General features: G+C 40.8%; 1 protein-coding gene, 1 long non-coding RNA gene and 1 pseudogene across 4 annotated transcripts; 2 read left to right on the top strand and 1 right to left on the bottom strand.

The window, feature by feature from the left end:
* The first annotated feature begins 57663 nt into the window (after positions 1-57663).
* Positions 57664-59889, top strand: LOC115896810 (annotated as a pseudogene).
* A 10739-nt stretch (positions 59890-70628) lies between these two features.
* LOC115896811 lies at positions 70629-85511 on the bottom strand. Of its 2 annotated transcripts, XR_004056694.1 has the most exons (8): positions 85426-85511; positions 85113-85286; positions 84584-84741; positions 79394-79692; positions 78998-79218; positions 76496-76801; positions 74567-74677; positions 70629-70802 (listed from the first exon to the last, which is right to left on the bottom strand). It is a non-coding gene; the product is annotated as an uncharacterized LOC115896811 (long non-coding RNA). The 2 variants fall into 2 exon arrangements; XR_004056695.1 differs by lacking the exons at positions 74567-74677; positions 76496-76801; positions 78998-79218 and adding an exon at positions 71931-72155.
* F13A1 (coagulation factor XIII A chain) lies at positions 84350-238197 on the top strand. Of its 2 annotated transcripts, none has more exons than XM_010371346.2 (15): positions 84350-84419; positions 86265-86412; positions 99271-99459; positions 132623-132874; positions 147726-147844; positions 150252-150359; positions 174402-174576; positions 177057-177195; positions 190696-190799; positions 192138-192226; positions 199794-199947; positions 207419-207706; positions 214681-214841; positions 230310-230446; positions 236499-238197. In XM_010371346.2, exons 2-15 carry the CDS (start codon positions 86283-86285, stop codon positions 236650-236652), a joined length of 2199 nt encoding a protein of 732 aa, XP_010369648.1. In that variant the 5' UTR covers positions 84350-84419; positions 86265-86282; the 3' UTR covers positions 236653-238197. The 2 variants fall into 2 exon arrangements, with proteins under 2 accessions (XP_010369648.1, XP_030784023.1); XM_030928163.1 differs by lacking the exon at positions 84350-84419 and adding an exon at positions 84627-84755 and having other exon boundaries at positions 236499-236652.
* Positions 238198-288358: the final 50161 nt, after the last annotated feature.

Raw genomic sequence — 288358 nt, forward strand, 5'->3', positions numbered from 1 at the left:
CTTTGAATATTTTGTGAAATCGTCCAGTGAGGGAAGTTAAATGTCCCTGGATTATCATTGTGGAGAGAGTTTGAATTACTAATTTAAGTTCATTGATGGTTATATTACTGTTTATTCCTCTTATTTCTTCTTAAATCAGTTTTAAGATGTATTTTTTAGAAATTTGTCTATTTCATCTAAATTGTCAAATGTGTTGGCAGAAAGTTGTTAATAATATTCTTCTATGTTTAATGTCTGCAGGATATTTATTGATGTTTGTTTATTCATTTTTGTATTATCTCACTTAATCTTTATGGATAAAGCTGTAATAAATACTATGATTATTTCTATTCTGTAGTTGAGGGAACTGAGTAAGCTTCAGAAAGTTAAGTCATCCCTCTATTAATGGACAGATCACAGATTTGAAACCAGGCAGCTAGGCTTCCCTTCTTTTACCCTTAACTAACCAGTATGTTATACTTTTTCCATCATAGTAATGATGACAATGACCCTTCAAAGACCAGGGAATCTACAGTTTTGGTAACACATGGGCTTTATATAATTTTATATTTTTGTAACTGTTTTATAAAATGTTTACTAAACTAGTTGGACCTGATTCTAAAGACTCAACATTGAATCCATCGTTGGATAGGCAATTTTTTTTCTCACTAATTGCTTTAGTCCAAGCTTGTGACAAGACAGCCTGACCAGATTAAATTGCAGGTTTTCGTTTATAAAAAGGATTGTGTAAAACCTAGACTCACTCTTGGAATTAATAAGTAATACACCTCTACTGCTAAGACTCTAGGCCAAGACACCACCATTTCTTGTCTGAGATACCATCATAACTTACAGTTGGTCTCCCTTCAATCAATTTTCTACAGAGAAGTCACTATTTTGTTTTAAAAACATACATTATACCATGCCATGTAATTTCCTTATTATAGACCTTCCTTTGGGGATAATATTTTCAGATTTATTATAATGCTTTCTTTTTTCTCTCATTGCCAAGGAAACAACCTTGCTGTAGCCTGCTGAAGACACTCAACCCTTGAGGAGTTATTAGGACTTATTACAGAAGAAATCACTTGGGCTGAGGAAGTGAGACAAGGAAGGGAAGGAGGCTGTTGAGGGCTTCATTAATGAGCTGTTACCATGTGGGCAGCTGGGGCTCCATCCCACTGGAGGGCTTACTTCTGGGACACTACATATAATCTGCTTCCGAGCTGTCCTGCTCGAGTTGGGGTGGATTGGTTATTTATCCACCCACTCTTGACTGACATATTGAGATCATCTTGTGAGGGAATGAACTTTCTGGCACTTCAGGCCTGTCGTGCACATAGACCAAGAATTCCTCTGTGATTGGAGAATGCCCTCTGCAAGAGGATCACAGATGCTTGCAGCTAAAAGCCATCTGCCTGTAAGGGAACAGTGCATATCAAGAAAATATAGGTGAAGCATCAACACTTGCACTGCTGTGGTCAAATTCTGTCCCATCTTAAGTTCACTCTGTCTGATAACTGATTTTTCACAGTGAAATCCAGCCATAATGTCTTTAAAACACAACAAAACAAAGTTCAGTAGGAGGATTAATAGGACCAGCTACAGTCCCTGTTGCTTCAGTTGATCCCAAGGACATAATAGACATTTATCTCCCTCTTTTACTATCCACTCTCGATGCTCCTCATGCTCATTCAACACTTCTGTTTAGGTTTCTTGCACAATCGGTGGCCTAGACATTGATACTGAAGCTTCTGAGTTACTGGTTACTGTGTCCTAGTCAGGCCAAGGTTGCTGACTGCCCATTCATGGTTATTACTGGACACAGAAGCACAAAAGTTGTCCCTGGGTCCTTGATATACTCTTCTGTGCCACCTTTAGCCAACAGCAACCATAGATCCTAATGATAATCAAGGCTGATTATGCCCACCAACATGACCATTCATTTCTCTGCCTGTGTGTGTATTGGTATGGGAGCCCAAAATGACCAGGTGACACTCATTGATTTTGGGTTAAAAGGTTTAATGGAATTTTTAATGTGAAGTCTTAGTCTTTGGAATCAGAACTTTTAATGAATATGATTCTAAAATTACAAGGATAGAACACACAAATTTCTCCAAGTGGACCACTGGGAGTAATTACAGGAAAGGCCACTCTAACCTAACCTCTTGGTTCCTGGACCCATGTAGTCTAGCCAGCTATCATGAATAATGCATCACCAAATGGTCAAATAATAGTTTAAAACTTGTATTGTATCTCAAATGAGCATCTTTCATTCCAATCATATGGAGTATCACAGCTATCCCAAGCTCATGCCCCAGCTGTCCCTTGGCAGGCCATCCAACTTTCTATCAACCTGGTGGTTTCTGAGTGATGTGGTGTAGAGTAAGGATGATCAATCTCACGGTCATGTGCCCATCATCACATCTATTTTGCTGCCTTTGAATGATTGAGTGATTGAGCTGCTGGCATTGGCGCTAAGGGTCAGACTTTATGCTCATTCCCACAGGTGTTTCCAATATGTTATTCCCCAGACTTCTATGTCTCTGATCTTTAATCTTGTACTCCTTGATCTCTCACCCAGTCAAATTATTTATCAATGCTCAAGAGACCTTACCTTGGACCACTTTTTCCACACAAAACGTGATGGCCAGAATGTCCCCGTCCACTGAGAGGATTTCCCCTCTTCACTGTACATCAGGGAAACTCTTGAGTAAGGCTGTAGTTTGTAAGCAGTCCACTTTTTAAACTCACATAGCTGTGAAGTGAGGGAAAGACCCTAGTACAATGGAGATATATGGCATGGGTTTTCAGCCTATGCTTTCCAGACCTGCTCAATCCCAAACATACAATTTTCATTGAATGACAGATAGCTGCTAAGCCATGCAAACCCTATAGCTTGTTGGCAGTGATGATACCCTATTCATGATGTACAGCATCTGTCACATAATCTCCTGATGTTCCACAGTAGGCACTCAGTCTCTATTAGGTATGTACCAGTAACAGTTCAGGAGCTACTTCTTGAATAGCAAATAGTTCTCTGATGCAGATGGCATTACCTTGCTCCAGAAACCTTGGGTTCTGACTGAGCTTCTACTACGAAGATTTGCCTGAGAGTCCATATGGTGTCCTTTTCAACTATTGATATTTGTAGCACTATTGGATCTGCTGGATCATATGGCCCAAGTAGTAGGGCTGCTTATACAGCAGAGCTATTTCTTGCTCTGGGCCTACTCAAAGCTTGCAGCTGTCTGAATCATCCAATAAATGGGTTAGAGGAGGATTTCCAAGTGTAATATATAATATCTCCAAATTCCAAAGATGCTTACCAAACATGGTGTCTCTTTCTTAGTGGTAGGAGGTACAAAGTACAATAGCTTGTCTTTACCTTGGAGGGGATGTCCTAGCATGCTCCAGACCTCACAGTTCCTAGAAACTTTACCGAATCTTTGTGTGTTCTTTTCCTCCTTCCTGCTGGCCTGCATGCCAGAACACAGGAAAGAATTACCATTTCCTGCTCCACAGGTCTGATTAACATGATATCAATACACTTGACCAGCATGATTTTCTGTAGACTGTCCAGATGATTAAAGTCCCTTGGGACCATATTGTGACAAAGATCAGAAGAGATAGAGATGGTAAACATTTAAAATTATCCGTCCTCAGTTATCGTGAACTGCCTTTGATCCCGCTTCTCAATGGGCACAGGAAAGAATGCATGTGCTAAATCAGTATCCACATACCAAGTGAAACAGGCTATTTGATCTAGTTCTATATCTAGTAGAGATATTACATCCAGCACAGCTGTAATTGGGACTATCATTTGGCTAAGTTTGTGCTATCCCCTCATCAGCTACCATGATCCATCCGGTTTTTGCAAGAACCATATGGTTGAATTAAATGGGGATGTGATGAGAACCGCCATCTCTGCATGTTTTAAATCTTTGAGAGTGGTGCTATTCTCAGGTATAATCCCTCAGATGCAACATCACTTCGGATTTATTTTCTTTGGTAAGGGACAGAGACAGTTTCAGGGACTCCCACTTGGCCTTGCCTACATTTATGGCTCTTACTTCATAGGTCAGGAAACCAATATGAAGGTACTGCCAGATGCTATGTATATCTGTCCCTATTATGCAATCTAGGACAAAGGACATAGACTCAGGGTGAACTCATGTGAGATGGGCTTTGACCAGGACTCCATTTATCTCCTGATATCTGTGAATCTCAACTCTAACAAGGTGTCATGATAGTGTAAGGACTTAATTGCATTCTAATGGTAGCTGTTGATCTATATCCATATCCTAATTCAAAAGCTGTTAAAAAGATCCTTCTTCCCTTTCCAAAGTTTATATTTACGCTGAAAAACAGCTATCGGTTATTTGGGGAAAAGATTGGAGTAAGAGCTACTGATAATCCTTCTGTTATGTTGCAGGATCTTACCTCCAGGAGACCCCCCCTAACCCTTCAAATCTATGGATGTCAGTCTAATACCCTCAATATGTATCCCCAGTAGGAACATTAACCTTCTTTGTAAAGAAAGACATTCACCAAAGGAGTTGTAGGATCTGGAAAATATGGAGCAGGAAACTTCCGGTTCCTGGTGAGTAACATCTTTCTTCCCAGAGAAGGGTCAATACTTCTCACTGTGACATGAAGAAACTTGAGCCTGGTTATTGGTCTAGAAGCAAAGAGGGGAGGTGGGGCCATATCCTCAGGAGGAAAAGTATCATATTGTAAGACATTTGTAAGGAGAAGCATGTCCATGGTCTCCAAGTAATGAGAGGTTACTCTCCTCTCACAAGAAGGAAGTAGGCTTTTATGCAAATTCAAGTAAATTTGGGAGATTTAAAGTTCTCAAGTGTATCTACCCAAAGTTCCCCATTCCAGGTCTCAATGTCCCACCTCTTCTATATTAGACCTCACGCTTTTGTGTAGGTGATTTATATCTCTACCGCTGTTATAACCAAAAACTGTGTCTGATTATTCATTACGGTTTGTCTTCAGGCCACAAGAGATGTGGGTCCTTCTTGTAGACTTCCATCTTTCAAACTGGAGCTCGGAGTCATAGCTGTCATTTTATTCTTTCAGGGCTTCTGTCATTAACAAAGAGAAGCAATATAATTATCCTTATAATAATAATTATTATTTTTTTGGGACAGAGTCTCACCCCGTCACCCAGGCTGGAGTGCAGTGGGGCAATCTCAGCTCACTGCAACCTCCACCTTCTGGGTTCAAGCAATTCTCCTGCCTCAGCCTCCCGAGTAGCTGGGATTACCTGCATGTGCCACCATGCATGGCTAATGTTTGTATTTTTAATAGAGACGAGGTTTCTCCATGTTGGCCAGGCTGGTCTCAAACTCCTGGCCTCAAGTGATTGGCCTGCCTCAGCCTCCCAAAGTGTTGGGATTACAGGCGTGAGCCACTATGGCCAGCCATCCTTATAATGATCATTGCCTACATAAATTTCAAGAGCTAGAACTATTACAGAAGGCAATGTATCCCCTTTCATCTCTGCCCTATCTCAATCCACGAAAGGTAAGAGTCTCACTATTTGTGATACTGCATGCCACCAGAAATGGGGTACTTGCTGCCATCTGTTTGGTAAGCAAGAGAGTTCCAGAATCTCATCATGAAGATCTTCTTAGGACCACTTCTGGGACCATTTGTTTTAGGTAAATGTGACAATTACCTTTTGCTGCATTATGAATCATCCCAATACCTAGTGACTTTGAAAAGTAACCTTTTTTAAAATTTTTATTTATTTATTTATTTATTTATTTATTTATTTATTTATTTATTTATTTTAGCTCAAGATTACATAGGTTGACAGTTTAGGCAGGGCCTGGTGGGATGGTTCTTCAGGTTTGGCTTGGGTTACCTATAGGTCTGTGGTTGGCAATGAGTCAGTTGCAGATTAGCTTTGCAGATCTTGGCTAAGTCTTCTCACAGACAGGAACAGCAATGACTCGCACTGGCCCACGTAATGTCTCATTATTCTGCAGGCTAGTCTAGGCTTTTTAACATATAGAGGCTGAATCCCAAGAGAGCAAGAAGAAGCACGTAACAATCATTTAGGCCTCAGCTCACATCACTTGCCACTGTCACTTCTGTTGCTTTCCCTAAAGTAAAACAACACACAAGATCAGCCCAGATTCCAGGAATGGAGAAATGATTTTCATCTCTTTATGGGAGGAGCTGCAAAGTCACGTTGCAAATATAGTGAAGGGAAAATTGCAGTCACTTTTGTCACCAATTTGTCAGAGTTGTATCCTCCAAGAGGCAGATCCAGACAAGGAATTGACTGTAAGCAGTTAATGTGAGAGGTGAGTCTAAGGGGCACCAGTAAAGGTGCAGGTACATAAGACAGGGAATGGAGAGGAGTCTACACAGGGCATGTTCATAAGAAGTTTATCACTGTAGGAAAGTGAACTCAATGCCACTGGAGGCCTCTGGGAACCTACACAGAACCTGTGTCAGAATCGCCCATAGGAGGGAATGGAAACTGAGGCATTTATACACCAGTTCCTCTCTGTCATTGGTTGAGGGCTGCCCCTACAGGCTTTGACTCCCTAGGACTTCCAGCCCATCCCTAGCTGGCCATGCTTGCTTCGAGAATCCCAGACGGCAACAGTACGAATCTCCGTGTGTAAGGGAGTGATGAGTGCCAAGGGATAGGGACTGAGCACTAATGACAAGGTGAGAACAGAAAAATGACCACAGGATTTGGTCACGTGATGGTCGGTGAGAACTTGCCCAGAGCAGTTTCACTGGAGTGGTGGAAACAGGTCTGTTTGAAGCAGGTTCAAGAAACAAGGGGAGGAGAGGTGGAGAAAAAGGATAAAAATCTTGTTAGTAGACTTCTGCAGTAAAGGAGAGTCGAGAAATGAAATAGGGTGGAATCTGAAAGGGGAGAGAAGGCAAGAGGAGGGTATTTTTTAAAAATTGAGAGATACTGTAGGCAAATTGCATGCAGACAAGAATGATTCGGCAGAGATGGAAAATGTGCTGCTACGAGAGGGAGAATGGGCCACTCTGGGAGTGTTGCTACTGGGGTGTGGGCAGGTGATGGTTTAGACTGAGCATGCAGAAGTTCTTTGTATTACTAAATACGGCGTCCTCACGAAGGCCTTTCCTGATAAGTAATATAAGACAGCTCTCGTTCACATTACCCTGTCTCACGTTGCTCTTTGTGCTTATCTCCATCTGAAATTTTGTTGTTCCTTTTTTTTTTTATTGGCTTACCATAACATGAGCCCCACAAGAGCAAGTATCACGTCAATCTTATTAAAATGCTTAGTCACGTTCCTGTCGCTTAGAACTAGACTGGATGTTATGGACACAAATATTTGTTGAATAATGAACTGATGAATGAATGAATGAAAGAAAATAGCTTACTGGTGCCTTCTTCATATGATGGGATCGTGTTTCTGTAACAGGGTTAATTCTGTCACCCTTGGGCCCTGCCTAAGTGTAAGCGGTGCTAGTCACGTTGTATACCTGAATGACGATGGATCACATCTGTATGCACACCGCAGGGTCAACCACTTCCTTTAACTACGAAATTGTACTTTTCAAATTGGGATCCTGGCAAAAGCACTTTCAGTGGAGTGATGGTGACGGAAGCCTGTTTGAAGTGGGAGAAAGAAAATAATCAGAAGGCTTTTGCCAAGGAATAGAGCAGGTCACTCCACTAACCCTACCCGGTTTGCCTTCCCTCTCAAACCCACCCATTTCTCGATCTGTTCCCCTAACACTCCCCAGCATTGTCCTCAACAGATAACTCAAATTCTGGCCTAAGTGAGAATTACTCCATTAATCTAATTGATTGATTGATTACCTCGGGTTCTGTTTTTGTTTTTCTGGTTACTATGTTTATCAGCTTTCCTGAGCAGCAGCAATTCCAATGCCTGTCTCTGAACGGTAGTGGTACAAAAGGGAGAACCAGTCTCTCCTCCAGCTACGTGCCTGTGAACTCTCTGTGGGCGTGTGACGTTACAAAAATAGAAGTGGCAGAGCAGTACTCTCAGCTACTTTGGATTGCAACAGAGTGAAACGTAAAATTTGCTTTTGCAGCTGTTCTTTACAAAATGGTTCCCATTTGAATCATGAATGTTTTTTGTTGTTTTTTCTTTCTTTTTAAAATCCATGTTGCTTACTGAATAACAAGGTCAAGTTTATTAATTCTGGTGGACTTGACTGCAAGGTTGTCCAGTACTTACCACTATGTGAGCAGGTGCCCATCCTCCTGTTGAGAGCCTGCCTGCTCAATTACAAGGGCTAAAATGAATAGAATGTTGGAATGATTGACACCTAGTTGTGGACATTATTTTGATTTTCAAGTCCAATATTTTCCTATTTAATTCATGCTCAAAACAGTTCACTGGTTGTTCCATGGAATTTAGCTTCTGATTTTGGTGTATGAATCAGTATTTGCTATCAGTTCAAGATCTGGCACAGTGTTGCTTTTTAATTTGATTAGGGTTTATAGTTTAAACCTAAACGTTGGTATTGAAATGAGTTTGCCTAACTAATGTAATAACCAAATTGCTACTAGCCTTATATAAAAACTTGATTCAATATTTATTACATTCTGGAGATTAATGCTGTTAATTCTTGATTATGTAGATGTGGATTATAAATGTCATCAAATCCTCCCTTTTCAGATTGTTGGCAGTAAATTATATTACAAAAACAAAGTTCACAACAGATGAGTTACTGGATGTGCATAAAGTCTTGGTGTCCACTATACATATTTGGAACATTCATATGGTTTGCAAGTGCTTGAATATTGCTTGGTCTAAAAAAAGGATAAAGGATGTAGCCTTGTATGGGTAGAGAATATGACCTAGAATTCTAGGTCCAATCCCCTCACTGATTAGCTCTGTACTCTTGGACAAGTAGTATTCGTAATCTTCCATTCTGAGCAAGCTCCAGTTTGCTCATCATAAAACAAGGCATAATCTAAATATGTGTCCTTTATACTTTTCAGGATTATTGTGAATTGATGGCAGAAATTGTGTCCTATTCAATTTGTAGCCAATTGTTACAAATTTTATGTAGTTGTTTAATAAAAAATATTTTGTGTTAAATGAACCTGAAGACACATTGAAAACTGTAAAGCAATATACACCTAAAATGGAATTGCAAAAGGTGTTTATTTGTCTAAGTCCTTTCTATTTTTCCCTCCTCCTCTTCATCTGCTTTCTCCTTTTCTACTCCAACCATTTTTCCTCTTCCTCCTCCCCTTCTTCCCCTTCTTCTTCTTCTTCTTCTTCTTTTTTTTTTTTTTTTTTTTTTTGGAGATGAATTGTTGCACTGTCGCCCAGGCTGGAGTGCAGTGGCACGATCTTGGCTCACCGCAAGCTCTGCCCCCCAGGTTCACATCATTCTCCTGCCTCAGCCTCCTGAGTAGCTGGGACTACAGGCACCTGCCACCACGCCCGGTTAATTTTTTGTATTTTTAGTAGAGACGGGGTTTCACTGTGTTAGCCAGGATGGTCTCGATCTCCTGACCTCGTGATCCGCCTGCCTTGGCCTCCCAAAGTGCTGGAATTAGAGGCGTGAGCCACTGTGCCCGGCCAGAAAGAGTATTTTTCCAGAGAAGCCTAAGGATTTGCTCCCCGATACCCAGTGCAAGTGCAGTTTACGGCTAATGCAACTCATCTTGCTGGCTTTCTTAATTGTTTGCTCATTCATCCAATCACTTTCACTCACCAAACATTTTTGAGCATCTCTAGGTTACAGGTCTTGCTCTGTGGTTGATGTTAAGAGATCAAGATGTGGCCCACATCTGTAAACAGACTTGTTTTGGAGACAGGTAAGGAGAGCTGCTTAACTTTGGTCATTCTCTATGGCCTGGCTGTTTGATCACAGAAAGAAAAAGTAAAATAGGAACTATTTTCCCTGACCCACATGTCCGCAGCATTAGGAAATCAGGAGAACGAAGTACATTTTTCTCTTTCCATGGCAACGGACTTGATCAGAAAGGCAGGAGACATGCATAGAAACTTTCTAGATGGCAGAATGCTGTCCTCCTGCAGGGGACATGTGGCTATGGAGGGGAAGGGCACCAGTGAGGTGACCAGACATCAGGGAGGGGAAAAGAATAAATATTTGAGATTGCTTTGTTGATAACACACTGAGATGTCATTGAATACTTGTTGAAATATTCTTGGTTTGTTGAGGGTAAAGAGTTTTGACACTTTTTTTTCCCAAATATCTCCATCCACAGACACACAAATCCACAAATGCTACCAGAGGTACTAAAAGTCTTGTGGAATATGCTGCCCTTGAGGTCCTTAGAACTGGAAGAGAGGTGCCGGGGAATGCCACCAAAAGGAAGGAAGAGATGACTTCCTAATGATGAAAATAATAACAATGATGAAAGAAAGAACTGGTAGATATGGTAGATATTGGGTAATTCCTATGTTCCAGGAACTGTGCTAACTGCTTAATATGTATTATCTTCTTTAATTCTCAGAACAAGTATGTGAGGAGCACAAAGCTTATAAAGATGGGAAAAATGAGGCAACAAAGTTAAAGAAATTGCTTAAGATCACATTGTTCATGAAGTGAGATTTGAGCCTGTCTATTTGACTCCAAAACCCAGGCATTTAATCATTACATTATATTATGTCCAGGGAGGTCTTAGAGACTCCAGCCATTCCAAAATGGAGTCTTTTGGTTGCCATGTTACCTATATATTCATGAGATTTGGTCCTGCTGTGTGACTGCATCTCCAAACACAAAACCCAAGCATGTGATAAAGGAGTACTGTAATAACAAAGTATGTGAGTGAAGCCAGTGGTGCCTTCTATTCCTTCCCTGCATCTTATTATATAGTATCCATTGCCAGGACAGCGTCTAACTTCAGGGTATGCAATTCCACTGAGAAAATAGAATTATTGTGGTCATACTATGTTGACAGGCTGCTCAGAGAAAGCAGAGAATGTACATTTTAGAGATGAGTGAGAATTTCACTCATTCATTTGTTCAAGAAATATTTATTGAGGACCTACCATGTGAAAGGTATCTTTCACCTAGCAGTGAAAGATATGGTCTCCACCACGAAGGGATTTACAGAGGGAAACAGATCAGAAAATCCGTGCCACATGTGTGCTTGAATAGAGGAAACAGATCAGAAAATCCATGCCACGCCTGTGCTTGAATAGAGGCATGCTCTGGGAGCCGTCAGCAAGCCAAGGAGGAGCATCAAACTCAGCCTGGAATCTAGGAGGAAGGAGAGGGAAAAATAGATAGCAGTTAGCCAGAAAGACTCAAGGGATATCTGAGGAAATCCCCATGGAGATCTCGCATGGGCAATAGGAATTTGCCAGTTTTGAAAACCTCTCAGTCATTGGGTGATTTGTAGAGTTGAAACAGGATGCTGCGAAGGTGGGAGCTTCAGTCTGCACAGGGCTTCAGTGCAGCTTCAATCTCCAAAGGTATTAGGTGAGACCCTCACATTTGGCTTACACACTGTTTTTTCACTATCATCTCATGTGATCCCCTTTGGGACACATATTATCTTCAGTTTACTGATGAGGACGCCATGTGACTTGCCCCTGTTCCCACAGTTCTCATAGGTAGGGCTACAATTCAAACTCTCATCCTGCACTCCAAGGCCCCTTCTCTGTACCACACCACCTCCTTCCAACTGGAGCAAAAGTTTGTCAAGAAGCTCAAGGCTTCTGAAAAGTGCCCTGAGGACAAAATACACTATACTGGGTCTGGGTGGCTGCCAGGCATCAGGAGCTGAGACAGCTGATGGGAGGCAAGCATGGAGGGCCTGGTGAGGAGGACAGCAGTGGCAGGAACAGGAAGGCAGGGGTGGATTCAGCATCTAAGAGGTCAGAGGGTCAGCCCAAAGGTACAGTGACAGGGTTGTGTGGCTTTCATTCTCACTGGAAAAGTTTGAGTTCGTTGCCTCTGTTGGTCCCACGGGTGTTGTCAAATCTTCCAGGGCTTATTAACTGTCCCACTGCCCCTACCAGCTAGGTTGGAGTCTCTTCTGACCAACCAAAATGAGTCTGAGCTATAAACAGCTAAACTAGCTCTGATGGTGCCAAGGTGCTGATTTAAGTCTTGTCCATACCATCTTTAACAGAGTACACATTTACAGTATTATAATTGCCTGTTGTCTTCACTCCTCAAGTTCTCCAAGTCCAGTAGCTGTCATGGCGTGGGCATTGCTGAAGGGAATACAGCCCATGCTGAATTTTACCCATGATTAAGACAGGACTAGAGAAGCCCAGTCTCATGTATTAATTCTTCTTAATTTCAAAAACATGTGTTGGCAAATTCTGGGTGTCGAGGACATCAGGAGAGTTGCATCCAATATGGATCATGGATTAGATTGTCTATGCCAAGGGAAATGACTTGCAAACAACTGGCCTTTGGGGTCTGCAATTATTCTTAAGCAATTGAAAAATTCAGAAATATGTACAGTCATTTGTGGAAACAAAACACACCAGGAGTAAATCATTGTCTTACGTGTAGCCTAACACAGGTGCAATATCACTGAGCTGAGTGACTGCTGACTCCTAAGAAAGAGACTCACCGATAATTGAGGGGTGCACTGGCAATGGCTTACAGTCTGATTATTTTAAAACACACACACACACACACACACACACACACACACACACACACACACACGTATATATAAAATATATTTCCCTGAAACCTGAACAGAAAGGGGGAAAGCAATGAGTCCAGGCTACTAGAACATCATTTGAAATCAGCAAAAAGGGAACTGAGACACTGAGTTGAAGAATGAAACTATGAAGGTGTAACTATAAAAACATATTTGGCCTTTTAGGTGGGAAACACCCTTTGAAATCATTCTGCCAAGAGGGGCCACCCAGCTAACAGCGCTTGGGGCCAGAGGACCTTGATGGCTAAAATGGAACCTAATTTCTTTCTGGAGCCTTATGGAATCTGGGTTCTAGAGAGAGTGATTTCATGTCCTTGTTTGGAAGAAAGGCAGATTGGCATGAGCAGCCGAGCAGAGTTTTCGGACGGAACTCACTCTGCAGGGAGAGGGTGCCAAGGACTCCCCAGTCCAAGGAAAGTGTTGATGCTCCTCTGGCTTCTTTATCAGAAGAAGGGGCTTGACAATAAATCCCAGACCTGGTTCCCTCTCTGTTTTGTGACAAGATGCTTGTTTTACACTCTCTGGAGCCTTGGTGTGTCTCTTTCTCGCACTGATAGTGCATTTTCTCTGCAGTGAAGTAGAGCCACCCTCCCCAGAGCCCTCACTCTCTAAGTGCGGGAGGGGCCATGGAGACCTGGTGGCAGGGAGTGGCATCTGCCCTCTTGGGAACTGCAAAAGCTGCCTCCCCCTCAAACTGGCTCCAGTGAGATATTTTATGATGATGCTGTGAAGGGATGATTTGCAAAGCTCTCAGAGGTGCTGAGGAACTGAGAAAAGCTGGCAGAAGCTAAGAAGAGATCTGAGGGCTGCCGGAAAGGATTTGGAGGACTGTCAGGTGAAAGGGGGAGGAGGGCAGGAATTGAGGATTCCTAGATGGTTGGACAGGGAGAGGGCCTCAAGGTCACCTAGCCCAGCTGCCTCATTTGATCGATGAAATTACAAGGTAAGGGTGGGGCATTTGCCTGGGGTTGAAGTATGGAAATGATAGAAAAACTAATTTCAACTTAATATTCTTTCAATCAGGCTGCTACCATACGATGGAACGGGCACCCTATAGAACGAAGAACTCCTCTTCATTGCCGAAATATGAACAGGAGTTCAGTACCACCCACAGTGGGGTGTACAACAACATTGTCCAATAGAAATAGCATATAAGCTGGGCATATAATTTTAAAATTTCTATGAGTCACTTTTAAAAAGTAAAAAGAAACAAGTGAAGTTAACTTTAATAATGTATTTTATTTAACTCAATACACACAAAATATGATTATTTCAACATATAATCAATATTCAGTATAAAATTGCTAATAAAATATTTTACATCCTAGGACTGAAATTCAATGCTGCTTTTATATTTAGAACACATCTCAATTCAGACTAGCCACATTTCAAGTGCTTAATAGCTGTAGTCCTATGCCAGAAGAGAAATAGGATTAGATTTCTGATGTTAATTTATTCCCTGAAAATAGATTTATCTCTATTCATTCAACAAATATGTATTAAACATCTAGTCTATTTAGGCAGCACGCTAAGCTCTTCAACAATGGTGGCTAAGCTGGGGTTTAAGAATGTCTTCATGATTGGAGGAAACATGCCCACATTGAATAGAACTACCTTGCATTCTTTCATTTCTTTGTTATTGATGAGGAGGAGGTGATAATTATAAATTTACTTCTTAAGTGGACGTAAAAATTTATACTTGACCAAAATGAGCCTCTCCCTCACCTGTATTGGCTGGTACGCCAGGCTCACGCCTCAGTGATCAGCTCCTGTCAGTCTGATTTTGACCAATCACAAGCTACATTCTGCATGTCTTCTTCAGAACCTTTAGTGCCTGCTGATGTGCTGTCATTGAGAAATGGATGGCTGCAGAAACGTGTGTATTAGTACTGAAGCAGGGAAATTGGAGGGAAGGCTTTTCTGGTGGGTACCATGAGGAGTTTGAGCTTAGTAATTCTGCAAATAACAGAGAACAAAATTTCCAGCTGGAAATAATTCAGCAGGGAATTGGGAAATGTGGGCCTCGCAAGAAGCATGGACTCAGGGGTCCCTTCTCCATAGAGAAGTGAGGGCTGAAATCGTGGGAGTGAATGAGGTATCAGAGAGAGGACAGTGAGAGAGATGCTCAGATGGGCTAGTGCTCAGCCGTGGGGAACACACATCTTTATGGAGAGAAAGAACCTTCAATTCAACTCCACATATCATTATTTGAGTGCTTATTATGTGCCAGTTGCACTGTTTGATATGGGAATTAGGGGTGCAAAAGACAGTCACACTTCCTGCCCTCATGGAACATGTAGTCAAAACTTACTGACATATTCAGGCCATCTGAGGCATGGAAGAGAGTCTACTCATTTCTACCTTAATGTTATAGTGCAGTGGTAGCCCAGTTCTGGCCTGGCCCCTCCAGGGTGGACAACAGTCTTTCCTATTCTGGGGAGGCACTAAATCAGAACACCCTATGACAGCCCTCAAAGATGTGAGGACTGACACCATGCGCCACCCCTGCCCTTAATTAACTGCATCCACACACAGAATGATGTGGATTTCCATCTCCTTGTTATGGGCCGTTTCCCTCTCAGAGTTCTCTATGCCAATGCCCATCTTAAAGTACACACTCCAGAAGAGTTCAACAAGCTCTGGCTCTGGTCTGGCCAGCAAAGAAAGAAAGATGACTTCCTGGCATTGCTCACATAGCATGTGCCACTCATGCACTCCACCAGATGCTATATGGCCATGAAATCAATCATTATCTCTTTAATCAATGAGAAGAGTTAGACTCCTTTGTTTTACAACCCAAACTCCTCTTAACATGCCCCAATTTCATTGACATGATTTTCCTTATTAAACTTATTACATCTTGCACTGGTCTATTTTATTTTATTGTGATAAGAACACTTAACAGGAAATCTCTTACATTTTTAAGTCTATAACACGTTATTTTGTTGTCTATAGGTAAAATACTGTACTGTAGTTTTCTAGAACTTATTCATCTTGCTTGACTGAAATTGCATGCCCATTGACTAGTAACTCTATTTCTGCTTTCCCTTGGTCCCTGGGAACCACCATTTCACTCTTCAATTGTGTGACCATTTTAAAATATCTTACGTAAGTGGGATCATGAAATATTTGTCATTCTGTGTCTGATTTTTTTAACTTAGCATAATATCCTCAAGTTTCATTCATGTTGTTACATATTGTAGAATTTCCTTCTTTTTAAAAGCAATAGTATTCTGCTGTATGTATATATCACATTTCTTTATCCATTCATCCATTCATCTCTTGGTGGGCATTTAGGTTGTTTCCACATCTTGACTATTGTGAATAGTGCTGCAATACTATTATCCCTTCAAGATCCTGAGTTCAATTTTTTTGGATAAATACCCAAAAGTGGGATTGCTGGATCATATGGTGGCTCTATTTTTAATTTTTTGAGGAACCTTCATACTGTTTTCTATAGCAGCTGCACCATTTTGCATTCTCGCTAGAAGTATGCAAGTATCCCAATTTTTTCACATCCTCGCCAACACTTGTCTTTTGTCTCTTCAACAAATGGTGTTGAGAAAACAATACCCACATTAGAAAAAATGAAATTGGACCCTTATGCCATACACAAAAATGAACTCAAAACAGATCAATGACTTAAATGTATGACCCAAAACTGTAAAACTTCTAGGGGAAAAAAAAGGAGAAAAACTTCATAACATTGATCTTGGCAACAATTTCATGGACATGACACCAAAAGCACAGGCAACAGAAACAAAAATAAGTAAGAGGGACTACATCAAACTAAAGAGCTTCTGCACAGCAAAGAAAACAATCAACAGAGTGAAAAAGCAACTTACAAAATGTAAGAAAATATTTGCAAGTTATATGTCTGAAAAGTAGTTAATATCCAAAATACATAAGGAGCTCCTACAACACAATGGTAAAAATAAACGAACAATTTGATTACAAAATGGGTCAACGACTTGAATAGACATTTCTCCAAAGAAGACATAAGAATGCCAGCAGCTATATGAAAAACTGCTTGCCAGGTGCAGCGGCTCACTCCTGTAATCCCAGCACTTTGTGAGGCTGAGGCGGGAGGATCACCTGAAGTCAGGAGTTTGAGACCAGCCTGGCCAACTTAGTGAAACCCTGTCTCTACTAAAAATACAAAAATCAGCTGAGTGTGGTGGCAGGCACTTGTAATCCCAGCTACTCAGGAGTCTGAGGCAGGAGAATCACTTGAACCCAGAAAGCAGAGGTTGTAGTGAGCCAGGGTATTGCACCACCACACTCCAGCCTGGGTGACAGAGTGAGACTCTATCTCAAAAAAAAAAAAAAAAAAAAAAAAAAGCTTAATTCACTAATCATGAGAGAAATGTAAATCAAAACCATAAGATATCACCTCATACCTCTCAGGGTGGCTATTACCAAAAAACAAAAGACATCTTACATTGCTTGTGATCCTGTTCTCTTTTTCCCTATCCTCAATTTGGATGTTGTTTCAGAGACACCAAAGATGAAGATTTTGCAATTGATCCATTGTTCCAATCTGCTGATTTCTTATTGTCTTCATTGTGCAAGCTATCACTGTGGGTAATTTTCTCAGCTTCACAGTGTCCAAAAATGTAAATACCATGCTATCGAGGTCTTTATCTGAGACACTATTAAATTTCAATAGGAAAGCCTCTTCAATGTAGATACCTCTACAAGCCAGGCCCAGAAACAAAGCAGTGAATATGGAAATAAATTTTCAAGGAAGATTAAGGGGGTTAGCAATGTCAAACAGGGACAACGAACTGTGAGCCTCCTGCGAAAGTCACAGAAAGAGTAATTTCACCAAGACAGGTGGAGCAGAAGCCAGACTGTAGAAGTGAGGGTAACCTTGATGCACCAAAGCATTTCCCAAATGTAAACTCTTCCTGTTCACACCGACGTCCTGCCATAGATGATACGGGCTCAAGAAATAATCTAATTCTTTAAGTGCTTTGAATTCCTTCAATTTCTACTAAATTCAAATGTTCTCAGGGAAAAAGATGGCGTTATATTTCATTATTGATCTTATTCTTGTTACAGTGAAGTCACTCAGAAAAGATGTGAATGAGAAAGTGGGGGCCAGGCAGACTCAATCATCTTCATGCTGGATGGGTATTCTAGAACAGGCTCTGTTCTTTAGAAAAATAAATATAAGATTTTTGATGTGCTGCTGGATTCGGTTTGCCGGTATTTTATTGAGGATTTTTGCATCGATGTTCACCAGGGATATTGGTTTAAAATTCTCTTTTTCTGTTGTGTCTCTGCCAGGCTTTGGTATCAGGATGATGTTGGCCTCATAAAATGAGTTAGGGAGGATTCCCTCTTTTTCTATTGATTGGAATAGTTTCAGAAGGAATGGTACCAGCTCCTCCTTGTACTTCCGGTAGAATTTGGTTGTGAATCCATCTGGTCCTGGACTTTTTTTGGTGGGTAGGCTATTAATTATTGCCTCAATTTCAGAGCCTGCTATTGTTCTATTCAGGGATTCAACTTCTTCCTGGTTTAGTCTTGGGAGAGTGTAAGTGTCCAGAAATTATCCATTTCTTCTAGATTTTCTAGTTTATTTGCATAGAGGTGTTTATAATATTCTCTGATGGTAGTTTGTATTTCTGTGGGGTCGGTGGTGATATCCCCTTTATCATTTTTTATTGTGTCTATTTGATTCTTCTCTCTTTTCTTCTTTATTAGTCTTGCTAGCGGTCTATCAATTTTGTTGATCTTTTCAAAAAACCAACTCCTGGATTCACTGATTTTTTGGAGGGTTTTTTGTGTCTCTATCTCCTTCAGTTCTGCTCTGATCTTAGTTATTTCTTACCTTCTGCTAGCTTTTGAATGTGTTTGCTCTTGCTTCTCTAGTTCTTTTAATTGTGATGTTGGAGTGTCAATTTTAGATCTTTCCAGCTTTCTCTTGTGGGCATTTAGTGCTATAATTTCCCTCTACACACTGCTTTAAATGTGTCCCAGAGATTCTGGTATGTTGTATCTTTGTTCTCATTGGTTTCAAAGAACTACAAACCACTGCTCAGTGAAATAAAAGAGGACACAAACAAATGGAAGAACATACCATGCTCATGGATAGGAAGAATCAATATCGTGAAAATGGCCATACTGCCCAAGGTAATTTATAGATTCAATGCCATCCCCATCAAGCTACCAATAAGTTTCTTCACAGAATTGGAAAAAACTGCCTTAAAGTTCATATGGAACCAAAAAAGAGCCCACATTGGCAAGACAATCCTAAGTCAAAAGAACAAAGCTGGAGGCATCATGCTACCTGGCTTCAAACTATACTACAAGGCTACAGTAACCAAAACAGCTTGGTACTGGTACCAAAACAGAGATATAGACCAATGGAACAGAACAGAGTCCTCAGAAATAATACCACACATCTACAGCCATCTGATCTTTGACAAACCTGAGAGAAACAAGAAATGGGGAAAGGTTTCCCTATTTAATAAATGGTGCTGGGAAAATTGGCTAGCCATAAGTAGAAAGCTGAAACTGGATCCTTTCCTTACTCCTTATACGAAAATTAATTCAAGATGGATTAGAGACTTAAATGTTAGACCTAATACCATAAAAACCCTAGAAGAAAACCTAGGTAATACCATTCAGGACATAGGCATGGGCAAGGACTTCATGTCTAAACCACCAAAAGCAATGGCAACAAAAGCCAAAATTGACAAATGGGATCTAATTAAACTAAAGAGCTTCTGCACAGCAAAAGAAACTACCATCAAAGTGAACAGGCAACCTACAGAATGGGAGAAAATTTTTGCAATCTACTCATCTGACAAAGGGCTAATATCCAGAACCTACAAAGAACTCAAACAAATTTACAAGAAAAAAAAAACAAACAACCCCATCAAAAAGTGGGCAAAGGATATGAACAGACATTTCTCAAAAGAAGACATGCATACAGCCAACAGACACATGAAAAAATGTTCGTCATCACTGGCCATCAGAGAAATGCAAATCAAAACCACAATGAGATACCATCTCACACCGGTTAGAATGGCAATCATTAAAAAGTCAGGAAACAACACGTGCTGGAGAGGATGTGGAGAAACAGGAACACTTTTACACTGTTGGTGGGATTGTAAACTAGTTCAACCATTATGGAAAACAGTATGACGATTCCTCAAGGATTATAACTAGAAATACCATTTGACCCAGCCATCCCATTACTGGGTATATACCCAAAGGATTATAAATCATGCTGCTGTAAAGACACATGCACACATATGTTCATTGCGGCACTATTCACAATAGCAAAGACTTGGAATCAACCCAAATGTCCATCAGTGACAGACTGGATTAAGAAAATGTGGCACATATACACCATGGAATACTATGCAGCCATAAAAAAGGATGAGTTTGTGTCCTCTGTAAGGACATGGATGCAGCTGGAAACCATCATTCTCAGCAAACTATCGCAAGAACAGAAAACCAAACACCGCATATTCTCACTCATAGGTGGGAACTGAACAATGAGAACACTTGGGCTCGGGAAGGGGAACGTCACACACTGGGGTCTATTATGGGGAGGGGGGAGGGGGGAGGGATTGCACTGGGAGTTATACCTGATGTAAATGACGAGTTGATGGGTGCTGACGAGTTGATGGGTGCAGCACACCAACATGGCACAAGTATACATATGTAACAAACCTGCACATTGTGCACATGTACCCTAGAACTTAAAGTATAATAATAGCAAAAAAAGAAAAATAAATATAAATAAATAAATAAATAAAACAGCTCTGCTCCAGGCACTGAAAACAGACTTTGTTCTTCTGTAAAAGAAGAACAAGCATTTTCAGAACCTAATTTCTTATTTGCTTGCTTGCTACTGCTGTTCAGCTTACTCATAGTTTTTATCCATAGAGAGAAAGCAGCAAAACAAAGAACAGGAAATTTCACCACGCTGCAGGAACTGTCGAAATGGTTGTTCTGGGAAGAAGCTACATATTCACACTAACCACAATCCCTGTTCTGGATCCTCATTTCTTTTGTAGAATGATTGGCCGGAAAAGAATTGGACTTAAAATATCACCCTGTATCAACAATAATGACACTGAACAGCTGATTATTAAAATAACATGTTATTTTAGACTACCTAGTAGATAATACCTTCTGTGTAAGAACCGTGCATGGTTTAGCTCATTTAATCTTCATAATCTGTAGAGCTCCATATGCTTATTATTCTTATTTTACAGATGAGAAAATGAAGGACAGAGATAGAAAGTGACAGAGCTGCATAGTGGACACCAGAGTCCCAGCTCTGAAATGTAATGTTACAGTGTCTGTACTTCACACGACAGTATAGGTGACTGTGTCCCACAGGTGCGTTCACAAATGTCACCCCCATCTAAGCACAGGGAACACACCCTCCAGAAGCATCTAGTGAATACACGAAGAATAAATGAATCAATGTCAGGAACGGGGAAGCTGTTGGAGAAGGAGCGCAACCTTGGAAATTCCATAAATGCTATTAATTCACACTAGCAAATTAGATCCATGAAATAATAAGGAAAGAAATCAGTTAAAAGCCTGGCAATTATTCTATAATTGTAAATCATCAAAATAATAGCAATATAATAATAATGAACATTACACGTATTCTGCCACCAGTGATCTGTTGTTATCAGACAAAATCCAAGTGTTTGGTGTAAGAGTCATAGGTCCAAGAAGTTGTTGCATTTCATAGTCAAAGGTCAGAATTGGAATTGTTGGATCAGTGCTGTCTAATAGAACTTTCTGTGAAGATGAAATGTTCTGCGTCTGCCTCTTCAACATGGTAGCTGCTAGCCACACGTGGCCATTGAGTACTTGAAATGTGGTCAGTGTGACTGAAGAATTGGATTCTTATTTTATGTAATTTTAATTAATTAAAATTTAAATTGTCACATGAGGCTACTTGCTACTGTACTGAACAGAGCAGAGATTGAGAATGCAATGATCTTTTTTTTTTTTCAGAATCATGTTATCCATAAAAAAAGCCAGAACTTGGTGAATTAATTTAGCATCAAATCTGAGCTTCACAGCCCTAGGATTTTCTCATTCTAACTAATAGGGGTTAGACTGTCTGCACATAAATGCCTCACCCAAACCTGAACAGAAAGGGGGAAAGTAATGATTCCAAGCTGCTAGAACACTATCTGAAATCAGCAAAAAGGGGACTGAGACCCTGAGGTGGCTGACTAGGGGCAGCATTCTGAAAGCCCCGTAGCCAACGATCACCTGAAATTCAGCGGGCAGTTGGTATCGTTTCACTGCCAACAACCCACAGCTGAAAAGAGACGAGCTTGCGAGTTCAGATCCTCAGCCAGCAGGTCAGACTGCAAGTGATAAAAGGAGCCGTCACTCCCACTGGCTATGGGGTGAAGAATGTCAGAAATGTGGTTTGTGAGAGAAAAAGAAAGAAGTGCAGGGCTACCTCTGTCTCCTTCTTAATAGTCCTCAGGGTTGCATCTGGGGTGCCCTGTGCACGTGAGGGATGCATAATGCCTTTTCCTCCCAGGGGGTGAAGGCCAAAGAGGCCCTGGGCAGCAACAATCAATTATACTGAGTCTGCCTCGGCTGACTCCGGCCTTGTTCTCTTTTACTGCTTCTCCTCTCCCTCCCTCTCTGTGTAAGACACGTCTCTCTGCCCAAGCTCAGAGCCGGTTCCTGCACAGAGACAACAGATCTCGAGTAAGCCCATCCCTTGCGGGCACACACAGGAGAATATAGGTGACTGTGTGCCACAGGTGCATCCACAAATGCCATGACCTATATTCTCGAGGTAGGGTGAGAATGATGAGAAAACTCGAAGAAGTTGCAGTCTGGCCTTTCTGCTGCAATGATAGATCTCAGATTTGGGGGGCATCCCAGGAACTGATCCGTGCCACACTACCCAAAGGAAATAGAGCTCAGAGAAGGTGCCTGGGAAACAGAATTTGTATTTGGGTGAGAATGTATATATTTCTTCACCAAAGACCAGGGCTTGGCATGCTTGAAACAGAAAGGTATCCATTTTCTTATGGAGTTTTAGTGTCACCTAAAATTTGACAGACACTGACCCACACCTAATCCTAATAAGAAAGCCATTCTAGAGAACTCTTCAGCTGCAAACAGAGAGATAACTCAGATTAAATGTTGTTAGAGGCATGGTTGCACTGATGATCTTTCCCCAGGGCACAGGGCTGCTTGGCAATCTACTGCTTCAGGAAAGACAAGTTTACAAGTATGAACAAAACCCATTTGACACACATAAATCCACGGTATGCATTCTTTATTTTCAAATACATATCTGAAGGTTTAAGGCCTTTTCTCTCAGAAGCAACCAAAAGCAGATGGTCAAAGTCTGATTTCTGGGTTCAGAGTCCTCTGAGAAGGCTGAGTGGGATTTCAGGAGCAGCGAGAAAAGGCATCGACTGTGAAAATGCCTCCCAGCCCTGGGCTGAGATTCCTCTCTTCCCCCTGACACTGCCTGAAAGGCACCAGGCTTTCCTTGGGGAGATCATCATTCTCTCTTCCTTCTCCATGACTAAGAACCCTTGGAGCTTGACGGAGTGCAGGGGCGTTTGCATTCAGGAGGAGGAGGAGGGCAATTTGGGAGCCTGTGGGCCTAGGACCCAAGGATTGCAGACAGAATGTGACAGGGGCTGGAAAGACATCAGGGACAAATTTTCCTACTCGGAAGTTTGCTTAGGCCAGCCTGTTGTTTAAAATAAGGCTTTTGATGATGCCCAAGCTCTGGACCCACATTTCCAGCTGCTTTTGTGATCGCTCTATCCTAGTGTCATATGCACATCTTATAAGCATGGTCATGTCCTCAACTGAACTCGTCCTCCTCCACTTCACCCCATGTCAGTGAATGCCAGCCCACCCACTCCATTGCCTGGCCTCAAGAACCTCAGCATTGCCTCCAACTCCTCCCTCATCTGCACCGTGATATCAAATTAGCAAATCCTGGTTATTTTACCCCCACAGTGTCTCTTGGATTTATCTCCTACTCCATTTCCTATTTGCATTTCTATGGCTACTGCCTTAATTCAGATCACCATTACCTCTTGCCTTCACTAAAGCAATGGTTACCCTTGAGTTTCTATGCTGCTAATGCATCCTACACAATGGGAACAAAGGACTAGCCTGCTAAAAATTAGTAACTCTAATAATGTTTCTCCCCGCTCAAAATGTCTGCTGTCTTTCTCTTGCATACAGAACAAAACACAAACTCCTGGGCCTAGATTTTAAGGTTCTCCCTGTTATGGGTTGAATTCTGGTTGTGTCTTGCCCTCCCACCCCCAGATTCCTGTGTGGAAGACCTAAGCCCCAATAACCTCAGAATGCAACCATATTTGAAGACACAAACTTTAAAGAGGTGATTAAGTTACTGAGGCCATTAGGGTGGACCCTGATCCAATGTCACTGGTATTCTTATAAGAAGAGGAAACTTGGACATGCAGAGAGATGTGTGCACACAGAGGAATGACCATGTGAGGATGCAGTGATAAGACAGCTTCGTGCAAGCCGCAGGCCTCAGGAGAAAACAACCCTGCTGACACCTTGACTTTGGACTTCTAGCCTGCAGAACTGTGAGGAAATAAATCTGGTATTTAAGCCACCCAGGCTGTGGTGTTTTTTATGGCAGCACTAGGAAACTAGTAAACTCACCAGTTAGCCCCCATCTGCATGTTCTAACTGATCTTCTGGTACTTTCTCTCACTGCACATACACATTAAGCCCTAGCCTCGGTGGTTCTTATGTGATCTGTGGTCTTGAATCTTCTGTCTTTGCAGTGATGACCTCTCTGCATAGACTGCTCTTTCCACGCTGCTTGTCTCTGGATTCAGCTCACACCCCACATCCTCTAACAACATGGAATGAGCCATCGCAGATGAACACACCTCTCCTTGCTCTCTGTTCTGCCTACCCCAAATCTGTTCTCCCTCTACTTCTCCTTCTCATTCTTGGAGGGATGAGCAGCAAAGTGCCTAGGTGGAAAAAAAAATGCATTTCTCAGCCTCTCTCTAGGCCCAGAGGTTATGGAGCACTGGTCTGGCCAGTGAGATGTTAATGGAAGTAGGTGGGTGGGATTCAAGGAGAAAGCCTCTAAAATGGGCTGTAGATGCAGCTGGCATTGGTCTGCCCTTTGCTCTTTTCCTCCTTCCTTCTTTTATCTCACTAAATCACAATGTGACACAGTGACCAGAGTAGCCACTTTGAAACCGCAAGGGACCATCGAAGTTGTTGCAGATGTTAAATGTTCTCACCACATAAAAATGAGTATGGAGGTGATGGAAATGTTAAATACCTTGATTTAATCATTTCACTGTGTATGCATATGTGGAGATCTCACGTTGTATACTGTCAATGTATACAATTTTTATTGGTCAATTACATCTTAATAAAGCTGGGGGAAAACAGTTGTTGCAAAGACCTTGACCCTAACATCTTTGAAGCCTTGAGGCAACACCAGCAACCATGGAATTCTGGGATTCTAGTTGTATAAGAAAAATAAAGTCCTTACTTGTTTGAGCCACTTTTCCCTAGGACTCCTTTTATTTGTAATGAAATGTAATTCCTCACAGATACAACTTCCATAGCATTTAGTTGCTGAGCAAAACACCATCTGGCTTACAGTGGCGCTGCTTATATGTCCATCAGCCTTCACTTGTAAGTTCTCCAGCGGCAGGAGGCCCCGGCTTTGTTTATCTTGTGTCTTGCGTCACTCCCAGTGCATGATGAACGCTCAGTAAATACTTGTAGAATTTTCTGGGTCTTCGTGAATCTTAGCTAAGGAGAGAAGCCCACGTTAGCCGTGCCTTTTCCAGCATGAGGCTTGTTCTACTGCAGGTTTCAAGAGAATGAAGACATGCCATGTGGCTGTGGTTAAAGGTCAGCCATAGACCACATCGGTGTGGGTTGTCTTGGTACCTGAAGGAAGTTATTCCAACTGCACCATTTGGATGCAAGTCTGGGTCTTCCAGGCAAACCTTCAGTTTCTGCCGTGTTGCACATACAGTTGGGGTCAGAGCACCAATGCAGATCTTCCTTGATAGAAAGGGGATGTATTTGCAACACACAAAATACCAGACTGGGCAGCTTAAACAACATAAATGTATTTCTCACAGTTCTGGAAGCTGGAAGTCCAAGGTCTAGGTGTTGGCAGGGTGGGTTCCTTCCGAGGGCTCTCTCCTTGGCTTGCAGATGGTGTCCTCTCCCTGTGTCTTCACATGCCCTTCTCTCTCTTCACATGCATCCCTTGTGTCTTTTCCTCTTCTTAAAAAAAGACACCAGTCATATTCCATTGGAGTCCTACTTTAAAGGCCTCACTTTAACTTAATCACCTATTTAAGGCCCTATCTCCAAATAAAGTCACATTCTGAGGTACTGGGGATTGGAACTTCAACAAGTGTTTTGAGGGATGAGGGACACAACTTAGTTCATACCTTTATATGTGGTTACATTGGAGTGTATGTGTGCACGCCCATGTGTGTGTACCAATTAGTGTAGAACATGATTAGAACTGAAGGGACACTGAAGAATGCCTCCTTCCAAACTCCCATTGTAAAGGTGAAGAGATGAGACCCAGCAGTGGTTTAGCGACCAAGTTGGGCCTGAAACCAATGCACTTCTCCCATGCAGCACTCCATTAAGGAGTAAAAGTGAGAACATAGGTCCAGAACATCCTGTTGAAATGGGGAGGACATAGTAGATCACTAATCTCCATTCGATGTTCACTGCAGTACTTTCTAAGCTGTTTTCTGAGGAATATTAGTCTTGCAAACTGTTGATTAGTATTTTATAAGTTTTTTCTGCAGACTCATGAGGAAGAAAAGGAAAAAAGGAAGGAAGGAAGGAAAGAAGGAAGGAAGGAAGGAAGGAAGGAAGGAAGGAAGGAAGGAAGGAAGGAAGGGAAAGAAAGAAAGAGAAGGAAGGAAGAACGAAAGAATGGAGGCAGAGGAGGAGGGAGGAAGGAAAGTAAAACTCTGACCCGTTCTTACTTCAACTTGGTTGAAACCACAGAAAAGCATATCCCATGGATAAGATACTCTCTTTTTGGTGGGGTAGCCCCTGCAGTGAAATAGTTGTGTAGGTGGCATTTACACCTGTAATTCCTGTTTTGTAAGGGAAATAGATTTGCCTGTTATGTAAGAAGCAATGGAAAATGAGCAGTTTTTACTGTGTATTGAGATCTCACCTTGAAGTCACGAAGGATAATGGCTAATAAAGCTTTCGAGTGGGAGAGACTGTGCCTGAGCCAGCGTCTCCTGATGAGCTGGGCTGGGAAGTGTGTCTGCAGGAAGAATTGTCTCTGGACCGGTGATGGCTTATTAAACCTGAGGTCATGAAACAGGGGCTGTCTTCAACTGTGAAGCACAAATGAAGTTGTTTGGGTTCCTCTGCCTGTGAGTCGGTGGCGTTACATGCACAACGTGGCTCTTGTTGGTCATTTACAGAGGGAGGAAGTGAGATCAACAATATTTATTCATGCCTCATTACTTCTGCCCTGCAGAAAGCCATAATCCCAAGTTTATGACTGCCCTGAAGCCATTAGATTTTTTTTTTTTTAATCCGGTTTTCAGAATCTATTTTCAAAAATCTATTTGCTCACCCCACCTACATTTGGCAGAATGAAAGTTACAGAGTATAACAAGAATAAATACTCTGACATTTTTCTCTAAGTATACTAAAATAAACATATTGCATACTGACTGAGTTTAAATGCGGATTTTAAATATTTTAATGTTCAAACCTAAAACATCTGATTTTTAATGGTTGTAATTGGAAATAGCCTTGTGTATGAAAATCTCCTTTTTCTGTTTTTACGTGAGAAAAATCTTAGAGAAAATTGAATCAATGAAGTGTGTGGATGAGTATTGCCTATTTTTATGAGGATATTTCTTTATTCATATAGAAAGTGTGTATAAAGAATCTGCTAGGTATAATTGTGTTACAGGAAGGGTGACCGACTGTCTTGGCTTCCAGGAGATTGAGGAGTTAGTGTTAAAACCAGGATGAGTTGGTCACCCTGGTTAGACCTGGAGAGTCACTGATAAATAAAATATGGTCAAATAGTGGTATGGCAGTGCCTTAGGAGAAGTACTTTCTGTTTGCTTAAAGGAGCACAAATTAGGCTACCAATTTAACAAATTCCAATTATTATTATTTTTAATTCAATCTAAAAGACCCTTGAGACCAGGAGCAGTGGCTCATACCTGTGATCCCAGCACTTTGGAAGGCCAAGTGGGTGGATCACCTGAGATCAGGAGTCCAAGACCAGCCTGGCCAACATGGAGAAACCCCATCTCTACTAAAAATACAAAAATTAGCCAAGTGTGGTGGCGGGTGCCTGTAATCCCAGCTACTCAGGTGGCTGAGGCAGGAGAATTTCTTGAAACTGGGAGGCGGAGGTTGCAGTGAGCCAAGATCACGCCACAGCACTCCAGCTTGGGCAAAACTCCATGTCAATCAATTGATCAATCAATCAATCACTAAAACCCTTGGGTGTCTTCGTGTTGCTTTGTTGAAGGTTGTACTCCAGAACAGAATCAGTATAACAGTTTGGGTGTGATTGGGGAATAAAAAAGAGCAGATAAAAGAAAAGAGAGAGAAAGAGAGAAGAAAAGGATGAGCAGAAGAATGACAGGGAAGGAGGGAGAGAGGAAAGGAGGAAGGAAGGGAGAAAGGAGAGAGAGGGAGGGAGAGAGGGAGAGAGGCATGCCAAGCTTTGGCAGGCAGAGTCTATGAGACACAGCCTAGAATTTTACTCCATACACCTGCTCTTAGGAAAACATCAGCATTTTCAATAAAGTTCTGCAAAGGGCATTTCAGTCTTTCTAAACTCCAAAAAGCTGCGATGTGGTAGAAAGGAAGCCAGAGTGTAATTTGCCCCATCTTCAGCTATTTCAGTTCCACAAAGGCCCAGGTCTTGCCTGATTCATTCAGCATCTAGATTAGCTCCTGGCATATTACAGGAGTTCAGTAAATGTTAGTTAAATGAGTAAATAAGAATGAATCCTGGCTGGGCACGGTGGCTCACGCCTGTAATCCCAGCAATTTGGGAGGCCAAGGTGGGTGGATCACTTGAGGTCAGGAGTTCAAGACCAGGCTGGCCAACATGGTGGAACCCTGTCTCTACTAAAAATCAAAAAATTAGCTGGGCATGGTGGTGCGTGTCTATAATCCTAGCTACTCAGGAAGCTGAGGCATGAGAATTACCTGAACCCAGGAGGCAGAGGTTGCAGGAAGCCGAGTCTGTGACACTGCACTCCAGCCTGGGCGACAAGAGTGCAACTCCATCTCAGAAAAAAAAAAAAAAAAAAAAAAAAAAAGGAATAAATCCTGTGATTTTGTAATTTATGCCGATTACATGTTGAAAACCCCAAACTTCACAGAACTTATGATTTATTAAATTAGCTACTTCTTACTTGCCTAAGGTTAACAACGTATTTGTATAATTTGTACACATTACAAAGTTGCTTTTTGTTGTGCCTGAATTTCTCAGAAATATGCAGACTTATGACTTAATCTGAGTGATTACCTGAAAGTGGATGCAGTGTTTAGAATAATGATGTTTACGGTTTTAGTAAAAGGCGAAAGATTTATACCATCTGTAGAGGAACCAGAGTGTATGCTTATGGTTTTAGTATACTCCACGTCACATTTGGGTCTGCGAAGGAGAGACTGTTTACTTTCCCAGACACATAAATCTATTTCAGGTGCTTGCGTGTCCACAGAAGCCAGAGTTACATGCTTTGCAGTTCAGAGCCTGCTGCAGTGATGCAGTACGCAAAGGTGTTGTCCTATACAGATTCGTGTGGGAACTGGAGGGGAGAAAGAGCACCACTCTGTGGATCACAGTTGTGACATTGTGTTTGGCATCCCTTCTATCAACCCAGTCTACTCCAATTCCACCTTTGTCTCCATAGCTGGCTGCCCAGTGCTTCCAGGCTTTCTGGCTCCTTCCCCCAAGAGAGTGTCTTCAAGATGTCTCTGCGTGGTGGGGGTGGGGGGTTGGAGGGGTGCGGGGGCAGAGGAAGGGGGACTGCAAAAGGATTTCTGGAGGATTTATTTTTAATACTGATTTCAGAGCTCCCGCACTCCCAATAACTATCCTGCTGGTTATTTTGCTCACTTCTCCCAGCCCTATGCTCTGGGAGGCTGAGCTTGATTAACTGCACCCCTGGCTCCTTCCCTGTGTAGTTCTGTTGACCTCAGTGAATGGTGGCCCTAAGCGGAGACCAGGAAACAGGAGGGGAGAGGGTCGGCACACTTCTTCCAGTTCCCTCCCTGCGTGGTCCTCACGTCCCTGGCAGTGTCTGCATCCCCAACACTGCTCCTGCTGCATGGCCCCTCCGCTTAGACTGGCTTCATCGGAGCTCCAGTGCTAAATGGGCTTGGGTACCACGATCTCCATCCTTTGCCTCTTCAGCCCTAGGAGCAGTTTTACCTTTCTGCTGCCATTGGTTTCTGGGTGCTACAGCATTCCTGCTGGTCTTCTCAAACCTGTCCTCATCTAAGTGAGGAATCCTTCCTCTTAGTCCCTTCATTTGAGGCACCTGAAATGAATTCTGTCTCCAGGTGAGACCCTCACACATATGCCTATTTTTTTGTGTATTTTTTTGGGGGGGTAAATTTTTTAAATTTATTTTTTGTACATGAACAAGTTATTTAGCAGTGATTTTTTGAGATTTTGGTGTACCCATCACCCAAGCAGGGTACGCTGTACCATGTTTGTAGTATTTTATCTCTCACAACCCCTCCCACACTTTCCCCTTGAGCCCTGGAAGTCCATCGTATCATTCTTATGCCTTTGCATCCTCATAGCTTAGCTTCCACCTACAAGTGAGAACATACAATGTTTGGTTTTTCATTCCTGAGCTACTTCACTTAGAATAATAGTCTCCAATTCCATCCAGGTTGCTGCGAATGCCATTATTTTGTTCTTTTTATGGTTGAGTAGCATTCCATGGTATATATATACACCACATTTTCTTTATCCACTCCTTGATTGATGGGCATTTGAGTTGGTTCCATATTTTTGCAATTGTGAATTGTGCTGCTATAAACATGCATGTACAAGTATGTTTTTCATATAATGAATTTTTGTCCTCTGGGTAGATACCCAGTAGTGGGATTGCTGGGTCAAATGATAGGTCTACTTGTAGTTATTTCAGGACTCTCCACACTGTTTTCCATGGTGGTTGTACTAGTTTACATTGCCACCAACAATGCAAAACTGTTCCCTTTTCACCACATCCATGCCAACATCTCCTATTTTTTTTATGGCCATTCTTGTAGGAGTAAGGTGATACCACATTGTGGTTTTGACTTGCATTTCCCTGATAATTAGTGATGGTGAGCATTTTTTTCATATGTTTATTGACCATTTGTATATCTTCTTTTGAGATTTTCTATTCATATCCTTGGCCCAATTTTTGATGGGATTTTTTTTCTTGCTGATTTGTTTGAATTCCTTGTAGATTCTGGATATTAGTCTGTTGGGAGTATAGATTGTGAAGATTTTCTCCACACTGCGGGTTGTCTGTTTACTGTGCTGATTATGTCTTTTGCTGTGCAGAAGTTTTTTAGTTTAATTAAGTCCCATCTATTTATCTTTGTTTCTGTTGCATTTACTTTCGGGTTCTTGGTCATGAAGTCTTTGCATAAACCAATGTCTAGAAGTGTTTTTTGAATGTTATTTTCCAGGATTTTTATGGTTTCAGGTCTTAGATTTAAGTCCTTGATCCATGTTGAGTTGATTTTTTATAAGCTGAGAGATGAGGATCTAGTTTCATTCTTCTACATGTGGCTTACCAATTATCCCAGCATCATTTGTTGAATAGGGTGACCTTTCCCCACTTTATGTTTTTGTTTGCTTTATCAAACATCAGTTGGCTGTAAGTATTTGGGTTTATTTCTGGGTTCTCTATTCTGTTCCATTTGTTTATATGCCTATTTTTAAAGAGTACCATGCTGTTTTGGCGACTATCGCCTTATAGTATAGTTTGAAGTTGGGTAATGTGATGCCTCCAGATTTGTTCTTTTTGTTTAGTCTTGCTTTGGCTATGCAGACTCTTTTTTTGGTGCCATATGAATTTTAGGATTTTTTTTTTCTACTTCTATGAAGAATGATGGTGGTATTTTGATGGGAATTGCATTGAATTTATAGATTGCTTTTGGCAGTATGGTCGTTTTTACAATATTGATTCTACCCATCCATGAGCATGGGATGTATTTCCATTTGCTTGTGTCATCTATGATTTCTTTCAGCAGTGTTTTGTAGTTTTCCCTGTAGAGGTCTTTCACCTCCTTGGTTAGGTGTATTCCTAAGTATTTAATTTAATTTTTTTTTTTACAGTTATTGTAAAAGGGGTTGAGTTCTTGATTTGATTCTCAGCTTGGTCACTGTTGGTGTATAGCAGAACTACTGATGCGTGTACATTAATTTTGTATCCTGAAACTTTGCTGAATTCATTTATCAGTTCTAGGAGCTTTTTGGATGTGTCTATTTCTTCCTGTTTTAATTTAGGAGGGTTGTATCTTTCCAGAAATGTATTCATCTTCTCTAGGTTTTCTAGTTTATGTGCACAAAGGTGTTCATAGTACCCTTGAATGATCTTTTGTATTTCTGTGGTATTGGTTGTAATGTCTCCCATTTGGTTTCTAATTGAACTTATTTAAATCTTCTCTCTTCTTTCCTTGGTTACTGTCACTAACGGTCTATCAATTTTACATCTTTTCAAAGAACCAACTTCTGGTTTTATTTATCTTTTGTAAATTTTTTTGTTTTAGTTTCATTTAGTTCTACTCAGATCTTGGTTATTTCTTTTTTTCTTCGGGGTGTGGGTTTGGTTTGTTCTTGTTTCTCTAGTTCCTTGAGGTATGACCTTAGATTGTCTATTTGTGCTCTTTCAGGCATTTTGGTGTAGGTATTTAATGCTGTGAGCTTTCCTCTTAGCACTGCTTTTCCTGTATTCCACAGGTTTTGGTAAGTTATGTTATTATTGTTCAGTTCAAAGAATTTTTTATTTTTCATTTTGATTTCATTGTTGACCCAGTGATTCAGGAGCAGCTTATTTTATTTCCATGTATTTTCATAGTTTTGAGGGTTCCTTTTGGAGTTGATTTCCAATTTCATTCCACTGTGGTCTGAAAGAGTATTTGACGTAATTTCAGTTTTCTTAAATGTGTTGAGACTTGTTTTGTGGCCTACCATATGGTCTATTTTGGAGAATTTCCATGTGCTGATGAATAGAATATACATTCTGCAGTTGTTGAGTAGAATGTTCCGTAAATATCTGTTAAGTTTATTTGTTCCGGGATATAGTTTAAGTCCATTGTTTCTTTGTTGACTTTCTGTCTTGATGACCTGTCTAGTGCTGTTAGTGGAGTATTGAAGTCCCCCACTATTACTGTGTTGCCATCTATCTCATTCCTTAGATCTAGTAGTTTTATAAATTTGGAGGCTACAGTGTTAGCTACATATATATTTAGGACTGCGATATTTTCCTGTTGGACTAGTCCTTTTATCATTATATAATGTCCCTCTTTGTCCTTTTTAACTGCATTGCTTTAAAGTTTGTTTTGTCCGATATGAGTAGCTACTTCTGCTCATTTTTGGTGTCCATTTGCATGGAATATCTTTTTCCACCCCTTCGCCTTAAGTTTATGTGAGTCCTTATGTGTCAGATGACTCTCAAAAACAGCAGATACTTGGTTGGCAAATTCTTATTCATTCTGCTATTCTGTACCTTTTAAGTGGAGCATTTAGGTCATTAACATTCAACATTAGTATTGAGATGTGAGATACTATTATATTCATCATGCTGGTGGTTGCCTGAATACCTTGCGTTATTTTTTTCTATTGTGCTATTGTTTTATAGGTCCTGTGAATATTATGATTTAAGGAGATTCTATTTCAAGGATTTGTTTCAAGATTTAGAGCTCCTTTTAGCAGTTCCTGTAGTGCTGGTTTGGTAGTGGTGAATTCTCTCTGCTTTTGATTTTCTGAAAAAGACTGTATCTTTCCTTCATTTAAGAATCTTAGTTTCAGTGGATACCAAATTCTTGGCTGATAATTGTTTTGTTTAAGGAGGCTAAAGATAGGGACCCCAATCCCTTCTAGCTTGTAGGGTTTGTGCTGGGGAATCTGCTGTTAGTCTGATAGGGTTTCCTTTATAGGTTACCTGGTGCTTTTGCCTCACAGCTCTTAAGATTCTTTTCTTCATCTTGACTTTAGATAACCTGATGAGTATGTGCCATGCTGATGATCTTTTTGTGATGAATTTCCCAGGGGTTCCTTGAGCTTCTTGTATTTGGATGTCTAGATGTCTAGCAAAGCTAGATAAATTTTCCTTGATTATTCCCTCAAATGTGTTTTCCAAACTTTTAGATTTTTCTTCTTCCTCAGGAACACCAATTATTCTTAGATTTGGTCATTTAACATAATCCCAGATTTCCTAGAGGCTTTGTTAATTCCTCCAATTCTTTTTTCTTTGTCTTTGTTGGATTGAGTTAATTCAAAAGGCTTGCCTTCAAGCTCTGAATTTCTTTCTCCTACTTGTTCAATTCTGTTGCTGAAACTTTCCAGTGCCTTTTGCATTTCTGTTAGTGTACCCTTCCTTTCCAAAAGTTGTGATTCTTTTTTTGTTTATTCTATCTATTTTACTGGAGATTTTTCCATTCATATCCTGTATCTTTATCTTTTTTTTTTTTTTTTTTTCTTTAAGTTGAACATCACCTTTCTCTGGTACCTCCTTGACATATGCCTACTGAATTGGACTGTCTGGCAGCAGACCCCAGGAACAAGCTTTTTTTTTTCTTTTTCTTTTTCATTATTGTTTTTAATTGTGGTGAAATACACATAACATTTATCATCTTGATCATTTTTAAGTGTACAGTTCAGAAGCATTAAGCACGTTCACATGGTCATGCAGCCATCACCGCATCTCCAGGACTTTTCCATTTTCCCAAACTGAAATGCTATACCCATTAAACAACAATCCTGCATTCCTCCCTCCCTAGCCCCTGGCACCCACCATTCTACTTTTTGTCTCTACGAATTTGACTACTCAGTACTTGCTGTGAGTAGAACCAAACAGCATTTGTCCTTTTGTGACTGGTTTATTTCATTGAGCATCATGTCCTCAAGTTTCATCCATGTTGGAGTATCTGAGATTTCCTTTCTTTTTAAGATGGAATAATATTCCAGTTTATGTATAGACCACATTTTGCTTATCTATTTACCTATCAATAGATATTTGGGTTGTTTTTAACTTCTGGTGATTGTGAATAATGCTGCTATGTATATGGGTGTATAAATATCCAAGCCTGCTTTTTAAATAGGTTTCCCAGGTAATTCCTATGCCCTTTAATGTTTAATAATCATTGCCTTTGGAAGCTAGGGCTCTGACATCATCCCTTACATTATTTGGTATAGAGCTTATAACTCTTAAGAAGTGACCTCTCCAGAGGCATTTTATTTCTAACTATAGGATGCCATATTTGTGCTCTCAGTTAATTACAGCCAATTCTGAATAGACAGGGAGATGTCTTGGCGGTTCAGGGGACTTTCTCCTTGCTCTGATATCATGTTGTCCGGAAGCCTTGTCTAAGAACAAGCCTTTTAAGCCAGCTGCTGATATTTGGAACATGTTGAGTCAGAAGGGACTTGATGTCCTCTGAGAGGTTTCTTGACATTCTCTGTTCCTCAAACTTCCACATGGGACACTCCCTCCACCTCACTTTGCCTGGACCACTCACCTTTAAATTTTGAGTTAGATGTTTTTTTTTTAGAAAGGTTTCTCTTTGATGAGGACAATCACCAAGATGGGATTAGCAGCCTTCCCCGTGGGTTCATGCCCACTTTTTACTGTGTATTATTATTACTGATTTATCTACCTTTTGTCCTCACCAGACTATAAGCCCCTTGAGGGTGGGACTCATGCTTTCCCAGAGCCCAGCCCTCCTATAGCAGCTGCCCAAGACCTATAAGCCCAGAGGTATAAGTGGGATGGTCAATGGAATTTGTAGATAGGGGTGAAGCACAGGAAACCTTGTCCTCAGCAGGGCATGGAAGTGGGACAAGGGAAATCTAGGAACTGACATTTGAAAAATAGTGTGTAAGCACCTGTGTGCCATGACAGATATGGTGAACATTTCTCCATGATATCTAAGAAGTCAACGTCACCAACACTGAAAATAGAATTTGCTAAGTTAAAAGAAAAAAATAGTTGGTGTTTATTTGACAGTGCAATTAAAGTCATTTATGAGAACTGATTATTCTGAAATTCTATGCAATATCATTATTTATGTAAAATTCTTTTTAAATGTTGTTGTAACTTTGGAGTAATTACAGCAGGATACCCTATGCATGTTTCACTGTTCTTGTTTGCTCCTGTAGAGTGTCTAATCCCAACTCAGAAAAATAGACTGGGCTAAAGACAGTGAATGTGTTATGATGCCATCAGGCCCTAGACTGAGACCATTTATATCCAACTGAGATAGAGAGAGTTGTAGAAGATTTCTGCAAATAACTGACCTGTGTTTTAGAGGATAAGAAGAAGGGAATATCAAGCCTAAGGACAGTGTCTGAAATCTCTAGTTCCCACAGAGTAATGAGACCTGGTTCTGTAAGTCTTAAGTGAAAATACATTGCATTACTTAAATAGTAATTAATGTCCAAAAATGTCTAATTCCTTCCCTCATTCCTTCTTCCTTTTCCCTACTCAACTCTCCTCCCTTTCACAACCCCTCCCCATCCCTCCTCACTCCCTCCCTCTCTCTTCCTTCCCTTCTTTCTTTCTTTCTTTCCTTTCGGCTTTCTTCTTTCTTTCTTTCTTATTTCTTCTTTCTTTTTTTCTTTCTTTCTTTCTTTCTTTCTTCTGTTCTTTCTCTCTTTCTCTCTTTTTCTCTCTTTCTCTCTTTCTTTCTTCTTTCTTTCTCTTTCTTTTTCAGGACATTATCTGTTGATTCTTGAGCAAGGCCAAGAATTTGGTGAACATACTTACAGAAGAAAGGAATCTCCAGCTAAAGTGTCTATGATCAGTTCAGATTTGAAAGGCATGGATTTTCTGATGGTAGGGGCCATTCTAGGATTTCTTGGTTGAAAGTGAGTGAGAATTTGGTACATGGAAGGGGATGGGTGACTGTAAAGGCAGGGAAAGGAAAATCAAGTGATCTGAAGAAGGAAGCACAGTGGTGGGACTGACCGACTTCACTCATGACCATTTAACCATGTGTTGGCTTGTGTAAGGGTGTGGAGCTCACCAGAGGATTTGAAGATGTTCAACCTTGCAACATACTCAGTGACTGTGTGTCCTAGAAATAGCATAGCTTCTACAGGGACTAGAGGGAACAGAAGAGTGGGGCTGAGGAGACAGAGGTAAAAAATTGGCAGAAGGTTGTTTTGCCTAAATCAGAATGACCTCAGAGGAGCTTGGATCAGACCTATAATATTGGGTTGGTGCAAAAGTAATTGCAGTTTTTGCCATTACTTTTGATTACTTTTAATTTGCCATTACTTTTAATTTGCCACACATTCCATTGACTATTCCAGAACTATAGGTGCACCTAATTTATTGGGTTGGTGCAAAAGTAATTGCAGTTTTAGCCTACTAAATCTAGATCTAACCCATCTAGATTTAATGGGCTTTCTTCAAAAAGACTGTGCTGATCAGGTAGATCGTAATAGGATGTTTTTTTCCATTCCCAAGACTTAGGTAAGGTAGTCAGGGAGTAGTCAATAGGCCTGGTTTCTAATGATAGGTGTACCACTTACCTGTGTTACCTAAAGCAAGGCACCACATTTATTTGGCTTCAGTGGCTTCATCTATAAAATGGATGATTGTATAAATGGTCACTCAGCCCTCTAGACCTCCTAACTCAAACAAGCAATGTAGTTTAGTTGCTATGCATTTTGTAAGGCTGTGGTTCTCAACCAGAGGTGATTTTACTCCTGGGAGACAGTTGGCAATGTTTGGAGACATTTTTGGTTGTCATTACTGGGGGTGAGGTGGGGAGGTGGAGGTTGCTACTGGCATCTGACAGGTGGAGGCCAGGGATGCTGCTGAACAGTCCCTCAATGCATAACACAGCCACCCAGCCCCAACACACATTTATCCAGCTCCAAATATCAATAGTGACAAGGCTGAGATACCCTGCCTAAGGGGGAGAAACTGGCACTCAAAAGAGGACATGATACTGTCTTGTTCTCTAAGTGTGGCTGGAGAAAATTATGGCAGGTTCTATGCCATGAACTATGGAAAAGTAACAGTATATTAGAGCTAGCATCTTGATATGCCTTTTCCCCTTGTTGAGTGTAGAATATAACTTCTCAATAAGTTTCATTTAAGATGATGAAATAAACTCTAGTTGAATATGCCATCTGGGAACATTGAACTGCACAGAGACAGCAGTGGGCTCAATTCACATTATTCTTCCCACCTGCGCTGGGTAAGTCTGAGTGTGAAAAGACTACTCAACTGCTGTCATACCATGCATTTTTAAACACCTTTCCATGAAGAAGCTTAGAGTTCTACATTGAACATGGTAACATGGATCCTCTACTTACCTTAATGTTGTCTTGCATTTTAAGGGAAACTGAGGCACAAATGATCTTGTGGTCGATCTGGAATCATGTCTTGGCTTTGCTGGTTCTTTCCTCTAGGTTCAATCCATTAGCAGATTTTGCCCATCGCCGATGTTTCTACCACATGCACGTGTTCTGTGTGAACTGTGCTTCTGCAAGAGAGGCTGCTATATAAACCTCACTTGTGAGGATTAAGTGAGATGATGTATATAAAAAAAGTAGATGCGCAGAACATGCTTGTGTTCTTTGAAGGGGCCAAGCTAATGTTGAGCAATAGCAGTGGGTAGATCTTGAGATTAAATGTCACCTCCATGCTGTTCCCACTTCTCAGTCTACTTCTTAATTTGAAGCGGTTGGTGATTGAAAGTTAAGGAGGTTTGTTCTGTCCCAATCTGGACATGTTTCATGTTTGGGAACACAGGAAAACAAGACAAGTGGGCCAAACTGCCTTGTTTCAATGCTCCAGTGACCACGAGGACTAATTGCTGTGCTAACAAGAATGAGAGTTTATTTAGACTTAGCGGATCAATGGACACATTCAATTTTCTACAAGCACAGCTCAGTTGCGTTCCTACCTCTGCATGTGCATTCCAAAGAGACACTGATCTACAGTAACCTCCAGATGGCTGCAAGTCCCCAGTCCTCAGCGTGGGATAACCTCCAGCAGGGGAGAGCCCTGCAGGCCGATTACAGCTACTGCTGTCTTTTTCTATTCACCTCTAGCCTCTCTTCTATGTCCCTAACACCGATAGAGTTTTCATCACATTCCAATTCAAAATAGATGTACTATAAGTAGAATAAATCCTGAGAGGCTGTATGAAAACCTAGTTCTGTTCTTGCTGGATGACTAAAGGAAACAAGAACTTGAAGGGTGGTTAGAAGGTAACAGAAAAGAAAGCAACTGGCATGCAATTTACAGATATTTTCTTTTCCTTTATAGACATGAACTTCAATTTGGTTCCAGATTGGTGGTCCAGCTATTCTGCTGACAACATTTTTCAGGGCAAGGCTTTTGCTACTGGAATGATTTAAGGAAGATCCCTCAGTGTTTCAGAGTAAAGATATTTCTAAAGAAGTACCTGTGTCATTACCCATCTTGAAGGTTGAGTTTTATGGGTTGCTCAAATACTGATATGAACTCAATGTCAATATACACTCTTACATATAAAACCCATCTTCTAATCATAATCACTAGGTAAGATGCTAGTGCAAGTTAAAGTTCTTAAAGGAGATGACCTGAACAGTCTTCTTAGTGTACCAGGGAGACCAGATTGAGTTTAAACCATGTTTACCCCACACTCAGACATGCCTAGGTGTGTCTGGGAGATTAGTAGATTGTGTTCAACAAGGATCTACTTAAATAAGGGAGACATTAATTTGGATTCCTTTGGTTGTAAATTTCAAAAAAAAAAAATCTAAGTTAAAATTTTTAAGGAGGATGGGGGAAGAATGTGATGACTGTTACAGTTGCTGTGAGCTTTAGGCTTGGCCAGATCCAGGTACTAAAACAATGTTATTGGATAATAAGCCTAATTAAATCTAATCCAAATTTCTATCTTGACTTTGCTTAACCCTCTGTTGGACTCCAAGTTAATGGTAAAATGAGCATCCATCACATTCACCATTCCACCCACTTCAAGTCTAGTGGAAAGAAATGAGAAATGAGCTCATTTTTTAATTGAGTGATTGAGCAATAGATCTGGGCTTGGATTTCATTGATGTGGTTCTCATCTCTATCACTACACTACCCTGAAACTGTTCTCCCCAAAGTCACCAAAGATTAAGGTGACCATGCATCTCAGTTTGCCTGAGATGGTTCCAGTGTATATCTGCTACCTGAGCATAAATATGGATAAACCCTGCTGTAGTTATCCTTGAAGATGACCCTCAATTAATTATCCTAGTCTCTAGTCTCCAATTGTTCAAACTCTTCTGGGACCCTTTCCAGATTGAGTAGGGCCGACATGAGTAACCACTTCAGCCTTGCTCTCTCAGGTTGCCTGACCCAGGGGAAGACAGTTACCATGTTGTTAGAACGCTCAAGCTGTCTGTGGGATGCCTGCGTGGTGAGGCACTGAAGCCCTTGCCAACAACTGGTACTAACTTTCCAGCCATGTAACAGAGTCACCTTGGAAACAGATCTCACAGCCCCAGTGAAGCCTTTAGATGACTGGAATCCCAGCCAATATCTGGCTGCCATCTCATGAGAGGTGCTGAGTGAGAACCTGTACCAAATTCCAAATTCCAGACCCATCTAAACTGTAGGAGACAAAAATGTTTGCTGTGTTAACACAGCACTGAGCTTTGGGGATAATCTGTTATACAGAAATAAATTACTAATACATACTCTCTTTCACTCTTAAAAGTGTCCCAGTTTAGAAAATAAACTAATTGTTCACCGAAAAATGACCTCCATGTTGACAATGCTAGTCTTCAATTCTCCGTCATCCCCTACACTCATTTTCCTCAATGTGTCAAAAGCATTCGGTACAGCTGGTCACTGCCTTCTCTTTAACACAATTTCTTCACTGTGCTTTCAGAATAGTACTTTCACAGGCGCTCCTACTTAGGGCTTCCCCCCCCACCCTTAAACACACTCTCATCCTTTCTTTAGCCCTAGATGCTGCAGGTCTCCAGGATCCTTCAGAAGTCCTCAGAACTTTTCTGTTATCTGTTTAATATTAATGCTTAGTGCCCCATTGATTTCACTTAGTCCAATGAACTTATAAGATGAACACTCCCGATGTTAAATCACTGGTCCAGATGTCTTCCTATGCTCCAATCCGGTGTGATCAGCTGCCTAGTCAGTACCTCCACTGGATGTTTAAGACGCATCTGAAATCAACATGTCCATAACCAAAGTTCTGATCTTGCTCCATAAGCCTTCTTCCCCTTAGACTTTCACATTCCAATTAAAGATAGCTAGCAGTACTTCTAAAGTTTCTCAGGCTAAAAATCCTGGAGTCATCCTTAACTGCTTTTCCCTCCCACCTCACATCCAACACAAAGCAAATTCTGAGTCCAAGCATGCCCTCCAACCCCTCTACTACTACGAAACTTACCCAAGTTACCATCACCTTTTGCCTGCCCCCAAATATCTCCCTCTTGGCACCCTTCGGTCTCTTCACTACACCCCCAAGCCAGTCTGTGATGATTCTACAACCAAGGTCAGATTATGCTGTCCCTCTGTGCAACCCCTACAATGGCTTCTTACCTAACTCAGAAGACAACCCCAAGCCCTTCCCAAGGTCTGCAAGACTCTATGAAATCCAGCTCCTTCACTATCTGACCTCATTTCCTCCACGTTCATCTTGACTGTACCACATTCACTTCCTAGGGGTGGACTGAAGATGTCAGGTACAATCCTACATCAGGGCCTTTGCACGTGTAGGTCCCTCCACTGGGATGCTCCTCCCCCAGATATCCATTTGTCCACCTCACTTTATTCAGTGTCAGCCCAAATACCACCTTGTCAGAGTGGCCCTTGACGATCACTATATAAAAGTGATCTCTACCATCACTTTCTGTCTGCATATTGTCCTTTGTTTTTGTTTTTCTTCTTGATAATGGTCACCACTAACTGATGGAGTTGAATATATATATATATGTGTGTGTGTGTGTGTGTGTGTGTATCCTTCCCCAATTTTCTCCCTCTAGAATGTGAACTTCTTGAGAGAAGGACTGTTGTTCATTGCAAGCCTGTTGACAATAGTCCTTGTGGGACATGGAAAGGACAAGATGCCACCAACATGGGTGCTGGCACCTTCTGCCACCACGGGAAATGCCCCCAATGGCTTCAGCTTCCTGAGTCAATGGAAGCCTGGCCATGATCCTCCATATTTTTAGCCCATTTCCTATTTCCCACTTAGAAAAAATAAAGCAACTGCAGCTCACTACCAGTGCTCATTTAATTTACATAAACATGCTCTTTGAGGCTGAAGCAAATCTGACTGATTTGCAATGTGAAAATAAAATATAAAAACCCTTCATGGAATTATTTCTAAACAGAACTTGTTTCTAATCCTAATGTAACACAAATGTGCATGATGTTACATTAAGATTAGAGACAAGAATATTGTCAGGCAAACAGGAAATAGGTTAACAGGTGCATGAGCAGCCTTGGAGCAATTTGATGGGCACCATCAGAGGAGCAGTGTGACTGCTGGGCACTGACCTCAGCAGAGCTGGTTGGGTACAGCTAAGGGTAGGGATCATCCCCAAAGAAAATGGGACAAGGAAAGAAGAGCAGTGGATGTCTCTTAGAGTCAAGAGCACTGGCACTCAGAATGCAAGTGAGACCATCTCTGGGAGAGCCCAGAACCCTTCACCACATTATCAGCTCCTCACAGAAGGGCTCATGACTATCCTGCTCACAGCTGTATTCCTCCTACCATGACTGGCACATATTAATGGTGGCTCATAGCTGCTCGTTGAGTTTATCAATGGTTCTGCATGAAGAGTTTGAGGAAGGCCAGAAGTTTATCAGAGAGTGGAGGGGTGGAGACCCAGGAGTATTGACCTATGATTGTTGAAATGCTGTTTTTATCATCAGATAGATTTGATCAGGAGCCTACAGGAACACTAGGAAGATACTTATAAAATATTCTCCTTCTTTAAAATCTCTCCCTTTGTGGAGTCATTAATCATAGAATTCCCAACCTGACGCTCCACTTTGTGGGTCTGTCATCACAACTAGGATTTCCAGCTCATTGCCCCAGTTGCTCTTAACCTCTAAATTATGTTTTATACCTTTTTCTTCTGCTGCCATCCTGGGTTTTGCTGGCAGTAAAAATAAGTTTGCCCCACTATCTTCCTTAGAACGATGTGAAATTTTCTGTTGCTCACTGGGTTAGTAGTTGACTCATGCTGCAGGAAATCTGGGAATTGAAGATATGACAGATAGTTAAGCCCCAGATCTCTCAAATAAACTCCTTCCCCTTCTCCATTATTCCTTCCTTAACTGTTTACTGTCAATTATGTGCCAAGCAATATGTAAAACATTATGACTGTAGTAATAAAAGATATCCAATTTGTTTTTAAAATATTTTTGAAAAGTAAAAACAAAAGGCTGAACCATGATGCTGGAATAAACCAATTGTTGTTGAGCTTAGACTCTGAAAAATTTCTCTGCTTTTACCGGGTGTGTGTCTGAAGGTGGATATTGTTATGCAAGGAAGAGAAGTGAATATACAGGAAATGAGATCCTTAAAGAGGTTGCCATCCAGATGTTAAATCAAAGAGATTATGATTCATTCAACCAAGTCATACTTTTGAAGGACTGTCCAAGTCGTGGTGCCTTTGAGGTTTCGCCTGTTACTATTCAGAACTTGGTATGTGTTATTCCATGTAAATGTTATGCAATGATTCAAAAATGAATACCAGGTTGAAAGATGTTATAACAGTCCCTTGTTTCAATGAAATCTACCTTTGTGAGCAGAGGTGACCAAAAAGACCACACTGCATGACCAGCAGCCCGCAAACCAGACTGGGCTAAGTTCTGCTGCTATTTCTAGAACTTCTGCTGTTCAAAGCACTCCTTGGGTCCAGCCAGATTGCCATACTTTCTTGATACATTTCCCACGGTTGCTTCATTTGTTGTTCATTTCTCTTAGGGCTTATAGTAAGTTATTGTTTGAGGTGGCATATCTGTACATCTTAATAAAATATTTTTGGTTCCAAATTTTCCACTCAAGTTCCCTGTAGCCATGATGAACACCTGGCATCCTTTGGACAGCTTTCCATAACTACATAATAATGAGCCAGTTTTTACCATCCATGTTAGATATGGCTAGAGTGACTATTTTCTGAAGCAAAATTATGCTGAGCATTTGCCAAATATCAGATGAACTTAAAGCCCTAGAGGTATCTAAGAAAGTCCAAGGGAAGTGTCATTGTTCTAGACTTAGTTCAAAAGATGCTGGATGATGGCGTACATGTTCAGCCTTTGTAGACATATAGAGTGAACATTACCCTTGCTGTTATAAGTTTTATTCTCTGCTGAGGGCCACAGAGCCTCACCGTTAGTTTGCCCCACACACAACAGGGTAAATTCCTACTCCTTTGTCAATTAGGAATTTTCCAGGCAATGTGTTTATGTCTTGGGTAAATACATTACTTTCATCAGTGTAACTTAACTATAAAGTATTTTTAGAGGATCAGATTATTTGAGTATGGCTGTGATAAGTCTCTCCTTAAATGGACCTTAACAAAGTAAGAAGAAAACGTTAGCAGACATTTCAGACTAATGATGTTTTCTTTTTTTCAAGTGGGTTATTCAGAGTTGAATAGCAATTACTTAAAGCTAGTAACATAGGAACATTTTCTGTAATACTGTAATAATGTTTATTTATATTTTTTCATTCTATAACATTCAGCATGTGACAAAGGAATTACAGAAAAGACTAGTCAAATTTGGAGCCATGCAATTAATGAAATCCGTATGTTTGAAGAATCATTTTATATAACCCCATGATTTTGATATTTCCTAGAACATCTTAGATTGAGGTCATTGTGCATTATTAACAGAGTCCTGGTTAATAATGTACAATGACCTTAATTCAACATGTTTTCAGTGAATGACTGACCTTCATGCTTATAACATCCTGACTATGCTTACAAATATTTTTCTAAATCGCTGGTCTGTTTGCAGATGCATTATCAGTGGCATGCAAAAAATAAGATTATGCCTCTTTTAGGATTCTCTTTCTTGTAAAGTCCCATCATTGCTGCATTAAGATAGGTATGGGAAAGTGTAGGCAAAGTCACATATAGTGACATGCATTGGATAAAAATTATAAACTCTAGCCACCTGACTCTTTCACTCAAAAACATAATGTGGCTCTCCTTTATATCTTTTTTTAGTGATTTGCATAGCTTTCCATTGTATGTATGTGCTATAATTTATTTTAATAAACCTCCACTAATTGACAGCTGGATTGTTTCCTAGTTTGTAATTCATAAACCATGATACAATTAACACCCAGGGAAACATGTCTTTGTGTACTTTGACAAATATTTCTATAGAATAAGTTCCTAGAAGGAGAATTTCTGGTTCAAAGGAAATGTACACTTAAGCTATGATTGGTATTGCTAAAAAATTATTTGTTTCAAAATTCTTGCCAATTCTGAGAATCAGCAGTTTCAATTTTTGCCAATTTGATGTGTCAAAAACCTTATTGCTGTTTTGATTTGCATTTATTTGATTAGTAAAGAGTCTGAATATCTTTTCATATATTTACTAGCCATTTTTATTTCCTCATTTGAAACTGCCTATTCACGAGCTGTGTTCATGGTTGTGTTGGACTGTTCTTTTTCTTGTGAAGTTATACAAGCTCCTTGTGTATTACAGGAAAAAAAAACCCCTATTTTAGTACGTATGTTGTGTCCATTCTCATACTAATTACATATTGATTACAGCAAATTATTTTTCTATTGTACACTATTATTAAAGTTGCCCTCACTTTGATTCTCTGGCAAGTTCTATAAATTTTATGAGCAATTTTATTATAGACATTTGTTTAAATATCATTATCAAAAAAGAGTGAGAAACATTGCCTAAATATAGGAAAAATGAAGAAATATACAGAACTTTTTAACTAAACCTACAAGGTTTAATGTCTATAAAGATAAAACCTTTTATTTTTCCAGAAGATTCTTGAAGTCTGGAAATTCTTGGAGATGAAAAGTCTTGCATTACTCATGGTGACACTTCAGCTATGAGAGAGAGACCAATCTGTATCCCCTTAGAACACAGCATTATCAACTCCAGCAGGAGTAGAGTGTAGGAGTAGAGTGTATTGTAGAAAGAACATGGGTCATTTAGACATTCTAGTTCATCATTCGTCACCATGTGCCCTGGTTTACCAGAGCATCCACTTCCTTTTCTGTGAAGTGCATGCAATTATACCTGACCTGAATGTAGGGTTACTGTGGTCATTAAATGAGGTTCACTATATAAAATGTCTATACATAGTAGATGCTCAGCAAACACTCCTGTTCCCAATCCCACAAGTTATTTCATGAAAAAATTGTACCTATAGCTACTCAACTGTGACAGGAACATTTAAAATGTAAAATCACCAAGCCAGTAAATATAAAGGTTCGGCTCCTTCTTGAAATACTCAGTTGCTGAGGCTTCTCACAAGTAAGTCAAGATACACTTGATTTTCTAGAATGAGGTAGAAACTATATTCTCTTCAAGATGGCTCATAGCCTCTGTACATTTTGAATATCTAATATTAATGTTAATGTTAGTTTAAATATCTAATCTAATGTTTAAATATCTAACTGATGCTTACTAGGGAAAGCAAGTGCTGCATGACAAATGTTAGGTTCCATAAGCCATGTGAGTAAACTGAGAATCTGGTCATAGTCCAAGAAGTGGATCAGGTATTTGACTTGGTGTATGACTGATTCCTTATACGTCTACTTTGGGTATATGACTGATTCCTTACATGTCTGCTTTGGCAGGGAAGATCTCAAATACTTTTAGACAATAGTCTTCTTGGGGAGAAAAGTATGGCACCTGCAATTAGTCATGTTGATAGTACACATTCTTGATCTCACATGAGGAAAAGGGCACTTCAACTCTGTGGTCTTTCTCCCTCCAAAACCATAGCCCCCATCTACTCATGAGGAAAACTTTAGACAAATCCCAACTGAGGGGCATTCTACACAATATCTGACCAGTGCGTCTTGAAACTGTCAGGGTCATCAAAACTAAGAAAGTCCAAGAAACTCTCCCCCAAGGAGCCTGAGGAGATTCAGTGACTAAACAAAATGTGGTAGCCTGGATGGGGTTGTGGGACCCAAAAAGGACATTAGGCAAAACCTTAGGAAATCTGAATAAAGTACGACTTCAGTTAATACTAATGGATTACTATTGGTTTGTTAATTATAACAGAAGTACTGGACCAATGTAAGATGTTAATAATAGGGAAACTGGGTATGTGGGCATATGGGAACTCTCTGTTCTGCCTTCACAATTTTCCTATAAATCTAAAACTGTTCTGAAATGAAGAGTTTATTTTTTAAAAAAATAGCTCCTTGCCTCCCCATCTATTCCACTGTCATTTAGTACATCAAAAAAGCCAAAAATAAAAGTTCCCCAATACTTCTGGAAAAATAGTGTGCTTTCAAAGAGGTTAAAGTCTCAACGTCGCATATCAGCATTTAATTTTCTCCAAATGTGTCTCAGATACTGGTCTCTTCTTGTCTGGGTTGCCCACTGTTTTGGGGGCCTATGTCAAGCTGGGACACTAGTGGATGCTCGATAAATAATTAAGAATTGGTAGAGTGATGCGAGAATTAGGTCTTTGGTAAGTAAATTCTGAATTCTGGCCAAACCAGTCCATGTCATGATGTGGCTCTATTTTACAAGAAGCCAGCCTGCAGACCAGCTGTGGGACAACACCCAGGGTTGGCTTGCGTGCGTGTGCACAGCCACTCTCCTCACGTTCAGTTCTCACACAGCAACACATCAGTTCTGGACAGAGGGTTAAAAACTGAGAGTTGATCCTTGCACAGTGTCCCTGGCAGACCCCTTCTCCCCAAATTGTGGTTGGGTACTACATGGTCTTAAATACAACCAGTTCAGGCAGAAATCACTGATACAACATTTAAACAAACAAACAAACAAAAACACATCATTTCTTAGTCAGAGTGTTAGGAATTTCCCAGTATTTTATTTAAACTAATGAACCAAAGCATTTATCAGACTGAGTAATTGACTAATGCAAATTTGCATGTTCAAATGGATGCCTATTCCGTGTCAATTTGGCATGTTCTTCATCTATACACTCCAGAGTGCTGTACTATTTGCAGAGCATGTGGAATATAGAGAAATCTCAAGTTCATTTCTCATGTGTGTGTGAGCGTGCTGATGTGTGCATGTGTTCGTGTAATGTTGGTTACTAATAAATTTCAGCCAGAGGAAGGAAAGGAGTGAAATATCTTATATTTAGCAGCCTTTCCAATCGATTTTAAATGAAATTGTTGCTTAGCGTTTTCTTTATGTCAATAATGAAAAATGGTGGGGGTGACGAATGAGTCTTGACTTTCCACGTCCCAAGGATGGTAACAGAAGGCACTCAGCAGGTCTGCCCACTCCTGTTGTTAATTAAAGTATTTTCACATTCTCCAGGGTGTAATGCACTCTGGGCACTGAGCCCCAGAGAGACTTGTGCAGTCTAATAATCACACATTCGAATAAATGCAGTAGGGGTCCACCAGGGAACAGATCGCTTCTCCACCCTCATTAATGTCCGCAACACTCTGGAAATATCTGAAATGCACTGGCTCCATTTCTTATGAATAATAAATATTAGTCAGGCTCCTAGTTGCTCAGTGGCTCAAGGCAAGGCAGACACCCACCTGCTCAGCAGTGACATTTGCAGCTCAGAGCTTGCTTTATTGCATTCACCAAGTGGTTCTTGCCAAAGCAGATTTCCTTGGATTTGTTACACCCTTTGTCTGGATTGCACTGTAATTCTCATTTGTTGGCACTGTTGAGGCATTTGTCTGTGTATGAAATATGAAGAGTTTTACAAAGCTGATTTTGAACTGTCAGAAGGTATATCTGCACACCCCGAAATCGTCTTGAGGACCTCGAACCTCAGAAAAACAGGACACACTTTAAATACTTGACATCCTTCCAAACTGCTGCTAAACTAAATTGAACGTACGCCTCCTGAATACTTCAAATTTTAGTTGAAAGAAAGTTAGGGCAATTTTACTTCAGAGAAGCATATAAGTCCAAAAACTCAGGGTAGGAACTAGCTGATGGAAATAACACTAGGGATGTAGAAGATCTGGACTCCTATTTCAGTTGTAATAATACAAACACAACACAGCTTGATGAGAATAACAGGTTACATTTTATTGTATATTGTATTTCACAAAGGGCTACCTATGTATATAAACCACATTTAATCCTCACAATAGCTTATATGAAAGATAAGGTTATTTTTCAAAAAATAACAAAATTAAACTTTAGTGAGGTTAAAGGATTAGCCCAGACCACACAGTACCTGGCAGAGTTTGCCCTTAAACCCAGGTCTTCTTACTCCAAGGATTTTCACTGTTAAAACAGTGCTTTATATCGGATGGCAATTTATATATTTCAACCTTTTGCCTCAGGGAATGTTGACACTCCATCTTTGTTTTGTAAAGAAATCTGTATTATATCTGTGGCACAGAAAGATTTAACATTCTTTGATGTGTATTTGGTTGGCTGCAAAATAGCCTGGCTGCTCTAAACTAAAAAGGAAGTTAGCAAGATATCGAAATTGGCTGTCATTCATTTAGCAGTAGCTTGAGTTGAATTAATTAGCAATAGCTGAGATGGTCATAGTGCTATGACACTCCTTAATACATGAAAGACCATCAGCTTAGGATCAAGCAGATAGATACAGAAGAAGAGGAGGAGGAAGAGGTTCCTGCTCCTTTTCCTCCCATTCTTCCTTCTAAAACAGGTATAGTTGGGAAATGTGATCCTGACAATTTATGTAATATTTTGTACTCTATAAGGCACTTTTGTGGTTGGTGTTATTATTTAAGTCTCTCAAAAGCCATCATCAATAGGTAGATATCATCACAATTTATGGGCAAAACTGAACCACTTGAAAAAGTCTTACTTCCTTTCTCCTTTCCCTACAAGTCTACTGACTTGTCTGAGGGCAAATGTTTAGTGTTCAAGGTACGCTTTGAAATCAGCACTTTTTTTCCAGTCTCTCCAATTTTTCACTAACACTTCCTTCTTCTTTATTAACACTACCTTCTCACTCATGGCTGTGCAGAGACTCCCTAAATTATACTCATATCTTGAGTGCACAAAAACATTAGTTTATAATACTCATCAGGGAAACACAGATGCAAAGAATATTGTACTCATCTGTCAGTAGAGCAAAGTGGCCTCCATGTACCTCTCTGCTGTCCCTGCCTTCTTGCTAGGGTTGCCAGATAAAATACCAGAAGCTCACTTAAATTTGAGTGATTGTTTTAGTATAAATATGTTCCACGGTATATGTGGGACATACATATGTCTTGACATATATACATATGTATTGACAATTGTCAATAACTTGACAATTATTTATTGCTTATCTGAAATGTAAAGCATTGGGGTCTGTAGTACAATGGTGAGCACTCTCGACTCTGAAATTTGACTTTAACTTCCTGAATTTGTATTCGCTAACTTGGGCAGCCCCATGGGGGTATGGGCTCTGCTTACCTCTGGGCTACTCTGGACACCAGTGTCATTTCTCTTTACATCTTTCTGGGAGATCATGGGCATTGTCAAATATCATCAGAACAATGACTCTTTTTGAAATATGCCAGGAGACACTGTGGAGGAAAGAGTTTATAAACTGTAAAAGCCTTCCCAGGGCTGTGTGTCACCTCATTTCCATGGTGGCATTTTAGCTCCATAAGGCTCATTCAGAGAAGGAGGGTGATGAGGGCACCAGCTCTCAACCTGTCTTCAGTTTCAAAATCTCATTCTCACTCGTCTCAAAGTGTCCTTAAGATACTCCACAAGCAAATGCTATTGCTATGAGAAAATAGTCAAACCCTTGAATCACTGAATATCTCTGACTGCAATCTACATTCAAATAATGTTAAGTAAGAAGCAGTGTCAATGGAGAAGTTAACACGAGTAAAACTCCCTAAAAAAGAACAAAATAAATAAAAGCAGATAAAAATAGCCCAAAAGGTCAGTGATGGTCAGTAATAACTAGTTGATAAATAGGCTTAATGAGGTGACGTCTAGAATTTTATAACAGGTAAATAATGAGACATTTATACCCATAAGTTAGACAAACAGACACACACACACATACACATTTGTTCTTTGTATTATCTGGTAGCATGTTTTTTAAAAAAAATCTGGATTTAGATTATTTCTATTTTCATCTCTAGTAAATAAATACATAGCTTAAATAATATCTTGTGAAAGAAGATTTCTTCTGACTTTTCACACCGTTTAATATGAAATTACACCACAGTTAACATTTCTTTGCAGTGCTGACAAATTCGTTCTCCACAACTCTCCTCATCCAAAGTCTGAGGCCTTGCAAAGCTGAATGTGACTGGTCAGAGGTGTAGATGCACATCCCTCAAATCATTTTAGAGAGTTTGTGACCTAGAAAAATGCCCAGGGAAAATTTTTATGTACTACCAAACTGCCCAACTAAGCCTTACTAAATTCTCCCTCGCAGGTCCCCTCTCAGGTGACAGTGAGCATGGACAGGGTGCTGGAATGGAACATGACTACAAGATCAGGAGCCAGAGGGGCAGTCTGAACCCTGCTTCATTACATGCTAGTTGTGCACCCTGGAGCATGTTACCCAACCTGCCCAGGCACGGTTTCCCCATCTGTAAAGTGGGAGTGGCAGTGGGGGGAAGCAGCTGTAGCATTGGGTTGTTTTGAAGGTTAAGTTAAATGTGTTATCATTTATAAAGGGCTTGGGACAGTGTACATAGAAATTGTTATATAAGTGTTAATTAAATAAAAGATACATGTGCATATATGCACATACCTATATCTGTGTAATATATATTAAAATATATTATAAATATTTATTATTATATTATAAATATATGTAGTACCCCTAAAATATATTGAACATACCATACATTACATCTTATATTATGTCTGACATTTTCATCATAGTATATACTACATGTATACATATATATATATATATATATTTTTTTTTTTTTTTTCTTTTAATGAAGCCCAGAACCCAGTGTAACAAGGCAGTCCTGCATTCCTCAGGCATTTTTGGCTCAGTGAGCACCTTCAAGGAAGTCCTTCTCAGCACCTGGAGGACAGAGTGAGAGATAAGGAAAAATCCCCTGAGGGGCAAACCGTGCCTGAAGGTGAGGCCTGAACGCCCCACACTTTCGAAGGACGTGGCATTTGCACCAACAGGGCACTGTGCCTCCCTCACAGGCTGGTGCACCCTGATAGGTCTCAGGACGCCCCACTCAGAGTGAACACAGACTGTGTGCTGGCACTCCTCTCCTTTCCCAGCAAATGAGCAGGTTCCACAGCTTCTGCCAGGGATCTGCTCACATCAGGGGCCGCAGGCAACCCCTTCGATGCTGAAAATTCTGGAGACTCCCACAGTCTCCAGCCTGTAGGTCCTTCTGTCACTGACAGGAAGAGACTCCACTCGCTGCTCAGACACCTGTGCAGAAATGAAGTCACAGGGTCACTTACGTGAGAAAGTAGTCATGGACTGCCGCTGCTGCCTGGGGTTACTGTGCACGGTGTGTGCGCTCGTGTGTGTGTGTCATAATGGTACATTCAGTGAAGGCAATAGAAATGCACAGAAACAGAAGAGAAGCAATGATGACAGGAAGCGCCAGTAACCCAGATGAACCAAATTACTAAAATGGACTGTATCCTCTTCTTTACCTTACAGGTGTGCATGGTATGTATGTGCAGGAAATGTGTGGTGTGTGTGGTGTGGTTGTGTTTGGTGGATATGTACGCGATATGCATGGTGTGACATGTGCATGTAGTGTGTATGTGTGGTCTGTGGTGTGACATGTACCTGTGGTGTGTAAGTGTGGTGTGTGTGGTATGGTGGTATGAGTGGCGTGATGTATACGTGTGGTTTGTGTGTGTAGTGTGTGTTGTGTGCATGGTGTGATGTGTATGTGTGGTGGATATGTGTAGTGTGTCTGGCGTGCATGTGTTTCATTTGCAGGTTATTTCTTTGTTTTTGTTTTTTGAGACAGGGTCTCTCTCTCTCACCCAGGGTGGAGTACAGTGCTGCAGTCTTGGCTCACTGCAACCTCCGCCTCCTGGGTTCAAGCAATTCTCCCACCTCAGCCTCCTGAGTAGCTGGGACTACAGGCACCTGCCACCATGCCTGGCTAATATATTTTGTAGTTCTTGGTACAGACAGGGTTTCACCACATTGGCCAGAATGTTCTTGAACTACTGACCTCAAGTAATCCATCCACCTCTGCCTCCCAAAGTGCTGGGATTGGAAGTGTGAGCCACCGCGCCCAGCCTCTGCAGGTTATTTCTGTGCGTTTCTCCTCCATATGCATCTGACCTTCGCCTAGCTGAGGTTTTAGTTTGTAGAGGCATCTCCCACATTCCTCTTAAACATCTAGTGGAATCAGGAGGCTATTGCTGCATTTCCCCATCAGTTTTGGGGAGCCCCCTACTGCACGGATAAGTAGGCTTTAGAGTATTCGTCAGCATGTCTGCCATTTTCCTAATACCTGCTCAGCACAATGGCCAAGGGTTTAGTTTAAAAAGCTTTCAAAGCCTGGTGTGGTGGCTCACGCCTGTAATCCCAGTGACTCAGAGGCTAAAGCAGGAAGATTTCTTGAGGCCAGGAGTTAGAGGCCAGCCTGGGTACCAAAGTGAGACCCGCATCTCCCAAAAATAAAAAGCTTAGGTAGGGCAGGTGTGTGCCAGTAGTCCTGGCTCCCCAGCTACTTGGGAGGCTAAGGAGGGAAGATTGCTTGAGCCCAGGTGATGGAGGCTGCAGTGAGCCATGACCATGCCACTGCACTCCAGCCTGGGTAACAAAAAAAGCATCCCAATCCCCCTGCAAAAATAAAAAATAAAAATAAAAAGTATTCAGTATTCTCTCAGAGCAAACAGGATCCACAGTCACAGTTTTGCTGGGAGATAAATGAGCAGTTGCAATGCTTTGACTCTCCTGCAAAACCTGGGAATGGGTCAAACATTTCCCTACCCACTGAAAGAACAGTAGCAGGAAGTTATCTTAAAGGTAGGTGAATGGCTTTCTTTGCAAGTTGAAGAAAACCTCCTATTATCAATGATGGCAGACAGGTTAAAACGGTTTCCTCTCAAATGCTTGGATAACTTAAACAGAACTGATGAGGACAACTTTCAGTATACCCAGTTCACAAAGACTGAGTAATTCCAGCGTTTAAATTTCTCAGGTTAGAAGTGTGCTCTCAGTTGGTAGACTAAAAGGTACAGGCAATTCTGACTAATCAGTACATTTAACCAGATAAGGATGGCAAACTCCATGCCTGCTTTATAGAACTTCCATGCTTCTCTCTCTTCTCCCCTGCCTCCCCTGGAGTTAAGCACGAGCTGTCCTAAGTTGTACTCCTCCTCATCTTTCCCGTTTTTGTGTTGTTTTTGGGTTTTGGTTCTTTTTTTTTGTTGTTGTTGTTTTTGAGACGGAGTCTCACATTGTTCCCCCTGCCTGGAGTGCGGTGGTGCGATCTCGGCTCACTACAACCTCCACCTCCCAGGTTCAAGCAATTCTCCTGCCTCAGCCTTCCAAGTAGCTGGGATTACAGGCACCCACCACCATGCCCAGCTAACTTTTTTATATTTTTAGTAGAGACGGGGTTTCACTATACTGGCCAGGCTGGTCTCGAACTCCTGACCTCGTGATCCGCCCGCCTTGGCCTCCCAAAGGGCTGTGATTTCCAACGTGAGCCACTGCGCCCGGCCAGCTTCCCCTTTGTTCACAGTGCACAGCCACTGCCCCAATCTTATAACGGGACTGTGCAGCCATTCCTCTTTCGAGTGCAGCTTCAGAGATTTTCTTTGTAGGGTTTTCACTTTCTTGTCAGGGACTTGATCAGGCTAAAAAAATACATGCCGACAGCATTCGGGAAAATCCCCTGGGTCACAGCCACCTCTGCACCCATTTTCTTAGGACAGATGGTATTTTGTGACAGCTGCCAGATTTACCAAGACCTAAGTTCAGGAAAAGATTCAAGTAAAGGCAGAAAGCTTACTAGGGAGACGGATAATGTCACAGGCTTTAGTTCTCTTTTAATTTCACTGCAGATTGCTTTGATTTGCTAGCTATTTGTCCCTCCCATGTCCCATCTATTTCTATACGTATGCTCTTGAGGAAAGGTCTTTGAAAAAATTTCATCGATGGATTTTTTACTGGGGGTAATTTTCTTCATCATGTTTACTGTACATTTCTACTTTAGCTACTTGATTTGCTGTTCTTCAGATCAATCCTAGCAGTTTTTTACTTCTGGGAGTGAATCATCACTTCATCTTAATTTTGGCTTTTTTTTTTTTTCAAATGAAAAGTATTCTGAAATATCCGTCAACTATCACAATCATTTCTCATCCTGACCATTTATTCTTCTGGGAGAATCTGTAATCATAACCCTCTAATCTCAAATCATAACCATGTGACATTGCCTCCTTAAAGCCACATAGGATTAGACCCGCATGGACAACTGTTCTGAAGCACTTCTAGACATGTTGTGGTCACTGAAATCCTTTTATGAAAGTATGGGTGGAATCAATTCAATAGAAACTGAGATAAAATGAGTACCAGCAGTTGATAGTGAAGGCTGGACCTGCCATGCCATTTAGACTTGAAAACTGGGAACACTATTTGGATTCATATGTCAGCAAAGTGGGTAGGGAGAAGAAACTGGTGGGTGTGAGACAAAAGAAAGTAGAGGTGCAGGAGGTGGTCTAGGCCCTGAGATAACGTATGAGTGAAGGCACTCAGTTCTTGATGTTTTCATTCTAGTCCAGATGAGACTGCATATGTATAATTTCATTCTCATCCATGAGATTGCCCTTGAGAGCCTTAAAATAGGTCTTCCTCTCCTGTGACTGTCTTTGTACAACTGCAATTCTCAAGAACACATACTTCATGTCTAAGACCACTGGTTTCATTCTAGTATCAATTCTTTCCTTTATCATGGGTAACAGAACTCTGATTTTTAACCAGCTCACTAGGCTTTGTATATAGATTGATTTTCCTATTTTTCCCTTGTAGCTAGGAGGGATCAGGGGACTGAATTGGTAAAACAAGGATTTTTTTTTTTTCCAAAATATATAATCATAGTACAAACAGTAAACTCAGAAAATGAATGTTGCTACAATTCTATTATCTAATCCATAGATCTTATCTGGATTTTGCCAGTTATCCCAGTAATATATTTTAGGACCAGAGAAAATCCTGAAAGAGGTATTAAGTCATCTGTCTTTTTAGTCCCCTTAAGCCTGAAACAGTTGTTTCTCAGTCTTTGCTTGATTTTTATAACTTGACGTTTTTGGAGGATAGGCTAGATATTTTGTAGAATGTCCTCCCATTTGGGTTTGTTTGATGTTTCCTCACAGTGAGAATCAGGTTGGGACAGCAATAGCATAAAAGAGGTGTTGCATTCTCCCTAGCCCATTATATTTGGAGGCAGAGGATTTGATTTGTCCCATTACTGGACTTTGACCACTTGGTGAAGGAGGTGTCTGCCAGGTTTCTTCACTATATAGTTACTATGTTTCTGTTTTTATTGTTGTAGAGCTACTGTTATTAGGGGATTGTCTGTACAGCTGTTCTTTGTTGGATGACCAACAGATAATAAGGACAGGATCATGCAAAGATAATTTGCTCTATCTTCCATCATTTTGATGAACTGGCTGAGTGATCATTTCAAGACCTTGACAACTTTATTAAATAGTCCTTTTCTAACTGTGTTGACAGTAATAAAACAAGCAAGGGGCCAAAAGACCTTTGCTAAGAAGCTCTTTCTTTATACAAAATCAACTCGAAGCTAATGGTATATTCAGTGAAGGCAATAGAAATGCATAGAAACAGAAGAGAAGCAATGATGAGAGGAAGCTCCAGTAACCCAGAAGAACCAAATTATGAATATGGACTGTATCCACTTCTTTTTTTTTTTTTTTTTTATCCTTTAAGTTCTAGGGTACATGTGCATAACGTGCAGGTTTGTTACATATGTATGTTTGTGCCATGTTGGTGTGCTGCACCCATCAACTCGTCAGCACCCATCAATTCATCATTTATATCAAGTATAACTCCCCAATGCAATCCCTCCCCCCTCCCCCCTCCCCATGATAGGCCCCAGTGTGTGATGTTCCCCTTCCCGAGTCCAAGTGATCTCATTGTTCAGTTCCCACCTATGAGTGAGAACATGCGGTGTTTGGTTTTCTCTTCTCGTGACAGTTTGCAATTCCTCAAGGATCTAGAACTAGATGTACCATATGACCCAGCCATCCCACTACTGGGTATATACCCAAAGGATTATAAATTATTCTACTACAAAGACACATGCACATGTATGTTTATTGCAGCACTATTCACAATAGCAAAGACTTGGAATCAACCCAAATGTCCATCTGTGACAGACTGGATTAAGAAAACGTGGCACATATACACCATGGAATACTATGCAGCCATAAAAAAGGATGAGTTTGCGTCCTTTGTAGGGACATGGATGCAGCTGTATCCACTTCTTTACCTTACAGTGTCTTTTAACCACCAACGAGGTTCTTGATGGGGTTTCCCTGAATTACAAGTGGTTGTGGAAATACTTGAGGACTAATATCATGCCGAGTAATGCATTATTATATTTTAAACTCTGTCTCTTTCAGGTTGAACCATTTAAGGCCATGAGGTGTGAGGTCTTTTGAGGGTGAAAGAATTCATATTAATCCAGCTCCTGACTCCTAAAAAAAAAAAAAAAAAAAAAATTCACTCTTGTGACTAAAATGGGCAGAGTCCATGCAAGAAGCAGTGCCCAGAAGGTAATTTTGTTTTTAAAGTCTTTATCTCAGTTGGAATTGAGATAGACGCAAATAAGAATTATCACCCTATTTCTAATTCAGCAGAAGTAACTCTTGTGGTAAAGCTTGAGATAAAATAATGAGATCCACGCAGCAGGTTTGTTTAACAGACTTCCTCTAGCATTAAGGTGCATAGCCTTTCACAGTCTGCAGAATTTTCTGCTTATTCGATAGTTTGAAGATGATGAAAGATTAAAAGTTCAGTGAAAATGCCCAATTCGCAAATTTCATAAACCTAATGGAAGCAAGTGCAAAGTTTGCCTCAGAAACAATAGGGTGATACAATCCATGTGTCACAATAAGTGGACAAGAACTGTGATTGCAAAGTCCACTTTGTGTTAGAATAAGGTGGATTTGGAGCCATTTTAAGGATACATCTCAAAATGATGAGATACATCCTCAAATGGTGAGATTGTGGTGGATGTATCCACTACAATAACACACTTATTTCCCTGGAATGATCTTGCAAGATCAATATGGAATCTTGAACAATACCTTTCAAAAGGTATACTGAGTTAGCCAATGTGTACTTCATTTTTTACAGTCTTTTCAACATCAGAGCCATTTAAAAAAATTATTACATTCATTTCTTACAATCAATTACTGGAAGCAAAATGTGCTGAACAGTAAATGGGCAAGGATAACTATAATAATTATAAAAGACAAGAACAATGAGAGAGAACCGCTCTGATATAGACAGATAGATATACCTATATCTATATATACATATTCATTCTACAGTAATTGAACATAGATGGTGGCATGGGAATATGCCAATAGATCAGTGGAAAAGCATATTGGACAGAGCCACAGACATGTATCTGTATGGAAATTTGGTGTATGAGAAAATTGGCATTTCAAATCAGCAGAGAAAAAAGAAATATTCAACAAACTATGTTGGGACACTTGGCAATACATCTGAGGGAAAATATTAAATTTTATCTTTATTTTATTGTAACATAAATTTCAGATGCAAAATCGACAAGCTAAACAAAATTTATCAAATATTAGAATAAAACGTAAGGGGAATTTTTGTAATTGAGGAAAGCCTTTTAGAAAAAATAAGGGATTTGCAGATTTTGAGCTCATAAAGTTATTGTTTTCTCTATTAAAAAGACATAAAAAATTAAATGAACAAATCTAATTATATAAAAATATTTGCAGCAGTGGGCCATGTGGCGGGCAGCAGTGTCACCAGGAAACATGCTGAGCTGGGTCAGGAACTGCACAAGGAGGAGGAGACACTGCTCCCGTTGAAGGCAACCCTTGCACGACCTGGTGAATCACATCAAGGTTGAAACATTGGCCGTCCAATCAATGATTAGTTCTAGGAGAGGGGATGAGGTGCTGTCTTCTCCAACATCTCCAACTGCGCCTGAACAGTCACTTGTCATGTCGGTGCATATAGACAATGAAGCATCAGTCAACCAAACTACACTGGAGTGGAGCACAAAGAGTCCTGTGACGGAAGAAGAAGAGGAAGAGAAAGAAGAATCAGATTCCTAAAGGAGGGAAAAAGTCAGGGTTCCTTACACAAATTAAATTTCTAAGTCTCAGGCTCTTTCTCTCCAAGGAAATCATCTTGCCATGAGCCCTAGGGCCTGCTTGAATGGAGAGCAAGAACTAGGAGGATGTGTAGTTGCACAATTGCACCATCAATAACTCAATCTTCAGAACGTTATGACATACAGAAAATCAAAGATGCTGTGTCTTAGCATTGAGCAATATGGGTGGTGCTATGCCTGTAGTCTGGTCAAATTCAGTAACTGTTCAAAACAAAATCTCTCCTGGGATACTATTGAGAAAATCTGGCATTTGCAAAAAGGGTAGAGTTTAAATATGAGCCAGTCTTTCCAATCAACAATACCTATTTTAAGAAAACCAACTAACAGCTGTTTGCATGCCATTGAATCCTTGTGAGCAGTTAGGCCATAGTCTAGGTCAGAAAGATGACATGGGGAAGGACTGAGGGCCATCTAAGAACAAAAGCTGTTGCTACTTCTCAGAGGCATTGAGACACACTGCATGCTGTAGACTGCTTTGTGTAGCTGTTATCACATCTTGCTTGAGATGTCACTGGTAGAATGTTCTTAGAAATAAATTATAGATAAATAGCCATCATGGAGTTTGCTGGTTTCTAATAGCAAAAGAGAAAAGAAGCAGTTCTGGCCTGGCACGGTGGTTCACACCTGTAATCCCAGCACTTTGGGAGGCTGAGGTGGGTGGATCACTTGAGGTCAGGAGCTTGAGACCAACCTGGCCAACATGGTGAAACCCTGTCTCTATTAAAAATACAAAAATTAGCTGGGCATGGAGGCATGTGTCTGCAATCCCAGCTACTCAGAAGGCTGAGGCAGGAGAATCACTTGAGCCTGGGAGGTGGAGGTTGCAGTGAGCTGAGATTCTGCCAGTGCACTCCAGCCTGGGCAACAGAGTGAGACTCCATCTCAAAAAAAAAAAAAAAAAAAAAGGAAGCAGTTCCTCCTGTGATGAAAAGATACAACAGGAGAGTCTGAAATTCATTTCTGGCCCTTAGAGAAGAAGTGTGCCTGCTTGGAAGCCTGGATTTTTATATCAGACATGACAGCCACAGAATAAGAGTTGTTGATACTTTGTATATGAAGTAGAGAGTCATTTCTGCATACTGTCCCTTTTCCACTGACTATACAGTGAAATAAGTAGTTGCTTAATATTACAAAATTAATTTTCCCTGCCCAAGCCACAGTGAAAGCCAAACAAAATACAAATAATCCTCTCAAGCAGAATTTATGTAATGGTTCCCAGAGAAACATGGATACCCTTTTTTGTTAATCAGCATTTCATTAAAGTTATGTTGAGCCACTCTTAGAGAAAACAGACAAAAACGTTGCAGCATATGTAACAGTTAAGGAATTAATAACTGCAATATGTAAAGAGTAACACTAGTTAATTAGTACAAACAAATGACCAATAATGCATGGACAAAGAATAAGAAATTCACAGAAGAAACACAGGTATTAGTCAGAAGCAATGGCTCACTCCTGTAATCCCAGCACTTTGGGAGGCTGAGGCGGGCAGATCACCTGAGGCCAGGAGTTCGAGACCAGCCTGGCCAACATGGTGAAACCCCGTCTCCACAGAAAAATACAAAAATTAGCCGGGTATGGTGGTGGTCGCCTGTAATCCCAGCTACTCAGGAAACTGAGGCAGGAGAATCGCTTGAACCCGGGAGGTGGAGGTTGCAGTGAGCTGAGATCGGGCCATTGCACTCCAGCTTGGGCGGGAAGGGTGAAACTCCATCTCAAAAACAAAAGAAATAAATGATGAATTGATGGGTGCTGACGAGTTGATGGGTGCAGCACACCAACATGGCATAAGTATACATATGTAACAAACCTGCACGTTATGCACATGTACCCTAGAACTTAAAGTATAATAAAAAAAAATAAAAAAAAAAAAAAAAAAAAATGCAGTTATCTAATTAAACACATTAACATTTGCTTAGCTTCACTAGTGCTAAGGGAAATTAAAGCAATGAGATATGATTTTTACAAAAATGGATATGATTTAAAATCAGTTTTGTCTGATAGTATGTTCTGATGAAACTGTGGGGATACCAGTATTCTCATACATGCTTGTTGGTGCGTAAACCAATGTGACTATCTTCATAGGCATTTTGGCAATATCTATTAAAGTGAGAAATATGCATTCTCTATGTCCCCGCACTTTCTCTTTTCCGTATCTATCTCAGAGAAAAAAATAGCCTTATGAAGTAAATTTAAGGACATGGTGGAGTAGCTGGCACATAGTTAGAGGCAGAAGCAAACCTCTGCTTTAGGCCATAGTGTCCAAGCCTGGAAATAAAAGGGGTTTGATTATGTGATCTGTAAAGTTTTCTTTAGTTCTGAATATTGTGCATCTTTTACATAAACTTCAGTAATAAGTGGATGAAAACATTTTAAGTAATCTTCGACTATTGACAAATTCAGTGGTTTTATTTGTATCATTTTCTAGAGTAGTGATTCCTAGAGGTTAAATTCGTTTCTGTGGAGATTCTGCATTCTTCCTTGCATTGATGAATAGAAACTTCTCTAGAAAGAAGCAAAACAATTTCCAGCAAAATTAAGTATTGGTCAATCACAATTATTGAAGACTATTTACTAACCAAAGAAGCGCTTATAAACTGACTTGTGAGCAGCTGTTGTCCAGTGGGATATTATTGCTTATTGAAACCCTGCAACAGGAGAAAACAGGGTCCTAACATCTAGTTATATGTATCTATTTTTGAGACCAACTATAAGAATTGATATGTCTCGAGCATCTTGCTTTGGGTTCTTAAAATATGTTATCCAGACCTTTAAGTACTATGAATAATAAAAACTTCAGAGTCCTATCTCAAGATGATCCCTCTCTTGCAAAATAACTTTGTCCTGAAATCTCCCAGCAGAGCACCAGTGCAACTGTCTGGAACTCAAGCTGGAGTTAGCCATGTCTGAGTTGTTGTGCAGCCAAACCAGAATGTAGATTTCTTTTTTGTCTGCTGGATCTACTCCCTATAGTGCTTCACCCTGTGTTACACAGACCAATTTTATTAAAAGCTACTCTTTTGTTTTCTATGATTTGTGTCATAATAAATAATGTAGTTTCATTAATCTAAGACTTTTCTTGGAGATCAAATTTGGTTCAGCCAAGAAGTATAAGTCATTTAAGTACAGTGTCATATGAAATCTCCTAAATGATGATCTGGTTTATAGAGTTTAAATATCTACTGATAAAATTGTAGACGCATATGCTTTCATGATCTAACAAATTGATTAACTCCCTTATTTCTGGAAAGCAGAAGAGGTGTGAGAGAATTTTATTGTTATTATTTTTATTATTTGAAGGAGAAGTCTCTATAAACTTAAGATCTCTGTAAACATCTACTCAAGTCTCTCTATTTGATTTGCTTTAGGTGGAATGATATTTTTTCAGGTAATAAGTTCAGAAGAAGTGGCTGATTAATATCAGATTTTTCATGTGCTTCGAAGAAGCCATTTAAAATGAAGGGTTTAGGAATTTCACTTCTTGTAATGGGAATAAGCTTAGTTAAGTGAACTAACTGCTAAAATAAGCAAACATGCAAATCAACACTATTTGAGGGAACATAACAAAATTCATGGTGTCTACAAAATATCATTCATGATGTCCAGGATGCAATGCAGGATCACCATACATACAAAGAAACAGTCAAACATGACCCATGCTCTAGAGAAAAGAAATTAATGTTGACTAACTCTGTGATGACTTGGCTATTAAAGTTACTAGACAAGCATTTTAAAGCAGTTACTATAACCATGCTCAATAAGATAAAGACTGTTTTAGTCATAATGAAGGAATACATAGGAAATCTCATATAGGAACATAGAGAAAATCTTAATAGGGAAAATAAAGGATCAAAAAGAAATTAATGGAAATTCTAGGGCAAAAATAAATAAATAAAATAAAATTTCAAGTAACAAATTCACTGGTAGGCTTAACAGCAGATTAGAGGTAATGTAAGAAAAATATAAACAAACAGATTAGTAGAAATTATTCAGTCTGAAGAACAGACGCAAAAAGATTGGGGGAAATGTGAACAGGCTTTAGTGGAACAATATCCACAGTCATAACATATATTTAATTAAGATCCCAACATGAAAGGAAAGAGAGAATGGGACAGAAAAAATATTTGAAGAACTAGAGGCTGCAAATTTTCCAAGTTTGGCACAAAACAAAAAGTGTTTGTGTTTCATACTGGAGACCATATGCAGGTGCTTTCTGAGATAACTAAAAACTGGCCAGTCTTTATAAAAAGAAGGGATGTTATTCTGAATGCCTGATGGTATGTTATTTGAATCGCAAAACAATAGGCAAAATATGAGTAGTCTTTCAAAATGCATGATTTGGTGAAATAAAGAATATATAAATCAGATATTAGGAAACAATTAGAAAAACCTAAAGCCAAAAAGAAAGCAAATGAAACCAGAGCCTTTATAATGTCAACAATAGCAGAAAACTAATACTATTGAGCCATAATGATCTTTAAGATACCTCACAACTTACTAGTTTAAATTTCAAATTATCAAAGAACCACATTACAGGGGAATGAAGTCAACTGGGAGAGTTTGATTTGTTAGTGAACTGTAGTTGTATTCGGCTGTTCTTATGCTGCTGTGAAGAAATACCCAAGACTAGGTAATTTATAAAGAAAAGAGGTTTAATTGACTCACAGTTCTGCATGGTTAGGGAGGGCTCAGGAAACTTAAAATCGTGGCGGAAGACACCTCTTCATGGGATGACAAGAGAGAGAATGAGAGACAGCAGGGGAAATGCTAGACACTTATAAAACCATCAGACCTCTGAGATCTCACTCATAATCACAAGAACAGCATGGGGGAACTGCACCCATGATTCAATTACCTCCCACCAGGTCCCTCCCACGACACGTGGGGATTATGGGGATTACAATTCAAGATGAGATTTAGGTGCGGACACAGCCAAACCATATCAGTAGTACTAAAGCCAACTCACAATTTGAGAGATGGAAGAGACTGTTAGAAATCAACAAAGTCAACGAGGACACTGAGGCCAGGGAGGGCTTGAGAACCAAACATGCCAGTTCTCCTTCCCATTTATGTAGATCTGGGAGAGTTAGTGAATCTTTCCACGCTTGGGAAACAAGTTTTTAAGAAAATTATATGAGGAATTTGGGCACCTCGCACAGTATTTTGCCCTAAATGTCCTCAAAGTTAGTGCCTGTCCCTAGTGATTTAACAAAGGCCACATGTTTCTCTGGGGATAGCTCTACCTTCACCTGGTCTTGACCCTGTCATTCAGCACTCTTCCTCTCCACATTCCCCAGCCATTAAAGTCGCCTTCATTTCTTAGTTCCCGGGGTCTATGAACATACTGTTCGCAGAGAACTCAAATCAGGTACCACTTCTTTTTCTTTGTAACCCGGAAGTGGATCCCTGAAGAAGCCATTCAATCCAATCTGAGGCTCCATCCTAATTACAATATTGACCTAATTATAATATCTATCACAATGTCTCCCCTAATTATCTGAAAAGGAGGTTGTGAGGGTAGCAGGAGGCATAAAGTGGGAGTTACAGCAGGTAGGTGAAAAGAGCACCTGAGAACCACTAGTGTTGCCCTCACTAGCAGTGTGACCTAGTCAGAATCCTTCATCTTTCTAAGCCTAGTGGTTTTTATCTAAAAAAAAAATGGGTATGGCTATCTCTCTCACAGAATTCTTATAGAAGACAGATGAAACCACGAATGTAAAAGGGATCCATACATGATCAAGTGTTATATAAATGTGATTTTGTCTTATTTGTTTATGAAATTTCTCGGAAGAGTTAACAGCACAAATCAAGTGGTGATCAATCACCGTTGAAACTCAATTTCTTTGCAGCGCACTGCTTTCATGAGGGTGCCCTCAGCATCTTTGGTTTATGTAATGATACATTTTATGTGTGGTGCCAGATGTTCCCTTGTCCCCAAGTTCTGGGAAGCATGTCAGAAAATGTCAGAGGTGACCCCTGGAAGACATTCTGGGTAACCTAGTAAAGTTCTTGGTATCTAAGACTTATGGAAGATGGTTTTAACTATTTGGTGCTTCGTGTATAAGTCAATTAACATTTAACCCAATGTACTTACTTACAAAAATATATTTAAGATGTAAGACTTTCCAAATGAACATTAAAAATTCTTAAATGAAAATGACTAAACTCACATCTATAAAAATAATGTGGTTTATAATTCAATGAAAATTTGTTCTTCACTGTCTTCCTTCTCTCTTAAAAAGTACAGCTGAACGGAGAACAAGCTAACTTTCTTACTTGTTTGCAAAGTACAGATGAGGGTCTGTCTTATCATTTTTTATAAATGATCTAGTTTCCAAGGTAGAAGCAAAATAAAGATTGAAGGCTAAGAATAGACATGTGACATTGTTCCCACCATTACTGAGAAATTAAAAGAGACATCTTTCACTTTGTGGGACAAAAAAAAGAAAAAAAAAATCAAATCTCTGGTAGAACTCAAATTATGTCATGACAGAAAGAGCTAAATTCCAAATTGACATTAATTATCTCCCTCAGTTTTATTTGGTTTTAAGTTATATGTTCTCTTCATTTATTTAGCCATTTCCAGGTGAATTTCAAATCTGTCACTTTCCTTTACTGGACACACATAAAATAAGCCCTCTGAGATTCTAGATCAAGTGGACACATTGCAGGTGAATCACTCTTAGGACTTCCACCATGGCATGCAAAGTGGGTCCAAAGGAAACATAAGCAGAAATGGGCCGGACGCGGTGGCTCATGCCTATAATCCTATCACTTTGGGAGGCTGAGGCTCATGGATTGCCCGAGCCCAGGAGTTCGAGACCCATCTGGGCAACACGGTGAAACCCCGTCTCTACTAAAATATAAAAGAAATTAGCCAGGTGTGATGGCATGCGCCTGTAGTCCCAGCTACTTGGGAGGCTGAGGCAGGAGAATCGCTTGAACACAGGAGGCAGAAGTTGCAGTGAGCCAAGATTGTGCCACTGCACTGCAGCCTGGGTGACAGAGCAAGACTCCGTCTCTACAAAAAAAAAAAAAAAAAAAGCAGAAATGGATAGTTCAAGTACAATGAAATAGAAATGTCAAATTTCTATTTGATTCTATAAAAGATCAACTCCAAGTGGCTGGAGCAATAGAAAATGTGTTGGCTCACACAACTCAAAGTTCAGAGTAGGGCTGGCTTCCTTGCTGACTTAATCCTGTGGTTCTGGATGTGTTTTTCCTGACAGTCTTTGGACTCAGCTTTTCTCCACACATTAACTTCACCTCTAGGGTGGTAGAGAGATAGTACTAACACTTCAGATTTCGCATTTTGCACCCAGCCGAGTTCAAAGAAAGAAAGCAGAGTTATTTTCAGAAGTTTTTGCAGAAAATTAATAATGAACTTTCCCAGCATCCCTGATCCTAGATTCCCTAACTTAAGTCCCATGCCTATTTATGAGCCACCAACCACCAAAGGAAATTGATTACCTCCAGGCATGTGGTTCTCATAAGAAAGATACTAAGGGAGAAAGCAATAGTGTCCCCAGTAGGCGTTATGAAGAAATGACAGCAAAGCCCTCCAGGAATTCCTAAAGGAAAGAATAGCTGCTCATCATTATACTAATGTCAGATCTTGAAAAGCTTTTAGAAATAATCTATTCTAGCCGGGCGCGGTGGCTCATGTCTGTAATCCCAGCACTTGGGGAGATTGAGGCTGGTGGATAGCCTGAGGTCAGGAGTTCGAGACCAGCCTGGCCAACACAGTGATACCCCATCTCTACTAAAAATACAAAAAAAAAAAAAAATAGCTGGGCATGGTGGCGGGCACCTGTAATCCTAGCTATGAGGGATGCTGAGGCAGGGGAAATCGCTTGAACCTGGGAGGCAGAGGTTGCAGTGAGTTGAGATTGCCCCATTGCACTCCAGCCTGTACAACAAGAGCAAAACTCCGTCAAAAAAAAAAAAAAAAAAAAAGAGAGAGAGAGCTAATCTATCCCAGTTTCTCAATTTATAGAAAAGAAACTCAAGACAAAAAATAAATTGAGTTTCCCAAGTTGCATATTCGAAGGTGGCACAGCTATGACTCTGACTTAGGTGTTATTTCAAATCCATTGTGCCTTCAACACCAGGCTATGATTTTTTTCATTCTGACTAATAAAAACAAAACCAAGGCATATAATTCTAATTGTTTTTTCATTGCTTTGGGATTCCAGCAGCTGGTGGGTACCATAACTTGTAAAGGGGAAAGGTAAATGCAGTTCATGTGATAGAACTTGTTTATAATACCCTTCACTTTATCTTGAGGATATAGATTACCTTTCAACATCCTGGTCTTGTGTAGTTATTTTGTTCCTTATCAATAAAAATTTAAAAGGGCAACCAATGTTCCGAAAAAGAACTATAGTACTTGGGGAGCAAAACTGTATTAATTTGTCATGGCTGTTGTTTCATAGCATAACCTTCTGTATCTTATCGAACCGGGTTTTATTGTGAGTGGATTATTTGGCTTTCATTGTGTGGTTGTGCAAAACTTTACAGTTATTAGGAAGAAGTTTCTGTTTTGAAGCTTGTGCTTAATGGGTTATTTAATTGCACAATATTTGCAGTGAATCCCAGGATAACACTTACTTTAGTGACCAACTCTACGTTTAGAAGGGCTTATAATTCATTATTCCAAAAACAGCTGCATACAGTTTAGGGACTTTTTTGGGTCCATGTCCCTGAAACAGTTTTCTGGGATGAAGAGATTCCAGTAGGAAGCCTCACTGGTGTTCTGTTTCAGGCCAGCAACTCAATCTTTAAGGTAAATCTTCAAAGTCCAATCCTTACTGTAGAAAATCTGTCACTGGCAGACCGAGCATTTTCATCTGGTCTGTGACTGTGGGTCTCTTCCATTGTGATGTGTGTGTGTGAGATTTTAGTGTTTCTACACAAAGTCATATGTAAATCTTTTGGAGACATAGTACCATCAACTCTGTTTCTCAAATTCCCACAAAGAGGTTTTTGTTTTCATGGAAAAACAATTCTAATGGTTTAATAAAGTGTTCAGTTTGTGCATATATTAAACCGTAGAACCTAAGCATTCCTTTTTTTTTTAGTTCTGAGACTTGGTCTCCCTCTGTCCCTCAGGCTGGAGTGCACTGGCTCAGTCTCCGCTCACTGCAACCTCTGCCTCTCAGGTTCAAGCGATTCTCCTACCTTAGCCTCCTGAGTCACTGGGATTACAGGCATGTGCCCCCATGCCTGGCTAATTTTTGTACTTTTAGTAGAGACAGGGTTTTTCCATGTTGCCCAGGCTGGTCTTGAACTCCTGACCTCAGGTGATCTGCCCACCTCGGCCTCCCAAAGTGCTGGGATTACAGGTGTAAGGCACTGTGCCCACCAACGTTTCTTTTTTATCCCCTTAGTGGTTTTCCAATGAGTAATGTTACCATTTCTAAATATTTGATGAAGGCGATAAAGTGAATTAGTCCTCCACACTTCAGTGACTTGTGGATTTGCTGCCAGTTGGGAGCATTTCTGTCCTAGGAATATCAAAAACAGTGACCTTTTGGATGTCAATTTGTTTCTCCATCTGTCCCACAGTAAAGATGTGAGAAATTGGGCTGATACTATTGAGCTGTGTTTTACCTCCTTTTAGGTGTCGACATGCTGATTCCCATGTATTGAGCTGCTTTGGCAAATTTTTTTGTATGCTATCTCTCTTCACTAGAGTGAAAATAGCTCACAAGTGAAGGATGCATTAATAAACCTTAAGATTTGTGGCTCGTTTCCTGCCCCATTTTTAGTATATAGTTTCTTCTAATATTCCAGTTCTTTTCCCAACCCAAATAAAATTAACTATGTTTTTCTAGCTAAGTAATGATAATTCATTTACAATGCTACACACTGGAAAAAGAGTAATGTTATAGGAAAATGTGTTTCATTTTCTCAAATTTTGTCAGCTTTGTCATAAGGGAGTTGGACCAGTATAGCCTATATTAAGAACAATCTATGAAACAATCTTTTATACTTGTCAATAATCAAATTAGAGCTTGAAAGGGACAGATGTAGTCTTAATAACTTTCAGAATCATGTCACCTGTTTAAATTAAAGGGAACTTTAACCAAGTAGGTGGGTTGTTAACTCTAGGTATTGTTATAGATCCTGATTTTATGTAATGATTTTTGAGCCTTTTATTTTTGTGTGGGTCGATGGGAAGAATGGCTATTAGCCTATCTGCATATGGTCTATGTTTTCTGCATTTTATCCTTTCTTAACTTAAATCTAATATTTATATACAACATACAAGACATCAATTTTATTTTAATTTAAACTTTTAAAAAAATTTTTACTTCCCATTCAGGTTATTTCTTCTCTCTTGCTCAGAGACTGATGGCTTACTCTCTGAATCTGAACCTCTAGTTCTCTTGGTCTCAACCCTGGATGTGCACTTCCTTTCTTTGTCTGTCTGGTATTTAGGTTTCTAATATGGATCATTCTCTTGGCCACCACACTTCACGCCAAGCTCAAAGATAACCATCCCAGATTTTAACCCTTGAGCCCAGTGAGGCATTTCAGGTTCTAAAAGTCACCTGTACTGATCCATCTTGTCTTCCCCTTAATTATAATGGAAGCCTGAGATCATGTCTTGTCCCAACAACAAAGTCTACTCTAATCCAATGAAAATGTTGATAAAAACTTACTGGGAGCACAATCTGGTGACCTGAGAATAGGACCAGCTCACCGACAAGTCTTATTTAGCCAGACATGTATTTTAGAAAAATCTGAGTGTGTTCAGACAGAACAAGGACTCTCAGGTTTGCATACGTGTTCCTGACACTCAGGTGTCCTAAATCAAACTACATTAACATTACCTGTTTGTCCCTAAACGTATTTGACATTGTGACAGTGAAGACTGGCTGTGATCACCTAATTATTTTAGGTTACCCCATTCTGATTTTATTTTTTTAAGAAAATGCATCTTTCTATCATTTCTAAACTGAGATTTTCCAGAGGTCTTACTTCCAGTAAGATCTCTGCAGTATCCTGAGTGTATGAGCAGCTCTAACTCACTGAAGACTGTGACCATGATGAGCTACTATTTTAGACTCTAGTGAATATGCTTCTGGGTGGATTTAGGCAGTCCTATCGGGCATGAATGCTCCTTCCATCTTTTTAAAGGACAGTGCAAAATTTATTCCTTGATATTTGATTATTTTGGTGTTTTATTAGTTGTGATCAGGCTTGGTTACAAGTGATTAAAAAACAAGAATAACAGTGCTTTTTAAAAACTGATCAAATGTTTATTTAACTCTCACTTAAGAGACTGAGGAAGTGATCCAGGGCTGGAATGAGCTCAGGTTCCTTCTAATTGGCTGCATCATACACCATCCTTAAGGCTTTCCCAGTGTGATGCACATGGCTGCTTTAGCTCCAGCCATCATGTTCATGTTCCAGCTAGCAGAAAGGAAAATAAGTCAAGAAAGGGCACATCTCCACCTTTTAAGGACTCACGCCAGAAATTTCACACACACATATCTCCTTTTATACCCCTTGTTTACAGTTCAGTCATCTGGCTGTAACCAGATATAAGAAAAGTTGGAAAGTAAGACTCTTCTTGCAGACAAGTGCATAGCTAAATACTGCAGGTTCAAATACTATAGAGGAAGAAGAAAATGAATATCGAGGAGCAGCTAACAATCTCTAATTTCAATATACAAAACAGAATCATTATTTCAATAACTTAATTTTTCATTGTTTACACAACCGTCACAAAGATATTTGTTTTCTGCCCAGAAAAAATAAATGCATATGCTCGAACACACCCAACATGTCTGAATTCAAAGGTGAAAAAGCCCTAGCTCCCAGATGTATTATTTACTTTAATAATATCTATGATTATTATAAATGAAAAAATCTCTGCTATGGATTTTTTAAATGCTAAAATATTTTACATTGAGTGCCTATGACCATTTTAGTATACTGGAATAATCTAATATATGATGGATTTCTATGTTAAATTTTTTCCATGAGAAATGACTATAAGTGCAACAAATAAGCAATTCTGAAAAAAAAAATGAGAAAGGATGGCCCAACACGTGAACTTCTCATGAGGAATTAATTAGGTGCTATGGCTCACTAGACCTCCTGGGAGCCACCCCAAGAGAAGTTTCAGAGAGCAAAAGAAATAGGATAAATAAACAGTGGTGAGCCACCTGCAGAATTAGGGAGGTGGCTAAAAGGTTATGTGCCGTCAAAGAGCTGGTCAAGAAGCCTGAAGGAAGGCCATCTCTGATGGAAGATAGAAGTTGACTGTGGCCAAAGCAGCTGCCCACAGAGGGTGAGAACAGAGAGTCGTCCTGCAAAGCTTCAATGTGGTGTCTAGGGAGCATTGATATGGAGCCTTTTTAAGCACTTGCTGGAAAAAGAGGTGACCCCACTCAGCTGTTTGGGGCCACGAGCCTTTAGGATGTTAGCTTTGGCAGCAAAGACCCCATCTGCAGAGTTTCCATTTCTAGACACTAGCAAAGGGTCCAGTGCCTGCATCTGCCTTCATCCAAGGGGATCCTGCAGGGCTCCCTCTACCTTGGGACTTGGAAGCTTCTGCAGAGAGCATTCAATTGTCCTTCCATATGAGGTCAAGGAGAGAACTGTGAGCCCTGGTCCTTGATGTCTCCCACACAGCTTTGGTATCTCCATGCAAGCGATAGCTGTCACCCTGTGAACAGCGATGGAGCCTGAAGAGTGGGCTTCACTCAGGAGCAACTGAACCAATATCTGCTCCTCCAGGAGAAGTTCCTCATTGTCAATCTGAGGGATGAGAGAATAAGTAGAACATAGAAGGGCTCCTGAGTGCTCATAAAGTAAGGAGGGACCTCTCAAAAGCCATTGGTGAAGTGGAATGAGGCTACAAGCCCATATTCTCAAAAAATGAAGAGGAAACAATATGAAAAGATAGATGACATCAGGGCAAACCCCAAAAATCCAGAAACAAGAGGGTGAATGTACAAACATCAACGGCCAGACCATGTATACAAACAGAACTACAACCCACAGCCTGCAGCAACCTGCCCTGGAGACTATGTCACCCCTACATAGCCAGCCAGGAAGCTAGCGTGCTACTTATAAGTCAGACTTGTAGAAAGTAGGTTCTTACCTCTCATAACAACTCAGGAAGCCAAGCAATAACTTCTACAACAATTGTCAAAAATGGCCAGGACTCCATCGATAAATTATAGCTTTTTAAATTTGTGTCCATCCTTCCAATATAGGACCAACTGGAGAAAGCAAAATATACCCCCTAACCAATAAATGGGATTCCCATTCCTAGTGAGCCACCTCCAGCTTCCTCATGCCAACAGCCTCCAATCAGCACACACTGGAACCTTCCCTTTCCACCAGTCTAAAACTTTCCCACTCCTCTGCCTGCCTTTGGATTTCTGCCAGAATGTTAGTGATGGTGACTAACTGTCTTGCAAGCTCTGAATAAGTAGAGTTTTCTGGTTCTCATTTGGTTGGTCTTCATTTATTTCTGCAGAAACTATGAATCAGCTCTCAGTGCAAACATATCATCATTTGTTACCATATTCTCTTGTCCCAGGAAGCCTTCCTCTCTCTTCCCTACCTATCCACATCATACCCTTTCTTCCAAACCCCACTGCCTCCAAAACCCTACCCTGATAGTGGCGACTAATCAGTGGCACTTTTGGTCCACAGTGGTTGGTGATTCCTATCACCTCCTGAAGGCCACTGGCATTCTATATCTCTGGAGTGCATTTTGGGGCTTGAATTATTTGTGTTACTGGTTGTCTTAGTGTCTAATTCAGATGGGTTTCAATGTCCTCCCACAAAACCCTGAGCATTTGCTACGGTGTCTCTCTCAGCAGTGTTACTCAAAGGGGGTCCACCAAGGCAATGTCAGCATTGCCTTGGGATGTTTCAGAAATGCTTATTAATTGGACCCTGCTCCCAACCTAGCTAATCAGAAAGCCCCAGAGGATTGTGGTACACATTGGGTTTTTTTTTTCTTTTCTTTTTTTTCTTTTTTTTTTTGAGAGGCACTGCCCCACAGTCTCTAGCATGAATCAGTTCATAGGTCCTAGGAGGTATTCAATGAATACTCACAGAACAGAATCAATTACTTCCTTTAAATGAACCAAAGCTTCAAATAGAAGCACTGCCTTTTGTTTTCAAGGACTGAACACATGAAACTGAATGGAATTTTTCTGGCCTGAGAACAAAAGTAAAAAACATATTGAAACACAGCTCCTCCCAACACATTCAGCCATCACACACTTAGACACTTCAAAGAATAGAGATTTTTATGGCCTGCGAAGAGCGAGTTAAGTACTAGCAAATTCTCAGACTAACAATAGTGCCGAAGAAGCTGCCTACTAGATGGTAGTTTTGTTTAAAAAAAAAAAAAAAAAAAAAGGAAGCTAATGACCATGGAGAGGGCTGGTTCCTAACCAGGAGCTGCATCAAAAGTCAGACACTCAGGTGCATGAAGAAGTCTCAGGTACCTGGGAGGGAAAGGAGTGCAACGCAGTCAGGAGATGGAGTAGTGCCAAGTATCAAGGCAAAACTGCCTACAACAAAGTCTTTTTCTTTCCCCCCAAATGTGGCTACATATGCAAAACCTGGGCTCTGTTAACAGTTGAAACCAATTGGAGAAGTGAAGAATGTAACATTATGTTGAGGGGGAATCTTGCATGCAGTTTGTGCAGGGTGTGTAGCTATAATCACTACTGAAAGAAAATTAGCTGTCCTAGTCAGATCCTGGATACTTCTAATAGCTTTGGTTTAAGGAAGTAAGGCCAGATGACTGGGCTTTTTTCTTATTATTATTTTTCAGAGAACACACGAAGTTGGCAAGAGAAAGGACATCTGAAATTCATGAAAATGATTGCAGCACTGGCCTTGCATGTAGACCCCTGGCAACCAGCAACTCTGCAAACACTGCCACTTTCCCATCACTATGTTTTCTAAGTTGAATATGGGACTCTCCAGTAATGGGGGCTGCAAAGAGGGTTTGGGGACAGACAGTGAGTCACTTGCTGGCTTTGCTACAGCATCCAGAGACGATCTGAAACAAAGTCCAGGCTGCTGCTGCTGCTGAGTGGAAGGAAAGACAGCCTTTGGGGTCAACAGGCCCCTTATCATACACTGCTAAATAAGCGTGTTTCATACAAACAACAGGCTTCATTTCAAACAGGACTTACCTCCGCTGCACAGACTCCGTATACTTCTTAAGAATCAAACTTACACTGGAAGATAAAGTCTGAGGTTTGAGATTGGCAGTGTTGTGTATGCTGTTTCACTGGTGTGAAATACTGATAATAAATCCAAAGAAAAACAAGTATATTTAGTCCAAGAATACCTTCATCTCCCTTCTACAAACAAAACATGATTAAAATCCCATACAAAGAGGTGAGCCTGCCTGTAGATAGGAAGGCTGGTAAATACATTAACGCCACCTTAAAATCTGAGTCTTATCATGCCTTGGCAATTATACCACACAGTATAGAATGAAGAACTAAAAGCCAATTATGGGTCCCTGGGCCATAAATTTCATAAAAAAATAATGCCGAGTGAAATAGAAAGCATCTGAACTACAGCTGGCAAACATGTGCATGTCTTTGATCGCCAAGGCCAGCAACAAAGAGCATTTTTGGTTATTGTTTGTTCGACTGGGACTTTCTTCTGTCATATTTCCTGCCTTTGCTGAAAGGCATTTTGAGACCAGAGAAGAAGTGGTGGGAAGTGAGGGTTGAAATAAAGATGGTAGTTGGCTGTTGTATTTAGAATAAATGGGCAGTTCTAACCCGCTATGGGTAACCACCCTGGTCCAGAGAACTTGAGTAAGGGTCCACAGGGCAGAAACCCTGGGAGGCACTCGTGAGGTAGAAGAACCAAGGGGTGAGGTGTCCAGGAGGGATGTTCAATGTTGCTCTTCTCTTCACCCAGAAGTTTAGGGGCTGTCTGTAAGTCTTTTAGGGGAAAGGACCTCTCTCTTTCTCCCCACTGAATTCCTTACAGCACCTAACAGAGTCCTTGACCCATATGAGGGTCCAATAAAAACTATTCTGTTGACCGCCCAGGGTGGTAGAGTCACCCCACCTGCAGGGGTGGTCTCCAATAGGTACCAGCTAGCTGCCACATTCTAATGTCCCCATCCACTGAACCAGAAGACCTGGGCCTAGGTCACTGCTCAGAGACATGACATCCAGTCATGTCTTCCAGGAGCACCATGGGCCCAGCTCTAAGAGAGATCTTGGAATGTGTAGATTTGAAGGGAAATTTTGAGTATGAGAAAGATAGGAGGTTGGTGAAGGTGTACTTTAGCCAAGACAATGGACTTGGTTTTAAAAATGTCAGTTTGAGTCTGAAACCTGTAATGTACCAGCTGTGTGATGATGAGTAAGCCCCTTGGCCTCTCCAAGCCTCAGTTCCCTTGTATGAATAAAGCATTTTAGGGAGCATAAATCATTCTTTACACTTGCAGTTATTTAGTGCTCCCTTTTATGTGGCTCTCAGCCTCAGAAGCCAAAGTTTAAGTGAGTGGCTGACTGTTTAAGATAAAGGCAAAACAAAAAACAGTGGTGCATATATAATTTACTAAAAACCTTTACTTCCTTTTTTTGGTCAGCAACCATATTGCTTTCACTGACATAAGAGATTCCACTGACTTTAATTCGTTAATTAACTTGTATTTTTGTACGTATATTATATGCCAGATTAGGTCCATAAGGAACATGTTTGTTATAGGAGCAAAACACAGAATATTTTGAAGTCTGTTAAATCATGAAAACAGACTTGCTGACAAAATTCCAAAATACTAGCTTTTAATATAGTTTGCCCTTCATGACTGCAGACCTTAAAGATAGATATAATTTCTTATTCATCACAAAGTCTGCCAATAGTAGATAGATAAATATTACCATATTAATTATACTACTGTATATTATAGCATATTCAGTATTAGTGCTGTATTACTATTATAAACAGTAGTAATAAATAATAAATATTTATTAATCTAATAAGTAATAAATATTTATTAGAGTAATGTGTCTCCATTATCTCTTGCTGTGTAACACACTATCCCAAATCTTAGTGGATTAAAATAACAGCCACTTCGTTTTATTGCTCACAATTTTATGATTTTGGCAGGGCTCAGCAGGGCAGTTTCTCTCTGCTCCATGCACCATCAACTGCAGCTCCTTGACTGGGGCCAGAGGATTCACTTGCCAGGTGACACACTCGCATCCTCACTCATGCTGCAGGTTGGCAGAGATGGCTGACACCTGGGCTCTGGTAGGATTATGAGGCAGCTGGACTCCTCTCCCTCCCTGTACACTCTCATGTCCCCACTGCTCCATGTGGTCTCTCAGTATGGTTTCTCCATGTTAGCTGGACTCCAGGAATGTAGCTAGACTTCTTAATGTTGGTTAAGGGTTCTAAAAGCATGAAAAGGCAGCTGTTAGGACATCATATAGCTTAGGTGGAGAACTGGCATAGGGCCACTTCCACTGCACTCTGTTGGTTGAAGCCAGATTCACTGTGGAAGGGGACTACACATGGGTGGGAATACGGGGAGGCATGGATGGTTGACCCATCCTTGGAAACTAGCTAATCTCAAATGAGTAAATGAACACAATCATTAAAGGACCCTTCAGGTTTGAGGGAGAATGTTTAAGAAAGTACTACATAAAGCCATACCTAGCTATAATATGTATGTGTACATATATATATACATATATATATTTAACAGTAACCCAGGAGATTGCATACAAGGTGAAAATATAGTAGAGAAATGACATAGGCCATATCCAATTCCATAAAACACAATACCACATCATATCCCACAGTTAAGCTTGTAAAACATTATCGGTTCTCTTTCCCAGAACAAATGTCTTCATGGGCTTTATGATCATGAAATCAGATGGAACAATCAGAAGGAGTTTGAATAATCAGGCACAATGGACTATATTAAGTCATGGCTGTTAGAAGACTTCTTTTTGGGTTTTTGAAGACTTCTAGATCATTATCACTCACAGAAGCCAGCAGGAGAATCTTGGACCACTAAAAGCCCCTAGTAAAATTTCTTATATTCTTGGGCATCTGTACTGTCTTTTTCAGAACATAGGCATAAGGAACTCTTCTGAGTAAGTTACACTGTCGATATTTATTAATACACAAACGCACACACACATGTATATATAAACAACTTTTGTTTAAGTTAAAACTGCATTGTGGGAAATATTTTCAGTGAATCATGATACATGTCCATATGATAGAGTTAGTATTTCTGATGCTATTTTAACCACTTATAGTTATCATTGTGAGAGGAGAAATTCACTAATAAGAAACACTTTCACAGGAAGGGCTCTGGCACAGTTATCTGAAACTTCACTGCAGAAATTGCTGAGGGAGCATCAAAGAAAGGAGAACTTGCCCCTTTCTTTGGCTGTTGTAGCACCCACATGTGATTATGCAATGGCCTTTGGCTTGCCTTAGAAATTCATAGATCATTATCCAGAAGTTGTGCTGTTAGGAAGACTCTGGTTGACATGATGTCCCTTCCATTTCTGGCCTGGTGTTAGTGCTTCACCTCATCAGCAAGAAGGTGCAGTTGTGCGACTACAACAGAGGGCAGCAGCACTCTTGGGCAAGAGTCTGCCACAGACAAGGGCACCCTGCTGGCCCATATCCACAGACCTCACTAGAAGAGTTTGGTGAGGCCGGCACGGTGGCTCACGCCTGTAATCCCAGCACTTTGGGAGGCCAAGACGAGCGGATCATGAGGTCAGGAGATCGAGACCATCCTGGCTAACACAGTGAAACCCCGTCTCTACTAAAAACTACAAAAAACTCTCCGGGCATGGTGGTGGGCGCCTGTAGTCCCAGCTACTCGGGAGGCTGAGGCAGGAGAATGGCGTAAACCCAGGAGGCGGAGCTTGCAGTGAGCTGAGATCCGGCCACTGCACTCCAGCCTGGGCGACAGAGCGAGACTCCGTCTCAAAAAAAAAAAAAAAAAAAAAAAAAAGATTATAAGTTTTATGTGTATTTTACCACAATTAAAAATAATTTTTTTAAAAGACAAAGATATTCACTCTAAGTAAGTGGGTGCATTTGTTAAATCTTTCTTTCCTAAGGTGAGAACAGCTTTCTTCTATTTGCCTGCTATGAGGTGAGGCAGCCCCCAGCGATCCACCACTGCTCCCCATGAAGATAGAGTACAGATGATTGTAGAAGGAAAAGAGGCTGTCAGAGGCATGGTCCTCTCTTAGATCCCATGCCCTATTGTGGTGGCAACTGCGGTTATGCTTTATATTTTCCTTTTAAAATGTCATTGTCAGACTTCGTGAAAATTTTCATGAGGCTTCGAAAAATATGTGAATGGATACAGAGGGCCCCTTGCCTTCTCCCACTGCTCACTACTGTGGCTAGAACATGACTACAAACTGCCCACCCAGCCTCCCTTTCATCCTCTCCCCCAGTACACCTCCATCTGGAGTGGAAAGTTTTCTCCAGCTCCTACAGGATCAAGGGCAGTGGAGGAGAAAGACTCTCCCAAGAGATGAACTTGGTTCATTCATGTCAGAGGGTCTGGCATCTTTGTACAAGGCCAGTTGTTATTTATATCTACTCACCTCCCTCTGGAATTACATCTACAACCAACAAAATCCAGGTCTTGTTCAGCTGGAAAAAACCAGCAGCGTCCAGACATGACTGGGTTTTCTGTTTGTTTGTTTGAGATGTGAAGTTTTGCATGTAAATCAAATAGAGTTTGCCAGAAAATTCATTGCCTGAGCAAATACGGTCTGCTCCTTGGGTATTGCCAGGTAGGAGAAAGATGGTTTGTCTGGAGAGACTGCAGAGAAAAGTGTCAATACCATAGAAATGAAAACTCAAAATTAAAGGATCAAGGTGAGGGGATCCAGAATCCCTCCTCCTATGTATTTTCTGTTTATTCACAACTCCCAAAGTTTGCTACATATTTCTGACAGACGCCAGGATCCCAAAGTGATGTGTTTAGGCATTCTTACCCTGCTTCTTGGGGAGGCAATGGGGTGACCCCTTCAGCTGCAGAAGAGTGAGAAGGTATGCTCAGGCCCGTGTAGCCAGAGGGAGTGCACGTCTCCTTGGAGGTCTCATGCTGAGCTGGTCAGGCCAAGAAAGTAGGGGCAGAACTGGATTCGCCTTGTGATGTTCCCACTGGAGTCTCCTCATGCTCCAGGCCTATTGACATCTCATGTGAGGGACTGACCATGCCATGACAAAAGAGCACAGTGTGTTGTGGCAGTCCTGGAACTGTTTGCCCAGAGAGGCTTTCCTCACCCTTTCCCTGTATGGGTGCAGAAAAGAGTTAACATAGCAAACTTGAAACTGGCTTAGAAAGCCGTACTTGCAAGCTTGGCTTTGTCTGGCATCTGGGAACTTGGACTTCAGGAGTCTTCCCACTGTTCCCTGACAGACAAGTGGGGCTGGCTAGGCCTAAAATGTACAAAAAGTGTGGCTCACGCTGAACACCTGCTTCCTTCAAGGAGTCTGGAAAATGAATATGAGCTAGGCAGAGGGTACCTATGTGACCAGCCCCCCATAAACACCCTGAGCCTCTGGTGAGCATCCCTGGCAGATGACATTACATGAGTGTTGTCACAACTCATTGCCAGGGTTGGTAGGCACAGCCCCTGTGCCCTGATTAGGACCTTTGGAAGCTTCTGCCTGATTTCCTCTGGACTTTGCCCAAGTGCCTTTTCTCTGCTAATTTAGATTTGTATCTTTTCGTCATGATTTACCGTGTAGTACATATAATATATGTACATTTGTATCTGATTGTGGGCATGTGGGTGGCCGAGTCTGGTGAGTCCTCCTAGTGAATCATAGAACCTGGGAATAGCCTTGGGGCCCCCAACACAGGAGTGGTGGGGCTAAATTTGCAGGCGGTGTTTTCCAGAGTGCTTTGTCAACTGATTCTAGTGGAGTTCAGCAAAATGGCAGACAAGGGAGGGAGAGGGAGCGGGAAGAAAGGGACAAGCTAGGATAGTTCTTCCCTCCCTCTTGACCCAGACAGTGTTTCTTGTAATGACTGCATCTAAAGCTCCCACCAGACACGACCACACAGTTCCAGTGCCTGACCTACCCTCAGTCCTCCCGCTATGATGACACTAACTCCTCTCTGCTGTTGCTAATTGTGGAGTTGACTCACCTTCTCCTGTTTGGTTTCTTGTCTCTTCTCTCACCTGTGTAACCAGTCCTCTACCTTAAATCCCTTCTTTTAGAAAGACCTAAAGTGGTTTTCGTTTTCCTGGATGAACCTCATCTGTTACATTCCTTAAATATTTATGTGGGTCCACCTCCATGCCAGGCAAGGGGCATTCAGAAATAGAAGACATCCTCCCATCCTGAAGGACCTCAGAGACTATGCACCTGTGGAAGTTGCATCCCTGGCACAGTTCAAGATTCGCTGTGTAACCGGAATCCTTTGTTCTGATGTCTCAGCCATATAACCACGAGAAAATGCCCTGTAAAATGAATGGGCTTCAACCACATTCTAGGGCTTGGTGCCTTGGACACATTTTTATCGACGTTGTTAAGCACAAGGAAAGCCACTGCGTTTATGATGCTTATGAGGTTAGTGGTTTGGGAGAGTCAGAAAGCCAACCACTGTGTGTGTATGTTCACACAGCCAATTATTAGTCTAAGGCCAAAACTGACACCGTGGAGGTGGTTGTGAGGGTGACAATCCTGTTCTGAATGCACAACCCAACTCCAAGTCCTGGGGGCACCTGGTATCTGCGCAACCTCATCTGAAGGGTACCAGGGTGGCTGCTCATCCTCAAACCCCACATGGGTGAGGGTATCTCAGAATCCTGGACACTCAGATTTGATGTTTGCCAGGAGAACTACCAGAATATGATAGTTAGGGATTGGGGGGCTGGTTAAAAAAATACTGAGGAGACCTGAAATTGTATGAATGCTGAGGGGAAGCAGTGCTAGACATCTTTAGGGCCTTTCTGTAGCACTCAGCAAGGAATGTGGCAAAGATGGACTTTGGATAGTTAAGTGGTCAGCAGCCTCTCTCCAGGGAACTCTGGCTGGAGTCCCTACCTTTTTGTGGTCTAGTGCGGGTACAGCCAAGGAAACAGAACATGATCATGCAGTGTGAGGAGCACTACAACAAGGTAAACTCCTTACAAGACATCTGGGGAGTCAGTGGACGGAGGCCAGGCAGGGAAGAAAGGTGGTAGAGGAAGATGGTAGGGAAGAAAGATGGAAGCCAAATGGCAGAAGCTTAGTGATGAAGAGGAAGAGAGGAGAAACAACAGTGGAAGGTGGGGAGGGGAGACTGGTGTTGGGAGAAGGTTTTTTAAAATACTGGAAACCTTACATTGTATGAATGCTGAGGGAAAGAAGAGTGCTAGAGGCAGGGTCCAGCTTGTATAGGGTCTGGTCAGTTTAAACCCTCAATTTATCCAAAAAGCAAAGAGAAGTAACCATATAAGGGCTTTGAGCAAATAATTTGATTTTGGATTTGAGCCCCGAAATGTTCATTCTGACTGCACTGTAGAGAATGGGCTGGAAAGGGGTTCATGGGTAGCTTCAAGGGCTATTTAAGAGGTAGGATAGAAAATATTTGCTCAGGGATCGAATTTGATGATTGAGGAAGAGAAACAAGGAAGCCTCAAGAATGATGCCCACATGTCTGGCATACCACCTGCGTGTAAGGTGATGGTATTCACTGAGGTAGGGAACTCCTGAGATGCACCAGGTTTTCAGGGAAACTGATACATCTCATGTTAGACATGATGAGCGTGTGTTGTCACTGGAATGTGACAAGCGAGGATAGCCAGTAGGCACTTCGATAAGGGAATCTGCAGTTCTGGAAAAGATCCCAACGAAAGACCCAGATTTGGGAGGTGTCGGGGTATAGATGGAACTTTAAAACAAAGGGAGTGACTGAGACAATCAAGGAATATTGTGCTGCACTGGAGGAAACCGCAGTGTTCAATGTCAAGGAAGTCTAGGAAAAATGCCTTCAAAGAGAGAGTTCAACGCTTCCAAAAGGTCAGGTAAATAAGAACTGAATCCTGTCTTTTGGCCTAAGCACAGGCCTTGGAGATCTCCAGGTTCAGTAGAATGATGAGGTGGAAGCCAGATGGCAGAAACTTAGTGATGAAGCGGAGGAGAGGAGGAGTAACAGCAGGAGGGGGGACATAGGTCGGGGGAGGTGTTTTAATAAATATTGAAGAGACCTGAAATTGCATGAATGCTAAGAAGACGCAGTGTTAGCAAGCAGGAGCTTGAAGCTACAAGAGGAAGAGTGGATAAGAGACACAGCAAAGCCCTGGAGAACAAGGCAACATAGAAGCCTGGTCTGGAGATGCAGCGGGGAGGAGGGACCTTCCCAGCTTTAGTAACAGGAAGAAAGAGGAAAAGATAGATAAGGTTGCAGGTGAGTTCATAGATCTGGTAGCAGAAAATTGAGAGAATTTCTAACCAATGGCATCTTTTTTTTTTTTTTCTTCTCTATAACATCAGGAGATTGAGTGGCAGGGTCAGAAATTTGAAGACAGTGAAGAGGGTTAGAAATAGTCATGTTTGACTGGGTGCAGCAGCTCATGCCTGTAATCCCAGCACTTTGGGAAGCCAAGGAGGGTGGATCACCTGAGGTCAGAAGTTCAAGACCAGCCTGGTCAACATGGTTAAGCCCCACCTCTACTAAAAATACAAAAGTTAGCCTGGCATGGTAGTGTGCACCTGTGGTTCCAGCTACTTGGGAGGCTGAGGCAGGAGAATCACTTGAACCTGGGAGGTGGAAGTTGCACTCCAGCCTTTGCAACAGAGCAAGACTCCATCTGAAAGATGAAAGAAAGGAAGGAAGAAAGGAAGGAAGAAAGGAAGAAAGAAGGAAGGAAGAAAGGAAGGAAGGAAGAAAGGAAGGAAAGAAAGAAAAAGAAAGAAAGAAAGAAAGAAAGAGAAAGAAAGAAAGAAAGCAAGAAGGAAAGAAAGAAAGAAAGAAAGAAAGAAAGAAAGAAAGAAAGAAAGAAAGAAAGAAAGAAAGAAAGAAAGAAAGAAAGAAAGAAAGAAAAAGAAAGAAAGAAAGAAAGAAAGAAAGAAAGAAAGAAAGAAAGAAAGAAAGAAAGAAAGAAAGAAAGAAAGAAAGAAAGAAAAGAGAAAGGAAGGGAAGGGAAGGGAAAGGAAAGGAAAGCAAAGGAAAGGAAGGGAAAGGAAAAGGAAAAGGAAAGGAAAGGAAAGGGAAAGGGAGGGGAAGGAAAGGAAAGGAAAGGAAAATTTTAGGAGGAAAATTCTCTTTTCTTTCTCTCTAATTTTTGAACATGCACTAAAATGATTTTCAGAGAAAACAAAGTGTGATTTTCTAATATGCATGGCACTATTAAAGATGTTTACTCATGTTCCTTGGGGCTAGGCATCCCATTCCTGCAGGAAGTCTTGTGGTTAGGCGGTGGCTGTGGCTCTGGGATGATTCAGGAATGCAGACCATGCCTTATTTGCAGAGGAGGGACACGTTGCTCTCACTGGATGCATGGTCACAACTGTCTGGGTGACCTGTCTGTGGGAGGGCAGACCCCTCCTGCCAAGCCACAGTAGCAGCGGAGCTGCAGGCAAAAGCATTCCTTTGTAAAGGAGACCCTCCCAGACCCTCTGACCAAAAAGGATGGGTGGGAACTTCCTGGCACTGCAGGGTCCCTTGCCTGGTACTCCCAGTAACGGGGGGGTTGGGGGGGCAGAACTAGGGGTGGGGATGGGGAGGAGAAGCAGGAATGAGAAATTGGGAGTCAGAGGGGTAAGTGGGAGAGAAGGAGGCACCTGCCGGGATAACAAGCCAGGATGAAGTAAATAGAAAATCCTCAGAGCTCCCTTGCTGGGCTCCAGCTGTGGAGAAGGGGGAGGAGAAAACCCTGTGGGACAGGGGAGGAGGGTGAGGGCTCCTCTTGGGAAGTTATTTAAGAGCCAACTGTCTAGTCTTTCCGGAGTCCGTTTGAGGAAGTCCCCGAGGCGCACAGAGCAAGCCCACGCGAGGGCACCTCTGGAGGGGAGTGCCTGCAGGTAAGCTGCCGTCCCTGCACCCTAAGAGCCAGGGGCCCGCTGCGTCCGCCTCCTGCACCTCGGTTTCCTGGGTGAACCCGCAAGCGGCTTGCTCTGGGCCCTGTGGCGCCGGTCACAGGCAGTCCCACTTGCCCAATCCTCGCTTCCCGACCCCAGCTCCGCACCTGCCCAGCCCAGCTTCTGAGCGAGACTTCTCTCAGGCTCTCCACGGAGCTCTCCTGAAGCCGTTGCTTGCTTGAAAGGCCACCAAATGGGGATGGGGGAGTCGGGGGTGCTTCCCCGAGGGACAAGCCCCCTTTCCTCAGGGGAGCAGATTATGGAGCTGGAACACAAAAGGTGAGGGGAGTGGGACCAAGTGAGCACAGCCCGCCCGGCATCGCCTTCCTTCATCCCAATTTGGAGCTGCACTTCAGCCACTTCTCCTCCTTAGACACGCCCAGAAGCAAGGGCTCCTGCCCGCCGCACGCATTCACCCAGCCAGGCGTGCACCTGGGGCAACCCACTTCTTCCCCTTAGCAGTGTGTCTTCCAACACTGTTCTGCACCCCTAGCCATGCCACAGCCTACCTTTGGTATTTCCCACCAGAGGATGGCTCTCTCCAGCCTTCTCCCTATCATTAACCCTTTTTCTGTCTTCTCCCTCCCTTCCCCCCTCAGCTCACCAATGACTGTAAATATGTTTATCTATACTTACGGGTACCTATTCACACCTCATGCAGTCAAACACTCCTGTCTCCTTCTCAGACCAAACACCTTAGGCGTGGTTGTCTTTTCTCTAGCATGTTGTTAGTGTTCCACATGTCTCTGGAACCATCTCTCTACTCTGGTGGCCTCTACAATGGGGACTCTTCATCTCTTGGGGGTGTGCCTGGTTTTTGAAAATAGCCAAGTCGCCAGGAGTCATGACTGGGTAATCCAGGGGATCAAGGGGGAACCTTCATTGGGCCCAGAAACAAAGTCCCCCTTCATTTGGTCAGTTGGTCAACAAGTACTTACTGGTCACTGACCTTCAGGTGTGTGTTGTTTAAACTGGCTCAGTGCCTGCACAAGCTCCAAAGGAAGGGGAAGCAGGCTTGGGGCATGGGAAATGTTGGCAACCCTGACTTCCTAAGCCTATTGATAGCCCTGTTTAAAATTGCACGCCCAACCTCTCCACCTCCTTATCCTCCTCCATGTGGTTCTGTTTCCAAAGCAGTTCCTACCTCCTCAGACCCCTAACTGGGTTTACTTATGGCTCTTGCTGGGCTCCACCCTAACGCTACCAGACTACAATCTGTCAGCAAAAATTCTGTTTTGTTCTCTGATGTATGCCATGTACCTAGATCACAGCCTGGCATGTTGTAGGCCCTCAATAAATATTGGTTGAATTAAATTGCAAATGTGAATGCTTTAGAAGACAACGTTTATCTGGACATGGTTGTGTGGGTTTATTCTTAAAAGTGACTTATAATCTCATAAATCTCTATGAAATGAACATAGATACAGCACATGCATATGGCAGGAAAGATTTCTTGTGAAGATGCTGCTGTAGGATTATGGAAGGTGGGGGAATCCGGGTCTCCACAAATCTTTTAATTTTTATATTTATGTAAATAAACCCCTTTTCTTCTGCTTTCCATATGTTTTGACACGCACAAAATCTCCCCAAGATCCTTGGGGAACTGTATTCCATCATTAGACTAATCATTGCTGCCACTTCTCCGTTTTTATTTATGCAAACCGCAAAATGTGTTGCTCAAGTGCTATCACACAGATATGTCTGTTGCTCTATTTTGGAATCCTTGTCTCAAATGTTACTCACTTTCCATGCCTTTTCTGTTGTCTTTTTTTTTTTTTTTTTCTGAAGGACCTTGTAAAGTTAAGAATGTCAGAAACCTCCAGAGTCGCCTTTGGAGGCAGGAGAGCGGTTCCACCCAATAACTCTAATGCAGCGGAAGATGACTTGCCCACACTGGAGCCTCAGGGCGTGGTGCCCCGGGGCGTCAACCTGCAAGGTATGAGCATACGCCCCCTCCCCACCACTCTGGGTCCAGGCACAGCTGGGCCCTGGCCCCTCTTCCCTGCAGGTAAACATCCTCTGTCTACACTGGGGTCCCCACAAAAGGAAGGCTGCTGTCAATCTCTGGTTTTATAAAGGAAGGAAGCAAAAGCTTTCTTTTAAGTGGTGAAAGCACCAGAGACCCAGAGCCTTGTCCCAGTTCTGCCACTTACTGACCTTGTAACCTCAGGGAAGTTGCTTTGTCTTTCTACCACTCAACTATTTCCTGTACAAAACCAGAGTGCTGGATTAGCTAGGGCCTCTTCCAGCCCTACTGCTCCATGCTGTAGAGAATTTTCTCTAGCTGGAATATTCCACTTCCAAAATATTGTGGCTGTTTTGCTTGTCTGGCTTGCACCTCCTTCCTTCTCCCTCCTCCCTTTTCCATCCATTGCTGTGAATTTCAGAGCCGGGGAGAAGTGCCAGACTCTGACAGTAATAGAGATAGAAGCCCTCGATTTCTCTCCAGAGCAGCCTGGTGAGCTGGCAAGGCAAGCTGCTTCCCCAGCTTCTTGCCTCTGCCTGATCCCTAGAAACCTGCTCCGGGTACAGTGGCCAGCAGTTGACCTCCTCTCAGCCCTGTCAGCGGTGACAAGGCCCAGGTGCCAGCACTGGTTTGGTGATACAGACATCATTCCCCTGGGCCACAGCAGGGACATTCAGACTCATGTCCCCGAGTGGCATAGCATTCATGCACCAACATCCAATTTTACTCCTAAGGGTGTTCTGTGCTGGGTTTCACTGGGGATAAAACATCCATTTGCTGGGATAGGTGAGCATGGTCATGCTGGAGCTGTGTAGTTGATTCCCCTCGTTAGAAGGAGACCAATGCCTGAAAGCCCAGACTGATGCATCGCTCCATATAGCAAAGGGAAAGGAGAAGTGCAGTTTATCCAGCAAGCCAGACACCTGCCCAGGTGTTGTGGACTGGTGTCACTGTGTTACTATCACACTAGATGATTTGATATCAAATAGTGAAATCAGGGAGGCATCCAGTACATCCAAGTTTGGGAAAAGAGGTTCACAGAACAGAAGAGCATCTTCAGTCAGGTGGTAGAGTTTGAGGGGCTAAGATGAACTTGTAGTTCTGAAGTCTCTCTCCCAGCTGGGTGCCACTCTTTAAACCCAACCATGACAGCCACAGAACTGGGTTTAAGAGAACTTGCTAATCAACGAGTCCTCATCCTCATGTTATAGGTTAGGAAATAGAGGCTGAAGGTAAGCAGTTGATATTCACTCCTTGCCCAGTCTATGAGTCTTTTTCTTTAAGAATGCAAATAAAATTGAAAAGCCTACAGACATCAAATTATTAAGCAGGTTGCCTTTGTGTATTCCATCTTCTAGCAAAATTCCCCTGTGGCACAGAAGACTCTGGGCCCCCAGAAAGCGGGTGCAGGCACTGGGAGAAGTGAGCAGTAAGAACATGAGGAGTAATGACACAGCTGCCCTTGCCACATGAGGAGTCAGGACACAGCCACTCTTGCCAGGATTGGTGGGGAAAAATGGGGACCTCTACAAAGGCAGTGCAGGGAAGCAGAGAGCAGAGGCAGAAGACCTGGCTTCCTGCTCCACATCTGCCCTTCTTGCTCCTTCTGGGAAAGTCATAGAGGTGCCCAAGCCTCAGTTTCTCCATCAGCAAAATGGAAGCAATGCCTACTTCACAGATTGTCATGAGCATCTAGTGAGCAGTGTCTATGATCATGTCTGAGCCACAGCACATGACCAATAAGTGCTCATTGACTGGGAATGTGCAACTTATCATACCCCAGCAAGGTCAGGAAAACACTCCAGGGAATACTTGTTCCTATGGGGAATATGTACAACCTGTAGCCCCCATAAATCTGACATCTGAACAAAGTGCTGCTAGTAAGACATAAAAACTGTCAGAGAACATGTGCGGGTAGGCCAATTAAGAAAAAGAAAATCTGGGGTTACTGCTTTTGTTGATTTCTAGAGGCAGAGGTGGGGAGCAGCATAACCGAACTATTCTGAAAAATTAGTCATTATTTATTTTGCAGTCATATGTGTCCACAACCCAAGTGACATTCTGGGATATCCATTAGAGGCACTAGCATAAGAGTATGAATGTCCAGTGACTGTAGAATGAATGAACAAACAGTCAATCACTTGTGAATTGAATGACTCAGATCTAGTGGCATTATAATTTATTATTAATAACGAGCTCCAGATTTCATACATATGCATTCATTTAATATTTTTCACACAGACAAGATAAGTGTTACATGCTCTGGGGATATGGTTTCTGAAGCCCAGAATCATGACAGCAAGTCCCAGACGAGGACAGGAAATAAACCTGTCCACACACACATATACCAGTACACAAACCATCGGAACAAGGAGGTCTATCTCCTGGTTACCCTTTGCATTTCAGATTTATGTTTAATTGTTCTAAAAGCAGGTTTTCTGGCACTATATATCAAGTTTTCTCCCTAAGGGATGAAATTTGCTAAGCGACTAAACCTTGGAAAGCATAGGTCATTCATTTTCAAAATGCCATCTTCATGCAGTTCACCCAGTGGCCACTAGTGGCCTCTAAGAAGCCTTGTATCCGTGGTCACCAATCTGCGGATGATGACTTTGCCTCCGGAAACACCAGCCCCAAGTGAAACTCTTGTCTCCATTTTTTTCAGTGGCCCCTTTTCCCGTTAGCAAGCTGCTCTTGTAATATTGACTGAGAAATGCAGAGAGGCAAGAAGAGGAAGCGGGGGGAAATGCCTGGTTTTTCATTTCTAATAGTTCTGTAGCAGAGAGTCCTGCCCATCATTGTGTGTGACATATACAATGTTACAAGGTATACTGAGTATATATAGTACCCTTAAGTCATAGCTTTGGTAACATTTGGTTAAGAATTATTTTGGTAAAATCTATATTTTAAAATGTATAAACTCAGGTAAGTTTCCTCTCATGCACACCATGATATTCAAGAAAAAAATGAAATATTTGAGGTGGGCACTGAAATCCCAGAGGTGGGACCAGCCAGTCAGTGGTAGCGTTTGACATCCTTGCATGGTTTTAGGCATCCTTAATGTCACCCTTTGAATTCAGTTGTAGCCAGGAAAGGTACTGAGACGATCTCCCGAGATTTGGATTTGTATCAGTTTCTAATAGACCACTCTGCAGGCTTAGTTGGTGTTTCTGAAAAATCTCTCCACTGCCTGCCTGGTCTCAAAGATTATGTGTAGCTGGAAATGTAACATTCCAGAAGAAATCTTATGTTGTTGGTCTGGTTTGGCTTTATATTGTTAACAATAGGTGACCATCTGTAGCAGCAATTGGAATCATTTGACAGTTCTAATGTATTGAGTTAAAACTGGAAAGCAAGCCTGGCTCTATGAAAAAATTAAACATAGGTGGGTTCTAGTAGTTTTTCAGGCTAATGGGGTCTTATACCTTCCTGAGAATCTCCTCCATCCCACCATTCCTTGTCAGAATCAAATCAACCAATTAATGATAAGCCTCCTCTTTGTGCAGAGTAAACCTCTCTGGATTGAAGGTCACTGAGCGACTTGAGAGGCATTCAATGTATAACTGAGAAATGCTATTGTCCAGCAGCAGTTCCTCCTTTCATTGAGTTCCTGGAAAAATATACACTTGTTTTCACATATGTGTCAGGAGCTGCTCCAGGTTCTCCCTGAGGACATAAAGTTGAGTCAGTCAGTCCCTGGCCTCAAAAAACTGTCAGTGTAGAGACAAAATAAATAAAAGATCATTGCAATTCAGTGTAATAAAGACTGTGACTGTGATTTATGCACATTTCAGTGAAATAACAGAAATCAATGTCTAGTGGTGTGGTGGAGTGGGGAAGAGGATGAGGAGGGCTTCTTGATGCAAGGATATTGGAGCTGGGACTTAGAGGATGAGTAGGAGTGTTCCTGACAGGCAAGCACATGGAAAAGTGTTTGCAGTAGAGGGAACAGCATGTGCCAAGTGAGGAGTGACTAAAAGACGAAAGAGAAGATACAAGCCTGGGAAAATACAGCAGGTATCACACCATAACAAGGCCTTGGGGATCTTGCTTTCCTCCTGCAGATAATGGGGGACTTGAGAAGGTTTCTAATTAGCAGAAATACATAATCAGAATTATACTTTACAAAGTGGTAAGGAGGGCTGGGCACTGTGGCTCTTGCCTGTAATCCCAGGACTTTGGGAGGCCAAGGTGGGCAGATCACCAGGTCAGGAGTTTGAGACCAGCGTGGTCAACATGGTGAAACCCTGTCTCTACTAAAAATACAAAAATTAGCTGCGTGTGGTGGTGGGAGACTGTAATCCCAGCTACTTGGGAGGCTGAGGCAGGAGAATCACTTGAATCTGGGAGGCGGAGATTGCAGTGAGCCAAGTTTGTGCTATTGCACTCCAGCCTAGGCAATAAGACGAAGACTCCATTTCAAAAAAAAAAAAAAAAAAGTGTAAGGAGAAAATGGGGAACAGGAGATACATTTGGACGCTGTGGAGATATTCCAGGCTAGAAGAGGAATAGACCAGAGGGATTTTAGCACCTGGAGGTATGGGGCTCATTTCTCTTGTTCCAGCTTCCTCTGAGCACCTGAGCAATGCTTCAATGTTATAGGGTCCAGGACGTATTAATAGCAACACTTTATACATTAAGCGACTTAAGAAAATGTTTTTAATCATTCTAATTAAGGACACATTAAAATTGTGGGCACCCAAAAGAAATGTGAGAAAGAGGTCTTTTTCCTGTTTGTTTTTTTTTTTTAATAAATAAACCAGTTTCTCTTGGATAGCATTTATGCTTATAGTTTAGTAATAATATTACCAAAAACTGCATGGAGAATTCAGTTCACCAGGGAATTCCTAGAATATAAACCTAAACATTTAACTTATCTCAAGATCCCATCTGTGACAGGTATAATCATTCTCTGAAGAATATTTTACAATCTAGGGAGACAATAATTTACATTTTTTCATATTAGAGAAAGAGTAGGAGGACAGGGAGGCAGTTGCTTCTCCGGAGATTTTTTTTCTTTTCTTTTACAGTTCATTATCCAGTATGTTTGGAATTAGGCTAAATTGTGTTAGGTAGACATTTTGAAAGCTGTCACTTTGAAAGAGCGAGCTGCCAAGTTTCTAGCTACAGTATCTCAAAAAAAAAAAAAAAAAAAAAAAAAAAAAAAAAATGGCAGCTTAGCAATGAGCTGTTCCATTTCGCCAGGAACTAGGTTTGGACTGGGGAAGCAAATTCATTTCCTGTTTGTGGCAAATGGAGCCTGGATGATGATAAGGCTTTTTCCATCTAAACTGTCTTGTTAAGCCAATAAACAAAGCAAGAATCAATATGCTAGATTAATCAATGCTCGCTAGAACACACTCCATGGCAAGGGACATTTCCTAGGCAAAATGGACAATGGAATGGACTATGATATTTTTATGTCTATGTTCATATTTTGTGACAGTCATCTTCAGAGTCTTTGTTACTATCAGCTGTTATAAGAACCAAATACTTGGTTGACTTGTGTGTGGTTGACTCATGGGCAATGAAATAAATTCTGTTTAATTGGTGGTATTGGGGACCTCACCTCTATTCCCCATACTTTGGGCAACCTATTAAGCTTCCTCATGTCTTTTCTATTTGACTACAGTCAAGAACATTATTCCTTTAAACTCTCAACCTCTCTGTGTAGCTTTTAATCTTCCACTTCTTAGGCAAGTTTTATTTTTTATGAAATGTCTTTATTTGTTTAAATCATTTCAAGACGGACTTTTTTTTTTTCTTTTTTTTTGAGACGGAGTCCCGCTCTGTCGCCAGGTTGGAGTGCAGCGGAGTGATCTCGGCTCACTGCAACCTCGGACTCACAGATTCAAGTGATACTCCTGCCTCAGCCTCCTGAGTAGCTGGGACTACAGTGCGCACCGCCACACCCAGCTAACTTTTGTATCTTTTTTCAGTAGAGACTGGGTTTCATCATATTGGCCAAGATGGTCTCTATCTCTTGACCTCGTGATCCGCCCACGTCAGCCTTCCAAAGTACTGGAATTATAGGCATGAGCCACCACGCCCAGTCCCCAAGACGGACTTTTAAGAGATGATACAGGAAAGTTTTACGTATCACTGCCTTAGTTTTTCCCACTCATAGTACCACCGTGATTTTATGTTTTTCCTGAGGCATTGACTTGTTAAAGTGATATTGCAATAGAGAATCAAAAGATCACCAAGAAAAAGTATCATGTTAAAAAACATCATGCTTAAAATTAAATGTCAAAAATATACCAATATAGATGATATAATTTAAAACAACTGATACTATCAGCTGTCATAAGAACCAAATACTTGGTTGACCTGTGGATGGCTGACTCATGGGCAATGAAATAAATTTTGTTTTATACATATAACTTTACATATATGTAACTTTATATATATGTATATCTAAAGTTTGCTTATATATAATATATACACATATATAATATAAAATATTGTTTGTAATATGTAAACATTATATATGTAAATAATATATAAAAATTATATATTATATATGTAAACAATATATTTTTAAAAACTAAACTCATGGGTTTATAGTTTTTGCATAGTGAAAACAAATATATATAAACAAATATGTATATTTGCTTATATCTATTATATATAAAAAATATATAATATTTAAAGATATAAATAATATATAAACACAATATGTATTTGTAATATATTATTTGTTTATATCTATTATATAATATAAACATATGTAATATATATTATATATAATATATAAACAATATGTTTATATATTATATATAAAGAAATATATATATTTGTGATATATATATTTGTTTTCACTATGAAAAAACTATAAATCTGTGAGTTGGGGTTTTATCTTTTTTTTTTGACTTAAGTTTTCTATTCTCAAAGGCATTAATCAGCACCCTTTTCCTCAGCCTTTGTTACACAGTACAAGCAGGCTAGAAAGACGGTATTTTATTCCAATGGGAAATGAAACTGCTGATCTAGTGGTCTTATGTTACAGATTCCCACATCATACCTTTGACTATATAAACATGTCCTGAAGGTAGCATATTTTGAGAATAAAGTGGTAAATGACATTTAAAGGACACCGATGATTAATCCTACAGTAAATGAGATAATTTATTTTGAAATGATCAACTCTAAGCTCTGAATTTTCAGGTAAAAGGTGTTCAGATGAAAGGAGGCACATCTGCTGTGGCATTTTTGCCCATTGCCCCAGGCACTATAGCAAGATAATTAAGACATGGTCCAGTCTTCAAGGGGATTACAATCCCATGGCTAAAAAATCACCTATATAAAGATAATACAAAGAAATTAATTACAATACTTTAAAAAAAAAAAGACAGAGGTTTCCTGAGAATCAAGAGAAGATAAGCTTTCTATTTACCTGTGGAAATTCAAAGCAAGCCTGTCTGCTCAGAAGACAAGGAGTGCAAAAGGGCATGGTTCCCTGGGAAGGTTGGAAGGCCACTGCTAAAAAGCTTCCCAGGGACCTTCTTGACCTTGTGACTTCCATGGCTCAGATTCCAGCCTCCCACCATGCCTTCTCAGATGCCTGACTTCTTAATGATTGGTCCTAAGGGCCCATCCAAATGCTCAGTGCTATTATGATTATTGTTGCCATCAATTTCTGAGCATTTACCATGTACCAGGGCCTATGATAGAGCACTCTGTGCATTTTCTCATTGAATCCTCACACCAACTTCATTTTGCAGATGAGAAAACTGAGGCACAGGACATTTATATAACTTGCCAAGGTCACAAAGACAGTAAGTGAGAGTTGGGATTTGGGTTCAGGCAGCCTGGCTCCACAGTTTATGCTGTTACTATGCTCTTCTACTTCTCTTAATGATAATAATAATAATAATAACAAACATTTATTAAGAATGTACTAGGTGTCAGCCACTCTGTAAGATAGGTACTTCATTCCCATATTAAAGATAAGAAAACTGAGGCTCAGAGAGATTAAATAACTTTTCCGAGGCTGCACAATTAGTAAGTAGTGAAGCATTTCCAAAAACATATTCTGAAAAATGCAGATCTCCAAAGAAAGAAGTTTCCATAGTCATTTAAGTTTGGAAACCATTGCCCCTCTAGGATATCTGTGATGTACATCAGCATATTAAAATCTCACATGAATGCTTCAGTAAAGAATCCTGATCAGCTTTGGTTAGGCCAGCATTTTCCACACTGGTTAACCATGGAGCTCTAATTCTTCCAATACCTGTCAATATTCATAAAACTAGCACTAACCAGTCTCACTAGACATGAACCAGGTACACTAGGCTAGAATGTAAAGCTGGAAAGCCAGGTTTTCATTTGCAATGAGAACTAGGATGGATGAGACGTTACCAATGATACCAAAGAAATGCTTGAAGATTTCTCCCTCTCCAGCTTTAGTTTGCCTTGTAGGTAGAGCTGCTTGGGAAGCCAAGGCAGGACTCACTTCAGGGGCACATTATCATGCAGGGAGGGAGGGTACGAATAGAGAAGGCAAATCCAGGAGTACCAGAGGAGCAGTGCCTTGAACCTCTACATGCAGGCTAAACTCAAATGGCCCCTCACCCAGAACATGGCAACAGCTTCTTAACTGGGTTCACTTTCCAGCATTGCCCCTTCCAACCCCTTTTCTACTCTGCCACCAGAAGCAGTTTAAATATATACATAAATCTAATCATGTCAGTTTGCTGTTTCAGATTGTTCTTTGGATCCACCATGCAATTAAACTCCTTCACATGGTCTCCAAGGCTCGCGTGACGAGCAGGCTTCTCCTTACTCTTCCACCGTGGCTCCCACTAGTCCATTTCAGCCAACTATCATCTTTCAATTTCTTAAGCAACTACATACTCTCTTGCCTCGGTCTTCAGGTATCCTTCTTTCTCCGCCTGAAGCATTCCTCTCCATCTCCCTTTCCACACGGACAACTGACCCCTCTTTTGACCACTGTTTATGTCTCACTTTCTTTAGAGAACTTCCTTATTTTCTACCCCGTAAATGTGGGTTAGGAGCTCCTCCCTGATACTCCCCTCAGTACTCTTTACTTCCTTTGTCAGAGATGTCTGACACTGTGTCATGATTATCTGTCCACCTTTTAGCACCTACTGCTGTGCGTTTACTTAGCTAGTAGTTATTAGACAGTTACCTAATCAACATTTATACCCATGTCTTGAGTGGCAACATAAAATAGCACACTTATAACATTCCCATATGACAAGAAGCTAGGGAGAATATTAAATGTATTAAATGCATACTTAGGGGTTAAAATTATCTTAAGAGCATGGGACAGTGAACCAAACTCAATAAGAAGAAATTTAACACATGCAAAGTCTTAACATTGACCTAAACAGAAGAAAACGATTGCACAAATAAACATAGCCAAATAGCAGCATGAGTGGGGGACTTGTAGGGGCCTCAACTGAATTTTGATCCACTGTTGCTAGAAATAACATTAGAATGTGTTTTAAGGGAGGCTGAGGCAGGTAGATTACCTGAGGTCAGGAGTTCGAGACCAGCCTGACCAATATGGTGAAACCCCATCTCTACTAAAAAAAAAAAAAAAAATTAGCCAGGCGTGGTGGTGTGAGCCTGCAGTCTCAGCAACTTGAGAGGCTGAAACACGAGAATTGCTTGAACCCAGGAGGCAGAAGTTGCAGTGAGCCGAAACGGCACCACTGAACTCTAGCCTGAGCAACAGAGCAGGACTCTGTCTCAAAAAAAAAAAAAAGAACGTGTTTTACGAGTTTTGCTTTATCAGATGCATAATATAAATCAATAGTGAGTTAAGAGTATCCGAGACACTAATAATATCTTGAGCTGAAATAATAGAAATACACTATTTATTTTAAAAGATGTAATGGTCTCATTTTTTTTTTTTTTTTTTTTTTTTTTTTTTTTTTTTACAGAAAAACCACAACTAGAGTAATGTACTTAATTCCAGAAAACAACACTTCAAAAGAGAAATTGACAAAATGGAAACTATTCCCAAACAGAGTGTTGGATAAAAGTTCTAGAAATAACTTCTTAAAAACAGTTAAATAGTCTGGGTGTGATGGCTCATGCTTGTAATCCCAACACTTTGGGAGGCCGAGTGGGCGGATCATCTGAGGTCAGAAGTTCAAGACCAGCCTGGCCAACATGGTGAAACCCCGTCTCTACCAAATTAAAAAAAAATACAAAAATTAGTGGGGCATGGTGGCGAGTGCCTGCAGTCCCAGCTACTCAGGAGGATGAGGCAGGGAGAACTGCTTGAACCCAGGAGGTGGAGGTTGCAGTGAGCTGAGATCGTGCCACTGCACTGCAGTCTGGGCAATGGAGCAAGACTCTGTCTCAAACAAACAAACAAACAGTTAAATAAATGAAGAATGTTTTACTCAGGAAAAAAAAACCCTATGAGCAGTCTTTAAATACCTAGAGAGTGCCAGATAAAATGAATAAGAGGACTTATTCTATATTTATCCAGAAGTCAGAACGAGGACCCGTGGTTAGAAAAATTACAAGGAAGCAGATGTCAGTTTATCTTGAGAAGTTTTCAAATAATTAGAGTTGTTTAAAAATGGACTGTTTGCCCTATGAAATAATGAGTTCTTTGTTCAAATGGAAGCTAGAAGCCCAAGTAGTAGGGCTCTCATGAAAATGTTTCATACAGGATATAGTAGTTTTACCAGATGGCTGAGAAAATGCTATTGCTGTTCTGTGAGATTCCGTAAGGATGTAATATCAGTATATTCCTTCCATTGGTACTGGTAAGTGGAGAACTGATGAAACCCATTTCTAAGGACTTTGTTTTTTAGCTATTTTAAAAAATATATTTTTAAAGACGCTGTGCCAAGAAAGAGGACCAGAGGAGTTGACTGCTAGGCTCCTTTTCAACAGGGACATTTGTGCTTCTCCAGCTCATTCTTGGGCTGGTTTATCAGTGGGGATTGTGGTCTTAATAAGACCAGAGAACTCAGGAGAATAACAGCTTGGAATAGAGAGGTCTAGAGAATTAAACATCTTTAGCTCACAGCATAATGGAAAGAAAGTGCCCTTCAGGGGAACGTGTACTACAACAGGGTTCTGAGATGAGGTAAAAATAAAACTGCATCCTGCACTTTCTACTTGCTGTAATGCTGCAGTCAGAGTAACCCATGGAGCACCATGCCCTGTGAAATGGCTGTCACAGTGTAGGGGCAGTGAGCCACAGTAAGCCTAGAACCCACTATGTGCCAGGTACAGGGCCAGACCCATTGCATCGTTATCTCATTGAGCCTTCATAGACGTTCTGGGGTATTAGTATCTTCATTTTAAAATAAGAAAAATCAGATTCTGAAAGGTAAAGTACCTCCACAAAGGAATTTTGAGACCTGAGATTCAAACTCAGGATTGCCTGAACTTTGAATTGCTCAGTAGTGTTTCAGGGCTTCCTGGACTTTAGGACCGAAGAGGATCTTAAAGAGCCCAACTTCTTGGTTTTGACTACGGAACACAATGGGGTTCAAAGGGACCGGGCATCCTGCACAGGATTTACGTGTGAAGGTAAAGGAAGCCATTCGAGTATTTCAGGAGATGCCCCAGTATGGGTACAAGCTCAGCAGCTGTGTTTTCTGTGCACACAGTGCTTATAGCCATGAGGGCAAATCATGCATCAGGCAGGGGCAGGGAGGGAGAGGGCAAGAGGCCAGGGCACCCCTGCTGACCCTTCTGCCTTCCCACCCCACCTTCTCCCCAATAACCCTTTACAAGGCCAAATGCACCTGCAGAAACCAGTCTCTAGACTAGATCTTGTACAGTAAAGTGAGGACAGGGAGTTAGGATGACTCCCTCTTTCATCCATGATCATTCACAGAGGGGAAGGGGAAAAGGGCAGGAGGAGAGCTGACTTTCACGTGTAATACCCTTTGCTAAATGCCTGCATACGTGTCATCTCATGCCGTCTCCTGTCACAGTCCTGTAAGATGTGGAACATGTTAGGCTATGAAATTAATATTAGTGTCTCCATTCTATGATGAAGAAATGAATTTAAGTCACACATACAAAGTCAGACAACTAAGAAACATATGACTGGCATTTACACTCCTGATGCCACAAATCAAAAGAAAAACCTGTGAATGTCGGCATCAGACAGTCCAGGTTTTGACTTTTGAACTGGCCCGTTAGTAGCTAAGGAAAGCTGAGGATAGTTTCTGTGTAACTGAAAACAATCACATTTATCTCATGGAAATGTTAGTGTCCTTCTCCAGACCTGCTCCCTCTCTTTCCTGCATTTGAGGGCTGAGATCTACTTTTAGAATTACAGAGGGAGGGGGCATTTGACCCTTCTTGAGGTAAAAGGAGAATTTTGGATTAATGGTTAACTTTGTCCTTCGAATGTCCCCTTGAGGCTTTGTCAGATTTGATTCCTTCCTTTGGAAAGATAAGAAAATTGAAGTGGCTATTCCCTGCTTCTGCCTGGTTAGTCACAGAGTGAGGCAGTGACATGATGGGAAGCTCCTAACATAACGAAAACCAGCGTGAGACTGAGAACCTGAGGACTTCAACTCTGGCCCTAGCTTCTCTGTATTTGGATCTCCCAGACAGGCATCCATCTATCCCACAGTGAGTGCCTTGTGGACTGAAATGAGATCAAAGGTGGAGACAGCTTTTAAAAGCTCACTTCAAAAACAAGAATGTCACAAGAGGCTGCCTCTTGAGACAGTGTTCCCCCTACCCCCGCTCCTACAGAGTTTCATTCAGCAGACCTTGCTACCTGCCTTCTTCAGGAAAAAAATCTTGTTTCTGAGTTTGTGTTTAAATGAAAGTTAGTTGATTGTTTTCTTCAATTTTTTTTCTTGTTCATAGAGTTTCTTAACGTCACGAGCGTTCACCTATTCAAGGAGAGATGGGACACGAACAAGGTGGACCACCACACTGACAAGTACGAAAACAACAAGCTGATTGTCCGCAGAGGGCAGTCTTTCTACATTCAGATTGACTTCAATCGTCCATATGACCCCAGACGGGATCTCTTCAGGGTGGAATACGTCATTGGTGAGTGCCACGTGCAAGCCCCAGTCTTGACACCATGGGTTGCATTGTAGAGGGAGGTAGGTACAGGCACAGTTGTGTGATTTCCTAGTGTCATATGTCAACAGTGGCAGGAGCTGGAATGACATCCAGCCCCTGAATCATCCTGCGCTCTAAGACTGGTCTGTATAGTGCCAAAGATTAATAACGTGGGCCCACCCAAAGGGAAAATCTCATATAAATAAAAGTAAGTAAAACTGGTATAAAGTGTCGCTTAACTAAATTATTCTTCCTTAAACAAATGGTTTTGGCGTCCTATGGTTGTAACTTTTATCTCCATGATTTAATTGGTCTCATGTGCTGAAAATGTTTGTAAATCTTAGCATACAATCCATGTGTGCATTCCCAAAGTTGGTTCTGCTCTGATCTAGTCCCATGGGATGGCCCATGAAAAGTGGATAGTCCAATAAAGTTCACTAAACACTTTGTACTTTAATCACCTTTTTTTTTTTTTTTTTTTTTTTTGACACAGAGTCTTGCTCTGTTACCCAGGCTGGAACAGTGGTGCAATCTCAGCTCACTGCAACCTCCACCCCTGGGTTCAAGTGATTCTGGTGCCTCAGCCTCCAGAGTAGCTGGAACCACAGGTGCACGCCACCACGCCCAGCTAATTTTATGTATTTTTGGTAGAGGCGGAGTTTCACTATGTTGTCCAGGCTGGTCTCCCACTCCTGACCTCAAGTTATCCTCCCACCTCAGCCTCTCAAAGTGCTGGAATTACAGGCATGAGACACCACGTCCAGCCTTTAATCTCCTCTTGAAAATTAACAATGCACATTAGCTTCAAAGGTTTGGGGAAGGACCTTTTAACTTTGGTCTGGTGCTTCTTAAATTAGTTTGATCATGGAACCCTTTTCTTAAGTTACAGCTATTAACATTTGACACATTTTGGTAAACATTTCTACAGGAATTTATAAGATTATCAAGGAAATACACGCACAGAGAAGCAAGGGTGGCACAACATAGGAAATCTGCCCATATAATCCTATGCACAAATTAAAGGAAAAAATTAGGCAATTGAATCAGTAGTCACTGAAAAGTACATGATAAAATTCAGCATCCAGTTTAAGAAAAAGAGTTTAAGGGGAAAAATTTAGGAAAAAAAACCAAACACCTCAATGATAATAAAGATTGTTTACATCAAAACAACTTTTGATATCCTAAGTGGAAAAAAGTTAACAAATTTCATTATAATCAGAAATTAGAAAGAAATGCCTGTTATCACCATTCCCTTTTTAAAAAGAATTGCTGTAAAAGTTTTAGTAAATGAACAATGTAAGAGATATATCTGCTATAAACGCTGGAAACTAAGAAGAAAAACTATATATTTGCTAATACTATGATTGTGTATATAGAAAACCCAACAGAATGAAGGGAAAAAAGCACTGTATTAATAAAACTTTGTAAGTTGGCTAGATAGAAGATAAATATATAAAAGTCAGTAACTTTTATTTTCTCCACCACTAAGCACCAGAAATAGACATAAAAAAAAATTTCACATGACTAAAACTATAAAATATAGGACTAAAAACCTGAACACACAACCTATATAAACCAGCTATTAAATCTTAATAAAAACATGAGATACCAATGAAGAGTCAAACATGTTCTTGAGTGGGAAGTCTTTCTTACACATTTTTAGTCTCCCAAGGTGTTGGTCAAAGAATACAAAATTTCAGTTAGATAGAAGGAATGAGTTTTAGTGATCTATTCCACAGCATGGTGACTGTGGACTATAACTATATTATTATATTAACTATAACTATATATATAATATATAATGTATATTTATATATTATATATACATATATACTATATATACATTATATTAACTATAGCTATATTATTATAGTTAATAATGTATATTTCCAAATTACTAAAAGTAGATTTTAAATATTCTCACCACAAAGAAATGTCATGTGAAGGAATCAATATGTTAATTAGCTTGAATTAATCAATCCACAATGTATATTTTGATCAAAACATCACATCCCAAAACCCCATAAACACATACAATTATGATTGTCAATTTTTAAAAGCCTCCCAAAATTAATGTGTAAATTTAATGCATTCCCAATTAGAATCCCAACGGAGTTTTGAGTTGTTTTTGGCTTTGGTTTTGTTTTTTTGGACTTGTATAAAATAATCTTGAAGTTCATTTGAAATAATAATTACCTGGTGATAACCAAGGAAATCATACAAACAAACAATAAGAGTATTTTATATTGGAAGCAGCTATCAGAACGTACTATGAAAAATATTTAGTAGGACACAATAGAGAATCCAGAAATGGATTTCAGTATATGACTTGATACGATTGTTGGTTTCATGAACAATAGAGAATCCAGAAATGGATTTCAGTATATGACTTGATACGATTGTTGGTTTCATGAACAATAGAGAATCCAGAAATGGATTTCAGTATATGACTTGATACGATTGTTGGTTTCATGAACAATAGAGAATCCAGAAATGGATTTCAGTATATGACTTGATACGATTGTTGGTTTCATGAACAATAGAGAATCCAGAAATGGATTTCAGTATATGACTTGATACGATTGTTGGTTTCATGAACAATAGAGAATCCAGAAATGGATTTCAGTATATGACTTGATACAATTGTTGGTTTCATGAACAATAGAGAATCCAGAAATGGATTTCAGTATATGACTTGATACGATTGTTGGTTTCATGAACAATAGAGAATCCAGAAATGGATTTCAGTATATGACTTGATACGATTGTTGGTTTCATGAAGAAAAGCATATGAGATTTTGTTTGTTTGCTTGTTTGTTTTTAAATAAATGATGCTGGAATAACTGGCTCTCCAACTGGAAGAAAATTTTAAAATTGACCCTCATCTTTTATCCCACATACAGTAATAAATTTCAGTTGGAATGAGTATTAACGTAAAAAAAAAACAAGACAGTTTTTTGAGGAAATTTAACAGACCTAACTAAAGATTGGAAACTCTGACACAGTAGAAGAAAACAAAAACACATACAGTTATGTGCCACGTAGCAACATTTCAGTCAATGGCAGATCATGCATAGGCGATCTTAAGAGATTATAATGGAGCTGAAAAAGTCCTATCCCCTCGTGCTGTCATAGTTATAATAATAGCGTGATTACTTATTTTTTTTAAAGGTAGTGGAGCCTAAGTTTGTAGTGTTTATAAAGTCTGCAGTAGCATGCAGTAATGACCTACCTTCACGTTCACTCACCCCTCACCCAGGGCGACTTCCGGTCCTGCAGGCTCCATTCACAGTAAGTGTCCTATGCAGATGTACCATTTTTTACATTTTATACTGGATTTTTCCTGTACTTTTTCTATGTTTTTATGTTTACATATAAATGTTTCTATGTTTATATGTAAGTACTTAACCATTGTGTTGCAATTGCCTGCGGTGCCGTATTCAGTACAGTAAAACACACTACAAGTTTGTAGCCTAACAACAATAGGCTCTGTCGTATAGCTTAGGTGTGTAGTGGGCTGTACCATCTTTGTTTCTGTGATGTTCACACATGACAAAATCGCCTGCCTAACAACATATTGTATCCCATGCGTGACAACAAATATGCATTTGAAACTCTGAACCACAGTTCTGCTGCAATTATGAGGGAATTTTTATCTCCATCTCTAAAGTTAAGTATTTAGGGTGGGGAGAAGAGGAGAGGGAAGCTTCAGCTCTGAACTGGACTTGTCTGAGGTTTGAGACATTCTCATAAGCCATTCAGAAAATAATTATGATAATGGAAGTCTTAGAAAAACTGGTAAGATGAATGTCTTAGATTGGGCTACTAGGAAACAAGCTCTGAGAAGAAGACTTGTGCACACAAAGTTTACTGGGGAGATGTCTCAAGATCAATATCTGCAAGGGAGTGAAGGAATCAGTGTTGGGCAGAGGGAGGAGTTGAATCGCAGTGCAGACAGGGGCCCCATGGATCTCAAGGTGAGTTCTAGCTATGGGTTGGATCTTCAGAGTTGTCTCGCCTTGAGCCAGGGGTATGGGCCTTTTATACCTTTTATACCTTGACTGGGGTTGTAGCCTTGGTGTAATTAGTTCTCTATGGCTGAGGGCAACCCCTGAAAGCAACTAAATGAATGAGAATTGTTAGTCACCAACACTCCCAACAATGGGAAATGTCCGGGCAGCACACCACAGCATCTACTACAGTGAACATTTTAAGTCCTCTTTTCTTTTTTACATAAGAAATATTATTACTTTTGTTCCCTTAAAAAAAGAGGGGGGAAGCATAGCTAATTTGACTTTGAGATAAAATCTTTACAATTTTTAAACAACATGTATTCTAAACCTTTCAGAGCCCATGATGTGTACATTCAGAGTTAAGCTATATTCTAGTATGTGTGGGCCAGTATAGGCCACATATATTTGAAGATTTTTCTATTATAGGCCACACACATTTGAAGATTTTCCATTGTCCAACCTGTTGTAGATACAAGCAAGGCAAATGACAAAATTCCACACTCTACTATTTAGTGTAGAAATTAAGCACACTTCCAAGGGCCTTGAAGGACCCACGGTAGAGGATTTATCTTTTTTTTTTTTTTTTTTTTTTTTTTTTTTTTTTTTTTTTTTTTTGAGACGGAGTCTTGCTCTGTCCCCCGGGCTGGAGTGCAGTGGCCGGATCTCAGCTCACTGCAAGCTCCGCCTCCCGGGTTCACGCCATTCTCCTGCCTCAGCCTCCCGAGTAGCTGGGACTACAGGCGCCCGCCAGGTCGCCCGGCTAGTTTTTTGTATTTTTAGTAGAGACGGGGTTTCACCATGTTAGCCAGGATGGTCTTGATCTCCTGACCTCGTGATCCGCCCGTCTCGGCCTCCCAAAGTGCTGGGATTACAGGCTTGAGCCACCGCGCCCGGCCTGAGGATTTATCTTGATCAGAGTCCTTTCCGCATCTCACGTCATTCAGGAAGTTACATGATAGCCTCAGCTTCATTGCTTCCATATTCTAAGACTGGAAAAAAAGAACATTGCTGGGGGAATAATTCTCTTAAAATTCAGTTCCTGTTTCAATAGGACTGCATAAAGCCAAGGAAATTAGATTTTAAGGGTAATTGCTATAATGAGAAGAGACGAGTATAGAATGTGAACTAGAAATGAAATTAAGTGCAAGGGCTTCTATATACAGGTGCACCTCAATTTCCAGAAACTCAGAATGTAAAAATGATGGTTTAAAAAACAGAAAAAGAATATAATTTCTATTCATTTTTAAATATCTGGCAACAGTATTTCAAGAGAAGATCCATTTTAGCTAACATTTTACAATCAGCTAAATGTCTAAGCATTTGAGATGTCATTTACTATTAACAGTGAACCAAACCTTAACATAAATTAAAAAAAAAAAAAAAAAAAAAAAAAACAGAAAAGAGAATAAATACTTTGTTAAAAATAAAGGCCACTTAAAGGAATCTCTACCAGTACATCTTTAAGAGTGTTTATAACAAGAGACTTACCAACAAAGATTAACTTACTTACTCACTATGTTAGTCAGGGTTCTCTTGAGGGACAGAACTAATAGGCTATATATATGTGTATGTGTGTGTATATATATGTGTGTGTGTACATATATGTGTGTGTGTATATATGTGTGTGTGTATATATATGTGTGTGTGTATGTGTGTGTATATAGTGTGTGTATATATATGTGTGTGTACATATGTGTGTGTGTATATATGTGTGTGTATGTGTGTGTATATAGTGTGTGTATATATGTGTGTACATATGTGTGTGTATATGTGTGTGTGTATATAGTGTGTGTATATATATGTGTGTGTACATATGTGTGTGTGTATATGTGTGTGTGTGTATAGTGTGTGTATATATATGTGTGTGTACATATGTGTGTGTGTATGTGTGTGTGTATATATACTGTGTGTATATATGTGTGTGTACATATGTGTGTGTGTATATATGTGTGTGTGTATACATATAAAGGGGACTTCATTTAAGTATTAACTTACACGATCACCAGATCCCACAATAAGCTGTCGGCAAGCTGAGGAGCAACGAGAGCCAGTGCAGTTTCCAAAACTGAAAAACTTGGAGTCTGATGTTCGAGGGCAGGAAACGCCCAGCATGGGAGAAAAATGTAGGCTGGGAGGCTGGGCCCGTCTCTTCTTTTCAAGTTTTTCTGCCTGCTTTGTATTCACTGGAAGCTGATTAGTTTGTGCCCACAAGACAAAAGGTGGATCTGCCTTTCTCCGCCCACTGACTCAAATGTTAATCTCTTTTGGCAACACCTAGGATTAATACTTTGTATCCTTCCCTCCCATCAAGTTGACACTCAGTATTAACCATCACACTCACTATATACTTTTAAAAAAAATTATTTTAGGTTCAGGGGTACATGTGCAGGTTTGTTATATAAGTAAAAACAGAGCTGTTTCATAAAGCAAGTTATTATTATATTAAAAGTACTGAAAAAATAGCTTTGCACTTAATTGCTTCCAATTTGCATTCAGTTCTTTGTTGCGGCTGCTTTCTCATTCCCTGTGCCTGTATAGATGAGCTGAGATGTGTTAGTCCACTGGAGTTTCCCCATGTTGCTGTTCTCGGAACCTAGGTCATGGGCTTTATTTATGTGATTCTGCCTTCTAACCAATTTCCTTTCCGCCCTCCCTCCCCTCCTTCTTTCCTTCTTCCTTCTTGCTTTTAAGGTATTTAAATAAATAGGGTCTCTTGGATGGTGTGCTGGACTCTGGGTAGAGAAGGTGAACAGGAGAGCTACTGCTTACCTGGCCAGGTCTTGATGAGCTGTGCTGCAGCGATTCTTTGTGCTTTGATAACTGCGTTCATTAGTTGTTGCTAATGATAACTGCGTTCATTAGTTGATAGCTGCGTTCACAGCTATCTCTGTGAGTTAGATGGGAGGTGTAAATGAATCTGAGGAGGTGGGTGTGGCTGAAAAATGTCCTGGGAGCCTGCAGGGCCTTCTCTCTCTCTCTCACCTCTGAGCCTGCAGCCATGACAAATCATGAAAGGCAAGGAGGACAGTGCTAACCACAGGTTTTACTAACCTGTGGCTGAGGCTGTGAAAGCTTGGGAATAGCTTGTGGTGTTAATTTGCTGTTACTTTGACATGGGCCCCTGCTTTTTTGATACCCAGTTGAGGCAGAAATCCCAAGCTGTATTTCTCACCAGCTCTCCCCCTCAAAATAGCAGAGATTTCACTCCCCGAGGAGCCCTCCCAAGTGACAATAGGGTCCGTCAGCAAGTTTCTTTCTCCCTGGGGTTCAGCCACGGGAACCTGGGGGTGTCCAGGTCAGCACTTTGGAGATTCTCCTGACCTTTCCCTCAATTCTGTGATGGCCCCCACAGATTCAAGCTTCACATTTCTGGTTACAGCAGAAAGATGAGGAGAAGGATGGCATTAGCAAGACCTACCCCACTTATCAGGAAAACAAAAGCTTTCCCAGGCACTTCTGGCATCCATTTCTGTCTCACTTGCTACCTTAGCTGTAAGAGAAGCTGTGAAAGTATTCCCTTTTGCCAGTCTCTTCAGAGGAGAGGGCCGGGGGAGAGCTGAAAGTGGGTGCTGGTGGACCCGCAGTCATGTGTGCTGGGCATCCCCCTAGCTGGGCCATCCTGTGAGTATAAAAGTGCAGTTCTAATGCCGGCAGCATTGAGGCGGGTTGTTTATCACCCACTCAAGCATTTCTAGGGTCAATTGCACATGTTCTGCATCACAAAACCCATAAAACATGGAAATGTCATCAGCAACACTTTAATATCTTTATTTCACTTATTTCTTGAGTAGCGTTTATCGAAAGCCAGCTGGAGTGTTGGATGCTGATGTGTTTTCAGGGTGGGAGTGACATGGATGCTTCTCATTTGAGATAGCTTGCTCTAGCCCACTTCAAGGAATCAGGGCAATTCAAGACTGGAGAGGAGATGATCAGAGCAGAGGATGAGAGCCTGGGTTACGGCTGCAGTTGTAGACATGGACAGGAGTGATAGGGTTTGAGAAATATTTAGGAGGACTTGTGTTGGGTAATCTGTGAGGGGTGAAAGGGAGGAGGGTCAAGGTCAACTTCCAGGTGGCTGGCTTATGTGACTATGATGACAGATGCTAGCACTTCCAAATGAGGTAAAGAATGCCTGGAATTCCCGAGGGAAAAAATCAAGTGTGGAAAATGATATTGGTGATAGTAGCTTCATTGATAACTCACTGGCATTGGTGCTGCCCAGAGGTGCTGTGTGCCTCCCATCTAATTGTTCAAGCAGCCCTCTGGGCATTGGACTATGGCCATCTCCATTTTTCCCATGAGATAAGGGTTGAAAAGATTAAGTAATTTACCCCAGGTCACACCTGGAAAGTGTGTTGGGACCTCAATTCAGACCCAAGCAGCCTCTTCTACTTACAATGCTTACTACCTCCACCAAGGGAGCCTCCACCAAGGAGATGGCGGAGGTACGAATGTGATTCTGTTTGAATTGGTGAGTGTGAATTACTTGAGGGACTTTCAGGTAAGCCTGTCCAATAGATAATATGAGTCTGAAGCTTAGGGAGGAGGTTTGGGTTGGACAGGTGATAATTTGGATATCATACACACGTGGGCAAGCTCACTCAGAAAAAGGTAAATCAAGCCAGCAGTGGACTGAGGCTTAAGCCCTGGGGAAAACAACTTCTAAGGCATCCATTCAGAAACTAGAGCCCTTGGAGGAGACAAAGACCAAATGAGCAGATAAACAGAAGGAAAATAAGGGGAATGCAGTGTCACTAAATCCAGGAGAGTTGCGTGTTTTAAGAGGAAAGCATGACCAATGTTATTAAATATAACTAGGAGATACAGTGAGATAGGAATTTCCCACTGGAGTCAATAGTTAGTGGGACACTGGTTGAACTCGGGAAGATTCCAAATTTTAATGGTCTAAAAGTCAAGGAGATGTGAAGAAATTGATGTAGTCAATTTGGATGAATCTTTAAAGAAATTTGAAGGAGAGGAAAAGAAAATTTGGATAGTAGCTAGAGAGGAATGCGGGTGAGAGGAGGGGTGTTTTGATTTTCGTATTTGTTTCAGGATTGGAGGGACTGGAAGATGTAGCAGGCAGAGAGGAAAGAATAATTCTGAAGATTCAGGAGGGACTGGAGGAGAATCCTGGAGGAGGTAGAAGCATAGAGGAAGGGACATGGGTGAGGGGCGGAGTAGGAAGAAAAGTCCCTCATCTTCCAAGGTTGTCGAGAAAGAGGTGAGGGAGAGTATGACTGCCGTAGGTGGAGAAGTATGAACTAAGTCTCATACCTGACAGTCTCAAGTTATTTAAAGACGTAGGCGGTGAGCAGGTGCTGCAGGGTCTTGGCGGGCAGAGGAGTACCCTTCTCTCTGAAACACATCATCCATATCCTTTAAGACTATGTCTTCCCATGGATTTTTGTTTCAGAAAGTCCAGGTAAAATCATCATGCTGATGTGTGATTTTCACGTACATAACATAGTTTCTCTATTGAGAAATGTCTTGCCCCAAATTATGCAGCTTGTAACGTACAGAGAACTATTTCTTAGCCTATACTCTTTCAACTATTTTATGCTGAATTTTGGTGAAAATAGACAGCCTATTTCATCATTTTGAAGCAACATTTATATAGAATGTCATTTCAGACTTTTGCTCCTATGGGTTTCTGCATTGATGATCAACGTGTTTATTTTTAAGCATCTCTGTGAAGTGACTAATAATGGCATCTAAGAAAGTAGGACAGTGTTTCCCAGAGTGTGTTCTCTATGAACACCTGTCATGTGAGATGCTCCTCGGGGAGAAAAAAGTTCCATCGTCAAATACATTTGGATCATGCTGTGTTTTGCGTCTCTTCTCATAGAGGCCCGAGGCACATTCATATATAAAAGGCTGTGAGTAGACAAGCAGCCAAAAAATGAATCTTGTTTAGCCCAACAATTCCCAAAATTGTTCTACTATAAACACTATCCTAACACATTTTTATTTTTATAATACCATCTAATAAAGTGCAGAACTCATTCCAGGAAATGCTGGACTATAGATGCATATTACCTCTACTCCATAGAACACTGAGGCAGGTGGACAGCAGATCTTGAACATATTTGTAGTCTATGTGTTGTGACAACTTTATATCCATTTTTTTTCTTTCTGACACTTAAGATTTTGTGCAAACATTGAAATAACTATCAATTTGGCATTCATTTTTAGTAACTTTTCAAAAATAATTGTTAAGAGTATGTTCTTATATTTATTTCTCAGATATTTATTTGGCTTCTTTTAAGCATAAAGCCTATTTATTTTCTTTTTGAATGTGTTATTAAACTCTTATTGAATACTTTGTATGTGCAAAGCATCATATTGGGATTAGAGTAGTAAGATACATTCATCCCTTGCCTCCAGAGTATTTGTTGTCCAGAGGGGACAGTCTGAGTAGGAAAGGCTGTGTTCAGTGCCAGCCTTTTGAACAAAATGCTTAGAAGCCACTTTGGAGGGAGTGACTGATGGCAAGGATAGTTGAAAGAATCCCCCAGAAAGTGCTATTTGAGGTGGGTCTCAAAAAATGAATAGAAATTGACCCAGGGGAATGGAAAATGTATACATTCTAGAAAAAAAAAATAGAAAAGTTCAGTGGAGCATGACATTTTGGAAGCACACTGATGTCTCTGTATGACTTGATAAGAAGTTTAGACGTAATTCTATAAACAGCCAGAAGCCTCTGTAGTGACATTTTAGGTAGAGTATTAATATCTGATTTTTTCCTACTTTTTAGATTACTATAGCAGAAGTGTGGAAGATAAATGGGAGGACCAAGATTTTGTCAGGGACATTAGTAAGAGACTCAAGGGGGAAAAAAATCTCACTAAGTAATAGGATAAATGGATGCTGCATGAGTGTGCATGATTTTTCCCCTCCTTTTTTCCCCCAAAGGAACTTATCTTTACTTCTATAACTAGAGGTAGTAAAATGTGTGTGTGTGTGTGTGTGTGTGTGTGTGTGTGTGTGTGTGTGTGTTTGCATAGTAAAATGAGACTCACCTGTAGTGAAGTAACACTCTGTGGTCTGAGGACTAACAATATGCCCCAGTGGCTGGCCCTCTGCCGTCTGTAGGTCATGCCAGGGATGACAGCTCATGTGATAAAAGGGCTAAATGAAGCCCTTTTGGTGGAGAAGGAGGGGGCTTGGACTCAGGCAGTGCCCAGCAAGAACCTGACCTCCACTATGGATAGCAGTGACAGAATCACTTTACTCCACCCCCTAACACGTTACTGTTTCCTCACCTGAAAATAGGGACAATAATATTTATTTTAAACAGCCATTTATGGGTTAAAGGAGATCATGTATAGGAAACCACATTTTTATTCTCACAATAAACCAGGAGGCAGGGAAGGTAGAAATAAAACTTATTAAAAATATGGAAACCAATGTTCACAGGGATTAAGTGACACAACCCAGGTTGTGGGCAAAGGATCTGAGCAAACGTTTCTCAAAAGAAGACACCAAAATGGCCAATAGGCTTATGCAAAAATGCTCAACACCTCTAATCATCAGAGAAATGCAAATTAAAACCACAGTGAGGTGCCACCTCATACCTGTTAGAATGGTTACTACCAAAGAGAATGATAACAAGCCTTGGCAAGAATGCAGGGAATAGAGAACCCTACACACTAATGGTGGGAATGTGAATTAATGCAGCTATTTTGGAAAGTTGTGTGGTGGCTCCTCACAAAACTAGCAATAGAACTACCATGGGATTCAGCAATCCCACTTCTGGGTATGTATCTAAAGAAAATTGAAATCAGTATGTTGAAAAGATGTATATAGTCTCATGTTCATTTCACTGTTACTCACAATAACCAAGATATGCAAGTAACCTAACCAATGGATAAAGAGAATGTGGTATATAGAAACAATGGAGTACTATACAGCCCTTAAAGAAGGAAAATTCTGTCTTCTCAACAAGCATAGAACTGGAGAGCACTATGCTAACTGAAATAAGCCAGGCACAGAAAGACGAATACTGTATGATCCCATTTATATGTGAAATCTGAAAAAGTCAATCTCACAGAAACAGAGTAGAAAGTTGGTTACCAGAGGCTGGGGCTTGGGGGCAAAGAATGAGGAAAGAGAAGATGTTGATCCATGGGTACAAAGTCTCAGTCAGACTGAAAGAAAAAGTTTTAGTGATCTACTGCACGGCTTGGTGACCACAGTTTAAAATAATATATTGTATATTTCAAAATTGCTAAAAGAATAGATTTTTAATGTCTTCACCACAGTTGCCTTTCTTTTTTCAATGTACAGAGAAAAGAAAGGTAACTATGTGAGGTAATAAGCACGTTAATTAGCTGATTGAATCTTTCTACAATGTATACATAGATCAAAACTTCACTTTATATCCCAATAAATTCCCCATAAGTGATTGTCTACATCTACACATGCACAAAGAAAATGCTTCCAAAAGCAAATAGGAGGGCACTGCTCTCATGTCTTTTGTTTCCTGATGGCAAAGACAACCATCACTGAACCTCCCAACAAAAATACCCAGTGTCCTTGTTACATCCATTCTGACAGCTTCATTAGTCAAATAGGGGCTGTGACAACCCACAGGCCAAGTTCTGCCTGGAATTATTTGCCCATAGTTCTAGTTGAAATGATAGAAACAGTTTAATCTCAAAGTAGGTGGGATAGCCATCCATATTTTGGTGTCAGAGACCTTACCATGTGCTTCCTCAGCCCTGCCCTGTCACCCACATCATGTCTGCAGAGCTGGAGTTTCTGAGTGAAGCTTACGGTCCTTAGGGTAATAGAGTTGCCCATGTCTTTGTCACATCAAGGGTGCCACACAGAGCACTTATGAAGGGCCATGGGTACTGGAATGAGAACACTCAGAACATTCACAAAGGCTTCCTCCCTGACTGCCTCCTCTGCTTTCTCCCCTCTCTTTCCTCTTCCCCTAATTTGCCTTCACCTTTGCTCCTATGTCTGTTTCTCTCTGTCTTCACACTTCTATGTTACGATGACCTCTTTCACTTACAAGAATTTATAAATGTGGCTCATTTGCATCCACATAATTGAAACTGTACTCCACCAGAAAGCACTGATCTGAACTCAGGGAGGATGGACTGTGGGTATTCCCTGGCTTTTCCACATAAATTCTAAGACATTTTTGCAGCGTATGAAGCAAGGGGTGAAAAAGGTGGGGAAAAAATATTTAATGAAAACAAATGTGCCCACTGTGATACCTTGCTCGTGAGTCTCCAATCTAAAAAGAGAGCATGCAAGTGGAATTAAAGCCCACAAAAGAAAGGATCCAGGTGGACTAAATATTCTTCATCTGTGCCCTCCAGTTACTTCAGAAGCATGCTGTAAGGATGGATGAGGGAATAACTGGAAGCTCTTTGAACTGCTTCGTGACAGTTGCTTCCTAATAAGATGACCCAATTACCAGCCTTATTTTCAATATTGCAACTATATAGGAAAGTTAAAGTCTTACGGTATTCCTTAAGGAAGGATAACCTTCATAAAATGCTACTATAACAGCAGCCAGAGCCAGACAACCATAAGACAGGCTATAAATAGCTATACCTCTCTCTTGCTACCCTCTTCACCCTCTCTTTCTTCTCAATATCTCAGCCTCTTTTCTGATCTTTTCTCTTCTTTCTTAGGATTTCTATTACTTTCCATCTCGGTCTGCCTGTTTCTGTCTTGCTCTTGCTCTCTCTCTGTCTCTCATGCATACATACACACTGTCCCGTGGATGCATATCTAGGTGTTAGTGGCAGCAAATGTATTGGAGTCCCATGGCGCCAAAGTATGTTAGCAGCCGTGAATCCATATGGATCTACAGCAACCTCAATTCTTGCCTCCTTATAAGGCAGAAGGAGAGACTGGGGCAAGTTTTAAAGCAGGAGTGAAAGTTTATTCAAAAGCTTTAGAACAGGAATGAAAGGAAGGAAAGCACACTTGGAAAAGGGCCAAGTGGGTAACTTGAAAGACAGTGCACAGTTTGACTTTGACTTAGGGCTTTTGTTTGTTTTTTGAGACAGAGTCTTGCTCTGTCACCCAGGTTGGAGAGAAGTGACGCAATCTCAGCTCACTGCAACCTCCACTTCCCAGGTTCAAGTGATTCTCCTGCCTCAGCCTCTCGAGTAGCTGGCATTACAGGCACTTGCCACAACACCCAGCTAATTTTTCTATTTTTAGTGGAGATGAGGTTTCACCATGTTGACCAGGCTGGTCTCAAACTCCTTACCTCAAATGATCCGCCTGAAAGTGCTGAGATGACAGGCATGAGCCACTGCATCTGGCTGACTTCCCATTTTATCTGTTGGCATACTTCTGGGATCTTGCCTCCCTACTCCTGTGATTCTTCCCTTAAGTGGGCTGTCTGCACATGCAGTGGCCTGCTAGCGCTTAGAAGGGGAGCGTGCACAGTGCGTTTACTAGTGTTGTACTCTTGGTCATTTGAGGCATTTTTTCCTCACCAGTTGAGCGTCCCTAGACGAAGAACACATACTGTTGAAATTCCGCCATTTTAACTCTTAGCGCGCATGCGTGAGCCCACTCAGCCAACTGCTGAGATCTTATTGGGAAGCTGCTGATCACCAGTTTTAGGTATTTCTGTTTATTGGGAGACTGCCCTTCCCTGGCACTGGCTGGGACCAATTATTGTTTTAGAGAGACAGTTTAACAATTGCCTGACCATCACCTGATGGTCGCCTGCCATTCCTGGTATGTGTGTAATGGGGGAAGCCTTCTCCTCCCCTACTCATGCCTGACTAGGTACCTACTGTAGCATAGGTATTTACTCATTTGTCAGAGGAGTAATGAGAGTTACCCTTGGGAGGTGGGTCTGACAGTTTTTGTGTCTGTTCATGAGTATTTCTTTAGCCTTCAGGAAGCTGGGGCTGGATGTTCTAAACGTGCTGCCCATCTCTGGCTAAAGCCTAGCTTAGCCACTGCGATGCTCCTTCTCTGCACTGTTGGAGGTTTTGCTTTGGCTTCTTCAACTTCCTTGTCTATTTCCTGTCCAAATCTGTTTATAGATCTCTATAACATCTTGTCCCATGTCTGGTTCAATGAATTTCCGATGCAGAAACCTCTGCTGTGTCCAGCACTTTGTGACACCCCATAGGGGGTTTAAGAGGAATGAAAGACCCCATCTCTGTCTTTTTTCTTTCTGAGATGGAGTATCGCTCTGGTGCCTATGCTGGAGTGCAATGGCGCGATCTCAGCTCACTGCAACCTCTGCCTCCCAGGTTCAAGTGATTCTCCTGCCTCAGCCTCCCGAGTAGCTGGGATTACAGGCAACCACCACCATGCTCAGCTAATATTTGTGTGTGTGTGTGTGTGTGTGTTTTTAGTAGAAACGGGATTTTACCATGTTGATCAGGCTGGTTTCAAACTCTTGAACATCTCTGTCTTTAAAGAGCTTACTGCAGTTGGAGTGAGAAGAATTCCACAAACAATGAACACAGTCATAGACTATATAATCAAGAGCTATACTGATACAGTTGCCTTCCAGAAATGTGTGACACGGCTGGCAGAAGGGACTCTGGGCAGTCAAGAGCGAGAGGATCAGTTAGAGTTGAAGGGTAAAATCTCAGAAAAGGGCAGGGAGGTCTTGAGATGACTCCTGAGGAATTGGGAGCATTCCAAGAGGGCTAGGAAGTATATACCCTCCAGGCAAGGAGGGTGACATTCTTGGTAGTCCAGGAGCTTATTGTTCTGCTGATGCACACAAGCTTCTAGTGAGAAGGGAATATTTCCCTGAATCAAGTTTCCGGCTGCATTTGGAGTTTGGGTACCACTCAGTTTCAAGGCTCTGGAGTTGTAAGGAGCTTGCAGTGGCAGGAAAGGCCCATCAGGCAGGCCCATGAGGAATGTGCTCCCCTTATGGAATCAGTCTGCTGTTATTGCTTGGTTAGTGCCCAGGGTGGACAGGGGCCTTTTGTATTAAAGCAATTAATTTTACAAAAAGAGGAAGAAAACCTTATGTTTCTGTGACTAAAATGACGGAAATGAAGTAGTGGAGACAGCTGCAGTGGCATTTTCCATCAAACAGCTTTTCTATTTGTGCAACATATTTCTAAGTGATAGAAAATGACACACTCTCTCCATTACTTCACTTCCATCATTTCCATCATTTCAACCTTTTCTAACTTTCGTATTTGTGAAACAAATTGCTTTAAACATGTCAAAGACATTTGAGTAGAGTGTTAGCCAAATTTTAAAAATAAAGATGATTCATAAAGACAGTTCTTGTGTTTATAGCCATCAAGACAAAATTTCAGGAAAAAAAAATCACAGTCCTAATTACTGAAGGCACAAACATAAGGTAATCATCTTTGGAAGTTAGAAACAAATCTCTTTTTGCTCTCTCCCTCTTTTCCCTTAGATTTATATGGGATAGTAAACCTGGCTTTGTGGTGCTCAGTCATCCTTGCTTTAATGATTCACTAAGTAACCCCTTGCAAGTTGATTTCTCCAGCCTCTGGATTTATTTGCATTGTTATGCAATGTGTGGAACACCTCACTGCTGTTCTGCTCCTCACCAATTAGTTTTATCTTCTCTTATAGCTGATGCTTCTTGAGGGGAAAGGCCACCTCGCCTCTTTTGTTAGAGATAGGATGTTGCCGAGGGTAGGGCAACCAGGAGGCATCCCTTAGCATATAATTTTGAAGAATCGATATTGATGCTCCAAACAAAGTTGGTTCAAAAATGTGTCTCTTAAGAAACTTAAAAACCTACATCACTGATGGAAAAAAAAAAAAAAAAAAAAAAAAAAAAGGAAGGACGTGAATATACAGGATAATTGTACAAAAATTGAGTACATATATTGTTGTTGTTTAAAAGTTTAAAAAATTTTTGAAACAAACTCCATTTTACAGAAAACTTACAAGACAAACCATACAAAGAACTATTTTTTCCCAGAACCATTATTAGAATTGTCTATCTGATGTCTCATCATCCCTGAATATTTTAGTGTGTCCTTCCTACGAGCAAAGACATTCTTCTGTGCAACCATCAAAATAAGGAAATTAACACTGATATTTTATGGTAATCTAATCTTTAGAACACATTTGAGTTTTTCTACTTGTTCGATAATGTCCCTTATAGCAAGGGAAGCTAGTCCAGGATAACATGTTATACTTAGATGTCATGTCTCATGTCTTTAGTTTTCTTTAATTTGCAACAGATTCATAATCTTGCTTTGACTTTCATGATTTGACACTTTTGAACATTACAAGGCAGTAATTTTTAGAATGCCCCTCCATTTGGGTTTGACTGACGTTTCCTCACTTGATGTTAAAATCAAGTCACGTATCTTTCACAGGAAGATTGCAGAAATGATGCCGTGTTCTTCTCGGTGCCTCCTACCTGGTTGCACATAACTTTTACAGATCCCATTACTGATGATGTTAACTTAACCACTCGATTAAGGTGGTGGCAAAGGTTGAGTACCCAGGAAGTAGACTGTGAAATTAGCATGCAAGCCGTCGATGAGGGAGTGCCGTTGGGATCAACTCCTGTGGAAGGAAGCAGTGTTGGGCAGTGGGGGAGTCAGGCTGCAATGCAGTCACACCAAAGGCCTCAGCTGACCCTCTGTGAAACTCTGGAGCTGAGATGGCTCTTCACAGTTCTCCTGAGATGGGGACAAAGGGATGGGGCTTTGTTCCTCCGTAGTGATCAATCTCTGGATGTGAGCCACCCCTGGAATGAGGTGTGACCCTGGATGAGGCAGTTTTCTTCTGCTAAGGCAACTCCCAAGAAGGGCTGAACCACCAAGCACTATTTTCTGTCATCACTCCCAGCAGCTGAGGATAAGCTTGTCTGTCGTTTCCGAAGGTGTCTTGGGAAGAACGTCACAGACCTCAACACAGAGGTGACTGTTGGAGTTGCCCCTGCAAAGTTACTCTTTGTTCCTTTTATAGTTAATAAGTACTTTATAAGAAATTATCTTGAGACTATAAAACCCCATTTATTACCAAAATTATTATCGATAGAATTATTGATTAATACCAGGATGAATCCTGATTTTCTCTTTTAATTAAATAGGTTATTTAAATCTTTTATTATCATTAAATAACTCAATGTTCAAATAGCTTCAAATAGCTTCGATTTTGCCAGTTGGAAACTATTCCAACTAGTTTCAGTATCCTTACTGCCTCATTGTCTGGCACAGTAAGATGTGTCAGGCCCATTTTGAATTTTCCCTGCACCTACCCTCAAAAGAACCATTTCTCTAAGGAGAACCATTCCTCCAAAGAACTCTGCTTCGGTTTAATAGAAAGTAGTATTTAGAAACCAAGATCTAGGTCCTAGGTGTGCTTGTTACTATTTTACCTCCTTTCAGTATTTCCCAATTCAAGCATATCTCACTCACCGTTCTTTTTACCTATCTGTCATACCTATGGTGACCCCTGATTCATGACTCTTGTCCTCCACACGTTTCTTTTTTTTTTTTTTTTTTTTTTTTGAGACGGAGTCTTGCTCTGTCGCCCGGGCTGGAGTGCAGTGGTGTCATCTCGGCTCATTGCAAGCTCTACCTCCCGGGTTCACGCCATTCTCCTGCCTCAACCTCCTGAGTAGCTGGGACTGCAGGCACCCAACACCACGCCCAGCTAATTTTTTGTATTTTTAGTAGAGACAGGGTTTCACTGTGTTAGCCAGGATGGTCTTGATCACCTGACCTCGTGATCGGCCCGTCTCGGCCTCCCAAAGTGCTGGGATTACAGGCATGAGCCACCGCACCTGGCCGTCCTCCATACATTTTTTTATCCTTGAGCTTGTCATTTACTGAGTCTTCACAATGTGCCGACAGTGTGCTTTGTGTTTGCGTTAGTTTTATGTTGCTGTTTTAACAAAATATCATAATCTTAGTGTCTTAAAACAACAAATATTTATTATTTTGATATAAGGTATAATGATATATAAAAGGTGTAATGACATATTAACTGAGCTCCTCCTACCTAGTGTCATCCCTTAGGGAGGAATCAGTGGAATTCAGATCCTGATTATTCCAGCTCTAAATGGTCCAGAATAATCAGGATCCAATGGCTGGTCCTGGTATACCTGGTCTGACACTGGGCTTGGGATCTGGAAAGGTCTTAGAAGAAATCACATTGAGACTGTAAAATCCCCTGAGCAAGAAGATAAGGTCTTCAGAATGTGAAGTAAAGAACATGCCCTCTCCCAATTTTATGCAATGAATGAAATTCTACTATGGCAATTTATTCATTTAAGATGTGAAGGCATTATTTCCTACAAAGTATAAACATGGAGGTAAGAAGAAGTATTAGCACTCTTCTTAGACATTAACATTTTAGCAAAATGAATTTATTAGACTCTTGCCATTAACTGTTAGCTGAGACCAGTTCCCTTAGAAGGAGTTGCCGAATGACTGTTTTCATAGGGAGCCATGTGATGTTCAGTGATTAGGTGCTGCCAGGGAGGCTGACCCAGATGAGTCCCAAAGTGAGGATTCTCTAGCCACGACACAAGCGGTATGAAACTCCAGGCTACGTGCTTAAAGCACTCTGGAATTTGTGTAGTGGCAGATATTTCAGACGAAATTCCACTGTGCCACTTTCCAAAGCACTGGAATTAGGTGTTATTTATGGAAGGTGATATTGTACCCCTTCAAGCCCACAAATAAAGAGATACTCATCAATGACCTTTATTAAAGGCAAATCATTGTGGAACACATGACCAGAGGAAATGAGAGGAGATTTGAATATATTCCAAGGCCTTAAAAAGATGTCAAGAACAATTGTGTTCTCCCACAAGGCATCCCTAGGCAAGGATGGTCCAACCTCAATACTGTTTCTTTACATCCCTGTTTCAACTGCATCCATGATCTCTTATGTTGTTTATCTATGTCACTTGCAAAAAAACTAGTGACATACAGTTTTTTGAATACAGTTTTTTTAAAGTGGTGCTTTTAAATGTAAGCAGTAATCAACTTGTGAACTAACAATGAGCATCTATAGTAAGCAAATAAACATCCACACATAAATATACATATGAATAAACAAAATGCAAATGTGTGTCTTTCTTTCTGCCAGTCCTTTGAGTTCTATATTTGTTGTCATGTAGTTAATAAAGTCATTGACTTCCCCCACAGTCTACTACTCTTGCTCTGTTATTCTTATGTGGCATTAGTATTATGAATTAAATTACAATCTAAACTTGGATATTTAATTATAAACCCATTGAGCACAGGAAATGTATCATATCTCAGCACATTCACCACCCCGTCTCCTCCAGATTAAGTAGTATCATTCTGCTTATCATAAGCACTAGTAAACATCTGTTTAAATAAATATTTATTGAGTATGTGTTGTAAATATCCACTTGTAGGTTAATATCAGATTGACTGCACCATACTCCTTAGAATGTTTGCTATGTTGATTTTTGTTCTTCCAATAATTGCTTTAATCTCTGGCAATGCAAACTCATTTAACACTTGCTTTTATATATTGCATTCATATATACTCCAAAGACAAACAAATACTTTTTCAGAATTACCAGTGATTTATTCTTATCCTTGTAGCTGACTGTTTTAGCAGAAATGTCATCGTAGGCCTGTTTTGTTTGGAAGACATTCAGCTAAACTTTTTATCTTTGTTGGCTAATGACACTTTATTTTTTAAGTCAGTTGCCATGATTTTAATGAAATGAGCCCTTCTTGTAAAACCTAGAATCCTCATCCTGCTCATATAATGGATGGAACACAAGCAAATGAGCAAATGGTGCTTTGGCTCCATAGACTTGCCATTTGCTGGGGGAAATTCAGTTGTTGTAGGAGAGAATTCTTTATGGTATGTGTTCTGAGCTGACTGAGAACATGAAAGAGATGGGTCTCGAAGCTCCTAACTGCAAGGCATCTGGTCAGTGACCTTCATGTTCAGTTCAAATTTTGCCTCCCCACCAAGTCCCTCTCCACCCCTTGGGCTTCCAGACCCCAGCACGAGGGGTCAGAAATCCAAGAAATATGAAAACATTCTTTGTCAGTTGAAAGAACTGCGTAACAGTTGGGGTCAGATGGGGCAAAAAACTGGGTATGCAGTTTGGTTTATAACTGTGAAATCCGGCAAACTACAATAAATTAGACATTGCGACACCAACATCCTATTTCTCTCCCTCACATCTCTAGATCTTGAAGAGTTTAACCTCCGTGGATTGATAGGATAACAGTCTTGTTTAAACTCATGCCAAGGAAGGTCTGGAAACTGCCCTAGAAACAATGGTCATGTAGATGAACTTTGTACTTCTGGTGGCCACATTTTTTATACCATATACCCTGAGCAATTTTCCCTATTTCCAACCTCTACTTTCCTCCCTATTTCCAACACCCAGTTCCAGCTTTTAGGAAAAGTACATAGTGCAACAAATTTAAGCAAACACATTGCTTTCCCAGGGATATAAACATTTCAGATCATCTCTAATTTCTCTTCAGTTGGTAGAATTTTCATTACCAACAAGCAAAAGGGGGATATTGAGAGGTCAAGAGATCTTCATAGTTATCCTGATTGCTCTCCTGCAGTCTTCACAGAACAACCAAAGTGATTTTTTTAAAAGAACTTAAAGCAGATCATGCCTCTTTTCTAGTGACTGCTTTTCTCAATCTGAACAAAATCCAAAGTCCTACAAAGCCCTGCTTGATCTGACTCTCTCTGACATCATCTCCCATGGTTTACTCTGCTCCAGGCACTTTCTCATCTCCCACAATTCCCCTGCTCGGGCACCGTTGCCTCCCACAATTCCCTCTGCTCAGGCAGCTCATCTTCCACAATTCTCTCTGCCCCAGGCATCTTATCTCCCACAATTCCCTCTGCTCAGGCACCTCATCTCCCACAATTTCCTCTGCCCCAGTCATCTTATCTCCCACAATTCCCTCTGCTCAGGCACCTCATGTCCCACAATCCTCTCTGCTTCAGGCATCATACCTCCCCCAATTCCCCTGCTCAGGTACCTCACCTCCCACAGTTCTTCTGCTTCAGGCACATTGGCCTCCTCAAGCATGCCAAGTACCACCTCCCACAGGGCCTTTGCACTGACAACACCCATCCACTCATACTTGCACTGCTCATTCCCTCACTTTTCTCAAGTCTCTTCTCAAAGGTCTCCTCTGGCCACTGTCTCCAAATTAGCACCCCCAACTCTGTCCCTCTCTGTCCCCTTAAGGTGCTCTAGTCATTTTTTCATAGCATTTGTCTCCATTTGACATAGCATATATTTATTTGTTTATTGTCCATATACTCCCACTGGGCTCTACACTCCATGAATCTTCTATGTGTTGACACTGCTGCATTCTCAGTACCTAGAACAGTGCCTGGCACTTAAATGGTGCTTAATAAATAACCTGTTGACGAAAAAAATCCGGAATCATTCCACATCAACAGTTACCTGTCAATTGAAAAATCACAAATTTATACATTTGGAAAGGAGTCTTTATTTCTTATAAAAGGTTACAGCCTGCAGAGTGACCATCCAGACAGGCTGAGAAGCACAGCCTCTGGCAGAGGCTGAAAAGTGGGCACTTCAAGGGAAAGGAAGATGGAACAGGAATTTATGCTGAACTCGTTGGCCAAATATACATATTCAACAAATTACAAGAGGAGCTATGAACATTTATGAAGAGGGACTTAATGTATGCATACTAAATAAATATGGAAGAGGGACTTAATGTATGCATACTAAATAAACATGGATGTTACATGTGACCCATATTCACTTTAGGGTGAGACCTAACATTTATACGTACTGAAGTTAGGCCCTATACATCAAAAGGTAAAGCAGGGACAGGAATGCATGGAAGTGTGCTACTGAAGTTAGGCCCTATACAGCAAAAGGTAAAGCAGGGACAGGAATGCATGGAAGTGTGCAGCTTCAGTAAATCATCCAGAACCAGTCCATGGTTGATAGTCTCTTACCAGGAGAATGATGCTGAAATCAATCGTTTATCCAATCAAAGATGTAATTGTGGCTGGTGGAATGTGGGTCAGTCAGCATCTGGTGGTGGGTGAACTGCAGTTGTTTCAACATTGCTCATCTTGAGACTAGGGCTTGTTTAGCTGCTAGAGAAAAAGAAAAACTTCGTGGCAGTTAGGACATAGTTTATTCTTTAAATGCAGAGGTTCGTGACTTAACCCTTGCCTGGCATGGCCTTGGGTCTTGTTTATAATTAGATATTTTATTGCCACAGTGTCAGTCGTATGATCTCTATTTTAATATTGATTCTGTTCAATTTTGTCTAAACAGCAAAAGGAAAGGGAATATAATGAGGTGTGTACCACCTCTCATCCCATCATGGCTGCGACTCAGTTTTTAAGGTTTCTCTAGGGTCCCCTTAGCCAAGAAAGAGTCTGCACAGTTGGTTGGGAGGGGAGTTGGGATAAGACTTTCCTTTTAGTTCTCACACCTTATTCACTACCTGTGTGGTTATGTTCAGAAATAAAAATAAGTTTAGTAAGATTTCTTCGCTGTTATAGCCATCAGACACCATATAATAAGGTGAATAATAATCTGTTCAGTTTATGAAATGCCCTTCACACACACTATTGTTTAATCCTCATCTTCTGTAATGCCCATTTTACAGATGGAAAATGCACTGAGAGGGTTCATTAGCCTCCCCAGTCACAGCTCTGGACCAAGCCGACCTGAGTTCAAATGATTCTTTTGCATCCTGACAGCTGTGTAGCCTAGAGTTAGTTACTTAAGTTACCTGAGCCTCAGTTTTCCCATATATAAAATGCGCATAACCCTTAAAGCTGACAGGAGAGCAAATAGAAACTGCTCTAGACTTGTAAGCAGTGGGGTCTTAATGGAGGCAATTGTGTACACAGGGAAGCGAATGACTAAGAAGCCAAACAAGAAACCTGGTGAGGCAACCCAGGAATTAGGAACAGTAGAAAACTGCCACTACACCAGGAGCTGGAGGCACATGGAGGAGGAGGTCCTGTCAGAACCCAGAAGGCATCAGCAGTTGCTGGAGCCATGGAGGCGACTCAGACTCTCACCTCAAGACAGAAAGAGCACAGGAGACACACCCTGACATCTCCCCTCCTCCTGCTCCCAATCCCCTCTTTGGCCAAACCTACCTGGAAGTCAGAGAGCAGAGGAGCCTGGGAACATGGCTTCCTGTGGAACCTGACAGAGGGTTCTAGGAGTGCAGGCAATAGGTCTGAGAGCAGCCAGTCAGTCAATAGGTGGAGTCGCCCAGACAAACTATAAGTGATTGTTATTCCCGAATGGACAACAGGAAACACAAGTCCAAATTCTCTGACTCCTGTTCCTCCTGGTCCTTAGAAATTGAAACTGCAACGTGAACAAATCTGCAGTGTAATGTTACGCTCTGTAACCAACTTTGTCTACATTGTAGAACATTTTCTGTTGGTTATTTTTTCTTAAAGACTAAAAATATCCTGTCTTCTCTTAAACAAGGCAACACACATGGGTTAGGGAATTTCCAGAAAACTAGCTTCCTGGAGTAAATTTGTATCGCAGTTAACAACACCAGGTCCTAACTTTTGGAGCAAACTCCTCATAAAGCAGCACGTTCGCCCATGTTTGAAGCTTAGTCTGGAATCTTTCGATTAGAGGGAATGATTGTTTGGTTCATGGCTGCATTTCACTTAAAACGGTGCCTGGGGCCAGGCACAGTGGCTCACACCTGTAATTCCAGTACATTGGGAGGTCAAGGTGGGTGGATCACTTGAGGTCAGGAGTTTGAGACCAGCCTGATTAACATGGCAAAACTCCGTATCTACTAAAAATTCAAAAAATAGCGGGTGTGGTGGTACCTGTAGTCCCAGCTACTTGGGAGGCTGAGGCAAGAGAATCACTTGAACCTGGAAGGCAGAGATTACAATGAGCCAAGATTGCGCCCCTGCACTCCAAACTAGGCAACAGAGCAAGACTCTGTCTCAAAACAAAACAAAACAAAAACAAAAACAAACAAACAAGCAGTGCCTGGCACCCTGTAGGCAATGAAAAACTCTTTGAAGAATGAACAAAACCTGGGGTCGCCTATGGCTCTGCCCCCTTACTCAATGCCAACATCAAATACCTACTGCCTCTATTTCCTGCTTCCACCGGCACACCTCCAGTTACCTTCCCCCGAGAGTCAGTCAAGGACACCATCATGCCTCCCTTGAGCACTTCAGTACTCTCTGACTGGTTTCCTTGCTCCACTCTTTTCCCTCTCAAACCATTTTCCATCTTGCAGACAGACTGATCTTTCTAAAATGCAATCTCATCAGACCTCTTAAACTTTTCAATGGCTCCTGCCCCATCTCCTTCCCCTCCTTAGGACATACTCTAAATACCTTTGCACAGCTTTGGAGGTCCCTATGCTTTTTACCCTGCCTGGGTCAACTGCTTCTTCTGCCACAGGTATCCTGCCATTCCCTTTATGCACTATCCCTTCCTTATTCCCTTGGCTGGTTATTCCCCCAGCTGGGAAGACTTCCCCACCTTGTCCAAATGGATTTGGGATACAAATGGATTGTATCCCAAAACCACATTCTCTAAGGAATCTTCTTCAACTTCCACAGACACTGTTAGCCACTTCCTCCTCTAGGTTTCCACACTGTGTTCCTCATGGCCAGTAATCCCAAGAAAAGGCTGGCATGCTGTAGGAACATTTAAAATGCATACACATTTCACTGTGGGGGCTTCATAGTCCTCTTTCACAGAAATCAGCCAGTCTTAGGGAGAAATTCTGCCATCTCAATGCTGTCCATATTTTCTCTGAATTTCATGTTATGTTCTTACTTCCTCTTAATGCCACTGGCATCATCCTGAGACACGGTGTCCTCATGTTCACATTCCTGCCTTGGTTAGCCATCTAAATGGTGCACGTCCTAAAGCCAGGGGCCAGGTAGTCAGCATCCGGTGACAACCTGATGATTTCTTTCGGATTCGCTCAAAGAGCTTAGCACAATGATGGTTTCATGTATATCTCACAAAATTACACCTTACCTTTACTCCAAAATAGGTTTTAAATGATGCAGGAAACATTTAAAGAAAAGCGAAATAGAATCAAGGTAGAAAAGACCTTAACAATACCTAGCTCCCATTTGCCAAATATTTATTGAGCACCTACTATGCTTGAAACATCATGCAAGCTGCTGGGTATACAAAGTTAAACAAAACTCAATCCCTGTCTTCACAAAGCTTCCCCCCAAACCTTCCTAAGTTTGCCTGAACTAGAATAAACATGGCCAGGAAGGTCTCTCTCTTTAGGAAACATCTGAAAATATGTATGCAATCTGTCAATGGCAACTTAGCAATGGAAAGGGCACATTTCTACAGTCCTCAAAGAGACGATTTGCTTTTGAATACTTGTGTTTCTCTCTTCTTAGTTGCTATCATCCATGATTTCTGTGCCTTTTTGATTGTTTCTTTTTTGGTGGTAGCATGTTGTTTTTGTAGTTGGTTACCTGGTATTTCTAAGAGTTATTCGGGGACTTATTCCCTCTTGGTCTCAGCACACTCCCTTTCCATCCTAAGACGGTTAGCACAAGTTTTGCTTCCTTTTCCAAAGCAACTGTATTCACACTTCCAGCACTGCCACATACATCATGCTGTCACCTTCATACTTCCAGGGCCTACTTGGAAATAGATTGATTATTTTGAACATGAAAGGTGTGCCTTGGGAAAAACAAATGAATCAAATGGAAAAATGAATTAACATCATGAAATTTACCCTTCTCAGCTGAAGACATGATATATTCCTGTGTTCCTTAGAGACAATCCTCTTTTAAGAATGAACTCTTAAAGGAAGTCAGCAGATAGATGGAGTCAGAGCTCAGCTTAAAATATATTTATATAAGAATGGAAAACACCCTCTGAAGGAAAAAGCTTAGAAATAAAAATGTTTGTTTCTTGCGAGGGGTGCTTGGATTGAACACCTGGATTGCTGCAGGCATCTCATTCCAGAGCTTCTAACATCTCTATGATGACCTTAGTGGGGCTTGACATTTGCAGAGAGCTCAGTTCAGCCCCATTGACATTTATTAGGTACCGACTGGGTGCAAAACACTGTGACATTCTATGGAAGCTATACAGACATATTAGACAGTGTCTTCAGTTCAATTTAACAAGTGGAATAGATATCTAAGTGAATAAGGAGATAAAGGTTTGTTTGGGCTTTTCTGGCAAATAATTGCTATAGAAAAAGGGGTCTCGATGCAGACCCCAAGAGAGTATTCTTGGATCTCATGCAGGAAGGAATTCAAGGTGAGTCACAGAGTGCAGTGAGAAGAGATAGTTTATTAACAGCTACTCTGTTACAAAGTAGGGTGTCCTCAGAAAGCAAGTAGAGGAACGCACTGTCGTTGTTTTAAGCTTTTCTTATATAGGGGTCTTGTCTACGTAAAGACTAAGCTAAACTGTGCTTATGTGTGGGTAGGCTGACAACATGACAAAATTTGCTATTCTGTTGATTTAAAGAAAACTATCCTTGACATTTTAGTGTGTGAGTACATCAGAGCGTAACTGTAATTATCTCGAAAGTATATATCGTTACAGATATCGGGACATCTGGACTTTCTGTTGTTGTAGGATTTTGTCCTTGCAGGCATTACCAAGTTGCTTCCTTAGCTGTCAACGTCTTAGGACCATGGGTTTTGACTGGCAAGGAAAATGCCTTGCTAGTTTTAAGATGAAGTTGATTTAAAAAGGTTGTGACCCTGGCTCTCCTAGGTTCTTGTTTCCCTAACAATATGGCCAGAATTCTTCTTATTACTAAGCATAGCGTATCAGGGGCATAGACTGCAGCCACTGGACTTACAGATGGCATACCCAAAAGAGGAGAGAAGTGGGAGTGTCCTGAGTTACTAGCTTCTTTATTTTGGAGCACGAGAGGGAGCAGTGATTGACAGATATATCTACTCAGTCACCCTCCTTGATGGCAAGTATGTTCTTCCAGGTCCTAGGCATGAGAGAGGTGGAGTCAGAACAGTTCTATTAGGAACAATATTCAACCATACTGACCATACCATATGCTATTTGATGTCCTTTATAGACTGCCTGGGAACCTCATCACCACCTGGGACATTGTATTTTATAAGTAAAAATATTTCAAAGCCATCAACTAACCTAAAATATTAATTTCTTAAAAGGCAATGAATTCTTCTAGTGGGCACTACCAATGCAGGGCTTTGCATGCAGTGGGCTCTCTGGTCTGTGGAATGCCTTGAAAGGTTGAGGGGACATTTTCCCCAGGGTCACATAGCACTGAATCTGAGCTGCAGCTAGATTTCTCTTGCCTATCTTGTGAAGAATACTAATATCAAGAAACTGTGCACAAAGCTCAAGCCTAGGTATCTAAGGTTAGAACAGAGTAACATCATAATGGAATTAAAGATTTTCATCTTCTTCCTCCTACATCCCAGCTGGGGGGATTAAGGTAGGTCCGTGTAAGGAGAGTGAGGCCCTCAGTAAAGGGACTATGAGGCATTCGAATATAGGCCTATGGTCCAAGCGACTTTTGCCTTAAAAACGGTAGTTTTGTGACCTCAATAATAATTCACAAATGACAGCAAGCACTTAAACTAAGAGCATATGTTAATTTCTAGATCACTTGGGAAGATGGCACTAATTTTTGATAAGTGTGAAAAATTGCAATTGGTAATTATAATATTTCCTCATGTTTAGCAGTCCAATTTCAAAGGCTGAAATTATTAAAAACAAAATGGGACTCCTTTCTTGGATGCTGTCTTTCCCAATTCTCTTTTTCTTGCCCTGATGTTTTTAACCCAAAGTTGCATGATTTGGGGGAGAAAAGGAGAAAAACACATCTATCCAGGCATTACATCCTTTAGGCAAACACATGCATGGAAGGTCCCTGTATGCAGCCATGTTTCCTATCCAGATTGGGCCAAGGATAGCTGATGGGCAGTCATGGATGTTGATGGATGGGTTTTCCAAGGATAGCTGGATTGTGGTCTCATAACCATGCTGACTCCTGGGGCTGAGAAGGGCTATTTAGTGAAATGAAATACTACTCTGTCACTACTTCCTCAGTCACAGTTCAATCATGGAGAATACTTCCCCAGTGCTCTCACTGAAATCATTACATTCAGAATTAAACATAGTGTAATAGAGCAGTCACCAAGACCCCGAGGTGCTATTGACACATCAGGTTTCACATTCCTAACCTGCTTTCCCATACCGGGATATGAAAAGGCTTCCAATCAGGATTCTTTTTCCTTCCTTTGGAATTCATCTCACCACTCCCTGTCCCTGACGTGTTTCCATACCCTGTTCCCGGGTCACGTGGCATCAGCGTATCAGCAGGGTTGCTCAGCCTTCACCCTTTGGCGTCTTCACTCTTTGGAAGCCTTCCCAATGCAAATCACAAAAAATTGAGTTGGCCCAGAGAGACCCTCGTGCAGGTTCCTCTCTACCTGGTCTTCCTTCTCTTCACTCAGTTGTTACTTCCTTTGATCCTCACTTCTGGCTCCCACATCTTTTATCCACCACAGCATATTTTCTCAATGTCCCTTTTCCTCATATTCCTTCCGACTTTCCAGTTTTATTCTTCTCTCACCTCCTTTCATCTCCCTAGATCCCTTTTGCCATTCTCCACCTTCCTTCACTGAGGCAGCATGACATAGGGCAAAGAGAACAGGATTCCCTGTCCCCAGTTCTGTCTCCACTTCTGCCTAGTTACGTGATGTGCATACATGACACCCTCACCAAGCCTCAGTTTCCCATCTGTAAAAATTTCCTCGCAGAGGTTTTGTAAGGACCCTAAGAAACAAAACTTAATTCCTGTCACTGTATTTCCATCACTATGTGAACTGCCTTGGCGACTCTAAACAACTTTTGCAATCTTAAAATTGAGCATTTTAGCTATGAATTGTAAAATCAGTAAAAAGCTACAAACTTCCTATGTTTTCAACACCCCCTGAGACTGTGGGGAATTTAACTAGGAGACTTTAAGGAAACTAAAGGTTGACCTACTAGTAGTATAGATGTTTGCGAATAGTTTAGAAACATATTTCTCCTTGGAAGGAGAAACTAGGCGATGATATTTTCTTCTAAGGCTCAAGTGTTAGACACCAAGAGTCCATAATGAATCACGCCTTAAATAAATAAAATGTGAAATCCTCTTAGGCAGATGTTGGCAATTGTTTACTGTAAGGGCCAGCTACTGTGTTAGGCATTGCAGACCATATGGACTCTGTCACAACTATTCAACTCTGCTCTTACAAGAGCAGAGTTGTATTGTAGCACGATAATACACAAGCAAATCAACATAAATGTGTTCCAATAAAAGTTTATATAAACAGTAGGTAAGCTACATTTGGTCTCAGACTATAGTTTTTTAACCATTGCTCTAAGGGATGAATGGAGAATACAGTGATCATTAATGACTCAGAAAATCAGAAATTATGATTGAATGGGAGGTTTCAGGTGACTCCATGATGATTCTGGAATTATTAAGACTTTTTGGTTACTAATGAATGACAACACTTCTTTTTTTTTCACTTCTACAAGTTCTCCTGATGGAAAAATCAGTCAGCTTAAGGTTTTTTAATCTGGGATAAACTGGCCTTTGAAATAGTTTTGGACTTCGGTAGGTCTATTGGCAGTTGGTAAATCCATCCTAATTTCCCACAGATGGAGCAGATAAGGATCACTTAGAGGAATCAGAAAGCCCAGGACAATAGGGAAGTAACAACAACTGCCACTTACTGAGCTGCCCTCCCTACCACAACCTATGACCACCATGATCTCCATTTTATAGAAGAAGCAAAGTTTTAGTTGACAGGGGATGAGTGCTTTGCCTGAGATCACACAGAAGCGGTAGAGCCAGCTGTGTTTCTTTCCCCTTAGCCACAATATCTCAATCAACACAAGTAACCTGCTTTCCTTGGGACATTCACCTTTCTTCAGATTCAGAACCAGAGAGGAAAAAAAAATCACCCCTTCTTCCTTCTGCCTTACTTTCTAGTAGAAGTGGCTGGGCATGGTGGCTCACACCTGTAATCCCAGCACTTTGGGAGGCCGAAGCGGGTGGATCACCTGAGGTCAGGAATTGGAGACCAGCCTGCCCAACAAGGCAAAACCTGGTCTCTACTAAAAAAACAAAAAATTAGCTGGACGTAGTGGTGGGTGCCTGTAATTCCAGCTACTTGGGAGGAAGCAGGAAAATTGCTTGAACCCGGGAGGCAGAGGTTGCAGTGAGCTGAGATTGTGCCACTGTGCTCCAGCCTGGGTGGCAAGAGTGAAACTCCATCTCAAAAAAAGAAAACAAAATTAGTGCCCCCTGTGTGTGCTAAGCATAAAGCTTTCATTATATGATAAAATCGATTGTCTTTTTATTTTCCAAACTAAACTGCAAAGAGTCAAGAAAATGGAAGCTAAAACACTTAAGTGATTTGCCTGAAGTTGCACCAGTAGTTAATTGTGGAGTCAGAATTTGACATAGTTCTCATCAACTCCAAAACATTTTCAACTCATACAGCTGCCATAGAGCTTAGTGTTAAACACTCAGACTCTCAAGCCAAATGGTCTGGGTTCAAATCTGAACTCCACTATTTGCTAGCTGCATCACCCTGGGTAAGTTGCTTAATGACTCTGTCTTAGTTTCCTGATTTGTCAAATTAGGATGATGATAATGGTTTACTTCTCATCATTTGTTATAGGGAATAAAGGGGTGATAAGAACATGGTAAATCACATGCTTTGGCTTTTTCTGTGGAATACCAGCTCTATGAGCACAGAAATTATTGTCTGTTTTCTTCACTGTTGTATCCCTAGCACTTAGGATAATGTCTAGCACATAGTAGGCAATATCAATATATGAATGAAAAATGTCAGAAGTAGTGTTTAAATTAGGTTATGACTGGGTTCAAAGTCAGCACGAAAAGCATAGCTTTCCTTTTGCTTTACTGTTTTTGTATAACTTGGGTTTGATAGGTAAAATTTAATATGAGTCTTTGAAGTCTTAATTTAAAGTGTAACAGTGGAAACTAGTGATTGTCTTCATTCTTTCCATGTTCCCAACAAAAGTAGAAGTTAGTACAAAGGTGAAGCTTTTAAAACAAAAGTGGAAGTTAGCACAAAGGTGAAGCTGAGGTTGAGCATATAGCAGGTACAAAGAGTGCTTTCAGATGTACTTCTCTAGTTCTTTGCTATTCCCCAAAGTGCATCCTTATATAATTATCTCAAATTCCTTTCATCCCTTATTTTTTTTTTAAATCGTCATTAACACGCAAATTTTTATCTCTGTAAGTTTATTTTTACTAAACTTGCATCTTTTTAAATACTGTGTATTCTAAATCTAAATCAGTATTTACTGATGACAGCTGCTGGGAACCGCTGTAATAAATGAATTATGGGTTCCATTTACCTGGCAAGATTGCCTTTGATGTCTACACGCCAACAGTGAAAGGGGTTCCAGAGAACAATAAAGCCTCTGGGAGAAAAGGCAAGCTCATCCCAAGACAGTATGCACAAAGAGGGAGCAGAAACAGGAGATGGGTGCCTCTGGAACAAACATGCTTATGCAGGTGTGTTTATGGAGGGGCTCCTGAGAGGCTGAGTCCCATGTGTCTTCAAGAGCATTACTTAGATGCCATGGCACCTAGGCAGAAAACAATGTTTAAATCTGTGCTGGATTTATAAGTATATGTGATATTCATTCTGAGTGGTATACCTGATATCCCTAATAGCAGAGTGTTGAAGTTCTCATCTTTCTCAGTGGTTTGCACTGTGTAAATTAGTATTTTCATTAAGATTAAGCATCCTCACAAAACTGCCCAGCAGTAACATATGGAACCACCTCCTTGGAAAGTTCTCTCTCTAACAGTATGCCTACCAAAGACTCTTTTAAAGATCTTTGAAATTAGTAATTAGGGAGGCTAGAATGGAGCATTGTTTGCTTGTCTTAATGTGGAATCCTCTACATGCTTTTAGAAAACAAATGAAGTGAATAAGTTTTGCTCTTGAAGGTTCTTCTGCTTACAGTCAAAGTAATCTGCAGACTTGCCTGATTTGTATGTTTCTTCAAGTCAAGATTAATTCTAATGGATTACTCCTGTCCCTTCAGCTATAAGATAAGAGAGGGAGAACAAAAGTGGCTTGTGAAATCAACCTAATGCAGTATCTCTTCTCTCTTCTCATAGGTCGCTACCCACAGGAGAACAAGGGAACCTACATCCCAGTGCCTATAGTCTCAGAGTTACAAAGTGGAAAGTGGGGGGCCAAGATTGTCATGAGAGAGGACAGGTCTGTGCGGCTGTCCGTCCAGTCTTCCCCCGAATGTATTGTGGGGAAATTCCGCATGTATGTTGCTGTCTGGACCCCCTATGGCATCATTCGAACCAGTCGAAACCCAGAAACAGACACGTACATTCTCTTCAATCCTTGGTGTGAAGGTAAGAGGCAGGCATTTAGTGTTTTCATTTAAAAATTCACCTGTTTGGCAGAGTGCCATGGCACATGCCTATACTCCCAGCTGTTTGGGAGGCCAAGATGGGAGGATTGCTTGAGGCCGGGAGTTCGAGACCTAGTCTCTAAAAAATCAAAGTTAAAAATTAGTTGGGTGTGGTGATGCACACCTGTACTCCCAGCTACTTGGGAAGCTGAAGTGGGAGAACTGCTTGGGTTCAAGATTTGAAGATTACAGTGAGCAATGATTGTGCCACTGCACTCCAGCCTGGGCAATAGAGCAAGACTCCGTCTTTGAAAAAAAAAAAAAGTCATGTATTTCCAATACATCTCTTTTTGGAGGGGTAGTAACATTATTCTAAATGCATACACCTCTCCTACGTATACCATTTTTAATGATTGAAAGAGAAAGATAGAAAATTCATCCTCCGTGTATATGAGGATAAAACCTCTGTATGTGAAGTCAATACTGCTATACATTTATTTTGGGATTAATTGGAGATTGTCTAAAGTTGCACAATTAGTTATTTGTGGAGCTATTTAATTACAGTTTTGTAATTAAAAGTAATTGCAAAAATCGCAATTACTTTTGCACCTACCTAATATATGTTGACAGTATAACCTCTGTACACTATTACTCTGTAAACAAATTGGTTTACAAAAGTATTAGAATCTATGACTCTGACTTCAGAAAAATAAAATGAAGTCGACGCTGTTCATAGTGGAACTAACCTCTCTATCCCCCTACTTTAAGAACAGAAAGTCTGTATGTCTAAAGGATTCCACAAACTTGTTTATGTGCATAGCGGGTGCAAATTTTGCAAAGCATAGCTCTGGATGTGCAAAGATGTAGCTGTACTTTAATATAATATAACTTGATCTCTAGTGCTATTTTCGGTCTTCCTTTCTGTCTGCGGCAGAAGCTTAATCTAGTTATATTCAAATAAAACTCAGTCAAGTTCAATAATTTCTCTATCAATTCTGTTTTGTGCCTCAGTCACACACAGGATTTTCTCCTCATCTTCATCTCTGCCCTTTTGTACCTCTCCCCCGCTCCCATACTTGGTACGAAGCTGTTTTAAGTTCCAGAGGCAGATGCAGATGTTGCAGCAGCATCGATGCTGCAAGACCATTTCTAGGTCCTAGGAAATAAGGCAGTGAAAAATATAAAAGCTCACATGGGGCAGGAGACTTCCCATGGCACCCTACCCCACATGCATTGCTCTCTAACAACATCCAAAATGAGCCCATATTATTGCTGATTTTGAATGATCCTTGTATGTGAAAGTTGCATTTGAATCAGAGTTAATCTGTCCTAGATATAGATAAATGGAAAACAATATTTGCTACTCATCTAGAACATACATGTTGGTCCTACTGACCTTTTCTTTGTTTTATATTTGTATTTATTTACTTTTTGTAGAGACATGGTCTCACCATGTTGTCCAGGCTGGTCTTGAACTCCTGGGCTCAAGCAGTGCTCCTGCCTAGTGTGGGCAAAAGGTGCCAAGCTATTCCTGCACTCCCTATACATCCATCCTCATCATCTTGTACCCAACACTCCTATCTGTGAGACAGATATTCAAGGTAAATGGTAACAGGAAATGTTAACTGGGCCATGTGCAGTTCAAAAAATGAACTCTTGATAGTAATCTTAAAACCAGATGTAAGGCATTCTGCAACTGGCTGATGGAGTGATATTTACAGAGATGAAAAATACTGAGAGGATCAGAGTTACAGATATATAAATTAATATTTTCAATATGTTAAGTTGGAGATAACCATAGATAGACAAGCAGAAATGACAAGTAGGTATGTGAATCTGGAGAGGAAAATCAGAGATGTGTATTTGGGAGTTATCTGTACCTAGGGAGAAAATATAGATAAAGAAGGAAATAAGATATAGTACCTAGCCTTCAGGAACATCATCACTTAGGAGTGCAGTAGAGAAGAAGTCAGCAAAAGAGAACGAGATGGAAGAGTATGTAGGAAGCAGCCTATTCTAAGAAAATTATATTTAAAAATTCATACTTATCAATCAGGAGTTTGTTACTGACTTTCTTTTGATTACAAAAAGAAAATCATAGGCTTCATGTAACTTCTCAGAACTCTAGGAGATTTCAGAATGCTATGATTTACCCAGACTTTGGTTTGTTTGCAGCTTTTCTGGATTATATCATCTGTGTAAAATGGGATATATGTCTACATGCACTTCAACTTATGTGGCCACTCTTCTTAAGGGGAAAAGGGTTAGTTATGTTGCTTGACGTATTAACTTTCAGGATAACTATTCAGGAGGTGGACAGTCTAATAACCTTCTAATTGCTGCCTTGATCTTCAGCTGTATACATGATGAGCAGCTTCCAGATACCTGTGTTCTGAAAGAGTCCCTTAGTTCTAGAGGCGTTCTTGTCCTAGAGGCTGTACAGGGACTTCCCCTAGGTTTTCAGTGCATGGAAAGGATCGGAGGAAGGTGGCACAAAAACCAGAGACCAATCTGGAAGCTGTGGTCTAGGACAAAGATGATGATAAACTAAACTATGGTGGTACCAGTGGAGATGAGAAGGAGTTAGATTGGAGATCTATTTTTGTATTTAGAAAAGAAATTGCACAGGGATTGAAGATGAGAAGTAAAGAAATGGGAGAACTCAAGAATGACTCTAGATTTCTTGTTAGGCCAGTTGGGTTGATGGTGGTGCCATTTTCAGAGCTGGGAAAATGGTGGGAAGTGGAGGGGAAGCACGAGGGGTGAAGCTAAGAGTTACATTCAGAAATGTTAATTTGGTGATGTCTATGAGACATGCAAATGAAAACATCAAGTCAGCACTTGAATAAAGGGAATCTAGAACTCAAAGGAGATGGCTGAGCTAGACATGTAAACACGGGCACGGTTAGGAGCAATAATGGACACAAATGATTCAAGGTCATTAACAAGTAAGAGTCGAGACAAAGGAGAAGTCAACAAAGGAGGCTGAGCAGGAGCAGTCAGTGGGGCACAAGGAGATCAAAAGAACCCAGAGCCAGACACATTGGTAGATTCAAGACAGCAGTTAACTGTGTTGAATGCTATGATTAGCTGAATAGGATAAGGGAGGAAAGTGGCCATATAGTGTGGAAATATGGATGTCTTCGATGATCTTGAAAAGGACTGTTTCACTAAAGTGATGGGGATAGAGGCCAGAGAGATGGTCATGGGCTGCACTGTAAACTGGAGGCAAGAAAGTGAGATGGCAGGAGATGGTACCTTTCTCAAGACTTTCTGCAGCACCTAGATGTTGACGTGAAAATCAAAGGAGAATTTTTTAAAGACAAGAGAGAGTGGGTGTTATTTTATCATGACGGAGAGGAACCAGGAAAGAGAGTTTGCAGTCCAGAGAGAGGACAGTGGTTCACAGCCTTGGCTGGACGTTGCAATCATCTGGGAAGTTTTGAAACTACAGATGCCTCAGTCCCCCATGCAGGCATTCTGATGTAATTGCTCTGGACTGCAGCCTGGGCTTCAGGGTTTTTAAAAGCTCTGGAGGTGATTATTGGAGCCAAGGTTGAGAAGTTTTAGGAGTGAAATCCTTGAGTGGTTGGAATCCAGGGAACAGGTGAAGAGCCTGTGATGGGCGGGGCTATCTACCCTCCCCAGAGACAGGAGTAACACAGAAGAAGAGGGGTGCAGATTTTCTAGTTTAATGGAAGGAGAATGAGGTTGTTATCATTTCATGACTTTTTTTTTTTTTTTTTTTGTCAGTAAAGTGTAAAGCAAAGTCATGTGTTGAGAAGCAGCAGTAAAGAAGGGCATGAGATGCTTGATAGGGAAGATATGAGCTAGTCATCTGGAAGGTGGAAGGTGAACTTATTACAGGCACATGCCGGGAGGATCCTTCCTGCTTCCAGAACACAGGGCAAACTAGTACAATCCTCTTCATTACTTGACCTGTGGAGACCCAAACATCTCTGCAAATTCTTTAGGGATTTCTGACCTTATGGTTGCCTCTGCCTCTAGGAACCCTACTTCCCCCTGTGCTGCTGCAAGTGAGAAACTTGACCTTCACCTTCAATTTCAATGTTGGCAACAACAACAAAAATAGTCACACACAACATCTGTGAATGCCCAGACCTTAATTGCAGTTTGGGACGGAGAGTAAGAGGAGGAAGGATGCATTCTGTGGTCACCACGCTTAGAGCACATCAGAATCACTTGGAGGGCTTGTTCCGACATCTCTGTGCAGCACCCTCAGATTAAGTAGGTCTGAGGTCTGGCCTGATGATTTGCATTTCTAACCAGTTCCTAGGGGATGTTGTTGCTGCTGGTCAGGGTTAACACTTAAGAGGACCACTGGTTTCATAATAATCACAAAACAATAAAGCTGGGCATGGCCCCCAGGGTAGCCTGCAGTCCCAGCTACTTGGGAAGCTGAGGCAGAAGGATTGCTTGAGCCCAGGAGTTCAAGGCAGCCTGGCCAGCCTGTGTCTCAGAGGAAAGAAAAACAATAAGCAATAATTTAAAAACTCAGGAGGCAGGGCCGGGCACGGTGGCTCACGCCTGTAATCCCAGCACTTTGGGAGACTACGGCGGGCTGATCGTGAGGTCAGGAGATCGAGACCAGCCTGACCAACATAGTGAAACCCCGTCTCTACTAAAAATATAAAAATTAGCTGGGCGTGGTGGCATGTGCCTATAATCTCAGCTACTCAAGAGGCTGAGGCAGGAGAGCTGCTTGAACCTGGGAGGTGGAGGTTGCAGTGAGCCGAGATCATACCACTGCACTCCAGCCTGGGCGACAGAGTGAGACTCAGTCTCAAAAAACAGAAACAAAAACAAAACAAAACAAAACAAAACAAAAACACCTCAGGAGAGTATAATTTACTCTTCTTAAAATTTCACTGACTCTACCCTGCACCTAATTCCAGTCTGTCTCCTCCTTACCACCCCTTCTCTCTCTCCTACTGTCCTCCTTTATTCTCTGAACTTTTCTCTCCCATTCTGTCCCAGGAACAGATTCTCCTTCCTTAATGCAGAGGGGCCAGTGAGCTTTATTATTTTACCGCTTGGTCTCTTCCAACAGCCACGCTTTTGGGCACTGAATATCTTTTTTTTTTAATGAAGTGAGAGAAAGAGGTCATCTCTCCACTTTACTCATTGTGTGGCTTTCCCAGCCTAGCATGCAAAGCATAACCCAAAAATGGGATGATATGATGAACCTCCCCCCGCCCCCCTCCACATACACAAGCACAGACACTGTAGCCCAGCAATCACCTGCAGTTTTATGCTTGTGTGTGTTAATGCATAACAAAAGACTCAGCGGTATGGCCTGGTAATTGGAAAGTAGGTCAAAAGAGACGGGTGAGACTGTCGCCCAAGTGAAAAAGATAGCAGAAGATGAGAAGGAAAACTGTTTCCAGAAATTGTCAAAAGAGAGCCAGGTGAACAAGATTCTGGTCCGAGGTGGCACGGGACACTGGGCTGAAAATCACAGCAGCACGCACAGCACTTATTGATAGGAGAATGCTCAGCTGTGCTCCTGAGGGCCCTTCAGCCTTCTTTGCATTCATAGGCAATTTATCCTCCTTAATCACTAAATCATTAATGGGGATCAATAGCGATGCCACGCCAGTGAAGGCAGGGGTTCATGCAGGGAGAATAATTGCTTAGTTTTTAGTTTAGTGGTGCTAACCGGGCTTCGGGCCCATTCTGGGAGGAAACCCTGCTCCTGGGTGTTAGAGAAAACTGTACCTACAAAGGCAGCAGGAGTGAGACGGGCAGTTATGAATTCATCATGTTTAACGACTCAGGAGTTTTGAATTATTGAATGTATTTCACTATGTAAATATAGAATGTTCCAATCTGGTAGTCTAGCACTAGTGCCAGATAGTGGGTTCTGAAAGATTTAGATTTCTGGTATGTGTGCCTAGTACTCTGGAGAAGCACTGAGCAGTATTTTTGATTGGGCATCAGTTACCTTTAAGGGATCTTTCTCCTCCTGATAAGTTGTTCCCCCATCCCATTCTCCATCACTGCTTTTCCCTCACCTCATTCAGCCTCGTATCCATAGGCTCTGGCACACTTGAGGTTTAATAAATGTTTGCTGTGTTGATTTAATAATCCCAAGTAAATACTCTTTAGGTTCGCTGCACCCTATCGTTGCAGATAACTTGTAAATGTAATCTCAGACCTTACCATCTTGAGAAAAGTCAAAAACATATCTGGTGTGCTGGGAGGAGTGTGTCTGTGGGTGATGTGTGTGTGGATTTCTCTCTTAGCATCTGACACCAAATTTGCATCTAATATTTCCTTTTTATTCAATGCGTTTTTTCATTTTTCTTTAAACAAATAAATCAATTTACTTTAATATGAATAAATCAATATGTTTCCAATATCTTGGATGCTTTTAGTAGCAAATAAATAAATATGACCCTCTTGTATTTTATTATTAAATTCATCCTCAGGCTATTTGCTTTGTATTTATATATCGTCTTTTTAGCCCCTTTTGTACAGAATGGGGTAAGTCATCAAGACTGGTGTCCTCAGAGTAGCAATGACCAACATCCCTTCTCTTGGAGACTGTTGAGCCCAGACCAGAATTTACACCCTCAGGCTAGAGCCATTCATCCATCAATCCACAAATATTGATAGTATGTCTCATCCCATGCCCATGACAACACAATGACCTGTGCACATTACAACAGTAGTATGTATTCCTTCATAAAAATTCAAAGTCAATACTGAATTAGGTACTAGGACTATGGCAGTGAAAAAGGCAGACACAACCTTCATATGGCTTCTAGCAAGGATTTTACAAATGAGCTCCTAATAAAAAGCTAATTACAATTGTAAAAAATTCTAAAATAAGTCAGTATACAACAAGAACACAAAACTGGGGACTCCGACCTATTTGGGGAATGAGGAGAGACTGGCCAGTGGCTTAGCTTTGCGCCCAGAACAGTGTTTGGATAGAATAGTAATCAAATAGTTGGTTAATTGAATTTTTGTGAAGTTTTAAAAAGCTTATGCAAAAAATTTAACCTTTATTTACTCAATAATCGTCTTAAATAAAATAGTATGTATCATTCGTCCTAGTGTCTGAATCACTTAGAGACTTATTCTGCTTCTTATGCCAAGCGAGGATCATTTAGTGTGGCCCTATAATAAGAAAGGATCCCAGAGAGCTCACAGTAAACTTCCTTTCCAATGGCATGTAGGTGACCCCGGGATTGAGGTGCAAAGGTCTTTACAAGGTCTTACTAGAAAGAGCATGGTTGGAAGTGTCTAATGCAGAGTCACATTCATCCACCAATTCATGTGGTTTACAATTCCTTTCTTGTACAGTCTCTTATATGCTTCAAAGTGTGCTCATAGTCAGTATCTCCCTAGACTGTGTGTTTGGAAGGCATAATCCTTATCTCACTTAGCCTTACGTGGTGCCTGGAATTGAGTTAATGTTCAGTAAGTGCTTGCTGAACTGAACTCGTAATCACCATTCTGAGAGGCAAGGAGATGATTATCAGACTCAGATTTCAAGAGAGAAAGCAGGTTCTGTGATGTTACGTGCATTTCTCAAAGTCCTATAGAAAATTAAGATAAAAACTGGGGCTAACACTGGAGCATCCTGACTCAGTCAGGGTAAGCACTTATATTTCTAAAACAAAACCTGTCATTATCTGGCCTTGTGTAGCAAAAGAAAAAAACAGTAGATGGCCAGCTGAGAAGATTCTGTGATGACCTGATCAACGTGGAAAATTTTGCCATAATAAATAAATAAATAAATAAATTCAGGTTGATATGTACAAGATCAAATGAAAGCTTTCTCTGGGAAAGAAAATTAAAGCATACCAACAAGGGCACAGGCTCCCTTAGAGGATATGTGCTAAGTAAAGAAGCACTGACATTTGCTTTGTAGAATTGCTTCATGAATAATAGTCTATCTTCTGAAGATATCTCAGTACACTAAAAAGCCCTTAACCAGCAAAATAGGCAAATTAGCACAAATCCAATAACCTTCTCCAGCTGGTATGAGCTGTAATTCAACGTGTTTGTAAGGAATGTAAGCTATGTTGTACTATGCACACATGGGTGATTGTGCTGTCGTGAGCATAGCGGGAGATACACTATCAATATCTGTGAATTGACAGATGAATGGCGGTAGCCTGAGGGTACAAATTCTGGTCTAGGCTCAAAGGTCTCCAAGAGAAGGGGTGTTAGTCATTGTTATTCCAAGGGTACCAGTCCTGGCGAACTACTCCACTTTATACTGAAGGGGCTAAAAGGGAAGAAAAAAACTCAGCTGACTGTTGAGGAACCACTTGCTTGTGCTTCATAGATTGATTCCATTCCAGTGTTACTAGGTAGGCAAGCAAGTCTCTGGAGTGATATGAAATCACTTTAGAAAGGCAGTGGGTTTGGATCCTTCCAGAATAAAAAGCTCAGACTCTAGAAACACCATTCCTTAATATGCTCACAATTCCCAGCGACAGGAAGTTACTCCTGGTATGCTGCAGCACACACAGCCTGTTAGAATCTGCCACCCCTTTCGATGTACCTTGTGATGGAAAAACGTATCATGGTGACACTCGTCTGGAGTCACATTTGCTCTGCAGATCAAGCCACTCCCTCTAAGAGTGATTACACACTCCCAGCGTGAATCTTTCCTCTTTTTAGTGGTGCTCAGCTTTTCTATAAAGGGGGAAGCAAGTGGAAGTCATTCCTAATCCCCTCGCTCTAAATTCCTTCCTTCCCTAAATGGGGACACATTTTGCCTTTTTGAAGGGCCAAACCATTATTCCTTCTAAGGGATTAGAAACAACACCAAACTCTGCTTTAAACTGCTGACAGAGACTGTGTAGGATAGCTGTTCTGCCACCATAGTTTTGTTTAATTCCTGGGCTCCCTTTGCTAGGCTTGAGCCTAATGACCAAGGAAATGGAACCTGCTCTGACTTTGAAATAGCATGTAAATAAGCAGAAGGAAGGTATCAGCCCATGCAGTGATGAATGATCCTCCTTCTCACACAGAGGTTATACAGATACTAAAATCAATAGGTTCAGCATTTGTTTTTACATGTTTGTTATAAATCCTTACCTTCTCTGGGTGGGGAGGACAGTGGGAATGTCAGAGGGTGACTGAAATCCACCCTAAAATTTCTCGGCCCACTCTTTTCTTTTTTAACTACCCTTGTATTCCCACCAGAGGAACAGCAAAATAAATGAGGTCATTATTCTTCACTACTTGCCTCTTGTAAATTGTTAGTCAGCCTGCAAGGGTGGTTATTTACGAGGCCTTCTGAAGGTCTGTTCTGGTGACAGAGCTGCTCTGGGCAGTGGATGGAGGTGCTGTGCCACACTCACCAATGGTGCCATGTGTAATCTGTTTTTCTCAGAGTTTTATTGTAATGGTGGTTGTCTGCCAGAGGTCACCTACGATCAAAGAGTTGTCTGTTGGTCCAAGGTGCAGCCACTCCTACTCTGGGAACTGTCTAGACCGTATTTCTCCCCTCAGTCCTCAGTTAAGTAGAGTTCCCAGCTCCCACATTCCACACAAGCCTCACACACATCTACCTTCTACCAGTCCAAATTGTTGGGTTTCTAGAATAGTGAGTTGTTTGTTAGTTTATTTCTCTTATTAGTCGAGTCTTCCATTTTGCTAAGTGAAGAACTAGCTTCCCCTGAAACGTAGTGAAACCCCACCCCTCTGAAGCTAACCAGAAAATTAAAAACAAACAAAAACACTATCAAAAAGCCAACAGCAAAAATCTCCAGGGGCAAATGATTCCATTTTTCTATTTTTGTTAGCCTTCCAAACATAGGGAGTTTTTTGGAGTTTCCATCGTGATATAATTTTTTTTAACGTTGCTTTGGACAACTATATTTTAAAGTGACAGATCTGAATAAAAACAGGGGAAATAAAGCACTGCTTTCCACCCTCAATCTTCTTTTTAAAATCATAAATAAATTTAAAATTAAAATCGAGCCTTCCCATTTGACTTCCGTGCCATATTGTGGATTCATGATAATGTCTGCCTGTTTGAGGTGAGATTTAATTCAAGCATTGGAAAGGAAAGAGTGGCCTAGTCTGGAGCTCCAGAACTCCTCTCTATTCATGCTTCGCCACCTAAATTTATCACTTCCCATCAATACTAACGCAAAGCCCAAAGGTAAATCCTTCATTTTCTTGGACTTCTTCCTTACTCTCTAAGCTCCAGACATCGTTCCCATCTCTCATTCTTTCAGTAGACATTGATTGACTTCCTACCATGTTCCAAGGCACAGTGTTGGAAGCTGGGGACACAGTCATCTGATCCCTTGGACCCAAGAGCCATGGACTACTTGGAAGGCAGCTTATTCAAATCTTAGCTTTGCAACTCACTAGCTGTATGACCTTGGAGAAGTTATGTTGCTCTCTGCCTCAGTTTCCTCGTCAGTGAAATGGGGCTACTTTCCTCACAAGGATGTTATGAGTGTTGATGAGTTCATGTGTCTTGTTCTAAAGCACTTAGAAAATTTCTGGTGGTAAATAAGCAGTGTAACAATGCTTATTTACATGCTACTACTTAAAAAATTTAAGTAGTAAGTACTTAAACACATACTTATTCAATAAATATAATAATTAAAAGACAGTGTCCATACAGTGGGATAAATGTTACCCCAGCCTCCATAGGGCGCTAAAGGAACAAGGTTTAATTCAGTCTGTACTGGAAAGGAAAGGGTTCAGGGAGACGCAAAGAAGAAGAAAAAAGTTGTGCTTAAGGACATTGATAATAAAAAAGAGCACAACCCTATATTGCTCTTAAAGAAAAACTAACGCATAAAAGTTGGACTTGTTAGCCTCTTATTAAATGGGCGGCTTCACTTAAATGGAAATACATTTTAAAAAATAACTTTTCCTGATGGAAAAAGTCTTATTATAGAAATAAAAATAATAAAAGCATAAAAAGAACTCAAAGATCTACAAATCAGAAATACCAACAATTAACATTTTGTTGTAATGTCATCCATTTAAAATATTTTCATTTTTAATTGGCAATTAATTGAATATATTGTTCTTTTCAAATAAACACACATGTGCATATATATGGCTAAAAGTAAACTTTCCTTTTCACCAATCTTCCAATCCTAGAGAATCCCCAGAGAAAACCAACTTTAACTGTGTATATCATTACAGATACTTTGCTATTATTTTATATATTGATTGCATATATATACCTAGAGAATTCAGGTTTTTTTAGACTACAAATGAGATTGTGTCAACCTGTTGCTCTGTACCTCATTTTCTCACACAGTGTATCTTGGAGCGTTTTCTATATCAGTACATGCATCTTCTTTTTAATGGCTGCTTAGTACGGTCATATCATATTATTTTGGTCTTTTGTTTACAACTATTTGGATTGTTTCCCATTTTCACTATAGCATGTTATGCCATTTTGAAGATTGCACATACATTTTGTACGAATGTTTCTGCAGAATAGCTATCTAGAAATAGCATTGCTTGGGCAAAGTGAATTCATATTTTAAATTTGCATAGATATTGCCTAATTACCCTTTTAAAAAGCTGCAGTTTTTTAGACTACAGCCATAGTAGATGAGAGTGTCCATCTCTTCATATTCTCATTGGCACTGGTAGTTAACCATTTGTTTTAATATTTGCCAGTATGGTAGGAGAATTATGGTATTTCATTGGTATTTCATGGTTAATTTGGTTTTTATGTCTCTGATTATTTGTAGAGTTGAGCATTTTTTCATATATTTATTGAATGTTATGTTTCTCTACCTGCTTATATCTGGAACATATCAGGTAAAATAAAGATTGTCAGGGAGAGACACACATGTGCCTCTTAAATCCAAGGATACAGTTTGTATATAGTGGGATAAAGAGATCTTACTGTCACTTTTTTTCTTACATGGATAACCCGCTGTCAAAATACCACGTATTGATCAGATCTATTATTACCTATTGATTTTAAGTGCCATCTTTATTATTTACTAAGATTTAATACACATCTAACTCCTTCCATATATTTGTCCATTACTGTGCTAATGTCAGTTTTAAGTGTAGCTTTGTTTCAGTTAGCTATAGTCACACTAACGCCACATAAGAAAGAACCAGAAAATCTTAGTGGCATACAGCAATAAGCACTTGTTCATGGATCTGGGGCTTGACTGGGGTTGGGCTCATCCAGACTGGGCTTGACTGGCCAACTCTGCTTCAGGTAGGAACAGCTGGAGAGGATCCGTCTCTCCCTGAGAGCTCCGGAGACCCTCTGCTCCGGTGTCTCTCATCCTTCTTTGACCAGTGGGCTTGCTGGGGCATATTTTCCTCCAGCTAATACAGATTTGTATGATCACATGCTCAGCTGTGCAGTCATATTTTAGACCCCTACTTGCTTCTGCTAACATTGCTCCTGCTAACACCCCATTAGCCAAAAATAAGCCTAAACTTAAGAGAGGATATTCCACATTTAGAGGGAACAACTGCTAGTTACATGGCAAAGGGCGTAGATGCAGGAAACTATAAATTGGGGTCCAAAGTTTAATTTACCTTTGGACAAGTCCTTCAATTTTTCTTCTTTCTCAACAGATTAGTTTTTGGCTATTTTCTCTCTTTTTTTTTTTTTTTTTTTCAGACGGAGTAGTCTAGCTCTGTTACCCAGCCTGGAGTGCAGTAGTACTATCTCAGCCTCCTGGGTTCAAGTGATTCTCCTGCCTCAGCCTCCTGAGTAGCTAGGATTACAGGCACACATCACCATGCCTGGCTTATGTTTTTATTTTTAGTAGAGATGGGGTTTCACCGTATTGGCCAGGCTGGTCTCAAACTCCTGACCTCAAGTGATCCACCTGCCTCGGCCTCCCAAAGTGCTGGGATTACAGACATGAGCCACCATGCCCTGCCTGGCTATTTTCTTTCACATTGTTTTATCCAGATAAGCTTTTGAATGAGCATGCAAAGTTCCAAAACTTCTGAGTAGAGGTTTGGTTGGGTTCACATTGGTCATAGACTAATTTGGGTAGAATTTATATCTTTACATTCCTGAATGTTCATATCCAATTGGAAACAGTTTGTATGTGTTCATTTTGTATTTGGGTTTTATACCTTTTGACAAAGTTAATTTTTCATATACATATTTTCAGACAAACTCAAAAGCAGAAAGAATAGCACAATGAATATCCACTTATGTGTCTCTCAGACTTAATAGTTATCAAGATTTTGTCACATTTGCTTTATCCTTTTTTCCCTTATTTTTGCCTTAGCATTTTCAAATAAATTCTAGTAATCATATTATTTTACCTGTACATATTTTAGCATGCAGCTTTCTAAAAATAGACATATATACAGTATGCATAGATACATATGTACATATGTGTGTTTGTATGTGTTTATGTGTGTTTGTGTATAATTATTGCAGCTAATACAAATCAACAAGAGCTCCTTGGTATTATCTAATGAACTATCTTTAATTTTCCCAATGTCTAAAAATTATCTTTTTAGTTAGTTGATTTGGATTAAAGTCTGTAGATTAAATTTGGTTGGTATGTCACTTAAATATTTTCCTCTAGAGTAATCCTCTTCATCTGTTTCTTCATGCCACAAACTTAGGGCTGAAACTGAGTCATTTTTTAATGTCGAACTTTCCATATTCTGAATTTTGCTGATTCCATCCCCTGGTGTCATGAAATATGTTTCTCTAACCACTGTGGGATTTTTTTTTTTTTAACCACTGTGGCATTTTCTGTTAAGCAGCTAGTTAGATCTAGAGATTCTATCTGATTCAGCTTCAAGTGGCATTTTTTTTTTTTTTTTTTTTGGAGGAAGGGGCAAAAATACTTCATAAGTCATGCCATTGCTTCCTAGGACATTTATCCTAGTAGGAGGTACATATATTTAGGTTTATTAATAGTATCCAGTTCACATTTGATCAGTCTCATCCACCCATTATGAAGTTCCCTTCTTAATGAATTATTTCTGCCTCAATTCATTATTTCATTAGGGATTGCAAGATCGTGACATTCTAATTCTACCATTCCTTTTGCATTTATTATAATCAATTATTTCATTACCTTGAGGTAGAACTCATTTAAAAACGTTTAGATGCCTGTCCCAAACACACACATTTTCCTGAGTGCAATTTACACTTGTAGGGTCCTGTCTGTGTTAAAGATGCTTTGCTGCTCTCCCACCAGGCCTGGGAATAAGTACCAGACTGATGACCAAGTGGATAGATGGGGAGCATGACCCTCCTGAGATTCCAGCCACAGGGAAGAAAAGTCCTTGCAATGAAAGACACTGGCCAGGGAAGCTGGTTCAACACACACACATACTAGCACATCCACAAGTATCTTTCATTAAAAGGAGATGACCTACTGCTTCCCTCCTGCCAGCGATGGGCCACAAAGCAGGCATGACATGACAGATTAGGCTGTTGCCTTCTCATGTGTCCCAGATTTGTCTTAAAAACCATGTTCAATTCATCTCGTTTTCTAGTAATGTTAAAAGGTTGGAAATTATATGTTAATTTGTGTTACAGATTTACATCAGCATCATAGAATTCTGGAACTACTGATGCACCAGAATCATAAAATGTTTAAAGAGACATATCAATTTAATTCTCCTGCTTGGAACTTAAAGAGTTAGAATTTGTCAGCATTTTGCTAAAAAATGTCATCGTTTACAGACTGAACTTTGGTGCTGATTATGTTCACCATTACTAAAAACATTGGGAAATGAGCTATGCTTAGTAAAACAAAGGGCATTTTTTAAAAATTTGGGTGATAAAATGCAGTTTAGAAACACAATAAACTTGCAAGTGTTTGGAAACAGTCTGGTTTGGTAATGGTCACTATGCTTAAACCCTGATGCAGATGATGCTGTGTACCTGGACAATGAGAAAGAAAGAGAAGAGTATGTCCTGAATGACATTGGGGTAATTTTTTATGGAGAGGTCAATGACATCAAGACTAGAAGCTGGAGCTATGGTCAGGTGAGACACTTAAAATTTGTTATTGTCAAGGATATTTTTACTTCATATTTTTTGTCACATGTATCCCTGCAGGGTGCCATATATCGATATTAGACAAGCACAATTTCCTGCTTTTTCGGATTTGAGACTGCAAGGCAGAGAGCTTAGGAGTAGGGACTCATAAAGACAACTGCATAATTTATCAGCTGAAACCACATATCTCTGGGTATTACAGTGTTACAGAAATGAGAGACTCCATGAATAATGTGGCATTCTATAGAGAAATGCTTTGGCCACTTAGAACAGCGAAATTTGATTAGTTCAACCTGGCTTGTAAAGAAAGGTATTTTGAAAGTGATGCAAAGGATACTGCAAGGGGTGTGCCCAAATCAAAGAAATGGCTTCTTCTTCTTCTTTTTTTTTTAAGTGTTAGCCTAGGGTACTGCTAATTAGAAAAGAGTGTTATCATTTCATCAAAGGAAGGCCCACTGAGCTTTTACGCAGAAAGATTTTATCAGCTGCAAACTCAAGTTATTGTCTAGACATAAAGTAACAACTGGCATTTCTTTAAGATGTTGGATCATTCACACTATTTCGGTTTGGTATCTTTAACAATGGAGCAAATGAATGATACTTTACCAGTTTCCATAAATGAATGCCTGTCCTGTGATTTCAAAATGGTTTTTAATTAGCGACACGAGAGGAGGTGAATGTCATTTCTCAGGCATTTTGGCTGGGATGGCTGGAATTGCGCATCATTGCGCTGGGCATCCAGCGGTGAGGTTTCACAGAATCTGGTGGTCACAGGGTACTTTCTTGGCTCCGGATGCCTTGTTTTGATTCCATATGGGATCTCCCTGTGTTCCTCACCCACTGCTCCGGTACCTGGGTCATCCTGCCTACCTGGCTTTGTGACCAGCTTCTTCACCCTGACTCCGGAGAATTACATGCCCAGTGCTCAGGCTTGCCCGCCTGCATTTCTGATTTCCTGCCAAGCTATGAACGACATTGGCACCCCCTGTTTTTGGATTCCTGCCTGACTCCCTGGTTTCAAGCCATCCCCTCCTCAGTGACATACAACCCTCGACGATACTGCCTACTACCTGATGCCTTTTTCTTGGGTTCCCAATTTCTAGCCTTTAGCCTAGGTGATTCTATTTATGGCCCAAATGTGACAATCTATAGATAGCTAACAAGGGGAAAAGTCATCAAGGTGGGCAGCAAGGAGGTCTGGAAAGGTGTCCCAAGCCCAGTCAGGGCGCTCCTCGCCGGGATGCCTTTGGGCTGGCACCCTGGAGCACAGTCACTTAACTGTATCTTCTGTCACTCAAAGAGGCTATTGGTTTGTGCCCTTTGGCCAGGATAATCAGCCAAGTCTGTTTACAGTGATGCAGGGAATCAATCAGTTCTACGACTATTTCTTTAACTCTCCAGTTAGTTGCTATCATGCCCAGCAAATACAGCTGAGAGAAGCGGCTTAATAAGAACCAAAATACTGAACTATTTGCATACCTGAAGAACTAGTGCAATTACGCATTACTGCATCCATCCTGTCACTTTGGGATACACCCAGAGTGGGTATTCTAACTGGACTGAATAAAGAATTGCGTGGTAATTAACCTTTATGATTGTGGTTTCTGTCACAAGCACTTGGGTGAATAGCACACAGGTTTCTGTATTCAAGAAAATCTCTTACGACAGTGAGGTGCAGTATAGGTAAAATCTTCCTGTCTTGCTACTTGATCTTTAGTCCTTTTAAAGAAAATGCTGATATTGCCTGTGGCTAGCATTTCTTTCTAAGGAAATTGAACTGGTACCAGACTCCTCCCTTGATAATGTAATCTACTTTCTGTAGCCTTCTGCCCTCTTCTTGATCCTGGGGTCCACCTTGTCTCAGAAGAGGGGAAACCTTAGAGGGACAGTCACTATATGAGGTCTCCTACTCTTTTGGGTGCAAACTAAGTAGTGTGAAGCACCTTCCTGTGATACACCTGAGAGTTCTTTATTTTCAAAATGCAGGAGGGCTTACGTTACTTTCAAGGTCCTAAGACTGTGACCTGATTTTGGTAAATCATTCATTCCTTCTTCTTGGGTACAGAAGCCAATATGTTGAAAAGACCTTCTAAATTAACTTGAATCATTTTCTGAAGAACTTCAAGTCAGCTCATGATCCCTGAGTATATCAACTCTCTAGTAGTTCTGTTTATGTTTCTGGCTTGCTTTTATATTCTTATTCACTTTAATGAAAAAAAGAATATGTCTCTTTCCTTCTGCTTTAATATTTCATGCTAAAGATTATGGGAGATCACTATACAGGAAACACACATTTCTAAACACTAGGTTGTGGTTTCATGTTATTTTTCATCGGAGAATATTTTGCTTGCAGAGTGAACACTAAGTAGTTTCTCTTTTTTTCTTCTCCAAATAGTTTGAAGATGGCATCCTGGACACTTGCCTGTATGTGATGGACAGAGCGCAAATGGACCTCTCTGGAAGAGGGAATCCCATCAAAGTCAGCCGTGTGGGGTCTGCAATGGTAAGCAGCAACTACTGATACCTAAAATCTATTACACCCATCATTTGCCTCAGTATAGATGCCAGTTCATTAAGAGCTGCTGAAATGATGACTTGCACTTAATAAACTTTCATTTGTAAGATTCTAGCTTCTGACACCCAGTATAGCTCCTGGAATTTTCGGAGTTTATCATGTACTATAAAACAGAATTATCATCTCAATACTGTACGTTTCTTTGGCTTCGGACAAACAATGATAGATATCATGATACTATAGATCAGTTATTCTTAAGAACCCATTGCCTAGGGACTGAGGAGTGATCATGACAACAATGTCAATGACTATAATCAAACAGTTGATCAACCAAACATCAAGGTGCACAGAAGATGTGCAAGGCACAGCTTTTCTCCATTTTCACACTGATAGTAAGTGTGAAGAAATGAATGGCTATGTCTCATCCTAACTCCTGTCACAAGGATGTGTCACTGTAGGGCTTTCTCACTTATGAAGTGGGTATTGATTCTTTGCAGGATCCTATGAGGTAAGTAGGGCAGGCATTACTCATGCCCTTTGACAAGTTAGGACACAGGGTAAGGACAGCTGTCAGTGACAAAGCCGCAGCTAGAACTCCGGTCTGCTGACTTCAAATCTAGACATTTTCTGCCTTCCATACTGTTCTCTGCAAGATATCCTAAAACAACTTTGAGAATGCAGAGATTCTGCAGTGGAACAACTTTCTGAGAAAGGAGACAGAATTCCCATGAGTGGGAAGGGTGGGGCCAGGTGTGGGACGTGGATTAAATGGGATGTCCAGGACCCGTGCGGTCCTGGATTATATCAATGTACCCAGCATGGAGAGCCAGACTTTGGTATAGAGAAGTGTATCCAATCTGGCTGAAGAGTACATTATTTATGATGAAATGTTAAGCTGCTTGGTATTTCAAACAATCAGAGACTGAGAAAAAGAAACACTTATATTATCAATTTCCTTAAGTTTTCTAAGAAATTCTCTCTTTGAAAGAATGTTATGTTTGAGTTTGGTTTGTATATTCTTTTGAGCTAAATGAAATCAGTGTTGTTAATATAAAAATATTAGACTGAAAATGATATGAAATATAATTTCTGGTTAGCTCTTAAGAATGGTTGCTTTTATTTTATTAATAACTAAGCTACATGTAAATTTAAGAAACAGCGGACCATAAAAAGTGAAAGTAGAAACCAACATGTGAAGCCAGTTTTGTTTTCTGTGCATTTACATTCCATAGTGAGAAGACAATGAATTCCAAAGATGTGGGGGAATGTTGAATTTGGGAAATGTTTACAAAAGTGTCATGACCATTTATAACAAACACGTATTAGATCTGCATGTGATCACTATTTTTACTGTTTTGCCCACAAGATTTCTCTTTTTCTTCTTTGAAGTTACCATAACAATTTTGCAGTGACAAAGGAAGCAACAGCTAGCAGTGGTTAAATTTAAATTAATTCCTTCTGAAGCATTCTAAAATGGCACGCTCATCAGCATAAGCCTACTCACACATTGTGTGTACTTTTACGCACCCAGAAGTCAGAAATCACTGCCTAACACAAGCCAGTGCAAAAGGGGAGCAGACAGGAAGCAGTTAACCTAATGTGTCTGTGGTGGCAGCTGGCCAAGCGGAAGCTGTTAATTATTGAATAAGCACACATACTCCTAATGCAAATTGCCTTGAGATTTTATTAATCATATAAAGCCTATGAAGTTCTAAGTTTGAAAATGTATATCCCAGTTCAAAGGTTTAAAACTAGACAGAGAAAATCCATTTGGAAAATGGTTCGGTTTTATTTTTGGAGGGGGAGAATTTGGGTGTTAAGGGATAGAGGTCCTGACCTGAGAGATTTTGAACAATATTTCCATTTCTGTCACATCCTTGTTTACATATACAGAATGGTCAATGGCTTTCCAAAACACTTTCACCTCTATTAGCTCCTTTAAACCTTAGAATACCTCTGTGAATCTTTCTAAAATCTGTTCAGTTTTAATAATCTTAAAAGCTAAAATACTGAGCCTCCAAAAATCAATTTTTAAAAAAATGACACAGAAGAAAAATCAAGTGTTCTTTGGTCCTTCAGGCAGATACTCTCCTGTTCACAAATCCTGGAAATCTATCGTGAAACTTCTGAATGTAGTTAAACAAAGAACAAAGACAAAAAAAACTTTAAATTTCTCAATTAATGATTTGACTTTATTGGTATGAAAAGATGTGCTTAGAGAGCCCAAAAGAAAGTGTTTGGAAGTTGTGGACTCCTAGCCAGAACCCTGTCTCAGGGCGACGGAGCTGTGTGTGTTTTCTCAGGGGCTGGGCCCAGGCCTCAGGTAAAACAGAGGCTGACGCAGAGTTGTTCTGAATTCCTCTGAAACACCTCCCAGCCTGGTCATAGAGGCTAGAAATCCCTTTCGCAGGTTGCAAATGCCAGAGCAGAGGTATAGGTGGCATGTGGACTCTCCAGAAGGAATAGCACACAGACCTCATTTCACCCCCAGGTGAGAATGAAAGAAGGTAGAACTTTCCTCAGGGCACCTGCTGCCGGGAAACAGTGAGGATGAGCAGACCAGTCCTTGCTGGGTATCTGTAGAGAGTGGAGATGGATGGGGACAAGATGCAGAGCACATGACTGGGGCCCAGTTTGCTTACTGTAGTCAAAGACAAGTCTAGCACTGAAGGTTGGCAAGGAGTTTTCAGGAAACAGGTGGGTGCAGGTTGAAAAAAAAAAAACAAAACCACCGATAACCCAAATTGTGCAAACTTTCAGTGATGATAAGAATCTGAATTTGGGCCAGGCACAGTGGCTCATGCCTGTAATCCCAGCACTTTGGGAGGCCGAGGTGGGCAGATCACCTGAGGTCAGGAGTTCAAGATCAGCCTGATCAACATGGAGAAACCCTATCTCTACTGAAAATAAGGAAAACTAGCCAGGCATGATGGTGCCTGCCTGTAATTCCAGTTACTCAGGAGGCTGAGGCAGGAGAATTGCTCGAACCCAGGAGGCCGAGGTTGTGGTGAGCAGAGAGCATGCCATTGCACTCAGGAGTGAAACTCTATCTCAAATGGATTTTAAGTGCACAATCCCCAGATAAAAATATTTATTGTCCAGTATATGTATACTTATTGTATGTGACCTTGGGTAATCATTTGTTGTAGAGGGCTGTCCTGTGTAGAATGTTTAACAACATCCCTATCTTCTACCCAGCGGATGCAAGTTGTCTTAACTGTTCCCTTACCAGCTATGACAACTCAAAATGATTCCACATGTTACCAAATGTCCACTGGGGGTAAAAATCACCCTTAGTGAGGACCACAGCACTAAACCCCTCTGTGACTCAGTTTCCCTGCCTATGGACTGTAAGTAACACTCTTCTCACCTGCATAGCGAATCTGTCTTCCTTACTCACTCAAAACCTGCTGGTTTTCGTCCTTTACTGAAAAGAAAGTGAAGGCAGCATCATATGGGAAGTGACTCCGCTCATGTTGAGAGATTGGACCTTGATTCTGGTTGTGCTATTAACTTACTATGCGACCCAGGGTAAATAACTAACCTCTGCTGGCCTCGCATCTTTGTCTTTAAAGTGAAATTTTGTCTCTGTGCTCAAACCACATTGACAGCAAGAATAATCTTTCATTCTTCGAAATAGTGCTCTCCCTTCTTCTATTTTTTCCTTTATAAATTCAGTAACTTCCCTTGTTCTTATTTTGAGTTACTGTTACTTCACTTTGATGTGAAAGTAGGAAAAGTTATGACAATCTGGACAGCTTGGGGCTGTTGGAGTTTCCCAGGAGAAAGCAAGCCCAAAATCCTGTGTTCTCGTCATCTAGAGATTAGACCTGAGATGTTACAACCTTACATAAGCTAACGTTTGCTTAGGCTCCTTTAAATACTGTGTAGTGCATTTTACCAAGCTACACTGCAGATTGATTTAAGAGAGGAAAGAAAAAAAAAGAGAAGCAATTAGAAAAAATGAAGAAACTTGCCCAAAGTTATACTTCTTCCTTTAAATTGCATTGCTTGATGGCTGCTTTCCCTCCAATGCATTTCTGATGTGACAGTTCCCACCAGGAAAATTGCCAGAGAAAGCTAAGAAGAATGCTTAACTTTGTGCCATCTGAACACTTACTTCACTCACATGGCATTAATAAAGCATTCTATTGCTAGCCCCAAGTTTCTGTGAATAAGCCAGACATGGACTTGGAGCCCCAAGTCAGACTATCAAAGAAGGTGAGCCATGACATATTGTGACAAGGGCAGCATGGTTCTGGGGAAAAGGGAAGGCTGTGCAACCACCTGGGGTGGTTACCTGTCCATGCCTGTTCCTGCCTCCTGACTGATAGGATCTGGCAGCAACTATGAGCAGATAATTTCCCCCAAGGAGATGCAGCTGCTTCTGCAAAGGCTGCTGCTATTGCAGATAATGGCTCGTTATTCACTGTGAAACACATACGTATACCACCTCCATCTATATTTGCTCCAGTGGGTTAAGGCATTACCAGTGGAGAATCTGTGTTGAAACACACACAGAACCAGCATGTGCAATGGGGAGGACTCTCCAAGAGACTTCTGGGTGAGGAAGCAGAAGCCCTTGGAAGTGATGTCACTCACTCACTCAAAGTCACACAACAAATAAGTGGCCTTGCTGAAACCAGATATTGTCCTTACTCTCAGATCGTATCACCTTAGAGGGCCACTATCAACACATTATTACCAATAACACAATTATTATATCAAACTGAGTCGCTATCGCCTAGAAAATAATAGTGCCCCAAGGGAATGGAGCCCAGATGAGGTGAATTTTGAAATTGGGGAATAAGTGAAGAATGGTATAAATCAGAGGATTCTAAATAGCCATAGGCACTGGGACCCTGGAAAATGAGTTTACAAAGAAAATCAGGTAGCAAATATGATATGATAATGGTGGTGGTGTTTGGTGGTGAAAGAGGTAGTGATGATGGTAGTGGTGATGGTGGTGGTGATGGTGGTGATGGTGATGATAATGGTGGTGATGGTAGGGTGATTTATGGTGGTGATAGTGATGGTGATGATGGCAGTGGTGGTGGAGACGGTGAAGGTGATGGTAGGAGTGATGGTGGTGGTAGTGATGGTGGTGGTGGTGGTGGTGATTGTGATGGTGATGATGGTGATAGTGGTGCTGGTTGTGGTGGTGGTGGTGATGGTGGTAAAACACTCAATATTTACTCGTTTGTTCAACAAGAGTTTAGTGCGAATCTACCAGTCTAAGCACTGGAGTACAGTTGTGAACAAAATTAAGTTTCTGCCTTCACAGAGCTTACAGTCTAACAGAGAACACAGACTAGTAAATAGAAAATTTTAGCTCAGCATGGCAAATTCTCTGATGGAAATAATATCCCTTTAGGATATGCACAGCTTCATGCACCTTGGGTTCCCTTCATACCCTCTTTCTTTCTCCTCTCTCCTCCTGTGACATCCTTCTCTCTTTCCTCCTGCTCTGCATTTTTCCCTCTCCCATATGTCCATTCCTTTAATTCAGATATTTTTGGAGGCCTGTTCTATACCAGCTCTACACCATGCAGCAGTGGTATGGCAATGAAAAAAGCAACATAAGATTGTATGGGAAAGCATAGGATTGCATGGGAAAGCAAATCTCTTGAATATAGCTCAAAGTTTTCCCAGAACTAAACACTGGATCAAAAGATACAAGAATGTCTGAGGTCCCACAGTAATAACTAACCACGCTATTATTTGAAGAAACCCTTTCTCCAGGGTCAAAATTATACACAAACAGCTAGTCACCATAAACACTGAAGAAAAATGTAGTAGGGGGTTATTTGCTCTTCTGGGGGCTTGTTTTGCAATTTGAAAACTAAGGTTGACACAACTGAAGTTTATTCCATAGGATCTCAACATTTACAGTTACTTGATTCCATGGTATTCCGATTCAGTTGTAGTAAGAAAAAAGGTAATATTAATGAGAAAATTAGGAAGATAGGAGGGAAGAAAAAAATGTCAATATAGTTACATATTTTTAAATTTCAGTGTTTGTACTGCTGCCATCCTGGACTTTCCAGCTTCCCTTGAGATGTATGCATTTATTTTTAAACCTGGCCTTTTGCTAATATTGAACCACAATGCCATCATTAATCCCCATTAATACTTTGCTCTGACTATGCCTTTTGGGAACTAACTCATGACTAAACTTTTTTAACCAATCAATGTTTGATGTACTCTTTAGCATTATAAAAAAATCTTGAACTCCAGCTAGTAAATCAAACTGACCACAATTAGGAATAGGTCCTGGATTTTTCTAGGACCCAGTACAAGATGAATGACTATAGACCTTTGAGATGAAATGGACTTTAGTGCTTCTGATCTTCATGCATCTGTGATCCTACTGATAAACAGAAAATAAAGTTATTTTCCCTTTGTCCATCTTTTCCTCCCCTTCTTTTTGTCCCAGTATTTAGAAAGATTTTTTTTCTTTCCATGCATGAAAAAGACAGTAATGACATAACTCCTTTGATATGTTGCCAAGCAACTCCAAAGGGGGTTTACAATAAAACCATGTTTTATTCGTTTTCTTTCCAGTGTTTACTTGGTCATCTTATGGGAAGGCTTACGTTGAGCAAACCTCTTCATGCAACAAACCTTAATTATAAATATTCAGATTACATTTAAAATTCACTTTGATTAGAAATTTCACGTCTTAGTCATCCCAAATGAACTGTAAAGACAGAAATAAATACATAAAGTTTGTATTTATTTCTAAAGTTTATTCCTTGATCGTACAGACCAGTCACAATGTACTTTCATAACAGTTTTATTAAGTAAGAACAATTTTTAATTACAAAGCAATATCTAACTCATCCTTTGGTTTATAAAGCAGCTAAAACCTCTTTTTTTGGAGTGAACGGTCGTAGATACATCTAAGGACCCAGGTGCTCAGTGGGCATGGTCCTTGGCCTTTGTAAATCACCAAGGAACCTTTTCACATTTATCCATATGGATCGTATTTTTTGAAAAAGTTCATCTATCAAAACAAATCATGATTATGTAATAATGCCTTGTTACCCCATTCTTGTGTCAGATTCTAATGGTGGTAGAGGTGGTAATTATCTCTACCAGATAATGAGTATGACCACACTGAATATGATTCGGGGTCACCTTTGTGGGGGTAAAGATACAACTTCCATCTGGTCTTTTATAAAAGTGACCCGCAGATGCCTAGAGGTCAAAATTCCCCGGGTGGTGACCACTGCCAGATGTAGGCTCCATGATGGACTTGAGTCTCCCTCCAGAGCTTCTGAGTCTCCAACCCTATCAGCTTTTAATGAAAAGTGTTATTGTCTCTTTCTATTAGTCATGTCTGGAATGAAATTCCTCAGTTTGAAACAGCAGAAAAAGGCAGAAGCCTCTGGTGTTCCTTGCAACCTTTCCAATTGTAACACATATTAATTAGTAGGAGCTCTCAGGGTGACAACTTTGGGAGAATCCACTGATTTGTATTAATGAAGAATGTTACTGAAGTCCAACAGAATAAAGTACTAAATTACCAACTCTAAAAAGATTTTTTTAAACCATTAAAGTTAAAGTCAAGGTATTTCTAAGAATGAAAGTCATTTCTATGATCCTAAAATGACCCAGGGAATTCAATGATGAATGGGTAGTGCAGACTCACGGTAAATATATTCAAAGTAAACAATACCATAAGGTCACCTTATTCACCAGGGATTTTCATTTCTGTTTGTTGAAGATTTTTTAAAAATTGACAAATATATTGGAAGCCTGTGGGAAAATAGAATTTAGCAGAAAGTATCCTCATAGTCACTTTTGAGAAACTGCGTAAATGCATTCCATAAATAACCAAAGTGCAGGTGGAGATACTGAGGTATCAGGAAGTTAAGTAACTTTATCCAAGGTTGCTGGTAGCACTGGGGGTGAGTCATGAGTTGCCTGGCCCCACTAATTCACACACAATGTTGTATTTCCCCTGGGTTTGTCCTCTGTCTGTCCTCTCTCCAGGTCACATGAGCTGCTTGGATACAGATATAATGCCTTGTCTGATTCAATCCTTCTCTTTCAGGTAGGGGCAGGGGGGGACAATGAACTGTTCAGACATTGTCTTTTTTCTCTTATGGTAAAAGCCAGCAATGTAATGAAGTTTCCATTTGTGGTCAAACAGCTAGTTTTCTCAATTATTAAGCTTACATTTCTTATGCCTCTTCACCTCATATTTTTGGAGAAAAACAGACATTTATTACAAGCCATCTCTCGAATGTGGTAATCATGGGCAATCTAAATGTCTGCTTTCCCTGAATTGCTTCCTGGAATGAGGTTTCAATGTTGCAGCTATTTTGTAATCACACAGGCTATTTCTGAAGCACAAGGATGCTTTACAGCACTCCCTCCAAGCTGTGCAGTTGGTGCTGCTCTGGTCTCCTGGGGCCAGCATCCCCAGGATAGATGGACAGCAAAGGAGCAAAGCCGGCTCAGCCCTTTAGCATACGCACAGCTTCATGCACCTTGGGTTCCCTTCATACCCTCTTTCTTTCTCCTCTCTCCTCCTGTGACATCCTTCTCTCTTTCCTCCTCCTGTTCTGCATTTTTCCCTCTCCCATACGTCCATTCCTTTAATTCAGATATTTTTGGAGGTCTGTTGCATACCAGCTCTACACCATGCAGCAGTGGTATGGCAATGAAAAAAGCAGGCCACACTTGGAGACCTTGAAATCTCAGTTTCGTTCTCTCAGTCCATGTTTGCTTATTTCTCTCATTATTGTCAATTAGTAAAATATGTTTTGGCCAAATGAGCATCCTCAGTTACTAAGAGAGACAAGGTTAATAATTTCCTGTGGTAATAGTTATCATGAAAAACGAGTCTAATTACCCACCCCTGTCAGAGCTTGGGTCATATGTATACCAAAGGACATTCATATTATCGGTAGTTATATGCTTCATACTATTCATTAGTGTTAGTTGCAGGGGTTTTTTTAATCGAAGTAAAATTTACATACAGTAAAAAAATCACGGATATTAAATGCACAATTCAATGAGTTTTGACTGGGGTAATCACCACCCCAATCAAAATATAGACATTTCCATAAGCCTAGAAGTTTCCCTTGTGCTTCTTCTAGTCAATCCCCACCTCATTTGGTAGCTGCTACTGTGATTTCTTGCAATGGGTTACGTTTATCTATTCTTAAACTTCACATAAATGGATTCAGACAGTAGAAACAGGACTGGCTTCTCTTACTCCATCAACTGCATGTGTTTTCAATGTTTTCCTTACCATTACTAAGAAGTAGTTTATTGTATTGTATATCACAATTTGTCTATCCATTCACCTATTGATGGATGTTTAAGATGTTTCCAATTTGAAGCTATTATGAATACAGTTACTATAAACATTATTGTACAAGTGTTTTTGTGTATGTGTTTTCATATGTCTGGAGTAAACAGTTAAAGAGAACATGCCTAGCTGTTTTATTTATTTAACTTTTTATATATTTAACTTTATAAGAATTGGCTAGTTTTCCAAAGCAGCTCTACTGTTATACATTCCTGCCAGCAATGTATGAGAGTTCCAGTTTCTCCACAGCTTCACCTATTCTTGATGTCTTGAACCTTTTTAATTTTAACCAATCAAATGGGTATATAGTGGCATTTCATTGTAGTTTTAATTTTCATTTCCCTGATGGCTAATGATGTGGAGCATCTTTTAATATATTTATTGGCTATATATATATATATATACACACACACACACATGTATATGCAGCTTGTTTTCAAGTCTACTGTTTCTTATTGGGTCATTTGTACTTTTATTATTAAGTTATAGTTGCTCTGTGTATATACCTCTCATTTGTCAGATATGTATAGAACATATTTTCCCCAAACCATGGCTTGTAGTTATATCTTATAAATGGCATATTTTAAGTAACAAAAGTTGTTAAATTTTATAAAATCAAATTTTTTCATTGTTCTTTAATAGTCCTTCCCAGTAAATGTTCTTTTCACATGAAGACTTTCACATGAATCACTATTTGCCCATGTTTGCCACTATTTCTCCTATGTTTTATTTTTGAAGCTTTATAATTTGAACTTTTACATTTACATCTTAACTTATCTTTTGATGTTGTGTGAGGTAGGGATTGTATCTTATTTTTTTCAAATTTATCCATTTGTTCCACCCGCATTTGTTGAAAAGACTGTTGAAAAGGCTTTCATTTGTTGCAAAGACTTTCTTTGTTGAAAAGACTGTCATTTTCTTCATTGAATTGCTTTGGTGACTTTGTCGGAAATCAAATGTCTACATGAGTATGGATCTATTTCTAGACTCCCTTTTCTGTTTCATTAGTTTATATGTATGTCCTTATGACAATACCACACTGCCTTGATTACTGCTTTCCTCTAGTAAACCTTCAAATCAGGTAGTCATTCATCTTTGTTCTTCTTTTTCAATATTATGTTTAGTTATTCTAGATCCTTTGTATTGCTATGTAAATTTTGGAAACAACTTGCCAACTTTAATGAAATGCCTCTTGGCATTCTAACTATCCCATTGTCTTGATTTAGTAAAGAAGTATTACAAGGTAGCCTATAGCCATCTTCCAGTGATAGCACACCCATTCATTCAACAGAACTTACTGAGTTCCCACTCTGTGCTAGCCCTGGGAATACAAAGTCAAAACAGCATGGTGCCTTCCTTCCTTCTGTGAACATAAAGTCTGGTAAAAGAACACAGACAGTCTAACCAATGACACAACACAATGTGATAAATGGATAGTACTATGCAAAGAGTACTACGTGATCAAAGAGTAAGGACATCCAAATCAAAGTGATAAGTAAAGATTCCCAGAGTGTAACCAGCTGAATTTTAAAGGATCAATAGGCCACCAGGTAAATAAGAGGTTTGAGTATGGATGGACATTCCAGGGAGAGAGAATAACATTTCCAGCAACAACAAGGCAGAAAACAGCTTGTTGTTAAGCAAACCACTATGAAAACCAAAGAGATGGTAGATGATTTTCCATTCCTTTGGACCAAGTACGTGACCCTGGCTGTTGTAAGTGCCGTGAAAGCCCAGAAAAAAATCAAGGATGAGGAGCCAGGCAAGGGAAGAAGCAGAATTGCTGCTACCCTATTTCTTTTTTCTTGTGCATTTTCTGGGATGCCTGCCCATGGAATAACCTGAGTACTTGACCTTCAACTCATCTCCGTTCCTATCCTTACAACATAACTTGGCAAATGGCAGAACAGGCACAAAAACAGATTTCTACATTCCCAGAACCATGATCTTTTAAATTTTATTTTTTTAGAACCATTTTTTTCAGATAACAATTGAATCCAAATACGTAAAAGAGAAAAAGCAGAGCAACTATTACTAAAGAAAGGTGGTGACTGCAGCCTTGACTACCAACATTCAGTTCTCACCTGCCCCACCCCACAACACTATAACTACTGAGATTCTTTTGCAAAACCCTAGCATGTCATGAAGCACAATTGGACATCCACCACACCACTTCCACCTGTGATTAAGTCTGGTCACCACCGGACTGTAGCTGGGGACTTATGGTTCACAAAACCTGGAAACGATTTTCTACAGGAAATAATTCTTCTTCTTGCCAAATTTAGCACTAGGCCTTTGATGTTAGTACATGTTACCCAACATCGAAATTCATTTCCAATGGTCTTTGAGAAAGTATTATGGACAAAATTAGGTATAAGACTATTTTCTAAAAGAGTTATAGAAATCCTAGCCTTTATGAGGACATAACTTTTAACAATGAAATTTAATGGAATATAATCAGTTTATAACAGAGAAAAGTCATTTCATCATAGCCATATAAAATGTACACAGAGGAGAAAAATACCCTTGCATATTTTTTAAAAAGCAGAAAGAAATAGTAACTATACAAAATTAAAGGTCTGTGCTATAGAAAATTTAAGAATCAAGAAATGTCACATTTCTTTATTTTTCAGTATCAAGTTAGAATCTGCTCATATTCCAATGACCAAAATTAGACAGAAGTCCAGTATGGGTCATCTTTTAAGGCTATTTCTATTCTTTGAATTATACAGGAGAAATAATTTTAAAATCATAAATAATATTATACTATAGATGCTGGTTTAATTTAAAAGTCTTCATTGATTTTCACAGCTTTATTGAAATATAGTTGACAATAAAATGTGCGTACTTAATGTACAATTGGATAATGTTGACATGTATATGTACCCATGAAACGAACATTAAAATCAAAATAATGAATATATCCATTGCCCCCAGAAGTTTCCTTATTGTCATTTCTTCCTTAAACCACTCCCCGATTTGTGTACCACCCCGCATCACTGCTCAGCCTTCTGTCATTATATAATGATTTGTGTTTTCCAGACTTTTACACAAATATAATCCGGCAGTATGTACTCGTTGTGAGGCTTATTTTATGCTTCCTTCCTGTATTCTGAGCTTCATCCATCCTGTTTTTTTGTTTCAGTAGTTTATTCCTCTTTATTGCTGAGTAGTAGTGTTTCATTGTATGGAGGAATCACTATTTGCCCATGTATTTACTTGTGGATGGACATTTGGGCCAATTTCAGTTTTTGCCTCTTACAAATAAAGCCAGAAACTTTAGCTTGGAAGACTTTAGTAAAAGTCTTTGTTTAGACGTAAGCTTTCATTTCTCTTAGGTAAATACCTAGGAGTGAGGTGGCTGGGTCATAAGCTAAACATAGGTTTAATTTTTAAGAAACTACCAAACTGTTCCCTAAAGGGGATGGGCATTTTACATCCCCACCAGCAGCATATGAGAGTCTCAAGTGTTCCATATCCTCCCTGACACTTGGTATGATCAGTCTTTTTAATCTTAGACTTTTAAACAGATGTCCAGTGTTACCTTGCTGTGGTTTTGATTTGCATTTCCTTAATGGCTGATGATACTGAGCATCTTTTGTTGTGATTGGCCACCCATGTATTTTCTTTGATGGAATATCTGTTCAAATATTTTTCTCTTGTTTTAAGGTTGTGTTTATTTTCTTACTATTGAGTTTCAAGTGTTCTTTACATATTCTAGGTACAAGTTTTTTTTTTTTTTTTTTTTATCAGATAAAGGATTTACAGATATTTTCTTCCACTCTAGTTTTATTTTTTCATTCTCTTCACAGGGCCTTTCAAAGAGCAAAAGTTCTTAATTTTTATGAAGTCTGATTTATAAATTTTTTTATGGATTGTGCTTTTCATATTTTATCTAAGTAACCTGCCTAACCTAACATCACACAATTTTCTCCTTTGCTTCCTTTTAGAAGTTTTATAACTCTAGGTTTCATATTTAGGTCTAAGGTTCATTTTGAGTTAATTTTTACATATGATGCAAGGTATGAATCAAAGCTCATATTTTTGTACATGAATATCCAATTGATGCCACCCCATTTGTTGAAATGATTATCCTTTATCCGTAAAATTTCCTTTGCAACTTTATCACAAATTAGTTAACTGTATTTGCGTGAGTCTATTTCTGTATTCTCTATTGTGTTCCATTGATTTGTTTGTATTTACACCAAATGGTGTCATGCTACTTAATTTAAAAGTACTACATATAATTGTACCCAAATTCTATTTAATTTTGTTTTATTAAATTTTACTTTAATAGGAAAGAAACTAAACTGCAACAGAAGAAATTGTTAAACTTCAAATAAATATTTCTTCACTACAAGAGATATCATTTCTTAACAGGTCTCCCTAAGGTTATTAAAAATTATAAAAACCATTAAAAGAATAAAGTAATTATGTACTTTTAAATTATACTTTAATGTTAGATGGTATCAATTAACTGAGAGACCAACACACTAAAATATTACCATTTTCACTCTTCCTCTCCTCTTTCTCCTATCCTTTTCCTTAGGATGATTATTGTTTTTATATTATCAAGTTTTAAAATTCATCTGTAACCGTAAATCCCAAAGATGCTTAACTTATATAGATTGTTCTCACCACTGAATCTGTTATCACAGAGTCTCTGTTCCTGGGTTCTTTGTTTGATTCAGTCCCTAATTATTTTGATATCATTTTTCAGGTATTAATAGTTTGATTATGATAGGTACTGTATTCCCTGAAGTACTTCATGTTTGAAAATGTGTGTAAAAGGAGTTGAACACTTGATTTGATTCTCCACTTGGTCTCTGTTGGTGTATAGAAGAGCTAATGATTTGTGTACATTAATCCTGTGTCCAGAAACTTTGCTGAATTCTTTTATCAGTTCTAGGAGCTTTCTTAAGGAGTCCTTGGGGTTTTCAAGGTAAACAATTATATCATCAGCAAACAGTGACAGTTTGACTTCCTCTTTACCTATTTGGATGCCCTTTATTTCTTTCTCTTATCTTATTGCTCTGGCTAGAACTTCCAGTACTATGTTGAAGAGGAGTGGTGAGAGTGGGACTCTTTGTCTTGGTCCAGTTCTCAGAGGAAATGCTTTCAACATTTCCTCATTCAGTATTATGTTGGCTGTGGGTTTGTCATAGATGGCTTTTATTATATTAAGATCTATCCCTTACATGCTGATTTTGCTGAGAGTTTTAATCATAAAGCAACATCAGATTTTGTTGAATGCTTTTTCTGAATCTATTGAGATGATCATGTGATTTTTGTTTTTCATTCTGTTTATGTGGTGTATCACATTTATTGACTTGCGTATGTTAAACCATGTCCACAACCCTGGTATGAAACCCACTTGACCATGGTGGATTATCTTTTTGATATGTTGTTGGGTTCAGTTAGCTAGTATTTTGTTAAAGATTTTAGCATCTGTGTTCATCAAGGATATTGGTCTGTAGTTTTCTTTTTTGGTCATGTCCTTTCCTGTTTTTTTTGTATTAGGGTGATGCTGGCTTCATAGAATGAATTTGGGAGGGTTCCTTCTTTCTCTATCTTGTGGAATAGCGTCAAAAGGATTGGTACCAATTCTTCCTTGAATGTCTGGTAGAATTCTGCTGTGAATCCATCTGTTTCTGGACATTTTTTTGTTGATAAGTTTTTAATTACCATTTCAATCTCACTGCTTGTTGTTGTTCTATTCAGGATATATAATTCTTCTTGACTTAAGCTAGGAGGGTTGTATTTTTCCAGGAATTTATCCATCTCTTCTAGATTTTATAGTTTATATGTGTTAAGGTGTTCATAGTAGCCTTGAATGATCTTTTATATTTCAGTAGTGTCAGTTGTAATATCCCCTGTTTCGTTTCTTAGTGAGGTTATTTGGATTTTCTCTCTCCTTTTCTTGGTTAATTTTGCTAATGATCTGTCAATTTTGGGCCGGGCGCGGTGGCTCAAGCCTGTAATCCCAGCACCTTGGGAGGCCGAGACGGCGGATCACGAGGTCAGGAGATCGAGACCATGCTGGCTAACACGGTGAAACCCCGTCTCTACTAAAAAATACAAAAAACTAGCCGGGCGAGGTGGCATGGCGGGCGCCTGTAGTCCCAGCTACTCGGGAGGCTGAGGCAGGAGAATGGCGTGAACCCGGGAGGCGGAGCTTGCAGTGAGCTGAGATCCGGCCACTGCACTCCAGCCTGGGTGACAGAGCGAGACTCCGTCTCAAAAAAAAAAAAAGAAAAAAAGAAAAGAAAAGAAAAAAAAAGAAAAGATCTGTCAATTTTATTTATCTTTTCAGATAACCGGCTTTTTGTTTCATTTATTTTTTGTATTTTTGTTTGTTTGTTTATTTGTTTCAGTTTTGTTTAGTTCTGCTCTGATCTTGGTTATTTCTTTTCTTCTGCTATGTTAGGGTTTGGTTTGTTCTTGTTTCTCTAGTTCCTTGAGATGTAACCTTAGAATGTAAGTTTGTGCTCTTTTGGTCTTTTTAATGTAGGCCTTTAGGGCTATGAACTTTCCTCTTAGCACTGCCTTTGTTATATCCCAAAGGCTTTGATAGGTTGTGTCATTATTGTCATTCAGTTCAAATAATTTTTAAATTTTCATCTTGATTTTGTTTTTGACCCAGTGCTCATTCAGGAGCAGGTTACTTAATTTCCATGTATTTGCATGGTTTTGTAGGTTTATTTTAGAGTTGATTTCCAGTTTTATTTTACTGTGGTCTGAGAGAGTGCTTGATGTAATTCCAATTTGCTTACATTTATTGAGGCTCATTTTATGGTTTATCATATGGTATATCTTGGAGAAAGTTCTATGCACTGTTGATTAGAATGTGTATTCTGTGGCTGTTGGATGAAATGCTCTGTATATATCTGTTAAGTCCATTTGTTCCAAGGTATAGTTTAAATTCATTATTTCTTTGTTGACTTTCTGTCTTGATGACCTGTCTAGTGCTGTCAATGGAGTATTGAAGTCCCCCACTACTATTGTGCTACTGTCTGTCTCATTTCTTAGGTCTATTAGTTATTGTTTTATAAATTTGGGAACTTCGGTGTTCAGTGCACATTTGTTTAGGATTGTAATATTTTCCTGTTGTACAGGCCTTTTACCATTATATAATGTCCCTCTTTGTCTCTTTTAACTGCTGTTGCTTTAAAGTTTGTTTTGTCTGATATAAGAATAGCTACCCCTGCTCACTTTTGGTGTCCATTTACATGAAATGCCTTTTTCCACCCCTTTACTTTAAGTTTATGTGAGTCCTTATGTGGTAGGTGAGTGTTCTGAAGGCAGCAGACAGTTGGTGAGTTCTTATCCATTCTTCAGTTCTGCATCTTTTAAATATAGCATTTAGGCCATTTACATTCAATGTTAGTATTGAAATGTGAGGTACCATTGCATTCATCATGCTCTTTGTTGCCTGTGTACTTTGGTTTTTTGTTTTTGCTTTTTAACTTGCATTTTTGTTTAATAGGTCCTGTGTGATTTGTGCTTTAAAGAAGTTATGTTTTGATGTGTTTCCAGGATTTGCTTCAAGCTTTAGAGCTCTTTTTAGCAGTTCTTGTAGTGGTGGCTTGGTAATGGTGAATCATCTCAGCATTTGTTGGTCTGAAAAAGGCTGTATCTTTCCTTCAAATATGATGCTTAGCTTCGCTGGATACAAAATTCTTGGCTGATAATTGTGTTGTTTGAAGAGGCTGAAGATAGGATCCCAATCCCTTCTAGACTGTAGGATTTCTGCTGAGAAATCTGCTGTTCATCTGCTAGGTTTTCTTTTATAGGTTACCTGGTGCTTCTGTCTCACAGCTCCTAAGATTCTTTCCTTTGTCTTAACTTTAGATAACCTAATGACAATGTGCCTAGGCAATGATCTTTCTGTGGTGAATTTCCTGGGTGTTGTTTGTGCTTCTTGTATTTGGATGTCTAGGTCTCTAGCCAGGCCGGGGAAGTATTCCTCAATTATTACCGCAAAGATGTTTTCCAAGCTTTCAGAATTCTCTTCTTCCTCAGGAACACCGATTATTCTTAGGTTTGGTCGTTTAACATAATCCCAGACTTCTTGGAGACTTTGTTCATATTTTCTTATTCCTTTTTCTTTGTCTTTGTTGGATTGGGTTAATTCAAAGAACTTGTCTTTGAGCTCTGAATTTTTTTCTTCCACTTGTTCGATTCTATTGCTAAGACTTTCCAGAGCGTTTCACGTTCCTAAACATTTGTCCAGAGTTCCCTGAACTTTTGCTTGTTTTTTCTTTAAGCTATTTCCTTGAATATTTATCCCTTCACTTCTTGTATAATTTTTTGGGTTTCCTTGCATTGGGCTCCACTTTTCTCTGGTCCCTCCCTGTTTAGCTTAATAACTAACCTCTTGAATTCTTTTACAGGTGAATCAGGAATTTATTCTTTGTTTGGATCCATTGCTGGTGAATTGGTGTGACTTTTGGGGGGTGTTGAAGGACCTTGTTTTGGCATATTACTAGGGTTGGTCATTGTGGTTCCTTATCATTTGGGGAGCCTCTGTCAGAGGGAAGGTCTGGGGCTGAAGGCTGCTGTGCAGATTCTTTTGTCCCGTGGGGTGTTCCCTTGATGTAGTACTCTCCCCCTTTTCCTATGGATGTGGCTTCCTGTGAACCAAATTGCAGTGATTGTCTCTCTTCTGGGTCTATCCACCCAGTGAGTCTACCCAGCTCTGGAGTGGAACTGGGCACTGTCCACACAGAATCCTGTGATGTGAGCCATCTATGGGTCTCTCAGCCTTGCATACCAGTGCCTGTTCCAGTGGAGGTGGCAGGGGGATACAATGGACTCTGTTAGGGTTCTTAGCTTTGGTGGTTTCAGGCTCTATTTTTGTGCTGGTTGGCCCCCTGCCAGGAGGTGGCGCTTTCCAGAGAGCATCAGCTGTGGTGGTATGGGAAGGAAGCAGTGGTGGGTAGGGTGCCAGAACTCCCAAGATTATATGCCCTTTGTCTTCCACTACCAGGGTAGGTAGGGAAGGACCATCAACTGGTGGCTGGCTAGGCATGTCTGAGCTCAGACTCTCCTTGGGCAGGTCTTGCTTCAGCTACTGTGGGGGACAGGGGTGAGATTTCCAGGTCACTGGAGCTGTGTACCTAAGAGGATTATGGCTGCTTCTGCTGAGTCATGCAGATTGTCAGGAAAGTGGGGGGAAGCTGGCAGTCACAGGAGTCACCCGGCTCCCATGCAAACCAAAGGGCCAGTCTCACTCCCACTGTGCCCCTCCTCAACAGCGCTGAGTCCATTTCCAGGCAGACGGCAAGATGGGCTTGAAAACCTGACCTACTCTACCCATCTCCCAGCTGCAAAAGAAAAGGGCTTGGTTCTTCCACACCTGTGGAGTCTGCACACCAGATTTGCACCCTCCCCCAAGTTCTGGCCAGGAGGCTTCTCACCCCATTCAAATTGCTACAAAGTTCAGCTAGAGATTTCCTTCTCCATGTGGAGTTTTACCCTCTGCTCCTCTGTCCACCCTTCTGATGGATCTCTGTGGTGCCAGGCAGGGATGGCCTGCTAGGGGACCCAGCAAGCTCCCAGGGCCTTTCTGCTACTTTCTCTACCCCTGTATTTCCCTCAGCTCTCCAGGTTGACTCAGCTCCAGGGGAAGTCTGAACCTTCACCCACAAACAGACCTTCAGCTTCTCCAGTGGAGATTTGTGTTCGGGAGAGGAGGGTCTCCCTTTCCCACTTCCGCAGTTGGGACACTCATAGTATTTGGTGGGGGCGTCTCTCGGGTCCTGCAGGAGGAGTCTGCTTCCTTCAGAGAGTCTGTGGGTCCTCTCAGGATTGCTGGTTTGTTCTTGCAGTCGACCTGGAGCTGAAATTTACAGTGTAAGCCTCCACATGCTGCTTTGTCCGGAGGTGCAATCTAGTCCTGCCTCCCATCCACCATCATGGTCCAAATCCTTGGGTTCTCTATTTTAAGGACACTAATTATCCTAATGTTGTATCATCTTTGTTTTCCATAACTATGGAACTATTAGAATCTCTCTAAATAATTCATTACTTTGGTTTTTTATTAGTATTTTCTTTGATGATCTCAAGTTTTCTTCTATGTCATTAATTTTTATTTTTAATAATATGTATTCTGTTTCTTGCAGCTTATAATTTATTATTAGTTCTGTAATGGTATGATTTGATCCTTAATTTGTTGCCTTTGGTCTGTGATCTCCTAAAAGGTTGTGAGAAAATGACTTATGCTCCTTAATTTTGTTTTCTTCTACGTATATTTTTTCATGATATTTCCCTCTCTCTCTGTCTCTTCCTCTGTGTGCAGTTTCCTTTCCCTTCATTTCTGCTTAAACTTGCATCACTCCTGTCTCTTGACATTCTATTTGCTGTAATAAATGAAATTCTCTCTTCTCAATCTAAAATTAGTTTGATAACTCCTCTGAACTACAATTTGAGGCCAATGTACCACATTCTATCTACTCTTCAGTACTCTGCAAGAGATTGGAGTGAAGAGTACAGTTTAAGAAGATGAACAATCTTTGGTAGCATGCTTAGGGTCTGCTCTTTCCGTTAAGATTCTCCTACATGTGTCATTCCAGAACCCACCCCGCTAACTGGAGTTATATCTCAGTTCCATTGGGGGATACTCTCGGCTTGTATTATTTCCCAATTGTGTTCCAGAATCTCTACCTCTTTTAAGGTGGAGACCCTTTTTCACTCGTTTCTCCACAGCAGATGTTTCCACCATTCTGTTCAGAACAATTAAAAGATTCGCTTTTTTTTTTCTTTTTCTTTTTTTTTTTTGAGACAGGATCTCATTCTGTTGCCCAGACTGGAGTGCAGTGGTGCAGTCAGCTCACTGCAACCTCTTTCTTTCAGGTTCAAGCAATTCTCCTGCCTCAGCCTCCAGAGTTGTGGGGACTACAGGCATGTGCCACTATGCCCAGCTAGTTTTTGTCTTTTCAGTAGAGACGGGGTTTCACTATGTTGGCCAGGCTGGTCTTGAACTCCTGACCTCAAGTGATCCATCTGCCTTGTCTCTCAAAGTGCTGGGATTACATGCCTGGCCAAAAAGATCAGCATTTTAATTATATGTATTACTTGCTAGATTTTGAAATACAAATTAGAAATCTCAGGTTTTTGGTTCGGAGCTGAGCCATGTTGTCTCTCTGCTTCACTCCACGATCTTCATCTTTTCTTGGCACCATGTTTTGAAGTGTATTGCATTATATTATGCCACTGAGGTTGCTGACAATGACTTTTAGGGGTTTTTGAAAATTTTTCCAATTTTGTAGGTAATATGGGAGGGCAATTTAGTGTAGCCTTAATGAAGTTGAATAATGCCTCCTGTACATAGTCCTGCACTTGTATTGTCTACTTGACCACCAGTGACCTAAGACCAAGACACTATTCTGCCACTGGTCAAACCCTGAGTTCATGAGAGGGTGTTAAAACAGCCAACTGTGGCATGAAAAAGGACAAACATGTCCTCGAAGTGTCCTCCAAGCATATCTTGTTGTTTGGGAGAGGAGATATTATTTTAACCCTTTACATCTGTCACTAAAAACTTACCTCTTACAGGGCCTGAGCTCCCCAGAAATCAATGTTCTAATTAGAAAACAGTAGCTAATCTGCCCAAATGCTAATAAATGAGAGTTGTGATTTATCTAGCAACAGGGAACAGCTCAGCAGTAACAATTAAAAGGTCTGTAGAGGACAGAGCTTTTTTTCCTTACTCTTCCCCTTAGCTGATTGAGTTCAGCCCTATGCTATAAATAGCCCTTGTAATTAATGGCTGTTTGAAAATCAGTTATCAGGACCACAGTTTAAGAGCCCTTACCTCTGAAATTCATAGAGCCTATTTTATGTCTCAGTGATAAGGGAATGATAATGTGAGTTCAAAGCTAAACCTACCTACCCACAAAGACCCAGCCACATGATAGCCTACCAAGACATTCTTCAATCTTCATGATAACGGATACAGATTTTTAAATAATCAATCCAACTGCAAGGAGAAGTACTGATCTTTAATATGGCCAGAACGTTTGGCTAAAGCCTGCTGCACCCTAGTAATTTCATGACTCTATAAGCTAAAGTCAAAATTTATATCAAAGGCATGAATTTGCAATTAGCTGAACAAGGTCTTTTAGAGACCCCCAAAGAGTTCATTTTTTTCCTACATTGAACAAATTAACAGCATGGTTACTAAAGTTCTTCTTCACTTTAACCTGACTGGACACAGAGTTAAAGGGGGAAAATAGCATGTCTAAACCAAATTGAATAGTGATCTTCTAGACAACACTCCCCAGAAGGGACCGTCCTTGGGAAATGCCACTCAGTGCCAGAGTAAATCTCACATTTCAGTGAAGGGTTTGTCATTCACAGTACAAGATGCTTGCACATCTTGAATGTTTTCTTCTAGTATTTTTTATTTCATTCATTATTGCCTACTTACATAATACCCATGCAGAGCTCCTAACAGGTCCCAGAGCCTGCCATATTGTTTCATGACACTACGCATTTATTAAAACTGTTTCCCCTATGTAGATGACCTTTTCTGGCCAGTTTGCGTGTCATCTCCCTCTGTTAGGCCCCCAGCATCACCACCACCACCCTCCAACCTAACTGATAACTCCCTTCCTCAGGTTCCCACTCTACCTCTACATTTTTCTGTCTTAATATCAGTAATCTTTACTTCCACTTGATTGGTTTGTTGTCCATCTCTCTCCAAGCAGAAGGTCTTATTCTTACTCAAATGTACATTTCCTTGTTGACTATACAAGTGATTGGTGAACAACTACTGAGCACCCAGTCTTTGCTAACCCTTGGTAAAATTCAGAAAGATGAAGATTTTTTTTCCTTTGCCCCCGATGAACTGATAAACCAGTGGGGAAGGTAGACTTCTCTACAACTAGACACACCAAGTCAAAAAGAGGGGTCTAGGCAGGTGATGAGGCTGAGTTGTTAGTTGGTGAGGCAGCAAACACAAAAAAGCTTACCATGTTTTAATGTCTCTTCTGTGATTTTCATAATCAAAACACACATGCTTCAATCATGTGTTTCACATTGCTTACTAATGTCTTTGCATTATAACTCAGACCTGTGCTTCTAAACTAATGTGCACGCAAATCACCCAGTGATCTTATTAAAATGCAAATTCTTATTCAAGAGTTCTGGGAGGGGCCTGAGATTCTGCATTTCTAACAAGCTCCCAGGGAATGCCAACATTGCTGATTCATGAATGCCTCAACCAGCAAGGCTCCACACCATTGTAATGTCAATGTAAATATTGTTGAAATGGCACCAGTTTTTGGAAAAGCTCCTGGTCTCTCTACCTAGACTCTTCTGACTGTAATTAAACATGATCAACATTACACCAAGAGAGGTAGATTCAGCAGTGCCCAGAAAAAAACTGGCAAGGTGCTTTGGAACTGCTACCTCTTGGCCTTTGTTTTATTATCTAAACACAAAAGGTCTTTGCTTCTGCACGTTAGGTCTGCTGCTACAAGATGAGTGTAGTCTGAAGGTGTGGCAGGTTTTTCCAGATATTCAAGATTGCCTTTCTCTGCTAAAGTCTCTTCCATATTTAAACCATAAGAAAACTCTAAAACTTTAATCAGTTTAAACAATCATAAAAATAATACTTAAGTGAATTTTACAAAGGAAACAAGAAACTCTGGGCCAGGCATGGTGACTCACACCTGTAATTCCAACTCTTTGGGAGGCTGAGGCAGAAGAATCACTGGAGCCCAGGAGTTCAAGACTAGCCTGGGCAACATAGGGAGACCCTGGCTCTACAAAAACAAAAAATAAATTAAATTAGCCGAGCTGCACTTGTAGTCCTAGCTACTTGGGTGACTGAAGTGGGAGGATCACTTGAGCCTGAGAGTTTGAGTCTACATTGAACCATGATCGTGCCACAGCATTCCAGCCTGCATTACAGATCGAGACCTTATAAAAAAAGAAAGGGAAGAAAGGAAGAAAGGAAAGAAGGAAGGAAGGAAGGAAGGAAGGAAGGAAGGAAGGAAGGAAGGAAGGAAGGAGAAAAAAGAAAGAAAAGAAAGAAAGAAAGAAAGAAAGAAAGAGAGAGAGAGAGAGAGAAAGAAAGAAAAGAAAAGAAAAGAAAAGAAAGAGAAAGAAAAAGGAGAAACAAAAACAAAAATCCTCTGTAAGCATCCCATGGGAATCTGTTAATCTATTTTCTTAACTCTTAATGATTCCATGATAACATCTGTTAACTTTTTCAATTTATTAGAATTACCACTCAAAATGAAAGTCAAAATCCATTAAACCACTACTTTCTCATTTGTGAGTTTTGAATTCTCTTTCCAAGTGGTCAAGATCCCTACTTGAGCTTTTATCTTTTGTAGGTCTTCTTCCTCTCTTCCCCACATCATTCTTGAGCACTATTCTAGCCCAAACCAAGTGTCCTGTGTATGTCTTCTTCCAATCAGGTAGCTGTCACACTCCTCCTATCTGCCATTCAACTTTGCCTTGCTATAATAATATGCTATTTAACAGGCAATCTTGGTTGTTTGGTCTCCTCTTGCACATTTAGTTTTTGCATCTTTTTTTCTGACAATGTAATGGTAAACTGAACAGAAGTGTACTCTTTTCACTGGGCACAACATATAGAAGGCAATGGTAGCCATAGCTTACGCCATGCATAGCCTGGAGTAGACAAACCTAAATGAACTTTCTTCCTTCTCACTTCTCATGGACTCATTTAGGTGAATGCCAAAGATGACGAAGGTGTCCTCGTTGGATCCTGGGACAATATCTATGCCTATGGTGTACCCCCATCGGCCTGGACTGGAAGCGTTGACATTCTGTTGGAATACCAGAGCTCTGAGAATCCAGTCCGGTATGGCCAATGCTGGGTTTTTGCTGGTGTCTTTAACACATGTAAGTATCCAATTGAGTAATTTCTTTTTAATGTAAAGGAAACTTCACTTTAAGACATTTTATCAATAACCTAACAAAGAGACATCGCAGCCCCTGTTGGCACTATGGAATTTGTGGGTGAGCATTCTGGGATGTAGTCAATGCATAATTAAATTGTAGTGGGCCAAATATGCTCATAGTCTCTCTTTGACTGCAGAATCTTTATAGAAAGAATGATAGACTATTTCCTGTGTAATCCATCACTTAACACCCGAAGAAATAGAGTTACAGTAAGAATGTTGAGAAAAAAGCCATTTTCTTTTCAGCCACCACATTTTTACAAAACTAAAACAGTTAAAACTAAAATAATATATAAGGAAAGATATATAGTGCTTATTTGTCATTGAGAAGTTGTATAAATAGGTGTATTTATTTATTATTGAGAATTTTATAAATATATCTACTTAATTTTTATCCCAGTTATGGAAAGTATTATAGCAGGTGGTCTCATATTCATTTTTACACGTCTCAATGCCCCTGAGCAAATTAGAGATCAGAACATAATGAACAATCTTTCCCTCTCCAGTTTCCCTACTAGTTTTTAATCCACCCAACATCCAATCTGTAGACGAAAGTATATGAGAACAGAATTATTCTCTTTAGCGTCATGCATCATTTTTCAAAGTGGCATTTGCCTCTCTAGACCCAGACAATATTACAATTAATTCAGTGAATATTTTTTAAAATACATTTATTTCAGTATGTCTTCATCATTGGTAACGATTTTCATTCACAAGCCATTTCTACAGCCTTGGAGAAACATTAAGCTCAAGTTGGGGTGTCCTTTCTGCCTGCTCATTAATAAAGAATGTTTTACCCAGTTAACATTTTTTAAATCAAAAACAAAGGGAGGAGCTGGAGGCTGGAGGGAGGTCATTTTAAAAAATGATTACAAAAACTGTTTGTTTTAGCTCAAAGTCTCAACAGTCTAACACTTGGTGATCGAAGTCAAAAAAATAGTCATGAGTTTTGTTTTGTTTTCCCATAGTATCAAACAGGATAAGATTATTTTCTTAGCCATTTAAATATAACCCAGGGAAGAAGGAATATGTATTTCTTTGGAGCAATAAAAATCAAAAATATAGTCCCCTAAAAGCACTGGTCTCTGAAGTTCCAGATAAAAGCCTGAACTTCATGGTAGGTTAAAGGTTGGAGGTCATCCCCTCCCTTGAGGCTCCCAAGTCAAGACAAGGCAAAAGATGCCCAACAGAGGCAACCACTCTTGTGAAATGATTTTAGGAAGACAGAAAGGACCCAAGCCCTCCGCATGCCCACAGTTTCACTATGCCAGTGTAATTTCTTCAGGCTCACAACCAGATAAAATAGTGAACACCTTATATCCATTCATGTCTTTGGCATAAAAAGCAGGCTTTGTGTGGTAAATTAAGAAAAGGCAGAAACACACTGTGGGGAAGTCACAATGAGAGTAAACCTGAAGATAGAAACTGGGGGAAGGAAGAACTGGTGCCCTAAAGTCAAGCCTCGCTTTCTTGAAATTATTGAGTAAGGCAGACTCTTGACCAAGTTGTGTCTGGGATAATGTGAATTAGTGTTCAGCCAGAAACAGAGGGAGAGTTGCAATCGTTTTATTGGTAAGACCCTGTGTGAATAGGGCTGCAAATCAAGACAGGAAGATGGGAACAGGAGGCCTGTGGCAGCTGCCAATGTTGTTTGGGGCATTAAGATCAAGTCCTTTAAGGAGGGGAACCCTTGAATCTCTACCAGACTGCCAGTTTGGACTTCCAAGGTTGTTCTGTTGAAGGAGGTGGGTAGTCTCTGGTTAAAAATGCTAAACTATTCTGAAGGAGAAAATAAAAAAGCAAGCCAAGTCATTAATCTTAACATTGTCAGCTGAATTATTTTCAATAAGCCCTGATGTCTGGCATCCTGGGAGCCAGGGAGGGCATTTGGATTAAGTTTAATCAATAGGTACATATGGCAAGAAAGGTATCTGGGTAATTTATTATCTAACAATTAAAATGAATCTGTGGTGTCACCCTCCAATGCGTGTTAACAAAAGTAAATTCTGGCCAAGAGAGCAAATTCCACCAAGGACCTGCTCTGTAAATTCCTAACTTCCTATTAGTGGGTTTTTGAAATTGTATTTTCAGGAACATTGTCCCATTCATGGGACTAAAATAATACTATGTTGATGATCATAGCTTAGAAACGAAACAATTAGAACCCTGTTGGAATTCTACTCTACTTGGCTTCATTTGACACCAGCTGCAATTCTGAAGGATTCAACAGCAAAATTCCTCTCTACCACCCCCATGGGGTTGAATGACCACCCTTCTCCAGCATGCAACATTTGAGGATAACATGTCCAAAGGGCTTTTCATGTTGGTCAGGAAGGAAGTCCCCTACAAGAACACTTTTTTTCACTGTGTGTTTATTAAATTCTGGTGATGTGTTTAGCTGTGGTCTGTCCTTTCCTGTAGTTTTACGGTGCCTTGGAATACCAGCAAGAATTGTTACCAATTATTTCTCTGCCCATGATAATGATGCCAATTTGCAAATGGACATCTTCTTGGAAGAAGATGGGAACGTGAATTCCAAACTCACCAAGGATTCAGTGTGGTGAGTTTGATTGTCAATGGCTTTGGTTGATGTCACATTATAGTAATGTTACACATTTACCACAAGATAGACTCAGTCTGATGTTTCTTTCTGTTCTGCTTTGAGGACCATTCAATAGCATAGGCAGAAAAGTCTGGTTGTCAAAGAATGTCTTAGCAAATGAATTAGAAATGTTACTGAAAGACAGTTTGGGTTCCTAGTGATAAAAATCAATCATTCCTTATAATAGCAACCACCAAAAAAAAAGGTCATAGTTTTAGCTGCTGCATATGCCTATACTAGTTCCTCTCTACCTTGATATATTAATCTTACAATTAATAGCAGAAGCACTGGAGCCAAGCGTTCTCTGGGTCAGTGCCCCAGAAGTAATAGAGCTAACATTTATTAAGCACTTACTATGCATCAGTCTTTGTGCTTGCATGATCAACTCCAATTCTTCTTAGTTTTATCAGGTGGAAGTTATTAATATCCCCATTTACAAATGAGGAAACTGAGGCCCCAAAAGGTTTGCTCATGGTCATACATCTGGTGAGCTGGGAATAAACCCAAGTGCTTCTGACCGTTAGCCAAAACCTTTTAAATAACTTCAGCAGTATAGGATTTCCTTTTGAATGTAAAGATGAGATTCTCCTTGATTATACTGTCACCTTTCATTGAGATATGGAAATGGGAGTGAAGCTGAAATTGTTCCCCAAAACCAGCTGTGGGGTTCTCTCACTGCCCTGAACAGCTTTACCACAAACTGGCTAGAGGGAGCTTAAGATCCCAGGGAAATTCTATTTTTCCTTGAGACCCCCTAAGTCCAAATCAATACACTAAGAAGAAAGGAAAAAAATCCTAAGAGTTTAAATAGAAATAATTTTTATCAAGGTCTGTGTGGGAGGAAATTGGAACATAAGTTCCTCTGTGGTCAGGCATTGAGCTAGGTAGAACTTCTAAGCCAAAAATGAGTCTCATGCACAAATAATAAAGCTAAAACACTGTCTGTTGTAAAAGTATCCAAATGGGGATGGTAGGAAGTTATAAGTTCATTTTAAGCAAAACTAAAAGTTAGAAGTGCCTGAACTTCCTCATGTTATAGGAATGGATCCCAGTTGTAGGAGCAGTATTAACCCACCAGCAGAGGCATACATTCATTGGAGAATGTTGAAATGAAATTGCTGAATGAGTAGCAAAGGGCTACCATGAATTAAAAACAGTACAGTTCATTGGAAGGGAATGAGCTAAGCCGTAGTAAGCTGGAGGGCACGTGTAAGACAAAACCTTGTCTCTGTAAATTGAACAGAAATATAAAGAACGCTTTAAGCATACAGAATTATAATATCTCAGCCCTGCATGTATATGGAATGACAAAACAGACCAAAATAGTCACCCAAAAACTCATTGCAATTGTTAAAAATGACAAAAAGATAGTTATTTGGCATTCTCCATATCTCTTCCTTACACACACACACAGCCTTTGTAGTTAAGTGCAGTTCAAAGTTATCCTTCCCAGCTCCTTGACAGATACCTCCCATCATCAAATAAGTCCCTATGGGGCACTCCAACAAATAACCCCACAGGCCCTAAACAGAATTAATACAAAATTGTGAAGCTAGATCTTGCTCTTGGTACCCTGTCCTCTTCAATCAGGTCCCTGCTCCAAATTACTTCCCCTTTCCCTGACACCGTTTGTTCCTTTGTTGCCTTACTCAAATATCCCATCACCCTGGGACTGTACTTCCTGGCCTGGGACTCCCCACCCACCTTCCACTGCAGACCACTGCCCGAGACTCCCCTTCCTTTGCCTGTCTTGTAGTAGGTTTTCAACGCAAGATGCCTGATCAGATGCTCTGACTTACTGCGGGGCTGAGGCCAGCACAACTCAGGACGTTCCCAGACCACGAAGCACAGGAATCAAAGGGCTCAATGGGATCTGAGGCCAAGGCTTGGCTCTGTTACTGCCCAAGCTGTGTGACCTTGGGCAAGGCACAACCTCTCTGTGCCTCTTTTCTCCTCTAAAGCGGAGAGAACAATATTCCCTGCTTCACTCAGCACAGAGCTGAGCATAACAGGTGCCTAATGAACGTTAGCGGCTATTATTGCCTTCATTATTAGTCACACAGCTGGAATTTCTTGGAGGCAATATGTTTCCATCAACCCAAGTACATCAAAGAGGTCAGAAAAAGAGGGATGCCCAGTGTCCTAAGATGACTTCACTATTTCTGTTACATTGGGGTACTTTTAAAGAAGAAGCGGACACTTGGCCTCACCAGTGCAAACACCCATGCACCTTAGAAGTTATAGGTGGTCCAGGAAAATAAGAGTATGGCTAAGACCCTCCTGGATTGAGGAGGCTGGTGATGGCTGTCCCCAGACATACCAGCCAGGGCATGATCACCACAGTCACACCCCTCTGTCAAGCTCTGGCTTGGGCAGCTACTTGCTGTGTGGGTTTGAGAAAATGATTTCACCTCTCTGAGCTTCATTTTCTTCATCAGTAGAATGAAAGTAATCTTAGTAGTTACCATTTCCTGATGGGATGGCTATAATGATTAAATCAGGTCATCCAGGTAGAGTGCTTACCATAGAGGTGGGCCTGATGCTGATTCAGTTAGTAAGAAGCAGGGGCTGCCTGAGCATTAGGGCTGGTGAGGAAGGGTGAGGGTGAGCGTGGAGGCTAAACAGGGGCTGAGGTGGGGGTAGGAATGATTTGTTAGGCATCAGCTGACCTCTGTGAGGTCAGGCTGGCAACACGTGGCCTGATGGATTTCCTAGCAAGGATCTCAGGAGCCATTGGCCTCATACTTACCTCCCTCCACAGGCTCTGGTCAGACACACCCACCTCAACCTATCTTCCCCACTCTGGTATTTGGCTGGGGCCCCTCTCCTCTCCAAGTAAAGGAGACCTGAGAACTATCTCTCATCCTCCACCATCTATTTCTTCTTCAACACTCAGGTCCCAGTGGTCCGCACTTTGTGATGAATCAATTTGTCCAGTTAGGTCTCAGTGACTCAGGATGTCCTCTTCTCCATGACTCAGCCAAATCTCAGCCTACCAAATCCAGAAATCAGCCAGTAGAGAGGCTCAGAGGAAGAGTACAAGAGGGTGTATTCTGCTTGCCACACTCCAGAGCCAGGAGTGACAAGTTTGGCTCTGTCTCTTGCTGTGACCTTTCTAGCCTTATTACTGCAGACCATCAAGGACAGACTGCTTCCTGGTTTGCCACCTTAGGTCCTCTGCATGAAGGAGGTTTCCCTCCAAGAGGGAGCCTCACCTCAGAGGGGCTACAGTTTTGCAAAGAGTGGCCCCACTATTGACACCAACAGAAGCCATGATCTGGGCTCCTTAGCTGTTCAGGAGAAGGCTGGGGACTCAGGAACCTCAGAAGGGCACAGTGGGCAGAGTAATTAGATCCCAGGGTAGCACATGAAACCCCAAGTGGGCAAATGCAAGGTAGCAGATCCCAGAAGGAGCAATTTTGGCCGCCTGTCCCCAGCGTGCTGATGAGTTCTGAATTTTATGTAACCTCTGGGGGGAAGGCAACTATGAATCACTGTGGACAGTTTAATGAAGACGCTTGCTCAATGTTTAGCTGCAGTGCAAACATCAAATAGGAATATGAGGGCTCAGTTAGGAGGGAGTCAGGGCTACTTAGAGGGGCAGGGGGACAGCAACGGTTTGGCCTCACCTTGGAAGAGCCCAACTTGATCACCTCATTATACAAAGGTCACAGTCAAAATGGAAACAATTTTAAAAGATCAGCCTGACCAACATGGTGATGATACCCTGTCTCTACTAAAATTACAAAAAAATTAGCTGGGCGTGGTGGTGCATGCCTGTAGTCCCAGCTACTTGAGAGGCTGAGGCAGGAGAATTGCTTGAACCTGGGAGACAGAGGTTGTAGTGAACCAAGATCATGCCACAGTATTCCTCTAGCCTGGGTGACAGAGTGAGACTAGGTCTCAAAATAAAGAAATAAAAATAATTAACATCCTTATTAAAATATACTTCACAGCCTGGCACAGTGGCTCATGCCTATAATCCCAGCAATTTAGGAGGCTGAGGCAGGTGGATCACAAGGTCAGGAGATCGAGTTCATCCTGGCTAACACAGCAAAATCCCGTCTCTACTAAAAACACACAAAAAATTAGCCAGGCATGGTGGTGGGCACCTGTAGTCCCAGCTACTCGGGAGGCTGAGGCAGGAGAATGGCGTGAATCCAGGAGGTGGAGCTTTCAGTGAGCCGAGATCGTGCCACTGCACTCCAGCCTGGGCAACAGAGCAAGACTGTGTCTCAAAATAAATAAATAAATAAATAAATAAATAAATAAATAAATAAATAAATATGTGTGTATATATATGTATATATATATATTTCACATACTACAAAATTCACTCCTTTAAAGTACACAATTCCATAATTTTTAGTATATTTTTATTTATGTATTATTATTATTATTATTTTGAGACAGGGTGTCTGTCACCCAAGCTGGATTGCAATGGCAAGATCATGACTCACTGAAGCCTTAACCTCCCAGGCTCAAGCAATCTTCCCATCTCAGCTTCCCTAGCAGCTGGGACTACAGGCACACCCACCACACCTGGCTAATTTAAACATTTTTTTTTTGTAGAGATAAGATCTCACTATGTTGCCCAGGCTGGTCTTGAACTCCTGACCTCAAGAGATTCTCCTGGCTCAGCCTCCGAAAGTGCTGAGATTAAGGGCATGAGCCACGGCACTGGGCCATTTTTAGTATATTTGTGGTCTTGGGTAACCATCATTATCATCAGATTCCAGAACATTTTCTGTCCCCTTCGCCATACCTATTAGCCGTCACTCCCCGTTTCACCAACTCTGGCAGCCTTGAATCTACTTTCTCTCTCTACGGATTTGCCTGTTCTGATCATTTCCTATAAATGGCATCATGTAATATGTGACCTTTTGTGTCTGGCTTCCTTCACTGAGCCTAACGTGTTCAAGGTTCGTCCATGTTGTAGCATGTATCAGTACCTCATTCCCTTTCATTGATGAATACTATTTCATTGGGTGGATAAACCAGATTTTATTTATCCATTTATCCATTGTATATTTGGGTTGTTTCTATTTTTGGCTTTCATGAATAATGTTGTCATGAACATTCAGGTAAAAGTTTTATGTGAACATATGTTTTTTAGTTCTCATGGGCATATATTTAGAGTGGAATTTCTGGGTTGTATGGTAACTCGATGTTCAATTTCTTTTGGTGAAGTGCCAAACTGTTTTCCAAAGCAGCTACTCCACTCTGTATTCCCACTAGCAATACACTAAAGTTCCAACTTCATATTCTTGCAAATGACTTTTCTGTTTTTTCTTACTATCATTATGGCCATCCTAATGGGTGTGGAATTTTTTTAACCCTCTTCAATAATTGTGGAGATAATTGTACAGAATTTATTATAGAAACTTTTTTATACATTAGAGTTATACAAACAAATACTGTCAAAATTCAACATTTTCTTCATGTTCAGTCAGGATATTAACTCCTAGCTTGCTATGCCAGAGTGGTAAAATGGGATAGGGTTTCATTTTCAAATCAGCAGAGGGAACCCAGAAGTGCTCCGAAAGGACTTTGTGGATGGAAACTCATTCAGTACTCCTGTAGTGTGTATGTGAGTGAGCACATCTGGACCGGTGTCCAGCCAGGATGCCCTGGTAGAACTGCATTTAGGGTCGGTGTCCTTTCTGATGGGTTGCAACATCCATTTGGTTCATGCCTGTGTCTGAGCACTTATTAATGGTTCTGACTATCACTCCTACTACATATACACCTCATAGTTTCATGGTGAGAGTTACAGCATCTCTCGAAGTGCACCCCGCCATCTGCGACCCCCTCCATCCAGGTCTCTTGTGCTGTATTTAAACCGTGACTTCTCAATGAGACTTGTAAAACCCCTTGCCTTCACAGGACAAGCAAGAGTAAACACATTCATTTATTCTTTTTTCTTGGTGGCCAATTGATTCCTACAGCAACATCCTTTACTGAGCTGGGATGCCTACTATGGCGCTCTCCATTTATCCCCCGTATAGCATGGCTATGCAAATGAAGCCATTCATGACTGACTACGCAGGGTTTCTTCAAGTGGCTCCCAGCCAGAGGGAACTGAAGCAGCTGAGTCTCAGAGAGGACAGGGGCACTGGCCTGGTCTCCACCTGACTGGACTGCTGGCCTTTGACATGACGCCAGTGAACATCCAAATGCCCCTTGCTGGTTTCAGCACTCCAACAGCCTCAAACAATGAACAGCTGCATTCTAAAATAGTGTCATGCTCCCAGCTCCATCAAAGATTCCTGCAGCATGCCACCTTTCCTCTGAATAACTCCTTTCTGTCATCTTCCTTCATTATATTTCCTAACTGACAAGTTTTTTTCTCAGTCCAGGCTTTCATTTCCACTTTGAAATGTCTTGTTAGACAAGCCTCAGAGTCCACTAAATTGTTCCCACTTCTTTCCAACAACTCCCACCCCATCCTATCCCCTCTGCCCCTGATATGGCCAGAGCTTAATAATCCCAGGATGTCCTGCCATTATTGTCAACAATATTGTTGTCTTTATTCAGAGTGTATTAGCAGAACCAGAGAGGTAGGGCTACACCCATCTGCTACAAACACACAAATGATTTGCAAGACAGTGCCTTTCTTTCACCCCCTGCCAGTTTTGCTATAAAAGAATTCAAACCCTTGGTGTACAGTTGAAGCTGGTCCAAGACATCTCCTCCGGGGCTTTCTCTTGATCTTATTTGTGCTCTCCCCTGAGCCCTAATAAAGCTGCACAAACAAAATTACAAGCCCATATCTCTTTCTTCCCTTTTAAGAACTCCTTTTCTCTGAAACCTTTCTGGACAGATTGTGAATGAGATGACCCTGTGGACTGTTTAAGCAGTTAGCCAAGTTAAGGGCAGTAAAGGACTCCTTGTTTAAATTAACTACTTTATTTTCTTCAAACACATAGCACCCTGAAGCCCATGTTGGTCTCAGCTGTGTTCTCTGTCCAGCTCTTCACCACCCCATGGACTCCTATGCCTTTGGATATGACGTTAGCCAGAACCAAGACAGATTTTCAGATAACTGCGATCAGTGTTGGCTAGGACTGTTGTCCCATCTAATGCTCAGAGTCCTCTTCCAAACTCGTTCAGGTTCTTGAAAGAATTCAGTTCCTTGCAGCTGTAGAACTCACAGATTCTTCTATCTTCTTTGAAACCAGCAGGATCATGTCTCTGCTGCATTGAATTCCTGACTAGCTCTGTCTCTGATCTCTAGACTCAAACTTAACAGGCTCATCTGATGAGGCCAGACCCACCTGATCATCTCCCTTTTAATGAACTCAAAGTCAACAGATTAGTAAACTTAATTACTTCTGCAAAATCCTCCTTGACACATAAAGTAACATAGTCACAGGAGTACTAGATTTCACCTACACTGAGGGGAGAAAATGATACAAAAGGAAGGGTAGTGGGAGTCATTTAAAATTCTGCTCTGCGTGTGATTTTGAACCACTAATATGCCATGGACATCTTTCCTGCCTAGCCAATATAGATCTGCGTTTTTACGGCTGAATAGCATTCTATTCTGTGTTTCAAAATACTCGATCACATATTGGACAATTAGGCTGCTTCCAATTTCCCTTTCTTACATCGTGATGAACATTCTTACATAACACACTTGTCTTCACATTTGTGTGATTATTTCCTGTGCACAAATTCAAAGCACATGGATCTACTGAATCACAAGATAAACTATGACGTCCCATGTAGGGTCCCCTGGCAGGGGATGGTGCTGCTGTTCTAGTGAAGTACCGCCTTTGGTGAAGATTCTGAATCCTTTGCACAAATACTGCTGAATTATTAGCATCCTTGAAAGGAGCTCTAAAAATTACTAGCTGTCACTGCACGGAACACACAGGAAGAAACATAAAGCAGAGATGTGTTCTTCACTTGTCATCTGCATTGTTATCCTCCCAAAAGGTTGTTCTCATCTTGATTAAACAAGTCTCAATGAAATGAGGCCTTTATTTTAATTTCTATGGAAAGAGGCAACAAGGAGATTTAGAATTTTTACTTTAAAGGGACACAGTACATTTTGACTGTATAGTGAGAACTCAAGTTTCAAATGAAGGCTCTGAGAACTAGAAAACCATGAATCTTAAAGAGAAACAAACAGCAAAGGTTTACTAAGACCTTCCTTGCTAGATGTCTTCATGATTTATTTAGCCAACACTTAGTGAGCACCTCCTAATGACTGGGCTCTGCTCTAGTGCTGGAGATGTGGAGAAGAATGAGACCAGCAGAGCCCCCAAAGTAGATTCATGCACTCTACAAATGCATAATGAAATTGCAAGATGAAAATGGAAAAACTATTATGGATCTAGATAAAGAAGCTTTAGAATGAAAAGTAGCTTTTCAGGAATCAGTTGATATTTTCCAACCTGGAGAATCAGTGGATGGAATTAGGAAAAGTCTGTACGGAAGGAATAAGTATTTGAGATCAAATATACAACATGGTGGTTATAGTTCATTACACCATACTGTATATTTCAAAATTGCCAGGAGAGTAAATTTCAAATGTTCTCACCACAAAAATAAATATGGGAGGTAATTGATATTATTAACTTAATTATCCCACAATGAGATTTGATATTTTATATATATATGTAAAATCATCACTTTGTACCCCATAGTATATACAATTATTATGTGTCTATTTTAAAAAATTAAGGACATGCTAAAGGAAGTTTTCCAACACAAAGGGAAATGACACTACTGTATATCGAAATTTAGATCCTCTGACACGTGCGAATTGCAGCAAAAATGCTAAATATCTGGGTAAAATGCCCACGCCTGTAATTCCAGCACTTCAAAAGACTGGGGCAGGAGGATGGCTTGAGGCCAGGAGTTCAAGACTAACCTAGGCAACATGAGACTCTGTCTCAAGAAAACAAAACAAAACGAAAAACAGGAAAAGAAATGTCTGTAAACATTAGTCCCTTTCATGGAGGAACTTGGAATATAAAAACTAAGCATGCTTAAATAGAATTGTGTAATGTCAGCCAAATGGAAACTCTTGAGGCATGAGTGACTTAGGACACAATTCCCCTAGTCATTCCTGAGTAGAGAGGACTGCATGGTGAAAGAGATCCCCATGGCTGTGGAGGTAGCACCCTCTCATTCTGTTCATGGCCTGTCTGGGAGCTGAGCCATTAGCCTTCCACCCACTGATGGAGGCCCAGCCCCACTGGGAGCATTTGCTTCCTCCCCACCTCACCCACTGCCTACAAGTTCCTGACCCTGTCATGAAACTCCCACCCTAAATATACAGATAACGTCTCAGCCGTGAGTGAAACTAGAAGAGATCACGTGTAACTAATTAGATGTCAGAGTGAGAGAAAAGAAACTTTTCCTTGGGTCCTGGTCATTTGAAAAGAAATATTATCCTCAAAGAAAAGTCTTTACTTGAGATCTGAAGTGCAAAGCATGTTTGTCTTGTTCCAGGCTAACCTTGCCAAGGAGATTTGAATTTAAATAAGGCTATTCTGGAGCCTATTAATCTAGGGTGATGGTGTAGCAGTGAAAGCCAGGATCGCTAAACACCTCGGGTTGTATAGGAAGCAAGATGGGGTCCATTCAGGGTTGCAAATGTTTTATTGCTGTTTTTCCCTGGGTCCCTCTGCCTGATGGGGCAACCTTCACTGTTCTGAAGAGAGGCTAGCAGAGTCATTGTCTGACATGCACAGTGACCTTCCTTCCAGCTTCCAAGCAAAGATGGAGGCTCTCCAGTGGGAACTGGCCCCATGTTCCTGCTCAGAGACCTCCACAACTTCACCCTAATCCACATCTGTACCCTTCTCTCCCTGCAGACCCTGCATTGCTTCCCACACTTTTCCAGGGTGTGCTCTCAGCCTCATCCTCTTGCACCCTTGGTATCTGAGCTCCCTTTTAGTCCCACTCTTTCTACCAGTTCTTCCTCCATGAACATGCCTCAGTCTCTTCTAACTTAAAAATAACCAAAACGGCCTTCCCTGCACTGCATTACATGGTAGACACTGCCTTATCTTTTCTTCTCTCTTACAACCTAGGTCACTCTTTTTTTTCTTTTTCTTTTTCTTTTTTTTTTTTAGACAGGGTCTCACTCTGTCTTCCAGGATGGAGTGCAGTGGTGCAATCACGGCTCACAGAAGCCTTGATCTCCTGGGCTCAAGTGATCCTCCCACTCAGCCCCTCAAGTAGCTGAGACTACAAGTCAGCTACCTTTTGTATCTTTAGTAGAGACAGGGTTTCACCATGCTGCCCATGATAGTCTCAAACTCCTGGGCTCAAGCAATTCTCCTGCCTCGGCCTCCTAAAATGCTGGGATTACTGGTGTGAGCCACTGTGCCCAGCCTCTAGGTCACTCTTAAGGAAGAACCTACCTCTTTCTTCCCTCCTCTTCTTTCCCTCCTCATTCGTCAGCTGGTTTTGCCCAACCCTCCTCCACCACCCAACAATACTCCCGTAATCTCCTCCTCCTCTTCATCCAATCCAGAGCATCACAAGTGTAGACAAAAATGCCTCTTAGACCTCATCTCCTGGATTTTCCACAGGCACTCAAGCTCATCCTGTCCAGAATTGAGCTGGTCACCCACCCATCACCACCAGTCCCAACACAGACTTTCTTCTCTTCCTTTTTTATTCACAGTCTTGGTAAAGAAAACCATCATACTCCTTGGACAGGCAAAAGTCTTCCCCAACTCATCCAAGTCCCCTCACATCTCCCTAAACCTGTGGGTTGTACCTCCCAATGGCTTCTCTCCCTCTCCATGGTGCTGGTCACCTGAATGCCTTTCTGGTCCACTGTAGACTATTGCAGTTCTTCAGGGGTGCGGGACAGCAGGGGAGGACTCAGCTCAATCTCTAGTCTTGCCTCTCCATCCATCTTCCATGAACAGAGATTTGCAAATTTATCTCTTCTTAAATTATTCCAATGGCTTTTCATTGCCTAAGAATAAAGCACGGATGTTTAATTTGATATCAAAGGATTTCACAATCTTATCCTCACCTATGTCATAGCTCAGTGTTGAAGAGTATGGATTTCAGAGCTCTGTCACTAACTAGCTGTGTGGCCTCAGCAAGTTTCTTAGCCTTCCTGGGGTTCAACTTCCTCCCCTATAAACTGAGGGTAATTATAACAGTACTGAATTTTTTTTTTTTTTTTTTTTTTTTTGAGACAGTCTTGCTCTGTCGCCCAGGCTGGAGTGCAGGGGTGCAATCTCAGCTCACTGCAAGCTCCGCCTCGTGAGTTCGCGCCATTCTCCTGCCTCAGTTTCCCGAGTAGCTGGGACCACAGGCACCCGCCATCACACTCGGCTACTTTTTTGTATTTTTAGTAGAGACGGGGTTTCACCATGTCAGCCAGGATGGTCTCGATCTCCTGACCTCGTGATCCACCCACCTCGTCCTCCCAAAGTGCTGGGGTTACAGGCGTGAGCCACTGCCCCCGGCCAATAGTACTGTTCTTATAGGGTGCTAGGGACATCAGATGTGTTAATATCCATGAGGGTTTTAGAACAGCACTTGGCACTAAGGAAGTGTTGTATGTATTTTTTAGTTCCGGGCATTGCCTGCCATCACTGTTCTCCTCCTATGCACTTGAATATTCAAACATGCTATGCTCCAGCCACAACACACAGCAGACAGTTCCCCAAACACACCATGGTGGCTATTTCATGCCACTGCAACTTTGTTCTTCCTCCTTTTGTTGACCTCCTAAACTCCCATTTATCTTTCAACCCTCAGCTCAAATATCACTTCCCAAATACCTGGAGACTTTGCTCCACTGAGACTCCGTGGCATCCCAAATGAACTCCCATTTTACCACGGATCATTTAAATTAATTATTTTTCAAAGTCTGAGAGTTACCATTTTTGAGCACTTATCACATGCCAGTCCCCGTTCAAAATACATGTATTAGAGGCATTGGTGGTTCAGTGGTAGAATTCTCGCCTCCCAAAATACATGTATTAGTTTATTTAAGCCTCACGGCAAACCTATGACAGTTTTGATAATTGGTTTACAGGTTTGTCATTTCTCCTAGATTGTGAGGGTCTTTATGGGTAAGAATCTATGTTTTGATCATCTTTGAATCTCCAGCACCTAGCAAGGTGCCTGGTGTATAGTGGGTACATAGTGAAATTAATATCTCCTGAGCCCATCAGAAGTGGGCTGCACTCAGAGAAAGATGGGAGCATGGGGAAACAAGTGACATTGAAGGGCGTCTAGAGAAGGGACCCATGGTAGTTGAACCTGAGATTCATCAGTGCCATAAACAAAGACTGCAGTAACTACCTCACCGCATTGTTAAATCTTTATTACTATATGAACATTTTCTATAGTGCTGAGGGGTTAATGTGCTCTCATTTAATTCCGTACTGTCATATAATTTCAGGTCTTTCCAAGGACATAATAATATGATTCGTGATGACATTTTATTCCATGCTCTTGCTTCCAGGGTCATATTCAAAGTCCTGAGAAGTTTTCCATGGCCCTTAGCCCCTGGGTTTCCCAGCTTTAATAAAGGGTAAAGAGATATTCACCCTGACAACCTATTCTTCTTGTTGGATATGAGATGGAAATTGTAGAAAATTATAGTCAGGGATAATTGTTATAGTTTCTATGGTAATGGTCTAAGACCATAAACACAAGTATTTATTGCTTAATTGCTACAAAGGAATATGCTTTTTCCAAATAGGAACTATATTAAAAAGTTCAAAATAAATATTTCAGATTTGGTTAACTTTTCTTCCCTACTCCTTCTGTACGTAGTAAGTTCTGTTTCATTAGTCAGCAGAGAATGGTTGAGATTAAAACTGTTTAATGCACTGATTCAAATATCTTTGGGTGGCCTTAAAGCTACTCTTAGCAGGGAGAAAGAGACATCCAGCCATATGAGTGTCCCAAGGGATGCCAATGAGAAAGAATCTGCCCAGAAAACCCAAGTCTAGAGCCCCAGGATCTCTCCAGGAGCTCCCAGATTTGGCTTAAACTATTCTAGTAATCTGTAGATAGCATATGCACAGGATTTGGGGTCACTTCTTCATTTATTTTTTGTTTTATTTATTTTTATTTTTGTTTATTTTTTATTTATTTATTTATTTATTTGAGACGGAGTCTCTCCCTCTGTCACCAGGCTGGAGTGCAGTAGCGCAATCTCGGCTCACCGTAACCTCCACATCCCGGGTTCCAGTGATTCTCCTGCCTCAACCTCCCAAGTAGCTGGGATTACAGGCGTGCCACCACACCCAACTAATTTTTGTATTTTTAGTAGAGATGGGGTTTCACCATGTTGGCCAGGATGGTCTTGATCTCTTGACCTCATAGACCCGCCTGCCTTGGCCTCCCAAATTGCTGGGTTTATAAGCATGAGCCACTGCGCCTGGCCATCACTTCTTGGTCTCTTGGAGCATTGGGTGTGAAGGGAAGTTTAACCTCTCTGGGCTTGTGTTTTCTAAGGAACTACCACTGCTGGAATGAAGCATGGATGACAAGGCCTGACCTTCCCGTTGGATTTGGAGGCTGGCAAGCTGTGGACAGCACCCCCCAGGAAAATAGCGATGGTAAAAATTGTGTCCTCCCTCCGGGAAACGCTTCATCGCTGATCTTTATTTTGCTTTTATGCTTGCATTTGGTGTGTGGGAACCACACCCGTTGGGAGCCAACATCTGAAGTGTGCTTCCTGGGCACATGCGCAGTATTAGCTACCTTCCAATCAGGTTTAATTTCATTTCAATAGTCAGCTTTACCCTGATTATTTTATAAATTTTAGAAAAAGAATATAAAACAACATATAATTCATCCATTCTTGCTTTGCTAAGCAGTTTCGAAGACAGGAGAGAAAATATCTGTAAGCATTTTTACTAGGCTATAAAACATACTTCAGCCCTTCATGGTATGCACCGATAAGATATAAAGCAGTAGAGAAAATAGAGAACTCGAAAAATAATTATAGATCATCCTTTAAATTGTTGTTTTTCCAGAACCTGGCCTCCTTTTATGTCGTGTGATTTCCTCCAAAGCTTGAGTATGTGGGTATTTGTCTTCTAACTTGCCAACTATGCTAAACAGCTGCAGCTCTGGCCTCCCCCAGATTTTTACAAAATCACATCATAAGCCTCCATCTCTCTTTAATATGATAATATAAAGAATCAGTAGACTGTGGATATTGTGGATATTATGTTCATTTCCTCAGGTGTTGATATATTGATGGGCACACATGCATAAACATTCGGTGCATATTTATAGTGAAACCATGTTATAATCCTAGACTTTAAGGAATAAAGTTTAGCACTTTCTGGTGTTCTGGTATGTATATCATGGGGACACTTTCGAGATGACTAATAGCAGCTGATCTCTTATTAACTATGGATAGGTGGTAAAAATTTAAAGGATTTTAGAAGAGTAACATGGGCCTTCTGACTTCCTACGTGCACAGCGGGCATGGCCAAAATGCACAGGTAATGTCCAGATTCTCCAGTTAAACTTGACTTATGTTCATAATGTCCAAAACCAAAAGACAAAAAGCAAAACAAACAGCAACAGCAACACAACCACAGAGGACACGTCAACATTTCCAACATTTCAGATACCACCTGAACAAGAGATAAATGCTGTGTAAGTCATCTGCTTGGCATGAACACACCTGGGTATGTGTCTGTAGGTGGCCCAGTAGATGCAGGAATAGTGTTGTCTTGTATTTATTTCCATGGCTTCAATTTTTGGCTTGAGGAAGCATAGCCAATGGATTCTCTTGAGCCTTGGAAAGAGTTTGGGCTAAATCAACAATGAAGTTGGGAACACTGGTCTCTACAGAGTCACCCTCAGTGCCATGCATCTTGCAGTATCTGGACAGAACTGGAGATGAGAAATTCACACCGCCCTTCCTCTGTGCAATGCAGGCATGTATCGGTGCGGCCCCGCCTCGGTTCAAGCCATCAAGCATGGCCACGTCTGCTTCCAATTTGATGCACCTTTTGTTTTTGCAGAGGTAAGCGGGAAGCTGGAGGAAAGTGCTGTTTTTCTTCCCAACTTCTTAACACCTGAAAGAGTAAGCTAAAAGTTGTTGCTTCTAAGTTTTCCAGGTACATAGTGTATGCTTCGTGTTGACGAAGGTAACTAGGCATTATTCCAACTTCCAGGTTATTAACGCTAAATGCAGTTCTTGTTTAATATTTTTCTTTTCTTGATGTTTTGGGATTCCTACTCCCAAAAGTAAATGCTTTACTACCATTAGCTTAGTTCTCTGCACCCATGAAGTAGGTATCAACTACTCCAGAGAAATTATATGACTAATGGATCTCTCAACTAACCATTGGTAGAGACGGGTCATGAATTGAAATTTCAGGACATGCTACTTCCCTCTGGGACTAGTCCAGCAATCCATGTAGAACAAAATCCACAACACACACCCAACCATGGTCTTACCCTGGCCTTTGCAATCTATGTTCTGCCATCCTACACCATTGCCCGTGGCCAGGGAGGGAGGGTTGAGTTGCCAAAGGAGGAAGGGGAACCTGGAGGCTGCTCTAAAAGAATACAACCCACCTACAGGGTTGATGTGAATGCCTGGGCAAAGGCTCTGCAATTTCAGAAGAACTAGGCAGGGACTGGAAGCAGAAGAGGCTGTTAAAGGATACTCAAGGAGAGTTCTGAAGATCAAATTAAATATAAGAGATACTGGGTAAAGGAGAAGTCTGGGCTGCCAGCCTTGGAAGACTTGAAAGACTGAGAGGCAGGACTTCCCTAGGGTATATTTGCACCAATAAATACACTGAAATAATGTCGCTCACTTTGCCTACCTTTGGATGCTCTTAGCAACCCTCTAAAATTGTTAATATCATTCTTCCCATTTTACAGAAAAGAAAATCAAGGCAGAGAGTGGTTAAGTGACTTTCTCACAATCATCTAGCCAATAAACAGCGGTGCTAAGATTTGAAGCCAGGCAGATGTCTGAACGCATACTGGTAACCATTGCACTCTAGTACTCTGGGAGGAGTAAATAGTTATATTAATGTACACCAGGCACTGTACTGGGGGGAATTCTAAGGTTCAGGTCTCTAAGAAACATATTTCTAGATGCCAGGTGACAGGGCACAAACACACCGAACGTGAAATGCCAACAATACCAGTGATGCTATGGAATTAATTGTCAGGTGGGCTGTGTAGAGAGCACAGATCTGCATTCATACTATGCATGAGTTGAGAAGTAGAGGCCAAGAACTGAAGCAGGATGGCAAAGACCACAAGACACCGTCTAGGAAGGAAGGGCGACCTGGGAACAGACAGTGAGGATGCCTGTGGAAGTGTTCCCAGACAGTAGGAGCAGAGAACTGTGGGACCACAGGGGAAGGAGGGATGATTAGGCAAAGGGATTAGAAAGCAGTCAGAGGACGGGAGGAGTACTAAGCAGGGGGTATGAGTTGAGCATCTGAATGCTGTGTGGGGGCAGTTGAAAGCTGTGATGACTCACTAGGATGCATCAGGGGTGTTGGAAGGTGGAGGCTGAAGGAACTCAGTGCTGGGGACCTCCCTGAGAAACTTGCTCCTTGTCCCTCCTGTAAGTGAGGGAGAGTTTTCACTGGGCAGGAACCTGGGCAAGGTGCTGGCAGCCTTGTGGAACATGGATTGGAGGGGTTGTTACAAAGTTGTAGGGAACATCTAGAGAGCTGGTCATCCCTCCAAGCCAGAGATGGAAAGGGCCTGAGCTAGACAAGTGGCAATAATGAGGAAACGAGGAGGCAGGACTGAGAAATATTATTATTTAGAAGGCAAAACAAGCGTCAAAATTCAGACAGCAAGATCAGGAATTTGAAACATACAAAAGACCAGTGTTCATCTCATCGTACCTGCCATGACAATTTATAGAAGCCTTTGAAGACCAAGCTTACTGGACTTGGAATTTTATCCCCTCAATTTCACTTTGGGATTTGAAGATTTCCATAAACCTCCCCAGCTGCCATTTGATAGTTTATGATGCTACGAGGGCCTCTTATGAGGAGATCACTCTGAAATCCACAAAGCCTTGTATTCAGCTGTTTATTATGCTTTGTTGCTGCAAAGAAGAAGAAGGACCTCCCTCCACGAGTGAGCTGCCTAATAGCTGTAAATGCAAAGGCTTTTTGCTATTATGAAATATAGATCGGGGTGTTATGAATGTCATCAGGATTTGCCGATTATAATTACTCCTTTCTCACCCACTGCAGAGGCGTGTCTGACAGAGGGTACAATTTGTTGCTTTGGCACGGGCTGCACTCCAGGGCTGAGCCATTTTTAAGAGATGTTTGAGCCGATGAAAAGTGGATGAGGAATCTTTTCTCAAGGGTGCCTGCAGTGGGGCCCCATGGAGAGCGTCATACGAGTTGACATGACTCAGGTTGGAGTCTGCAGCTCTCTCTGCTTTCCCTCCTCCTTGCTGCGTCAGCTCGCCTTCTCTTCCCTCCCAGCATGCTGACTTTCTTGGTCATTCCTTACTCATTTCCGGGCTTGATCAAGCATCATGTTCATTGACTATTTTTTAGTTTTCCCAGGGCCTTGGTCTCCGTGAGTGAAAGCAGAGCCTAAAAAGAAGAGGGATATGCCTGGAAAATATCTTACCTTCTGTTCCTTTTTTCTGTCCTCCTCCACTTTGGAAGTTCATTCTCCACATTTCTGGATTTCTGCCAGGGCTTGAAGCTTATTTCTCTTACCCCTCCCTTCCCATGCCCTCGCTGCTGCAGTGGGTTCCTGTAGATCTGAAGACCCATCTGCCTCTTAGCTCCCCAGCTCATGGTGGCCTAGGGCTTCCAAAGAGGTGAGAGGAAAGGAGAGCTGTTCTAAGTGTCTGAAGTCATATTCCAAGATTCCATGTTCACTAAGCCCTCAGGGGTTCTTAGTGAATAACTCTCTCCTTCTTGCCAAAGATAACTCTCTTCTGTCCTAACTTCTGATTAATTCTGCTGACCTCTTTCACACCACTCCACTCCGAACTCACAAACATACACACACACCTGTGCACACACACATGCATGCATGCACGCACCCATGTGCACCCACACGTACACATACTCCTGTCTGCCCTCCCTGGCACTGAGATGATTTTGACAGGAGCAATAACTGGCTCCCTGGGACCACAGCAACCATCTCATCACTCAAGAAGCTAAGCCCTCCTCTACTGTGGGTCAGCAGTTCTCTTATACAATAAGTGGAGATGTTTTCCTGTAGATTATTCATTCTCAATTCAAACTTGTTTATTTTGCTACTATCTTATCAGATGCAGCCCATTATTTGGCATCTCCTATTTGGCTGTAAAATAATCCTGTCATTTATTCAAATAGCATATAAAACTTTGAAATTATTTTAGCTTTCCTTCTTAACCTCCCTTATGCATCTTGCCAAAATTACCTTCCAAAAATTATCATAAATCCAGCCACTTCTACAATCTCTATCATTACCCTTTGAGCTCTGTACAGCACTAAGCTCCATGAAGTTACCTCCTAACTCATCTCCCTGATCCCCCTCTTGCTGCTTTTCTGTCTATTCTCCACAGATCACCAGAATCATTCTTTAAATGTAAATAAAAACTTCACACTCCTGTCCCAACCCTTCTAGTGGAGTTCCGCCACCCTTACAATAAAATTGAACGTAAATTCTTACAAGATTCCATGGCTTCCCTTCCACTTCATCCCTTGTTCATTTCCCTCCAGCCATACTGAGCTTTTTGCTCTTTGGAAAGCATCCACACATCCTCTTGGTTCAGCACTTTTAGACATACTGTTCCTTTTGCTAGGAAGTCTCCCCTCACTATCTTTCACTCTATGGAGGAAGAATGCTTTGCATGCTTTGTTCCCTCTCTCACTCAAGTCTCTGCTCTGGTCACCTCTTCAAAGAGGCCTTCACTCACCCCACCCCACTCCACCTAAAATATCACTATCTGCCCTGTTGTTTTCATCCTCCTACCTTAGTGTGTATTCCATTTCTCCCTTCTAGCATATGAGCTCCATGAAGGTAGAAGCTGTTGTCTCTTCATTGCTGAGAACAGGATCTAGGGTCCAGCGCCAGGAAGGCCTCCTGGTCCAGGAGGGCATTCACTGCCTCCATGTGCCCTCTGAGAAGTAGCATTTTCTCTGCAGAGCATGCAGATGAGGTTATCTGCACTTGGGAACCAAGGAACAAACCCAAGCAAACTCTGTCCAGGGTCCTGAAAGCAAGAGCATGTCTCCAGCCTCAGTGGTGAAGAGCATATCTTCCGCCACCTGTGGACAAATGTTCACATTCTATGGGCCCGGATGGACATTTGCAGAGAGCAGCCCCCAAGCCTCCTTCCCACTCCACCTGTGCTGAGAACCTATGGCCCTGACCAATGGTAGAGGCTACTATGTAGGAAGTGCCTGTACTTAAGGGGCAAGGGTTTGGTGTTGTGAAAAGAATACCCAATTTCATGCACCAATGCCCAGGTTTTGTGTGATGATAACTTCTTCAAGTGTAGGGGTAGAAAAAGGTGATCACTAATATTATATTACATTCAAAAGAAGGAAGAGAAATTAGCCTTAAACGTAGGGCTTTCACAAGTAGTACCAATCTATCCACCAGCCCTGCAAGGAAGGTAGACTCAGAGAGATTCAGTAACTCATCCAAAGTCACACAGCCTAAGTCCAATATTCCTCACCATACACTCTGAACTTAGCTACTGTTCTACCACGAGAGTCCGTTGATTTTGGGTGGGGCCAATCATTTGATGCTTTTTAAAGCTCCTAGATGATTTTCTAGTACAGCCAGAATAGAGAAACATTCCACTACAGGCTGAAACCAAAAAGAAAGCTTGCTAATGTCACTTGGAAAGAATAATTTCCCTCCACATACCACCCCAACATACATATACAGAAGCCACCTCATATGGGTGTTTCCCCTCTCCTCTCTCAACAAAGGACAGTGCTGTTGATCTGTCCTGAGATTTTAGCCTACATAAGTTTCTGAAACCATATTCAAGGTGGCGGGGTGGGGGGGGGGGGCAGCAGGAACTAGCCACTTTCATATTTAGCTTGTCTCCCTGGAAAACCATAAGCTGTTACAAGGATTAAGATGATATTTATCATTATTGTTGCTACAATTTGAAAGTGGAAGAGGTCGCTGTTTGTACTGACATGGCTTCCTCCAGAGGGAATGCCAGAATTCTCAGGCAGTTCATTTAGTTTCCAAAACGATTAGTATTCCACAGGTATCTGCTGTCCTGATTCCTTACTTCACGTTTCAGCCTTTCACAACATGTGGCTAGCACCACCAAGTTCTGGCTGCTCTGCTGAGGAGCAGGGCCACCATTTATCAGCCTCAGAAATCTGAGCTGCAAGCGTGGAACCATCTCACCACTCAAGCTGGTGCTCATGCTCCCGCAGGGTGGTATAGGAGAGGCAGTGTGCTGTGAAGGCCAAGGGCCAGGCTATGGGCTGGCCCAGGGCTTGTGCTTCTTCTCCACCAGCTCCCAGCCATGAAACCACAAACACTCTGCCTCCCCTTCTGAGTCTTGGTGCCCTCATCCATAATACGTTTACAATACATACCTCACAGGCTTGTTGTTGTGAGGTTCAAACTAAATCCTTTATAAAATGTCCCTGAAACATTGTAGGCATGCAATAAATGTTGGCTATCTCCTCTTTAGTAGAAATCCAATTTCATGTGCACTCAGAACATTCTGTGAGAAAGTAAAATTGCTCTCTTTAACCTCAACTTTAAAACCTAGGGATGTATTTTCAAGTTTCTCCATTACCTAATGATGACTATTATATTTTTTACTCAATTTTGAAATGTATAAGTCATGTTCACATAGATCTTATCTCACTCTGACCTAAAATGCTCCCATAAAATTGACAGAACAAGTTTAATCATTTTTATTTTACAGAATCAGGAACTGAAGTTCATAGAGATTAACATGCACTTTCTACAAGGACACGCCCACTATGGGAACCCAGGTTTCTTGCAGCAAATCTAGTGTTCCTCTCAAAGGCCATCTAGGTTTCACCTTGGCTGTTGCTATCTAGCCAACCCCTGACCCCACTGCCCCATGTCCAAAGTATCTTGTACTTTTTCTTTCATGGTACTTATTGTACTATATTGCAGGGCTTCTCAAGCCTGACTGTCCAACAGAATTGTGTGAGACCTTTTGTAAAATATAATGGCTTTAGGGCCTCACGTGATTTAGGTCCCACCTCCTTAATCAGACATCTATTTTTTTTTCAGAAGTTCTCCAGGTGACTCTGATGCACAGAATCATGCTTACTAGAACACAAACTCTATAATGGCAGAGATCAAATCTATTTTGTTCATCATTAGGATTCTGAATCCTTGAACAATATAATAATATATTATGGTCAATAACATTTATTGAGCATTTACTCTATGCCAGACACTGTGATAAGTAATGTATGTGCGTTTGTTTCTGTTAATGCTGCCAATCATCCTATGAAGAAGGAGTTATTGTCACCCTATTTAAAGAGTGGGTAACTGAGGCTTGGAGAGGAGCTTGGGAAACATTTAGTAAATACATCAATGACTATTAGCAGTACAATTCACGCTTCCTGACTGCTTCCATGATAATAAATGGAATTCTCAAGAAAGTGATTGTAAAATATGTAATAAAAGACTCTGGTGGAGTCAGCTTTCAGGCACACATTAGTCATTGTCTCTAGAAAGTAGAGTGGTAAATCAGGGCCTTGGGAGAGCTTGGGGGCAGCCAGCATGGCCCCAAGACACTATTTCCAAGTCCCACAAATAGCACATTTTAGTGGCTAGACCAATAGAAAATAGACTGAGTTCCTCCTAGATCATTTAATGTTATTGTTCAATTTAAATACTTTTGGCTTCAAGTAGCAGAACTGATGTGGCTGAAACAGATGGGGACTCATTTTTCTCATATAAGAAATCCTGAAATAGGTGGTCCTGATGCTGGCTTAGCCATTTAACAGCATCATTAAGTCCACCAAATACCCAAAAGCCTCTCAGCTTTCTACTCTGCCACCTTCTCATTGTCGGCCATGTTTCTGTTCACTGTCTCACGATGGCCACAGCAGCTTCAAGCATTCCTTCACTCCACCTGCAAACACCTGAAAGCAGAAAGGGAAGGGCAAACTCATGCATGTACCTCTCTCCTTTTTCAAAGGGGAAAAATGTCTCCCAGAAGTCACCTAGCAGACTTCCTCTTCCTCCTAGTAGTCGGTCACGTAGTCACAGTTAGCCCAAAAGCAGTCCAGGGAAGCAAGCGATGGGCATGGTGGCATGGCGTTGTCTTCTCTCCCATGAGAGGTAGGACTTGTCAGGAAGACAGAGGAGAGAGAAAAATGGTTGCTTCTTAGGCAATGTATTGTCTCAGCCTCAAATAAATTTTATTTAAAGTACTGCTAAATAAATTAGATTCGCCTTTAGAATATATTCAAAATCTGTTTGGTCCTATGATACAAATCCAATGTTGTTGAAGAAAGGGGCGTGTCAGCTCCAGAGATCTCTAGACGACTGCATTATGGACAGTTAAAGACTTTAGCAACAACAGGCATGTGATGATGGCTAATGCTCTCCTCTCCTGTTTTCAGGTCAACAGCGACCTCATTTACATTACAGCTAAGAAAGATGGCACTCATGTGGTGGAAAATGTGGATGCCACCCACATTGGGAAATTAATTGTGACCAAACAAATTGGAGGAGATGGCATGATGGATATTACTGATACTTACAAATTCCAAGAAGGTAATTTACTACCACTGAATGAAGATTTATTTGCCCAAGTCCACTTAGTACTTATTCATTGTCACTCAGAGATGAGTTCCAGAGAGCGGACTGGCATTTGCAGCATTTGGTAGCAACAGCAGAAGTATAAACTTTCATGCGTGAAAGACACATCACATATGTAATTTTTCATTGTAGTTTTCTTTGCTAGCTTGCTTTGGGCAGGATTCTCATTCACATGGCTTGTGAAATGATTTGATTTAAAGTCATATCTATTTTAACAGAATATAGAATATGTTCTTGCTCATAAGAACCTTAATTTTAAATAATCCTATTAGAAAACACTGTGTAACTAACATAATTTTAGTTCAATAATAGAAATTAAAATAACAACTTCACATTTGTTTAGTACTTTACCAGTTATTTTCACATACATTGTTCCATTACATTATCATGGAATACTACAAAGTAGATAATACAATATTAATAGGACAATATAATCTCTCTAACTCAGGACAATTAGGCCGAATGCCAGTTTCAATTATAAAATAATGTCATGGTGGATTTTTGTTGACTTTTATTGCATAGAATGTTTCAAATGGCACTACTGAGTTTAATTCTATCTCAATCAATGCTTAGTGTCCACTCTATGCCTGTAATTGGTTTGGTGCTGGAGATCCCAGCAGTGAGCAGGACCCAGTTCCTGTCCTGGTCTGAGTGATAGGATTATTGTGCAGAGGGGTCTTTGGAAACAAAAGGTAGGGACCTTTAGTCCAACTGTTTCAGAGAAAGAAAGACTTGAGAAGCGAAGTCGTGGACCTCAGTTAAAGAAAGCTAAACAGATCAAAGTTACGAGGCGTGAAGCAGCCCTGTATGTTTAGGGTCCTGCAGGCTCAGAATGCCCAGTGACTGGAGACAAAGCTGCCCGAGGCCAGCAGTGGCCAGGAACCGGAGGACCGTGGGTGTCTTCATGGGGAACATGCAATATATTTTGCAAATGATTCACTGCCAGAGGTTCTCAGGAGTATTTACTTTAGTGAATGGTTAAAAATGACAAGTAGTTACATATACCTAAATATTCATTGGAATCCATGAAGTGTTAAGGAGTGCAGAATTTGTTTTAAATATTTTAGACAGTTGTCCTGCTCTTATTTACAAAAGTAATTTGCACTATAAAGAAGAAGCTTGCTGAATTGAGAACACTTGTGCATAGTCTCAGAAAGTCAGAATTTTTGTTATCTGAACTAGTGAATTTTCACTGTATTTTTGAAATGCTTCATTTTCCTTTTCTGTTGGTTATCATCCATTGCATAACACAGATACAAAGGTGTTTTTTTTTTTTTTTTTTTTTTGTCATTTGTATTTTTTCTTAAAGGAAAATTTAAAACAATATAAGTGTAAATAAAACAAAACAAACAAGAAATGCCCTCTTACTATAGTTATAAGCAAAAAAATGTTTGGAAAAACAAAAAAGAAAGTTCATAGAAAAGTTAGCTGCAACATCCACTCATTCATACATTCATCCACACGACAGCTGGCTCTTACCACCTGCCATCTTCCAGCGCTGTGTAGAGCTGGACACATGCACAGCCCTGCCTTCCCATGCAGCTGGGGAGAAAAGCAGAAGGCAGCCCTCACTGTGCTGGGTGAGAATTGCTCTGGCACAGGGTGGACAGGTGCTGCCGGGTGCAGAGAAGGGCTCCCAGCCAAGAATTGGCAGTCAGGGAAGGCCTCGTGGAGGAAGTTAGTGATGAGCTCACTAAGCCCAAAGGACACACAAGAATTGGCAGATGAAGCTGGGGAAAGAGGTCCCCAGGAAAAGGCAGTAAGGCAGGGATTGGGGTGAGAACTGTCCTATTTGGAATAAGTCCTGACCCGATAGAGTAGTGAACAAAAGTTGCACCTACAGGCAGCTGGGGGCAGCAGGAAGCGAGCTGTCCACATGACGGATGTCTCGTGGAAACCATGGAGCTGAGCACAGCTGCCATTAGCTGTCAGCATGGAGGTGACAGTGAAGGCCAACTCAGGAATGGGACAGAATCAGATGCCATGAGAGGAAAGACCAAAACCCAGTCCACGAAACAGGAGTCAGGGGCTTGGCTGGGGGTGGATGCCAAATTAAAACAAAATGTGTCCGCACTGCATGAGGAAGACATCTGAGGTCCAGGCCTCTGGAGTTTAGCAAGAAGGCAAGGCTGAGGGAGAGGGACAGTGTGGAGGTCTGGTCCAACTGGAAGAATCCCTAAATCCACACAGATGGTTGTAAGAGACAACCCATCCTGCTTCTGGGCTGGAGTTTGACCCCAAGTGGATAGTTCCTTAATCAAGGGTGGCATATACATTTCAAGCTGGAACTTTGGAAATGACCAAGTAGAGTGTTGTTTTGAGAAGAATACGAAGACTGCATCTGAGTATGGTGGGATAGAGGGATTGATAGCCGCCACTGGCCACTGGCATGCAGTGAGGACTCGTCATATCCGTGGCCCGGTGCTTCCCACCCTGATTCTCACCATTGAATCTCTTATAATTTCTCTGATCCATAAATGCTGAGTGTAGACACCAAAATATGGAAATGAGTAGAATCACAGGAAACAAAGGTATTACTAGATTTAGGAATTAACTATTTTAATGAATTAAATCATGGAAAGATCATTTTCACTTCAACTTACTAAAGCTTATTATTAATTTTATAACTTTTTTCGAGATATACAATTAAGAAATGATAAGACTTTGAAAACCAGAATTCTGCAGACTTCTCCAGTGGCAATATCTTCTTTGATAACAATGTGTTGATCCCATTCCCTCTTTACTCCCAGGGTCACTGGTATTTCCACCTCTCCTTCTCTATTGTCTCCTTCCAATCAGCATTTAAGCAGGCTCAAATGTCTGCTGTGTTTTAAACAAAATTACAAAAATCTTTTTCACCACTGTCTCTTCCTCCTCGCCTCCTTGCCGTCCTGGAGCGCTGCCTGGACTTGCATCCTGCTGTGTTCCTTCTCCACTCCTTCCGCACACACTCTGTCCTGATTTCTGTTACCAGCACATCCTTGAAGTTGTTCTCAAGGTTGCCAAGACCACCCAATTGTCAGACCTCAGCTTACTTGACCTTCCTACACTTCCTGGTGCTGTTGTTCACTCCCTTTCCTTACAATTCTGTCTTCTCTTTGTTTCTACAATGTTACTTTCTCCTGGTTCCACTCCCTCCTACCTGACCCTCTTTTCCCATCTCTTTTTGACTATAAGCTTTCCCCTTTCTTCAGCCCCTTCCAATGCCACTTCATTCTAGGCTTCTATCCTTGAACTCCATTCCCACCCACCTGAAGTTCTTCCCACATAGCTGGTGTTAATGTTCACGTATATACTGATCACCCCATGTCTGTGTCTCCACCTGGACTTTACCTAAATGTCCCACAGAAACCTGACTTGGAACTTCCCAAATGACACCTCTCACTCCCTCCCTCACCTCAGATCTGTTTCTCCCACTGCCCCTACTCTGGTGAAGAGAACCACCATCCACTCAAATTTAGCTACTTAAGAATGAGTCAAGCAACAAATCCTTGAAATGTCCCCTCTGAAATCGTTCTCAAATGCATCCCCTCCCCTCCAGCATCGTAGCCTGAAAATTAAACATTATCTGGTGTGTACAACTCTTAATATAGTGCCTGACACATAATAAGTGTCCAATAAAAGTTTCCCCTATTACTAGTAATTCTATTATTCCTGCCATACTACTCCTATTCATTTGGCCTATGATTAGTTTTCTCCTGGAAAAATACTTGCTCTAGCTTCCCAATTCCACCTTACTTCCTCAGGCCCTCCTTTCCTCAGTCTAGCCCTTGCCTTGCTGCCAAAGTAATATCTGAAATATAAACCTGGGCCTCTGCAGCTGGAAACCATTCTCAGCAAACTATCGCAAGAACAGAAAAACAAACACCGCAACACCGCATGTTCTCACTCATAGGTGGGACATAGGTGGGAACTGAACAATGAGATCACTTGGACACAGGAAGGGGGACATCACACACCCAGCGGTTGTGGGGTGGGGGGACGGGGGAGAGATAGCCTCAGGAGAAATACCTAATGTAGATGATGAGTTAATGGGTGCAGCAAACCAACATGGCACATGTATACATAGGTAGCAAACCTGCACATTGTGCACATGTACTCTAGAACTTAAAGTATAATGAAAAATTTTTAAAACCTCTATAAACGCATAAAAACAAAACAAAACAAACAAACAAAAAAACCTGAGCTTCTTCCAGCACTGCTTAAAACCCCCACCCCCTCTCTCCCTGTGGCCTCCAGGGCATCCAGTCCTAACTCACAGAGCCTCTTGCTAAGTGGCTTTTTGGCACCTGGTGACTGCACCTCCTGAGCATGCCCCCACAGGTATTATATGCAGAGGCCAGGGACCTGCTAGCAGTTCCTCCAACAAGCCAAGCCCCCCCTGCCTCCTAGGCCTTGCCAGGGCTCCAAGAACTCTGAGAAGCCTCCCACGCCCCTTCCCGTCCCCATGCACTGCAGGCCAACCTTCATCCCAGCATCTGTGGTGAACACATCTGTGCTGAGATTGCTCTTCACTTGTTCCTTCTGCACCAGTAAGGGAAAGGCTGTGTCTCTCCTCTGTGCCTAGTGCCTAGCACGGTGTTTGGAACATTATGGAGTTTCCAACAGCGTGAGATGATTTGAATGAATGGTTACTGGGGAGGCACTTTCACAGCTGGGCTTAGTTGAACATAAAATGTCCTAAACTGGACCATTATGAAGAGGAAAATTTTGTCTCTGGCTGAAAGCAAAGTGCTTCTCCAAACCTCAATCCTTCAGATCCTCTGTGCCAGGCTGGGTTTCAGGGCCTGGGGATGCAGAGGTGGAGAAGCCATATCATGTCTCTGTTCTCATGGAGCTTGCATTCCAGCAGGGAAGATAACGTCACATAGTAACTAGTACTGTGACAAGGAAGAGGAAATAAAGCCAGGTATGTGTTAGGGAGAGCCGAGAGGACTAGAATTTGGGGACACATTACACAAGGTAAGACGGGGAGGACAGGGGAGGTGACAGTGGAGCTAAAGCCAGAACAATGAGAAGAAGCTTCATCCAACGTAAAAGGGCTCTTTTATTACATCCTAGTTAATGGAAAGATATTTTTGACTTTGCACCCAGAGGCTGTAGAAGAATCTCAGAAAATAAAATCTGGCTTTGGATAAATCTTTCATAGCACTAAAATGTTGCCTGTGGCCCTGAATTATGTAAGATGCCAGAGCATAGAGCATAACTGTAGAGAAACAGGAATTACTCTGCCAGGCTCTGGGAAAGCCTGCAGTTGTTTTCTCCACTCTGGGCCTGCGCTTCCTGGAACAGCCCCAGCCTGCCTCTGCCTGGCGGTCTCTGCTCACAGAGGCTGCTGCTTCCCCAGAAGGAAGCTCCAGGTTCCTCCACCCATGGCAGGTCGTGAAGTTGCTAATAGCTGGCCTCAAGGCTTCTTCTCCCATTCCCCTCACCTCGGCCAGCTCAGCTCCTCTCTGATATGTTCCTGCTGCTCGAATTTGCCTCCTGCATTTTGCCTCAATGCATATTTGGCCCCCATCCAAAGTGATCATCATTAATGCTCTCTTCTCATGGATCTATTGGCCAGATGATTTCTGCTAAAATATTTCACTGCACCTCCCTTGTCCTCACCCCTCCTTCCCTTTTTCTTATCTCCCTCCGAGTGCTCTAGCCGATGCTTGTCCTAGACTAACAGTTCCTGGCACATTCTTGCAGTCTTGACAATCAGGGAAATCGTTAATACACACACACACACACACACAAATACACATTCACATTTGTATGCAATGCCTTCTGGCATTTTCTCTGTCTTTGCAGAGTAGCTTCCATGTATTATATATCTACTACCTCTAATTCACCTAATAAACCTAGGATGTAGACATGCTTATTTTACAAACAAGGAAAGTGATGGTAATAATAGTGTCTGTCTTGTAGAGTTGTTATGAGGATCAAATGACACAAGGCACAATAAGCACTTATCCCGGTGCTTGGCACACAGCTAGCCCTCAGTGAGGGTTGTGGTGATTCATTGACCTCTCAGTCACCATTGCATTTCATTATGAACTAGATAAAGTAGAAGAGAGTACCTTTAAACTAGCATAATTATAAAAGGTAGGATTCTTATTTTAAAGTGATTTTTTTCACTAGCCATTCTAAAGCCTAGTTTTTACAAGCCAAGGAATTTGCCTTCATCTTCTCATCTCTATCTTTAGGGATGCACAAACACTAACCCAAAGGTATTTAGGATGGAAAAGAGGATAATGACCCATCCCTCACATCTGCATGAGCCCTGTCCCCAAGGCAAAGCCTTTTGTCCAAGGCTCTGTAAGGACCATCGTCCCAGCTTCTCAGTGTCTGAGGCACAAGCTCCCTCTGCGGCCTGACTTGTATCTGTATTTTTTGCCTCCTCACTTAGACAAAGCTATGTTTTTCTTCTTCCAGAGCTTACTATCCTCCTCTTCCTCCCTTCATCTCCATCACAACCACTTTGGAAACCCTGCACAAAACATTTTCGTAAAAGCAGCACATACACCTCAAACTGCATTAGAACTTAGGTGCACCACCATATGTCAATAGATGTCCCTCGAAAAACTGACCTCAGTGTCAGATGAGTTTGGGAAACCTTGTGTAAAGAAAAGCAAAGAGGTGTCCTTGCTGCTGGGCTTCACTTAGAACCTCTAATCTGCTAATGAAGGTGGAGAACATCTCCAGGAGGCGCTGGACAACTAGTGCCCCTCCAAGGGATCTGACCAAAGCACCTTGAGCAGGGTCGCCTTTTTAGTGTCTTGCCAGAGCCCAGCATCCTTGGGGACTGGGGGATGCAAGTTTTGGTAAACAGTGATTTCTGCCTTCTGCCACAGCATGGGCGTTGGGGGCAATGGCAACTGAGTAAGATAGGGAAGAACAGGGCAGGAGCCCTCAAGGATCAGCTCAGCAAAGAGCAAGTGGGACAGGCCCAAGTGGAAGGAGAGATGAGGAAGACAGGTCTTATTGGGAGAGGGGATTCACAAATCCGAGGGAAAAGTTACATTGCAGGAGGTGGAATGGCAAGAGGCAATTATTCCCAATTGTTAGAGGTCCCCAAATTCTAGCCACATGGCTGGGACTAAGGAAGGCAAGCAAACTGACACCACAGTTTAAGAAGAGATACACATTGCCAATTTTACCTCCCACCCCCTGAAATAGTGGCCCCAGAGAAACCCCTTTCTGGATAGATCCCAACACTGTCACCTCTTAACTCGCAGTCTAGGCTGGTCACTGACTCTCTGGGAATCTGACATTGCAGAATTTATAACATAGGAATAATAATGGCACCTGCCTCCCGGGAGGTCTGAAGCTGGTTTTATAGAAGCACCCCAACAAGGGCAGCACACAGTGCATCCATTAATGTGACTTTCTCTGTGGTGGATTGTATTTTTCCCTGTCATTATCTCTGGATCTCCCCCAGGTCAAGAAGAAGAGAGATTGGCCCTAGAAACTGCCCTGATGTACGGAGCTAAAAAGCCCCTCAACACAGAGGGTGTCATGAAATCGAGGTCCAAAGTTGACATGGACTTTGAAGTGGAAAATGCCGTGCTGGGAAAAGACCTCAAGCTCACCATCACCTTCCGGAACAACAGCCACAACCATTACACCATCACAGCTTATCTCTCAGCCAACATCACCTTCTACACCGGGGTCTCGAAGGCAGAATTCAAGAAGGAGACGTTCGACGTGATGCTGGAGCCCTTGTCCTGTAAGCTAACAATGGTGTGGTTCTCTTTGAGACTTGCTGTCTGGCCCCTGTCTTGCTAGGTGTTAATGCCCATTATAGCTTCATATCAAAGTTAAAGTTCCCCCAATATCTCAGAAGTGTGAGCCTCACAGGGAGAACTCACTTATTCTGCAAAAACCTCCACTTTTTTTTTTTTTTTTTTTTTTTTTTTTTGAGATGGAATCTCGCTCTGACACACTGGCTGGAGTGCAATGGTGTGGTCTCGGCTCACTGCAACCTTCACCTCCCGGGTTCAAGTAATTCTCCTGTCTCAGCCTCCCAAGTAACTGGGATTACAGGCACCTGCCACTATGCCCGGCAATTTTTTGTATTTTTGGTAGAGACGGGGTTTCACTATGTTGGCCAGGCTGATCTCAAACTCCTGACCTCAGGTGATCCGCCCACCTCGGCCTGCCAAAGTGCTGGGATTACAGGCATCAGCCACCACACTCGACCCAAAAGCCTCCACTTTCATCTTCACATCTCATGCACAGAAGTGAGCATTGAAATTTTCAAAGCCTAGAGTCCCTGAGTCGTGAGAATTAAATGTAACTTCTTGCTATTCAAAGTGTGGTGCATGAGCCAGCTGCATCAGCATCTGGCTTTTTTTTTTTTTTTTTTAATCCTGAATCTCATGTCCCACCCCACACCTCTGAATCAAAAACTATGTTTTGACAAGATCCCAAGGGGACTGGAGTGTACAGGAGAGTTTGTGGAGCATGGATCTAAATGATCCATCTCAGAAACAGGCCCTCTGCTGATGCCTCTCTCCCAAGTTAGTGAAGTCTTTTGGGGGCCGTCCAGAATGAATGGTGTGCTTTGCTTTCCCATTCAAAAGGCAGGAAGATCTACACGCTGCACACAGGCCGCTTCTTAAAAATGCTGTCGCCTCTAATCCCAGCACTTTGGGAGGCCAAGGTTGCAGATCATCTGAGGTCAGGAGTTCGAGACCAGCCTGGCCAACATGGTGAAACCCCATCTCTGCTAAAACAAAAATTAGCCAGGCACGGTGGCAGGCACCTGTAGTCTCAGCTACTCAGGAGACTGAGGCAGGAGAATTGCTTGAACCCAGGAGGCCAAGGTTGCAGTGAGCCAAGATCGTGCCACTGCACTCCAGCCTGGGTGACAGACCAAGACTCTGTATCAAAAAGAAAAAAGGAGGCTAGAGACAAATAAATGTCATCTAGGAGGGGCCTATGAAGGGGTTTTCTGCCTCTGCCATCTCTTGTGGGGCCTCTTTCTCGTCCTTGCATACACATCCTTCCAAGCATTTTCTTCACTATAAAAACAGAATATTTTAAGAAGATCAGGGTCCACATGCTGCAGCTTACCTTGGGGATTACAATCTCAAAAAAATCATATTTCCTAGGAAGTTCATATTTGGTGGACACAATAGTTGACCACACGATGGACAACACGAGTCAATTGGAAGAAACTGGTCTCCAGGCAGAGCATGAGTTAGAGCAGGTTGCAAAGGACCTTGACACTTTGGGGCACCAAGTTCTGTTGGCCTGATGTGTGGCACTGAAAAGAAAAGTGTACAAATAACAATTTTGACAAAGCAAAAGCAAGCAAAACTAATACACTCCCCTGGGATGGCCAAGCCACAAGTCTCAATTGCTCTCAAGCTCTCTGGATTTTGTGGCTGTCACAGATCATGGTACCCTTGCTGAGGTTTCAGAAAATATTCCCAGAAAAATGAGAAACTGTTTTTAAAAATCCTGATTCCAAGGAACTTACTCAAATTTGAAGGAAGCAAATCTCCCTAGCTTCAGTAATAGAACTAACAATTAAGAAATCACTATAGTGGGGCCAGGCGCGGTGGCTCATGCCTGTAATCCCAGCACTTTGGGAGGCTGAGGCGGGGGGATCACCTGAGGTCAGGAGCTCCAGACCAGCCTGGCCTGCGTGGTGAAACCTCATCTCTACTAAAAATACAAAAAATTATCCAGGCGTTGTGGCAGGTGCCTGTAATCCCAGCTACTTGGGAGGCTAAGACAGGAGAATCATCTGAACTCAGGAGGTAGAGGTTGCAGTGAACCAAGATCGTGCCACTGCACTCCAGCCTGGGGGACAGAGCGAGACTTCATCTCAAAAAAAAAAAAAAAAAAAAAAAAAAAAGTCACTATAGTGTTTTTTTTTTTTTTTTTTTTTTTTTTTTTTTTTTTTTTTTTTTTTGAAAGTGAAAGATTTGGCACTTTTCTTATTCCTAGGGTAGTAAAGGTAATTTTCATGGAAAAGAATAGTCAGTGTAAAGGACTGAAGAGGACAACAGTCATGGGGATTGTTTAAAATAGGCAGCCACATTTGATTTCAGAGAGTTTTGCAAATAGAGAATTCTGGATGTAAGCGATGACTGTGTAACCTACCAGCTGTGTTTCCTGACCAAGTTACTTAAGCACTCTGAGCTCTCTCCCCTCATCTGCAAAGGGGAACAATAGCATGCACACCACAGAGCTCTTGATTCATTCCCCAAACCTTTATTTAGTGCTTGCAAGTCCGGGTTCTGTTTTATGCTGGAGACACAGCAATGCCTATTCTTACTGAATTTGTGATCTCATGGGGAACCAAACAAACAAGTGAATCTATAGTATAGTTATATGGGTAATAGAAATATAAAGCAGGTTAAGGAAAACAGGGAGTACTTGTGGAGGTGTTCAGAAAAAAAAAAACCTCTCTAATAGGGTGACATTTAACAGAGACCTGACTGAAGGTCAGAAGAAGAAACCATATGTGCAAAGGCCCTGGGGCCAGAGCATGTCTGATGTGTTCAATGAGCAGGAAGGAGCCAGAATCAGGAACAAAGGTGGCAAGGAGGCAGTGCTGGATGCAGACCATATAAAGAATTGTAGGCCTTTATAAGGTCTTTGGTTTTTATTTTCAGTGAGCTGAGGGCCTTTAGAGAGTTTTGAGCAGAAATGTGGCATAATCTAACTTAGGTTTTGAAAAGACCACTGGCTTCTGTGTTGAAAAGACCACTGGCTGCTGTGTTGAGAAGAGACTAAAGAGGAAGTAGGGCTGAAGGTTAGAGACTGGTAGGATGTTTCTGCAGTCACTCCACTGAGAGGTGCTGATACTAGTGATGGAAGCAGTGAGAACTAGTCCCATCCGGGCATGTGCTGAAGGTGGAGCCCGCCTGATTGGCTGATGGACTGGATATGTGGTGTTAGAGAAGGAGGGTGTGGAGGAAACCAGATGAGTGATAAATGTGAAACGTTTGGCACATGGTAGACTCTCAGTAAATGGTAACTTCCAACATGTTTACATTTGGGGAAACTGAAGCTGGAAAGATGAGTCGATGTGTTCAAGCCCCTAAACAGCAATGAGAGGCAAAGCAGATAATAGAGTAGACAAATAATAGCAGTGACAGTGAGCCAGTTCAGTGTAAACTTGGCCCCAAGTGAGCCAGTTCCCTTCCTTGTGCCCCCATTACCTGGAGTCTAGCACAGATCCTTAGACAAAGAACCAAATGTCAGCCCTTTTCCCACCTCACAAGTGTCCTGTCTCGTAATCTCCTTCCCCTTCCCTCTCTAATCCAATTAAAGAACGAGCTTGTATGGGTGAGCAGAATGATATCATTCTCTCAGTTACTGACCTAGGGACAGCTGACCAAACCTCCACCCGAGTCCATGGGAACACATCTCCCACTCACTTGGCCAGCCCCAGCTTGTCCTGAATAACTTGAAGGGAACTGGGGACTCTTTGTTCCTTTGCCCTGCAGGCAGGTGGCATTAACTCTGAGCAATAAATTGTGTACTGAAATATAAATTAAATTGCAGTATATTGCAAAAAGCCACATAACTTTAGGCCTTGATCAAGCATTCTTAGATGCCCCTGTTGCAAAGAAAGTTTTCCAAGTAGAATGGGAGGCATACTTTCCAGATTGATGATTAAAGGGAATGCGTGTGCTAGAATCAGCTTGGGAGATCTGAATAACTTAAACCTCTCCGTACCTTCAAAGGTGCTATCATTTCCACTTGGCTATATTTAGTTTTCTTTGCTTTTTGGAAAAGAGATGAGGCAGCTCCAGTCTGTGTCTCCCTTGGCTTTCCCCAGACACCGTAAATGATATTGGCAGCATCCCAGCCCCACCGCTCATAGCGCGAAAACCTATTCCTCCTTCTCTTGCCACGTTTAATCAACTTTATCTAGAACAATTTCTTGTGCAGTGGCAAAACACAGCACTTACATAACATACTATTTCAGAAGCACTGTTCTCTTGGGCTCTGAAGCACAGCCTGGTTTCTTTAGTGCTATGACTTAGGGAGTTTTCTACCTCAGAGAAGAGAGGGTCCTGATACCGAGATTATAAAGATAGCAAGAGCCTCTGTAAAGAAGTCATATCCCACTAGCCAAAAGAAACCCAGTGGTCAAACACAGTCCTCTAGAAATAGCCAGAGGAAGTCATTTTATTATTGTTATTACTGGAGGCAGCTAGAGGCAAAATGCAGGTTCTTCGAGGCCTTCCACCTTGCCATTTCATCCATTCTATCTAGAGACACGACAAACTGGCTATTTATGCTCATCTGAGGCTGTAACCAATAGAAGGCCAGAACCTCACTTATCTAGACTATTAATCACAAGGCGAGCCACGGAGGAAGCAGGGTCCAGGCTTAGGTCCAAAGACAGCAATAAGAGCCGGTCATTCCAAAAGGCAGGACCTGGAGGCCAAGGTCAAGGCAAGGTCATAGCTTTAAAGAGCTAAATAGAACAGCTCTGCTCCAGAAATCAAGCCAACAAAGCTAGCTCTTTAGTGCTTGCCTAAAATAGACCAATACATTCTGATAATCCACCTGCTGTATGCAGGGTTGCTTGGTTTCAGCACCATTGACATTATGGGCTGGATACTTTGTTGTGGTACTATCCTGTGCATTGTAGATGTTTAGCAGCATTTTTGGCCGCTATCCACCAGATTCCAGTAGTAACTCACCCTCCACCCCAGTTGCGACAATCAAAAAGGTCTCCAGACATTGCCAAATGTCCCCTGGGGGTAACATTGCCCGCTATTGACAACTGCTAGTCTACAATGACCAACCTTTCTAGTTTTGCAGGGATTGATGGGGTTCCCAGGATGCAGGCCTTTCAATTTAAAATCCAGGTAGTCCTCAGTCCACCCTAACTCTGGCCCTAACTTGCCCCTTCTGCTGTTAGAACCTCCCGTCTCTCAGAGCATCTCACACTTGAATAGGCATTGTCTGGGGTCTTATTCAAATGCAGATCCTGACTTCAGTGGTGCAGTAAGCAGTCAGAGAACCTGCATCTGTAACAAGCTCCCAGGTGGAGGAACAGCAAAGACCTAGACTGGAAAGCCATCTCTTCCACTGGAACCCAGGCTGTCGGCAGGGCTGATTCTACAAGGATGACCCTGGTTGTTGGAGGGGCCCTTCTCAACCCTGGCTGCACATCAGAGTCAGCTGCAGAGCTTTTAAAAATACAGGTGTCTGGGTCCTCCAAGGCTCTGATTTAATTGGCCTGGAATGAGATCCAGTTTGGTAGGTCTTTAAGGTCCCCAGGTGATTGTGATATAGAGCCAAGACTGAGGACTCTTCAATCTGAAGTCTTGGAAGCAGGCACAGCACTTACACATCTGGAAAGCGACTTCCAAATAGAAGTGCTGCCCAAGGCAGAGGCCTTCCCAGCCTCTTGGTCTTCAAGGTCCAGAGCCAGTTGCTGCAGATCCAGCACAGGTGTGAGAGTTCCTCTACAGATGATGGGCATGGCTCAATGTACCCACACCTTCGAGCCAGTGGGGAGTGAGGGGCCCTGCTCTCTGCTCTGGTGCATGCCCATCCACAGGCACTCCATGCTCCTGCAAACTGCTGTTCAGTACAGCAGACTAAAATGTATTACCCTCTGCACTGGAATTGTTGGCCATGAAGCTGTTTCCTTCAATAACTTCCACAGAAAGGAGAAGTCTTTGGCAAAAGCCAGAAATTGAGAATGAAAGCAGTAAAGACATTCAGTTCTGTGGAGGTTCATAGAGTCTGTTCCCTGTGGCTGGGGATGGAGGAATGAGCCACCCATTCACCTGCAGGGTCTGCCAGCTGTCGGCACATGCAGGCATCTGGCTCCGACCGGGTAGCAGCGAGTACACACCTGGGCTCAGCCTACAGAGAAACTGCCCATTGCTCACTAGAATCCTGGACAGTGGGAAATGGGAGTTAGAGAGAGAAAGTGAGCCAGAGCCACAAGATAGAACTCACCATCCTCAGCCCAGATGGTAATTGGAGGGGAGCCAGGACCACTCCCCATTCTCCAAATGTCATTCTCATTGGCTTGTCCCCAGGACCTAGAAATCTGACATCAGTGACTGGTTTCCACTGAGAGAACAATCGTTTGGCACAGAGGTCTTCTAAATCACAAACAGAGGTTTGGAGATCGTTGAATGCCTTTGGTAGACACTGGTTTCAACAGCTTCCTTCTCTTAAATAGAAAAATCATGAGATCAGATTGGAGAGAAAATGTGGAGTGCTACAATGTTTATGTAGTTGACAGTTTTGTCTGAGTGTGGCCCATGGCCTAGGTGAGACACTTCTTATTCGACAAGGGGATCACGTGTGGAATGGGGGCCTTGGACTTCTGCACCCCACGTGGTCCATTTTGGGATGATCCCAGCCCAAATCAAAGCCACCGTTAAAACCCCTTGATCCTTCCTTGCCACAAAAATCACATCTTTTCCATGGCATTTCTTTTACAACAGCAAAAGAACTGTTTGGAAGGTTTGACACATTTTCTCCAGTAAGACTTCAGTGAATATTAAATTTCCAGCACATTCTTTACCTAAGAAGCAGGACAGCTGATCCCCAATTGACTCTTCGTTCCACTTGCCCCTTACCTTTGCTGTGTTCCTGGTGGCTTCCAGGCTAATGTGGGAAGGATGGGGAAACTTGGGGAAAAGTAAAGTAGACGCTGTCTCAAGTCTTGATGCCAGGCCCGTGTGTGTTTTCTCCTGCCAGTCAAGAAAGAGGCGGTACTGATCCAAGCCGGCGAGTACATGGGTCAGCTGCTGGAACAAGCATCCCTGCACTTCTTTGTCACAGCTCGCATCAATGAGACCAGGGATGTTCTGGCTAAGCAGAAGTCCACCGTGCTGACCATCCCTGAGCTCATCATCAAGGTCAGTCTTAGCGTCTCATCCTGGAACAGAGAGAAAGGCACGCAGACTTACTGTTCATGTGTGCGTGTGTGTGCTTCTGTGTGTGTGTGTGTGTGTGTGTGTGTGTGTGTGAATGAATGTCCTGCTCAAAACAAAACAAAAAAATACCAGTGCTAGGATCCTCGTGTTCTTTGAAAGAAGTAAACTGCCCTATATATAGACACATACATATAACACTTTTCTCTCCTCTCCAGATTTAAATATATAGATGTGGTTGCAGATATAAATATAACCTGTGGGTATAAACACACTTGTGGAGGAAGATAAAGATGTGTAGTGGCTACAGATACTTAGAACTTTCATTGTCTCCAGAATAAAGTGGGTCAGGCATGCTATAAGAGGTAGATAAACTGCCTGCAACATTTTGGACAGTAATTTTGTTTATGGAGGTATAATTGTGGACAGTAGATTGCACAGATCAAAATATACAGCTTGATGATGATTTTGTGTGTGTGTGTGCCTTGCAACCATGAGCCAGATGAAGAAATGGAGGATTTCAAACACCCCCAGAAAGTTCCCTCATGCCTTTTCTAGCCAATAACCCCCTGGACCATCACCAAGATAATAACTTTTCTGACTTCTATCACCATAGGTTTTGTTGCCTTTTTGATCAGTAGTTTTCATGGTGCCTCTCCAGTGATCACCACAAATCTCTGCCCAAGTGGCTCAAGAGACTTGGCAGAGGAAGGCCGAGGGTGCATGAGAGTGGGAGACAAATGTGGGAGCCCACGTGCTCCTACTTCTCAGACCCACTGCTGTAGTTTCTGGGGGTTCTGTGGTTAAATCCATAAGACACCTTCCTGCCCTTGAAGCAGGAACCCAGGCCTCTGGCAGAGACCCTGAGAAGTGACATCTCATGCAGCCCTTATCCAGGGCATAGAGCCCTTCCCTAGTCTCCGGAGAACAATCTTCTTGAAGTGATTAAGAGCAATTAGCACAGATCCTGCTAAACTACATTGCTCTAAGGTGGTAGATAAATCAAAGCTTTATAAAGTTGATCATATTTTAATGGTCCTAGAGGTGGGCAGGGTGAGGGTAGTCCTTGCTTCTCATGAATCCTTTGCTGTGTATCATTTGGAAAGCTAATGGCTGCTGTGCAGCATTCAGAATGGCAGTGTTCCTTGGGTAACTACTGGGCTCCAGACACTGTTTTTAAAGCACTTTACATGGGTGCATTTTCAACCACCAACAACCCCGCAAGGTAAAGAGTATTGGCATCCCTTTACAGATGAGAAAACTGAAGCACAGAGAGATTTTATAGCTCCTCCAAGGCCATACAGCCAGCAAATGGTGGAGCTGGGCTTCCAACCCCAGCAGGCTGGCTGCAAAAGCAGGGCTGTGAACCCGCTCCTTCAACTATTCTTATGGCCTGGTTCTGTGTGACTGACACAGTGAGACACCCCAAGGCAAGGCCCACCCAAGCTCACAGGCATGTAATGCCCATCAGGGAGCAGAACACCAGGCCATTCTTTTCTACAAAGGCCTACATTGTCATGTCTCTGGTTCCTTCGCCTCTGTCATGGCCCACAGGCCCACCATGGCATTATCTCCACAGGAAGGTTAAAAAGAAAGAATGAAAATGAGGATGTGCAGGGTTGGCAGGCAAAGTCAGAAACAAATGCAAAATGGAGAGGTGGGGATTAGGGTTGCTGCGGAGGTACCGTCATCCATGAGAACGTGAAGTTAATTGCTTAAGGTGCAGGACGCCCTCACCCCGAAGCTGTTCTTCACAGCTGGCTCTTCCTACAGACATGTGGCAGCTGCTACTGCAGGCCTGTCCCAGCCGCTTGGTGAAAGCAGCTTTTGCTACCCTGTGGGCCGTTGAGCAGGTTTCATTTATGAGCTCAACCCTGAGCCTTCCCCACCAGCAGCAAGGCCTGCATGTGTACCTAATTATGAAGTGACGGCCTGTCCCTGCAAAGGTCTCAGGAGAGAGCCTTCCCAAGCTGTGAAGTGCTCAAACCACAGCAGAAAATAGAATTTAGTTGCACCACTGATAATAAACCGGATGTATGAAGGAAACTGATAACTTTCATCTTTTAGGCACTATTAATTTGAAGGATTATTTGTTAGTTATCTTCTGGGCTTACATAAAGAGCAGTTTAATTCCCAAGGAGCACAATCAGAATACCTTATCCCACAAGTTAGCAGACCTGGGCATGGAGAGAGTACTTTAAACGGAGAGTTATTTTGTTTTCTGTTTCCTTCCACAAAGGAATCAGAGATGCTGCTCCTGGAGGAAACTTATTTAGAAGTAGAGACATTTGATAGGGAAGAGAGCATGAGAGAGATGGAAATTCTGGCTTCTGTCCATGCCAAGTTTGTTCAAAAAGGTGGAATGGGGCATCATCCCATAAACTGTCCTTTAACCATTAGCCCTACTAACTCCAAGGATAACCCAAATCCACATTGAGTAGAAGTGCTCCTGGGTAAAGCACTCACACCCTAAGGACCACCCAGGAGTCACGGAGCTGTGAGAGGGCTTGGGTGCAGAAGCTCTGGCCTGTGGACCGGGGGTCCCCTAGCCTCCTGGAGATGTGAAATGCAGAGTCACAGCAGGGGAGGGGAGAAGGAAGGGGAAGGGAGGGAGAGGAGAGAAGAACAGAGGGGAGAGGAGAGAACAGAGGAGAAAAGGAGGGAAGGAGGGGAGGAGAGGATGGAGAGGAGAAAAAGAGGAAAGAAAAGAGGAGGGAACAGGAGGGAAAAGGAGAGAACAGAAGAGAAGAGGAAGGGACAGGAGGGAAAAAGGAGGGAGAATGGAGAGGAGAAGAGAAAAAAAGGGGGAGAGGAGAGTAATAAGAAAACTTCAAGTTGAAATATTCCAAAGGAGGCCTAGGGGGAGGAGTCAGATAAATTGTATAAAACAAAACTCGATTGTTGAATTAGTTTTCCTCCTTCCTTCCTTCCTTCCTTCTTTCCTACCTTTCCTTCTTTCCTTTCTTTCTATTTTTATTTTAGGTTTGAGGGTACATATGAGGTTTGTTATGTAGATACACACGTGTCACAGGGGTTTGGTGTGCATATTATTACATCACCCAGGCATTAAGCCCAGTGCCCAGTAGTTATCTTTTCTGTTCCTCTCCCTCCTCCCACCCTCCTCACTCAAGTAGACCCCAGTGTCTGTTGTTTCCTTCTGTGTGTTCATAAGTTCTCATCATTTAGCTCCCACTTGTAAGTGAGAACATGTGGTATTACGTTTTCTGTTCCTGCATTAGTTTGCTAAGAATTATAGCCTCCATGAGCTTTTTTGTTTTTCATATGCTTGTTGGCCATGTATATGCTCCTGTCCCTTGCCCACTTTTTAATGGGGTTGTTTTTTCCCTGTAAACATGTTCAAGTTCCTTATAGATGCTGGATATTGGCAACATCACCAATCATCAGAGAAATGCAAATCAAAGCCACCATGAGATACTATCTCATACCAGTCAGAATGGCTATAACTAAAAAGTCAAAAAATAACAGGTACTGGTGGGGTTGTGGGGAAACAGGAACACTTATACATGGTTAGTGGGAGTGTAAACTAGTTCAATCCTTGTGGAAAACAGTGTGGCGATTCCTGAAATACAGAAATTCCATTTGACCCAGCAATCCCATTACTGGGTATATACCCAAAAGGAATATAAATCATTCTATCATAAAGATCCATGCACATATATGTTTATTGCAGCACTATTCACAATATCACACACATGGAATCAACCTAAATGCCCATCAGTGGTAGACTGGACACAATGCAGCCACAGCTATAAGAAAGGATGAGGTCATGTCCTTTGCAGGAACACAAATGGAGCCAGAGGCCATTATCTTAGCAAACTAACACAGGAAGAGAAAACTGAATACTGCATGTTCTCGCTTATAAGTGGGAGCTAAAAGATGGGAACATATGGATATATAGAGGGAAGCAACACACACGGGGTCCTGTTGGAGAATGGAGGGTGGGAGGAGGGAGAGGATCAGGAAAAATAACTAATGGGTACTAGGTTTAATATCTTTGTGACAAAATCATCTGTACAACCCTCATGACACAAATTCGTCTATATAACAAACCTGCACATGTACCCTTGAACTTAAAATAAAAGGTTTTTAAACAATGAGGACTTGGAAAGAGAGCTAAATGCAGTAAAAGTACAAAACCACAATGGCTCAGAGGTCCAGAATTACATAGGACATATTTCTGTAAATTCTAAGAAAACGCTTACACCCTTTTTCAACCTCTTTGAGCCTGGATGGACACACAACTGACTGAGCCTCAAGGTTGCTGCGGGCAAATGTGCCAGGCACAGGGTGCAATTATGTGAGAGACAGAGAGGAGACCACAGCCCTTCCTGCTCAGCTCAGTCACGAGAAGGGTTGGGACCAGCCCCTGGTGATTATGATGACAGCAGCTATGATTTATTAAGCACTACATTATTAAACGCCTTTCTGCTGGGATCTTATTTAACCCTCTCTACCATCCTACAAGGAGGACGTTACTATAACCCCTGTTTTACTGATTAGAAAACTGAGAGGACCAGAGAAGGCAGTGCCTTGTAGCACAGTGGTCAGAACATGGGCTCTGGAACCAAACTATCTGAGTTTAAAGCTTGTTTTCTGAACATCATAACTGTTTGATGGACAGATCATTCCACCTCTCTTGGCTTCTATGTTCTTATCTGTAAGTCAAAAGCAATGGTAACTCTCTTTCTGGGGTCTTTGTGAGTATATTATGAGTCAATGGATGCCTGAGTCACAGCGCATAACTATATACGTTGGTTGCTGCTATTATTGCCATTATTGCTGTTTATTAGTAACTGGCCCGTGATCACGTGCCTACTGAGGGAAGGGGAGACACTTCTGGCCCAGGTCTTCCTGACTCGGAAGTCTGTGCTGGCAGCCGTTGGGCTATAGTGGAACTATCACACAAAGCAGAGGCGGTCATTGACTTTGCAGAGAGTTTTGTATTCAAAGGAGGAGAGATCACCCACACTTGAGTGGTGTGGGACATGAAGAAATAAGACTGTAGAAAGATGAATGGTCCCCCGTGAACAGATAACATTCAACCAGTAGAGACGGATGGAGAGACCCCTTCAGATGCTAGGAAGAAAATGTTAGCAAGGGCTAGAAGGGAGGTGGAGAAGTGAGAAGTGTGCCTTGGTTGGGGTGGAGGCTGGGAGCAGGGATGAGTAAGGGTAACCTGAGAAAGATAGTTTAGGGCTATGTTGAGGGGAGTCTACAATTTTGGATGAGAGCTTTATCATCGACTCTGTGAACAAAGAGGCTTCAGGGGAGTTGCTAGAATAGGAATGTAACATGATCGTCAACTCCACTCTCCCACAAGTTGGAGCCACATTTTCCTTCCTCCCTTCTCTTCAAAGCCTTTGCCCAAAGCATTGTCTTCTCGGGGAAGTACCCAACTCAGCCTTGGAACTGGAGTTTCCAGCTGTTCTTACCTGATTCCCCTTTAGAGCAAATCTAGGCCAATCTGGAACAATATTGGGCTCACATGTCTGAATCCAAGTCACTGTCAACCAAAGCAGGCCAGTGGCTGCCTGTTTGTGCATCCCAGTGGGCCCAGTCATGGATTTCACTGGTCCCTGTGGTGATAAAGATGGAGACTGAGCTCAATTGTGCTCCCAGTCAACCATTCCCAGCACCCACCATATGTGAGTCAGAATGTGTGATCCTCACATGGAAGCAGGCAGAGAGAGACAGTCATTAAACTTTAATGAGCACACGTCTCTTTCCCCATGCTATCAAAATATTTTGACGAGAAAAGAAAATTTCATTACAATCAGACATAGAATTTTTCTCTGCCTTCCCATGTGTTGCTTGCTCTCTCTCTCTCTTTCTCTCTCACACATACACACACACACACACACACACACACACACACACACACACACACACACATCCTCTCTCTCTGAACCTCAGTATCCCCTTTGCAAAATGAATACACTATGATTATACTGCTCCGCCTGTTAAGTACAGGCACATATAAAACACAGCCTTGGGGGGATTCACATCTGTAGCAACATTTGTGAGAATACATGGCCCGTGTCCAAGCCTAGTAGCTGCTGGTAAATGTTCCCTTTCTCCTCCGTAGTCCCATCAATGCCTGGGGGTTGCTTAGATCAGTGTGTGGGCCACTGGACTGAAGTGGGCCAGTGGCCTGAATGTGGCCCTCACCTAGTGGCATGGAATCTCTTGAATCTCTGGTCACCAGGTGTTGAGTGTATGCAGCATTCCCTGTGGAATGGGGCCTTCCTCATGCAGGAAGGCCTGCCTTGGAGATCCTGATGTAAGGCCTGGGGGAGAGAGGAGATGCTCACATGTTCCTTCAGTGATCTCTACTCAGTACCTGCCATTCTAAAGCAGCTCAGGAGCCAGCACTTCTGTGGTATTCTCACGTGGAAAAAGTCCTGCAGCCTTTGCAGGATGTCAGCAAGCACTGATAGAACTAATTTTCTCATATGAACTAGGAACAATTTTGCTAGGAGAAAACATAACCATTTTTTATGCATGTGATTTTTAAAGTTACAAGCATAAGCAAACAGGTGTCTCCAAATTTTTCAAAAAAAAAACTTTTAAAATTAGGACAATTGGGCCGGGCGTGGTGGCTCAAGCCTGTAATCCCAGCACTTTGGGAGGCCAAGACGGGCAGATCACGAGGTCAGGAGATCGAGACCATCCTGGCTAACCCGGTGAAACCCCGTCTCTACTAAAAAAAATACAAAAAACTAACCAGGCGAGGTGGCGCGCGCCTGTAGTTCCAGCTACTCGGGAGGCTGAGGCAGGAGAATGGCATAAACTCGGGAGGCAGAGCTTGCAGTGAGCTGAAATCCGGCCACTGCACTCCAGCCTGGGCGACAGAGCGAGACTCTGTCTCAAAAAAAAAAAAAAAAAAAAATTAGGACAATTGACTGCATTTGCTCTCTACTTATTTTGTCCATTAGCTGAATGACTTTCCAGTTTTTATTTATCTCTTTATTTAGTCACTCTTGCATTCATCCATTCTTCATATAGTTATTTGGTGCCCACTCTGTAAATAAACTGTAGCAAATGCCTAGAGCTTTCAACACCATTATCAGAGAGGCCGGGCACAGTGCCTCACACCTGTAATCCCAGCACTTTGCGAGGCCAAGGTAGGTGGATCTCTTGAGGTCAGGAGTTTGAGAAGAACCTGGCCAACAAGGTTAAATCCTGTTTCTACTGAAAATACAAAAATTAGCCAGGCTGTGGTGGTGCGTGCCTGTAATCCCAGCTAATTAGGAAGTTGAGGCAGGAGAATGACTTGAATCCAGGAAACAGAGGCTGCAGTTGAGCCAAGATCCTGCCATTGCACTCCAGCCTGGGTGACAGAGCAAGACTCAAAAAACAAAACAAAACGAAAACAAAACATTACCAGAGAAAAATTCAACAGTGAGAACATTTTCTTTCTTTCTTTTTTTCTTAGAGTCTTGCTCTGTTGCCCAGGCTGGAGTGCGTGGTGCGATCTCGGCTCACTGCAACCTCGTCTCCTGGGTTCAAACAATTCTCCTACCTCAGCCTCCCGAATAGCTGGGATTACAGGCGCCCACCACCACGCCCAACTAATTTTTGCATTTTTAGTAGAGACAGGGTTTCACCATGTTGGCCAGGCTGGTCTCGAACTCCTGACCTCAGGTGATCCACTCGCCTTGGCCTCCCAAAGTGCCAGATTACAGGCGTGAGCCTTTGCGCCCAGCCAACAGTGAGAACATTTTTGTTGTGTTTTTCTGAAATGGGGTAAGATTGCTACCATTTTCTTTCAGCACTGGCTCACCTGGAACAGCTCCAGGAATGCAGTTGCTCTGTTTTAACCTGAGCTAACCAGCACTTACACAGAGCCTGGGGTGCTCTTCTTGTAAGGACAGTGTACATGGGCCCTGTGAAAGAGGCTTAACCCACAGAAATTGACTTCAACAAACAGAATGTCTACATGACCAACACTGTTTGGTGGGGCATTGTATAGATAACACAAGACCCATGGGAAGTGTCACTATTGACCCCAGAGAGCAGGCAGGGACCTTCCTCTGGGCGGCTTCCCAGGCCAACACTTACTCCTTTGCAAATTGTGCCCATCTGGGGGTGGGAAGGAGAAAGTGAGGGGACCCAGTGCAGCCCACTTGCCAACCATCAAGCCCTGCAGCCTGGCATGAAGCCAGGACCCCCAAAAAGGGGGGTCCCTTTCCACTTTGCACAGTTGTACCTTGGCTCCAGCCCCATGTCCAGATCTCTTCCAAATTCAGACACTAGCTTGGTTTTTCTTAACAACCATCCTAATGTTGTGTTCTAACCAGAGCTTTTCATGAGATGCCCACAATTTTTACTGAGGTTAACAGTAGAATCCTCTTCAGTCTCCTACGACTTACACCCCAGAAACCTACCGGGATGGAGCAAGGAAGGGTGGGTGGCTGTGGTGGTTGCTGGTCCCACTCCTCCCACATCGCAGTCATACAACTTTATCCCAGAGGACACATTAAAATTGGAGAAACCACTTGAGATGTAATGTGTGCCCCAAACAAAGTACATGACAGCGACTGGCTACAATGTGAGATTTAGCTATAGTTTCATTTCATTCCGTAAATATCACAAACTTTTCTTCAAGGCAGAAAATGGTAACAAAGACTACGTGTTCTCATTATTCCTGAACTCTGACCATTTTCCCCTCCATGCCCACAACCGAGCACATTCTCTCTTCAACCTCCTGTGCTCTCTGTGGCTCCATCACACTCTCGTCACCAAGACTCACCCCTGCCCACACCACACCCTTCATGGGGAGGCCCGAGATGGGAACCGGGAGGTGGGCTTCTTTACTTCTCTCCTTTGTGGTTCTCTTCTCTAGTCTCGGAGAAACCGAATCCATGTCATTCCCCATAGAAAACCTTATAGGTGAGGAGGTTCTCATGGTCACCCTGGCAACATGTTCTCCCTTTAAACCTCATATTTCATTAATGCTAGTATAAGTCAGATGCTCTGTTGTATGATATTACATTGAGTCATCCCACTAACTGCATAAGAAGCTGAGGCCCAGAGAGGTCAAGCCACTTGTCCAAGCACTCAAAGTGGCAGCCCCTGGTCTTTAGCCCCTTCATCCAGCTTGCTCTCCCTTCAGCTTGGCCTGGAATAGCACCACTGTGTGCATCCCAGTCACCTCAGTTATGTCCATGACACTGTTTCAGGTTATTTATGGAGAAAAATCAGAGGTATCTACCTGTGAGCTGTGAGGGACTCTGAGCAAGGAAAGTCTGCTTACCACAGGGTATCCCAGGAGGGGACACCTTTAGCCTTGCTCCCGTAGCTGACTCTCCATCCCCTCGTGGCTGCTTTCACAGAGGATTGTGGTCATGGAACCAAACTGTGGGTGTCCTTAGCCAGGATAGACGAGCCTAGACCATGTCTATGAGCCCTGCTCATCAAAGATGTTCTTTTCCATCTCTCTCTTCAGGACAGCTACAGAACAGTGCACATTTTAGGATGAAAATGAGGAGACACTGGTAACTGCGGTACCTAAAACATAATTTGCTCTGTGCATTTCATGTTTGCTATTGTTTTTAGTCTTAAAGAGAGACACACATGATAATAACCAATCTCACATTCCAGTCATGTAATCCCAGTATGTCTGGGCTACTGATTCTCTTTTTAAAAGTGGCATCTCTGTCATTTTTAAAATAGAAAATCCTAGATAGTGATTCCTATTATCATCAAGTAATATATATCAGGCCCGGAGGCTACCTTGTCACATTTTACTCTGGCATAGAAATCTAATTCCTTCTATATAAAGTCAAAAAGAGAGAGGTGAGTTATAGATGTTTTCTAATTTAGTTCAGGGTCCACTTATAATCCTCGTCCTCAACTGATGATTTAGTGATAACTTAAAAGGTGATGCTGCAAATGATTCTTTGGTGGATTTCAGAAAATAAAGAAGCTGTTCCAGCAAAAAAGAAAAGTTTCTATTTTTACCTCTCTTCTGTCAGAGATCACAGTATATGTAGTTTTAAAGATTAATGTTTTAGAGTCAGAAAGACCTGGATTTATATCCAAGTTCTGCCAGATTCCTAACTGTGTAAGCTTTTTATTTATCTTCTACATTTCAATTTCACATAAACAGAATGGGATTAATAATCATGTCTACCCCCAAGACCATAGGGCTGTAGAGAAGATTAAATAAGGTAGTGTAAGTAAAATGATGAACAGAATGCCTGCATTACTAAGTAAACACTAACTAAATAAATGTAAGTCGCTTGTTATTATTGTTGTCATTAATCAGAGTCAGGATCACGTGTTGCTGAGCAAAGGCTATGGCCCCAGACTGTCCACTCTACATTTGAGTCTCTTCTACCCTACTTACCAATGGTGTGAACTTGAGCAAGTTACTTAACTCCTCTGTGTCTCAGTTTCCTCATCTATAAAATGAAGACTCCTAATGTTTACCTCATAGTGTTGGGAGGATTAAGTGAGTTGATAGAACTTTCTTGGGTAATGGGAACATTCTAAATCTGCTCCATCCAATACAGTAGCCACCAGCCGCATGAGGCTACTGAGTCCTTGAAATGTGGCTAGTGCAACTGAGGAACTGAATTTTTTACATTTCACTTAATTTTAATTAATTTAAATATAAGCAGTCACAGGTGGCTAGTGGCTACTATATTGAAAAAAATATAGACAGAGGACATTTCCTAACCATCCTAGAACCATTCGCATTGGTTAGTTAGTGTTCATCTAAGTGTCAGCTAAAAGCAAGGGTAGTGCCTGTGGTGATGAGCAGAGTTTACAAACAAGAAATTGCTTTTTATCAACAGTGATCACAGGCCAAGGGGGAGGGAAAAAATACAGCTTCCAGAAATATGTGCGATACATGATTGAAAGTATTTGAAATAAGAGCAGTTAGATGCGCTAATAAATTATGTATATCAAATTGCCAACTTAATTTATGTTACTCTTTCTCAAACTTTTTCCTTCATTTCAGTTTCAATCTTGAATACAGTTACATATTTTTAAAGCATATGCTTAGTGGAAGATATCTTGTGATTTCTAAAAAAGTTATTTCTTCCCAACATGTTTATATAAGAGAGAGTATATGTTAAGTGTTAGTAACTTTGCTGTTTACCAAGGAATCAGAGTAGCAGCTCATTATCATGAATTAGTATAAAGGACAGGAATTCAGTGTGTCGATATCAGTAAGTGGTATGTTACTTGGAAAAGTATCATATTACAGGCTGATTTTTTAAAACAGAGACATTTTAAATGGCATCTTGAGAAGAACTTAAGACCATCAAGTATATGCAAAAGGATTCGATGTCACCAAGTAAGACATATGCTTTATTCTTTTCTCTGGCCCAAGTAATGAATATTCTTCTCTAAAGTGAATACACATAAAAGTTTCTTTTTGAAGTAACCTTCTCTAAATTGCCTGAAGGCTCCCTTTATTTAAGGTTTTATGAGAGCAAGAAAATGAAAAATAGGACTATGAAAATGAAATGAAAATATGACTATGCAGATATGGAATTATGCTTTCAGCAATAAGGAAAAGGGAGCTTTGCAGATTCCTAAAATAATGTGATGCAAACAGACATTTTCTCCCCAAATAGTCATTGTTCTCAGCATTTTGTAGGTACCATAGCATGGTGCATCACTGAAATGAACACATAACATGAAAACACTATGTGTTAGCAGCATGTTCCTCAAAAAAAGCAAGGAGAGGGAGACACCTCCAGTTACCTTTCCCAAGCAGAACACAGTGATGTCGAGCATTGGGCAGGTTTTTATGTTTAGTTAGGTTTGAGTGTCTAAGGTTCATTACCATCAGTAGTCAGGGACAGGAAGTTTACATTCTCAGTGCAGGAGACAAACGTCAGAAAAGGGACACCGGTCTTTGTTAATTGCAAAAGAAACACTCTACAACCAGAGAAGGGCTTCTCCTCTCACCTCTCCCCTACCTTCTTCCCGCTCCCCACTCCAGCATCAGGGAAATCTGGGCAGCATTGATACACCCATGCCAGCATCTAATTACAGAGATAATACTGGAAGCAAACTGATTAGGCATGACATACGAAATTACCTGAGAAGGTTTAATCTCCTGATCATATTCAGATCTGAAGCCTATCTATGAAGGCTCAATTGCATAGGCCAGTTTCTCAAACACTAAACATTCCCTATCACTGTCATCAGTGACCTGGAAGGGTGTATTTCACTTTCCACAGCGTAGGAGGCTTCATGTAGAGCCAGTCTACTGGTGTGGAAAGGGTTCTTAGTCTAGGGATCATGGGCCCCTATGAATAGTCTATGAACCATGTATAGACTTCATAGGCCTATAGTGAGTCCCCTTAAAATGCATGCCTATATTGTATATGTCTTATATTTGTCACTGTGTATGTCTGCGTGGAGGAAAGGTCAGTAGCTACTATCAGATTTGCTTTTGAAGGAGCTTATGCCCATCCTTATATAGCATACCATGGAGAAGACAGATGGCTCCAAATATTTTTTCCAGAAAGAATAAAGTGATCATAGGAAACACTTTTGCCAATAATGTCTCTGTAGCCACTCCACCTTCTTCAGTTTAGAGAGCTTTTGTAAATGCTGTCTTTATTTTGTATTTTTTTAATCCAAAGATGTTTTGGAAATTTTTCTTAATGCAGGAAAAAATACATTGGACACACTTGAGAATTAAATCAAGGACACCATGTAAAGTATTCTGATGTATTGCTACACCTTCAATATCTAAATTGAGGCAGGGCCTCTGAGAAGAAAGTGAAAAATTCAGTCTGTCTTCCACATGTTTTGTCTGTACCAGTGGTTTCCAACTGGAGGGCAATTTTGCTTCCTAAGGAATATCTGGCAATTGCTGGAGACACTTTTGGTTGTGATGGTTGGGGTACGGGGCTGCTCCTGGCATGCAGTGGGTAGAGACCAGGGATGTTGCTTAACATCCTACATTGTACAGAACAGCTCTGCAACAAAGATACATCCAGCCCAAAATGTCAGCAGTGCTGATGCTGAGAAACCCTGATCTAGATCATGATTACTCTTTTTGCCACAGCCTTCAAGCCAGGTTTATCCCTCCACACCCCATGTGCCAGCCAGCCATAAAAGTAACTTCTGGTTCATGTTCCAGTTTGCCTATTATTTAACCAGTGTCCTCTCCGTTATGCCTTATCCATTCTGTCTTGTCAGTGTGACTTCAAATCCAATGCTGCTCCCACTGATTTGAAAAATCTCCCTTACTTCCCGATTGGCATATATATATTTTATGGGGGGCTTCAGCATGAAACTGTTTTGGTTGTCTTGTTATGGCTGAGTTGTTGGCTTTTCCAGCTCCTCTGACCTCAGAGCAGGACTCTATCTTAGAGTTCAAGATCTCCAGTTACACAGACTTTAACTTCAATCCCAGCTTGGTCATTTAGCAGCTTCGAATCCTCATTCAAGTGAATTATTTTCCTGAACCACAGTTTTCTCTTTTATAAAATGAAATGCCTGGCACCAATGATCCTGCCCCAGAAAACCTCCTTCTTCTTAAGGGAATAACTATTATTATCGTCTGATCGAGCTGATACAAATATAGCCCTTGTGTTGTGAGGCTTATGTGAGAATGTATGTGAATTACGGTTGTCAGCTCGGGCTGGTTCTTCGTAATCAACAGGGGTGCCTCAAATAAATGAATTACAGGATCCACCCATTACCAGACTGAGGATCGCTGGTTAGAGTGCTGGACTCCCTGCCTGGCACATGATCCATGCTGTCTAGGTGCACCTGCTGTTGTTGCTGCCATGACCATTGTCTGCCCCTTTCCTAGTTCCCCTGAACCCATCTCTCCACCACTGCCCTCCAGGAGATGAGGATTTAAATGTAACAAAGTTGGGGAGTTGTCTGGAAGTTTCATTTTTCTTATAGACTTAAGAAATCCCATAGCCATAAATTTATTCACAAAGCATGGCTTGATGAGTAAAGCCATAAGACTGTATTCTTCTTTTAATTGATATATAAATAATTGTAAGTATTTATGGGGTAAATGTGATTTTTCAATTCATACATACAGTGTGATGATCAGATCAGGAAGATTTTATTCTTGACTGTAGCATCAGTAAGCGAGGGTCCTCTTCTCTGGGCAATGTCCTTCCTCTTTGCCTCCATTCTTAAAAAAGGCTCATTTCCATATATTTTCTCCCATATTATATAGTGGCTAAAGAAACTTGGTATAGTAATGGCTGGGTTGTCATATGGAAGATCCAGACATCCAATAAATTCCATTTTTGAGCCATTGACTTAATTTAATAAATATTTATTGGACATTGGTATTGAAGTACTAACTATTGGAGTTAAAAGTGGGCTGAAATGTAAGGCGAATAAGACAAACTACCCAGAGCATTGCTACCCTAAAAAGCATCAGCTGAAATGCATTGAGCCTTTGCCATGTGCCTTGCAATATGTTTGTTGTTTTATGAGCATTTTTCATTCCAAACCTTTCTTGCAAGGGAAGAACTATTATTCTTATCCTATTCCCAAGTTACTTAGAGCTTATACAGATCCATTCATTTGGTATACATAGCTCCTAAACAAACAAACAAACAAGTCTTACAGCCACCTGGCATGTTGCAGCACATTGAGTTTATGTTGGAAAAGCATATGGATCTAAAGTATGTGGCATACAGTAAACACAACTTAAGGTATAGTAATAATAAGAGCATTCTACATAGATCACCCCATAAAAATGTCAGTCCATTTTAAAGACAAGAAAACTGAGTCTCAGAAAGCCTAAACCACCTGAGTCCCCACTGTGAATAAGTGTTGAAGCTGGCACTGAGCTCTGGCTGTCTCCTGTGTTGTTCTTCCAAATACCTGATACTGCTGAGAGTCATTATAGATCAACTCACCAACAAATAACCTTTTATTCTCCTGGACTGAGGTAGTGTGGCTGCAGAAGAAAAATCTCCTTTCCTTATTTTAATATCCAGGTTCTTCTTCTTCATGTTCAACAGTAAGGACTCCGAATGTGTCTAAAAGTAAGAAGGCACACGTGCCCTGAAGCATTTTCTACCCCTTGAACTCAGGAATCCCCTGTGTCCCAGCACGAAACTTGATGCCTATCCAGAAGCAAAGTTCACTTGGCTGCCCTCACCGTGGAAACCTGTTACCACACCAAATGCACTTCCCCCTCCTGCTGACAAAGAGCAGTCAGTGGCCACCATTATTGACCTGAGCTCTAATTAGGCTGGTTTTATAATGAGAAAAGGAGTACGATTCTAATGAGTAAATTTCCATCTCTTTCTCAATAGGTATCCCCCAGTCAAAGCAATCAGCTATCCTCATCACTCTGGTTCCATTGCCAGAAAAATAACTGTACCATAAACTCTAGTAAAAGTGAAGATGGTTAAGGCAACAAGAGAGCAGAACGAGGTTTTATTTGCTGCTAATGAGCTGCATTCTCTCTCTTAGGTCCGTGGCGCTCAGGTAGTTGGTTCTGACATGACTGTGACAGTTGAATTTACCAATCCTTTAAAAGAAACCCTGCGAAATGTCTGGATACATCTGGATGGTCCTGGAATAACAAGACCAATGAGGAAGATGTTCCGGTAAGCCTTGGGTTGGGGAGACCAGGCAGGCAGTGCAGGGCTGTGAGAAGTTTTCTCTGCATGTGTATTTTCCAAATATAGATCTGTTCCCCAGTGAAAACGTCTGGGAAGCTGCCTCCTCCTTGCTGACCATGGAGTAAAACTTTGATTTGACCAGCACTTTCATCATTTAATCCTTAAAGACACCCTAATGATGTGGATACTGCTGTTATCTCTCTTCTGTAGCTGAGGAATTTGAGGCTTTGAGAGGTTGAGTCTTCAAACCTCTCAAAGGTTTGACTGGTTGAGTCTTCAGTTACACAGTTTATGAAAACAGAGCCAAGATTCAGACTCAGGCTGGTGAATTCCAGAACCCAAGTTTGAACCACTTTGCTGTACTACCTACTCATGTATGGACAATTCTCATCTTTATTGAGCTCCTACCACCATGTGTCAGATATTAGGCTGAGAGATGCTCCCTTTTCATGGTTCCTTTGTCTCCAGCCTCACCTCACAGATTTTACCATCCCAATCACTGTCTACAACTGTTGGATTCAGGTTTTTTTTTTTTTAGTAGAGCCTAAAGAGTTCTAGATGGTTCCCCATTCAGGAGACCAAAGACAACCCCAGGTTCTATAATGATCTGAATGAAACTCAGCCTCTTCCACACAGAGCCCCCTTCAAATTGTGCTTGACAGGTCTCAGTTTCTGTGACCTCTACTAACAAAGAGTGTAACACAACAAGATAAACCATTCCATGGTCAGGTAGCTCTAATGGTAAGGAAACATGTTTTTCTACCATTTGATCCTACCAATGATCCTAATTCTGCCATCTGGACTGACAGAAAGTAAGGCCCATCTCTCTTCCATCTGATGGTTTGCAAATGTTTGCGAACAGCTGTCTCATCTTCTTCAAATCTTTTCTACCTGGGGACAAAAATCTGTCCTGACTTTATTTCTCTCTCCTCTAAGGTGGTTTCAGCTCTCTGTCTCTCTCTCCCACACATTCCAATTTGTCACTACTCCTCTTAAAGCGTGACACCCAGAATGGATCCCAATCTTTGAGGTTTATTACTTTCATTTCTACCACAAATAAGTCCTTGTCAGCATCAATCAATCTAGGACATTTCCTGTGGGGTGACCTTCTAAGGCACAGAAAGGGAGGTAGAGGACTTTGGAAACCGCCTCATGACCAGATATGTTAAGAATTTTCCCAACACCCTTTATGGAAGCGACCCCACTCTGGAATCTGTGGGATAAATGCAAGGCCTCACTTAAACCCTCTGGGTACTTTATTGCCCATAAAGGGCTCTCCACATTTCTTTCAGATTACAAGGCTTATAGCTTCTGCATCTCATCATTTAAGAGATGCCTTACTGCAGATGCAATAAACAACAGAGAAAATAATCTGAGTGCTTTTGAAACAATGCAAGCACAAAACATAGCAACCTTCTTGTGCTAATAGGAAAGTTGCAGGAAAGAAAAAAGAAGTAAATTAGTAATCAACCCCAGCTAGATGGAGAGGTCAGCAGCCATACCCCTGCTTTCGTCAGAAACGACAGTCTCACTCACCCGTTCTCGCACCTTCCCACTCGAATCAGATGCAAGAATCGTTCAGGCAAAGTGAAACATGTTTCCTCTTCCATAGAGCCCCCTGCTGTATCCAATTTTTTCCTTCCCAGACAGTAACCCCACGAGCTTTATCTGAGTGTCCTGGAACCTCTTCTATCTTTACACCTTGGCTATCCCCCCAGAATTCCACCTTGGTCAAGGTCAACACATGAAAAAGGACACTGTGTGTCTTAGACAAAAGATGAGTTATCACACAGTGCAATGACCCACTATTTGGGAGGCCTCAGGCTCAAAATAGGTTAAATCTCCAGACGGTTTGTTTATTGTTAATGTCTGACATTGGGGTGGAGCAAAGTGGAGTGAATCGGGAGAAAGGATGGATAAGGCTAGTCCCCACATGGACACAGATGTCCTGCCCACACACTGGCTTAAGGTACTATTAGTAGTTACTGCAACACGTAAGCCTAGGCAGACAAGTAGATAGACAGACAGCTAGCTGCTCTTAGTCAGTTTGCACTGCTGTAACAGAAATGCCATAGATTGGGTGGCTTATACAACAAACATTTATACCTCACACTTCTGGAGCCTGGGAAGTCCGAGAACAAGGGGCCGACCAATTTGGTTCCTGATGAGGACTCTCTTCCCAGCTTGCAGATGGCTGTCTTTTCACTGTGCCCTCACATGGGGCAGAGAGAGGGAGGACAAGTTCTCTGGCATCTCTTCTTCGAAGGGCACTCATCCCATCATGAGCTCCGCCCACATGACCTATTCTAATTTAATTACCTCCCCAAAGCTCCATCGCTAAATGGTATCACACTGGAGTTTGGGTGTCAACAAATGAATTTGTGAGGAGCACAAACATTTAGTCCATAACAGTTCTCAATCTCTCTTTTTAAGTTTTTTTTTACTGACACATTGTAATTGTACATGTTTATGTGGGGCAATTTGATGTTTTGATACATATAATGTGTGTTGTATAATGATCAAATCGGAGTATTCCGTGTATCCATCACCCCATGCATTTATCATTTCTTTGTGGTGAGAACATTCAAAAGCATGTCTTCTAGCTCTTTTGTAATATACAATACCTACTGTTAATCATAGTTACCTTATCATGCAATAGAACACCAGAACTTATTCCTCCTATTTAATTGTCACTTTGTTCTCATTGGCCAACCTCTTCCCATCTTCCCCTTCATGTTCTCCTCCTCAGTCTCTGGTAACCACTGTTCTACTCTTTGTTTCTATGTTATCAACTTTAAAAAAAATTTTTTTAGTGTCTACATGTGAGTGAAATCATGTAGTATTTCCATGTCTGGTTTATTTCACTTACCATGATGCCCTTCCTCCAGGTCTAATTCATGTTGTTACAAATGGCAGGATTTTATTCTTTTTTATGGCTGAATAGTTATAGAAACCCAGATTCAGGGTGGAATGTCTCCCAGGCAAAAGAAGCTTTATTTCTCCGAGACAGTCAAAAATTGGGCTAAAAATCACGACATAGAAAACATTTGTTATCTAGGATGGGCTTACAACTTGGACCAAGCGCTACTTTCTCTGTTTACTCCTCACTCCGGCACACACCTTCACAACCAAGACCTGAGCCAGTCCATGCCCACTTCCATATGGTCAGATAATTAGAAACACTCCACTGTGCCCTATGTTGCCAAGATCTGATCTAGGAGTGCCAGATCCATGTAACAACTTGGACGCCTAGAAAGTGCAATTCCACAGAACCAAAATCCTTTACAAGACTGTATTTCTCTCTAGAATACAGCTCTTAAATAGTTGGGGAATCACCACCCCCCACTCATTCACCGACACCCTGCCAGATGTGGTGTTTAGAAGGCAGGAGGTCTTGAGCCCAAAGTAGAGGGCCTGGAAGGTGGGGAGCTGGTAAACAGGGAATCGGAGCCAGGAACAAAGAAGGCGGTGCTGTGTCTCACCCCTCACTCGCCCTGAGCCAACTCTACTCTGAAATGGTTTACCTTCCTGCTCTTCCCCCACTGGCTCCTGCCCATCTCAGAGGCACAGAGGTTCTCCCTCCACAGACTCTTAGCTTTCTGCACTTGAAGCTTCCAGAGCATCAGGTAATTTATCTTCCTGATTTACTTTGCTCTTTAGAAAATGATCCAGTTCAATAGATTATTTCAAGAGAAAAATTCCCCCACTTTGTGATTTGGGCTTAAACTTTAAGTTTCTCAAATAGGACAGAAGCTAAGGGCTAGACGCACAGAGGACAAACTATGGGTAGTTGCAGTTTATTGTAATAATAATCTCATTTGCCTGCGTGCATTCAAGATGATAAATGGCCGGTATCTCCTGATGGCTCAGCACATTACTGAGAATCATTTATCACAACATCCATCCCCAGAAAATAGGATTACTCCAACATTGCTCCACTTACCAAAATGATTTTTTCTCTCTGTTATGAATTTATCTGTATGTAAAGTAGCATGCGTATGTATCTTCATGTATGAGTATCTTCATGTATGAGTTTTTTCGTATGTACACGTCATTATGCCAGATGGTTTTATAAGTACGAGAAAATGATAAGGGGGAGCTAAAGATTTAGCTTCTATTTGAGGTGGTTATCTACAGTACATGGTCTCAGGTCAGGTCCTTAACCAGGGCCACTGTTTCACAAAGTGCTTCTGACTGATCACTTGGGGGAACCAGAGGAGAGACAATGAATGGATACAGGAAACAATAGCACAGCTGTTGAGAAATAAATATCGCAAACCTACATTGGTATTGAATTGAGCACTGTGAATTGAGGACTGAGAATTTTCTCTCTGCATGCAGACAGGAGAAACTTTCCTAAATTATTTTGCAAAGAGTTCAATGAATCCACCATGAACACTTATGGGACAGTCTTATTACTAAGTCAAAAAGCATCTTTCCTGCTTGAGAAATAAAACCTATGAAAAAGTAAGCACAGTGGTCAGAAAAAGCCTTTTCTTTTTTTCTTTTTTTTTTTATTTCCATAGGTTTTTGGGGGAACAGATGGTGTTTGGTTACATGAATAAGTTCTTTAGTGGTGACTTTTGAGATATTTGGTCACCCATCACCTGAGAAGTACATACTGTATCCAATTTGTAGTCTTTTATCACTCTCACCTTTCCCCTGAGTCCCCAAAGACCATTGCATCATTCTTATGCCTTTGCACCCTCATAGCTTAGCTTCAGCTTATGAGTAAGAACATAGGATGTTTGGTTTTCCATTCCTGAGTTACTTCACTTAGAATCATGATCTCCAGTTTCATCCAGGTCAGTCACTGTGAATTCCATTATTTCATTTCTTTTTATGGCTGAGTAGTATTCCATGGTATATACATACCACAATTTCTTTATCCACTCGTTGATGGGCATTTGGGCTGGTTTCATGGTTTTGCAATCACAAATTGTGCTGCTGTAAATATGTGTGTGCAAATATCTTAGAAAAAGCCTTTTCTTATAGAACATATGGTGTATACTTTTATGAAATGTAGTGAAGAGTAGCAGAAAGCATATGAATATGGGACTCAGAAAAACCTGGGTTCAAATTTCATCTCTGCCTATTTACCAATTGTGTGATCTTGAAAAAGGGACTTCACTGGCTAACCTTCCATTTTTCTTGATCATAAAATTTACTGCATAGTATCTGCCTTAAAGAACTGTCATATGTATAAAATCTGAATATAATCTCCCAAGGTTTATAGGGGAGGCTATATGTGAAGCACCCCAGACAACACTAAATCTCCCCAGCCCTGATTAGCCTCAGTCTGCACTGACATGGGCTTGTTTATGACACTCAGGAAGACTTCAGGGCAAAGGCTGGGAGGAAAAGGAGAACACCAGAACCACGCAAGGCTATGTCATTAACCAGATACATTAGGACATTGGCGATAGATGGTAGCAGAAAGTTGCATAGGTGGAGGGTCCCAATTTGGTGGTTGAAATAGGAATTTTAATTACAGAACATGAAGATTCTCAAAGTCAAATGGCAGCAGGCAGGGCTGTGTTCCAGATGCTGAGTCTGGGAACAAGGTCTATCCCAAGGGAGTTGGCAAAAGCTAACTCGAGTGTCAGGACCACAGCAAAGGCAGCTGGGGGATTCAGATAGGACTCTAATCCCAGGAGGAAACTAGCGGCAAAAGCTGAGCTGAGGCTCAGAAGATCAGTCACATAGATAAGGCTACTATGGAGGGCTTGGGGACAAGCTAGAGTTAATGGTTGGATAGGGCTCAACCCAGCTCCTGATGGCCACTGGGAGGCCGGCGGATGCATCCCAGTGGAAGGAACCATGACCCAATAAGACTGTCAGTGACAGGTTCTGCAGAGCCTTATGTGAGGGCCTCATTTGGGGTGCAACTTGCCGAATCAGCCAGTGAGAGTCTTCAGTGCCCTAAGCACCAACTGAGAGAAAGAAAGCAAGTGACTTAGGCAAGAGTTTTCACTGCTTCCTGATCAAGGTGGAAAGCTGGATCTTCCAACCTCTCCTCTCTTTTCCATCCTTTCAGTGAAATCCGGCCCAGCTCCACCGTGCAGTGGGAAGAAGTGTGCCGGCCCTGGGTCTCTGGGCCTCGGAAGCTGATAGCCAGCATGAGCAGTGACTCCCTGAGACATGTGTATGGCGAGCTGGACGTGCAGATTCAGAGACGACCTTCCATGTGAATGCACAGGAGGCTGAGATGAACCGTGGCATTTGGCGTTTTGTAGTCTTGGCTAAGGAAATTCTAACGCAAAAATAGCTCTTGCTTTGGCTTAGGTGTGAAGACCCAGACAGGACTGGAGAGGGCCCCAGAGTGGAGATCCCACGTATTTCAAAAACATACTTTTCAAAGCCCAGGCTATTCGGCATGGAAGTTAGTTGTTAATCTCTCTACCTTCCAAAGAATGCTGAGCATTAGTTTTAATTAAGCTCTAATAGCTCATAAAAATAACAGTCGTCATTTATCATCACAAATGGCTACAGCTCCAAATATCAGTGGGCTGTCTTACCAGGGAGATTTGCTCAATACCTGGCCTCATTTAAAACAAGACTTCAGATTCTCCACTCAGCCTTTTGGGAATAATAGCACATGATTTGGGCTCTAGAATTCCAATCCCCTTTCTTGGGGTCAGGTTCTACCCTCCAGGTCAGAATATTTCTCCCAGAACTGGAGCACAACGTGATTTTTATTTTTGGCAAAGCCAGGAAAAGGTCTTTCATTTTGCACCTGCAGCCAAGCAAATGCCTGCCAAATTTTACAGATTTACCTTGTGAGAAGAGGTGGCCCCATATAAACAAATTGCATTTGTGGGAAACTTAATCACCTACAAGGAGATAAGAAAGCAGGTGCAGCACTCAAGTCTATTGAATAATGTAGTTTTGCGATGCATTTTACAGAAGGTGTCGCACTGTGGCCTGATCAGCAGGAGCCAATATCCCTTACTTTAACCCTTTTTGGGATGCAATACTAGGAAGTAAAGTGAGGGATTTATCTCTTTAGTTAGTGACTATATTTCACCCATCTCTCAGGAATCATCTCCTTTGCAGAATGATGCAGGTTCAGGTCCCTTTTCAGAGATGTAATAAGCCCAATAAGATGGAGAAGCTGGTGGATCTAGTGACCAGATATATAGAAGGACCGCAACCACTGATTCTCTCTTGTCCTTCACATCACCCATGTTGAGACCGCAGCTTGGCACTCAGGTCCTGAAGGGTAATATGGACTCAGGCTTGCAAACAGCCAGTGCTAGTTCTGACCCAACCACAGAGGATGCTGACATCATTTGTATTATATTCCAAGGCCACTACAGACAAGGCTACCTGCTATGTATTTGCAAGGCTGATTTATGGCCAGAATTTCCCACTGACATGTATAGGGTGTGATTTAGGCCAGTAGACTGTGATTCTTAGCAAAAAAAAATGAACAGTGATAAGGATACTGGGGGCAAAATCAGAATGGAATTCTCTAGTCTATATAACTACATTTCTAAGCCTTTGAAACTGTTTCTGAGCCTTCAGCACTAACCTATGAGGGTGAGCTGGTTCCCTCTATATATACATCATACTTAACTTTACTAGTAATCTCACAGCATTTGCCAGGTCTCCCAATACCCAATTTTAAAATGAAATGCATTTTGCTAGACAGTTAAACCGGCTTAACTTAGTATATTATTATTAATTACAATGTAATAGAAGCTTAAAATAAAGTTAAACTGATTATATTTGCATCTGAGCAGAGGTGAATGCTTTTAATTTTCAATATAACACACTACTAATCACAACTTCTTGAGAAACCATCCTTCCTCGGCAGTAGACAACCCAACCTGGATAGGAAAACAAGCATTTATCCTCTAAAGAAAATGACTCTAACAGGTGTTAATGTCACCGTTTTCTTCACCTCCCTCTTTCTACATTTTATTAACTATATTCACCGAAGGATCAAGTTGCATATTTAGTTCAAAAACCAGCTTCCAGAAACTATAAAATCTCTGTAGGTATTTTCTCATAAATAAGCTCATGAACCATTGTGGTGAATCAGTGGATAGCCAGCATGGAGACCTGCATAATGAACACCTGTTATGGTCTTACGACAATCATATATAGGAGATCCTATATTCATGGCAGACATCACCGAACAATTGTAGCTCAGATAAGACCTCAGAATCTTTCTAAATTCCAGGTAGCAACTAGCAATTGATTTGAAACTGGCACCCAAGATGGAACCTGTTTGTCACGCTTACCCTTAGAGCCAGCCCATTCCCTCTGATAGCTGGGATTTCACACATGTATTAATGCTATGGCTCTAAAAATTATAATTTAGCAATGGTAACAAGCAATATGTCTCAGGTAGCAGCAGGACTTTGAGTTCCAACTCTCCCTGAGTCTCTACCTGTGCTAGTCCTCAGTGCTTTTAAACAAATCCTTATTAGTGTTTGGAACTTCAATGACAAAAGAGGGGAAACATAAGAAACATAAATATTTTTGTTTCTTTTGGTTCTCCTCGGGGATATCTCAAACAAACCTCAACAATAACACATATAACATGATGATGATGAAGATAGATAGATAGATAGATAGATAGATAGATAGATAGATAGATAGATAATGGATAGATAGATGATAAAGAGAGAGAGAGAGAGAGATATATAGATAGATAGATTGTTTTGCAAATATTTCACCTCATCAGTCTTGTGACAGAAGTAAATATAACTATCTCCATAATTAAGAACCTAATTGAGCCTAGGAAGCCATGTATCATGGCAAATCAAGCTGGGGGTGGGAGTGAGCAGTGAAACAACTCTGATTTCAGAATCACCATTTGCTGTACACTGTTTAAATCTTTTGTTGCCTCCTCAGAGTTTTAAGAATGCTGGCTTAAGACTAACTTCAGGATTCTTTGGAGAGCTGCAGTAGAGCAACAAATAAAAAACATGTATAAATTTATATTAGAAATGTCACGGGAAATGGAGTTTGTGCTAGACTCATTGGCACTCAAAAGTCACAAAATCCCAGGGGGAAAGTCACTGCTTATGAACATTTGTCCAATGTTATTACAAAGTTAATAGTCAGCCAACCCAACCATCAATTCATTTACCTTTTCTACCATCCAGCCATCTGCCTACATCCAGACAACCGTCTAGCCTTCCAACCATCTATCCATCCTTTTTTTCCAACTATCCACCCATGCATACATCAGGTATCATTTTAGAGAACAGAGATTTCAAGATAAAAATTCCATGGTTCCTGCTCAGAAAGAGTTCATTAAGCAGAGGAGTAGCAAGATATTTAAACAGATAATCCACAACCAGATAATAGAGCTATGCCCAGACTGCCATAGGAATAAAGACAAAAAGATGTCTGAAGAAGCCTTCCTCGACATGCCCAGGAATAAAGGAGGAAAGGTTCACTTTGAATCTTGAAAAAATAATAGGTAAATTGGAGACCATTTAACAAAGAGGAGCCCGTGTAACAACCTAGAGAGAAGACCATGAACATGGCCCCCAACTGGCTTGGGATGGAGAGACGGTAAGCATCCAGTGAGAAAAGATGGGGCCAAAAACACAGGAATGGGTCAGAGTTGGAGCACTTCCTGAAATAAGAATTTGTTTCTTCTGGTCTATATTGTAGAGTAGAACTAAGAGAGGCTGCTAGGAACAAACTGGATACAAAACTAAAAGTTATGGGTGGCTCAAGGAGTGACAGGGCCAAGAAAGTATGGGGCAGAATGTCCTAACTCAGGACAGTGAAGAAGGTGTCAGAATGGGGGCGTGGCCATAGTTGGATTCAGGGATGGGAAATGAGACCTACCAGGCTCAAGTGGATAAAGTGGGAGAGATAGCATGTAGAGACAGATAGCTGTCTGTGTCAGAAACTATAGAATTGTAGTAGTGTAGACAGACAAGTTCCTAGAAGCTAAACTTTGGTCAGCCAAGTAAAATCACCATGAGCAAGGACTGCTGAAGACCCAGAATCTTGCCCCTCAGGTCAAGCTTATGTCTGTCTTTGAGACAAAGTTCTCTCCAACCCAGTACCTCAAAGAAATGAACTGCTTCTAGAGACATTCCTTCACACCTTAGGACAAGTTTGTCCTTCTGTTCTTACCACCCCAACTCATTCAGACTCAATTTTGCCTTCCCAAGCACCTTCCTTTCTCCATAAGAATGAAACAAACAAACAAAAAGCTTTTCAGTGTGTCTGTAAGAAATTTCTTTGTTGAAACAAACAAATAAATGAGAACCAAAGCACCTCAGTTGCATCGGGAAAAGGGACAGGGAAATTGTGTTCACCTCAATTGCCAGGAATTATACTCAGCATTTTCTAGCTCTAAAGACAATGGTCATTTTTAAAAGATACTTGGTAAACCAGTTGCTGATTCTACTCATGAACTCCCATTCATTTTCACACTAATCATTGTTCTAGGACTTACGTAATTATCTAAGTAATGTTTCAACAGTCCTGAAACTAACATAATGGGTCCTAATGAGCATTTCCTATTAGTAAACAGCATGTACCCATAAACGAAGAGGAATTCTTTACTCTCTTTTCTGATTTGAACAAGTTTAGACAGTGGGAAGGTACAGTATGAAAAATATGTTACCACCAGATTTAGGATTTATTATAAAGGTGGTAGATTTTAAATGACCATAAAATGATTGTCACTTTCCATTGAGAGATAAGACCCACATTCCCTCTCCTGCCCTTAATTCTAGGTGGGCTGTGACTGCTTTGAAAGAATGTGATAAAAAACAATGCTACCAGTTCTCAGCTCCAAGCCTTGGAAAACTGGCAGTTTCCACTTATTGTCTCTTGAAATTCTCTTCATAGAAGCCCTGAGCTTCTGCGTAAAGGCTCAACTACTCTGAGACTCCCATGCTGGAGAAGCCACGTGTATACACACTTCAACCCTACTCTGAGCTCAGCCTTCCAGCAACCTCCACCAAGTCCGTCCTGGCTCTCCAGATCAGCCCATCCATCAGCTGAACACCACCAAGTGACCTCAGTCAATGTCACTTAAGAATCACCCTGCCCAACCTTGCCCAAATTCCTTTCCACCAAATGATAAGACAGTTGGTTTTCAATTTTTTATTGATACATAATACACGTACATATTTATGGAGTTATCTGCATAGAATGTATAATGAGCAAGTCAGGAAGTTTAGGGTATCCAGCACCATGAGCATTCATCATTTTCATGTGATGGGAATATTTCAAGTCCCCACTTCAAGCTATTTTAAATGTGCAATCCATTGTTGTTAACTGTTATTTTAAGCCACTAGATTTGAGGTCATTGGTAATGCAGTAAAACATTACCAGAACACTAAGTTTAACAAGCTCAGGAAAGAGAGCAATTTACTGGTTAATGCTATTCTTTGCTTCAAGGAAATGCTTAGTGTTTCTGAACTTTATCTGTTCTTTCTGAAGAATATGTACAGAGACGCAGTTTATTGTCTCTCAGAAGCTTTCACATATGTCAAGAGACCTAATGTGTACTCCCAAGCATAATAGTTTAAGCATTGCCATTTCCTTTAACTCTTCCTGCTAAACTGTGGTTTTATGGGCCTTCCACCATCCTTATCTCCATCAAGATTTGGTTAGATGCCGTTAGGAATAACTTGAAGAAGAGAGAGAGAGCACAGTGATGAAAGATGGCATTTCTCTTTCACAAAAACCTAGGAAATGAGGCCTTCCTGTGGATAACCTTGAAGAGATACCAGATTCTCTAGTGGCCCCATGAACCAGCCTACCTGTGAACTGAAATACTCAGGAATGGCCAGTGTGGTCATAAGCTCCCATTCTGTTTTTTCTTCTTGGATATTTAAAAATGTCTTGATGTGCACATAGATTTATACTGATATAGCCCAAACTATGTGAAACAAAATAGAATAAAGTAATTTACTTTTATATTGGTTATACCTAAACCCAAAATTTGCAGCCCCTGGAATTAGTGAACTTAATAATGTCCTGGAACCAAGTGTTTCTGGTTAAAGGCGAGTCAGAAACTAGCCATGGGTGTAGGAAGTCAGGTGCACTTTGGCATGACTGACAGCAGTGATGTCCGTCTGGCCTTCTAGCCATGTGTCCTCAGCCCTCACCGGTGGTCACAATGACCAGCCATTCTCCTGCTCAGACTCCTTCTACAAGGCCAATTTATGCCACAGCTGGGACCCCATGTTTTTGTGTAAACCCTTTCATCAGAGCACTGCCCAAGAACCATGGAAGGCCCATGTCTAGGTGGTCTCCTGAGGTCCCTGACAGAATACACTGGGAGTGCTTCTCTCTGGCAAATCTTCATTGTTCTTTTCTGTCAATCAGTATGACACAGCCCTCAGAAAGGGGAAGGGCATCTGATTTGCCATTCCATACCTTTTTCCTCAGAAGAAAGATTCCTAATTTCGTAGAGGATGTCCTTCTGTTGTGAACCATGACATTTTATATGGTTTTTGAATGTTTTCCTACCACAATGACATTTTTATTCTCCTACTTTTGATGACATTTTATTATTCACTGTTTCTTTACAGTTTCAGGTGCTAGCCCCATAAGCCTAATGTTACCTACACCTCAAATTTGAACATCTATATCTTTCAGGGACTTTCAGGTAACAAGTACACACAACCACTAAGCATCTCCCTATCCAAACCAAGCCTATCAAGGCTGAAGCACCCATGTATTGGCCTGATACTTTCAAGTTTGCTTTTATGTACGTTACTTTTATTATAGATACAAGGTTAAGCTCATATGATTCTGTCGTCTTGGCTATAACCATGAATTCAAAAATTATGGCTCCAATAAAGGAATCTGCCTTTTATGCTTATCATTAAAAAGAAATGCTGGGTATCTTCAATAATATTCCAATTAGCTTTATTGAGTACACAATGCTAAAAACTCATATAGATCAACAAAATATTATTACTGGTGCAAAATTGAAAAATAGATATAATACAATAAAACCTCTCTCTGTGACGAAAAACAATAGGCTTCAGTGATAGCTTCACTAGCAATATTAACCAGACAATGAAGGCTATTAACTGGGAAAGTTAAGCTTAAAAAAAGAGAAAAGCCCAAGCTCATTTAAATCATCTAAATATAAAAGCACTCTACTTCAACCATTTCTTTTCTTTAATCCTGGGTATCTCCTAAAAGTCTAATTTAAGGATAACAACGGTATCCATGCATTCTAAATACACATAAAATATAAAATATAATGAAGTACTGACTGTATCTTGCTTTTTGAAAATTAACATATCAGGTAATTAGATATCCAAAAGATTATCATCACTGTTATTCTTCTTATTAGTAGTAGTAGCAGTACCAATGAAGTATGCTATTAAAATACCATGGGATAGTTTGTCCTGTGCTAAACTGAGAGGCAGCAAAGAATCTTGCTGACATAGTGAAATAAAAATTAGTCTTGGACACTGCTTGTAAAGTGCAAATTGGTGCAACCCCTTTGGCAATCTATTTAGCATTATCTGCTAGATCTGAACAAAGGCTATGACCCAGTAATCCTACTCCCAGGTATATTTCCAACAGAAATATGTTACAATAGAATGGACAAATACACTGTGGCATATTTACAATTAAATAACACACAGCAATGAGAGTATTAAAAATATATAATAAGATAAATATCTCCACAAAATACAATACTATATAAAACATTATAAGACGAAAGAACTGCAGCCTAACATTGAAATAAACAAAACCAGACACTAAAAAGTATATGTCATAACATTATTCTATTTATTTAGAGTTCAAAAATAGGCAAAACTCATCAATAGGTTAGAAGTCAGGATGGTGGTTATCCTTGGAAGAGGGACTCAAGGGATACAAGAGAGCTTCTGGGAAACTGGAAGTATTCTGTTTCTTGATCTGGGAATTGTAAAACTTCATTAAAATACACATCTAGGCCGGGCACAGTGGCTCACGCCCATAATCCCAGCAAGTTGGGAGGCCAAGGCAGAGGGATTACTTGAGGTCAGGAGTTCTAGACCAGCCTGGCCAACATGGTGAAATCTCATCTCTACTAAAAATACAAAAATTAGCCAGGCATGGTAGCACATGCCTGTAATCCCAGCTGCACGAGAATAGCCTGAACCCAGGAGGCGGAGGTTGCAATGAGCCAAGATCATGCCACTGCCCTCCAGCCTGGGCAACAGAGTGAGACTCCATCTCAAAAAAAAAAAAAAGAAAAGAAAAGAAATGCACATTCATTATTATATTCATTATTTATTGCTCTTGTGACATATTACCCCAAAACTTAGCTGCTTGAAACAATATTTATATCTCATGGTTTTGCAGGTCAGGAATCCAGGCGTGACTTACTGGGTCTTCTGGCTCATGTTTGCTCACTAGGCTGCCATCAGCTAGCCAGAGCTGTAGTCTTATCTGAAGGATTGACTGGGACATGATCTGCTTTCAAGTTTGTTCACAGGTTCCACACAGACTGGTAGACTGAGGGCCTTGGTTCTTTGCTAGCTGCTGGTGGGAGGTCACTCTCAGTTTTTTGTCATGTGAATCTCTCTCCAGGGCAGCTCACAACTTGATATTTGGCTTCCATCATGGTGAGAAATCAAGAGAGCAAGACAGGGCAGGCAAGAGAGAAGCAAAAATTTTTTTGTGGCCTAATCTCAGAAGTGACAGCTCATCATTTTTGTTGTATACTAAAAGTGAGTCACTGAGTCCAGCCCACAGTCAAAGGTTGGGAAATACACAAGGGCATGGATATTAGGAGGCAAGGATCACTGGGGACCATCTTAGTTATGCTTCAATAACAGTGACAGAAGAAAATTATTCTTAGAATTGCCAAGATAAAGTCACAGGGTCTGGCTGTACAAGTTTTTTTAAAAAATTTGTTTCCTATTGTTCTTCTTCCTTGGCTTAAGAAGCTGTCCATGAATATGTATTGAGTCCTATTTCATTTTCTTGGGGGCTTTTCCCTCTTTAACATCAAGTTTCTGGATTTACTTCTTGACAGAGCACCATCTGACAAGACTCACCTGAGCTGCTTTGACCTCCTAGTTGAAGGCTTAAGTTCCCTAGCTCAAAAAGCAATGTCTGGATGCCAGAGAGGGAGGCACTGCTGTTCTCGCTTCAGTAGCACATTATAGATACAGTTTGGAAAAGGACTTGGAAAACCAACACTCTTCATTATTAATATTTGCCCATCTCAATTGGAGTTTGCTTCAGTGTACATAAAAATAAGTAAATAAAGCAGAGATTGTATGACAGACCACAGGTTAACACATGGAAAATAATACCCTCTATGCCTAAAGTTGATTCTCTCTTTCACCTCTGTTGTGGCTTTGCATGGCTTCCCTGACAATTTCTACCCAATGTTGAAAGAAGTTGTAGTATCTGGCTCACCCATCATGATGATTTCCTTTGCCAATAATGACTAACAGTCCCAAGTGACTAAAACAGAGCTTATTTAGGCAAGCATCCACTTTTTAGAGGAGCTCTGTGGTTCTGGTGTGTACATTGCTACCTGGTACAGAATAAGCATGTATTGAATGAATGAATTGTCCTAATGGCCACCTAATAGAGTAGGGAAAAGCTGTTACTCTCCCTGGTACTCCGTAGTTCAGGCTCTTCCTTTTATTGGTTACTCCCAATCAAGAATGTTTTATGCCCCCAAAATGCCAAAGCCCTTTTTCTTCAGGTATTTTTTTTTTTCCCACCATACTGGGGCCTCAGCATCCAAGCCCAAATAATATCAAAGATAACAGATGTCAAAATAAAATGAGAATCAGAACTTCATTATTGAGCATAGCTCATTTGAACATATCCCATTGTTTAAATGCTCCCCCCTGGAAATAAATCATCCTAACCTGAATTATCCTAACCAGGTTTCCCAACAACCTACCTCCCATTTTCACATGCAGAAGACAATAATCAGAAAATCGAAAGAGTCCTTTTCTCTTACCCATACCACCACCAAAGTAGCTTTAAACAACTCTGCAGGAAACATTCAGTCACTCAGAGTTTCTTTTGTTATTGGGATTGGAGTTCAAGATGAGGCTAGGTTTTAAAAATGTACAGATAAATATACAGAAAAAGAGAGAAGTTTAACTTTCATTTTCTATCTCAAAACCAAGCATCGTGTGCTGACCTTCCCACAAATGCAGTTTCCAGCCACTCAAGGAGGTAATCCCCAACTCTGGCAATGCCCAAGCAGAAGCTAAGACCCACCTTCTCTGATGGGAATGGTTTCATGAGGATTGCTAAACTGGACAACAGAATGGAAAAGATGGTTATTAAAGTCACTTCCAAGTCTAAGAAGCTATTATTATGAGGGTCTTTATTTGATATAACCTAACATTTTCCCATCAACAGTCTGAGCTGAAACATGCACTGTGTCATCCAGTCTTTCCTGTGATCGACATGGCTATTGTAGGTCGTGTTCACAGTGTGTGTCCAAAAACAAGCATTTTGTTACCTTACCCAGGTGAGAATTTCACCCACAACTTGAGCCTCATCGCTATGCCCTTGTAGCCAACTGTTTTTATCAGATAAAGACAATACGCTCTTGGAGTACCAATAATGAAATATGGCAGAAGTAACAAAAAGAAAGACTTCTCAGTTTATTAGCTGGATTCCCAGACTTTTTCTCACAACACCTGATGCCTAATTTTAAATGATAATTGCCTTTCAATTAACAACTATGGGAAGTCAGTAAAAGCAAGAAAAATAAAGGCCTGGAAGCAAAGTGATGTTGAGGACCAAGCAATTAATAATAATCCAGGCTCCAGAAATGACTGTTAATTATATCAGTTGGTTGGAGGAGGTTGAATTTTCAAGAAACACTGCGTATGTATTGGAAGCATAAATTTATGGAAAAACATGGCGCAGTCGGTTGTACCCATTCCTAGCTACCACTATCTGGAATTTAATGAGCTTTGAGATTGCTAGAAATGAGAAGACAAAGCAAGGAGGAAATGCTGTCAGGAGCAAAACAGCTAAAGGATGTGCAGTGAGTTGGAGGCTCCCCCTCCATCAAAGTTAGCTGAGATAGGAGCTCCTCTTGAAACATGGGAAGTGTTAGGATCCCCTAAGTAGGAAGGGTGGGCCAGAATGAATACCACAATGAAGTATCTAGACCCAACAGGAGGTGACACTATGTAATAGAGCGGCAGTGCATTTGATTAAAGGAGAAGGTACCAAAATGTTCCCTACTTTACAGCTCCACATCCAATTAATATTGCTACACCTTTTTTCTCCCCTCTGGGAAAGAAAAAAAAAAAAAGCACTTAACCAATGAACCGATTCTCTGGCCTTGGCCCTAGGGGAACATGTTTCTCTCATTTTATCCACCAGGAGGCGGTAAAGAGTCTTCTCTAGTGCAGAGCTGAGCTGGGTTCTTGCACTAAAAGTCTATAAGCCTACTTAAGGTCATGGAAAATTAGGATTGTCTGTTCTGACATTATGCATTAGGCATAAAGAATGAGGCATTAAAGGCTGCTGATCTAATTACCACTTTCTGTGCCCTCCATCTTCACAGAGCCCAGGAAATATAAGCACTGCTCAGAAAGAGTGGATGTTCAGATTTCTTCTTGTATCTATCTCTGCCTCCCCTGAAGTAGTTTTCTGGGAAACAGAAAGCCTATAATAAAACCAGATATACTACATGTCTTAATTAGAATGAAAGATGGATGTTTATTATTTCCAAATACTTGGTACTTTACATGCATAAGAACTCCATTCTCTGCAAAATCTGAATTAAAAGAAATGATGCAACTAAAAAAAGAAATTTCTTATTTTTCAGAAGACTAGTATCAACACCCATATCTCCGTATATTAAATGCACTGTCACTAAGTCCTAAGAAAGAATGCGAGGGGCTGAAAGGACTGGGAACTGGTAAGGTGGCTCTCTGCAGAGAAGCTGGCCTGGCACACCATTACTCAGTGCTGTCTCTTTTCACAGACTTCTCTCCCCACCTTCTACTGTCCCTCAGGGAGGGTTCTCAGCATCTTTGCCTCCCCTGCACATCTCCTCTTTACTTTGGTTCATTTGCATGTGCATGTGAAAAATGTTAGATTTTATAATTCCAGGAAAAGACAATAAAAGCAGAGGCAGTCTGGCTTTGGCTGATCCTTAAATGGACCCAAATTAAAATCTGGGTAGCCAAGTGTGGTAGCATGCACATGTAATCCCAGATACTTGGGAGGCTGAAGCAGGAGACTCACTTGAGCCAGGAGTTCAAGACCAGCCTGGGCAACATAAAGAGATCCCACCTCAAAAAAAAAAAAAAAAAATTCTGGGCAGTGCTGAGAACAAAGCAATATCAAATATAGAGCTCACGAAAAGGATTCTAGATTTGGATGTTAAGAGGCTTAAGATACTCTCCAGGACATTGGAATGGGCAAAGACTTCTAAGCAATAGTTCCACAGGCACAGGCAGCCAAATCAAAATTGGACAAACGGGATCACATCAAGTTAAAAAGCTTCTGCACAGCAAACAAAACAATCAACAAAGTGAAGAGACAGAATGGGAGAAAATATTTGCAAACCACCCATCAGACAAGGGACTAATAACCAGAATATATAAGGAGCTCAATTGACTCTGCAAGAAAAAAATACAATAATCTGATTTTAAAATGGGCAAAAAGATCTGAATAGACATTTCTCAAAAGACAATATACAAATGGCAGATATGTGAAAAGATGCTCAACATCAGTGATCATCAAAGAAATGCAAACCAAAACTGCAATAAGATATCATCTCACCCCAGTTAAAATGGCTTATTTCCATAAAACAGGCAATAACAAAAGCTGACAAGGATGTGGAGGAAAGGGAACCCTTGTACACTGGTGGGAATGTAAATTAGTACAACCACTGTGGAGTACAGTTTAGAGGTTCCTCAGAAAAACTAAAATTAGAGTTACCATATGATCCAGCAATTCCACTCCTAGGTATATACCCCAAATGAAATCAGTATATCAAAGAGATATCTGCACTCTCATGTTCATTGCAGCACTGCTTATAATAGGCAAGATTCAGAAGCTACCTAAGTGTCCATCAACTGACAAACAGATAAAGAAAATATAGTACACATACGCAATGGAGAAAAAAAGAATGAGATTCAGTCACTTGTAACACCATATATAGAACTGGAGGTCATTATGTTAAGTGAAATAAACCAGGCACAGAAAGACAAACATCACATGTTCTTCCTTATCTGTGGGTGCTAAAAGTTAAAACAATTGAACTGATGGAGAAGAGAATAGAAGGATGGTTACCAGAGGTTGGGAAGGGTAGTCAGTGAGAAGGGGCAGGAGAAAGGATGGTTAATGAGTACAAAAAAAAATAGAAAGAATAAATAAGACCTAGTATCTGATAGTATAATAGGGCAACTATAGTAAAAAATAATTTAATCGTACATTTTTAAATAACTAAAAGAATATAGTTGGATTGTTGGAAACACAAAGAATAAATGCTTGAGGTGATGGATACTTTATCCCGATACAATAATTATGCATTGCATGCCTGTATCAAAGTATCTCATGTAACCCACAAATATAAACACCTACTACATACCCACAAGAATTAAAAATAAAAAAATTTTGAAAGAGACCTTAAGATAAAGACAATACCCTCTCTCTCTCTCTCTTTCTCTCAACATGCAGTCGTTTTTAGCTGGACCTATTTTCATTGACTTTTATGATAATTTCCCTTTAATACTATCACATTTACATCTGTTTCTTATATTTAGAGAGAAAGGAAAGGCATAGAAAAGATGAGTAAAAAGCTACATAAAGTTGAATAACAAAACTCTGCTTTTTGATGATTCATGATCTTTCGATGGTGTAGGCAGTTTATAAACCCACACTGATTATTCCACTACATGTTAGTTGTTGAAACACAGAATCACTCTAGTCTTAAAATGCCAATTTATTATCTGCTCTTTGGTTAATATTCATCTCAGGAAGATAGATTGCCATTAGGGATGCCAAGGGTTACAAATTCACAGTTATATTTCCTGATTTGCAAAATAATTTTTCTTATTTAATCACCTAAGCCAGGTTTAATGAACCATTTTATAAGGCCATTTAGATAAGATTAGTTAATCCATGTGATTTGTCTAAGTTCTGTGTTTTTCCATATCACCTCTATAATGCTTTACTTGTAGTAAGTTCTCAAGTAAATGTAAGTTGAATTTAATTTCATTTTCACTTATTGGAGAGATTCATAATCCACATTGAAAAGACTGCTTAAACTCTCCTTTACACCAAACTAAAAGCATGCCATTTTAGTTTTTACTATTTGTTTGCATTTCTCCCAAAATCTATGGACTTACTGAGAATGAAAACTATTTAAGATCAGAGTCTCAGGGTATCACAAAATCACAGGGCCCAGGACATATAAGATGAGGGTCAAATGCACTCCAAGGCGCCAAAGATGTGTGCAGTAACAGAGATCCCACTTCAGCCATTGCTCAGGAAGATGAGCCATGACGCTGACAAGCTCACGCTCCAGGGCCACTCACTTGCACTGTGCCCTTCTAAAGCTCTGAAGGAGCACTGGCATTGTTTTGACATGATAACTATTTTTAAATACTGTAAAAGGAAGACGGTTTCACCATAATTAGTTAAATTATCCGTTTTCCCCCAGCCTATTTCTCTTTGCATTAGATGGCATTAGACTATACACAGGCGTTTTGGGGACGCAGATAAGGGAGGGATATATTGGGGATAGATTCACTTTATATTTATTCACTTTATATTCAGTGATTCATCACCTCGCTGGTGTATAGTGAAGTTACTTCTAGCTGCCTCAGCTGAAGGATGACTTCTAGGAATAATACTGCCATCTTTTATTTACAAAAGTGCAGGGCCAAAGATCTACTATGGTACAGGTGAATGTGACCTATGGTGCCCAGCACTGGATGTATGTGGAAGAAACAAGATATAAAATGTAGAGAGCTTGAAGCTGGTCTGTGTAAGCTTGTAAACTAAGGATTCAGTTCTTGTCAATGCCAAGTCAAAATGAAAGAACTCTACTAAATAATATGGCATATATAGTTTTAAACACATCATGTGACTGTTTTATGGGAATAACATAAAACACAATTATGAAAAATCTTGCATTTAAACACACAAGCAATTACATTAGCAAGTGAGCTTGCATATGCATCCCAACATATCAGATCATATCTTAGCAGCTTGATGCACCTAATCCAAATAAAGTCTGGTAGTTCCAGGTGAAATATTATGAAACTGCCTACTGATGCAGTGAAACAAGCTAAAAAAAAACAAATGTTCCAGTGACCAACTCCTACACATATTCATCAATAAGTCAAGTGTATGATGTAATAGTAATTTTATTATGCAATTATACAACTAAGTATAACGTAGTAATTTTAAAATGCATTTGAATTGCTCTTTCTCATGCCTTAATGTCAGATAAATTTTGAGATGTGTTCAAAATTCTACATTTTACTATAATTCAAATGTAACTGAAAGTAGGAATCCCAGTAGGAACCAAAATGTAAACTAAAAGAAAGGAGATGCAGACGTTTCAAAATGTGAAAGTGTTCTTCAAGCATTTCTTCCTGCCTTGCTGTTTACCTTCTACGTCAAATTGTATTTTCTTCTGGAATGTTTTGGGGAAAATATTATTAAGTGTGGCTAAGTGGGGTGGAGGATTGTGGTGAACAGAAACCTAGCATGGGCAATGAAGCCCAGGCAAGATGAACCAGGTACCCCAGGTGGGGGATGGTCACAATACAACATGGGCTGTCAGAACCTCAACAGGAAGAGGAAGAGGTTCCCATGGGATGGTATGATGGAAGCAGCCCTGGAAAATAGTATCAGCACACAAGCTGGATGAGGAGGGGTCTTTACAGGGGACTAGTATCAGCCCAACACAGATTGTTGGAGACAGAGCAAGGTGAAGAGGGTGTCATAATGGGAGGGTGGTGAAATCTGCAGCCTGAGCACAGGCCGATGGAGCCCTGCTAGGTGGGGACGGGGACATGATGTGGATGTGAAAGTACCAAGACAGGAAAGAAAGGCATCCCCATCGCATGCTGGTGGTGGCCCAGGACAGCGTATCAGAGCCCAAGCTAGGAGAGGAAAGTGTCTTTGCAGTGGGGGGAAGTGGGGGCCAGTACTGATGACTGATAAGTAAATATATTGAAGATGGTTACAAATAGGAAAAGGGAAAAAACAAGAATGATTTCTGTAGTATTGAACTGAAATTGGAAATATTGATGTGAACTCACAACTTTCCATATATAGATAGACAAATATGAAAATAAATATAAATATGTGTATTTATGTATGTACCCGTGTACCTAATTCACCCACTAAGTCCACTGGTACTGACGCCCAATAGCTAAGAGCACACCTTAAGCACACTGTGGATTCTAAATGCATTTCCCAGAGGAAAATAGCAAGACTCCTTGGAGAAAAGACTAATTTCAAGGCAGGGCAGGGAAAATACAAGATGAGCCTGGATTATTTTATGGCAGAAAGTGATGAAGTGCTCAAAGAATAATAGGAACATGACGAAAGACCTGATACAGTTTTGGCATCTAATAGTAATGATAGTAACAGATCGTAACTCATTGAGTAAGCTAGGAGTCCTTGGTACTATAAATGTATATCCACATACATACATACATACATGCATACATACACACACAAATAGATAGAAGTGTTTGGCTTACACCAAGTAATATAGAAGAAAAATTGAATTAGAAAATAACAATTTAGAAGAATAATTTGTAATCCTTTGGGTATATACCCAGTAGTGGGATGGCTGGGTCATATGGTACATCTAGTTCTAGATCGGATGAGTTTGCGTCCTTTGTAGGGACATGGATGCAGCTGGAAACCATCATTCTTAGCAAACTATCACAAGAACAGAAAACCAAACACCGCATGTTCTCACTCATAGGTGGGAACTGAACAATGAGATCACTTGGACTCGGGAAGGGGAACATCACGCACTGGGGCCTATCATGGGGAGGGGGGAGGGGGGAGGAGGGAGGGATTGCATTGGGGAGTTATACATGATATAAATGATGAATTGATGGTGCTGACGAGTTGATGGGTGCAGCACACCAACATGGCATAAGTATACATATGTAACAAACCTGCACGTTATGCACATGTACCCTAGAACTTAAAGTATAATAAAAAAAAAAAAAGAAAATAACAATTTAGCAATCATCACAGTAATAATTAATTTAGTCAAGAAACACCAATGGATGCTAAAGCTAGAGTGTGAAAGTTTTATGACAAAGGAGATATTTTAAACAGTCTTGAAAAAATTCCCCACAAAACATATATTAATTGCAAAAGAGAAAACAGTAGCTTAACAGTGCAGAAACCTGGCAGACATCACCTTGATCAAATGATCAAAGTTAACATCACCGATAATGGGACAAATCCAAATCATGTGTCCCCTAATACAATGCAATGAGAAGACAACAACAATGCCCCTGTGATATTCCTGCCACAGAAGCATAACCTGAACAGAATCATAAAGAAACATCAGGGAAACCTAAATTAAGAAACACTTTACAAAAGCGGGGGAAGGTTCAAGATGGCTGACTAGATGCAGCTAGTACACTCCTCCTCCAGAGACAGGAACCAAAATAGCAAGTAGATATTCACACTTAAAATAGATTGTCTAGGAGAGACACTGGGATTCAACACAGAAGTGAAGGGAAGCACCGACAGCTAGTAAGGAGAGGGAAGCAAGACCTCCTGCTTGGCTAGGGTTGGCAGGGAGCCAAGAGAAGCTCCCAGACATGGTACAGGATAAGAGGGAGACTTCCAGGGCTTCCCCTTTGCTGCCATGGTCTTTTAAAATCTTAGTTACAGGAGAATCCCTCAATCCATGTGGGCTCAAGGCTAACATAGGGAGTTTTGTAAAGATTGCACAGAGGCATTGCTCCAGAGAGGAGACTCACACAGAGTCCCACAGGCATCCAAAACCTGAGTAGCTACAGCTTGGTGCCATTCTAGGAGCCAAGCTCCCAAAGGAATACGTCCTGCCCTGGGACCAATGCCATCATTGCTGCTGCTTCCACCAGGCCAAGAAGGGAGGGAGGAAGCCAGGCACTACCATTCACCCCTATGACAAATCCCACCGCTGTTGCTGTGGACCACTGTGGGACTGTCTTTACCCATTTTGAATCTCTATAAACACTTGACACTGGATAATTTATAAAGAAAAGGGGTTTATTTGGCTCACAGTTCTGCAGGCTATATAAGCATGGCGCCAACATCTGGTTGGCTTCTGGCGAGGCCTCAATGAGCTTTTACTCATGACAGAAGGTGAAAGGGAAGCAGGTGTGTCACATGGTGAGAGAGGATGCAAGAGACAGAGAGAGGAGGAGGTTTCAGACTATTTTTCATAACCAGATCTTGTGGTAACTGATGGAGTGAAAACTCACTCATTACTGCTTGGTTTCTGGTGAGGCCTCAAGGAGCTTTCACTGATGACAGAAGGTGAAGGATGAGCAGGTGTGTCACATGGTGAGACAGCATGCAAGAGATAGAGGATGAGGTTTCAGACTATTTTTCACAACCAGATCTCATGGTAACTAATAGAGTGAAAACTCACTCATTAGTGCTGGGACAGCACCAGGTCATTCATGAGGGATTCACTCCATGAACAAAACATCTCTCACTGGGCCCCACCTCCAACATTGGGGATCACATTTCAACATGAGATTTGGAGGAGACAAATATCCAATCCATATTATTCTGCCCCTGTTTCCCCACCAAATCTCATGTCCTCCTCACATAACAATATAAAATTATCCCTTCCCAATAGTCCCCAAAAGTCATAATTTGTTCCATCATCAACTCAAAAATTAAAAGTCCAAAGTGATATCTGAGACTCAAGGCAAGTTTCTTACAGCTGTGAGCCATGAAATCAAATAGAAATTATTTTCTTCCAAGATACAATAGTGGTACAGGCATTGGGTAAACATTCTCATTACAAAGGGGAGAAATTGCTCAAAAGAAAGGGGTTACAGGCTCTATGCAAGTCTGAAACCCAGCAGAACAGACATTAAACTGTAGAGCTCCAAAATAATCACCCTTGACTCCATGTTGTGCATCGTGGGCACACTGGTATGTTGGGTGGGCTCCCAAAACCTTGGGAAGATCTGCCTCTGTAGCTTTATTGGGTGCAGACCCCATGACTGCTCTCCCAGGTTGCAGTACAATGTCTTTGGCTTTTCCAGTCTCAAACTGCAAGCTGCCAGTGCCTATACCATTCTGGTGTCCGAAGCGCAGTGACCCCATTCCCACAGCTCCACTAGGCAGTGCCCTAGTGGAAACTCTACGTTGGGGCTCCAACCCTATAATTACCCCTCAGCACTGTCCAAGTAGAGGCTGTCTGTGGGGGCTCCACCCCTGCAGCAGTCTTCTGCCTGGAAACCCAAGCTTTCCCATACACCGTCTGAAGTCTGGGTGGAAGCCACCAAGCCTTCTTCACTCTTGCATTCTGCATACATGCAGACTTAACACCATGTGGAAGTCACCAAAGCTTATGGCTAGTGTCCCAAGGCTGCACAGGACAGTGAGAACACAGACATGGCCCCTGAAACCATTCTTTCCTTCTAGGCCTCTGGACCTGTGATGGGAAGGGACTGCCACAGAGATTTATGAAATTCTTTTGAGTTATTTTTTTTTTCCATTGTCTTGGCTATTAGCACTTGGCTCCTCTTTAGTCATGCTAATCTCACTAGCAACTTGTTGCTCTGCAGTCCTCTTGGATTCTTTTCCTGAAAATGCTCTTTTGTTCTCTACCACATGGCCAGACTGAGGATCTTCCAAATTTTTACTTTGCTTTCTTTTACCTAAGTTCCAACTTTAAATCATTCCTTTGTTCCCACATCTAACTGTAGGTTAGAAGCAGCCATGCCACTTCTTGAATACTTTGCTGTTTAGAAATTTCTTCTGTCAGATATCCTAAGTCATTCTAGGTTCCACCTTCCACAGATCCCTATGGAATGGACATAATGTATCCCAGCTTTTTGCTAAGGCATAACCCAATTGACCTTCACTCTGTTTCCCAGTAATGAAATGAGGAACCTTATTTCCATCTGAGACCTCATAAGCCTGACCTTCACAGTCTATGTTTCTATCAGTCTTTTAGTCACAAACATTTAACCAGTCTCTAAGAAGTTCCAAAATTTTCCTCATCTTTCTGACTTCTTCTGAGCCCTCCAAATTCTTCCAATCTCTGCCTGTTACCCAGTTCCAAAGCTGCTTCTGTCACATGATCCTTGGGGTGTCACAATGCCAGCCAGAAACTTCTGTGGATGGTGGAGCCTTCTGCCTGAGAATTGCTCACATTCACTGGGCTCATTCTGTCAACTCAGCCTGCACTCGAACTGCACTACCAGCCCAGATCCCACACCTGCCAAGGGAAAGTCAGGTACAGAGTGGTGAGGGGGAGGAAGGAAGCATGGTGTCTAGCCACTGCACACAGCCAGGTATGCTGGCTGCTGTAGTGGGGCAGGCAGCTCCAAGTGCCAGCACAAGTGTGAGCTTCATGCAAGGCTGTGGCTGTGCCAGACATACCATAAGTGGCTTCTGCTGCAGGCACCAGTTTCTGGACAAGGGGAATGTGGTGGTGCCCAAAAGCTTGGAGACCTCAGGAGCTGCAAAGCCCCAAAGAGAGTATCATAGCAATGGCTAGGGGGAACCCCTAGGTCTGGGCTCCCTGAAGGGCCACAGCTCTCCTCTCCTTGTTACCATCAACATGGCAAGCACAGGGGTGGGGGACCATGTTTCAGCCCTGTTTGTGTTACAGCTCTTTCAGACCTGCCATTGGCAGACAAATCCCATTGCCACTTTTATGCAGACAACTGGAGGGTGAGCAAGGCAAAGAGGAGCTTCTTTGAGCAACAGAATAGCTCTCAGAAGACCCAAAGTGGCTAGTTACTTTCTGCAGGCAAGTCATCCTGATGAGTACAGCCCTCAGTGAAGAGGAGACCCATAGTGGGTAGCTCCTTTGCTCAGGCAGGTTGTCCCCACAAGTGGAGGATACCCAAAGTGGGTAGCTCCTTCCCACAGGTGGTAGTCCTCATGTTTGTGTGAGTCTGGCTGAATCTGGGGTTTTTATGGGCTCAGAAGGGAGAAAGTGCATGACAATTGGTCCGTGGGTGGCCATGGGAGGGCCAGAATAAAGCACCATAAATCCTCACTCCAGGCTGCAGACTCCACCCAGAACTGGCAGTCTGGTCCCCAGGCTATAGGCCATCCATGGCTTAAAGGTGGGGCTTCACTGGGGACTCGCCCTTTCTGCCCAGGAAACTATTTGCTTTCTGCTGCCATCAATATGTCATCCCCTACACCCAGGCTGTTTGTGCTGAGAGGCACCTGCAGTCCTGTGCCAAGTCACCTCAGTGCCACCCCAGCCTCCTTCCTGTGCTTCTTGGTGCCCAAAGTCTAGAGGGAGCTGAGGCAACAAGGGTGTGTCAGCACCATCTTAAGTGCACACACATCTGGCCAGGTCAAAACAGTGCCTGGACTTGGCTGCAACTTTGCTCTGCACCAGAGCTGGTGCTAGGAGTAGGGAGAAGCCAGGAAGCAGGAGCAAGCACTACCAAACCTGCAAGGGCAGGGGGTATTCCTGGGCCCCAAGAGCACAGGGAAGCCCGGGTATGGAGCTACAGCTGGGTGGCTGCAGCTGCACCCAGAAGCATGGGGCTCCTGCTCTGCCAACTTGGTAGGGGGTGGGGCTCCCACCAGCCCCTTGGAGCACACAACCCCAGCTGCACCTCCCCTACTGCAGATGACAACCTCACAGCAGCCACTGCCATTACTCCTACAGATTTGGATATCTTTATAGCAATGCCCCCCTCCTTCTTAGTACCAATTTTCTCTATTAGTTCATTTTGCATTGCTATAAAGAAATATTTCAGACTGGTTAATTTATTTTAAAAAATTTATCTGGCTCACAATTCTGCAGGCTGTATAAACATGCCACCAGCATCTGCTCAGCTTTTGATGAGGCCTGAGGGAACTTTCATTCATGGCAGAAAGTGAAGTGGGAGCAGATGAATCACATGGTGAGAGACAGTGAGAGAGGAGGGGTCACCATACTCTTTAACAACCAGATCTCACAGTACTAATAGAGAAAGAACTCATTCATTACTACTGGGACAGCACCAAACCATTAATGAAGGATCTGATTCCATGATCCAAGTACCTTCCACTAGGCCCCACTTCCAAATTTAAGGATCATATTTCAACATAAAATTTGGGGGAAACAAATATCAAAACAATATCAGGGACCAAGGTATGAGCAAACTGCACTTGCCACAGCTATCTCCCTACACTGCTCCGGCTGAAAGCGACTCCATTCTCCCTGGTGGCAAGTCTGCATCTGTCATGATTCTGAAGGCCTAGCTTCCAAATGTCTGCATCCTGCCCTGGAGCCAGTGATAATATTGTCCCTGCTGCTGGTGGTCTAAAGAGAGAGGGGGAAGTCAGGTGCTTTCACATTGTTTGATGACAAATCCCATTGCCACTTTTATGGGCTGCTTGTGGGGGTTGGGTGCATGGGAAAGTCAGGAGTGAGTAAACTGCACTCCCCACAGCTACCTGCTTATGCTGCTCCAGTTGAGAAGGACTCTGCACTCTCTAGTGGCAGGCCCACACAGCACATTCATCTCTTCCCACAGTTGAGCATTCCACCAGCATGGGTGACAGCTGACATTGACTATCACAGCTGGCACTTGAATGTACTACAAGGGAAACTGAGGACAAGTCTTCTGCCTCAGTCCCCTTCCTCCAATATTTGATGTCACCATCTGGGAGCCTGGGAATCACCCAGCTCAGTCCACCACCATTGACACTTGAACACTCCTCCCAGGGGCTGAGGTTGAGCTGATCCAACCTACCAACACCACCCCAGCTGGCACCCACCTACACATGCCACCAGCAGGCCAGGGGACTGCCTCACCAAACCTGTCACAACCACTGCATATCAGCAGGGATTACTTGGTTTCCAGTGGACTGCTGTACCACTGCTACTGCCACCACTAACATCACACCAGCTGCCCAGGGACCTGAGAAGCTACACTCATGTCCATCTCACTACTGCCACTTCCAGTATCCAAGCAAGCTACCTAGAGGCCCCAAATTCAACCCTCTTGACCCACTAACACTGGGGCCAGCATAAGCAGCCCTAGAGCCCAAGCACAAGCATGTTTATCCCACTACTGCCAAAATTGGAGCCTAAAGACTGACCTATCTGGCATCCTACTCCCCAGAAAAACTTCACCACATCCTCCACTAGTAACCACACTGTAAATCACTGTGGAAAACACAGAAATCACTGACACTATTTATAGATGAAGAAATCATACAGAGAACACACTAAAGCATGCACTCAAAATTAAAAGCATCTTAACCAAACAACAACATACATATGTCTTCAGGAAAAAGTCCTCCCCTACAAAAGCAATTTCAAAAAATTCAAAGAAACTACTACTACAGCAGATGTGTAGATATCAACATATAAACACAGGAAACATAATAAAGAAATATGACATCACCAAAGGAACACAATAATTATCAAGCAATAGATCCCAACCAAAAAAAATTCATGAAACCCCAGATCAAGAATTCAAAATACTGATTTTAAAGAAACTCAGTGAGACACAAAGGAATTCCGAAAAACAATGCAGAGAAATTAGAAAAACAATTTAGGAAATGAAAGAGAAACTTACTAAAGAGATAGATATTTTTAAAAGACACAAAACAGAAATACAAAATGCATTCAAAAGGTTTAACAACAGACTAGATCAAACAGAAGAATCTTAGAACTTGAAGGCAGTCTTTTGAAATAATCCAGTCAGAGATAAATAAAAACAATTTACAAAATGAGCAAAACCTTTGTGATATTTGGGACAAGATAAAGTGACCAAATATTCTAATTACTTGTATCCCCAAGGGTGAAGAGAAAAATGAAAGAATCAGAAAACCTATTTAACAAAATAATAGATGAAAACCCCCTAAATGTAGCAAGGGATTTAGACATTCAGATGTAAGAGGCTAAGCAATTTCCAGGAAGATGCAATGCAAGAAGGTCTTCTCCATGGCACATTATAGATAGACTGTCTAAAGTCAAAGATAAAGAGCAGATCCTAAAAACAGCAATTGAAAAATGTCTAGTCACCTATAAATGGAATCCGATAAGACTAATAGTGAATTTCTCAGCAGAAACATTAGTGCCAGAAGAGAATGGGATAATACATTCGAAGTGCCTAAAGAGAACAATTGTCAGCCAAGAACACTATATCTTGCAAAATCATCCTTCACAAATGAAGGAGAAATAAAGTCTTTCCCAGATAAGAAAATGCTAAGGGAATTTGTTTCACTAGATCAGCCCTACAAGAAATGCTCAAGGGAGTCCTAAACCTGAAAGTAAAAGAACAATATTTACCATCATGAAAACACATAAAATTCAAAATTCACTGAAGAAGAAATTACACAAAGGAAAAAAAAAAGAAAGAACTCAAATGGCACCCCTACATAAATCCATCAAACCACTATGGCAAGCAATAAGAGAAAAATAAAACAACAAAGATATATAAGACAACCAGAAAACAATTAACAATATGACAGGAACAAAGCCTCACATATTAATAGTAACCTAGAAGATAAACAGATTACATTACAGAATGACTGAATGGATTTTAAATTGATCTAACTATATGCTGCTTACAAGAAACTCAACAGTAATGACACAAATAGACTGAAAGTAAAGGGGTGGAAAAAAGTAGCTATATTCTTATCAGCTAAAACAGACTTTTAAGTCAAAAACAGTCAAAAAAAAAAGACAAAGAAAATCATTATCTAATGATAAAGGGATCAAATCAGCAAGATGGCATAACAATTCTAGATAATATACACCCAACACTAGAGTGCCAGATTCATAAAGCAAATATTACTATGTCTTAAGAGAAACATAGCAATACAATAACAGTAGAGGACTTCAACACCTCACCCTCATCACTAGACAGATTATCTAGACAAAAAATCAATGAAGAAACATTGGATTTAAAGTAGATATTAGAGCAAATGGACCAAATAGGCATTGACAGAACATTCTATCCAACAACTGCATACTATACATTCTTTTCATCAGAACATGGAACATTCTCCAGGATAGACCATAGGTTAAGCCACAAAACAGTCTTAACAAATTTTTAAAAACTGAATCATATCAAGTGACCTTCTCAGACCACAGTGAAAATAAAAGTAGAAATCAATACCAAGAGGAACTTTGGAAACTATAGAAATACATAAAAAATAAACAACATGCTCCTGAGTGACCACTGGGATAAGAAAGAATTAGGATGGATATCAAAAAATTTCTTAAAACAAATAAAAACAGAAACACAATATACCACAACACAAGACAGCAAAAGCAGTGTTAAGAGAGAAGTTTATAGGAATAAATTTTGTATTAGTCCGTTTTCATGCTGCTGATAAAGGCATACCCAAGACTGGAAAGTAAAAGAGGTTTAATTGGATTTACACTTCCACATGGCTGGAGAGGCCTTAGAATCATGTTGGGAGGTGAAAGGCACTTCTTACATAGCAGTAGCAAGAAAAAATGAGGAAGAAGCAAAAGCAGAAACTCCTGATAAACCCATCAAATCTTGTGAGACTTATTCACTATCATGAGAATAACATGGGGAAAACCAGCCCCCATGATTCAGTTACCTCCCCCTGGGTCCCTCCCACAACATGTGGGAATTCTGAGAGGTACAATTCAAGTGGAGATTTGGGTGGGGACACAGCCAAACCATATCAAATGTCTATATTAAAAAGTATAAAAATTGCAAATTAACAATCTAATAATGTACCTCAAAAATGGGAAAAGCAAGAATATACCAAACCTGAAATTAGTAGAAGAAAAGAAATAAAGATCAGAGCATAACTAATTGAAATAGAGACTTTAATATAAAGGATCAATAAAATGAAAAGTTGGTTATTTTAAAAGACAAATGAAATGGATAAACCACTAGCTGTACCAATAAAGAAGACTCAAATAAACAAAATAGAAATGAATAAGGAGACATTACAACTGACACCACAGAAATTTCAAAAGATCATCAGAAACTATTATGAAAACTATATTGACAAACTGGAAAATCTACAGAAAATGGATAAATTTCTGGAAACATACAACCAACTATGATTGAAACAAGAAGAAACAGAAAACCTGAAGTAATCAATAATGAGTAGTGAGAGTGAATCAGTAATAGGAATTCTTCCAACAAATAAAAGCCTAGGATCAGATGAATTCACAGCTGAATTTTGTCAAATGTAAAAAGAAGAACTAACACCAATCCTCCTGAAACTATTCAAAAAAATCGAAGAGGAAGAAATTCTCCCTAACTCATTCTATGAGACTAACATCACTGTCATATCAAAACCAGACACATACACAACAACAACAAAAAACTACAGGCCAACATTTTTGATTAACAGAGATGCAAAAATGCTCAACAAAATACTAGAACTGAATCCAATAGTACATCAAAAAGATAATACACCATGATCAAGTAGGATCTATACCAGGGATGCAAGTACAGTTCAATATGCAAATAAATAAATGTGATACATCACATTAACAGAATGATCATCTCAGAGATAGCCATATGGTTTTTGTCCTTCATTCTGTTGATAGGAAAAGCATTTGACGAAATTCAGCATTCCTTCATAATAAAAACTGTCAACAAACAAGGCATAGAAGGAACATGACTCAAAACAAAAAAAGCCATATAAGACAAAGCCATTGCTAACATCATACTGAATGAGGAGAAGTTGAAAGTCTTTCCTCTAAGAACTGGAACAGAACAAGGATGACCACTCCTATTCACCATGGTACTAGAAGTCCTAGCCAGAGCAATTAAGCAAGAGAAAAAACTAAAAGGCATCCAAACTGGAAAACAGATGGTCAAATTTTTCATCTTTGCTGATGATATAATCTTATATCTAGAATAACCTGAAGACTCCACCAAAAAGCTCTTAGATTTGATAAATGAATTTAGGAAAGTTGCCAAATGTAAAACCAACATACAAAAATCAGTAGCATGTCTATACATCCATAATGATCTAGCCAGGAAAGAAATAAAAATTGCAATCCCATTTACAGTAACTATAATACAAAAAATTAAATACCTAGGAATACATTTAACCAAGGAGGTCAAAGATCTCTAAAAGGAAAACCATAGAACACTGATAAAAGAAACTGAAGATGACACAAACAAACGAAATAAACATCCCATATTCAAGTATCAGAAGAGATAATATCATTAAAATCACCATATTGCCCAAAGAAATCTATGGATTTAATGCAATCTCTATCAAAATACCTTCATTATTCACAGAATTAAACAAAACAATCCTAAAATTCATCTGAAACCCAAATAACCAAAGCAGTCCTGAGCAACAGAACAAAGGTGGAGACATCACATTAACTAACTTACAAATATATTACAAAGCTATAATAACCAAACAGTATGGTATTGATATAAAAATAGACACATAGACCAAAGAAACAAAAAGAGAACTTAGGAAAAAGGCCACATATTTACAGTCAACTGATCTTCACCAAAGCCAACAAGAACTTACATTGGAGAAAGAACACCCTCTCCAATAAATGGTGCCAGAAAAATTGAACAGCCACATGCAGAATAATATAAGTGGACCCTATCTCTCACCACATTCTAAAATCAACTCAAAACAGATTAAAGACAAACATAAAACCAAAAGCTATAAAAATAATAGAAGAAACCCCAGGAAAAACTCTCCTGGACATTGGTCTAGACAAAAAAAGTTTATGGTTAAGATCAGAAAACAACACACAATGAAAACAAAAATAGAGTTATGAAACTTAGTTAAATTGAAAAGCTTCTGCAGAGCAAAATAAATAACATGGAGAAGAGACAACCTGCTATATGGGAAAATATATTTGCAAACTATTCATTTGACAAGGGACTAATAATATCCAGAATATACCAGGAACTCAAACAACTCAACAGAGAAAAACCACAAATAACCTTATTAAAAAGTAGACAAAGGACATGAATAAATATTTCCCAAAAGACACACAAATAGCCAGCAGGTATATGAAAAAATGCTCAATATTCCTAATTATCAGAGAAATGTAAAGCAAAACAACAATGAAATATCATCTTACCCCATCCTATTATTTAAAAAAAAAAACAAAAAATAACACATGCAGGCAAGTATTAGGAAAAAGGGGAACTTTATAACAGTTGGTGGTAATGCAAGCCATTATGGAAAAGAGTATGGAGATTTCTAAAAAGAAAAAAAAGAATTACCGTTAGATCCAGCAATCCCACTACTGGATATGTACTCGAAGAAAAGAAAATTAATATATAAAAGAGATACCTGCACTTATGTGTATATTGCAGCACTACTTACAATAGCAAAATATGCAGTCAGCCCAAGTGTCCATCAATGGATGACTGGATAAAGAAAATGTGGCATATATACAGAATGAAATACTATTTGACAATAAAAACAAAATTATGTCATTTGCAGCAATATGGATGGAACTGATGGTATTTACCTTATATAAAATAAGCTAGGCATAAAAAGACAAATATTACATGTTCTCACTTATATGTGGGAGCTAAAAATATTTGATCACATGGAGATAGAGAGTGAAAAGATAGATAACAGAGACTGGTAAAGGTGAGGGGAGCTGCAAGGAGACTAAAAAGAAGTGGGTTAAAGGGTACAAACATATAGTTTAACAGCAAGAATACATTCAATGTTTGACAGCAGAGTAAGGTGACAACAGTTAACAAAAATGTATTACACTCAGATAATAAACACCCTAAATACCCTGACTTAATCACTACACATTATATACATGTAACAAAATTTCACATGTATCCTATAAATTTGTACAAATCAAAAAAAGGCGGTGGGGCAGGGGAGAAACACTTTACAAAATAGCTATTTTGTAACCTTCAAAAAAAAATGTCAAGATCATGAAAGCCAAGGACAGACTGAAGAACTGTTTGAGGTTGAAGGACTCTGAAGACATGATTATTTTGCCATAAAGAACATTGTTGGGACCATTGTTGAAATGTGAATGAGGCCTTAGGATTGGATGTTAATGACGTTAATAAATAAATTAATATGGAGAATTAGTTTTCTGATGTTGATGATTCTGTTGTAGGTATGTAGATGAATGCCACTGTTCAACGAAAATATACTCTAAAGTATTCAGGAAGTGATGGGATATCTTGTCAGAAACTTACACTGAAATGGTTAAGCATGAAAGGTTTTTGTATGGGTACTTCCAACTTTTTCTTTAAGTTTGAAATGATGTCAAAATAAAAAGGCAAATGTCAAAACTTGTTAATGTTATTGCAAGGGAAAGTACAACCTGTAATAGTCAATATCAGAATTTTTTTTTTTTTTTTTCAAAAGGCCAGGTGCAGTGGCTCATGGCTGTAAACCCAGCACTTTGGAAGGTTGAGGTGGGCAGATCACAAGGCCCATCCTGGCCAACATGGTGAAACACTGTCTCTACCAAAAATACAAAAAATTAGCTGGGCATGGTGGCGTATGCCTGTAGTCCCAGCTAATCAGGAGGCTGAGGCAGGAGAATCACTTAAACCCAGGAGGCGGAGGTTGCAGTTAGTCGAGATGGCACCACTGCACTTCAGCCTGACCACAGAAAGAGACTCCATCTCAAAACAAAACAAAACAAAACAAAACAAACAAAACAGTATAGTAAAAGGATGGATAATGGAAATGACAACAGAACAAAATAAAGAAGATTATAAGAACTGGTACACTCCCAGCCAGGAAGTCACAATCTTAAAAATTAAGATAAGTAAAAATCAGGAAAAAATACGAAAGTAATCATTAATAATTTACACAATTTTACAGTGAACAGAACATGCACAAAAGTCAGGAGTAGCTTCATTTGATCAATTTGATTTCTATTTGTACAGTGATCTTTCCTTATGACATATATAATAAAAAATAATTTTATTCAACTTTCTTTAGTAAAAGACAGTTTGGTTTTTAAAATTATGACCCCAAAAATGTTTACAGAGAATCAATTATCATAGTCAATGAATTATTGAAAGTTCTTTCTCAGATACATATTTTAATGATAAAAGTTAAATTTTCAAACTATTATGAAACCTTGACTAGCCTACTGCAAAACCCCAAGACACATAATTCTCCAAGGTCTCCTCAGATTCTCCAAGGTCAAATGAAGGTAAAAATGTTAAGGACAGCCAGAGAGAAAGTTCAGATCACCTACAAAGGGAAGCCCACCACACTAACAGCAGACCTCTCAGCAGAAATCCTGTAAGCCAGAAGACAGTGGGAGCCAATATTCAACATTCTTAAAGAAAAGAATTTGCAACCCAGAATTTCATATTCAACCAAATTAAGCTTCAGAAGTGAAAGAGATATAAAATCCTTCCAGACAAACAAATGCTAAGGGATTTTATCACCACCAGGCCTGCTTAGCAAGATCTCCTGAAGGAAGCACGAAATATGGAAAGGGAAAACCAGTACCAGCCACTACAAAAACACATCAAAATATAAAGACCAGTGGCACTATAAAGAAACAGCATCAACTGGTGTGCAAAATAACCAGCTAGCATCATGATGACAGGGTCAAATTCACACATAACAATATTAACCTTCAATGTAAATGGGCTAAATCCCTCAATTAAAAGACACAGACTGGCAAATTGGATAGAGTCAAGACCTATCTGTGTGCTGTATTCAGGAGACCCATCTCACATGCAAAGACACACATAGACTCAAAATAAATGGATGGAGAAATATTTACCAAGCAAATGGAAGACAAAAAAATAGAAGGAGTTGCAATACTAGTACCTGATAAAACAGACTTTAAACCAACAAAAATCAAAAAACAACAAAGAAGGGCATTAAATGATGGTAAAAGGATCAATGCAACAAGAAGAACTAACTATTCTATATATATATGCACTCAATACAGGAGCACGCAGATACCTAAAACAAGTTCTTAGGGACCTATACAGAGACTCAGACTTCCATACAATAATAGTGGGAGACTTTAACACCCCATTGTCAATATTAGACAGATCAACAAGACAGAAAATTAACAAAGATATTTACAACTTGAACTCAATTCTGGATCAAGCAGACATAATAGACATCTACAGAACTTTTCATCCCAATTCAACAGCATATATATTTTTCTCAGTGCCACATGGCACCTCTTCTAAAATCGGACACATAACTGGAAGTAAAACATTCCTCAGCAAATGCAAAAGAACTAAAATCATAACAGTCTCTCAGACCACAGTGCAATCAAATTAGAACTCAAGATTAAGAAACTCACTCAAAACCACACAACTACGTGGAAATTGAACAACCTGTTTTTGAGTGACTCCTGGTTAAATAAGAAAATTGAGGCAGAAAACAAGATGTTCTTTGAAACCAATGAGAACAAAGACACAACATACCAGAATTTCTGGGACACAGTTAAAGCAGCATTAAGAGGGAAATTTATAGCACTAACTGCCCACAAGAGAAAGCAGGAAAGATCTAAAATCAACACCCTAACATCACAATTAAAAGAACTAGAGAAGCAAGAGCAAACAAATTCAAAAGCTAGCAGCAGATAAGAAATAACTAAGATCAGAGCAGAACCGAAGGAGATAGACACAAAAAAAAACTTTAAAAAATTAATGAATCCAGGAGCTAGTTTTGTGAAAAAATTAGCAAAATAGGCTGCTAGCCAGACTAATAAAGAGGGGAAAAGAGAAGAATCAAATAGACACAATAAAAAATGATAAAGGAGTCTCACCGCTGATCCCACAGAAATACAAACTACCATCAGAAAATACTATAAATATCTCTACGCAAATAAACTAGAAAATCTAGAAGAAATGGAAAAATTACTAGACACATACACTCTCCCAAGATTAAGCAGGAAGAAGTTGAATCTCTCAATAGACCAATACCAAGTTCTGAAATTGAGGCAGTAATTAATAGCCTACCAACCAAAAAAAGCCCGGGACCAGATGGATTCACAGCTGAATTCTACCAGAGGTACAAAGAGGAGCTGGTACCATTCCTTCTGAAACTATTCCAAACAACAGAAAAAGAGGGACTCCTCCCTAACTCATTTTATGAGGCCAGCATCATCCTGATACCAAAACCTTGCAGAGACACAACAAAAAAAGAAAACTTCAGGCCAATATCCCTACTGAACATTGATGCAAAAATCCTCAATAAAATACTGGCAAACTGAATCCAGCAGCACATCAAAAAGCTTATTCATCACAATCAAGTCAGCTTTATCTCTGGGATGCAAGGTTGGTTCAATATACACAAATCACTAAACATAATTCATTATATAAATAGAACCAATGACAAAAAAACACATGATTGCCTCAAATGACACAGAAAAGACCTTTGATAAAATTCAACACCCCTTCATGCTAGAAACTCTCAATAAACTAGGTACTGATGGAATGTATCTCAAAATAAAAAGAGCTATTTATGACAAACCCACAGCCAATATCATACTGAATGGGCAAAAGCTAGAATCATTCCCTTTGGAAACTGGCACAAGACAAGGATGCCCTCTCTCATCAACAGAGTATTGGAAGTTCTGGCCTATTCGACAGAGTATTGGAAGTTCTGGCCAGGGCAGTCAGGCAACAGAAGGAAATAAAGGTATTCATATAAGAAGAGAGGAAGTCAAATTGTCTCTGTTTGCAGATAATGTGATTGTATATTTAGAAATTATCTCAGCCCCAAGTCTCCTTAAGCTGATAAGCAACTTCAGCAAAGTTTCAGAATACAAAATCAATGTGCAAAAATCACAAGCATTCCTATACACCAATAATAGACAAACAGAGAGCCAAATCATGAGTGAACTCCCATTCACAATTGCTACAAACAGAATAAAATACCAAGGAATACAGCTTACAAAGGAAGTGAAGGACCTCTTAAAGGGGAACTACAAACCACTGTTCAAGAAAATAAGAGAGGACACAAACAAATGGAAAAACATTCCATGCTTAGCAATAGGAAGAATCAATGTCGTGAAAATGGCCATACTACCCAAGATAATTTATAGATTCAATGTTATCCCCATCAAGATGCTATTGATTTCCTTCACAGAATTAGAAAAAAATACTTTAAATTTCATATGGAACCAAAAAAAGAGCCCGTTTAGCCAAGACAATCCTAAGCAAAAAGAACAAAGCTGGAGGCATCACACTACCTGACTTTAAACTATACTGCACGGTTACAGTAACCAAGACAGCATGGTACTGGTACCAAAAGAGATATATAGACCAATAGAACAGAACAGAGGCCTCATAAATAATACTGCACATCTACAACCATCTGATCTTTGACAACCCTGACAAAAACAAGCAATACAGAAAGGATTCCATATTTTTTTTTTTTTTTTTTTTTTTTTTTTTTTTTTTTTTGAGGCGGAGTCTCGCTCTGTCGCCCGGACTGGAGTGCAGTGGCCAGATCTCAGCTCACTGCAAGCTCCGCCTCCCGGGTTTACGCCATTCTCCTGCCTCAGCCTCCCGAGTAGCTGGGACTACAGGCGCCCGCCACCTCGCCCGGCTAGTTTTTGTATTTTTAGTAGAGACGGGGTTTCACCGTGTTAGCCAGGATGGTCTCGATCTCCTGACCTCGTGATCCGCCCGTCTCGGCCTCCCAAAGTGCTGGGATTACAGGCTTGAGCCACCGCGCCCGGCCAGGATTCCATATTTAATAAATGGTGTTGGGAAAACTGACTAGCCTTATGCAGAAAACTGAAACTGGACCCCTTCCTTACACCTTATTCAAAAATTAACTCAAAATGGATTACAGACTTAAATATTCGACCTAAAACCATAAAAATTCTAGAAGAAAACCTAGGCAATACCATTCAGGACATAGGCATGGGCAAAGACTTCATGACTGAAAAACCAAAAGCAATGGCAATGAAAGCCCAAATTGACCAATGGGATCTAACTGAACTAAAGAGCTTCTACACAGCAAAAGAAACTAGCATCAGAATGAACAGGCAACCTACAAAATAGGAGATAATTTTTGCAATCTATCCATCTGACAAAGCACTAATATCAAGAATCTACATGGAACTTAAAAAAAATTCATAAGAATAAAACGAACAACCCCATCAAAAAGTGGGCAAAGATTATGAACAGACACTTCTCATAAGAAGACATTTATGTGGCCAACAAATTTATGAAGAAAAGCTCATCATCACTAGTCATTAGAAAAAGGCTATTCAAAACCACAGTGAGATACCATCTCATGCCAGTTAAAATGGCAATCATTAAAAAGTTAGGAAACAACAGATACTGGAGAGGATGTGAAGAAATAGGAACGTTTTTACACTGTTGGTGGGAGTGTTAATTAGTTCAACCATTATATAAGACACTGTTGCAATTCCTCAAGGATCTAGAGCCAGAAATATCGTTTGACCCAGCAATCCCATCACTGGGTACATGCCCAAGGGATTATAAATTATTCTACTATAACGAACGTGTGTTTATTGCAGCACTGTTCACAATAGCAAAGACTTGAAACCAACCCAAATGCCCATCAATGATAGACTAAATAAAGAAAATTTGGCACATATACACCATAGAATACTATGCAGCCATAAAAAAGGATAAGTTCATGTCCTTTGCAGGAACATGGATGAAACTGGGAACCATCATTCTCAGCAAACTAACACAGAAAAAGAAAACCAAACACCACATGTTCTCACTTGTAAGTGGGAGTTGAACATGAGAACACATGGACACAGGGAAGGGAACCTCAAACACTGGGGCTTGTCAGGGAGTGGGGGGCTAGGGGACGGATAGCATGAGGAGAAATACCTAATGTAGGTGACGGGTTGATGGGTGCAGCAAACCACCGTGGCCCATGTATCCCTATGTAACAAACCTGCACGTTCTGCACATGTATCCCAGAACTTAAAGTATTTTTTTTAAAAAACTGTGAGAAATAAATCAATGAATAAAAATAGAAAGTTTTTTTAAGCTGAAGAGAACTGATGCCGATAAAATCTTGAATGTACATGGAAGAATTAAGAGTATCAGGAGTGAGCAATTATAGAGACTATTTTCTCATTTCCTAATGTATTTAAGCATAATTGGTTAAAGCAAAAATAACAACTGTGCAGAATTATAGAATTTATAACATATATAAAATTAAATTGTATAGCAACACTAGTGTAAAGTTGAAAAGAAGGAGCGCAAAAGTACAATGTTGTAATAATCTCATATCCTATATGAAGTGGCATAATATGATTTTAAAGTAGACTGATATGCCTGAATCTTAAAATTAATAGCCCAAATTTGTTAAAGCCCTAATTTGAGATGGGGGAAAAAGAATGAAGAGCAAGGTAGTAGTCTTACATCCAGTGATACAAAAATGTAAATAGACTAAACTCTCCAATCAAAAGACAGAGGTTTTCAGAATGTATAAAAAGAAAGGCTCAGTTATGTGCTATTCACAGAACTTGCATATTTATATAAAGACAAGGAAACAGTAAAAAAAAAAATTTCTTTTTTATTATACTTTAAGTTCTAGGGTACATGTGCACAATGTGCAGGTTTGTTACATATGTATACTTGTGCCATGTTGGTGCGCTGCACCCATCAACTCGTCAGCACCCGTCAACTCATCATTTACATCAGGTAAAAATTTTAAATAACTAATGCTTATCATAAGAAGGCTGTAGGCCAGGTGTGGTGGCTCACGCTTATAATCCCAGCGCTTTGGGAGGCCAAGGCAGGCAGATCACCTGAGATTAAGAGTTCGAGACCAGCCTGGCCAACGTGGCAAAAACCCATCTCTACTAAAAATATAAAAATTAGCCGGGCCTGGTGGTGCATGCCTGTAATCCCAGCTACTCAGGAGGCTGAGGCAGGAGAATCACTTGAAGCCAGGAAGTAGAGGTTGCAGTGAGACGAGATCGTGCCACTGCACTCCAGCCTGGGCAACAAGAGTGAAATTCCGTCTTAAAAAGAAGACTGTAGAGGCTATGTTAATATAAGATAAATAGAAATAGAAAGAAACGAAATGTTATCTGTTATCAGATATTAAGAGATGGATAATTCATAATGATGAAAGAGTAAGTTTATCAAGGAAACAATATGCTTAATTAAATATGTATGCACTTAATGCATTCACTCAAAACACATGATGCAGAAATGGATAGAACTGAAGGAAGAAGTAGACAAATTCACAATTATATTTGGACATTTCAACACACTTCTTTTATTAATTGATAGAATAAGTAGATAAATAATCAGTGAAGATAAAGCAAACTTGAACAATATTATTAACCAACTTGACTTCATTGACATTTAGAGACTATTACAACCAACAAAAGTAGAATATACATTATTTTCAAGTATTCATGGATGATTAATTAAGATATACTATATTCTAATCCATAAAATAAGTCTCAAAAAGTTTAAAATAATAGACGTGATACAGTGTATTTTCTGCCCACAAGGGAATTAAGCTAGAAATCAATATAACTTATCATGGGTTGCCTCAAATACTTAGACATCAAACAGTGCTTTTCTAAATAACCCCAAGGTAAAAGAGGAAATAAACAAAAAAGAAAACATTTTAAGCTGCATGTTAATAAAAAGGTCACACATCGCAGCATCTGGGATGCGCGGCTAAAAAAGTGTTTAGAGAAATATTAGGTTAGTGCAAAAGCAATTGGGGGTTTGGCCATTACTTTTAATGGTACCAACTTGGTATTTACAGTTATAAACACTTTATTATAAAAGAAAAAGTTGGGGGGTAGAACAAGAGAGCAGAATAGAAGGCTTCACCAATGGTTCCCCCCACCCTGCAAGGACATCAATTTAATATCTACACACACACACACACACACACACACACACACACCCCTTTATGAAAGTCAAAAATCAGATGAGCACTCAGTACTGGTTTTAATTTCATATTGCTGAAAGAGGCATGGAAGAGGTAAAAAAAAAACAGTCTTGAATTGCCAACACCACTCCTTCCCCATCCCCTGGCAGCAGTGGTGTGGTGTAGAGAGAGCTCCTGTGCATCAGGCAGAGAGACAGACTGCAGCAATTGTGAGACATTGAACTCAGCTCAGTGGTGCCCTATTATAGCAGAAAACAAAACCAGACCAAACTCAGCTGACAGTTGCCCATGGAGAGAGCATTTAAGCCAGCTCTAGCCAGAGGGAAATTGAGGATCCCAGCAGTCTGAACTTCAGTTCCTGCACACCTCACCACCACGGGCTAAAGTGCTCTGGAGCCATAGATAAACTTGAAAGGCAGTCTTGACCACAAGGACTGCTACTCCTAGGCAAGTCATAGTGCTGAAGTAGACCCAGAGACTGTGGACTGGGGGGCCGCATGACCTACTGAGACATCAGCTAGAGTAGCTCAGGAAATGCTGGCATCTCCCCTCCCCCAACCCCAGATTGCACAGCTTGTGTCTCCAGAAGAGATCTGTTTCCTTGCTTGAGGAGAGGAGAAGGAAGAGTGTGGAGGACTTTCTCTTGCATCTTGGATACCAGCTCAGCCACAGCATGGTAGGGCACTTGTTAGAGTTGCAAGACCTCTTTTCCAGGCCCTAGCTCCCAGGCATATCTAGACACACCCTGGACCAGAAGGGAACCTGCTGCTATGAAAGGAAGAACCCAGTCCTGGCAGGATTCATCACTTGCTAACTGGAGAGCCCTTGGACCCTGAATAACCAGCAGTAATACCTAAGTGCTACATGGGAGGCCTTGGGTGAGGCTCTGAGACTTGCTGGTTTCAAGTGAGACACAGCACATTCCCAGTTGTGATGGCTTGATGGCTGTAGAGTAAGACTCTTTCTGCTTGAGAAAAGAAGAGGGAAAAGTAAAGGGGACTCTGTCTTGCACCTTTAATACCAGCTCAGCCACAGTGGGATAGAGTACCACGTGAGATATTGGGGTCCCTGATTCCAGGACTTGGCTCTTGGATGGCATTTCTGTGCCTTTTTTGGGCCAGAGTGGGAGCCATTGCTCTAAAGGGTGAGTCCCAGACCAGTCAGCATTCACCACAAGCTGACTAAAGAGCCTTTGGACCTTAAGGGAACATTGACGGTAGTCTGGCAGTATTCCCTGTGAGTCTGTGGTGGTGGTGGTAACCTTGGGGTGAGGCTTCTCTGGAACACCAGATAAACTGCTAAGGTTTTTTACTGTAGTCCCTGACTCCTAGACAGCACTATTGGACCTGCCTAGAGCCTGGGTAACTCACCACCTAAAAGGAAGCACACATGCCTGGCTGGCTTTGCCACCTGCTTCTTGCAGACCCTCCAGAGCCTTGAGTGAACATAGGCAGTAACCAGAGAGTGGTTAAAGCAGGCTTTGGGTTAGACACAGTGGTGTGTTGGCTTCAGTTCTGGTCCAGCACAGTCCTAGTAGTTGTAGCCACAGGCATGCTTGTGTCACTCTACTTTCAGCTCCAGGTGGCTCAGAACACAGAGAGAGAGACTTTGTTTCTTTGGGAGAAAGTAAAGAAAGAGAACAAGAGTCTCTGTCTTGTAATCCAGAGAATTCTTCTGGATCTTGTCCAAGGCCATCAAGGCAGTACCTCTACAAATCTGCAGGAACCACAACATTACGGGGCTTGTGGTGCCCCCAAAGCAGATACAGCTTAGATCACAACATTCAAGTCCTTTTGAATATCTGGAAAGCCTTCTCAAGAATGAGGAGCACAAACAAGCCCAGAGTGAAAAAGGCTACAATGAACACCTAACTTTTCAATGTCCAGACACAGAAGAACATCTACAAGCATCAAAAACATCCAGGAAAACATGACCTCACCAAGTGAACTAAATAAATCACCAGAAACCAATCCTGGAGATATGAAGATGTATGACCTTTCAGATGAAGAATTTAAAAGAGCTGCTTTGAGGAAACTCAGAGAAATTCAAGACAACATAGAAAAGCAATTCAGAATTCTGCCAGACAATTTTTAAAAAGAGATTGAAATAACTACAAAGAATCAAGCAGAAATTCTAGATAGAGCTGAAAAATGCAATTAGCAGACTGAAGAATGCATCAGAGTCTTTTGATATTAGAACTGATCAAGCAGAAGAAAGAATTAGTGAGCTTCAAGACAGGCTATTTGAAAATAACAGTCAGAGGAGACAAAAGAAAAAAGAATAAAAAATAATGAAGCACTCCTAGAGATCTAGAAAATAGTTTCTAAAGGGAAAATCTAAGCATTATGCACCTTTAAAAAGGATGTAGAAAAAGAGATTGAATAGAAAGGTTATTCAAAGGGGTTATAACAAAGAACTTCCCAATCCCAGAGAAAAATATCAATATCCAAGTACAAGAAGGCTATAGAACACCAAGCAGAATTAGTCCCAAGAAAACCACCTCAAGGTATTCAATAATCAAACTCCCAAACAGCAAGCATAAAGAAAGGATCCTAAAAGCAGCAAGAGAAAAGAAAAAAGTAACATACATGGAGTTCCAACACATTAGGAAGCAGACTTTTCAGTGAAAACCTTAGAGACCAGGAGACAGTGGCATGACGTATTTAAAGTGCTGAAGGAAAAAGACTGTTTACCCTAGAATAGTATACCTGATGAAAATATTCTTCAAACATCAAAAAGCAAACAAAAAAGGCTGAGGGATTTCATTAACACTAGACCTGTCCTACAAGAAATGCTAAAGGAAGTACATCAATCAGAAAAGAAAGGATGTTAATGAGCAATAAGAAATTACCTGAAGGCACAAAACTCACTGGTAACAGTAAGTACAAAACACACAGAATATTGTAACGTCATAACTGTGGTGTATAAACTGCTTTTAAGAAGAAAGACTAAATGATTAACCAATCAAAAATAATAACTACAACAACTCTCCAAGACACAGACAGTATAATAAGATATAAATAGGAACAACAAAAAGTTTAAAAGAAGGCAGATGAAGTTCAGGTGTAGAATATTAATTTTCTTTTTGTTTTTTGCTTGTTTGTTTCTTTGTTTATGCAAACACTGTTAAGTTTTTATCAGCTTAAAATAATGGGTTATAAGATAGTATTTGCAAGCTTCATCATAACCTCAAACCAAAAACGTACAACAGATACACAAAAAATTAAAAAGCAAGAAACTAAATCATATCACCAGAGAAAATTACCTACACTAAAAGGAAGACAGGAAGGAAAGAAAGAAGGAATAGAAGACCACAAAACAACCAGAAAACAAATAACAAAATGGCAGGAATAAGTTCTTGCTTATCAGTAATAACGTTGAATGTAAATGAACTAAACTCCAGTCAAAAGACAGAGAGCAGTGGAAGGATAGAAAAACAAGACCCAATGATCTGTTGCCTACAAGAAACACACTTCACTTTTAAATACACACACAGACTGAAAATAAAAAGATAGAAAAATATATTCCATGCCAATGGAAACCAAAAAAGAACATGAGTAGCTATACTTACATCAGACAAAATATATTTCAAGACAAAAACTGTAAGAAGGCATAAAGAGCATCATTATATAAAAATAAAGGGGCCAATTCAGCAGGGGTATATAAACATTTATATATTTATATATATATATATTCTATATATGACATATAATAAAATATATAAATATACATTTAAATAAAATATATATATTTTATATTTATACATATATAAAATTGTATATTTAACAGTTTTACATATACATTCACCCAACACTGGGGCATCCGGACATATAAAGCAAATATTATTAGAGCTAAAGTGAGAGATAAACCCCAGTACAATAATAGCTGAAGACTTCAACACCACACTTTCAGAATTGGATAGATCTTCCAGACAGAAAACCAAATAATATTGGACTTAATCTGCACTATAGACCAAAGGGAACTAATAGATATTTACAGAACATTTCATCCAAAGACTGCACAATACACATTTGTTTTCTCAGCATATGTATTATTCTCAAGGATAGACCATATGTCAGGTCACAAAACAAGTCTTAAAACATTAAAAAATAATTGAAATTAAATCAAGCATCTGCCCTGATGATAATGTAGTAAAACTAGAAATCAATAATAAGACTAATTTTGGAAACTATACAAATATACGGAAATTAAACAATATGCTCCTGAATGACCAGTGAATTAACAAAGAAATTAAGAAAATTAAAATTTTTCTGAAAACAAATGATAATGATGACACGAAATATCAAAACATATGGGATACAGCAAAAGCAGTACTAGTAAGAAAGTTTATAGCTATAAGCGTCTACATCAGAAGAGAATAAAAATTTCAAATAAAAAATCAAACAATGCATCTTTAAGAACTAGAAAAGTAAAAGCAAACCAACCCCAAAATTAGTAGAAGAAATGATATAGATCAGAGCAAAAATAAATGAAATTGAAATGAAGAAAGAAACAGAAAACGTCAATGAAACAAAAAGTTGGTTTTTTGAAAAGTTAAATAAAATCGAAAAACCTTTAGCCAGACTAAGAGAAAAAGAGAGAATATCAAAGAAGAAAAAGACACATTACAACTGACACTGCAGAAATTCAGTAGATCATTAGTTGCTACTAGGAGCAACTGTATGCAAATAAGTTGAAAGATTTAGAAGAAATGGACAAAGTCCTGGACATATGCAACCTACCAAGATTGAACTACAAAAAATCCAAAACTTTTTTTACAAAGGTGCCATAAATATACACTGGGAAAAATACTCTTCAATAAGTGATGTTGAGAAAACTGAATATCCATATGCAGAAAAATGAAACTAGACCCCTATATCTTGCCATATATAAAAATCAAATCAAAATGGATTAAAGACTTAAATCTGAGACCGCAAACCATTAAACTACTACAAGAAAACCTTTGGGAAGCTCTCCAGGATGTTGGTCTAGGCAAAAAGCAACCAAAGCAAAAATAGCCAAGTGGGATTACATCAAGTTAAAAACCTTCCACACAGCAAAAGATATAATTAACAAAGTGAAGAGACAACTCACAGAATGGGAGAAAATATTTGCAAACTACCCATATGACAATGGAATAATAACCAGAATATATAAGGAGCTCAAACAACTCCATAAGAAAAATTGAATAATCCAATCAAAAGATGAGCAAAAAATGTGAAGAGACATTTCTCAAAAGAAGACAAATGACAGACATATGGAAAGGTGCTCATATCATTGACCATCAGGGAAATTTAAACCAAGCTACAGTGAGATATCATCTTATCTGAGTTAAAACAGCTTATATCCAAAAGATAGGAAACAACAAATGCTGGTGAGGATGTGGAGAAAAGAGAACTCTTGTACACTGGTGGGAATATAAATTAGTACAACCCTTGTTAAGCACGTTTTGGAGGTTCCTCAGAAAACTAAAATCTGAGCTACTGATCCAGGAATCCCACTGCTGGGTATATATCTAAAAGAAAGGAAATCAGTATATCAAAGAGATATCTGCACTTCCGTTTGTTGCAGCACTATTTACAATACCTAAGATTTGGAAACAATCTAAGTGTACACAGCACGCAAACGGTTAAAGAAAATGTGGTACTTATATGCAATGGAGTCCTAATCAGTCATAAAAAAGGATAAGATTCTGTCATTTGCAACAACATGGAAGGAATCGGAGGTCATTATGTTAAGTGAAATAAGCCAGGCACACGAAGACAAACATTGCACGTTTTCTCTTATTTGTGGGTCCTAAAAATCAAAACAATTGAACTCGGGAACACAGAGAGTAGAAGAGTGGTTACCAGAAGGTGGAAAGGATAGTAGGAGAGTGGGGAGAAAGTGAGGATGGCTAATGGATACCAAAAAAATAGAAAGAATGAAAAAGACCTAGTATTTAACAGCACAACAGGGTGACTATAGTCTATAATAATTTAATCTTACATTGTAAAATAACTAAAAGTATGAATGAAATTTCTGTAACAAAAAAAGGAAAAATGCTTGAGGAAATGGATACCTCATTTTACATGATGTGATTATTACGCATTGCTTGCCTGTACAAAACATCTCATGTACCATAAAATTATATACACCTACTATGTACCCACAAAAATTAAAACAAAAATTTTTAAATAGTCTTAAATTATCTAAACTTCAACCTTAGTAAGTTGTAAAAAAGACTACATCTAAAGAAAGTAGAAGAAGGAAACAATAAAGATAAGAAAGTAAATTAGGAGGTGGTGGCCAAGATGGCTGACTAGAAGCAGCTAGTGTGTGCCACTTTCACAGCGAGAAATAGAAGGGGCAAGTAAATACAGCACCTTTAAATTAAACACTCAGGTACATGCATTGCATTTGGGCTTCATCAAGAAAACAACATGACCCATGGAGAAAGGTGTAAAGCAAGGCAGAACAATTGCCCAACCGGAAGTGACACAGAGCCAGGGGAGATGCCCACCTCAGAGCAACAGTCCCAGTCCTCACTTCTCCAACCTGCGACTCCAGCACAACCACCCTGCCCCCTACTGACCACTTCAATTAGAGGCAGTCCAACAGTTAAAGGAACATATCTACACACAGAGATGAGAAAGAATCAACACAAGAACTCCAGCAACTCAAATGGCCACAGTGTCTTATGTATCTAAATGAGTGCACTAGTTCTACAACAAGATTTCTTAACCAGGCTGAGTTGGCTGAAATGATAGAAATACAATTTAAAATATGGATAGGGGCAAAGATTATCAAGATTTAGGAGAATGGGAAAACTCAGTCTAAGGAAACTAAGAATCACAATAAATTTATATGGGAGCTAACAGACAAAATAGCCAGTATACAAAAGAACCTAATTGATCTAATAGAGATGAAAAACAAACTACAAGAATTTTACAATGCAACTACAAGTATTAACAGGAGAGTAGACCAAACTTAGGAAAACTTCTCAGAACTTGAAGACTGGCTTTCTAAAATAAGACAGTCGGAAAAACAGAGAAGAAGACTTAAAAGGAATGAACAAAACTTCCAAGAAATATGAAATTATATGAAGAGGCCAAATCTATGAATCATTGCCATCCCTGAAAGGGACAGGAAGAAAGTAAACAACTTGGAAAACATATTTCAGGATATTATCCATGAAAACTTCTCCAACATCACCAGAGAGGCCAACAGTCAAATTCAGGAAACCCCTGCAAGACTCTACACAAGAAGGCCACCCTCAAGACACATAATACTCAGATTTTTCCAAAGCTGAAATGAAATAAAGAATTTTAAAGCCAGCTAGAGAGAAAGGTCAGGTTTGCAACAAAGGAAGCCCCATCAGGCTAATGTGGGACCTCTCAGCAGAAACCCTACAAGCCAGAAGAAACTGGGGGCCTATATTCAACAATCTTAAAGAAAAAATCTTCAACCAATAATTTCATATCTAGCCACACTAAACTTCTTCAGAGAAGTAGAAATGAGATCTTTTTCAGATAAGCAAATGCTGAGAGAGTTCATTACAACCACACCTGCCATACAAGAGATCTCAAAAGGGGCACTAAATGTAGAAAGGCTTACAAGCCGATGCAAAAACACACTTAAGTATTACACACACCTGTAATCTCAGCACTTTGGGAGGCTGAGATGGGTGAGTCACTTGAGGTCAGGAGTTTGAGACCAGCCTGGCCAACACGATGAAACCCCATCTCTACTAAAAATACAAAAATTAGCTGGATGTGGTGATATACGCCTGTAATCCTAGCTACTCGGGAGGCTGAGTCAGGAGTATCACTAAATCCTGGGAAGCGGAGGTTGCAGTGAGCTGAGATCGCACCACTGCACTCCAGCCTGGGTGACAGACCAAGACTTCATCTCAAAACATAAATAAATGAAAGGTACAGAGTGGCAAGCTGAATAAACAAGCAAGACCCAATGGTATGCTGTCTTTAAGAGACAAATCTCACGTACAATGACACTGATAGGTTCAGAATAAAGGAATGGAGGTACCAAGCAAATGGAAATCAGAAACAAAAGCAGAGGTTGCCACCTAATTTTGGACAAAACAAACTTTAAAACAGCAAAGATCAAGAAAGACAAAGAAGGGCATTACATAATGATAAAGGGTTCAATGCAACAAGAAGAGCTAACTATCCTAAATATACATGCACCCAACACAGAAGCATCCAGATTCATGAAACAAGTTCTTAGATACTTACAAAAAGACTTAGACTCCCACACAGTGATAGTGGGAGACTTCAATACTCCATTGACAGTATTAGACAATTGAGGTGGAAAACTAACAAAGATATTCAGCACCTGAACTTAACATTGAAACAAATGGATCTGATAGGCTTCCACAGAGCTCTCCACTCAAATACAAAAGAATATACACATTCTTCTCATTGCCACATGGCATGTACTCTAAAATCAACCACATAATCAGATATAAAACAATCCTTAGCAAATGCAAAATAACTGGAATCATATAAAACACACTCTTACACCACAGCACAATAAAAATAGAAATTAAGACTAAAAAAGTTGCTCAAAACCATGCAATTACATGAAAATTAAAGAACCTCCTTCTGAACGACTTTTGGTTAAAGAATGAAATTAAGGCAGAAACCAAGAAGTTTTTTGCAACTAATAAGAACAAAGATACAGCATACCAGAATCTCTGGGTCACAGCTAAGGCAGTGTTAAGGAGGGAAATTTGTAGCACTAAATGCCCACATCAAAAAGTTAGAAAGATCTCAAATTGCCAGTCGCGGTGGCTCAAGCCTGTAATCCCAGCACTTTGGGAGGCCGAGATGGGTGGATCTCGAGGTCAGGAGATCGAGACCATCCTGGCTAACACGGTGAAAACCCGTCTCTACTAAAAAATACAAAAAACTAGCCAGGCGTGGTGGCGGGTGCCTGTAGTCCCAGCTACTCCGGAGCCTGAGGCAGGAGAATGGCGTAAACCCAGGAGGCGGAGCTTGCAGTGAGCTGAGATCCGGCCACTGCACTCCAGCCTGGGCGACAGACGGAGACTCCATCTCAAAAAAAAAAAAAAAAAAAAGATCTTAGATTAACAACCTTAACATCACAACTAGAAAAATTAAAGAAGCAAGAGCAATCCAACCCAAAGCATGCAGAAGACAAGAAATAATCAAAATCAGAAGTGAGGGAGATTGAGACATGAAAAAACCACTGAAAAGATCAACAAATTTAGAAGTTTGTTTTTTGAAAACATTAATAAGATAGATAGGCCACTAGCTACATTAATAAAGAAGAAAAGAGAGAAGATCCAAATAACTGCAAGCAGAAATGACTAAGGGGATATTCTCAGTGACCCCACAGAAATACAAATAACCATGAGAGACTTCTATGAACAGCTCTATGCACACAAACTAGAAAACCTAGAAGAGATGGATAAATTCCTGGACACATACACCCTTCCAAGACTGAATCAGGCAGAAATTGATTCCCTGAACATACCAGTAATGAACCCTGAAATTGAATCAGTAATAAGTAGCCTCCCAATCAAAAAAAAAAAAAAGTCCAGGACCAGATAGATTCACAGTTGAATTCTTCCAGACATACAAAGAAGAGGTGGTACCATTCCTGCTGAAACTATTCCCAAAAGTTGAGGTGGAAGGACTCCTCCTCAACTTATTCTATGAGGCCAGCATCATTCTGCTATCAAAACCTGGCAGAAACACAACAAAAAAAGAAAACTTTGGTCCAATATCACTGATGAACATTTATGCATAAATCTTCACCAAAATATTTGCAAACCAAATCCAGCAGCACCTCAACAAGCTAATCCACCATGATCAAGTAGGCCTTGTCCCTTAGATGCAAGGTTGGTTCAACATGAGCAAATCAATAAATGTAATTCATCACATAAACAGAACTACAGACAAAAATCATATAATTATCTCAATAGATGCAGAAATGCTTTTGATAAAATTCAACATCTTTTCCTGTTAAAAACTCTCAATAAAGTAGATATTGAAGGAACATGCCTTAAAATAATAAGAGTCATCTATTACAGAGCCAACATTATACTAAATGGGCAAAAGACAGAATAATTTCCATTGAAAACTGGCACAAGACAAGGATGCCCTCTCTCACCTCTCCTATTCAACATAGTATTAGAAGTCCTGGCCAGAGCAATCAGGGAAGAGAAAGAAATAAAGGCACCCAAATAGGAAGAGAGGATGTCAAACTATTTCTGTTTGCAGATGACATGATTTTATATCTAGAAAACCCACAGTCTCCATTGAAAAGTTCCTTGAGCTAATGAACAACCTCAGCAAAGTTTCAGGATAGAAAATCAACGTACCCAAATCACTAGCATTTCTACACACCAAAAACAGGCAAGTCCAAGAGCCAAACCAAGAATGCAGTCAGTCCCATTCACAATTGCCACGAAAAGAATAAAGTGCCTAGGAATACAGTTAATCAGGGAGGTGAAAGAGCTCTACAATGAGAATTATGAAACTCTGCTCAAAGAAATCAGAGATGATACAAACAAATGGAAAAGCATTCCACGCTCATGGACAGAAAGAATCAATATTGTTAAAATTGTTTAAATGGCCGTACTTCCCAAAGCAATTTACAGATTCATTGCTATTCCTATCAAACTACTGATGACATCCTTTGTTTTTTGGTTTTTTTGGTTTTTTAATTTTTTTAATTTTTTTTATTTTATTATTATTATTTTTTTTTTTTTGAGGTGGAGTCTTGTTCTGTCACCCAGGCTGGAGGGCAATGGCTCGATCTCAGTTCACGGCTACCTCTGCCTCCCCGATTCAAGCGATTCTCCTGCCTCAGCCTCCCGAGTAACTGGGATTACAGGTACCTGCCACCATGTCTGGCTAATTTTTGTATTTTTAGTAGAGATGGGGTTTCACCATGTTGGCCAGTTTGGTCCAAATGCCTGACCTTGGGTGATCTGCCCACTTGGCCTCCCAAAGTGCTGTGATTAGAAGCATGAGCCACTGCACCCGGCCCCAGTGACGTTCTTCACAGATCTAGGAAAAGCTATTTTCCAATTCATATGAAACCAAAAAGGATCTCTAATAACTAAGGCAATCCTAAACAAAAGGAATAAACCTGGAGGCATCACATTACCTGACTTCAAACTATATTACAGGGTACAGTAACCAAATCAGTGTGGTACTGATACAAAAACAGAAACATAGACCAATGGAACAGAATAAAGAGCCCAGAAATAAGGCTGCACTCCTACGACAATCTGGTCTTCCACAAAGCTGACAAAAACAAGCAATGGGTAAAGGACTTCCTATTTCATAAGTGGTGCTGGGAAAACTGGCTAGCCACATGCAGAAAATGGAAACTAGATCCCTTCCTTATACCATATCCAAACATCAACTAAAGATAGATTAAAGACAATAGTAAAAACTGTGAAATCCCTGGGAGACTACCCAGGCAGAACCATTCTGGACACAGGAATAGGAAAGATTTCATGACAAAAACACCAAAAGCAATCGCAACAAAAACAATAATTGATAAATGGGATCTAATACAAATTAAGAGCTTCTACACAGCAAAAGAAGCTATATACAGAGTAAACAGACAACCCACAGAATGGGAGAAAATATTTGCAGACTATGCATCTGACAAAAGTCTAATATCCGGCATCTATAAGGAAATTAAATGAATTTACAAGAAAAAAGCAGCCTCACTAAAAAGTGGGCAAAGGACACGAATGGGCACTTTTCAAAAGAAAACATATATATGGCCAACAAGCATATGAAAAAAAAGCTCAATCACTGATAATTAGAGAAATGTAAATCAAAACCACAATGAAATGTCATCTCACACCAGTCAGAATGACTGTTATTAAAAAATAAAAATAAATTTAAAAAAAGCAGGTGGTGGAAAGGCTGTGGGAAAAAAAGGAATGCTTATACACTGTTGGTAAGAGTGTAAATTAGTTCAACCATTGTGGAAAGCCGCACGGCAGTTCCTCAGAGAGCTAAAAACAGAACTACCATTCAACCCAGCAATCCTATAACCGGGTATGTACCCAAAGAAATATTACTCATTCTTCCATAAAGACGCATGCATATGTTCATTGCATCACTATTCACAATAGCAAAGACATGGAATCAATCTAGATGCCAATCAATGGTAGACTAGATAAAGAAAATATGGTACATATAAACTGTGGAATACTACACAGTCATAAAAAAAGAATAAATTTATGTCCTTTGCAGGAGTATGGATGGAGCTGGAGGCTATCATCCTTAGCAAACTAACGCATGGACAAAAAAAAAAAAAAAAAAAAAGAACCCGAATACCACATGTCCTCACTTTTAAGTGGGAGCTAAATGATGAGAACACATGAACACAAAGACAGGAGCAATAGTCACTGGGGCCTACTTGAGGGTGGAAGGTGAGAGGAGGGAGAAGAACAGAAAGAAACAACCATTGGGTACTAGACTTAGTACATGGGTGATGAAATAATCTGTACAACAAACCCCCATGACAAGAGTTTACTTGTGTAACAAACCTGCATGTCTTACCCTGAATCTAAAATAAAAGTTAAAGAAAAGAAAAGAAATAATTAAATAGCAAATAGACAACGTGTTAAAATCAATGTTATCATATGTACCTCTGAATCTAAAATAAAAGCTAAAGAAAAGAAAAAAGAATAATTAAATAGCAAATAGACAATGTTTTAAAATCAATGATATCATATGATGGTTCTCAGAGAATACTAATAAAACTGATAAATCCTTACTAGATTGGTCAAAGAAAAGGGAGAGAAGTCACAAATTATTAATAACAGAAAAGAAAATGGAGACAGAACTATAGATCTTATAGATACTGAAAGGCAAATAAAGAAGCAGGGAAAACAACTTCATGACAAAAAAATTTAACAACTTATATGAAATGAACAACACACTGAAAAACACAAATTACCAACCTGATTTGAGAAGAAACAAAATCTAAATAACCCTATGTTTTCTCAAAAAATTTAATTTGTAAGTAAGCCTTTTCAAACACACACAAATAAATCCAGACCATTGACTTTACCAATAAATTTTATCAAACATTCACAAATTCTACACAAACGTTTTTAGAAAACAGAGTAAAACAGAACACTTCTCAGCATATTTCATGAGGCCAGCAATAGCCTGATATGAAAACCAGACAAGTTTTTTAAAATAAAATTGTAGACCAATATCCCTCATAAATATAAACACAAAAATTCTTAACAAAATATTAGTAAATCAAATCCAGAAATATACAAAGGAGATAATATATCATAACCAAGTAGAGTTTTTTTAAGAAATGCAAATTTGCTTTAACATTTGGGAATCAATCAATGTGCAAATCTACACATTAACAGAATTAAGGAGGAAAAACATGACGGCCGGTTGCAGTGGCTCACGCCTCTAATCCCAGCACGTTGGGAGGCCGAGGTGAGCAGATCACCTGAGGTCGGGAGTTCAAGACCAGCCTGACCAAAATGGAGATAGGCTGTCTCTACTAAAAATACAAAATTAGCCGGGCATGGTGGCGGGTGTCTGTAATCCCAGCTACTTGGGAGGCTGAGGCAGGAGGATCACTTGAACCCAGGAGGCAGAGATTGCAGAGCGCCGTAATCGTGCCATTGCACTCCAGCCTGGGCAACAAGAGCAAAACCATGTCTCAAAAAAAAAAAAAAAAAAAAAGTAAGATTATCTCGCTAGAGACAGAAAAGGCACTTGACCAAACTAAACCCCCAGTAATATATAGATATATTTTAAATTGCAAAGTAGGAATGGGACAAACTTCCTCAACCTTATACAAGCTCACATGGGGCCGGACGCAGTGGCTCACGCCTGTAATCCCAGCACTTTGGGAGGCCGAGGCGGGCAGATCACAAGGTCAGGAGATCAAGACCATCCTAGCTAACATGGTGAAACCCTGTCTCTACTAAAAATACAAAAAATTAGCCGGGCTTGGTGACGGGCCCCTGTTATCCCAGCTACTCGGGAGGCTGAGGCAGGAGAATGGCGTGAACGTGGGAGGCGGAGCTTGCAGTGAGCCGAGATTGCGCCACTGCACTCCAGCCTGGGTGACAGAGCGAGACTCCGTCTCAAAAAAAAAACACAAACAAACAAACAAACAAAAAAAAACCAGAAAACAAAAACAAACCTCACATGGAACAGAATAACTTACAGTGAAAGACTAAACTCTACCCATTATAATTGGAAACAAAGCAAGTATATCCTCTCTTGCTGCATCTATTTAACATTGTAAATGGGGGTCCTAACTTGAGCAATAAAAAAATAATAATAAAAGGTATATAAATTTAAACGGAAAAAGTAAAAATGCCTATATTCATAGATGACGTGACTTCTGCTTACAAAATCCCAAAGAATTTGCAAATAAAAAACCTATTAAATCTGATAAGTGAATTTAATAAAGTCATAAGATACAAGGTAATTATACAAAAATGAAATGTATTTCTATACACTAGCAAGAAAATTTCTATAATGAAATGTTTCTAAAATCTATTTACAGTCACTTTTAAGGCATAAGATAATTAAAGATAAATTTCACAAAATATAGAAAGATCTCTACACTAAAAACTATAAAACAAAATTGAGGAAAAATTAAAGAAGACCTAAATGATGGAAAGATATACAATGTTCATGGTTTGGAAGTCTTGATGTTATTAACTCAATTCTCCTCAAGTTGATTTATATATTGAATTCAATTGCAATAAAAATTCCTTATGGGATCACTGTAGAAATTCACAAGCTGATTCTAAAGTTTATATGGCAATGTAAAGGACCTAAAATCCACAAAACAATCTTGAAAGAAAGAACAAAGTTAGAATATATATTCATATAATCTAATTTTAAGGCTTACTATATAGCTGCAGTAATCAAGATGTTGGTGTAAAAATAGGCCTGT

Source organism: Rhinopithecus roxellana, chromosome 4, assembly GCF_007565055.1.
Source record: "Rhinopithecus roxellana isolate Shanxi Qingling chromosome 4, ASM756505v1, whole genome shotgun sequence".
In the NCBI taxonomy this organism is placed as follows: domain Eukaryota; kingdom Metazoa; phylum Chordata; class Mammalia; order Primates; family Cercopithecidae; genus Rhinopithecus; species Rhinopithecus roxellana.

Bases quoted from the DNA above. Each gene is read 5' to 3' on its own strand.
- F13A1 (XM_010371346.2), top strand. From the start codon at position 86,283: ATGTCAGAAACCTCCAGAGTCGCCTTTGGAGGCAGGAGAGCGGTTCCA. The intron at 86,413-99,270 runs GTATGAGCATAC...TCTTGTTCATAG, and splicing joins CCGGGGCGTCAACCTGCAAG to AGTTTCTTAACGTCACGAGC. The intron at 214,842-230,309 runs GTCAGTCTTAGC...TCTCTCTCTTAG, and splicing joins TCCCTGAGCTCATCATCAAG to GTCCGTGGCGCTCAGGTAGT.